The sequence below is a fragment of the Barbatula barbatula genome (assembly GCF_947034865.1).
Source record: "Barbatula barbatula genome assembly, chromosome: 13".
NCBI lineage: Eukaryota > Metazoa > Chordata > Actinopteri > Cypriniformes > Nemacheilidae > Barbatula > Barbatula barbatula.
In genome coordinates this window covers 18,844,155-19,132,512 of record NC_136776.1, presented here as the reverse complement: position 1 = coordinate 19,132,512, position 288,358 = coordinate 18,844,155, and the positions used below count along the sequence as shown (strand labels likewise).

Here is a 288,358-nt window from a genome sequence, read left to right as displayed (position 1 = left end):
ATTTTAAAATAAAACGTCTATGTATGTAAATGAAAGTTATAGCTTGCAATGAAATGTTTTTATCACAGGTGACTGAAGCTCTGTCTGGATTTTGCTGTGGAAAACCCAACCAGTAAGTGTGCACATTGCCAAGATGGCAGATGGCAGATACCAGCACATCATTTTGGAAAACGTTGTGTTGTATTTTAAATGTCAATTTTGTTTGCGTTTTTGGGAAATGTTGGGGATAGAGAGGCGAATTGGGATTGTTGCATGTTTGCATAATGCCTAAAATATTGCTGGCTGGACTCGAACATGCATCAGCCCAAATGCCTGACAATATTTAGGCTATTCATTCAAAGTTCACTTTTTATATTATTTTCTGGTTTTATTGTGAACGGTGTAGATGTCACAGCTTTAAAGCTCTTTTTAGATGATGCCTACAATTACCTGTCATATATAGACCTATATAGACCATAAAATATATAGACGCATACGTTTCACAATCCAATCATTTCCTCACGTGTAAAATCACACATACGTATTTGTCTTTTTGTCAAATGGATTGTTTTACAAATACATTACATTATGTAAATAACATATGAGCGCCCTTTCATGTAGTCACACACGTTGTAAGTCACAAACATTGCAATGACAAATGAAGTCATAATATTCAACAGCTAGCGTTCTGGAAACACTGCAGGACAAATGCTAAAATAGTTTGTGAAAATGCACACAAAAATGATCCACCATCGTGTAAGCTTACTGTAGCCTATTTGCAAATGTTTTACCTTTATATAATGTGTATGTGATTTCTGATTTCTTGACAACTAGGGTTTCTATTTAAACCATCCTTTTGCTCCATGATCACACACTCTCTCTCTCTTCCACACACGGGCGAGTAATACTGTAGTGATGCTCTGAGCGTTTCCTTCAGTACTGTATAATCTCCTTCTTTACTCCTCCAGGACCCCTAGCACTCTGCTGCTCAGAATGGAAAGCAGAACTTCTGATAAACCCAATGTCCGGACAAATATAAAGAGAATTCCTAAGAGAGCTACTGTATATAGAGCCTGATATGTAGGCATCTGGAAAGACATTACAAGTTGTGACAGCGCCGAGAAGATCAAATGAGAGCTTCACACAATCTTTATCCGTAGCTGTTGCCAAGCGTCCCTCTTTGACATCCATCTGACTGCGCATAAGTGAAGGGGAGCGAGCGAGAGAGAGAAAGAGAGAGAGAGAGAGAGAGAGAGAGAGAGAGAGAGAGAGAGAGAGAGAGAAAGAGAAAAAATGTAGGAGGCGGTTACGATCCGAACAGGCTACACTGGAAAGCCACAGGCTGCACGCATCACATTGCTGTGGAGTTTCAGAGGAAACCGGGATGAAATGAGAACGATCTGAGGGGTGTTTGCTGTCAAGAATATTCCTGTGAAGATTTCGGACGGGAGGCGGAAACTTATTGACTTCTTTGGCTTCGACGTCGAGATGGAGATGAGGTGAGAGTGATTTTATTAAGAAGCAGGTGCCTGTGATCTTTCAGAAAAGGGGTCATTTTTTTGTTGATAAACTACTTAAAAATACTTGCCGTTCTATGTCATGTTAACCTCTGCCAATTTGCTTTTTTCTTAGGGAGACGACAGCAGATGGATTGGGTTTAGGACTTGTGGGATTTTGAGACATTTCACTGCAGTTTTCAGGTGTAGACAGAGACACGCGGATTACATCTCAAAATCTGTGTTGGAGCACGTTGAAGAACCGTGTCAGCTGTAGTCTTGTCCCTGCCAATCTGAAGAGGAAAACTGCTGGGACCTGCAATTTCACTTCTGGCGTCAAATGAGAAATTTATCACAGCCACTCACATCTGACACACTGTGCCGTACGACTCCTTGGGAGAAAATAACAGCCGACGGCTCTGCTTACAGACCTGAGGATCTGAAATATTAAAATCTGTGAATGATGCAATTAACGATTAACGGAAAATGAAGGAGCCGTTATCAGTATGCAAAGTCTGTCGGTGTTCACTAGGAAAACCGCGGGATTGAGTTAAAAGAGAAAAAATTTCTCTGTTGATCGTGACTGACAGCGGCACCAGGTTTGACGTGTGCTACCACAAAGTATATCCTGTGGATTACAGTGTTTGCTTCAGGCTGATGTTTTCCCTCTTCTTTCATTTCTTCTTGTTTCGAAGAGCGTCTTGTCCTTAACGAAAACAATTTGACATATTGAGTGTTGCGTTGACCATAGCGAATCATAATTGGTCCCTGGGGTCACTCTATAGCATTCTGGTGCTTGCTCTTATGGATCTCCAAATCATCTATCCCGTTTGATTGAACAATCAGTTGCTTATCTTGTCTCTGCTTCAGTATGGTCCCGCCTCCCCCGTCCAACAAGCCACACGTTTGCCTTTCGTGTGTGCTGATCATGAGCAGCATGGCGCTACTTGACGCCTACCTAGTGGAGCAAAATCAGGGTCCGAGGAAAGTAGGTGTCTGCATCATGGTGCTGGTGGGGGACGTTTGTTTCCTCATCGTCCTCCGATACATAGCTGTCTGGGTGGGCGCGGAGGTGCGAACGGCTAAACGCGGCTACGCCATGATCCTTTGGTTCTTCTACGTCTTCGTGCTGGAGATCAAGGTCTACTTCATCTACCAGAACTACAAGGCGGAAGGCGACAGGGCGGATGCCCTCTCCAGCAAGGCTTTAACGGTGCTGCTTTCTGTTTTCGTGCCAGGTCTTTACGTCACGCTGGCTGCCATCGACCACATGGAATACGTCCGGCCCATCAAGAAGAGAGAGGAGCTGAGGAGTCGGTTGTTCTGGGTCGTGGTGGATCTTCTGGACATTTTGGATATTCAAGCCAGCCTATGGGAGCCGCAGAGGAAAGGGCTCCCCCTATGGGTAGAAGGTCTTACATTTTTCTACTGCTACATACTGTTGCTCATACTTCCTTGCGTGTCGCTGAGCGAAATTAGCATGCAGGGGGTGAACATTGTGCCGCACAAGATGTTGCTGTATCCCATTCTCAGTTTAGCGGCTATTAACATTATTACGTTGTTTATACGAGGTGGAAATATGGTGTTTTATAGGGACGTACGAGCATCTGGGATACTCATGGGGAAGAACGTCCTAGCAATTGTTTTGAAGACGTGCAGCTTTGTGCAGTACCGGAGACATCTGCAGGAAGCACCGGCGGCCGCACTTGCACCAGAATTGCAAAGGGATGCGGCGCCACAAAGTTCAAGAGGGGCGGTGCCAGTACTGATGCCCTTACCGGTGACCATGACAACACCGAAGGTCATCATACAAGATCTCACTACGCTTCCAGAAGAACCTGAATTTGAAGACACATGACAGGAAAAGTCTGACTGGGCAATACCCAAAGCGACCTACTCCTAATGTATGTTAGTGAGATAAACGTTTGTTTGGTGAGACGAGAAACACATTTGTCATGGGGTCCATACAATCTTCAGAATAAAACTAAAATTCACGGCAGATGAAACGGAAAACCATTAGTTGTCGAGTGGCAGGAATTAATTTGGAGAAATCACACTTCAGAGGAACTCACTGACCCTACGATTGTACAATCACGGATTACTGTGAATAGTTTCTTTTCTGTTCTTCCCGTAGCTGTTAAAAATGTGTTTTCATCATGTTTCTTCATGCATATATTTTATCAGGTGAAAGTGGTGAAATTATGTGTTTGAGACAACCTGGCAGAAACGCCTTTCAATTTACTCAACCTGTTAAAAAACGTAATGTTTTATATTCAATGGATGTACGGCTCATGTGTTCTGTTTTGATGTTTTATGAGATTCAGACAGACGATATTTTGTCATTAAACCTGTTTTTGTTTTTATCCCAAACTGTTTTTTATTGCTGTCCCTTTCTTGCTGTTTTTACTTTTTCTGGTGGTGTTTTGCTCAGGCAACCATTGGAATTGCAGGACTATTGCTTGGGCTTCTGAGTTTTTCCTTTTGGCGTATAGCAACATGATTGGTACCTCCAGTGTCAAAGATGCTTATTGAGACACCCTAGCAACAGCTCGACAGCGTGCTCAAAACCACTCACAGCATCTAATTGACCCTATGGCCATGCCATTGCAACCACCTGGTGAGTTTCACTCAGGCGAGCAAGTCACAAATGTTTCATCTTTTTAAAAAAACATTCTTTGTTCTTTTCTTGGAGAAAAGTTACTACAGTGCGCTAAAAGCAAAGACTTCCTCAAAGCGTGACACAAATCCAGATGGTGTTATTGAGTCTCATCGCACTTTCAAGTCTCTGAAGTTCGGGATGAACTTTAATCTCCCCTTGGCCACATGATGATAAAGGCAGTCTTTCTCTTCGACAAAACTGGAGTGAGAACAGCTCAGTGAATAAAGTTGTCAAAATCAAACGATAAGTTCAGAAAAGTTATTTTCTCATTCATATCATTTTATCCGCTGCGAATCTCAGAGAGCCTCAACTGCTACTATTTGCAGTTCCGTATTTCAACAATAATAAGCAGATGTTTGCCTGAGTTGAATTGAAAGACGTGTTTTAAGACAAAGTATACCTGGAGCTATATTTTTAGCACGTTGCTATGGCTACTGTTAGATTAAAGCCTTATCTAAATATTGCACAAAGATATGTCTCGAAAAGAATAAAGCTCACGGCAAACACATTTGACATGTTTCTCATTTCTCTAATGACATCTCAAGTGATATGATGTTTTTTTGCATTTAATTTGATGGTTTAAAATGTTTCTTTCGTCACTGCGTTGTTGTTAAAGTGACAGTTCACCCAATAATGAAAACTGTCATGATTTACTCATCCTCAAATTCTTCCAAACCTGTATTCATTTCTTTGTTCTGACAAAGAACACAAAGATATTTGGAAAATGACATTTCCGGGACATTATTGACTAACATAGCAGGAAAGACTATTGCATATATTGTTCCACTTGTACACTTAAGAAGATATTTTGAGGAATTCAGGCAAGCAAAATGTTCTGGGGCACCTTTGACTACACCGTTTTCATTGTTTCTACCACGGTAGTCAATGATGCCCCGGAAATGTCAGTTGCTAACATTCTTCCAAATATCTTTCATTGCGTTCAACCAAACAAAGACATTTATACAGATCGGGAACAACTAGAGAGTGAGTAATTCATGACAGAATTTTCATTTTTGCGTGAACTGTCCCTTAAATAATTACTGCAATGGATAAAATAAGAATTGCTGTAAAAAACAGGCACATTACAGTAATGAGAACTTGTGAAGTGTAATTAATTCTCACGAAAGTATCACGCCAGAAAAAAACTAATTTGTTGGGAAATTTTGTTTGATGTCGAGGGAAAAAATGACCTGCTTTTGTGAGATTCGACCAAACAGTTTTAATAACCATTTCATAGTTGTAATAAAATCACTTGAATGTTATGAATCTGTAGAAGATCTCTGTAACTTGATACAGAAATCCATCTTGTTTGATGTATACGATCCGTGCATTCGATGAATATCATCATCTTTTGCCTCTTTGCAACTACAACACAGCTTTCCTTATGTGGTTCCTTTAATATGCATGATATACAGGCTATGCAGATAACCGAGAAATGAAAGGGTTAAGGCTTTGTTTTTTTACCAAACTAATTACAGTGTGTTCCAAAATCCCTTTGAGGAAAGTCATTGCACTCAGAGGCCGTATTTGCAACGTCTCCTGGCATCATTTTCACTCATACAGAACCAAGTCTTATCTACTTGAATGGGGGATGATTTATGGTCTTTTAAATTGCTTGCTAAGGTCACAAAAAACAACATATTTCCCATCAACAAATAAACCTGACAGAACTGCGGCGTCTTGTTAATGTGGCATTTACTGTACCAATATTGTATATTTGGGCAATTCCAGCGTTATGGATGAGAACTTTTCAGTCACAACTTGAAATATAAATTCTCAGAGCATACATCCATTCTAAATCATAAACATCTTACAGTCATCCTCTAGATGTCTATATGACATCTGACAGCAGACCTCGCCGAGCGATATCGCAGATGTAAATGCAGACAATTGACAGTCATGTAGACGTCTGCCAGATGTTTGTGTGCTATCGGGGCATGGACGAGTTTTCTATAAATGCTAACAATTCATAAGTTATAGATGTGACAAAAAAATAACACACGGTTTTGTGTTATATAACCAAATATTGACAACGGTATGATCAGTATGGTAAAAATCTTTGTTCAAAACTAAGGTTGACATTTCCACTGCCCGTAAATCAAACTCCTTATTAAAAGTAAAATTCCTATCAGCTCTATGTAGTTGAATGAAAGTGTAAGTTATCAAGTCGGAATTATCCAACGTCCGACTTCCAATGGAATGCAGCACGAGAGCTGTGAGGCTAAGTAGAAATGACAAAATGAGTACCGTCAATTTTGGGAACAATTTATTCACATCAGCTTCATTAGCTGGATTATTGGCCGAGCACTGATAACAAAAACATCAAACCACGACCAGCCCTGGCTAAATGGCTCAATAAGCAATTCCTGGCTGACCGTAGAAAGCCCCCTGACAATGTTGAACTATGAAAGTCCTCGCACCGCGGTGATAATAGTGCAATTACAGGAAGAAAATTGTGTGAGAGGTTATTTTGGACAGAGGGTGGTGCGAGCCCGCCGCTATTTGCCAAGAAAATGGAGGCCACTCTTGTAGCTGGGGATTATCTGTCAGTCAGTTCTAATGTGGGGTAAAACTGAAAAAATGGTCTGCGAGGATGCCGGGCCGCTGCCGGCTGTGCTCCAATGCGGTTTCGTACTTACGCACAGTTGATAAATTCATCCTGTGGGAGGCATGAAAGTCAAATTAGAAATTGAGGACGGGATAGAAAATATTCTTCCTGGTTATGCTGGATGCGGACACGGCAGGAAGTGTACGTTTAAATGTGTTGGGTTGGTATTTTAATTGATTAATGCTATGCAGCAGTAGCGGTTCTTGAATCTGATTGGGCGAGAGGTGATCAAGAGCATTGATATAGATCCAGAACGACACTGTTGTTTTTATAGATGCAGCTACCCAGATTGCACATGTCCGTCTGTGAAATGTTTGATAAAGATCTGGAGGTCTGGAAGACATCTGCTATGTACAAACGTCTTAGAAAGAGCAGTGTACATCCATTCTAAATCATAAACATCTTACAGACATCTTCTAGATGTCTATATGACATCTGACAGCAGACAGCTCGGAGACATATTGCGGGTGAGCAAACATTAAAACAAATGTCTTGCAGATGTAAATGCATACATTAAATAGACGTCTTCCAGATGCAATAGGGATTATTTAGCTTTTTCTGAATTTACTATTTGTAGCTACTTGTAAGTTAAATGATTGTTTTTTGTTTCATTTTGTCAACATTTTTCCCATATAAAATGTAAATGTTGTTTTCATTTGCATTTATTTGCCACAAAAGTTGAAAAGGGACAAATTGGTGAAAACAAGTTCAAGTTTAAACAACCATGTATTTTAGGGATATGTTCAAAAAGCAATATATGATGGGACCAGCCAGATTTTCTGTTGAAATTAACTAGACAAATTTAAGGATAACCATAAGCGCTCTTACTTTACCGATCAGTTCCTATTACTTCTCAGCATGGTGTCTCTCTCAAAATATCTTCGTCTTTGATCATGATCAGGTTTTTGACAACACGTTTTACATTCTGGACTAGATTAATGTTTTTTTTTCACTATTAACAGACCCAGGGCATTTGTATAAGGTCCAAATACTGTAAATAATGAATGTGAAATGCTAAAATGCAGCACTTGAACTTGAATTTACTGTAGAAAACTAATATTTAAATCAATAATTTATAGCATTAATATGAGTGAAGTAAATAAGGGGTGATATTACATAACAGAGTTGCACGTTGAGCATGATATTACAAACAACAACTATATGAATATTTATTCAAATAGTGTAGTATTTAATTGCTGTGCTTCTGAAACCTTGTATGTCCAAATTCACAGTTTTTCAGGCAATGGAAAATACACTGTACTTTTTAAATGATCAAATACTGCGTTTTCAAAGTTGACATGCAATTTGTTATACCTTTTAAGTAAAACCCATTGACAAACATAAAGGGTGACTAATAATAATGATTTATGGCAAAATACAATCATCCAGAAAGATCGTTTCAGAACGATTTTTTAAGAGGTCGCTTAGAAATGTATGTGTTCAGCAAAATATCTGAAATGAAAGCAATAGTTTACCTTTATGTCATTTAAACACACGGCTTTTGTATCTTTGGCACCAAGATGAAGATTTTTGTTCATTTTTCAATCTTTAAAATGTTTACTTGTCACAACGGGAGTTGATTGTGATGTGTCTTCTCGAGCTTCAAAAGGCTACAAAATCATCATTAAATATGATCGTTTTTCAAATGTCCTGAAGGCATACAATCCGATGTGGTGAAAAAGAAATGAAAATAGAATCCATTATTATTAGCCACAATCCACTCCCATAACCAGATAACCCAATACAACACTTTTTTTAAATATACATCTTTTGTGTTCCTGAAGCAAAGGTCGCGGGTTTGATCCCTTTTGAACGCATCTACTTATACAAATGTATTTTGAATTCAAGTCACTTTGGATGACACCATCTGCCAAATCTGCATAAATGAAAATGTGCTGTATAAAAACCTCCATCTGGACTTCTCCAGGTCCTCGACTCAGTCCAACATCGATGTTATTGCGTATGAGCCTTAACTCGCGACCTGTAGAAAAGCTTTAACGCGCTTCACTCCGCTATGATTCAGCTTTTGGCACCTGTGGTCAGAAGCCGTGGGTGGCAATTAAGCTGCTTTTGGAGGAACCTGGCATTTCAGCACATTTGTCTCGAAGTCGCACTGGAACAGGCTCAGTTGTGTTTAATTGGACACATCATTATCTGCTGGCCCTGCAGTTGGATTCTTGAATTATGGGATTGCGTATTTGCGCTCCGGGCTCTGAACTACAGGGATCTTGTGTTTTTTGCTTCAATTAGCCTAACAATGTATTCAGATCCACCTCAGCGTCCACAACTCAACACGGGACCATGTGTCATATACGCAAGACGCCAGCTGCAATTTTGTGACTTGGGCTCTTTTTTTTTTTCGACAAACACACACACTAATAAAATGTATAGTTTGTAACATACTATAAGTCACTTTTGGATACATTTTGGTGAGAATTTGTGAAGCCGCGAGTCAAGATTTTTTCAAGTCCACCAGAATTTTAATTCGTTCTCGAATGTCTCATCTGTTTTTTCTTTCTCAGTTTCCAGGCACGAAGATGTTGGAAGTTCATCTAAGAGCACCATTGCAACACTGAGACGGTTGTCATTGCTACCTCGCACGTGAGCCGGTTTCCATGGCAATGTGAGCCACAGGTGATACTTTGTGTTCTGATGCTTTAGAAAGAAACCTAATGCAGACTTAAAGCAAAGTCAACAGTAAACTAAGAAATGGCTTTCTTTCAATGTTGCGTATGGTTTGAAAAGCATATTTCAACAAACGTTTACGTTTTATTTCAGATAAAGACCAAGGACTCATCTGGTACCATGTGCTTTATAAGAAAATATCTCTCATTCTCAAGTCATTATAACATTTGTGTAAGTTCATGGTGAGTGGCTTAACAATTTTGCTTAATATGTTGGTGTTTAATATATTTATTTTATAGTATTTCAATATTTTTTATTCCAAAATTAAATTTTTAGTCATGTTTTGCTTGCCATTGTACAACACTTGAATTCAAACATTCATTGGTCATTGACATTAATTTCTCTTTTAAAACGTTTAAATAGCTTTTAATATAATACAATAAAACACATTAAAATTCAACACACCGTTACATTTTATTCTTACCATCTCATTTACATGTTTCATGTGCTTGATTAAATAAATATTTCAGAGTACAAGAGTGCAAAAAACACGCCTTTGAACGCCAAACTGCAAGAAATCATTTCACACATTTGAAAGGTGTTTTTTTCCAGAAGAGATAAGACTTTTCTCTAGGTACAAAACACAAAATGAAATTTTAATCAAAGTGGGACAGGTCGGGGTAAACTGATTTGTTTAGCAACGTAATGAAAAGCGAATCAGTTGTTCCTTTCCTACGAGAACGCCGAAAGAGCAGCTATAAAAAACAACAACCTCAAAGTCTGCTGCAGAGTTGTTTACGCTGTCAGAAGCGCTTCTCGCGAGGGCCTTTTAACCCCCCCTCTTGTCTTTGTGCATAAGATGCATTTTACACGTATCTGTCATAATAAACCCTGACAACAAGGAGCGAGGAGCTTTTTAAAGGGATCAGACACCATTTGTTGTCTGTGGCTCAGTGGTTAGAGCACGCTAGCAACGCCAAAGTCATGAGTTCGATCCCAGGGGTTTGCAAATTGTCAGAAACAAATGTATTGTACAATGCAATGTAAGTCTCTTTGGATGAAAGCATCTGTCAAATGCGTCACTGTAAAGGCTGTATCGACTTTCACACAAATCAAATCTATTAGATACAAACTCTGTTACCTGCCATTTCTAATCTGGAGAAGTGAAGTCTTAGAGGCGAGTCCAAGAATCATTGAACTTATATTGACTGTGTTTCGACTTTTTTTGTAATTGGGTGATGTTCAAGATGGATTTCCTTGAGTTGGACAGTTGAGGTCAGTCTGCGGTGGAATAAAAAGATGTTCAATATCTATAGGCTATCTGGTTCTGGTTTGTTTTTGTGAACAGTAAATCCCCAAAACTCTGATATGCAAAAAATATATATGCTGAAATGGCCACAACGTTCTCTTTTGGTTTGATTGCTGCAGCAATTTAATCGATGTCATAACCCATCATGCAACATGTCTTTGTCAGTCTTCTGTAAGTGTAAAATTCAATTTCACACCTTTGACTATATTAATCAAACCAATCTCTCAAAAAGAGAAAAGGTTCCTTTCTTAAATCTTGAAAATAATTTCCTTGAAGGATGAAGTTTAATAAGACGTTTGCGAGAATCCTTCAAACTTTTAAAGCTTTTGCAGTATGAAACTCAGATGAGTGAATTATTTGTAGTCAGGTTCCCTCAAAGACTATAAGACACTTCTTTCACTTTAAAACATTTCCTTGTTAGTTTTAAGCATCCGACATGTCGACGCCATCACCATTAGCGGCATAACCATTAGCAAACCCAGGACATGACAAAAGAGGGCAATGGGTTAGTTTGAAAACAGTCATTTAGGTTTCAATACAGTCTTGGCAATTTCGTCTGCGAGTAGTGACACTAAAATCACACACGTCAACGACAGTAAAGTGAAAATAAACATTAAAACGCATTCGCAAGCTCTTTTGCTTCACACCCTTGCTGAGGATATTTAACAAGTAAAATATATGATTTGGATGCATTTTGATAAAGACAACAGCAGACGAACTGTGAAAGATGTGTACTGTTTTATCGTAAACAACAAACCCTAAATTTCTTTATTTTAGCAGAAAATTTTAACCAAATGAACTCAAAACTGATAAAACTTTAGTATGAGCTAAGTAAATTGAGTTTATTGTGATTTCATTATGATAAACTCAAATTACTTTAAAGGGATAGTTCAATCAAAAATAAAAATTCTGTCATCTTTTATTCATCCTCATCTCATTCAAAACCTGTATATGACATCTTCAGTGGAACAAGTATTTTAGAAATGTCTGATTTTGTGTTCATCTGAAAGTCAATGTTGTTTGGTAACAACATCCATCCATCCATCCATCCATCCATTCATTCATTCATTCATTCATTCATTCATTCATTCATCTATACACTGTCTTCCCATTTAAAACCTTAAAATCAAGATTGTTTCATAAATCGACATTAATGTGTATACGTGTGAGTTAGTTTCATGGTAAAAACATTGTAATGCCTGTATTGGCATGTATATGTATTTGTATTTCTCTGTGTTGTGTTGCTCTCAGGGCAAAAGTGTTGCTATGCAAATTTAGACCTTTGAAAAACCACCGCAAATGGCATTCAACTGATTAAACCAAAAGCTTTTTAACCTTCAACAGTTTCTGCCTAAAATATCTGTTTTTCATTCTACATTCATTGCCTACGGGACGCCCTCTTTGCTCCCGAGTTCAGATCCATGCGGTTGGAAGCTAAACCGAAACGTCATCGATCTCTCCCGCACCCTGTCCCATACCTAAACGTGACCTTGTTTCCCTTTGGCCACCTCGTTTGTAAAATTCACGCCTCATGGCCATCCACAAATCCGTGGCCTTGGTGAGGAAAAAGTGCAGCATCTTTAAAATCCTGACACAGTCTGGCCCATGCAGTCCATCAGACGGATAATCTGCTGGTACTGAGAAACGGTGCGCTGGTGTAATTCGATTCAAACAGCGGTTTAGTTCTCAGCACTCAGTTGGCTAATGTCATTACGGATTGGACTATGGTTATGTGTCAGGGGACATCACGGGGCTGTCGCAGAGTCAGCGCCTGTCAGACAGACCGTTCCCTCCTCATTTAGCGGGAGATTTCCCAGCAGGCCATCTCTGAAATGGATTGCTGGATCTTGGCAAGGCGACCCACCGTTTTCTTAGTCTTCAAGAAGGCAGTTTAAAAACAGGGCTGGTCGAATGCAATTCATAAGAAGTATTTAACAAATTTTATAGCGAGTCTTAAGGTGTTGAAATGTCTACTTGATGAACTATTTGTGGTGGAGATTATAAAGATCTGGGCTAGGCCATCTGTCCAGGGTGTATTTTGCCAACACAATCTCACAATCTCATACAAAGGAGAAAAAAATCGCCCCCTTTAAATGTTAATTACAATCAAATTGGCTTTGCAAGTCATTTCAATGAAAAGGTTAGAAAATTAACAATTAAGTCATCATCATCTGTCATTTACAACCTTCTGTTTTCAGTCACAAAGTAGATATTTGGAAAAATGTCACACTGACTTTGTGTCAGCGGAAGTCAATGGGGGGGTCAATGTTATTTGGTTACCAATGTTCTTCAAAATATCTTCTGTTTGTGTTCTGCAGAAAAAGAAAGTCATACAGCTTTGTAATGACATGTGGGTGAGTAAATGATGAAATAATTTTTGGGTGAACTATCCCCCCGAAATAATGTTAAAACAATTCATCCATACAATCTTCTGATATTTGTGTGTAAGGTGTGGACGTTCGTTTTTGCTTTTTTAAATAAATCCTACGTCCTTGTATGATTCATTGTACAAAGTCATACAAAATTGCCACATTGTAAAATATTTTCATTTTATAAGTTCAGTTTGGTCCTGTCTATTGTCCAAGATGCTGTGCTCCCACCCTCAAATGACCCTGAAAAAGATAAGCGGGGTTAGGATGGATAATGTGCAGATGTCCTGTAATAAAATAATATAATTTAAAGAATCTTTCTAAATTGGCTCTATGTGTCTATCTGGAAGGAATCTTGGGTTGCCTTGGTTACCTTTTCCCATCTATTCTAATAGCTAAGCAATAGCCTGCTTGTTGATTGAAAATAATGGTTGCAATAGCGTTAACCATTTAACGTTCCCTTAAGGTTTCCAGTAATGACACCGGTCCATTGGGTGGTCCAGTGGGCAACATGACAAACGCTACATTTGTCCTTTTAGTCAACGCTTCGAATTCTTTGTCATTAGCACTGAAAATACAACTGGGTATTGCTAGACGTATTGGAGATAAAAGGAGGACGTTTGCTTTAGATTCTAGAGATGAGATTTCAACAAGCCCTGGATGACCCAAAGATAAGGATTAACTGACGGAATGATTCTGACAAGAAACCTGAAGTTAAGGAAGGCTACTAATCCATCGTTCTGTATTCAGTGCGAGCGGTTGCAAACACCGAATGTGTACAAATCTTAACTGGAGTGACCTGCTTTAAAAAAAGACCCTGTTTAAATGTGCAGACTGCATGTGGGAGACTCTCATCGCATAAGGAAGAGCAGGTTAGGGAGATGTATGGCAGAGCCGGTACCCGAGAACGTAATTAAATGATTAATTGGGGTTTAAAGCTTGAAAGAAGTGTTTGTGCCCTGACTACGAGGTTTAGGTGACCTTTTCTACAAATAGACATTTAAAGAATAAACCGTGAGGAAGCGTTTGTATCTTTGAAGCACAGCACTATGCGTCTCTTAATTATCAAGCAAAACCTTGGACTCACCACAAACAGGCTCAGCCCAAAACAGACTGTGTTTAAATGGGTCACGATTTAGACGAAAGGGAAAATATTTTTGGATCTTGAAAGGGGTAGATAAGACGGCGGGTTGACTCATCCCCCAGACAAATATCGGCATCTGAAACGGGTTTTAATGTCTAGTGCCCTCGAGGTCACAGAACGGATTAACGTCATTCAGTGGCAGTTCAGATAGTTGATTTTTCTGCATAATAAGTTCGGCTTGTTTGAAAATCAAAGGGTGTCCGAGACAGTGGCCTTATGCAAGATATTTTGGAAGAACCAACGGCTCCATCTAGTGGTAGGAAAGGAGATGTGCCAAACTAAGCATGTTTCACGGTGTACATTTTAATTAAGTGAACAACAAAATACAGAAGTTACGTGAAACATCAAACTTGACAAAATGACCAGTTCTGTGTATCTGCATGTAGAAATGAAAATTAAAATTCACACCAACTTTAAAATCATCCAGTCAGTGATTTGCAAGAATAGCTGCAACAAGAATATGCAAGAATAAATTTCCAGTAGATGCTCGTGTCCATTGTTTCATACAGAGATAAATGATCAATGCAGGCAGATCCGTGATTGGTCCGTGTTCATTGCGCCTTGTGCTGATTGGGCAGCTTCCGGCGGTCTTTGGTGGCGTTACGTTTTCTCTTCTTGCTCAAGAAGTTCTCCAGTTTGCCGCTTTTCTTCAGTTCGCTGTATTTCTCCGCCAATTCCATCTTCTTCTTGTCGGCTAAAATCAAATCACATTAAAATATAAAATGAGTATATTTTTCCATCAACTCTTTGTGAACTAAAAGCACGTTAGAACTGGGAACTAATACAATGTTTTTTTAAAAGTTAAAGATGGATGGACTTGCATTTCTTCAGGAAGAAGGGCTTGTGTCCCTCGCCAACCATTTCTCTCAGTTTCTTCTTTAACTGAAGTTCCTTCTCTCTCTCATTTTCTTGCCTCTGCCGAGCTCTCTGCTGGTTTTGCTGTTGTATACATGCACAAGCATCATATGGATATGCTTTCACGGCAGTATTTTGATAATGTATATTTCACAAATGATTAGCTGTAGTTTTACGTCCAACTTACCAGTCTCTTAAGTAAAGCTTTCAGTTCTTCCTTTTTGTCCTCAGATTTAGCTTTCTTTAGCTTTTTTCTCACCAACTGTGAGCATAAGAACGCAAATAAAATGGAAGTCAAAAAGGAATCAAACAAATGTAACAGACTTTAGCAAACCTGCATTTCTTGTTCTCTGAGATCGCCGATGAATTTGTATGTCTTGTGAAAAACTTCAGGCTTGTATTCCCCTGAGAGGTCATCAAATCGGGGGTCTCTTGAAATCTGGAAGAAAAAAATCAACAAAAACAATGCAATTCAAAAACTTTACATAACAATAACCTGAAGGTTTGGGTGTAAACCAGCATTCTGTAGGAAGTACTCAATGAAAAGCACAAATATGGACATCAAAAAACCAAGATTTTACTTCACCTATTTTTTAAACATACATTTTTTTTGACAGGAACCACTTGTCTGATGAAAGGCACGCGTTTCTTTGCAGAAATCTCCTGAGGTCTGAGAGAAAAAACAAATGCTGTTATACAGAACAACTATCAAACCCGTGTGAACTCGTTTTATCATTCAAGATGGATAAAAAAAGTGATCAAAGATTAATAAACACATTTAAATTACACTTCAAAGTTTAAACAATCCTACATACTTGTGTCTGTTCAGTTTTTTCTTGGGCTCCGTGTTCTGCTCCTTCTGTTTTGTGGCACCATAAGCGATTTTTTGGTACGCCTTGGTTCCAACTTTATTCTGTAGCTTCATGATTTCTTCAAACGACATGCTTGATAAGTCTGATAAACACACAGATAGGAGAAAGAGGATATTTATTTTACTTGCATTTGGCAGACACTGTTATTCAAAGTGCATATCCAAAACACATGGGTTTGCAAAAAATAAAAATCACTAAATATGGAGATACCAGTTTCAGAAGGACAGCAGCGATGTACTTTAAATGCACTCAAAGTTGATAAAAAGATAAACAATTCTGTAAAATGCATCCATTATTAAATGATCATAACTCTGTCACGGGTATTTACCTATTTTAATATCCCCCTTTGTATGTGATTTCATGTTGGTGCTTCCTTCTTCTTTAAAGGCTTCTCCAGGAGCGCCATCTAACTTATCTTCATCACTTCCTGACACCTCTTCGTCATCTCCTTCCTCCGCAGCATCGTCTTCGTCTCCTTCCTCTCCTGGTCCATCTTCCTCATCTTCATCCTCGAAGTACTCTTCTTCGTCCTCTCGTGACGTCAGCATCGCACCCCTTTGACTGAGCAAAGCAAAGTTCTTCTCCATCTCTAAAGCATCATCTTCATCGCCTGAGCTCTGTTCTTCCATCCTGGCTTGCTTCTTTACAGATTTGGGCATTTTTTCTTAACGTAGCTTCTTGCTAAATACTTAGGACTGCGTGTTTCTGGGGGTCCCTATTATCTTCATAAAAAATATGTGTTATAATTTAAAAATATTTTTTTAAGTTAAAACCTGGTAACGTTAAAGCAGGTTAGTTATATTTCTCAAATTGTTTAGAATCCACCTACCTCATTGATTTCTTGTAGACGGTAACGTAAACATGACAGGTTTTTTACCGATCAAACATAATGTCAGTTAACAGAAGATGATTATAAAATCGGAATTTACTGTAAAACTCTTTCCGTAAACACGTGTGCGTACGGTCGGAGAACGGAGCCTGCGCGTCACATTACTCATATCAGAATAAAAGTCCCCCTGAATTCTTTATAACGCTCCTGTCAAAGTAAGAGTCTAGACTTGTTGTGTCTTTTTGTCTAAAATATTAAAGAATCGACGAATAAAGAGCAAATGTTAAATGATATATCTTATGTAATTAAATTTAGTTAAATTTTTATATTGTTACGATAGTTTAACAAATGTTGTCCACAGTTTTCTCACATAGAACAAATACATAGATGGCGTCTAGAAATTGTATTACAACTAAAAATGTAATTGTCTGAAAAACACAAATGGTCTATTTATCGTGTCTATAATTTTTATTACGTTTGTCGTTTACTTGACTAAACACTGTTCAACCACTTTTTATTATACAGAGTATAGTTTCGTGTAATTGTTTTGAATGTGGATGTACATCTATAAATGGCCAACACATGCAGTCATGATGCTTTTCTATGAATATTGGGATATTTTTATAACCAGTGCTGGAAATGGCCAAGATTCACTGGATAAACGTTAGTTGGAGACATTTGAGATATTTTTAAACATCTCTAACCAGATCAGTCACTGTTTTTGGTAAAATTATATTTCTGTATGGCAAATATTTTACTAGTGGGTGAGTAATAGAAAACCAAGAGACCCAAAAGTCATGACATTCATGTTGTACACTGCCGTGCGTGTGTGTAACCTGTCACAAAGTGCCGTGAAAGTTCCTACGTGCCGATAATAGTGCGATTAAGGTTTGCGCGCATCGACAATGCGACTAAATTAGAAGTACCTGTTTTTATTCGATTTGGGACTACGATTATAAATTTAAGATGATCAAAAAGCTCTGTTTTTCTCTATTGGTTTGGCTCATTTCTTGAAACAGATATTACATTCTCAAAACAACATGGACAAACCTCCAAACAACTTGGCAATTGTTTACAACAGAATTGAATTTCTCATTCATTTGATCAAATTGCAAATGTCTAAGTACATGTCTCAATGTCTCACTACATCTTTGCAAATGATTAAGTACAGTTAGCCTACATTTAGCACAATTTCCAAGTGAATTGATCTTGTTGATCTAAACTGATTGTTGATTATCAGTCTAATGGTGGTTCGCTCCAAAACGTTTCAGCGTCATTTCATTGTATAAGTCATCACACGCACAATAGTCTGTTCAATTGTCAAAATTAGTCAAGACCATAATACCATGAATACCATATATGAATCCCTTGGAACATTTTATAAATTTATTACAGCAATTGACAGTCAGGTGAAACTAGAACTTGACTAACGAAGGAAGAGTTTCACACATCTCAGATGACAAATTATGTATGTTTAGTTACCTGACAGGTGCTGTCCATGACTGTAAATGCTGCCAAACATGTATGTTAAGAGCTTGACCATGCAGGACCAGAACAATTTCTGAACATGGAGGCACCTGGCCAAGTAAATGAACAAGGGCAACTGCGTGCTCGAGGAGGAAGAGGAGGAAGAGGAGTAGTAAGGGTGCCTGTTGGTGGAATAGGGGGAAGAGGCAGAGGAGCACGAAGAAACCATGCTGTCCAGGATGAAATTTGGGCCACAATTATAGACCATGTTATCAACCATGGCCTCACAATGGCCTCGCTCTACAGTCTCCTCCATCATCCAAACCTTTCGTAGGGAAAACAGGTATGTAGTAGGACACTGTGTATAGAGCATGAAATATATATTTACACATTTACCTACTCATTTAGTGTGTGAGTGTGTGTGTGTGATAGGCCTACAGTAATATCTTACCTCAATGGTATGTTATGATACTAAAAATGACAAGAAAAACATTGGAAAAACACAGTTTTCCACGACAACTTTGCACGGGTGGCAGAGAAAAACTTCTCAATGAACAACAAGAACAAGAGATCTGTAACATGGCGATGGCAAATAATGCCATCACAATGAGACAGATCCGCGCTGCAATCCTACAAGACAATGCCATATTCCAAAATGTCAACTCTATAAGCATCTCCACAATAGACCGTATATTGAAGAAGCATCAGATGACAATGAAGGGTATCATTTGAGAGAAACTCCGCTAGAGTGAAAGAGCTGCTGTACCAGTATGTACATGTAAGTCAGTTACTGGTGATCCAAAGCAGTGGTACCCAAACTTTTTTCGCTTCAGTATCCACTTTACGTGATTTGTGTATCCAGGTATGAAAATATTTGATTTACATTTCAGTAAGCCTAATCGTTGATGATTTCCCCCCTCCCCTTTCTGTCAAATACCCCCTGTAGTACCTCTGCATAGGGGTACATGTACCCCAGGTTTGGAACCATAGGAATAGTGGCCAGTAGTAAATTGAACTAGTGGAGAACATAGAACATTCCTATGTAATTGACTGTAACTGTAGTGTATGACTCTTCAGTATGACTGATTTTATGTTTTCTTTTTTTCCGCTATTGTAGAGAATAATGGCATTGGAAGGAAAGGAGACCCCTCACATCCTCGTGTTTGTGGAGGAATCTGGCTTCAACCTGGCCAAGGGCCGAAGACGTGGTCGTAATATTATTGTCCACAGGGCCACGGTGGATGTCCCAGGCCAGCGAGTGGGGCAATATAACTATGCGTGCTGCCATATCTGAGAATGGTGTGGCCACTCACATCCCCAGTCCTGGTCCATACAATACACAGAAGCTCCTTCTTTTCTTGGACCGCCTTCATTTTGATTTGATCCCTGAAAATGAGCGAGGTCTTGTAGGGCCTCACCTACAACATGACAGTACAGTAACCATTGTCAATGAAGGACGGGGCTAAGACTGAAAGGTGGACATGAGGGATGTTTCAATGGTCCTCTGCCACAGTGACAAAACATCTAAACATTCTGACTTGCAGTGCTTACACAATGCCAAAGGGACAAAGCATTTTGGGGGCACTGACTGTTTAAATGAGACAGAAATTTAGTTTTGACACATGAGTGAACTGTTTTGGGAGAGGTATGAGCTTTTGCAGGTAAACCATGGTGTTGTGCTGAACCATCCACACTATTTTGGCAATCGCATTAAGAGTGTTGAGAACGTCCGGTCTGTTTCAAGAAATGAGACAAAGCAATTGAAAAGGATCTTTGTCATTTTCGTGGCACTGACTATTTATATAGAAAAGGAATTTAGTTTTGAAGCATGAGTGAACAGTTTTGGGAGAGATGCTAGCTTTTGCAAGTGAGCTATAGTGTTGTGCTGAACTGTAAGGCTGTTTTGCCAAATTATCTTAGAATTTTGAGAATGTAATTTCTGTTTCAAGAAATGAGCCAAACCAATGGAGAAAAACTGTAATATCATGTTATTATTGTCCATGTAACCATGGTCATGGCCTAAACAGAGAAATGCCGCAATATTTTGTGGACTGATTGATCTTTTTGGGTCTAGGGGTCGCAGAGAGTTTGTCAGACGACCCCCAAACACGGAATTCAACAGTGTCCCCAATGCTTTTGTTTATAAAAATAAAAGTTATTATAATGATAACTTTTTCAAACACACTGCTAAGATTATTTTCCAAATTAATCTTGTTTTTAAAACCTTTTATACATCCCTTCATGGCAAATTGAGCCTCACTGTCCAAAATGTACGAAAACCTCTTCAGACAAGGTTTTCAAACTGACAGCTGCCATTCTAACTCTGTCTGCTAGTCTTCTAGTGGTTGTCATGGTGACGCCCGTTTACGTTGCCAGCCGCATCTGGCAACGTAAATTAGATCTTGAAATTCATTTTTAGTACCACTCTGGTCCAGAAGAACTTTCTCTTTCAGTTTTTTACTGAAAATACAACCAACAGAACATTTATAACTGAATCGAAATGTTAAACAAGTAGCTTTAAGATTTATTTATGTACGATTTAAAAAATGAAAGCGGAAGTGCTTCTGGACCAGTGTTTACATTTTGCAAAGCGGCCTATAATTTATGGTTGGAGTTATGATCCTTGTAAACTTTGTTTTATTAACATTCATGTTTGTTTTTATTTATTTAAATTCTTGTATGTATATTTACGTATGTGTAATTGTCCTGTCTTTCTGTATGTCATTACTCTTTGTTCTAAAATTTTTACTTTAAAGCTGCTTCGCAGCAATCCAAATTTGCAATATACACAATGCAATATACGCATTTTAAGAAAAATATTCTATACAATAAGGCAACATATTTTGTATGTATTTTTGTTGATTTATATACATTGGAAAGGGAGTTAACAGTAGTATTTATATACTATAAACTATAAATACTTTTCTATTTCTCTCAGGTATAATGTGAGTTTGCTGGAGGAGTGGCGGCGGAGTCGTTCACTACAGACAGGGGGTGCTGTGACTTCTCTTGAACCCTTGATACAAGTGGCTCAGCTTCTTCAAATGGGCAAAAGGACTGAAGCTGATGGACAAGCCATGGTCAAAACATGCAACGCACTGACCAACCAGCAGGTGCGGTTGATACTATACAACATATTCAATTAAAATATTTAGGTTTTTTGAATATTCTTAACATGTGCCATTTACTTTAGATCGTGAAGATTTTGAGCCTGTATACTCCTCAGAGTGATACTGAAGAAAGGGTGACACTTAATTTCATTCGTATAGTACAGGTAAGTTGAAAAGACCTTATGCCAATGTGATCTGTTTAAAGTATAAGAATCATAGCAAGGGATTTTATGTAGTTTTGCTGAGGGTGATAATGTCGTTTTCTATGTGGGGTTTCCCAGGGGTGGTCTGAAGGGCAACCACCACAGCTTCTGCTGGATGTCAGGCGGGTTTTCCCCGTCACCTTCCCTTATCAGCCGCCAGCACCAGCCAGCGACGCACAGTTCAAAATCCCAGAATCCCTAAAGATCTCATTCCATCGCAGAATCTGAGGTCGTTCGTCTGCTGTAGAACTTCAATTTTTTATTTAGTCTTACTAATAACTTTACTTAAAATACTCAAATAGGAATATAAAATGAGATGTTAGGTTAGGTTTTTTTTTATAAAGGAATGCTAAATGCTTTCTACTAATATTACAAAGATTGTTTTTTAGTAGTAATAGTTAAAATAGTAAGTTTGAAGTAAACTTGATATCTAAACTTCTAGTCTTAAAGCGAATGCACATTATTCTAAAAACAGAAAAGTTGTGTTTTTAAAGTTTAAAAACATAATTTTTTTCAGGTTATGTCACCAGTGGTTGACTAAACATGCCTCAACCGATCACACAGTGATAAAAGAAAAACTCGACACAATATGTATTTTATCATCCATTTATTGGAAGTAGAAACGAACCAAGGCCTGGCACACGTTTTACCTCCATCCCCGATAAGAACGATCATATTTAGAAAAAACGAAAATTAGAAACATCTTTGTATAAAAAAACTCTCATGCTAGTACTCTGTATCACTACACATCAGTATTACATATGTATATATTCACAAGCCTTTCAAAAATAGAAAATAATACCCCAATATCAAAATAAATGACAAAGAAAACCATTTCAATATCACAATAAAGATACATGCTGGCACAAGAGAAAATCTTTCCCAACATGCACTGCTTCTTATATACAGGCAAGTCACTGACTGAGCGTGCATGTCGAGTTATTACGAGCTTGTGCTTGTCTACTACATGCTCATATTGTGTCTCTGCTGCAGTCATTTGGACAATAGAAGTGTGTTACCGTCTGTGAATATCAATAATATTTTTAGCCGGCCATTATTTTCAACCCTGCCGCCCTGTTGGCAAAACAAGAATCAAACAACATTCATTCATGCTATTTCCTGTGGCAGTGACGTTTACGGCCTTTTTCAGAGGAAACGGTTTGTGTCGATCCGTAATGTAAACAATCCAAGGCTTCTAATCGCTAGAAACTGATTTTGATAGAACAGATGCATAGACTCGGGTTTCACAAACATAAGATGGTGGAACACAGACATAGCTCAAGGTGCTTAATATTTCAGTTTGATAAGTAATGAAATCAAGATCATTTCGCTCTAAGATTTTCACAACGCGTGGCAGGTTTGTCATTTAGAGTAAATCCGACCACAGGAAGGAATGGACATCTTGTGCTTCTCTAATATGGCGGATGGTTTGGCAGTGAAATGGCAGGGCTCATCAGCGGTTACTATGGCAACTCTATAGGAGTCATTCTCAGAGGTGTGAATGCAGAGATTGAGAAACACAAAGAGACTATATTTCCCATGATTCTACTTAAAACGTCACTTAGGAAATAATCCGGTCGGTATAGGGTAGAGTGACATATCAAGGCTGTAGAAAAATGAACGTTTAAGTAATCTTTAAACGTTTTGAGACCTGTGACCGTATGGGTCAGACAGCAGAATTTGATGTAAATTAATAAAAATTTTGCGGTTATTCATCACACTTAATACAGTTAAATTTCAATCCCTATTTTTAGATAAACATATAATTCGATATTACTAAAACAGGCAACTTTGGTGTCTAATACAAGCCGTGTCAATCCAGCACATCAAACGGTTTACACCATCGTGCCAAAGCACATTGCTAAACGGCATAGACAGGCCACTCACGCTTATGGATAAATGAACAGACCCCAAAACCATGTTAGATACACAAAGACTTGTGAAGAAAGAGCTACCGCGAGCCTCTTTTTTATAATCGACTTGTGCTTCTAAAAGTTTGCATAATGTTCAAAGATCTGACCCTTAGGGGGTTGGTCCCTATTAAAGAGCATTTCTTGAAAGTTACGTTATGTATGGGGTATGACAATAAAGCACCCTTTAAAGGATGCAGGTATGAATGAAGGCAGCACAAAAATAGGTTTTTATTTGACATCATTACAGGTCAGGAAATGGCACTGTATGTTGCAACTCTGTCATGTTTACATGCAGCTTGAAAAATATCAAGCTTTAAATAATATATTATTTGAATATTAATTCTAGAACTTTGATTTAATAAATATAACATTCTAAATAGTATTTTCAGGTTCTATATTTTAAGACGTGTGTACTTTGAATGATTTGCGGTTGTATGAACAAACAGAAGAAATTTGTATTTTAGTACCGTTTGGCAGGTTTTGTCTTGTAATATGTATTATAAAAGTCAAAGACATCAGAAACATCAAGTATTTAAGTATTCGTATCACCTTATGTGCCATATTGTGCTTGTTAGACAAGCCGTTCCCGGCAGGTCTAATGGCAGTGCACTAAGTACAAACATATAACTGCTTTGTTATGCAAATGATTGGTCATTACAGTAATAAAATGAGATAAAAATCTACCCTGCGTGTTTTTTTTATGCGCTAGTGCAACATCTGAACAACAGGGGGCAGTGTTTTCGCAAAATGTAAAATACCACAAGTTAGCTACTTTCCTAGCTCCGCCCTTCTTCGGCAGAACGCTGGTCTGATTTGAGCTTGACGAACTCTTTCGCCACGTCGTCGTTGTTGCGCTGGGAGAGGATCCGCAGTACGGTCAGGCCGGTTTCGTCCATGTGGATACGTTTACCTAGCGGTAGCCAGCATGCTACGCTGCCTCTTGCCGCGATGTCTTTCAGCTGCAGCACTGCCATGCCGACGGTGCGGTCCTCGCGGGCGAAGCAGTAGTCTTTGACGCACACCTGCAGCTCGTAGCATTCGGGACCCACCTCATTACTCAATGTGCTAAGAGAAAAGTAGCAACAGAAGGATCAGTTTACAAAATAAAAATGTAGTTGAAAGATCTGAACGTATGCCTGTTTTACTCACAATGTGAAGGTCTCGTTGTATTTGGGAGCCCAGCTGTTGTTCTTGGACTTGGTGGCATACTTTCTTTTCTTATCGCTGAGATGAGGACCAATAATGTAGACCTCAACGAAGGGACGGAAGATTCCGGAGGTCTGCCATCGCAAGTCATTCGCGGCCACCACTAAAACAAACATTTACTTCATTGGGATAGGTCATCAGACCATCATTTGAAGAATGGTTACTTTGGCAAACTTCAGATCTCAACTTTGCCTCAGTTGAGCATTAACAGGAACTAGAGATGCACAGATATATCGACCAGTAATTGGTATCGGTTGATAAAAGCTATTTCTTTCACACTATCGGCTATCGGCTGCTAGTTTAAGAACAGCCGACAATTCTGTCAATAAAGAAAGGACAGAAAATGCAAAGAATTTGTGCCCTGTATATAGAAAATGTGAAGAAACATCACCAGTTTGACGTTCCAATAATAAAAGTCAGGTAAGAAATATTCATTTAATCTTCAGAATCTTTATCGGAATTGATATCGGCAGACATCACTCTAAATAATTGGTTGTTGGTGGAGAAATTGAGTATCTGAGCATCTCTAACAGGAATTTACCCTTCACTGTGACTTTGTGCTCTCCGGTGTTGGGATGAGTAAAGATCTCCACGTGGATGGACACCTCGCCAACCGCATCATCAACACCAGTGCCTGCAGACAATAACATGACAAATCAGACTCACTTCACTGCAGAATACCTCAATTATTACACCTGTATTTTCTGGTTATGCTTTAAATATGGACAATGTATGCCTTGTGCTGACAGGATCGCACAGGTGTTTAAACACATTTATACTGATCATTAACAATATATAAAGCAATCTCGTGAGAGCACTTGTTAAATAGAAATTCAGAGCTCACTGTTGTGTACACAGTCAAGTTTCGGAAACGTCCTAGGTGGTTTGCATGGAATTGTAAACGATCTAATAAATGTGTAATTAGGGAGGTAATTTACTTCGAGTGCATTATACAAAGCACTTAATACGCTCTGTGTACTTGATGGAGATGATGTTTATGAGCCCTGCTAGAAAATCCAACTTAAATTGCAAGCGTTGAAATGGTCTAACCCTGATGGGAGACGTCTATTTGATGTCTGCATTTACATGTGCAAGACACTTTTTTATTGTTTGCTCATCTGCAATACATTCTAAACATCTTACAGACATCTGAAAGGAAACGTCTCGGAGACGTATATAAAACTGCTCTTTAGAAGACGTTTAGCTGATGTTTTTGCGCAGCAGACGTATTTCCGATCTTTAGCAGACATCTTTCAGACGTACCTGTGCTATCTGGGAAGTAAGTCAAATGTGATTTACGTGATTCAGAACGGACATCCCCTGGATAACTATGGCCGACATAAACCAAATTGTCCAGCAGGTGACATCTGTATCTCCTAATAAGCTCTGATTTCTTAACAAGTGATCTCAGAAACACATTTCTAAATTTGTGAGGCATTCGGTTCATTTTATTCTGGTGTCTATGTATTACCTACTATACTATAAACGTAGTCATTTCAGATCAACAAGCTAGCATCACTTGAAATGCTCAATACAATGAATTCATAATACACAGACAACCAAAGTAAAGTAACTCCTCGCAGGATCCGCTTCGATACAGGATTGTGTTTCCACGGACTATCATGGGTGTACCGTCTACACACATGCAGTCAAACTTGATCTCTGGAGGTTCATGAAGGGTTTGTAACTTGGTTGGTGGGGTGGGGGCGAGCGCAGCATTATCCGGCATTATAGGCAGGGAGAACATCTGATATTGTCCTTCTTTTGGTTTCAATGCAGGCAGGTACATGCAGAAAAAAAAACACTCCCACTCATCTCCATTCACACTCATGAAAGGAAGTGAGGTTGTGTGGACCCTTGGGTCTCCCTATGGTTCGATCGAAGGGGAATTCACGCACACAGTTCAACACTTTGACTTTCTGTCCACATTTGTTAGCTTTGAGGGCCTCTATACACATCTAAACTAGAAGTTGAATTGCTGAATCTAGGTCAACAGCAGTACGTCCATAAAAAAAAAATGAATTCCTTGCATTGGTCAGCTGTTAAATCTGTGCGTGTCTGACAGAGAAACAGGCTGAGGATGCAGTTTGCTGAGAGCAGAAACGTCTGAGCAAGCAGAGATGTAAAAGTGCCGTACAGCGACGGCTGTTGATACAGCTCTTCTTACTGTTCCGAACCAAACAGCTGCTAAAGAAATGCCACGAAAAACTGTTCATAAATGCAAACTGAAAAAACAACTTGCATAAAGAAAATCTACTTTTAAATCCGTTTCTATTAAGTATTTCTTTTATTTAGTTAAATTTTTTCTAGAATCTAAATGTAAAGAATGATTATTTTAATGTAATTTTTTAACTGCACCACGTGATCCTTTGATGGGGTCATCCAATGTCAATTCAGGGCTTTTTGATGCACAATGACAGAAAGCCCATCACCTGACCCCAGGGACTAACTCTGATTGGCTGAGAAAGAGTCTCGCTCTAGGCTTGACAGGAGGAAAACCACAGTTGTGCTGCGCAGGGCTGCGCAGACCCTTTCTGTGGACGAGTTGAGTCAGTCATAATTATCATCAGGATCTCCCACTCACTAACACACACACACACACACACACACACACGATTTTCATCCGCAGTGCACGCATGCGCACTTCTGAAGTGTGTGCATTCCTCATTCGAAACACACTTCACCCTGGGCTTGTTCGCTGCTGTAGCGTCAAGATACATTCCAAACCAATGTATGTGAACATACAGCACGCTCTTCCCAGGTTCCCGCACATGCAAGGGAATCAAAAAGGGCCTTCATTTCTGTGGGAAGATATGGGTGGTCGCGGGGCATGCGCTAGGCCCGTTGGAATGGGAGGTGCATGATCTGATTCAGGTGGATCAACCGATTCTTCGGGCATCGGGCCCCACGTCAACGTACCCTTCTCCGGGTACACGTCTTCACTATGGGAGAACCTTACCCCCTTTCCTCCATGAACTGGTGAAAGAAGAGCACGCAGAGAAATTGAGAGCACACAGTGATAGAAATGAGAGTCGAAGGTGTTAGAATAAAGAGGACAGAACTACAAATATGAGTAACAAACCAGTAAAAGCAAGGCTGTCATTTACCACAATACCACAAACTTATTTACTTGTTGTTGTTTATTGAATTGTTTCATCTAAATAATGCTTTTCAATTGGCTGACGCACACGTGTGCTTAAATACTGTACTTGCATGAAACAGTGACACTGATTCTATCTTAAATGATCATTTATTAAAGTGCTTCCACCGAAAGTGTGTCAGGATTCCCAGTGTCTGTGTGCATGTGAGAGAGAAAGAGCAATACAGTAATGCAAAATGTCCATCCAGCCAGTCATTATAACAGTTTGTAACAACAACCGGCTGGATGTACACGAGTCCGCTTACCACACGGCTACTCGGGCGCACAACATTGATTTGAGATCAGAATCCAGCATTAACATTGTGCCTCACCCTGTGCATTCTGGGATTGAACGAAGGTCTTGATGAGTTTGTCGGTGGCCTGAGTATAGAGGGACAGAGCGTAGTGCAGCGACTGCAGGTCCGGACTCTTCTCCAAGAACGTCTTCTTCAGCCCCACACCTCCAGCATGGAAGTATTGCTACAAAAACCCCAAACAAGTATCATCAGGTTGGCACAACCGACTAAACTGCAATTGGGTTTAAGCATATCAAATGGGATATAAAATGATTCCTTGAAATGAAATTCCTGTCATCGTTTGCTCACCCTCAAGTTGTTCTAAATCTATACAACGTAGTTGTTCTGTTGAACACGAAGACAGATATTTGAAAGAGTTCTGGGGCACCATTGACTACCATTGTAAGACATTTTCTTTGCTTTCATATATTCCTCAAAACATCTCATTTTGTGTTCAACAGAACAAAGAAATGTATTAAAATGTTCACTTTTGAATGCAGTATCCCTTTAATGTGAAAATGTCATATTTTTAAAAGCGACGTTGCTTTACGTAGTGCATATTTTAACCACATATTCAACAGGTACCGCAATAGAATTGCCTCTTTTTGTTTATGCTGTAAATCAAAAACATAAATAATTGTATTTCGTTTTTTTATCACACACTGTGCACAAAGTACCTGTACCTAAAAAAAGGCTACTGCAAAAATGCAATGAAATATTTGCTACGTCCACATAATAAATCAGGAACATAACAAACTTATTATACATTTTTTTCAAATAAACACAATATTATCATCTCTATATAAGCCACATTTACACCCACCTTTATAGTGTCCAGTGCTAATTCAATTACAGCACATTGTTTAGGGGACAGTGCCTTGGCCTCCTCTCGAACCATGTGCTCCTAAGAAAGGATGCAATTTCTTAAGTTATTTAAGAGATAAGTGAATAAAAGTCCTGGAATTACAATGAACAGCTTGGCTGATATGACCATTTAAACATTTCAACGGTGTATCTCTTGTGCTGCACTTCACGGTCATAAAACCCTTTTAAACTTGGGAACAAAAAACGCGTACCTTAAGCTTGGAGAGCTGACCGAGCTCCTTCGCTGCATTGAAAATGAGCTGAGTGCCCTAGAGAAATAAGAGAAAACAATGGAGGAAGCAACAAACGATGAAAGAGAGACCATTAGTCGGGTCACAGAGGTCAACAAAGCTGTAGACAAAAATGTCAAATACAATCTCAGACGTCACACTCGCTATCCCAACGTGCTTCGCGTTCACACGCGCATTCACGCACCGGCACAAACTTTTTTGATGTGCAGGATGAGACAGTAAACTAGCTACGTACATAAGACAAGACAAAGTTGAAAGGTTTACAAACCAAGCAGGTCCAAAGCCCGAAGAACAACACTCCGGTGATATATCTAGTATCTACGACTAGCTGATACTCTACTTTTAGGATATATCACTAAGTGAATGAGGCTTGTGGACCTTTTTATATCATATGTACCATACCATATCATACAGTATATAATATGTAATGTTATTCCGCTCCTTCTAGGAACAAAGTTAGCAAACAGAAATAGTCCTGAATATCAGTATGAAGAACTATTAGCCGTCTTTGACCAGCAAGGACATCAAAATCTGAACCGACTATCATACATGCATTATTGAACCTGGTTCAGAGATTTGAAGGGGTCTGTTGTGTCAGAGCACCTGTAATGAACTATGTGAGGGTTCAAGCTCTGTTGTGCATAGGGAAACCCACACTGCAAAAAAAAAAGGATATTCTTAAATCAGTATTTCATTTTGATTTCCAGTATTCAATTTGGTTTCAAGTATCAAAAGACTAAGAATGAAATGCATTTACTTAAAAAGCAAATTACGAAGATATACAAAGATATGCGTGTGCTGCCAATACATTTTTGCGTTTATACAGTGTAATACTGTATGTGTGTGTGTGTACATTTATTTGTGAAATAACCAAACTTGCATGTATATACAGTATTTAAGCAATACGAGTGATATATATAAATTTTTATACATCACTCTAAAAAAAAGGTGCCATACTAAAAGTGGTTCTTGGCACGTAATCATATGGGTAACCACTTTAAGTGCTATAAAGAACCTTATCTTGGTGCTTCAGTGGTCCTTCAGCGGTTCTTTGGGATGACTGAGATGCTATATAGAACTGCTGAAGAACCAAACAGGAGCTGAAAACAGTGCTATATGGTTCTTTAGCGGTACTATATAGCACCTCAGTCATCCCAAAGAACCGCTGAAGAACCAAGATATGGTTCTATAAAGCACTTAAAGTGGTTCCCCATATGATCACGAGCCAAGAACCACTTGTAGCGCTATATCGAACCATTTTTTGTGGTCATGTAAATTATATTTGAATATACATTATAACTGTATCTGTTCAATGTATTAATGTTTGATGTATATATATATATATTTATATATATTTAATTTAAATATATACAATTTTATTAAAACGATTCGTAACTTAAAACTAAATAAATAAATGAAAAAGATATGGTAGTATAATATTAATCGTATACAATTTTGCATCTTAAGTAAATTATTTTAGTTTTTTTCGAATGTTAAATTCAGATTTTGCGGCAAAAATATTGTAAGAAATCCTGATCAAAGAAATGACTGCACTAGTAAACTAGGGTACAGAAATGCTGTTTTCATCGGTTTGTTTCAACAGGGGGACCCAAGTCAAACAGAGAAGAGACACTGAGAATGAGAGAGAAAGAGAGAGAGAGACAGGACACATTGAGCTGAAGGGATTTAGTTCTTACATCACTGTGACAAGCAAGCTTCACCCTGCCCTGTGAAGAAAAGATAGTGTTGTTAACTTCAGCATTGGTCCTGACTCTCTTTAATTGGCTGACAGTGTCCATTACTCAGTAATTGACAGGCTAATGGGCCAATCGCATGACCTTAAGAAAAGTCAAATGATAAAAAAGCGAATCTATTAAAAGTCTGATATTTATTTCAGTTACATAGTTTGCTGTTATAGCAATTTTTATATAGAGTTTTGCTTTGATTTTGGACCGATTACAGGTGGCCCCATATATCTTTATAAGACCTTTGTAAGTAAACTGCTGTGAACACAATTTGTTCTGTCATCAAATCGAGGTAAAACGAAATTATTTTCAGTGGCTATTGCGTTACACATTTAAAATAGAAACGTCTATTATTCCTTTATTTTGTTGCTACAAAATCAAATAAAACGGCACATGAAATCTTAAAAAAATGCACAATACAATTTATACAACTGATGAATACACTACCACACATTCAGTTAATTAAAATTTCTCAATAAACCCAGAGAATGTGTGAAAAACATAACAAAAAACGTCCCAGAAGACACAATACAAGACCTTGGTCTTTCGCTAGGCCAAGACAGAAACCAAATACCAGGACAGACTGAAAGAATAATGTCTGCAGAGATGCTAAAGACAGTCTCGGAAGATCAGATGCAAGCAACAACCCACACAGGAAAGGTTTCAAACAGGTGACAGTGGGAGGAGCCAGAGTAGAGGAGGGCGGGGCCACCTGATAAACCAGTTAAGGTCACGCCTTAAGACAACTGCAGAACAGACCCACAACAGGATGCAATATAAACTAATCTAGACTCTGTGCAAAAGTCTCCCAATTCCAGGAAAACGAACAGAAAGCATATCAAGAGAGGGGTTGGCAGTCAGAATTGGGGGCGGACATCATATCGGAGGTTTGTGGGGAAAGGGGCCTTGTACAAGTCAATCAGGAAATGCACCATGCTACAGCCACCTCGGGTGTACAGACCGGTGAGGTGGCCAGGGAAACGGAAGGTACCACGAGATGAACGAGAGGGACAGAGAGAGAGAGAGAGAGAGAGAGAGAGAGAGAGAAAGAAAAGACGTGACAGACGGATGAAGATGCATTTGACAAGGAAAGAAGGACTTGGCAGCCACATAGAGCAGAAGGGAGGGGAGGAGGAGGAGGAGGTTACCCGGCGTGTATGGACTGCGGGACAAACAGACGGACACACAGAAGTGCTCTTGTACTTACTATCATCTTTGGAGGTGGAGCGGGGGGAGAGCGAGAATGTAATAATAACCAGAGAGAAGGGTCAGTGAAGCTACAAAGAGCCCCACATCAATTCAAAGTAGCATTTACATTTACTCCGCCCAGGGGTGTTTGCCTGGAGGAATCTATGATTTTGGTGGCCAGTTAAAGTTAACATGAAATGGTATTTAATGTTTGCAATGCTAAGATTTTAAGAAAACTGGATATTTCTCTTATTCTTTGGTTATTGATCAGATTGTGAAAATCTACTTCCAATGTTTCGGTAATTGAAATCAGATCAAATATCTGATGAAATATAAAAAAAGACTTAAAATAAAAAGAAGAAATAAACTGAAGGCTCAAAGATTATTAATTAAAAATAAATAAAAACTAAACTAAAACTGAAATAAAATAGAATGTGTAGAGCAGTACAAATATGAATGAATAAATTAGTACAATGAGAAAAGAACATTTAAAAATTTCACAAAATTAAGCAAAAATAGAATAAACAAGTTAAGGCACAAAGATGATCAACTAAAAATAAATACTAATTAAAATAGAAAAATAAACCAATAAATAATATGAGGATAACTGAAATAAGGCACAAAGATTATTCACTACAAAAGACAAAAACTAAACTAAAACAGAAATAAAATATATTAATCTTATAAGGCAGTTTATAAATGAATAAATAAATAATAAAATATAACAAACAAAAAAAACTAAATAAAATTCTAGAAAACTAACCATATAAAATCATAAGCTATTTGAAACAATCCGAGCCAGATCTGAATGTGATATTTCAAATTGTTTGGTGGCCACTTCAGTCCTTGAACACCAATAAGTTCAGTTTGGAAGAGATTTGACTTTCACCTTAGAAAGCCTTTCCGTATGCATATGAATAAACGTTATCATTGACATAATCTTTAAAATAAAAGTAAACTACTTTTTTGACAAAGCTTTAGAATGAATCCATTCCCTTTTTCAGTAGCCTAATGCTTCAGTAGTTATTATTTACCAATAGATGCGGAGCAATACATTCAGCATTCATGTTGACTTTAAGTAGGTTTCAATAGGGAGAACTGGCTCCCATCCATATGTTAAATCATTAAAAGCAATGACATGGGTCTCTTTTGTCAAACTGAACAAATACAAAACAGAAAAAGAACAACAGTTATATCAAGACAAATTAAAAGCAGTAACAGTGTCATCTCTGCTCCTGTAGAAACGCACTCAAAATAGTATTCGGTATGTCTATAGAAATAAGGTGAATTAAACAGGACACAAAGCAATTTCTTTTTCAAAGAATCATTTCTAAAATGCGTAACTGTGTGACTACAGGACCAGAGAGCAGTATTGAGAGGCGTTTGAATGATATGGTGCACTCCCTTGCTCAACAGTATTTAAAAGATGGAGAATGTGTTTTGCTCAAGGGGATTTATTAGGGAAAGAAGCGCGTTTAAGATTTCCAGTCTCTATGAACCATAAAACACACCACAATGAATAATCCTCACGTTTTGCAGACGCGTTGAATCATTTTCTGTAAGTTGTCTAAGTAAATCTGCTCTGACGGAGATTTTAAACCCCTTTGCATTATGAGGAAAGTATCGTAAGATTACTTTTGTTGTCGGAAATTGTTATTACCGTTTGGTCGGTCAGTGGCGGCAACACGATGGTCTTCTCCATTGTGTTCATCACCAGCTTCCAAAGCTCCTTCAGCACTCGCTTCAAAACGGTCTTCTCGCAGATCTTGGCAAACAGCGTGAGGCTGACGTGAAAACAAAGTGAGGCGAGATGAGAGGAGCGGAGGCGTGAAATTTTCAAGAAAACGTCTATTTATATCTTACTTGCTGTCAAGGAAGTCCATGATGGGCTGCAGGACGTTATCAGCATCCTGTGCCACGCTGCTGCAGGCGCTCGCTGGCACGTTTCCTGTTCCCTTCACCTGGCTAAGTATGTCACCCATCTGCTTTACGTTTTCTTCAATGTTTGGCTGGAAACTAAACGGGAACCGAGCAGAATCCAGATGTTACTCCAAACATAAAAGAATAAAAGAACTTGAATGGTCTCTCAGTGTCTTACCTGGTGGCAAAAATCCTTGCGAGATCATCCAAGACATTGTTGAGCTTCACCTGCAGCTCTTTCAAGATGTCACTAGCTTCAACGTTCAGCTGGATAACATAAAGCTGTTAAAGGCAGATCTGGACACGGTCAAATAATCATGTTGATGGTTCAGTGGTTTACTTACATCTTTACCTCCCATGGCCTCAAACATCTTCTCAAGCTGGACCCTGAGTTGCTGGATATTGTTTATTAGGATGCACGGCTGTGTGAAACATAGAAAACGTGAAAATGCATGCTAACCTAACATGCACTTTAGACAAAATACTCTTGAAGCTCAACGCAAGATGAATTTGTCAGCTCTTTGCTCTTTGTTATTAAAACGATACCTTTACAGCCCCGTCCTTTGCATTCTAGAGTCAAAGCAAACAAGAACACAGCATGAGTGGAAAGTTGAGACAAAATCGGGACAAATTTAGGACAAATTCCCACGGGGTGTATCCAGTTCTTACCACTTTCTCCTTGGTGCAGTGGTTGGGGAAGTCTCTGGAGATAATGTCGGCATATGAGAGCAGAACATTGCTGATGGTCTGTGGGGTAAAACGGTTTCTTAAAACGAGTCCCAAGACGACACAAAGCTATTTACTACATCAACTGTCAGGTCAGTTTCACTTACACTTAAATAACGAAACATTCTTAAATCAACACACATTTACTTGAAAAGCAAAACGACCTGAAAAATATTTATTCTATGCTTGAAACCAGATAAAATATTGGCTAAGGAAATTCACAAAAAGGTGAAATTTATATTAAGGTTATTTTTTCTTACACACATTGACATTTCATGTATTGACCAGATGAAAAGATTTTATAGGTAGGCCTACTAAGCAAGTTTCTTTTCAAACGACCAATTTTTCAATTTTACTAAACCAGCATGAATTGAAGACACGATGTACACAACCAAGAAGTGCTTGAGCAAAAAATAGGCTGGTTTAGATTCTTAATGAGTGACGTCGGGCAAACCAACATCGTGTCTTATGGTGGCCTGTTAATACTATTAATAAAGAAAATAGAAAGATCTGGAAAGATCAGGAACTTTGCTATTATAAATGAGTCTTAAAATGACAGGGTACATTATAATTAATAAGAGTTTTATTGCAATGTCAACCGGGAACCTTGGCAAATCTCTTCATGTAGTGTCCGACGATCTGTGGGTCTGGACACTCCAGCTTCTTAATGATCTCAAAGCTCTGGTTAAGCTGCGAGAAGACATCCACCACCGAACAGGAGAAGAGCGCATGCTCTGAAGTTTGTTGATACTGTAGTAGAGAGAAAGTTAGATGTGCCGTCAGAGAAACTTCTGGAATAAGAGCAGGGCCAGATGGAATCCGCGTCCGCGGGTATCCGCGGAATAGTACCGTGTATTTGATTGCGTACGCATCAAGTACTCTGTTGTTTAGGGTTGCAATCTGACGATTTTATGGCGTGATCGATTCCAAAGACACCCACAGTCTACTTCTCAAGCGAATCTTATAGATCATGATCGTTTCTAAAGTAGGCTACAGAACAAGCAAATTTTACCTCACGCAAAGCAAAAGTAAAAACCACTAATTAAGCAGCCTGTGTATATAAATGTTCACACGATATGGTTGTCGTGTTAGTATTGCATCACGTGTTTTGGTTGATAAAAACAAGCTTAGCCTACACATTATACTTGGGTTTAAGAAGCGCTGCGTAATCAGACACAGCAAACTCACACACAACAATGCAATGAGCGAACAATTTTGTTAAAGCGCTTATGTTTTTTTCACATTAATTACTTTCTTCTTCATCTCATGTGCTGAAACGGTATCACTGAAAGATCCATTAAAGTAGTCAAAAACACGACTGAGATCATCATAGTTTAAAGCTGTGAACAGCTCATATATTTACATTTACATTTATTCATTTGGCAGACGCTTTTATCCAAAGCGATTTACAAGTAGTTTTTTACAGTGACACATTACTTTAGAGCAATCAGGGGTAAGGTGCCTTGCTCAAGGGCACTTCAGTCATATATATATGTTTATAAAACATGTTCATAACGTTTTTATTTAGGCTTAATTGCAATTTTGACAGCTGATTTGTAAATGCTTTTATTTTGTAAAGTTTGAAGGCCCAGTCTTCAAATCTTTTAACAAATTTATTTAAAAACATTTTTTATAACGTACAACACATTTCAAACAATATTAAAACTATTCCAATATTTAAAACTAATTCTGCGCAGAATTCACAAAAAAAGTCCACAGATTCCGTCTGGCCCTGAATAAGAGGAACGAGGGGCCAACATGAGCTATTTGCGACCAGACGTCAGGTGCAAGCTCTTTCTTCTGGAAATAATTGGGTTGAGGTGAGACCGTGGCAGTTTCCCGAAGGGATTTCGGTGGGACTAACGAAGTAAAGAATGCGCTTATTGGGTCGGGAACATGCCGAGGTGCTCGGAGCACCGCTCGTATATCAAATATTGACTTGTCTGGCTGTAGGCTGGAGGTCTATTGTTACTCTTACTTATTTACACCTCCTTGTAAATAAAATGGCAAGAAGTTTTGCCTTCAGCTTTGACTGAAGAACCTTCATCTTTAATACTTCGAATTTTTGTTTATTATCTATTTTAATATTAAAAGTTAGCAATACTCTACTGTAATAAACTAATAATGCTATTGCAAATAATTCATTTAGTGATTTTGAATTTGTTTAATAAATATGAATAATATATATATATGTGATAGCATATCAAATGCTTTAGATATTTACAAATGCAAATAAAATGTAGGATTTCAGGATTAATATTTTATTATTGTATATTCATTTATTAATTCAATTATTCTACATAAATTAAGTGAATTATTAAAATGTATTTAATTTATAAATCAAAGAAACATATGATAAGAAAAATTTAAGAATCTTTCTTACATATATAAAATTGCTATAGTTAAACAGGCATTTTTATTGATTTATAGACAATGACGTCAGTTAAATCAACATCCAGTGGACTTCAAAAGGCAAGTGACATAAATCTCACCCCATCTTTTTTGTCTCTCTCCAGGGCACCGTGCAAGAAGTCTCGAGAAACCTCTTCATTCTCATCCAACCACTGTATAACAAACGGTTCAAACCACCTGCGGAGAAATACAACCACCTGAAGCTCTATTACCCATCATTCCTTGGGGTCTGAGTGACATTTTGATTGTGTATGATACACATCATTTCTACTGAAGTTGCAAGGCATGGCGGAAGTTACTCACGCAGGATATTCAGGCACCCGGCTCTTGAAGAATGGCAGCTCTTTGCAGTACTCGTTGTAGAGCCATTTGACTTTAAAGTGCAGGTTCATGTAATCGGCACTCTTGCACAGGCGGTTCTTTTCATGCTCTGTGAGGTGAAGATAAAAGCACTTCATGATCAGTAGAAGGAATTTAATGACAGATTCGTCTTTGCGGAGCTGAGCACCCCCACGGAATCAGCAGATTAGAGATTAGAGATTGACCACATTTATCCAAATGTGATATTTAAGGGGAAGCCCTGCTATGCACTCAACCTTTTTATTGTATCTCATCTGTTGGCAAAGTCAGCTGAAACTTTATAATGAAGCATCATGTGGTTTGAGATCATGATGAAAATCAAAGAGCTGCATCACATGATAAAAATGAAAGGATCTTTATGAAGATTGATATATACCATAAAAAAACAAGTCAAGATCCGTATTTTTGACTCACCCTCCATTGCGTATTTCATATCTTGTGCAAACAGGTTCCACATAACCTCTGCACTTATCTTTCCAACATTGAGCTCCTGGGGAAACCTGTATGGACCACAAATAAGATCAGCATCCAAAAAAGATTATGTAACAATTTCATAGCGACTATTTTACATGGTGGCTAATGTATTTGTGGTCATGTGCGGCACGACATTTATTCCACTTTATGTCCCCGCATGTAGTGGAATGACAATGAATCTCAACCTGACTTGACTTGACATACTGATGATGTAATTTGGACCCAGAGGTGGAGTCGAGGTATAGACACTTTCAGCGGCAACAACATAAACAATTGTTATGTGGCCCAAACTGAACTTCTGGTAGATCTCAGCAAAGAATCTATAACCGTTGAGTAGTTTTAACATATCATATACAATTAAATGTGAATATAAATGAAATATAAACTAAATTGCTATATTATAACCAAACAAAGACCGAAAGTTAACTCCGATGCGTCCGATGAAACTATCTGTTCCTCACATATTCCCATGACTCAATCGCAAATGAGCCAATCATGTTGCTACGACCACTTTTTATAACATTAACTTAAACCAAACTTATTTTAAAAACAAACACTTGAACGTACTGTACATCAGCGTGATAGGAACTAACTAAAACGAGAGAAACCATCCCCGGGAAAAATATATTTGAAGAGGACCTGGATTTTTCAGTTTAGCGTGATTCCCGTTCGTTTACATGAAGAGGGCGGGGTTAAGGACCTATACTGCAGCCAGTCACCAGGGGCCATCAAATTGCTTTTTTCAGGACGTGTACGGCACTCTTGTTTTAGTACAATATGCTTTCGCCCCATCCATGTTGAGTTTAGGGGCGGCGCTTAAGTGGTGCTTTCTTATAATCATCATACATTGTTGGTATTATAATATACATTGTAAATTCATACAAAGATCAGGATGGATCATGATATTATATTATGTGTCATTTAGTGTTGGACTTACTGGTTAAGGCAAGGGGTGTATGAGTTCTTGTCCTCTTCAATAATTGACACAATGAGAGTGATTAGCTTAGACCAGAAGTCCAGATTCTTGATGCTCGGACCTTGTTCCTCTGGAGGAACCTCTCCCTTTTTACTCTGCAAAAAACACATCAGTTTCCAAACTTTAGGCTCATTATATCTTCTCTCAATATGCCAACCTTAGAAATGACTAACTAAATTAGTCACTAGATGTTCTCCAGGCTGAAACTTTTCAAAACTGCTTGCTTTTTTAGCCATTTGTTGCCCCCGTCCCAACTTTTCTGAGACCTGTAGCAGGCATTCAATTCTAAATGAGCTAATGTAGGGGATAAAAGTGTAAAATTTCTCTGTTTGACCTTTTGCTCTGTTATCTATGTTCTTTTGTGAATAAAATATTGGCTCATGTGATTTCCTTTTGGGATGTACAAAGATCTTGCAACCAAATCTAGCTAGTAGCCCAGGGTTAGATGTTTAATTTAAAGGGAAGAGTGTTACAATGTAAACAATGAACAATGACCAGACTTCTACTCTGTCGATCGTTGGGTCACATAAGGTCGACTTACCGGGTCAGTTTGGTACTCTCGACTATACAGCTCGTGGCAGTTGTTGAAAATGTACTCGTATGTGGAATTGAGACAGGCTTTTACACAATCCTTCACCACCTGACTGGCACGAGGAGGACTCTGGAGCTCTTGGACCTGTGAAGAAAAGTTCACGGTCGATTTATGTGCAGATTTTGAGTTTGAAGAAAAATGTTGAAACAGGCTTTTTAGACCTTCATTCTGAAAAACGTGATGCTGGTCAGCAGATCAACAGTGGACTTGAGGTCTTGTAACCTCTCAGGACTGCTGGCCGGAAAATTGTTCTGTTACACAAAAGACAACATTGTCAATTCATCATGCCGACAGGTTTAACTCAAGAATGTTGTTCGAAACCTTGTTTGACACAATACCCTGTACATGGAGAGGTCAATCCTCAGTGAGTTATGGAGCTGGTCGAGAAGCTTGACAAATCGCTCTTTCTGCACAGAAACAACCCAATAATATGAGACCATAAATATGCAAGTTCTCTCGCTGCATCCTGTGGTGAACATTCAACACGGCCCACAAAACATAAAACTCCACCTACACAAGTGGGTGTGGCTCTGGCAACATGGGTGTGGCTTCTGACTTTACACTTGAATGTGGGCGGGATTGAAAGTCCAACGGATACGAGCAAGGCGCCTGTCTAAACCAGACACTGAACGCTTAAAGTAATTTTCGACTTTGACTGAAGCACCCACCCCAAAGTTGGAGGCTGCGAAGCGGTCGGAGGCAGACACATTGTTGGTAGCCTGAGTCGTGTGAGCGTAGTAAGCGTTGATGTTGGCTAGCAGAGTGCTCATGACAGCGGGAACTCCAGGACACATGTACTTTGACGACAAGCATGCAAAGTGTCTAAAACCAAACATATACATTATTGACTATTGGTTATATCAGTCATCGCTTTTGTGAGACCTCGAAATAATTGTGTTACAACTTACGTCATGGCTTGATAAATGGATTCCACTCCGTAACGCATGGCAAACTCGTCCACAATCTCCTGGGGCGTCTCTTCAAAGTAAACCTTCCAGGCATCGTCACCCTTGGCATCCGGTATCTTCACCACTCCGGTATTCTGGATGTCTGTTAAATGGTGGAAAAGGTTCTGTGGGGAGAAAGAAAAAAGGTGTTCATCAACTGGTCATTGATATAATTAGATCTCCGAAGCATGAATTATGCAGTTAATAAGACATGAGCTAGATTACAAATGACTGACCTCATGCAAGCAAGTGTACTGGACATGATATGGGGCCACGGTTTCTTCTCCTTTGATCTCCACGCTGATGTGCATACGAATGGCTCCTGATACGGCCGATTTGTCTGTTCGCTTGTCTGAAAGGCCATAATATCATTGCCAGCATTAGTCTCTCAAAAGAAAATATACAATCCCAATAACCCAATAACACAATGCTGGTTAATACAAAACTCCTCATAACGAACCATTTCACAATGTGCCATGTCATATTATTTATTTTTTATTAATACATTCGTCGAAAAAAGGAAGAGACCATTCCAAATGTTCATTTAATCAGCATTTCTAGATGTATTGTGGCCTTGTCTGTTCAACAAAACCAAACCTCGGGAGTGACAAAGTCATCCAACAGCAATGTGAAACACCAACAGCATGACAAGATTCATGAAAACTGTGATTAAAATCAAGGACAACATAAAAAAGCTTTTTTTAACTTTTCCTAAATACATATACAAATATTAAGGGTTTATTGCTTCAAAGTGAATATGAACTTGTTTTATTTGCAGTATTCAAGATATGCAAACACTGGATCTTTTGGAATATTTTTATCAGTAAATGCTAATAAAAAATTATGTTTTTTGGAATTTGGTAGAAATGCTGTCACTAGTTCACAGAATAAAACAAAAACAATCATTTTTCTTAAACATATTCCTACAAATAGCAAATTTAACTGAAAATAATTTTGGAGTAGTTTTTCATTACCGTGTGTGTTATATTTGTATATATTTATGTTTGTACATAGAAGGAAAGAATTTATTTTATCTATATATTAACCATTGTGGCTATATATTATTGCTGTATAATAACTAACAATTCTTGCTATATCTAGATTTATCATCTGTATTTTAAATGATCTGCTCTGAATTTAAGGAATTGAATTTAACTTAAATATGACAGACTTTGTTACGTACCCAGATTGTACCAGACGTCCATTTCACCGCTCAAAGTTCGCACCTCAATGATAGTCTGACCCAAGAAATCATCAGACTCCCGTTTGAACTTCTGCTTTACTCTCGACTTAATATCGTCGTCCTCGTCCCACACACGCACCTTGATCCGATCAGACGAATTGTGACACTCGCTAGATAAAGATTTTGCACCACGATGAGTTAAAAAACTCTGCAACCCCACAACTTTAATAATCTCAAACAAATGTAATTTACTTACAAATTAAAGCTCTCGTCCCACACAGGGTTGAGGTTGCCGTAAATGGTTTTGGTTCGTTTTTTGGTCTTGCCCACTTGGACGGTTACATAGGGGTCACTAGAGCCGGTTTTGTCCTTCGCCTGCAGGCCTTGAGCACATAAAACTGGCAAGAGGAATAAGAAATATTAATAGATTATCCTCAAATTATGAGTTAAGATGTGTTCTAGCTAAAACGGTTTATTACCCGTGATGCTGATCTTTGCTGACCACTTAGACGTTCCGTCCAAAACGCTCTGTTTGATCTGCTTCATATGTGCCACGTGCGTGGCTTTGATCACTCCGAACACATCCTGAATCAGTTCGAAGATCTCAGGTTTGTTTCGCTCTCTGATCTTCATGCGGTCTTTCAACACCATGATGATGTTCTGCGTGCGATCCTCGGCTCCGTGTTTGGAGCTCTTCTCTGCTGCTCCTGTGGATGATAGTCAAAACGGAAACCATGATACAGCTCCTTCAAGGTAACCTAAGCTAAAAAGAACGGAAACCGACGCTGTCTTACTCTGTAGACAGTCAGCATTTAGTAAATCTTGACACTTCTCATGGCATTTGACCCCACACTCGGTGCACCGCATGCCCTGCCGAGCGATGCCCCACAGAAGCCCCTCGCACTCGTAGCAGTAGGTGGGTGTGGTGGCTGTCCAGACTTCAAAGTTATGTGGGGTGGTACAGGAAATGGGATATATTAACGCCTGAAGGGTCTTCTTGTAGACATGACTCTTCTGCAAAATACAAGACAACAGGTAAATGGAAATTGCTCCGAGTGGTGAGATGTGAATGTCCAAATTGAAACCGGACAACGTACCAATTCTTCATTGTTAAGGGTGCTGGAAGCCATCGCAGAAGTGATGCCTGCTTTTCGAGAGTTCTGGACAAGAGACTAAAAGAGAAAACCAACATTTAGGATAAAATAAAACAGGAGAGCATAATAAAAAATATAAATGATTATAAAAATTTATGTTATTAAAAAAGTAATATTACTAGAGAAGTGTTTAAAATAAATTAGTAAGAATAATAAAAATATGTTTTTTAATTATCTTAGACTTTGGAACTTACCATTGCCTGCAGAAGTTTGGGGCATTAAAATAAGAAAGAGATGAAAGAATTAGAATCTTGTCAAAGATCTGCTATATTAAAATGCTTTGAATACTGGTTTGCATCTTTATTTTCTAAATAGCACTATTACTTTAACATCCCATCTATTGTCCTTAAGACATTTTTTTTACAGTAAGCATTACAAATATATATACACATGTTTTGATATTATACCATTTTATATTTGTATATAATATATTTGTTTAATAGTTATTTAATAGTTCATTTTTGTAATAATATCATATATCCCAAACATTTTACATTCCTTTCTATTTTTTCGCCTGTACTTTGCTTCCCTGTGTTAACTGTAAAACTGCGTTGATACAGTGCAATATTGTGAAAAGCTCAAAAAGATTAAATAGAATAAGTATTAAGTGTTTTTATCACAATATTGCATTGTATTGAAATAATTATTTAATATTTATCACAATATTGCATTGTATTGAAATAATTATTTCGTATTTTTCACAATATTGCATTGTATTGAAATAATTATTTAATATTTATCACAATATTGCATTGTATTGAAATAATTATTTCGTATTTTTCACAATATTGCATTGTATTGAAATAATTATTTCGTATTTTTCACAATATTGCATTGTATCAAAGCAGTTACTATGTAATATAATATATTTCTAGTAGTAAAATTGGAATAAACAGGATTAAGAATAAACAATGCAAAAAGAAGTGTGAAAACAGAAAGACACAAAGTTTTAGTTCTTGGTTTAATTGTTTTTGACATGCATTTTAATTCTGCTCAAATCAGCAGTTTGCCCCCGGTCTCTGAAAATCGGTGTGGGTGACGGCAAGCCGGATTAAAACAGACAAACTGCAGAAGTCTTTAGTGCAGTATGGTAATTTCTCCTTCATCTTCCAGTGCAGAGAGTCAGAGACAGTCTGGTGCCGTTGCTTGTTCTGACAGCTCTCCAGCGAAGCCTGCCAGGAGTGTTATTGGCTGAAGAACTGTGGCCAGACCTACACGACAGCCGTCAGTTACCGAATACATTTTTGGCTCTCGTTCAGTTGTTTAATCAACTCGCAACAATTTCCCCTGTCAGTCAGTCTGCGGCGGAGTCTTGAAGGAAATGTAACTGACACATGTAAAACACTTTACGCTATACGAGTAAGTTGTCAAGTAATTGAGTTGTGAAATTTATTTTACATATCGTTGCGTCCTTCTGAAACATCGGATTTACAAATTCAATGTCTTTCAGAAATGGAAAAGACACCGTATTTAATCATTTAAAAAGGACAGTGTTGTCAAAGCTGACATGCACTTTTAAATACTATTTACATTTACGCATTTGGCAGATGCTTTTATCCAAAGCGACTTATATTGCATTATCCTATATATCCTAGACTGGATTTATAGGTTCGATATTCGCAAAACCCAGAGAGACTAATAATAATGATTTATAGCAAAAAATATAAACTCTACATATCTCTACATAATTCTCAAAGCATTAACTACTAGTATAAAAGTTCAATGAACTCCAGAAAAAGAGAGACAAAATAAGGTTAGGTAGACAGCTCAAGATGAAAGACAGACTCCAAAACTAATAGGTTTGCACAGGAGAGGCTGCCTGGACCACTGAAGACTCATCAGTCAAAGGCCAGACAGGCTGACTAATGCTCTAATAATGTCTAACCCTGTAGCTGTGACACAAACTGATGTGCCATGGAAGTTTCTATGGACTCCAGTGTCTGGACGAAGTCTTTCTGAGTGCTTCCCAGAATAAATACAGTAATACATATGGAATGCTTTTGAAAAGTTGATGGTGGATCCAGAAATGCTTTGGTGGAAGCGTGACTCACCAAATCTCGGACGAGAGGCATGGCCTTTCTCTTGCGAAGGTCAGGCATGCTGTCTATGCTGTAGAGAGCACCTCCAGGCCTGTGGATCAAAGGAGTTTTTTATACAATTAATGTATGATTGAAAACTAACTGAATTCTACAAAAAGCTACTTTGTTGTATGTAGAATGTACGGTGGGAACTCTTTCTTTTAAAATGTGATCTTCACCAAAATGTGATGCTTTGAAGATGAGACACTCTTCAATCTCGTTCGTACATTTGAACTAGATTAATACATTTCTTCCCAAAGTTTAATGCTTGAATAAATTCTATAATGCAATGAAAATGTGCTATACGTCACAATGCTCACCCTGCTTGCAAAAACAATGACGCAAGTCCCGGAGTCTCGCCTCGAGCCTGTGGACACGAAGTGAGAGATTGAATTGAGATATGTTAAGCTCTGTTTCTGACCTCTCTGTCCTTTAAACCATAGTAAAATTATCTTTAATATCCATTCAGAACCCACAAAGTCATTTTAATAGTATAGTTTCTATTCCAGAGAATAGTCTGCTTTGATTGGATGCTAAAGCAGCCAGCAGTCTGTCTCATTGACGTTAGTCATGGACTCACTTTATCTCCATCATGGTTATATTGTCATTATGTCTCAATGAGTGTGTTTGAGCAAGCCGCAGGAAAAAGCATTTACGGAACCACACATGGCCACACCCACCTTTCAGGTTGCTTGTCCCGCTTCGGCAAAGCCGGGAAGAGCATGACAATCACTATGGCAATGACAAAAAACTGAAAGAAAAAACACATAGAAAACTAAAACGAATGGGGTGGAACACAAAAAGGGGCACGGGCAAGCCTCAAAACCAATGTCAAAACAAACGCTTAGTTTGCAAACATGTGACAATGATGTAAAACTAAAAGTAATAATAAACATGAAGGGAAAAGACAGGCATGACAAAAAATTGACAAAACACAAAATAAACTGAAGACTTCCCAATGTTGCCGAACAGAATGGACCCAAGAGACGCAAGTAGTGGGCGAAATGCAGATTTTGAGGATTATACTGCATTACTAACCGCTTGGCAGAAGTTAACAAAACAAATATACGACCCATACGCTCAAGCATTACAAACCTCCTGCAGCTGAAGTTGAACTCTGTTAAAGAGTCGTAACCAGTTTGCTTTGGCCTTTACAGCAGGATCCACTTGTAGCTCTGATTTGGGTATGCTGGAAAAGATTGGGATATTATAAGATTTAACTTCCACCCAGCAATACTTTATGGGACTTCAGACCACACGATAGCATACCTCTCAGGTTGAACCTCCTTCTTCTCTTGTTCTGTTTCAGGCTTGACCTCTGTGACAGGGGAAGGCATGTGTTCTTCTTCATAGTTGCCTGCAGGCATCCGGACCTTCTCTGAATGGCCAAACGGCTCCAATTCTGAGACCCTTGGTGGGGTCGTAGTATGGGGCACCTTGGCAAAGACATCCTCTGGCTGCTGTGGGGCTGAGGACTGTTTTTTAGGCTCCATTGTCTGGAATGGTGGTTGGGATTGCGAAGGCTGCTGCTGGTGCATTGAAGCCTGTTTCTCCAGTGGTGGACGGCTGCTGGGTGCCTCAGGGGCCAGTGTTGGGGCCGTGCTGCTTGGGGTGGGGGTATAGGTTGGCTCCTGCTCCGCACTAAGCGTTCCACCCGATGGGTAAAGGTCTTCATCCTCTTCATACACCATTCCCTCTTCCTCTTCTTCATAAATATAATCCCCTTCATCCTGTTCGAAGATCTCAACATCTTCATCGTAAAGTGCACCTTCCTCACCTCCGTCTTTGTTGTATTCTCCATCATCGCTGTAGACGCCCTGTGGTTCGTCTGGGTCCCAACAGGGTGAGTCTTTACCGTAGCTAACAGAGGAATGGCAGGAGTGGTAGGAGTCGTTCTCGTCGTAGAAGTCTCCGGATCCTCGGAAGCTCACAATATCTTCGGGGCCAAACTCCTCACTGAGTTGTGAGCTTCCACGGCTCAGCTCACCTGAAGAGGCATAGCGGCTACTGCCGGTGGGGCTGCGGGAGTAAAAAATTATCAGTTACAAAGGAATACAAATGTAGGCAGTTGATGGTATACTGTTGCGCAAAAAAAGAAGAAACAACCAACCACAAAGGACAATACCGCTAAAGACTTGGCTTAAGTTGTTTTGCGGGTGTGGTTTTGACTGTGTTAAAAAAGGTTCACGCTTTTATAGGCTCCAAGACCAACTAGCTACCTAGATACATAGGCAAGCAGAGCAAAACCAATTGGACCACATGCTAATTTAAATGTTAAATGTCTTTCAGTGGTAAATAATATATTTTTATTGTATGGATAAATGATAGCAGGTAAGAGGGTAGAGAGATCAAGACACAACCCTGTAGTTGTAGAGCAACCCTGTAGAGAAAACGAACATTTCAAAATGAAAAAAAAACTCAATCTCGCAACCACAGGGAAGATAAGACGACGCATCCAGGAGGAAGCATGAAAGGACAGAACAGTGGAGGAAAGAGATGGAACAGAGCTGACAAAAAAGAAACAGCATCTTCATGTGGCACCTCAAACAAAGACAGACTGTTCATCCTATCTGCTGAATGAACCAATTTGATGTAGAGTATATAAGAAATTAAGAAAGAAAAGAGGAGCTGACAGTGTAACGGGTGCAAGCTAGTGAAGAGCTGTGCAGTGTATAAGCCTCACTCCCCGACTAACAGAGACGCTCTAGCGACAGACGCTAGAGACTGCGGTCTTTAGCCTCCTCGTTAGAGCGCCCGTCTCCCATTCGGACCGACGTCGGTTCGAAGCCCGCGGAGAGCAGGGCGATTGGGACAGGCTACACTGACACTCACTGACACAAACACACACTTCCACATTATCGATTATGGGATGTAAGGTTTCGTAATAGATGAAAAACCAGCAGCAAAAGAGATGGGGTGTATTATAGGCTTGGATTTAGATAAGGAAGAGGAACACAAGAGCGATGGAAAACACACACACATGATCACACTTCTGTCCACACAATACCATCGTTCCTAATAAAGTTACCAGCCAACTGGCAAATTATTATTTCAGGCTTTTTCTACATTTGGCACACGGTGAGTGTACATTTCACGCAGTGCTTGTACTGAAAAACTGAAAAATCACACACATACACAACTTTCTCTTTCATCCTTACCACATCTACTGACATGTGTAATCTAAAAAAGAGCCACATACTGCATACTTCCTGTGACACTTTAAATGTAAATCACTGAGGCGTATTTCTCCGGCCTCTGTCACAGCCATCCACACGGACCCGCCTGCTGCCCACATAGCGTATAGTGTGTCTAAAGGCTATGTAATTAGTGCACGCTAGGCTTTCAGAATTACAGCGTTATACACAGACTCTGTCAGGCATAAACTAGGCAAATAACAGACTTCACACAAAAAACCTTCCAAACCCATGGAGCCCCACCGCCAACTTCACCGAATTCCAATTACACGGTACAAAAGACAGAAAAAAAACCCTTTGACACCTATGAGTCAGTTACCTCACAACACAAGCTATTCACAAATATACAGCAATCATTAGGACATAAATACATATATAATAAGGTATAGATACTGTATAGTATAGGATTGGGCGGTATGATGGTATATACTGTACATATATGCGTAGAGATTTTGCTGTATTGTTTATACCAAAGGACAACTTTACATTATTAACACAAGAGCAAGACTTAAAATACATATTCAAAACAAGTCAAAACTGTGAAAGTTGTCAACAATTTTGTTTACGGATGTTGAGAAATAGCTTAACTTGACAGTGACTGTAAAATTTAAATTGTTTGTGTTTACAGGTTTGCATACATAGTCTATTATTATAATACAGTCATGCGTTTATCATTGTGACAGTTTTGAACGTGGCTGAACCACTTTTTTCGTTTACCGTCCATCAGATTCCAAATAAACAAACAAGTAATCTGAAGAAATTATGTACCAGCAAAAATAATTACGGCAATAAACCGCATATTTCATCATACAAACATCTTTAATACTATGATATAATCTATCGGTCATACCGCTCACCCCATATACAATACACAGATAAAATATATATAAATATATATTAAAAGACCATGTATGTAAAAAGAAGGGACTGTTGCGCATGCATGGCAAGCATAACGAGGATCACAGGACCAGACAAGTCCAATTCCACGACGACATCACAGCGGGACGGATTCACAGGCTGGAGCAGGAACAACAGCAGAAGAAGGAGGAAAAGGATGGAGGTGTAGGAGCTACGGTGACCCACCTATCAGAGAGCGAGTGCCTACTGTCTAAGGAGTACTGGCGGCTGGTCCGCCTGCTCGAGCCGGAAGCCGAATCGAGATCGCTGCGGCCGTTGGTGGCGGAGTCTAAACTATCATAGCGTCTGGTGGGAGGGAAGGGGATGGGGAGGCAGGGAGAGGAGGAGCATGAGTAATGTTTTTTAATTCGGTTTATTAATCTCAATGAATGGAACATGACCCATCCTAAGGCATTGGATATCCAAGAGATGCTAAGAGACTCAATGGGCATTAGTGAGACTTTATGAAGGGTTTAGGTAGCTTTGAAAGAGGCCCAGTCCCAAATGATGCACATTATGTACAGTCAATGTGAGGACCACCAGGCACCATTTGGAACAGGGTCTCAGAGCACCCAGTCTCTGGGATGCACTAATCCCAGCATGCAATGGAAGAATGTCAGGAATATAACGCAAGAGAAAATAAACAGGAAATTGAAGCTCGTTTTGAACTCAGCCAAAACGAGCAATACTGGGGAAACCCTGCATTCAAATCTCAGTCAGTCTGGCTCCAAATCCATGAAGTGTACACAAGGTTCATCCAAGGCTTTTATAAATTGACCAATGCATAAGAATAAAAGTAAATTGTCACTTAAGATAAAGTTAAAGATTACAGATTTAGACTATCATTTGTAACTATACAATTCTCTGGAAGCAAAGGGGTGGGGCCACACAGGCATTTACCTAATGGCTCTTTGGTTATCGTAGTCGTAGTCATTTATGTCGTTGTACTGTGAGCCGTGGTGCATGTGTCGGATGGGGTACTGGTGCATGGACGCATTGGGCTGGGAGGTTGTGTAGAATGGAGGTGGGATGCTGTTGCTGGTTTCGCTGCGGTAGTCACTGTCTCGATCATCCACAGCGCTGTCTGGATCATCATCTGAGGAAGAAACACAAAATAGTTATCACAAAGGAATTAGCAATAACCCAAGGACGGTCCTGGAATAGCATTCCAATCAAACACTCAGTGCAAGAAAACCCTTAGTAAGAATACTTTTACAATTACAATTAAGGGTTTTCTTACCCTAAGGGGTTTCTTGCTACCGGGCCCTGATACTTAAAGTCTTCAGAAAATCAATCCTAAACCTAAAATATGATTCTGATCATGAAAATGTTGTCCCAGACCCAAAATAAGTGAACCCATATAACATAAAATGTACTTACTCTGCTGGTCCCCCCATAAACTCCAGTTACCTAATGTAAAATGACCAAACATGGAAGTGGTTAGTAGATGTTTTGATAAAAATAAAGCTTTGGATGACACAGGTCTCTATCTGACCATGAACAGGGATCTTGTTAAAAATCCAGGTTGATGAACTGTACCATCAATTTGGGAGTTGAAAGAAGGAAACAAAGATAGAAAGAAAAAAAGGAACGGAACGGAAGGGAAGGGAAGGGAAGGGAGGGAGGGAGGGAAGGAAGGAAGGAAAGAAAGAAGGAAATAAGGAAAGAAGGAAGGAAGGAAAGAAGGAAAGAAGGAAGGAAGGAAGGAATTTAAAAGAAAAAAAGAAAGAAAGAAAGAAAGAAAGAAAGAAGAGACATTTATCAATTTAAACGTGTGTAATATTTGAGAGCTCACAACACTGGGTTGACGGCATCGGAAGTGGTGTCTCGTGCTCTTCTTGGTATGCATACTGCAAAATGAGCAAAAAAGAAACACACTGAGTCTATCAGGATAAGTAAAACCGGTGAGTCTCAGTTGGAACAGGTAAGTAGTTCAGAAGAGAGCTAAGGCAAGAAAACACACTGTTCTGGCCTCAGATGTCTATCCGACAGAGTCAGTGAATTAATGCATGTCCTGCCCTTGGGCTCCGGGGAAGACTGTAAACACAACAAGACTGGTGTTGAATGAAGAGACTCACATCTTGATCCCTCATGGCATTGAGCTGCTCTAATTTCTTGGCCCAGTATCGAGCTTCCTCCTCTGGTATATCTGGAAAGTATTAAACAATGGGTTAGCACTCCAACTTTGGATAAATGCAGAAGAATGGAGAAAAAATGCAAGGGCACCTAATGGGAGCTCGAAACGTGTGTCCAAAAGCACTCGATGGAAGGTGGGATCTTTCGTGCCACAGATCTCATTTTCAGCCATGATGACCTGAGAGTCTAAAGTCAACCATTGTCCTGGTCCTTCCTGTAATACAACAGTCGTGACGTTATACCTGCAAATCCGATTTCCAAAAAATAGCAATTTTAAGTAGTAAAGAGCTTAAATCCAAAGGTTTCTGGAGTGTTTGCAATGAGAGCCAATGCCAGGCATCAGCTACCGATCTCCACATATAGCTCTACAGAGGATGAAAAAAGCTCCAAGCTGTTGGGCGCCAGGCAGGCCATCTGGGCTGTACCTCGTTTGACTGGCGAATGTTGCTCAAAGGGATCCACAGTGTGCCAACCATGGTGTCCCAGATCAGACCTTTGTTCCATACCTCCACTGTCAAGCCCAGATCCAGTCTGTTAATTTCACTGGATGAAGATAGAGATGGGGGAAATTAAGAGCGAATGACAAAGAAAAGGCATACATGAACACGATAGGATTGGAAACCATAATAGTTTGAAGAAATACAAAACAAGAAAAATTGAACATGGTTCAGGCTGAAACAATGACATCTGTGCTTTGGGCATCTCTAGTGACACACTCTACCAAAGTGAAGCTCTACCAAATCCTTATAATAGCCTCGGCTTTGATAATAAACCCAATCCCTCTTCTATTTACCACAGGGGCTAATCTTAAGGATGCTGAAATGGGCTGTCACATTAGACCGAAGGATAAGAAGTAACTAAATCAGATTACGAATGATTTAAGATGAGGTTGGCAAGAGTTCAAGAAAGAAGCTTTTGAACATTCTTCTATAATACTAGCTCTTGCACATAGATTTAAAAGCACCAAAATGTTTACATTCTTTAACGAAAATATAGGTGCTTTTACCTATGTGAAACTAGTAACCATGATTCTATGGTGTTAAAGGGACAGTTTACCCCCAATGAAATGAAAATTTTAAATTCTGTCTTAATTCAATCATCATCAAGTATTTGTTCTGTTTGAACACAGAAGAATTTTCAAAGAGTGTGGGAAACAGTTCTGGGGCACCGTCAACCATAGGAGTATTCTTCTAGACTACGGAAATCAATAGTGCCCCAGATCTGTTTGGTTGCTAACATTCTTCCAAATATCTTTCTTTTTGTTGAACAACGAAATGAATACCGTTTTGGAACAACCTGAGGTTGAATAAATGATCACAGAATTTTACATTTTAGGGTGCAATGTCCCTTAAAGGTTTGCCAGTGTGTTGCTTTGCGATTGTAAGGTCTCATAAATGGTTTGTATTAAGTTTATTGCCATGTGGTTGTTATGTCAGCTGTTTACTTAAACAAAAAATGTCTTCGGATCACGATTAATATACAATTTTGAAGTCAGGATTGATTTCAAGGAATGCCAGGCAACGTCTGGGCCCTTGAGGGCAAAATCATTAGGGATATTAACTAACTAGGGGAAACCAACTGTTATATAAAAGCACATAAACAAGCCTTTCATTAAGGTTTATATCCCATCAGCTTGAGCTGAATGAGAAAATATAATGCAAGTCTACGGAAAGTAATATAACATGAACTGTTTACCAATTATCGAATGAACTGATATATAAACGGTCGAGCGAGCCATTGGTTGGAATTTGCGACCTCACCGCTAGATGCCGCTAAAACCTCCACATTGCTTCTTCAAAGAATGGCATTTACATACTTTGTTATTTTCAAGGGTTATGGTTAACTAGTATCATGACAATGGGACTGAGTTTGTGCATTTGTACAGAAAATCATTCATAAGACATATAAGAACTTACAACATAAAGTCCTGCTCCCAACATGGCTGACTGCCTCGCACAGCTATGGTGGTGCTTTTCACGTTCTGAACCTTCAGCGACACATAAGTGTTGAATTTCTCTGCAGGGAAAACAACACAAATCACGGTAAATCTTCTCCATGTGGAAAAGTAAACCCAAAACATCCTTTAAAAATTAAGATACAACTGAACTTTACCTTGTGGTCCATCGAGCTTGGCTTTCTTCACTGTAATAAAGAAAGTCAGTTATGAAAACACGTGATAAACAGAGGCAATGAAAATAACACACATTACATATCAGGCAGCTCATTTTAGATTCAATGTTGCTTATTTGCATTTTTGAAAATACCTAAAGGCTTTAGACCTTAGTTTACCATAATATACCTTCTGTCATGGAAATAGACGCCTTAGATACATTTCTTTGTTTAGGCTGTTGACATGAGTCCATAGATTATGTTCTCGAAAAACGCAGTTAATTCACAAGTCAATCACACAATTTTGTGTTTAAAGTAACACGTAAAACAAACAGTACTAACGTGGTTTTCAAAATACAAAACTTGGCAATTTACTATGAAAGTCTATGCTTTATGCCAAATAACAACAAATGATATACAATGTACAATGCATACATTAAAGTGATAGTTCAACCAAAAATGTTAATTCTGTCATCATTTAATAGCCCTCTTGTCATTTCAAACCTGTATCCTCTGTAGAACACAAAAGAAGATATTTTGAAGAACAGCACCGGCACCCATTTACTTCTATTGTATGCACACAAAACCAATGCATGTGAATGGGTGCCATTAAACAACGTTCTTCAAAATATCCTCTTTTGTGTTCTGAGGAAGAAAGCAAGTCATACACGTTTGAAATAAAATAGGGTGAGCAAATGATGACTGAATTAACATTTTGGGTGATCTATCCATTTAAAATGCTTATGAAACTGCAGCGAAAATGTCTTAAATATCTAAAGTGCTAGTCACTGTCAATTCTGCTTTGGGGAAGTCTAAATAAAACCATCCTCCAACTGAAAGCCACTGTGACGTCAATGCTCCCATTCATAATTCATATTCCCCCATTCAGTGCGAGCAGATAACCTCCTACAGTTAAAGGGCCCTTAAAATAAACAGAGCTATCAACTCTAACACTGTAACCCTTCACAGTCTAAGTTAAAAACCGAAACGGACACATTCTAAAAATCTGATAATAATAACAAGAACTAACTAGCTTTCACAAAACCGTGTTTAAACTATTGGAAAAATCATAATAACAGAATCCGAAAGAACAACTGCTGCACCCCCCGCTTAAGGTGCCCTGCGTCTGTCCGCCTCTGCCCGGGTTTCCTCTATTTGCTCCCACGCATCACTTCCTGCCATGTGGCTGGCAGGCGCGTGTGATGCCTCTATCTCTTCCCCTCTTACTCTCGCGCTCCATTAATCTCTGTGTAAACGTGCGAGTCGAGCGCGCTATATCCATAAATATCAACTTTAGGGTGCGTGAAAGGGTTTTTTGGGGGGGGCTAAAAACTCGGCAAACAGCGAGGATATACAAAGGTAATCCAACGGTGATGAACTGGGGTGTGAAATTTATTACCTGTCGGAATAAAGATGATAAAGATTTCCAGCATTAAACAATTTTCGAATGCCTCCATGTCAAATACCAGTTATACATAAACTATTTGGACTAATATCAAACCAATGCATCTAAATCTGAAGTCCATGAGGTACTAAAGAGTTGAGGCTATTTAGATCACTAGATTCAATGCCTACATACAGTTTGAAGGCGGCGTACGCGTTACAAGAATTCACTAGAAAGAGGAGAAAGGATAGTTATGTAAGAGGCATTTCACATTGTTAACATCAAAAAACATCCAGTGGGATTTAGGCAAGTCTTACTTTAATTGTGCTCAGGTTAATGAGTGTGATAAGAGTCTACGTGACACTCGCCCACACACAGCCGCTGTCACTTCTGGACACTGGCTGTGAAACTGCTGCCTGTTTATACAGAATGCCGACAGATGCGGCGGCTTGGATCATAGTGTCTATGTGGGATGTGTTAAAAAAATACTGTTTACCCAGAGTCTCCAACAACAGATACATTTACTGGCGTGTCGTCTTGTGTTAAAAGGCAATCAGGAAATAAAGCGAGCCAGGAGAATATGGGCAAGCAGCCTATTGAAAAACAGATGACCAAAAGAAAGCTTTGTTGATTTTATGACATTGAGTTTATTTACAGTTACAGACTCTTTGCAATTTTGGAAACTTTCTTTATTTTCTACAGCAATATTTATTTTTGTTCGGTCATTTTAAAAAGATAACCGACATTTCTAGAAATATCAAGCTCCACAATATTTTATTGGGTAGAGATTGTGAGTGTTGGGAGGCTTCAGCTATTGTTGTGAACGATGGGGGCTCTGATGTCAAAAAGGTTGAGAAACACAGTTCTAAAGATTTACAAAAAAATCTACAAAAAAATCTATTCTAATGTCTATTAATGGTTATTGATGCTGGAATGATTATAAATTGCCACTGCAGGAAACTTTTACAGTGAACTAAGAAGGGGAAAAAAGATGTGTCAAACTTAAAGGGACAGTTCACCCAAAAAGGAAAACTGTCATTCCCACCCGAGGATTGTTTCAAACCTGTTTAAATTACTTTGTTCTGTTGAACATATTTGGAATAATGTTAGCAATGTTAAGTTCTGGGAAATCATTGACTACCATAGTAGAAAAAAATATGCTCTTAAGAACACAAAAAGATATTTTGAAGAATTTAGGAAAACAAACAGTTATGGTGCACATGTGACTACAATTTCTTTTTTCTTTTCTTTTCAGATCTGAAAATTGCTTACATTCTACCAAATATATTTCTTTGTTTTCATCAGAACAACGTAATTAATACAGGTATGAAATTACATAAGGGTGAGTAAAAGATGACGGAATTTATATTTTTGGGTGAACTATCCCTTTAAAATATTGAAACCGTTACAAGACCAAACCTTTAGGTTAATCATTACGCTATAACCTAATACACTACAATTTTATTGCACTATTATGCACATTTCAACTACAAATACATTACAAAATTGTAATAAAGATGTAATACGTAACGTCAATCAAGCCATCACGAATATGTGAACATTTTAAGAGAAAATCCCTGTGTTTTATGTACCGTATCTTTCAAAGAGCCTCCTGCAGGAGCTTCTTGCATGCACCGAAGTTCAAAACCCTGAATTGAGACCCACACAAACATTCAAAATGTCCCTTTTTTATTTCTCCATGCCTCTGTAGGCTATACAATCCTTCAGTATGCTTACTGTAGATTAACCCCGTGCATACAGCCATGGAAAAAACAACGTTTTGACAATGATTCATGTAATGTTAAATCTACAATAATTTTTCAATGCCGTTTTATAATTCTACTGTAAGAGCGGTTATAAATAGATCTATCATACATCAAAGCAGCGTCCACCTGAGCAGGGGATCCTTTAATACTCCATTTGGAATATCAAGTGAACACACCCCTGAATTTGCTGGCGTTAAAATCATAGACTACAGGGCGGATTTTACACCCTCATTTCGTTTAGAATGCAAAAGATAAAGCATTTACACGTACAGCTTGCTCATTTTAGAAGGATAAAGCAATACAGGCTTTAGTTACTCGGCTACTTGTAAAAAAAAGGCAATCGACACAGAACCGGCACTCCTATCTCGACCACTCACACTGCGTGACATTTTGAAGAGTAACCCTACAGTTCGCACACTGTTGATAAATATACATCATATATACAACATATGTAAACTAATAATAATTACAGTAAACCCATCAGAAGACCAATGCATAATATTAATTCGGAAAAATTGTGCGCGCCAGAACTATCGTGCATTATAATGAAACGCAATTCAAAGCTATGTGCAAAAGTCAAAAAAGCATCGATTCCTAATGTAACGAAAAGGATAATGCTTAAAAATAGTAAAGATTTGATGATGCATGTACATAATGCATAAACACAACCAACAGCTGACTGTCATAAAACAGTAACGCATCAATGCGCGATATAATAATGCACTTACCTCCAACACACAGAAGTGACATCTCTCAGCACAAATACAAACCCCTTCAGCAACGATTCTCCGCGCCCTGTTGCGGTATCTTACTCAAGGAAACTGCTACACGAACGGTTTCCGAGATTTTTCGGACGTTAAATAACGTCCATCAAAGTCAAGTTAAAAAAACCGGATAACGATTCTTCCATCGAATTCAACAAGCGGGTGCTTTTCGGACAGCCTCTCGCTGTGAACGGCTGTCGGTCGTGCGATTCGTGATTATTAGCGCTCCTTTTTTTCAGCCGCTCGTAACGCGACGCACAGCCATCTTGTTCAGCACCGCCGCCGCGAGGACAGCTACTACGGTGACGTCACGGCCCGACTCGTGCACGCGAGCGGTGACAGCGGCAGAGCACGCGGAAGCCTCTCCCTCCCCTTCTCCAGACAAAACCGTGGACGGCTTCGGTTATTTGTCTTATCCGTAGAATATTTGTAGAAGTTAGGATGGTGCCTATTCTGGTACGGGCAATAATACAATTGTGCGTTTATAATTAAAAAGGAACTTTTTTATAAATAAAAATGTAAAAAATATTCATAAATATATAAGTAAAGACGGTTTCGGTAGCAACAACATATCACGGATTCTTGAGACATATTGGAGGAAAAAAACCGTCTAGCTGCTAATCGCTATTTGGTCCAAACTTTCCAGTAGACCTAAAAATAATCAAATGGAGTCATTTTTCATGTCATTTGATACACGAAAAATATGAATACTAAAAAACGATATTCATATAAATTACATTAAAGTACAAAATAAATGTTTATTGTAAAAATTACCTGCCTTCATGTGCTCTCGGAAATTCGATACGGAGCTCTTAATGTTATTAGATACTTGTAATGTTCTGATGCTAATAAATCATTAGTGACATTCATTTAACTAAATCCAGACGTTAAGAGCAACATCATTTTGACCAGTCGCGTGCGTCCGATGAAACCGCACATAATACACAAATGCATCTCCGTTTATATACGATTCTAGTCCATTTAGGTGCATTCACTACACAAGTAAAACACATTCCAAGATGTGAATTGCGATGCTTTTGCACAAGGGAACACTCCCAGTTTTATACAGTTGGACTTGTTTTAGTGGCGTGGTCCATGCTACCCTCTACTGGATATGAACGTGACATCTGCATAATGTGTAATGCAAACAAGTTACACGAAAGAAGGGGATCGCTGCTGTTTTGTAGGATTTTATTTTTTCAACATCTTTTCCTCACCAAAAAACTTTACATATTAAAAATGTAATTCCATGAAATCCAAAAACACATAAGTACATTACTTAAGAAGTGTTCTTTGTTCTATCAGTCAACTGCCAAAATATTTTTTTAAGAACACATTCAAAAATATTATGTTACTTACAATGTGTTTTTCAATTTTTTTGCAATGCACAACACCGTGCAAAAAGAATCTAGTTCATTCAATATAAAATACTACACTTTCACATTTCATAACAATTGGTTAGTAAAGAGAATATAATATTGCAAACATTTTAGCATGCCATTAAGAACCATGCTGTCGCTGGCTCTACATGAACTAAAGGATTTCATTGTGCAGCTGTGATGATCAAAACAGCATTAACAGACGTTTTAGATGATTAAACGGATAGTTCACTCCAAAATAAAAATTTCATCATTTACTCACCCTCAGGTTGTTCTGTTAAACCCAGAGAAAGATATTTGTAAGAATGTTAGCAATTGTCAGTTCTGTGACATCATCAACTACCATAGTAGGACTTTTGTTTTATTTTGTTGTTCTGTTGAACACAAAGTGAAATGTTTTGAAGAATTTAGGAACACAAACAGTTCTGGGGCACCTTTGACTACAACTACATTTTTCCTACAATGGCAGTCAATGATGTCACAGAATTGAAAATTGCTAACATTCTCACAAGAATTTTTCTCTGTGTTCATCAGAACAAAGTAATTTATACAGGTATGAAATGACATGAGGGTGAGCAATTTTTTGGTGAACTATCACTTTAATGCCAATTCATTTAGAATATGCCAGCATTACAAGAATTAGCTCATAGATGAGCTACACATTTTCAATGAAACTGCATTGCACCTTATGAGGCAACACGACCGAGTCCCACGTCACAGTCCCGGCCTTCCCAAGGCCTTGGTCAAGCGGATGGAGAACTCATAAATCGCAGCACAACTGTAGATGCTTTCAAAGTTTCTCACTGGAGGTGGATGAGGAAGATGAAATATGTTATTATCAGATTTATGACTAATTCAATTCTGATAGCATGTCCATTACGCACACTGTAATATTGCTGTTTGAGACTCATTTTGTTTAAACGATGTTTAAACATGACATAATTGTATTTTTTTGTCAATGTTATCATTTGTATGGCCTAAAAGATGTCACACAATCTGCGTTAGCCATTACCCAAGATCCTACAGAGGTCATATCTTACCTGTCAAGGTGAGAAAGAAGCTCTTGTAGCTTAAGAACTAACGTGCGATGCTCGTGCGGTCTAGTCTCTAAAGCACAACTCAAGCGACTCAGGTACGTGTCTAGAGTTCCGATAGATGGCGTCTCACCTGTGCCTAAAAAAGTTGCATAATCTGTCACGTTCCCTAATATTGTTTAAATAAAAGGGATTAGCATATGAAGCCACCATAAGATGCTGACCTGGTAGGGGCACAGTGGCCAGGCTGCTGACCAGTGTCTGTTTAATTGTATGTAGGTGGTGCTGTAGAGATTGTGTGCGGACATCATCTTGCCTCAGCTCGGCCTCCAGTCGTTCTTTAGCGCTGAACATGTCAGCAATATGCTTCTGCAGAACCGCATTCTGCTCCTCGAACTCCACGTTTGCTTTACGTAGTCGTCGCAGCTCCGCTTCTCGAGCTGAGAATTGTTTTTTTATAAGAAACCAGCTAAACACTTATACTTGTAGCTAGTTGTTTAAAATACCCAACTTACCTTTGTTCTGGTCAAGAAATTCTTCTGTGAAAATAGGAACATCAAATCTGGTGGAGAGGTCTGAAGTCTGAAAGAAATGTTTTTCGTGAGCCAGGTTACAAGGATAATATACATTACAAAAGCAAAGGTGGGTACATTTACATTTAGCAGTCACCTTTATTCAAAGCGACTTACAAATGAGCAACATCACATGCAATCTGCCAAACCTGTGATATCTGTTGTGCAACCTTTGGAACTTACCTTAAAACCTGCTGATCCAGAACTGGCATTGATTATGACAGATGCCACTTCCTCTGAAAAAGAAAACACTCGCATCAAATACAAGTTACTTTCACTTACTATTATGCATTTAAAATGTAATCGAATAAGTAAGTAATGTACAAACACAGAGAAACATCACAAGAACTAAGCATGTAGAACACAAGCACCTCTCTTGATTTTCTTGTCCTGGACCTTAGCGCACGTGATCTGGTACGCCTCACTCTTCTGATACTCTCGGAGTTCTCGTGCGTATTGCATTTTGTCCCTTTCTGCTTCGTCTAGGTAACGCTTAAACAATAAATAGTTAATATCATCATCAAGATAAAGAACCATAGAAAACAACAAGTTCTGAAACGAGTAATAAACATCTATGTTGTAATCCGACATAAGAGCCATCCGTGCACATCCTTTAGTAAAATTAGCAGTACCTGTTTGTCGTTAAGGGCCAGACGGCTCCATTCTGCACCGAGCCTCTTGGTGATTTCGGGAAAGGGGAGATCAGGGTGCAGAGCCCGGATATGTTCCCGTCTCTCATTCAGGAAGCGCACGTATCCAGTAACCGGAGCCTTGGGTCCATTTGGCAACACCTTCTTTCTCTTCTTTCCCTTGGGCCAGCCTCGCTTCTTAACAGGCTGAGAAGATGATTGGTTGCTCTGTGAGAGAATTGATGGGAATCAAATTCGGTAAGGGTCTATGGGGAAAATAGAACTCGGACCCTCTTAGAAAAATTTAATTATTTTTCCGTGCTATTTGTGTTTTGACATGTAATAGACATGTGATGGTTATTTTGACGTCAAAGAAGTTTTAATCTTACCTCCTCCTGAGAGTCAATATGTTGAGAATCTTTAGATGCAGGCGCATCACTCTGCTCTTGCTTCACACCCCCCATAACAAAGACCCTAGAAAATGCAACACCATGAAATAAAATATAGTTTATGCACTGAATGTCAGAAAGTTTGCCAGGAAATTCCAGTGTCATGTTTAAAAAAAATGTAAGATTATGTTCTTCAAGCAGCCTGAATTTAGGACAAATAAGCACAGATAAGGGCCATTTAAAAACATATACTACCGAGCAATTGTATTTTCTACATTTGCACGTAATTTTGTATTATTTGAAATAATCACCGTAAAACAACACAGCGAGTAAAAACAATATTTTTAAACAACATTTAATGACAACAAGGTCACAAAATACTGTTCAAAAACAGGTACAATTTTACTCAACATAAAAGTTCCTTTATTAAGTTGAAGAAACATTTCTCCTACATTTAAGGTATTTCTAACCCCGGCAGCATATCTCTGCATCAAGGGAGCAAGCGATGCTGTCTACATAGGCAGCTCGCCGGGTTATGAGACACAGCTATAATCGATGGTTGTTTATTTCATACGCATTTTGTTATTCTGATAAACATTTTAGACAATGCATTTCAAAACACGCATGCATACTAGTTTTTGGCTTTTGTTGGATAATGTTTAAATGGTTCCTGACTGCATCAGCGTGCACTAACGCAGCCAATTATTATTATTAGCTAAAGTAGCATAGCGGGCTAACTAGCCTCCGTTTAAGCTCAAATGAATTAAACAAATTGCGTCTTCGTTGCAATAAATTCCACATAATTATTTATTGTGGTAACTGTCTGTTTTTCAACAAAACTCGTACGGTTTATAAAAACATTTCGACTTACCTAAATTGTTCTCGACTCAAACGCTAGCTCATGCGCAAACGTTGGTTTGATAGACAGTTCCTCGTTGGTTTTGATTGGTTTGTGGGGTGCGCTGGGCGGGGCGAATAGCATACGCTTTATTTGCATGGAAAGAACTTAAGATGTAACTGCGAGTTACATTTTAAGGTGTTTTTTTGTAACTGTGCAATTTCATCGCAACACCAGTTACTCCGTTATGAGCAGTATATTTTTGCAGTTACATTGCATTCAACAATTAATTCCAAGGTATTATGTAAACCTAGCATTATGATATTATGAACGCACACCATTACGTCATATATTTCTTTTTTTATTTTCGTCGGTAAACGTCGATGGGTTGATTCTGTAATTGTGACTGGAAATCCGTGCACAGTATTATTCTCACTCGTATGACGTATGTGGTTAAGTTTGAATGAAACGTAAACAAATATCCCACAAAAAGTAAATGTTCATAACACCTCTCTAATACATTTTGAAGAAGAAATACATCGCATCTCAAACAAGACACCTAAAATGAATTGCAGGCAGTAAAAAGAAATCAAATTAAATGAAGTTCAATGGTATTCAACCCATCATCCAGCCTCTGGGAAGGCAGTCATTTGGCCAGTAACGTTATTTCTGGTTATGCGCTGCTGTGTATGTTTATTCCAGCGAAGCCTGCCCTGTTCACCATCCAAGATGGCTGCGGGTGAGAGCAATAGCCGATCCTCGTGTCTAAACTTGTCCAATTCGGGTCCGCTGGGCAATGCGCCGCCGAGCAACGTCGCCCACTCTTTGCCCGCAAGTAACGGGGGAGCGGCTGGTGCGACCGGGGGAATGAACCGAAGCGCGGGGAATTCGAACCCCCTGTCGGGCCCGGAAAACGGCGGAGGCGCCGATTCTTCGGTGAGAAGCGCGCCGAGCACCCAGAACCCTCCGCGGCTGTCTGTCGGTCAGAGCGCCGCGGCGGCTCACGGTGCGTCTGCGAGTGGAGCGACAACGGGCGCTGCGTCAAATATGACGGCGACATCATCATCATCTTCTTCTTCATCCTCCACATCTACCGCATCCGATGCGTCCGCCGCCGCCGTCTCCTCGCTTCCTAGCAGCCCGGCTTCGGTTTTGGTTTATCGAGAGCCGGTCTACAATTGGCAAGCGACAAAAAGTACAGTGAAAGAAAGGTTTGCCTTTTTGTTTAACAACGAAGTGTTAAGTGACGTCCATTTTTTGGTTGGGAAGGGAATGGGAGTGCAGCGCATTCCAGCCCACAGGTAGGGATGAATAGCGGTATGTTTATATGTTTTACTAGACTCATTTTCTTATATGTATTGCATTAATCCAAGCTAATGGATTGAGGCTTGTTTGCAGGCTGGGCAAAACTAAAAGATAGTTGTATTTATTAAACGTATAATGCCACATTATAGGATTTAAATATGCTTTTTTCCAGCCTCATGGTAAATATGTATACGTAAATACCATGCATGGTTTTTAAAATCAGATCCGGTCGAATAAACTCACAAGGCATTTGTTCGGCGATGATAAAGCCACGTTAAATCACCAAATGCCCGTATTGACAGTCCGATCCCGTTGCTCTCCGCAGATTTGCTCTCGCTGTGGGAAGTGCCGTGTTTGATGCCATGTTCAACGGTGGCATGGCCACAACCTCGACCGAAATTGAGCTCCCAGATGTGGAACCGGCTGCATTTCTAGCCCTTCTCAAGTAAGAATGGGCTTCGCTGCACGCTTGATGCTTTATGTGCCGCTCTGTGTGTTGACCCCTCTTGTCATAATGTCCTTCAGGTGCCCTCTGCCAACGAACTGCAAGACAGAGGGGCCTTATAAAAATTGACCATTGTAACCGTGTTTCCTGTGAGAATGCCTTCCTGTCCCTGCTTAATAAACAATACGAGTTCTATTGGTTTCAAGCAAATACCGTTAAGAACCCTCGGCTGTTTGCCATTGAAACTATGACAAGTTTACTTCATGTAGTGTGTTTTGAGCCTTATTCCAGAGGGATTTAACAGTGTTATATTGGTTTCCATCCGCCCGATAACATCCCAAAAGACAACACGTTACCACTGTCCATTAAAACCCACGCAATTCCTTTTAAAACAGTGTTGAAAGCTTTTGGACATTTTTAAATAACTGCCGGCTATTGCTGAATAAACGTTTGTAATAACAGTTAAAGTAACTATGATTGTGTGTCAGAAACTATGGTTACAAAGGTACATTTTTGTAAGTAAACCATCTTAAAGGAACAGTTCACCCAAAATTAAACCCTCATGTCAATCTCTTTGACTTTCTTTATTCTGCAGAACACATCCGTGGACAAATATAATAACAACAGGGCCGTGCAAAAATCCCGATACATGTAACTTTTTATTTTGATAGTGATGCGTTTTTTTAAATCATGTCATATGGAAACGGCCAAAAGTAAGTGGAAGTGAGTGTGGCAAAAATATAAGAACACTTCAAGCTCTCAGTGCTGATGTGTGGGTAGGCTTTGGTTTTAAGGAGTAATGAGTTGTATAACATAAATGCCGTTTGCAAGTCATGACCCACCAAATCACTTGGCTACTACAGTGCATTAGACAAAACGTTTTTCCAAAAAGTGACAGTGACATTTATTGTGCTTTCACGGGTGTGACACCAACGCATTTACAGCACGGATGAACCGGGGGTTTTATCTGCCCACGTTCATTGTTTTAACTGTAATGCAACACGACAGCCAAGTGACTTGCCTTACCCACCTTATTTGCCATTCGAGGGGAGCAATCCACAGTTTGGTAACCCAAACCTCTGATCTAAAGGTCCATGAATCGCACATCATTGCCACTCTGCAGAGGTTATGAGATGAGACCGTCATCACAGCATGTTTTTTGTTTTGTAGCGAACCGAAATGGTTACGTAATGTTGATTTTGTGGCCTCTATAGAAGTGGAGAGGTTACAAGAGTTTGGATCCCCGGAAAAAAGGATGAGCAGTTTTAGTTCAGACTATTATGTTTTCGTTGAGTTCCGAGTGCCCCAACATGAATCAAAAAAATGTTTGTCTGTCGTTTTTCATACGCTTCAGTATTTTATTTATTTATTTGCTGGTTAAAAGCATATAGGCCTTTTTTATTGATGAAAGTTCAAAACGCGCTGCTCTTCAAACTCCCTGTATAACAAAACCCAGATCTGACAATGATATCTGCCTTTATTAATTATAATGGTGATAATAAACGGCCTTGATGCCTACATGCTGACTGTTAAGATCCTAAAAACAAAGACGGAGCTACTTGTTTCCTTGCTTGTTACGTGACCGTCATCCGAGGAAGATATTTACCAATCCTGCTGATCAGCACCGCATATAAACATTGTTTTGTCGTTCATGGTCAGTGTCTGTCTTGTGTAGCTTTGCATTGCATACAAACATAGTTATTTAAACTAAGGTAACTAAGGAATCCCAGCGCGTTTTCAAAACAAAACGCATCCTTGCGAATTTATTTACTGGCTGTAACCTGAAGGCGACGAGCCTTTGAACCTTTCCTTCGGTTCTTAGGTATGTAAATATGTACCAGTCTTATGCTGTGGCCAAATTCATTAACATGAGTTGCAGTGGAATGTACATTTAGTTTCAAGTTGTTTAAAATAGCATTACTTCATATATTTTAACGAACGAATGAATTTACAAAGAACAACCGCTCCGCAGGTATAAGGGTAATGCATTCATTATTGTTAATCATTTAATATAACATTGGTAATGTTAACGAATTCTGTGGCTCACCAGTTTTTAAACATATTAATGTGGTGATATGAGCCGAGCATAACGGGCTTTCCGGGCATCTGGTGTATAAACTTAAAATATAAGATGTAAACTAGCTTGAGATGTGTGAACAAAGATTTAGGAACACGTACAAATTATTTGTTACATTTTCTGTATATTATAAAATAATTACAGATTAAGTCGAGGATGGAGTAGTGACCTGGCCAGTGCCCAGGGACCTTTGAGTGCCATGAGCCCGAGGGGGCCTTGGGCTTCAAGGTTGCGCCATCCAGTTTGGTACAGAGAACCCAACAATGATGAAAACAAATGTTTATCTATCGATGGTTAATATATGGGTCCCTGTGGATACACTGCAATGATCAACAAATCGTGCAACCAAAGTTTTTATGTTATTGTAACTTATTAAATATAATAACAGCACATTTAAATAGTATTTTCTAAATCTTTTGCTTGATGATTTGATGTTTATATACATGTGTCATAGGTGCATTTTATGGTGAGAAATCATTATTTATTTGTGTTGCATTAAAGACGCGTGTTTCATAGGCCTTATTTTGGCCCATTGTTTATTTTTCGCTGTGTACATCATATTCGACTTCTAGAAACCATTTGACGCAGAGTGAGAACGGTTTTAATATTCATTATCAACTTAACTTTCACTTTCTAATTGTGAACTAAGGGAAAGAACGGAAAAATTGTGGGAGCAGGGCGCTTGGGGTAACTGGCCCCAGGGCCCTTTGAAGTCACAATCCTTCGCTGGATGAAGTGAAGAAGCGTTAAATAAGACGTGACAACTCCTCAAAAATAAAAGTGCTATAGTTATTGCGGATCGAATATTTGAACATTCGTGCACCGCGGTTAGAACAAAACTCAAAATAGTGACACTTGGGTGCAAATTTGACATTTTCACTGCGGGGTGTACTCACCTTTGTTGCAGGCGGTTAAGACATGAATGGCTTTGTGTTGATGCGACAGCAAATTTACACTGTTATACAAGCTGTACACACACGACTTTACATTGTAGCAAAGTGTCATTTCTTTAGTGTTGTCACATGAAAAGATATTATAAAATATATTATTTAGCAAAATGTGATGGGTGAACTCACTTCTGTGAGATACTGTAGGTGTTTTGAGCGACACGAGGGTGAATAAATGATGACAGATTTTATTGAGTGAACTGTCCCTTTAAATGTTTTAGACTTTGTGAGATGAATTAGTAACTTAACCTTAAACATATCTGCCTGTCTGTCTGTCAATCTATCTCTCTGTCAGTCTATAATATCTTGTTTTCTTTTTCTAAATGCAGGTTTCTCTATTCGGATGAAGTGCAAATCGGACCGGAGACCGTAATGACTACCCTATACACCGCTAAAAAGTATGCAGTGCCCGCTCTGGAAGCCCACTGCGTCGAATTCCTGAAGAAAAATCTACGTGCTGACAATGCGTTTATGTTGCTTACACAGGTAATCGCAGGGGTTCGGTCACATTTGATCTTGGCACTGAAACACAACCTCAACCCTTGTGTTTGACAGCACGCTTCCAAACTCTTGCAAACGTAGCCTCAAGAATATCAGGTTCGTTTGTTGTTGAAAACACGATTTCTTCTGCTTTCAGGCTCGGCTTTTCGACGAGCCCCAGCTGGCCAGTCTCTGCTTGGAAAATATCGACAAGAACACTGCTGACGCTCTGGCTGCCGAGGGCCTTACGGATATCGACCTCGGTACTTCTTTTTCTCATCTCAGTGTCAACTACAAATCAGAAAGCTTAGTCAGTGTCTTCTACAGTGTTTAATGTTCTCTTTTCTGCAGACACACTTGTGGCGGTCCTGGAGAGAGACACGCTGGGGGTACGAGAAGTCCGTCTCTTCGGCGCCGCGGTACGCTGGGCGGAAGCCGAGTCTCAAAGACAGCAGTTACAGCCCACCCCTGAAAACAAGCGCAGGGTGTTGGGAAAAGCTCTTTCTCTTATTCGCTTCCCTCTCATGACCATTGAAGAGTTTGCTGCGGGTAATTTGCATTAATATTTGTACAGAATTGGTACTTTGATAGTTAAATGATCCATTTTGTTAAAAACGTACACCAACCCTCTTCTCTCAACAGGTAGTGGTCTAGCTTTTGTCGAAACTAGTAACTTTGTATTAGCAACTATTGAACTGTTGCTCTTGTATGACATATCGCTTATTGCTCCCCGAACTCTTTGTAAGTCGCTTTGGATAAAAGCGTCTGCTAAATGACTAAATGTGAATTTCGATTGAACACTCTGACATTCAAAACTGAAAGGCTTGTGATGGCAGCGCCATGCACTAAACTTTGTGTTTGTCTGTGATAGGTCCTGCTCAATCCGGTATACTCACAGACCGGGAGGTGGTCAGCTTGTTTCTACATTTTACCGTCAATCCAAAACCCCACGTCGAGTTTATCGACCGTCCTCGCTGTTGCCTCCGGGGAAAAGAGTGCAGTATCACACGCTTCAGTCAAGTGGAGAGCCGCTGGGGCTACAGCGGAACCAGCGACCGGATCCGGTGAGTGTGTGGTCAAATGAAAAAAGTGAACATGTCCGGCCAAGATGACTCTGGACCAGTGCTCCACAGACCGTGGGCTCCATTGGTATTTCAAGGGGCAATGGCCTGAGCAAAATAAAAACTGTTTAAATATTCAACTAAAAGTTGACTAGCACTTTTTATTGGTTAGATATTTGCAAAACTCTGTGACAAACATAAAGACTAATCATACTGATTTATGGTAAAATCATGAGATATATACGTTTTCAGAAGCTATCTAGGTTTTATATATAGATGTGAATTAATGCTTGTTTTCGAATCCCTAAGGTTTTCAGTGAACCACAGAATATTTGTGGTTGGATTTGGGCTTTACGGGTCCATACATGGTCCAACTGACTATCAAGTCAACATCCAGGTGAGAACTTTTATAAATAACAGCATACCAAATGTCCAAAACATAAAGATTACAAATGCTGGCCTTACACAGCTTTCAAACAAAGAATGGGACAATATGTGACTATTAATTGTGAACATTTTCTCTGATATAGATCATACATACAGACAGCAACACAGTTTTGGGTCAGAACGATACAGGCTTTAGCTGTGATGGAACAGCCAGTACCTTTCGGGTCATGTTTAAGGAGCCTGTGGAAATCCTCCCCAGTGTCAACTACATCGCCTGCGCCACGCTCAAGGTGAAACAGTCAGACCTTATGAAAAAAAGCTTGAGTTTGTGACTGTAGTCTTAAAAATGATCATAATTAATCTTTAATAGTGGAATGTGCTAAAAACATACAGTGTTATATTCTGTACAAAAAAACCCAAAAATGTTGATGACCTCATCCTGCACTTGTGGGCGTATACATTTTTTTCCAGTTAATAAGTCTGTAAATATATCAAAACCAAGGTTATTACAATTGACTTAAACAATAAAAAAAAATATTAATTGGAAATACAAGCTAAATATAATTTGAAAAACTTAGACTAAACAAAAATGAGAAATGTTGCCATAAACTGAAATTAGTTTGAGGCACTAACTTAAAATAACCAAAAAACTGAAATAAAATAAAAATAAATCAAATGGCAAGATCAAAAACTTGGCTAATTATTAATAAAATGGCAAAATATAACAGCAAATAACTAAAATTAACATGAATACTTAACGTAATAAAGACAAAAGTGAATTCAAAATATAAAAATGATAAAAAACTCAAACTTTAACTCTGGAAACTTTGAGAAAAACAGATAGTCTATTGTTACATAATCTTAGAAGTGTGTGAATTGTTATATCATTCATGTATATTTCATGAATTATACATGAATCTTTAATGAATCATTGCATTTGCAGGGACCAGACTCTCATTATGGGACCAAGGGAAAGCGTAAAGTCACACATGAAGCCCCGGCCACTGGCATCAAGACCTGTTTTACATTCTGCTACGCTGCAGGAAACAACAACGGCACTTCCGTAGAGGACGGACAGATCCCAGAAGTCATTTTCTACACATAATGACCACACGAAATCATCTGATGATTAAAGACTCTTGCATCGCATCCTGAGGCCAATTCACCGGTCTCCCCGTAGACCGGCGACCAAATACTGATCTCTTATTTTTAAGAGCTTTCGTTTCGGAGATTCGAGCATGAAAATTCAGTCCTTTCAAAGTGTATTTAGGGTACAGATGTCATTTTAACCCGAGTAGCACACCAGATAGTGAAACCTTACGCTGAGCCAATTTTCACGTTAAAGAACATGTAGGTCACCACTACAGGTACGTTATGGTTTGGCTGTCTATTATATTGTTGAAAATGGTCGTTTTTGATTCCACCTTTGACCCGATTGTTAAGGAATCCTTCAACCCGCACCGACGCACTTATCAAGATTCTCCGAGCAAGTTTGCAGAAAATACACTACATTTAGATACTGTTGATTTGTTGTAAAACGGGACTGTTATGTACAGGGCCTGCACCCTTTGAAGGTTTCAAACTTTCATTTCCTTTAAGGCAATGTGATCAGTACATGTTTTAAGTTGCTGTTTACCATAGTTGGCCTTCTTGTTTATTGAGCACTTGCATTCATGACCCATGTACAAAAGCACTAAAAAGTATTGACTGCAGTTAAGTACTGAACACATTTCTATTATTGATTCAGAATATCGTTTTCTCGACAGACTGTGTGTTGATCAAAAATAAGATGTACAGGAAACGGCTTCATGAATGTATCAATGCTTACCTTGTAAGCGCTGTAAATATAATGTTCTTGTCTTTGTTCTGTATGTTTAATTAAAGTCTGCACTCCTAGTTTGAATCTCAGTGGATGGGTCTGTGCAACATGCAAAACAAGACTGGTTTTTGAATTTGTGCATGCAAAATATGTAGCCACTATTTTATGGATGGTTGCTTTCAGGTCCATGTCCAACCGGCATTGTCAAAAAAATTCAGCTTGTTTAACAAGTGTTAGAAGGGCAACAAGATAGATCTCCGCAAATATAACCTTGATATATATAATGACTGTAGGGCAATGTCAATGATTGAAACTAGTCCTGAAGACTTTAGCCTAGATTTCAGAAGGGATAACATTTTCAGGTAAATCACACAAGTTCCCAAACAGGGAAAGGCAAGAAGACAGGAAACTGCTGCTTACAACTGGTTTATTTTATTGGATTGTCTGAAAATATAAAGTCTTCCAAAGATGAAGCCAAAATGCATACATCTGAACTGTGAGACAGATGTTTAACCATTACATCTACTGCGATTACAGAATAGCTGTACGCTTTAGTACACAGTACATACTAAAATTAATTCAAATAGAACCAAACACATGAATCGGGTTTAGCACAACACAACTTTCTTTAAGGAACAGAGACTATGTATCTACACACAGCCACCTTCATTTATGAAGTGTTTCAATACTTGTGTAACAAGTCAAATACGTTCTTTTGTGAAAAGAAAATCATTCAAATTCTAATGTTTGTCCAAGTGCCAGAACTTTGTGTCAGCCACTCTAGGAAGATTGATATAACCTTTGTGGGAGTTTGCATGAGTATTAATCTCCAAGTGATCGATCACAAGCCCACACTTTGTGTAGCACAGCCTAGATGGCACCGGACCATGGGCGCTGCAGAGGGGAGGTAGACATGTTATTAAAAGGCAATATTAAGATTACGAAACTGGATTTCAGGTATAACAGTTGAATGTAAAACACACCTGGTAAAGCTGTGAGTTGGAAACCTTAACAGCCCTCTCCAGCCTCTTCGGCTTTCAGCAGTGGCTTGATGTCCAGCTTACTAATAAGCTTTGCATTTCCTCCTTAAGTTCACGATGGCATCAAGCACCTGCACAAAGAAAGGTTGTCACATCACTAAATCTACAAATGAACCATTCAATTCATGTATCATCATTTAAGCCATTTATATCAGACTGAAGTTTATCATCACAAGACAGTCAGGTCAAAGTGAAGAATGTTTAGATCATCATTAAATGGCTCAAGATGATAATTTACAGTCATGCTTTTATAGAGAGCAGTTTAAGCACTGCTACTATTGATGTACACGAAGAAATGTAGTTTAGCGTTCATTCTCATACGGACCTTCACGCATGCCGGTCCTTCCTCGTGGATGCAACTTTTTGTCCATGATGGCACGGGTTCGCTCAAACGTGAAGTTCAACTATAAGAGGGTTAAAGGTAGAGACATCAAGATACAATATTCTTATTTAAAACACCAATATAGCCGAATCGTAGAAATAGATGAAGAAAACGTCAACACGAAAAGCTAAACAATGTGATGAGCCGATAAAATGTTTGCACCGGTGAAAACAGTAGAACGAACACAATTAAAACAAATAAAAAGGACGAATTTCTTTAAACGGCACTTAAGTATAACTTGCATGCGGAGAAACGTGAAAGAGGCGCGGATAAACACACATCGATATCCCATCATCGAAGTCACGAAACGCGCAAATCGCAACTAAAGAAGAAATCTGAGGGGATTCACATTGCACAAAGTGACAAAAATCATAACTGAACTCACCATTTTGGAAGATGTTAATGGATTTCGCCGAGCGGGGGAGAACCTGGGCAGCCAACTTCACGCTAAACGTACGCTGAGGAAAGGACTGATGACGTCAACACGCTTGACTATATCGTGCTTTCTACGTTCTTTACGTGATGACGTTTGAACGGGAGTACGGGACTCAAAATTCAAAGCTGAAGCTTGACTATAGAAAAGTTGATTTAATTACAGGAACATTTAACATAAAAAAAACGCGTCTAAAAACAATAAATAGCATTTACATGTTTATCACATTTGAACGCGAGACAAATAATATCATCAAATAATAGCATTTTCATCGACCAATAAGAATATTCATATTTAAAAACACCGTGCCGTTTTTTTACACGTGGAGCGTAATGTTATTTGATAACGATGGTTTGTTTGCCTTTAAGGAAATTCCCATTTGAATGTAAATGTAAACAGATCTTGTTTATAGAAGATATTCGTCACCAAAAGAAAACAACAAAAACACGTTTTTTTCTATTTAACTGTGTGATAGTCATTTATCCAGCAGGTGGCGCCTCACTAACATCACAAGTTTTCTTTTCCATTTGTCCAATTTTAGCACTACCAGTCAGCTTTACCTCTCTTGCCGTTTTGACATGGGCTGCATTGAATTGCGGGGAAAGAAGGTGACCCCGGTGACATGCACTAACGCCATGAAATTCAATTGACATTATCGAAAACCCTGACTGTCTTCGAGCACTTATCTTATTGTGTGACCTAGCGCGGTCATAAGGAGGGGAATCTGGGGAATGATATCCCGCCCATTGTGATAAGTGGGGCGTGCTGAGGGTCACGATGCTACACCCTTCTTATTGAACCGAGGGAGAGAGGCTCACCTGTAAAATGATTGTCTCGAGTCTCATGAATTTCGATCAAACCTTTGTCTCTTGTCCTATGTTGTAAAACTAAGCCTTTGTTTTGGGAAGTGCTTATGCGAACATTTATTACAAGATTTGCTATCCGGTAGTTAATTAGCTTTTGAACAAACATATTTGAAGATTGCTTTTCTTTCTTATCCGGTGTTGATGTGCAGACGAATTTTGTGCCTTCCGACTGTGCCTTCCACGTGAATTGAAAATATGAATCGGTACGTTGCAAGGCTTGGTTCGGGTCACGCATTTGCTTTGAAGCCAAGGACATAAGAAAAACGTAAAACATGCCATCAACTGCAATAACAGATGTTGCACTTCAGAGCGAGAATGTTTCATACCCAACACTTTCTTCTCTATTTTTTTTACTTTGGGTTTATTCTGTACGATTTGCTTCGGCGGCCGGCTGCCTATCCAGATGAGGCCCACGCAGATGGTAACCAAAGTGAGCCCCGATTGCATGTAAAGTGCCGCACGAACGCTTGACTGCATCAGCGCAATAGCTGTTACCGTAATTGTCACGAAAAGGTTGTTAAGCCGTTAAAAAAAGCCTGTGATTCGTTGTAGGTAGGCAAAGGAGAGATGTACAGCAGGCAGAGGAGATTACAACAGCCAAGGTCAGTTGTGGTCACTGAATACAACCATTTTAACCTAACCGAGAGCAGATAGCTTTGACAGTGCCACAATATGACACCATCACATCTCATTTTTTTAGATGAAATCAAAGTGACAGAGCAGCCTGGTCAGGCGCATACGTCTTTGGTGGCCAAATAAGTAGCACCAGTGAAAAGAATTGAACTGAAAATTGTTTTTCAGTTTGTGCACCCATTGAAGTGTTTTTTTGGTTTTTGTTCTTCTCTCTCTCTCTCTCTCTCTCTCTCTCTCTCTCTCTCTCTCTCTCTCTCTCTCTCTCTCTCTCTCTCCTCTCTATATGTATATATATATATATATATATATATATATGTATATATATATATATATATATATACATCATTTTGACTTTCAATGCCACTGGCAAACAGCCCCAAAGTTGTGAAACAGCAAAGGTGTCCTTGCTTTGGTCATTAGGGCTTAATTGAAACGGCACAGGAAAAACTGTGGCTTACTTTGCCATTGATTTTTTTGCCTAACTGTGATATCCCAAAGGGGCTTTCGTTTTAGTAAACAATGCTTTTATAGAAAAAAGACATCGATGTATGAAAGAGAATTGGAAAACATCCGGGAATATCGACCGCCCTTGAGTTTTCCTTTAACATTGCCTGAAATTGGAACTCGGAATGCCATAATCGTCCGTCCTGATTATACGTGTGTTATGTGAGTGTCTTTATAAGACTGCTGATGCTTTGAACCGCGTGTGAAAGATTTCTAACTTTGATGGCGAGTGAGCACGGCAGACATGCGTAAATCCAACTGTGATATTGATGTCTGTTTAAGGTTTCTCTGCATACAAATCAAATGCCATGCTGCCTTCATCGATGACTTGAATCATTTATCCGGCCCTTGATTTAAGTGTGTTTATGCAAATGAAGCCTGAGCAAAGACACGGCTGAGGTAAATTCTACAAAGTCCTGGCTTAACACAACGTCTCTGAATAGCCCATGACATGATTTTTTTAAAGCTATGACAAGTGATCCTGATAAATCACGGCAGCTTTGAGATTCGTTCAATCTCAGAGTAAAGTTTATGTGACAGGTGATGAAACCGGCGCAGGATAAGTGTGGATGAAGGTGTAGGGAAGTTACGCTGTGCTCGATGATTTGAGATTTGAGCCTGCGTGTCATCTACTGTTATCGATGTGTTAATATTATAAACAATATAGTTTATTTAAAGAGTAAAGTATAAATGCATCTGGTTTATTACTGTGTAAAAGGTCAAATGACTTCATAAGGCAAGGAAATATAACCTTTGAACTCTGTATCAGATGGTTTCACAAAGCATGTCTGAACTCCAAAATGAAACACAGTAGTGATCTGTGAGTGGGAAAGGGTTGATGTTTGGAAGTTGAAACATATCATTCTGTCATATTTTTGAGGTGGCCCTTTGAATATACTGTGAATGAAAATTGCACTCCTCTTTTCATATGTTGCAAAATTGTTTTTCCTTTTTTTCAATATTACATCGACAAAGCAGAGCCAATCAAAAGACAGTCCTGAAAAGGATTGTTGATGACCTGATTGTCAAGTTGGAGTTTGTACTTTGTCCTCACTGAGCTGAGAGTCGCAGACCCAATAACAGATATTTTGGTTCTGTCTCGTATTATTCAAGGATATTTTGAAACGTGTCAACCCTGGGTCACTGAAATGGATCCCTATTCAGATCAGGTAAGTCTTAACATTGTGTATTATTTATTTTTGCGTGCTAACCAAATAAATGGTTATCAAACGTAACCTTTGTTATCTTGCACACCCATGTTATAATTCAACCAAAGCAAAGTTCATACAAATGAGCAAGTTAACATTTGTCGCAACATTTTTCAAATCTGTTTTAAATGTTTATCTTATATTTGTTATTTCCATTGAATCCCAATGACAATAAATAAACAGAGGATTTTTTATTCGCTATCTGAATAGGGTTGTGAAGGGTTAGATCTGCTCGATTTGCTCTTCGATAAGAATGACGGTATCTTACGGCATGAGGACACGGGACTACAAAATGATCAGCTTTGGCCTGTTCAAGATCCTCAGGTATGACATCACACTCACACAAAATATTTCTTTATTTTTTTTAACCCATGTAAAACTCTCACTGGTTTGATTTTGTGATTTTAAAGATGATGATGCCTGCCCAAGGTAGCAAGGACTTCTTTAACGCACTTCTAGGTGGGTCTGATCCTGTGTACGGGTCTCCGGTTTTGTCGCCCTCTCCAAGCGACAGCGGAATCAGCGAGGACCCTCCTTCGGATCACATCGACAGCCCACCGCCCAAGGGAAGCCCCCCCACTGGCACCAGCATCGTGGAATCCCAGACACAACCCGACCACCGCCTTGAAACCAACTTTCCATTCGATCAGAGTGAGTTGGCAAAATGAACCTTCGCATTGGGATTTAATCCCGCTGTAAGCTCTGATGAATGCTAGTCTCCCGAAAGGGAACACAACATCTACCCGCTTATTGATTCACAGCATTATGCATCCTTGTTTTGAACACTTTCTGCTGATAAGCTTCCTGAGGTTTGTGAATCTCTCCGTGCACAAACAAAGAAGGATAAATAGCATTATCTGCCGCTGCAGATGGCTGGGAGACTGGCTTCTTCTCAAACCACCCCGGAGGGATGCAGCGGGTATCAGAAGCACCGCATGTGACACCGGCCACCGGATTCCCCCTCACTGTCAAGGACCTGCTGCTCTCTGGCCCACCAGAACGTGTGAGTTTTCACTGGGGTGTGAAGCTATGTAAAAGGGACTGGGCAGATTAGGGGAAAAGCACACTCTTCAGGGAAGATAAGATAGTTATTATGACAGTAATTCCCTTCAGCTGGGATGTGATCCGGTCTATCCGCCGGACCATCCGGGCGCAGAGAAACGTTGATTGGATTTGTAACTTTCATGTAATATTGATATTCCTTTCGTCCCCGCAGCCCACAAAGCAGTCCTACCAAGAGCTGGTTCTTACGGAAGATGAGAAACGACTTCTCGCCAAGGAAGCAGTCGCGCTGCCAAGTCAGTTCCCGCTCAACAAGGTACAGAACCCTCGGCTGGCAATTATACCATAAAAGTAGAGCGCACCAGATTGTCTTTGATGTTCAATGTTTTCGATTCCCCCCCACGATCAAGTACGAGGAAAGGATTCTGAAGAAAATCCGCAGGAAGATTCGCAACAAGCAATCAGCCCAAGAGAGCAGGAAAAAGAAGAAAGAGTACACCGATGGCCTGGAAAGCAGGTATCGACTTTTGCGCCTGAACAAACGGACTGGAAGGTGGAAAGAATCAAGCTCTTGTTCAGAAGTTAGGGTCACTCCACTGAATTTTTCAAGATCTTAGAAAACCTTTTGATATGACAGGTCTGAAAGGTTCAAATGAGCTTTTTGTAGAAAATGTTTATTATTATTCTTTTTTTACATTCATATAATATTTAGTTCATCTTTATTCATATAAATATATGCAGATACATGAATCTTATTCAATACATTTAAAATGAAATGACTTTTTTTAATAAAGGTCTTGGACCACATATTGAAGGAAAAGCAGCTAATAAAAGCCCAGAATCACCAGAAACTTCTATAATACTGTAACATATAATCTAGTTTTTTAATAATTTTTATTTTTAGTCACAACATAATTCCCACTTTTATGCAGTTCAATCAAAAGTCAAGTCGAGAATTCATAAGCAGCTATTAAGAAAAAAACGCTATCTCTTAGAAACTTTGTATCTTTATTATAGTTTTAAACAGATCAAGAGAAGGTATGTGTTCCATTGTGTCAATCTATAGCTTATGAGTTTAGTATTACTCTAAATTGTGGGAAGAATATAAATGTAGAAGTGACGTTCTACTTTTGAATGGGTAGAGTGCATGGAATAAAAGAAAAATCCTAATCCAAAGATAAAAGCTCTGTGTTTGACAGTGGATATGATTGTAGCTATTGCTTGCTGTCCTGAAATGAATCAGGTTTTCGTGGGTAATTTGTTTTTGTAGGATGGTCGCATACAATGCTCAGAACCAGGAGCTGCAGAGGAAAGTCTTCCAGCTGGAGAAATGCAACATGTGAGGGAATCATTTACTTGGTAATCCTCATAGTTCTGCTTCGGTCTTTTCCAGTGGGGCCCGTGGAGGCCCCTGAAAATTTAACTTCTGTGCTTTCTGTTCATCTCAGGTCTCTGATGGATCAGCTGCGGAGGCTCCAAGCGCTGGTCATGAACGGATCCAATAAACCGGCCCAGACCGGGGCTTGTGTTCTGGTGAGAGTTAAAAGAAACCGCACTCATGAAAGAGGATTCAGGAGTACAGCGCATACAAACCAATCGTTTGCTTTCATACATTTACCAAAAAGCTAATATGAAAGCAAAATTGTCCATATTTACTTAATACACATTTCATGGCTGGGCACAGTTCATCGACGCATGTTATTTCATAGATAAAAAAAAGTTTTCTTAGCCGTAATTTATAACGGTAATACATATACGCAAATACTCAAATACATATGCCACTGAACTTCAAGGAACACAGTAAACACAACAAGAAACTACACCAACAAGACTTCTGTAGCTACCTAAGAACTTCATATAGACAGATAAATTAAACTACTTAACAAGTTAAAAGTATGTCTAGCCAGAATTATTTTGAGTTACCATAAGAAGAACCATTACTTGGCTAAACTTTATTAAAACAAAGTCACACGACCCATTCAACAAATAGTTTATTCAATGAAATTCAATAAATCGTTTATTTATTACATATAATATACAATAAAATGTGAATATAAATGAATATGAACATAAATTATATTAAATATAAATACTTGCCGCTTGCCAGACCGATCAACAAACATAGACCGTCAATATATGTATGTATACAAGTTCGCAATCTATAGTTGCCTGAGAATTGTATATAGCTTTACTATAGTTGTCATCTGTCTCTGTCCGTCAGGTTCTGCTCCTTTCATTTACCCTGATTCTCCTGCCCAATCTGAAGCCCTTCACAGATACCAAGGTCAGCCAGCATGGAGACTTTACCCCACTGAGAGGTGAGTTATCTGGACCAAACATCTCCTGGACGACATCATATCCCTAATGACTACACAAAAGAAAATGTTTCATGTTCCCTTAATAACACAAGGAATGCCATTGGAGAAATAAAAAACGAAAACAAATGAGATCATCTTTGATATGCCGTTTGAGGGAAAAGCTCTTCTGAAACTCCATAAATTCATTTTCAAGAGCAAAATCTTGAGTACCAAGAGACCAAAACGTTTAACTAAGAAGGAAAATTCCCTCATTATTTATTCAGACTCATGTCATCCAACCTGACTATTTGCATAATGTATCATTTGGTTGACAAGCCATTAGGCCCGGGCTGAAACTTTATGACAGTTATTGTAAGTGCTGAAGGAGGTGGCGTGGTCCAGAACAATGGCAAACAGCTTGGACATGTTTCCCTCACGTCGAATCAACGGTGTGGAAGAAAAGCTGTAATTTGTCCTCATCAAAATGCTGTCAGTGGTTTTATGGGGAATCAATTTTTATTCGGCGGGGTAAGCGGAGGGCATGGTTTAAGTTTGACGCGTTTTGGTCACGGTCTTGTTTCGATTAACGTCTCGTTGGGCTCTAAGGCTCTTTTGAAGTGATTGGTTGAAGTTCAGGGATAATAATAAAGTAGGGTAAAGCATTTCACATAATGACTTCTGGCCTGTTTGTTTCATACAAAGACATAAAATAACTCTCAAATCCACATCCTGGTAGATTTCCTGTACCTCAGCTGCTGGAGTTTTGAAAAGCCATGGCTTTGCTCATCGAATTACTCACATCCAGATTATTTTACATCTACAAGCTACATTGATTTTACACCTCCATATTCTTCATGTATTTCAACAATTGTCTCATTTGTTTCTTTTTTAGTTCTTCTTAACAATTTTTGGAGAAACATCTACTTAAATGAAACACAACTGAATCAAATCGCCAGAACTACGAACAAGCAACCTCTTATCATTTTTCTGTTTCACATGAACTATTTCCAAGATTTGTCGACAATCATTCAAAATCTGATTTGTATCAATAAGAGATTTTATAGAAATCCTCTCATATAAACACATATTTCTTAACATTTGGAAGACGCTTTAATCCAAATCAACATGTGCATTCAGATTTAACATTTTATCAGTATGTGAAGTCCCAGGGAGCTTGCCCATGACCTTGCCATCGCTAGCGTCTGTCCTGCTGAGCACAAGACACGCTTTAATAAAACATAAGCAAGAACTCCATTAAGAGCTATGAAACAGCAATCTCTGAGCAAAAACATTTTCCTTTGGGTAGTCCCTCACATCACACACAGATGTGAATTTTCGCCAAAACACAAACAACTTTCATAAAATGTTTGAAGGACATGAAAATGCTTCTGAAACCAAGCTTTAAAGTGAAATCACCCATGAAAGCCGTTTTATTTTTGCCTAGTTCATTCCCGATCCCTGCACGACCTTCAGTCCTCTCGCGTGTTGCGCTCCATGGAACATCCATACTCGGTGGTTGAAAACTCAAAAATTCTTCCTCGCTTCTCTGGGGACAAAAGGATAGAGGAGATGACATCTGTTCTGGGAGAACTTCGCAGGGGACCGGGATTTAACAATTACGACCACGAATCTCACAACCGCAGTATTGACCAGCATGATGACTATTACGATGGAGACCCCATCACCGGGCATGTGGCAACAATGACCTTGAGTCATCGCCGTGGCTCTAGGCGGAGTCCACACGCAGATGATATGTGAAGGGCGGGATTTATCCAGGGATTTGTCAAAACTCATTCGACAGCGCTTTTAAAGAGAGCTCTTTTTTCTAGTTATTTTTTCTGCTGAAATAATCTTGTTGACTTTATAAACTTTTTACATATGACTAAAATAATTCCCATTGTATTGTTTTTTTTCTTTTTCTTAAAAATATGTATTTTCTTTTTTTCACCTTGTAAACCTTATGAAACTGTCAATGTTGTTTTAGAATACAGTGGGGTCCAAAAGCAATCGTACGTTTTTCAAAATCAATAAAACATTAGCATGCAGAATTACAATTTGGAGTAAAAATAAACTTGTAAAATTATTAATAATCATTAATTTCATAATGTCAGTATTTCCCTACTCTATCTTATTGAAGAAAAGGAACTAAGTTGTTTTTCTTTACAAAAATGTAAACATGGTCATGTGCCACAAATTGCGTAAGTCTGTTAAATGTTAAACCCCAGATTTTTCAATGTGGTCTCACATTTTTGGACCTCACAGTATTTTAAAGAGTGATCAAAAGCAACATAGCTGTGAATTTTACATGTCTAGTCCTTGATCTCTTCAAGTCTTGTGTATATCGTCTCTTTGAAGAAAGTTTTGCTTCATGGGCATAGAAAGCCCAAGTTAATTTTTATTGACCCGTGAACTCCAAGAAAACAAAGTAGCACACACGAAGTGCTTCGTAATACGGCAGCTTTTGGAATAAAATAATTTTTCCAGCTACCTTTCGACCTCTTTTGACAGTATTCATTGTGTTGTATTCAATAAAAGTTTTAAATCCGTCTTATAAAATAGATGAATCTTTTAAACTCGGGGTTGTGAACAAAGGATGACATCCAACCATAATGCTTCTCAGCACAATGTGGACATCACAAGAGACAGAATGAGGCCAACGTGGATTACAAACACAGGTGAACAACAACTCTCTGTAAAAACAAATAAGATCACTGATAAACACAGATTTACAATAACAGATAATACATTTACGATCAGTGTGAGGGGCACTTTTGGCTAGAATTGGCATAAATGAATAAATATACTTTATATAGGTCCTAGAATTAAAAACATAAAATGAGAATTTGATTCACTCTTTGGCATTCAGAGACTTATTCAGGGATGGGTGTAAAGTGTAAACTATTATTTTATATATTTGAACAAAATGCACAACATACAATAGAAAATCTTTGGACCTATTGTGTAGGCTTACATGTGGACAAACGAATTACCTGTGGGAGGATATTGACACTAATCTATGATCGCTTTTGAAATATCTGCCTAATAATTTAAGGATAATTATGATTTGATGATTGAATCTAGTTTTGAATCCTTGTAAAAGGGAAACCTTGACTTAGATTGCAGAAGGGATCAAACTTGTCATCAACGCTCTACAAACTTGAACTGTGTTTCAGGAAAGCTTCTGTCTTTCCCAGCCCCTCTTTAATCTTGCGGAGACACACCTGGCACCTTTCATCCATGCAGCTCTTCGATTTTACCTCTCCCGTGGGCCCCTGCATGGTCTGCACATCTCGTGTACTTTAAGAGCTGAAGCACGCGTGTCAATGAACCGCATCTTGATTCGATGAACACGCTGTTGATTTGATGCACAAACTTCATCTGAGTAAGTGTTGGACTATTCGCTCGTAAAGAAATAAAGACACATATCTTGCAATTCACACATAAAGATTAAGGACCCCGCTGTTTTAAATCAATAGGTTCATTTTCAGTCATTTTAAATGTGTGAATTTGTTGGTTAAGAACCACAGGTTGCAATTAAACGTATTTTATTGTGAAAATGGAGGAAAACATTTGTGATCAGAGGTACAATGTTCACAAATGTAAGGTCCCAGGGAGAGAGAGATTCATTTTCTTTTAGCAGTTTTTGAAGTGACATTGATTCAAAGCTCTGAATGAGATCCACACGTTAAAGCGCACTTATAGATTACTTGTTGTTTAAAAAAGACTGGTGTCCCATGCTATTTAAAATGAACCAGTTGTACTGTAAACAAAGTTCAACTGTTGTGTTTTTGGTAAAACCTATAGCCAATTATTTTTCTCCTGCAGGAACGACATTTGTAGAGAAATTTGTTGTAAAACATACAAACAATACAAATGGTCTGACAAAACATACTCATTTATTTGAATAAATTATTCAATTATTGTTCATGTATAGTACAGTTTTTGTAAAGGTTTATTCAAAATCACTAAAGTTCCGAGGATAGTTGCTATAGAGAGTTTTCAAGTGGGAAAACTCACTTTACGTATCACTGCCACGTGTTTATTTATTTAACAAACGTCGGAATCTTCATTTCATTTTATGAACGAGAAACTGTAAGGTTCAGTGGTTATGTCCCCTTTTCCCACCCATTCATATTTAAACCGTACAGTTACCTGCCTGTTAAAAACACTACATAAACTGATTTCAAGGTGCAAGATTGTTAAAAGTAATACTGCGTCATACTCATCCCAGTATAAAAGGATGCGCGCTCGCCGCAGAGCGCACAGAGGTGCGCGTAAGCGGGACTGGATAGACCGCGCTCCCGTTCCATGAGAACTAAGTATCCACGCCGGGAAAAAAGATCATCACTCGAGATGATTTAAATGACCGGATGATTTCACCATGATTACGTTTTGAGCGCGAGTCTGCCATGGATTTGAATAAAACCACCCAAACTCTCGCGCTGGGGGAGTGCGTGGACACGCTGGATCCCAGCGCAGCTCTGGACAATTGTACAGACGGTGCCAACGGGAACCTCTCATTGCGCTGCTGGCTGCATTTGTTGACGAAAGAGTCTAGTTCAACGTTACAAGGTGATGGGTCTAGCTTGGCTGTGCGTGTTATGATCGCTCTAATTTATTCAGTGGTGTGCGCTTTGGGACTCGTGGGGAACTCGCTGGCGCTCTACCTGCTGCACTCGCGGTACCGGCAGAAGCAGTCTTCTATCAATTGCTTTGTGATGGGTTTGGCACTGACTGACCTCCAGTTCGTCCTAACCCTGCCGTTCTGGGCCGTGGACACAGCGTTGGACTTCCGCTGGCCTTTTGGAAAAGTCATGTGTAAAATCATCAGTTCTGTAACTACTATGAACATGTACGCAAGTGTATTTTTTCTGACCGCGATGAGCGTTGCAAGGTACTACTCCATCGTCTCGTCGTTGAAGATGCACAGTCGGCGTGCGGCGGCGGCCGCAGCCAAATGGATCTGCTTGGGCATTTGGGTGGTGTCTTTGTTTGCCACACTTCCACACGCCATATATTCTACTATAGCTCAAGTGGCCGCGGACGAGGAGCTGTGCCTGGTCCGTTTTCCCGAAAAGGGGAGCTGGGACCCGCAACTGTTGCTTGGACTTTACCAGCTGCAGAAGGTTCTGCTCGGATTTCTGATTCCATTAGTAGTGATAAGCGTCTGCTATCTCCTGCTGCTGAGAATCGTGCTGAGCCGCAGGATCAGCGGGGTCGCCGGGTCGGAGAGCGAGGCGGGTCGGCACAAGCGCCGCTCTAAGGTCACGAAATCAGTCGTGATTGTGGTCCTTTCCTTCTTTTTGTGTTGGCTGCCCAATCAGGCGTTGACTATGTGGGGAGTCCTTATCAAATTCGACCTGGTGCCTTTCAGCAAGGCCTTCTACAACACCCAGGCGTACGCCTTCCCGCTGACCGTCTGCTTGGCACACACGAACAGCTGTCTTAATCCCGTGCTTTACTGCCTGGTAAGGCAAGAATTTCGGGCCGGGCTTAAAGAGATTTTGTGGAGGGCCACGCCATCCTATCGCAGCATGGCTCGGCTGCTCCCGCGCAAAGCGAAGGTGGCTGAAGCACCTCCAGTTTTGGTCCTGGTGCAAATGGATGTGTGATTGGGTATTAAGGGGAAAGACGCATCATTCACGTTCATTTTCCCCTTCAGTGTTTTTGATTGACAGGACGAAGCATGCGTGAGAATTCTCCTCTGGGAGCTGCCCCAGTTCTGCTTCTTCGCATTCAGAATCACTTTTGCACTTTTGTTTCACCAGTTCTTTCCCCCTTTGATCTACCTGCGCTTTGATACCTGCGCTGGATTTCAATTTGTCCCATCAAACCCATCGGAATTCAAGTTCAGGATGATTCACCGTTGCTTTTCTTGCAGCCTATTAGAAACACTGTTTAAAGATTCAAGAAACAATACACTATACATTAGTGTTTTCCACCTTTGAAGAAAGGAGAACCAGCTGAGATGTACTAGAGGAGTCTAGCTTCATGTTATTTTATGAGATATAAAGAATGAAGTGTGTGTGTGGGTCACTGGTCATTGAACCATTTTTCAAATGTGAATTTATTGTGAAGTTTTTGCAGATGTGTTTGCACTTAATTTATCTTTCAGTCCTATTTAAATATGATGTTGCACAGAAAGCAGACAATTGTTAAAGTTGAAGCTATAAAATTGCTTAAAATGTAGCTAAATAACATTATCATAAGGATTTCAGTAATAAGGGAAAAACCTTCATTTTGTTTTTATAAAACTGTGTTTCTAAATAGTTAACTTAAAGAAGTATACATACTTAGTATGTAGAGAATCACTGTATTGAGACTTGAAGGCATAGTTTACTCATAAAAATAACAATTGAAGTAATTATTAATAAATATAAATAAAAATATCATGAGTTCTGCATGACTTTCTTCGTGGAACCAAAAAAATAGTTTTACATATCGGCTATACCATTCATACAGTGAGAGTGAATGGAGATCAAAAAGTTTTGTAACTTTATAAAATAAATAATTAGTTAAAAGCATAATTAAAATAGTCATTTTGGGTGAACTATCCCTTTAGGAAAAGTAACTCAATGTGACATTCTCATAAAGCTTAAAAAATGTTTGTGGAAGTGCTTGTTTTTGTTTCTATATGCTCAGGGACTTTACGACGTATAACCTTGGGCATAAAATATTTGTCTAAGAACGAATCTACAATAAATCATTTTACGGCATGCTCATTTTTGAATCATCAAATAGAATATCAAATAAAAATCTATATGAGATCATTATTTACAGTACCATGTCGGTATACCGGCAACAAAGGAAAAGAAGGAAAGTTCAATGATGCATTATAGAGGCAAAAACGACCACATTTTCTAAATGTATTTCTTTCTAAAGAAACAAAATTGCAATGTGTGCAATAAGTGTTAGTAAAGGAAACTTTGACCTCTGAGACTTTGGATATGCTGCCAAACATTTTACATTTAATGTGATTTATTAATGCTGCAGTCGTGCAAAGGAATCGATTGAACCTAAAACACACACACACAGAGAATAGCTGATAGTAAAATAATTTGAAGCTGGAATCATTTATCATTGCTTCTCAAACCTATTGAAACGTTCAACAAGTTTTATGGACAAACTTTTTATTTAAAGCCACTGTGATGGTTTTGAATGCTCATTGTCAGCTACGATACATGGGCGCACCGGGGTTAGTTGTCACACCTGTTTGTTGATGTCAAACACACTTCTAAGAATTTGTATTACTGGTGTTATTATAAAAAAAAAATGGTAACTAAAGTCACAAGCTGTCACAACGGACAGTTTCAGTTATGAAACACAAATACTTCCCTACATAAACTATACTTAAATAATTGTATTTTAAACATTTAAAATGCATGTGACAACTTGCCCCGCCCTAACATCTATGCAAATGACCCTGCGCAACTGCAGTTTACAAGTTACGTACCGGAGGTGTGTAAAACCAACATACAAAACACACATTTGTGCAATTAAACTTCTTACCTAAAACCTCAAACCCTATCCCGCAGATGCCAACTCTCCAATAATGAACTGCAGCTTAATGTTTAGTTATTCATGTACTACTTACGATCCATAAAGAAATAAATATTTAAAGCTTGCAACACTACACATGAAGTCTTTGAATTATCTTTCAAGGAGCTGAGGGCATGCAGATGAGACGGCCCTAGAGACCATTAATGAGCCAAACTGACTAAAGATCCAGACTCAATGTTCTGTATAATTACTTGCCGTGACAATTTGGCCCAGCTGGGAGCTTTGTTGTCAGTACATCAAGGCCCATGTGGTGTGTCTTAACTTACTGAACTTTCTGTAATGTTTGCCTGAATTGTTTAATCGTGGTGGTTCACAGCTGGTTCAGATTCAGAACTCAGATTTTACATTGCACATTAAGTAGAGCAGTGATTCTCGAACTGGGGGCATCCAGCGGGGCACAGATTTGATTAAATATATACATTTTTATAGAATTTATGCCATTAAACGATAGAAAAATAAGACCACCAACCAAAATAATTGATGTTCCAGCATTGTATAACTGAATATGTTTTTGGTTTAATTAAAATGGTAAATTTAAGATCATAACTCTTTATTTGGGGGCCACAAAGCGATGCACTCCAAAGAAAGGGAGCCTTACAAGGTCAAAGTTTGAGAGCCATTGAAGTAGAGACTCAACATTTTAGAGGATTGCAGGGGGAAACAGTAACAAGAAAAAAAGTTTTACACGTTTGAATGTTTGGTTGCAATTATATATGCCTATAATTCTATTATGTTTCTGTCTGTGATCTTTTTCATGTACTTCTACTGATGGTTTCTGGAGACGAGGGTGTGTCACGTGATCTGTCTGACTTCTGTGTAACATCTCTGATTCGCTAGATTCAACCAAATGACAGATACATTTTTACCCAGAATACTCTGTTACTAAGCTGAATTGGATACATAGGCTTTAATATCATTATGCTCTTTGACCTATGATGTATTAACATCAACCTGTATCTAGGCGTCGGTGGACACATCATTTATTCACCAAAACAACATTCATTGTACTTACATTTAAGAACCTGAAACCTGCTTTGAAGTTTTCCGCTATTTTTATTTGATTCAATTTTGAAATTTGACCGTTGCTCAGCTCCTGTTGCATCATGGGATAGAGAAGTGTCCATCCGATGCACACCCACAAATCTCGGTGGAAGCAGTAGACCTTTCGGGTGTTTCTCGCCTTCTGTTTAGCGCATACTGGGAATTCCGACATACTAATAATTTTCCGCCTACTATGTAGTATGGAAGTGGGCGATTTCGGACGCAGGGGTGTGTGTTTCCCCCCGCTGTCTGCCACCTAACCAGGTCACACCTGTGGTCCATTTGTTTTAGAACTTAATCTGTATACAGCTGTTTTGGATGTAATAAAAAAACCTGCTTACATTTAGTTTACATAAAAGCTAATAATGCCTTAAAATATTGTAAAAACTTCCATTGTAATCGTGTAAAGTATGCTCACCACTTCTAAAGTGCCACAAAAAGAGATGCTCCAACAAAGTACAGTATGAACTCGGCGCAAACAAATGAATTCTTGCTCAGCAAAGCGAAACCCAGACACGTTATTGAATATATATCGGCTCCCCATTCTTCGACGGGCAGCAAACACCAAAACTCTGCAGTCATGACTAATTGGGTGTTATTATGGGATGGGTCAGCCGAACAGTTGCCTAGCAACGGGCATTTTTACTTTTCATCTTGAAACATTTTTGAGACGGAAAAATCTGTTCTTTTTTTGTGTTGCAGTCAAAACGTTGAAAAGCCAATATTGTTTCGGTATATAAGCTTAAAATACTGCAAACCCTGTCAGCTTATCTTCCGATTACACTGTAAAGAAAATGTGGAGCTGTTTGTTTTCATGTCAAGAGGGATATAAATAGCAGTCATCATTAAACATTTGTGTGCTCCATTTTCCTGTCGGATAAACACTGTTTAGTATATGTTCTGTTCAAATACTGTGTGTAAACAAACAAAAATTTGAATACCGGTGTGATGTTTTGCCAGATCAGTTAGCAGCTATAGGAGACCTGTGCTTTTAGACGTTTTCTAGGTCATCATTCGTGGTCCTAGAACAACAAGAAATAAGTACTTTGAAAGTTGTAACCCATTCCCTAACCACAATAAACCCCTTAAACAAGTACTATTCTACTTTGATAGATATGAGTTAAAAGGAAGTAGGCCTATAAAGTTACATATATGCATACCTACATACATATACATGTTCATACATTAGTATACAACATGGCCGCTTTTAATACAATTCCCTATTTTGATTCATTCAAATTCCTTAGCACTCGTATCTTTGAGAATCAAAGCAACAACAAATTATGAACACCGTCAGGCTTCCTAGTTAGGCTAAAATGTGAGGGAGGGACCAGCTTTGGTATTAATAAGGGAACTTTGTGAGGTCGAAACAACAGGAAATGAAAGAGAGAGAGAGATCCAGCAGCATGCTGAGCACACGAAAAAGACAAAGATAAAAGAAAATCACAGGCGAATCTGCACCGTGTGACCTCGAATGTTGATTTCCGGTCCATCCATTAGAAATGAAGCAAAGTCAGCTTGCTTTCGTCGGGTTTCATTGCCCGGCACATTTTTTAACCTTTCTTGATATTGAATAAAGTTACGTCTACAGATTCTGAGTTGGACGTCTGGTAGGACTGGATAAAGACACATTGTCAAAGACAGGTAGTTTATTCACTGAACCTTTGACCTTTTATTGGGCCCATAAGCAACCTGGGTGGACTAAGAGGGTTAATTGTTTCTCAATAATGGCTGTCAAGAGAGTTGACGGGGATGGACACACACTCACATACAAGCATACATATGTGAATTACGAGGACCCTGTTGTCATTCTAAACCATTTTCTTTTTTAAGTAAAACCCTAAAGAAAATATTTGGAAAAATGATGGTGCCCAAAAACTGTTGGTCCCCATTGACAAATGGACCAATGCAAGTCAATGGGGAGCAGCGGTTTCTGATAGCAACATTTCTGAAAATATCTTCTTTTGAGCTTTGCAGAAGAAAGAACGTCGTACAGGTTTGAGATGACAAGAGGGTCGGTAAAAAATGACAGAAAATTATATTTGAAGGTGATCTATTCCTTTAAGCGATCTGTTCGTATTCAGGTTGTTATAGACGTCATTATGCACATTTTGTCCTCGTAAACTATACAAGTACAACCCGACCTCTTGATTTTATACACAGCTATAATACCTAAACCTAAAATAAACTTGCTGAATTTTTACAGTTTTGAAAATAAAGCATTATTTATGTATATAGTTATTTATATACGGTATATAGTTTTGCTCTGATTTGTCTGGTTTTGCTCTCTGTTGGGTGCAAAATATAGTTATACAAACATTTCATACAGCTGTAAATTAAGTTTTTTTTATTAATTGATAAAAATCCATATAGTATATTTTTCAAGATTTTTTCAAATGTATATTAAAGTACACAATTCATTTCTTTTTTAGTTATATTTCTTTACGTTTGCAGAGAATATTTAATTTCTCAGAATGTTGCTCTTCAGTTTTTGAGATTTGATGGAGTTTTCAGTTCATTACATTTAAGAAAAAACCGTCTCGAATGTTTCTGGTGAAATTGCTGAGGAGCATTAAAAATAGAAACAAATGAGACAATTGTTAGAAATACCTTAACAGCGTTTCTACACCTGACACAACGGGCGCGACGTTACACAACACACGGCTTGTTCTGAAGGGATTCTGTAGACAACATTTGTAATTATAATGGGTTCTTATGCGTTCTATTGTCCTTTGTCGTGTCGCATCCAGTGTAGATATGGTGTAAGAAAATAAGAAATGTTTAAGTTCGTATCGAAATCTTTACAAATATTGCCTGCTTTGCAGACTTCCAAATGAGATCAAATGAGAAAAAGAGATCTTTGGTTAACTCAAAACATTTGTGACATTTGTGAGATTTCAGAGTCTATATCTCTCGAGAAATATCTGAAACAAATATCTATCTCACATTGAAATATAGCTAAGGTCTATAAATAATTTTTCTTACAATCATTTGAAATAAGGGTTAGCAGGAAATCACATTTCTCCTTACTTAAAGAAGAAAGTCTTCACTTCAGTGTGCTAAACGCATCCGACAGGTTGTCTGAGGACACAAGTGAACATCAGAGACCTATTCAAGGGAATTATCATACATAAACTTGAAGGTATTTCAGAGAAAATAGAATAAGCCTCTTTAGATAGAAAGCAAGGACCCAGATGTTTTGACAAAAGTAGATCATGAAGGGATTCATCAGGAGTGAAGTGCTGCATCTGACTGCCCGCTTCACAGATATTCACAGTCACTCCGAAATCAAGGCGTAGCGCTGAGCTACTTAGCTTTCCAGCCAAGAGGTGTCAATGAAAATCTCCATCTGTCGTGACCCAGGCTAATGCACTCCATGGCAGCCTTTTCACGGTCTTGATTATTTCGGGGGGCTGAAGAGGGGGCAGAATACACTCTCTGAATGCAGCAGCGCTCCCCTGGCTGTCGCACCTACACAGCTGTCGATTGTTGAAGTCCAAACCAAACGAGGAAATGTAATATTCACTTGGAGGCTGAAGAATGGCCTTATCACCATATTTATTAGCACGCTGGCCAATCATTCGATTACATTTATTTTCTCCAAAGTTTCCTGGAGAAACATTCTTTTCATTTCCAGATGCGACGCGGAAGCTTCGCCTATGAAACACCCCCTTGAGATTTCTCGAGAGGCCCTTTGAATCACCTTAAAACAAAACTGTAACACTGTTCGAAGAGGAATGCGACGAGCTCTCCCACACACTTCCGTCGCCTTTTTCTGGGCCCCGTGACTCAGAAATATCTTGCCAGCGCAAGTGATTTCAGACGCCTTTGTTTCACATCTAAAGACCAGGCTACGCTGGGGCTTAGCCCTTTGTAGGCTGATGAAATGAAACCTTAAAATAAGGAACAGAGGAGAGGGAGACGGAGGCGCTAAAGGAGCGATATCTGCTCAATTTTTGCGTCAGCTCCTGTCAGAGAACTGGGCTCACAATTATGCATCAGTCAAGCGTGGCAAGGAAAACTCATTCAATCAATCATTTTTTTCAACAAACAGAGCAAAAAATGCCAAGGCATGTAAGCATCAGAAGAAACCATTGAAGGGCTTGGAGACCATGCTCACACTTCAATGCGTCCATGACCTCTTGTTAACATGTTTCATGCTTGAAAGGAAAGAAATAGATTTTGGTTAAAACAGCGTATTGTTAGATCCCTGAAGCAGGGACATGATGGGCACACGTGTTTTTTTTGCGAGGGGGGAACCAAATCATCAAACTACAAAAAGGTTTCTTTAGGGGTGTCACAATATGCTGGTATTCCCAATAATCATGATTGTAAACATGGTTACTTACACTGTTCATTTTATACAATTATTATTGTAAATAATTCAGCACTTGAAACATTTTAAACATAAAATATGTTGGATTGAATCTGTTGGTCTAACCTCGATTGCACATACGTTTTGTTTACTTAGCCTTATTTTAGCATCAATGTTCAAGTTGCCAAGACTTAGAATCCAAATTTATATTTTCCATAATGATAGTTTTTGACTTCATGTGGCATCGCTCAGACTGATCAGCGTGTGACATCACGGTCCTACGAAAAGATTTTGACTTTGTATGCCCGTAAAAAGCTCTCACGATACTGTGATGTTGTCACATGCCGATCGGTCTGCAGTCACATGAAATCGAATCAGCCCTCAAGTTAACAGAACTCAAAAGAACCATTCGTCTAGACAGTGGTAGTCACAAAAACTTAAAAATACAACTCTACTAAATCTCCAATATAAATATAACGTTAAACATTTGTGTTCTTCAACAGGCTGCATGGCTATTGAAAGTAATTGCATGTTCTCAGCTAGAAACTGAATTCTGTGTGTTTCTGTCACTCAGTATCCGTTTCTGTTTCTGTCATCTTCAAGCCAGTATCACATCTAACTCGGTCCTCTTAGATAGGACCTCTCACAGCCCCCCCCTCCCAAAAAAAACTAAAACCAGAAAGAAAGTCACCGAATGTACTGAGGGCACAGGTAGGCTAAATGAATAGTGTTTGAGCACTTTGGGCACTAAACACATGACCCACCTTTCCTTCGCAGATAGCCATTTAACTTTGCACCAGGCTCGAGTCGGTAATAAGAAATTACAGCTGTGTGTTGGTGGCATTACTTTAGTCTCATTAGGTTGATAAATAATGTATCTTAAAGCTGTCCCATTCGGCTGATCAGTAGGAGACTGACCTTTCTCGGCTGGCCCCAGCGTTGATAATGATCATGTCCAACAGAAAGACAACAACAGGCCCGAAATATCACCAGTGTCCTGGGCTTATCTTCGCCTATTACTGCGTCATGAGTCAACCGCAAAAGTCACCGTCGGAAAATACAGCGCAGCCTTCATTGTGAATGCCATCCCTGGTGAAATGAATAGTTCAGGCAAATGTGAAATTCTGTCATTATTTACTCATCCTCCTGTCATTTCAAACCAATCTGACGCTTCTTCTTTTACAGAACACCAAAAGTGATTTTCTATATAATGGAAGGGGGGGAGCTGTTAAGCTGTGAAAAAGCAACATAAACGCATCAATAAAGTGGTCCGAATGGCTCACATGTTATATAGAAGCCCAATGACAGCTTTAAGCGTGGAACAGATTGAAATTTAAGTCAGAGACCGCAATTCTTTGTACTGACCTGGTATCTCTCCACAGTATTGAAGCTGCAAATGGCCAGTCTGCTGTTGGTTGTGATTGCATGACCTCTGGGCTCGTGCCAGCGGGACGTGCATCTTCCTAGCACGAGCGATCCGACGGAAATGACAGCGGCTGGAAAGTGGCTACACATCGGCCTGATTAAGTTTGACTCGCTGAGAGCTTTAGCGTGTTAAGGTGTTCCGTGTAAGTTGATGACTCAACACATTCGTGCACATGAGGAATGAAATTCTAATAACCTTTTGAGCGCCGCCGCAGGAATGTGCCCAAGTTAAAGTTGAGTTTGTTATTAGTGCACACATTGCATTTTTTGCACCGCTGAAAAAGAAATCAGAATCCATATTTAGATCTTTGCTGTAAATTCTATCTTCTTAATTTTCGTTCATTTTCAGAACACAAAAGATATTTTGAAGAATGTTAGTAAAAGAACGAAATGAACACAAAAGCAATGCACGTCAATGGGTACCGTTCTTGAAATATCTTCTGTTGCGTTCTGCAATGAAAAAGAGGTTTCATGTTTCATTTTGGGTGAAAATAACACACTTGCCTTTAACACACTTGTTTACTGTAGGCTGAAGCAACATCACCATTTTTTAATTAGACAACTAAGATTTTAAAAAGCATTCCTTTCACAAACTGACGTTGGAAATGTAAACATGTGTATTTCTCTGAAGTTCTGCTTCCTCTCATAATCTTCAGCTGTTCTCAAGCAAATAGGAAAATAATTCCTCCTCCACATTGAGCATTGAGAGCAGAATATAAAGGACGAGACGCCACATTTTTTTAAATTTGGTTGGGGCACCTGTACATCCTATTGCATTACTACAAACCCTTTAAAATGAGTCCAATATTTCTTATTACTTTTTCTGAGTCCTGGCAGTCTCGCATCGTACGAAATTCAATTCTGACAGTGGAAAAATGGTTCATTTTGGTTCATGGAAGGCTAGAAGATGCAAGGAAAGTCAAAGAGTGACTTGTGAGGAATGCATTTCCATATATTTGATCGGACCCGGACGCAGAGTTTGACCCGTATATATTTAATCAATAAGCGACCATCCATGACCATAGGCCAGATCCTCTTTGACCTAAAAACTCTGCAAATACACCCATTTAATTTTAACACTTCATTTTATCTTTCGATCTTTGTTTTAGAGAAAGAAAGTCACAAGAGGAAGGTTACAGTGACTTCGTTCATTTAGAATAATGAGATTGTTCACTCTCCCCCCGAAACCACGGCATCTTAAATTTGCGTCTCCTCTCTGCCCTCTACAACAGATGAGCTTTGTCCTGGTGTTCCAGCCCGGCAATCTAATGCTAATAATAAGTACCTAAAACGCTGTTGAGCTACCTGAGACCATTTATTTGATGTTCTTTTATAGCCTGGTGGGGAATGGGATATACTGTTAAAACTATTATTATGTTATGTTACTAATACTAATTTCTTAAATACACTGCAAAATATTATAAATGTTGTCTTTGTCAGCACTTTGTCTTGTTTACTAAATAACACAAATATACAACATACATATATTCACAAGAAATCCATAATTGAAAATGCATAATTCAAATTATTTAATACTTCTTTATTTGTAAAAGGTGCAAACTTATTAAGAAAAAAGATTTTGTCAATGGATTCAAGGATCCAATAGACAGGCACAATAATCATAACAAGAAACACAGACATGAACAAGAACCATGGCAAGAAACAATGAAACGCTCGGTATGAACTGAAGCTGACAAAACTTTGCCAAGTATACATGGTACAGGCATGGCTTAAAGAAAAGAGTGAGAGAGTCCATAGTCCAAGAGGGGCCCCCTGGTGGAAGGGGTGAATGGGCAAAATGCCTTACAATATGTCATAAAATTGTATATCCTCAAAGTGCAAACTTGTATGGCTGTTGCTTAAATCTGTAGAAAATACGAAAGCACTTTGAAGACTGTAAACCAGTAACACAACACGTTCTTTGTCCCATGGTCAGGGGTAGATCTGATGATCTGACGATCTACCAACATATCAAATATTACCTTTTCTGAAAATCCTTCACTCTGTTGTCATCGATGAAGAAATGAAAAGATGTTTTCAGTCTATAAGTTATTAATAATGTATCACAGCGAATCATTAATGAACTCTTTTCAGGCCAGAACGCTCAGAATGTCCTAAATGATGTCAGTCAGAACATTAATGATGTGCGGACATATAGGACACAGTCTAGTTTACCAAAACGACCAATTCTTTAAGCTTCATTCGTTAAACTAAAAAACATTTTGTAGATAAATTGAAATTAACAGAAAAATGATCTAAACAAACTGTATTTGGCAGAGTATGAGAACCAAAAAAGGAGCAAACAATGAGGCAAAAAAGCATTTCAGTGAGAAAAGGGAGTCTGAAAGTACAATACAACGTTTAAGGTTCTGTTGGTGGTGATGGGATGGAAATAGAGAAGATTGAAAATGTGACATTACGCTGTCTTTCAAACAAGATCATCCATTTGAGAGAGAGAGACAGAGTGCCTTCCATCATGAAAGACAAAGTATGGAGAGTCTTCATATCTAGAGAGACATCAGCTTGTCAACAATGATATGACATGATGATTTGATATGAAGTGGCACTCCATATCAGCCTCAATGGTTTATCAGGGGACATATTCCTATTTAAACCTTGAGGGAATTACACAGATTTAAAGCACATTAGGGAATAGGTATGTCACATTTGAAGGTGAAGAGTGGGTATAAAGATGTTCTCAGGCCTGCTGATCTCCATAGGCAACCACATAAAGGAACAGTTCATCCAAAACTAAAACAATTGTGTATAAAAAAATCTTTTGGTTAAGACTTTATTTCTTAGGTCTCATAAGGGTGAGTACATAAAGGCTGGATGTTTATTTCTGTTCTTTTAAGAATTTCCCACCACAGCACAAAAATGAAAAACGCACACATTCACTTTTTAAACCTCATCAAGGTTTTTCAATACGGATTGAGCAGGAACGTAAAAAGCCAGAAGGAAGATGGAGAAAGTAAAAGGGGGCTAGGAGAGAACACTGGGTCTCAGGGGAGAGCAAAAGGTGGCAGAGATGTGTGCAGTCAGGATGAATGCCTGGCAAAAGAGACAAGATTAGTAGAAAAAAAAGAGGAAAGAACCACATTCATTTTCTTAAGTCTTTCGCAGAGGAGTGCTATAAAGAAAGCAACTACATGGTACTATAAACTTGATGCTGACATGGCAGGACATCGACGGAACCGAACAGTTAACCTTTCCATCACACCTATAGGTTCTCTTTGAAGCGGCGGCCGATTAAATTGGAGTTTTTTGCATGTTGCTTCCTTATATCTGCCGATACTTCATCAGTGGCTGTCATGCAGCCGGTGGATCAAACATGCGGCAATTAATCAACGCCAGCACGCGGCTTCCTCTCAGGTCAGATCCGAGGGGGACCGACCTCCCCCGCTTCTCCAATTCACCGTACATACCAAACTTATATTAAAAATGTGGACAAATGTCAAGGTTATTGCACAAAATTATTTCAATCTGTCATTCATATTTGCTGACCTGACTGCGTTAACCTGCAAAAGTCGCCAAAACATAAAAATGTATGTGCGCATGCACTTTTGTGAAACTTATTGCTATTCATGGTAATTCAGTGGCTCGTCCTTGAGAGGCCTTTTAAGAGAGTGCCGAGGAGCTCCCAGAGGGCAGCGGTGCGGATGAGGATATCTCCCTAGCGGTGCGGGTGCAAATTGAATCCGCTGGCAACGATTAGCGATGGACCGGGTCGGATGCACTTCGGCCGTGTCCCCTCCCCCCTGAAACGCTTTGAAGTTCACCTGACACGGTTATTTACAACTGAGGAATAAAAAGGTACCTGCGCTGGATTCAGGTTTTGAAAGAGCTTACTTCTGTACGATGTATTTATTTGGTTAAAACTATTGAGAAATGAATTACTGCACCTTGTAACACGGATAACACAGGTACGTCTTGAAGGTAGGTGTCTGCTAAAGATCTGGAAAACATCTGCTGCTTAGAAACATCTGCAAAACATTGCAGAAAGGTTAGTTTTACATAGATTTTAAATGATAAACATTTTACAGAAATCTTTAAGATGTCAGTAACACGGTGTCAAATGTTGTTATTATCTACTTCCTAGTCGTCTCTACTCTTGGATTTGCAAAAATGCCCGAATGTTTCGCCCAAGCTTCTTAAAGTATTACCCTACAAAGCTTGCGAAAATATATACATATAGACACACACGTATGTGCCCAAGGCCTTTTACATTTGGTCAAAACCAATAAGTCGTTCTGAAGCAACTGGAAACGTTTCTCATAGACTTTCATGTGACAGCTCATACGCAGCAGCAACAATTAATTTCTCAGAATTTGATAGGAAGTAGCGGCGCAATATTCGGAGATGTTTTTAGTTCTCCTCCTTGTGCCCACCTGTCAGTTGATGCCTGCCAATTACTGCATGAGACTTCAGAGCGATGGTGCATTGCACAAAACTTGGATTAACTGTCAGGAAATCCATAGCAAACATTTGTAAGCCAGTTGGCAGTTGTGAACTGAAATGGAACGCCCCGGCCGGCATGTAACGCTCCCTTGCTACTTTCAATGAATTAATGAGCCTGCTCTGACTGATATGAGAATCAAGTCTTTTATCTGAGGACTTGAGCTCTGATCCATGGCACTAATATGGAATGCCCTGACCCAAATACGTCTTCATGGCTTGTGTATCTTTACAAAGTTACTTATTCAAAGTATACCTGCAACGTAATGAAGTGCCGACTTTGAATAGGCAGTTCAAAGCAGTCTGCTCACCTACCTCGACTTTGATTTTAACACATGTAAGAAAGGCACCCTCCAATTTTATGTTCCAAACAGAAGTGGTAATGTAGAGCAAAAAAATGTACAGCTAGCAGTTATTTATTTATCTAAAGAGACTTGTAATTGCAATTGTATCTAATGATTTAAAATACAATACATACATACACCATATTATTTTCCATGCATTAAAAATCGACAGGCGTGTCACAGGCCAAGCTGCACATTCGTATGTCGGTAATGACGACCAGGTGGAAACCAAGACGTGTCTCATTTTGCAAGTCAATTAGAAGGCAAGCCGGATGCAGTCAGGACGCAAGCAGAAGGCCTTGGCTGCATGTCCCTCTTCACCATTTTCCGGAGGCCCTGTCTGCATGCCGTGGATTAGCATTCAAACAGCACAAAACTTGACAGGAAGTACAGCTCTGTGTGCAATTCGCCTTGAGCGTCCCCCGGCTCTCATCTCTTTATGATGAGAAGCGAGCACTGCGGCTGCTGGAATACGCGTGACTGAAATCAGACATGCACAAAAACTAGAGATGAAACTGAAACTGCAACTTGCTAAACAAGAAAGGGTCCTTTGAGAAAGTAGCTTGCTGAACTTTGAACTCCACTGAAGTGACTTCAATAGCGATTTCGGTAACACTGTACATTAATAAGATGCTGTTTATTAACAGTAGTAAATGCATGAACTAACAATGAACAACATGTTTTTTAGCATTCATCTTAGTTAATGTTAGTTCATGTCAATGCAGTTATTTAAGGTAGTTCATGGTGCATTAACTTAAGAGCTTTAGAAGTATTGTTCACTGTTAGTTCATGTTAGCTAATGCATTAACTTGTAGAACCTTGTTGTATAGTGTTCTTATCAAATGTCAATATAAAGTACAAAACGTTACCTTTTACCGTCACTGTTTTTTGATCTGTTTGTATGACCTATTGTGCACCTTTAAAAGTACAGTTAATAGTTTTGTTCCCATAATATTTAATTCCCATATTATATAATATTTAATTAAAAGTGAACTAAATGTTAGTTAGCAATGTTAGCATGAATTTAAATTGCCGATAAATTCGTTGTTTTGAATCACAGTTTAAAATCCAAGAAAGCAGTTTAGGAAAGCATGCCAGATAAACATGTAGATCACAGTGTTGAAACATTTCGTTCCTATTTTAATCAACCTGTCAATCAAGCATTTACTGTTGCACTCAAGTGAATGATGCTTACAATAACTGTTGTTTTGATGTGCAGTAATTGTACGCTCATATTCACCTTATACTTGAACTGTCTGGAAAATCTAATAACATACAAGATTGTTTTTCAGCCACTTTAAACAAATATTCGTGATATCAATCTACCGTCAAATATATTCATTCGTTTCCACAAATGTCAAACTTGCAACAACCATTGTCAATCTAAAAAAAGGACATGAAGGGTGTGTGATAAGCAATCTGCTTTTTACCCAGAATTCCCTCGGCTGTTTGTGAGTTTACGGACGCTTTAGGGTGTCATCAGAATATAGTATCAATTTTAGAGCCGTACAGGTGCGATGTACTTATAAGTCTCGTATCCACTGTTAAAAAGTTTTGGGACTATGTTGCCTTTAAAACAGTCAAATTAGCCAAGTTATCAGTGTGACCAAGGCTGTAAATATTGATCCACTGTTTGTTTACTGATAGACTTAGTTTCATAACAGAAGATGCCTACCAACAACTGGACCTGTTAGGCCGATAGACCGAATGGAAAGGAATTATTCACTTTTAACATACATTTTCATGATCATTTACTCACCCCTGTTGTCATCCAAGATGTATAAGTATTTCTTTCTTTAGTCGAAAAGAAATTAAGATTTTTTCCAGGATTATTCTCCATATAGTGGACTTCAATGGACTCCAAACGGGTGAAGGCTTTAAACAATACCAGACGATGAATAAGGGTCTTATTTTGCGAAATGAAAAAAAACCGAAACAAATGCATATGCTTTATAAACACAAATGCTCGCCTTGCTATGTTCTGTGAAGTGCGTTCACAACTTCACGTATTACGTTGAAAAGGTCAGGCTTTGTAAACTGAGAACTTTTGAAAGTCAGAAATGCTTTTGAAAGTCAAGTTGGTGCAGTCAATAGTCACCAACCATCTGTCAGAATTCTTTGAAGACTTACTGTCAATCAAACTTGGAGATTTACTGGATGGAATGAAAGTATTGGGAAAACATAAAGTTTGGCATTGAGATCTTCTATAAGATAATTTTTTTGTCCAAACTTATTTGTGCAAATAACTGATATATGGTCAATATCATTTATTTTGTCTCGTGTGTCATTGTCAGATTGGGTAAACCTTAAATTGTCAGCTATACTTGCATGTCTTTTGAGCTACATATTGAATGTGACCTGGAAGGTGACAACTCATTTTTACTATATTTAGACAATATGTTAATACGGTCTGAACTTTGTGGATCAAGAAAAATCTAGGAAATGGGCCAGCTGGCATTTATAGCTTGTAAATTAACCCATCGACATACCCTGTGGTGGTAAAAAAACGTAGACATTATAAATCAGAAGGGCCATAGACAGTTCCACAGCGATAACTGACAAAAAATCGGATTATGTATAACGTTTTCTGAAGCTTGATGTTGGATTAACATTAGGAAGGAACTAGATTAAATTAGATTGAGATCTCCAATTGAATTTACAGATAAAAAAGTCTGCTAGGGATAAAACAGGTTTCCTCAGCATTTCATTTGCTTTTCTTCGTTGCATACATCTGCCCCTCCAATGCACGCAGAGACAGAGGTATTCCAGAATAGCTGTTGAGGTACTAGACGATGAGATACGCACAAATCTCGGGATTTTGCGCTGAAGCATTGGGAGAACTCCTATCGAAACTCAACAAACTAACACACTGGTGCAGGGAACAGCTGTGTCCTATTTATAAGTCCAATTATGCTTTCATATCTTGTGTTCAGGGCTCCGAAATAGCTTCATATATTTGCCTTGCTCGTTGATTTTGTTTGACAAAGATTTTAATGAAAGGCACATTGTTTGGTTTACATGATTTATGACATTTATTTAATATATTTAACCAGTGATACTTCCTTAACATGAAATGGTAAGGAAATAGATCAAACAAGACATGACAACTGGTTCTCTGTGTATTACACTGGGTTTGGTCTACATTCAATACATTTTTAAATGAAACTACTGTCATGAAAGACAGGATTTTACTTTTAATTGGCAGTCCCGCTGTCGGAAAGAGAAATGTTGTCCATAACACGCTGAGTCGGACGTCAATTTAGGTTTCAAAACACAAGGCTACATGAGCACAACACATATCAACAGAACATTAATAAGAGTCAGTGCCACATAGCACAGCTGATCTTTTTCTGATGGCTGTTTCAAATAGAGTTATATAACAGTTAGTCCCAATTCATTTGTCCAGTTCAGCCAGAGATATACGTTCGGTTTCCCAGACAAGGTTTAAGCTCAGTCCCAGACTAAAATGTTGCACTGATATCTTAAAATTAGGTCTGTCATACGATTAATCGGCATTTATCACATCCAGAAAACATAATATACGTCTGTGTTCTGTGCATATTTACTTTGTATTTATAAACATATACACGTACGTGCTTATATTTAAGAAGAATTAATAATTAAAAAATGTTTATATCTCATTTCAATCATTTGAAATATGAATAAATACTTCTAAATATTTCCTGAATATATATACCTGTATGTGTATGTTTTTTGTGTTTATAAATACAAAACTAAAATAAACAGTACACAGACATATACTATGTAAACACAAACTTTTAATCTGCATATGACAGCCCTACCTAAATTATATCAGAGCCATTGCTTTATCTCAAGATGCACATCTCCAATGTTTTTTTTCTAAAGCATGTTACCCAAACAAAACTACTTATTTGTCTTAATTTAAATAAGACAAAGTCCTGGTTTAATCGAAGTCCTGTGTTTGAAACTGCCCCATAGAGTAATAACACTCTGGATGAACTGAGTCCCAGTTTGTGTTTCAACGCTGTTCAAAGAAAACAACTAATAAAACCATTACTGAAATTCTAATGGTTTCCATTAAAATACTATTTAGAAATATGGGCATTTTCCATTAAAATCCTTACACATTTGTTTTTTTGTGGAGTTATGCATTATTCCAATATTCAAATATCTGTCACATATCATAGTTCCCATTAAAACCATTACAATTCCCATGAACGATAAAATCCATTAAATCTTCATTAGAAAATCACTTCCTGTCTCTCTACTTATCTTTTGATTTGCCACACATTACTGTACTGTATAAGTGCTGAACTATAAAAGTATGACAACAAGTTGAAATTCAATACAACCACACTGTGAATTTAATTATGTATGTATGCTTTTAATGTGAGAATGTGTGGAAAGCTACAACGCCATGGTGATATGTGGTCCCTTGGAATTCCACCACCACAAACGCATCCTTAAAATTACAAGTCGAGGTTACTTTACCTTGACAAGTGGAAATGTACATAAAATATTAATCTGAGGTGGTCTGGAAAATGGGCAAAACATAGGGCCTAACCTAGCATCCCGCATCAAATTGCTCGGGCACATTATATCTTCTACTTGGTAAATAAATACAGCGAGACAATCAGGCAGAAGGCAATGAGTGCATTTACATGACAGTAGGTTTGAGCAATGATAAATGACTCGCTGGCAATGCTTCGCAATGAATACTTAATGCATGGCCCTCAAGAGTCAGCCCCGAAGGGCTTTAAAACACAGTTTGAGGAAATAATGAGGTATTATCTCTATGATGTGCAATACTACATAAAACTGACTAGTTGGTGAGCTGCCTGAATTACTAAGGAAGCTCAGATAAAAAAAACGACAACGTCGTTTTATAAAAAAGAAAACTCAAAACTCACAGTAGCACAGCACTAACAATGTATCCAAAATGAAGACGAGAGATGCATGTAGAGATCATTTGAATTCTTTTATACATCGGCACGCAGTGTATATTCACTTTATGAAAATTTTATTTACCTTGATGTTTTCGCTGTTACTCATCAAACGTCAATATCCATTCCTCTCTGTTGTTTGTTCACACCGACGTGCCTCGGAATGAGGCTAAAGGGAAAACACTGGAAGCGCAGCTTGCACAGCTTGACTGTTTTAATAAGACCGTTGACGGTCAACCTTGGGCAACCTGAATGTGTTTCTCATTGATGTTCATTGAGATGCATGGGTGAAGTTTGATGGCATCAAAAGAGTTGTGGAGCTTTCTACCTTACCTCATTTTTTCAGAATTTTTGTTCAACTGTAAGCGAACTCTGTAACAAGTGCTTTGCTTCTCTAGGTGAGGACTGCAGAGGAACATCATTCTAATCCTTTAATTTTAACAGCCAATCTGCATTGGTCCAATATGCAGTGTTTCCACATTTTCTGAAGGTATGTTATATAACATACAGTATAGTAAAAAAAGCAGCAATACTGTTAGGAATACATTCATATGCTGTATGTCTATATGGAGAATCTGTCATATAAAGACAAAGCCTGTCGTTGGCATTCAAAAAGCCTTGCCATCAATTATGAATTGTGGTTTTGACAGTATGACATTTGATATTTCAACACATGAATGTTATGGCTGCCGTAAACTGCCTGTTATTGCAAAGATCATCAGTCGGGAGTGACAGACTGATGTCAACAAAGCTTTCAACACCCACATAATAAAATCACTTCCGAAACGCGAATAAGATGAAATCTTGTGGGCATCCTTCCAAAACTTTTTTGCTTATGTTGCAATTCCATTTTTGGATCACTGCCTGCATAGCTTTTACACAATTAACTGGAAAGGTTAGAGCCAGTGTATCCGTATTAAATAAATAAATAACTAAAAAAACATCACGAAGTACTCACGGCCTTATGAATCTGGCACACTGAAATGAAGACTGTCCTAGTTTATTAATAAGAGATTAGGCTTCCATTCGAGCTGAGCTTGTTAGCAGAGTAGCTTCTCATTACAACATTGATAAAACTACAGGAGTCTACAGAATATAAATCAGGGTAGTATTAGCACACCATTCATTATTTCAGATTTAAGTCTCTGTAGTCCTGCAAAGATGCACGCTAACCAGGATTGGGAATGCATAGGTTGTGGGTTCCCTCTAGTGTTACATATATGTTTTGCAGTCTGATATATTGGATAACGGACCAGTGCCAATCACTATCAGCCTTGGAAAGTTATTGAAGCATTGTAAGTCATGTTTCCTCACCATCTAAGTTTAATATAGAATATAATGGCTTGAAATATTCCAACACATTTCAATCAAATGATGAGCAATTCTTCAACAACCGACAACATGCCATTTATAGACATAAGCTGTTTAAAAAAAACTATATTTACAACTTTGTCAACACTGTCTATTTCCAGTGTTGTTACCCAAACATCTTACAATGGGTATACACCCCTCCAAACAACAAAAATCATTCTTCATTAGTTTCTAGAATAGAATAGAATAGAATAGAATAGAATAGAATAGAATAGAATAGAATAGAATAGAATAGAATGGAATAGAATAGAATAGAATGGAATAGAATAGAAAATAAGTTTGCCTGAGCATACAAGGAATTCGTTGTCAGTTTAGGGCATTGCTACAATGCATACATATAGACACTAACCATTGTTGTACTTAAAAGACATGGACTAATATAAATATGAATTGAGTTACAAAAACATGATTCTACATACAGAGCCACGCACACAAAACAGTTTATCGACATAATATTGCAGAAAGAGATCATTTGAAAAATAGAGAGATAAATCCACATTTAAGTATTGATAAAAACCATGGTTTTTATTGCACATTTCAGTTAATATTAATCCAACTGCAGTTGTTTTGATTATGCAATAGTAACAAGAAAATATATAACTACACAATAAAGTGCAGTAACATTAGAGAAAACAGGTTTTCATATATTGCACAATAGCCTATTGCATGTTTACCGTATCTAACTTAATACATGTCATTATATCAAACAGGGTATTAATCCGAATAATATCATTTTAAATAGACGCACATTTTAATAACAAGACACAAATACCAAATAAATAGCAATAACAACGCGTGTTTTAAGCACAGGTGTTTTCAATTGGTTTCAGCTCGAGCATCATGCTGGTGGATTGTGCAACTGCTTACGAACACGAAGCTGCTTTTCTTCGCTTCAGCAGAAACATGGTAAAAATCTCTTGCTTCATATATCGTAAATGTGACGTGATGCAGGTATGGCAGACAGTTATTCCAGGCTTTTTTTACATTGACAAATGTTCTGTACTCTAGAGGGTGCACGCGTCAATGTTTTGTCTGCGGTGCGGTTATTGTGAAGTTCGCTATCACCGCGAGCGCCAGTTTAGCAAGCGCTGGTTTATTCAACCGAATGTACATTGTAGGCTAAAAGCCGATCTGTGTGCCTGTTAGCAGCGCAGTCTGTTAAGTGCACACTTCAAGTGTCTTTTCGAGCCCCAGTCACTTAGCGCAAACTGGGGAGGCCAAGCCTCACTGCCCACCGCCCACTCCAATGGGTGCTTAACAACCAGTAGCTAAAAAACACTTGCGTGTTAAACTGTAGGCTAATGCTACATCTTCGGTTCGTGTTAGTGCCTGTGCCATTGATTTCTTGTCGCTGTCCCTCAGCCCGACAAAATACTAATGGTGGTGGTCAATAAAGCACGTGAACTGTTGGTTCTTACTTTTCCTATTCAATCAAAGTCAAAAAAGCTACTCCTATCACCAGCAGTCTACCGAGGTGGAGGCAGTAGAACTTTATCATCAGTTTTCACTTACATATTTTGGTGTAATGAGTGTAAATACATAGGTTTGCCTTTTAATTCTCTTTACTGCTTTGGACCTTTGGGTATTTGATTGAACTTAAATTTATTGCACCATTAGTCTGACCACAGATCTTTAAATGAGAGTGTAAAGCACACTGTTTGGTTGCATTATTGAAAAGAACATCTATATGCCAAGTGCAGATGTAGATTTAAATGTGAATGAATACAAAATGCAGTTGTTACGGCTGTATTCTGACATATTTCACAGTGATGTGCATTCAACAATAACAATAAGGTGATTTATTCACCTTCACGTCATTCAAAGCCTTTAGTCAAGTGTCTTGTTCTGGTGGAACGCAAGAGAAGATATTTGGAGAAATGCCACAGTAATACAATGAAAGTCAATGGGGGAAGGATATGGGATGCCCAAACTTTATATTTCAAATAATAAGCATTGATGAAGCCTGCCCAATAAAATCATATAGACGAACCGTACAGGTGTAAACAAGCAATATAGCTGCAAGCAGCGACACGAGGCCAAGCCCGCAAAGGCACCGCAAGTGCACCGCAGAGCCATGCCAGCGCAGAATCACGTCAGAGAAAACGGCAAAATCGAAACGTACATGGAAGAAGGGACAGTTTGAGAACGAAACATAGACTTTACATAAACATGATTACACTTTGCTCACAGGACTCGAATCCACAACCTTGATGTCTCAGAGTGTGGGGTTTATCAAGCTGGGTCACCCACCTGCATAAATAAACACTGTCTAGAGCAATAGTAGCACATAACCAGAGCAGCACAGAGTAACAAGAGCAAAAACCAGGAGATGTAGAACGTATCTGAAAAACAAATGGGTTTGGAAGAAAAGGTGAGAATGAAAACCAATCAAAGACTTCACATCTAAACATTACATGTGGTGCACACAGGGTTCGAACCACCAACCTCAAGGTCTCCAAGCATGGGATTTAAAATCTAACACCACGCAGCTGCACATGTAAGATCTGTCTGGAGCTATAGCACCACAGAGCCAGAGCAGCACAGGGCAACAAGAGCAAAAACCAGCAGGTATTAAAGGTACGTGAGAACCAAACAGGATATGAAGAATAGGTGAGAATGAAATCAAACTGTAGACAAATCATGGAGAATGAAATGCAATTGTCGAATTTTAGATGATTTTCTTCCAATTGTGACAGATCCGGCATGACCCAAGGAATCCGTAAACACAGAGATCAGATTTGTCCGATTTTCTGACAAACGTATCCCAAGTTACGAGCAAAAATATATGTTTTCCAAATCTCGCGACCCATTGAATGCGCTGTTCCCATATTTGGGATGGACCCCCAGTCCGAGGTATCGATAAAGCCTACAGGGTTTTGTACCGGTAGATCGAAGAATAGCCAAGATACGGTCTCAGATCCAAGTTTGGGTCAACTTTGAAAAGTTTGCGACGTCATAACTTTTGAACAACAGCAAGAATCTCAGTTCATTAGGGTTAAACCTGTGCGGCTCAAAAAAAACGCAATACTGTACTTTCTTAATGTAACACATGGAATACGATGAGTGTGAGGAGTGGATGCCATGTGCCGAATAGAACTTCTGTAAATCAATGGGTTTAACACTTAAAGGCATTTGAAAAGTTAACTTTTTTAACTGCTGGTGGAGCTATAGAGTGAGGGCTGGAGACCCCATACTTTGTCACTGGACTACCACTACAAGTGTGCCAAATTTCATCATTTTCGAAGAAGAAGAAGAAGAAGAAGAAGAAGGGGGCTGGGCCCCAATAACTAATTCATTTTATCACAATCATACAACTGATGCATTCAGAGATGAACTTTGCCTAGATATCGCAAAGTTTTGACTTTCTTAAAGGACACTTATGAGTGAGGTATTGATCTGTTATATAAAAGTTCAATGCCATGTCCTGTTCCTGCCAAGAGGATGAAGTGTTGAAATTGCTACATCACTCCCTGTTATAAAATTGCTTTGTCTCAAAACAAATGGAGTTCCTAGAATCATCAAAACTGTCAGTTTACAAAAGCCTGTTGTGCTTTCACAAATTCAACAGGCACAGCAGGGTAGCGATGTGACAGCTTTTTCAAAGACCATTAAAAACAAGACAATGTTTTCTTTTAATTAAGCAACTGTTTGGGACCTTGCATGACTGGTCACATGAAATATGCATGAAACATTGTTTTCTATTTTGCACAAATACACACCCAGTAGCCAACAATTCTAAGTATGTATTGTGTCAGCAGTTTTTTATGGATAATATCAGATAAAAATGTGGACAGGTCGATTCCACAATATTTTCAAAATGTTCTTGAAACACCGGTTACCTCACAGTTCAATATGAAAAGTGAATTTCTATTTCCCCTAGAAAGGTATACCATTGTAAACATAGTTTCTACTAAAATACTACAATTTCCACAATTACCACAGTAATAAACGAATAAAGTTTGAAGTCGATGCCCATCCCTAATAGACGATTAATCTATACAATTAAAACCAAAAGCATTTAGTAATGCCATTAATAAAAAACTATGTAAACATATAATTACAAAAAGTATTAAGGCCAAGTTAAAAGGTATTATGACTGCTCGATTATGACACATCATAATCACGATTATTTTTTCCAAAACTGAGATCACGATTATTTATCACGATTACTCATTATCCTTTAAAACAACATGGAAAATAAAAAACGTGGCTTTTAATCTCTGAAAATAATTAACTGAAAAATAAACGTAAATAAATAGCATTAACTGTTAAGGAAAGGTGTGCCCTGTGGATTTATACTTAAAGACAGGATTGCAAAATGGAATGCGGCACAATAATCGTTTACCTCGATTCTTTTGTTTTTGTAATGGATGAAGGCCAAAATGTACGATTACGATTAATTTTCGATTAATTGCACAGCCCTAGTTAGTACTATAAATGCGTGCGCTTCTGCGTAACATAACTGCTTACCGGAATTTTTTATATCTCGTATTTTCTATACGCGTCAGATTTAGAGGCGTGCGGTGTACTCGCGGTTGATTCTTATTGTCGTTGTTGAATAGTAGCTAATGTATATTTTCAGCGACAAATATAGACGCTCCTCGTAATGGCTGGAATACGCTGCAAGACTTTAAAATCTGAACAGATTTTATTTAAACTAGACACCATAGACTTGCAGACTTTTTGAAAGTTTCAGATGGAAACACGTACACTGACTGATCAAGATTGGCACAGACTTTCCGCAACAAGTCCAGACTGCAGAGTCAGAGCAAAAGTCTTGTAGTGTATTTTAGCCTTAAGCCACGCTGGCTCCACTTCAAGATATCCAATCTCCCTCGTTGGCCACTGGGTGTCGCTCAGGAGCAGAACATGGCGCGTTTTCGCGTCCGTCTCCCCCACCCCCTTTACCATCTACTGTCTGTGTGCGTACGTTTTGTGTATCGCCTAGAAAGTAAGTCTGTGTTTCCAGATGACTGCTCGCTCTCTCTCAGTGTGTGTGTGCGTGTTGTCATTATTATTATCCAGTCTGCTCCCCGCTCAGAATGGCCAGATTCACTCAGACTGAGACAAGAACGGAGCAGCACCCACAGCCGCCCCATCCCGCATACTCCAGCCTGCTTTTCACTGGACCCGGGGCAGCACCGACCCAACATCCACTATTTCTTATCCAGCACCAGTACGCTCAGATCCCATTTCCCAAACCCATGAACGGGTCAGAATCCATCTCCATTCACCCGGAGAACGGCACCATGAAAGACCAAGATGCCATAAAACTCTTCATCGGGCAAATACCGCGAAACCTTGAAGAAAAAGACCTGAAGCCCCTATTCGAACAGTTTGGGAAAATCCACGAATTGACAGTATTGAAGGACCGTTACACCGGCATGCACAAAGGTAAACGCGTGATCCCAATTCAGTGATTCTTGTTAGAGTGCTGTTGCTATATTTTGGGTAGAAATTGTAGTGACACACTAATATTAGACTTTATTTATATTTGATTGTCTGGTTCTGTTTGCTCAAATGTCTATTTATGACGCATGCGTTATTTGTGTCATATTTATTGGAATATTATAGGAATATTAGACCCCTGGCTACTATAACATTTAACTGGTGCAACGGTAAAAAAAAAACTTATTAGAATAGTTTTTGAACCTTTGTATTCTGTAGAATTAGCTTTATGGAATATATATATATTTCCATGTTGTTTTTCTTTTTGTCTGTTTCATTTTGGGCGCTTTCAGTCGTGCTCTCTCAAAACCGGGGCAAATGAGGCTTGTAGTAAAATTCTTATTCGCGGTCTTTCTTTTGTCTGTTCAATGTGGAGATATTCCCCCCGAACGACCATCAGGCGACACTTGTGACGGATTTAGGATGAGATCATATTTGCGCTTAAAACACGTTTGGGTTGTGCGTCATAAGTGAACTACTACGACCAGCGCGCGCTCTACGCTGTGACGTGACGTTCTGCAATTGGCACGGAAGACGTCATAAATCCCACTCAAACAAATAGACAATGACTCAAATTAAACCTCCGTTTTGGTGTAATATGTCGACGTGGGCGACACCGACCGTCAGTTGTTCTCCTCGGAATCTGAATTTTCACATTTGTCTTCGTTAGTGTCAGTCGCCATTAAGCTTCATATCAGTGGAGTATTTATAAATATGCTAATAAGGTTTGTATAATAACGCTCATCCACGATATTGACCACCATGAATAACGTTTGCCCAGTTTTAGAATAACTGTGGGGTTTCAAATTGGGTTCAACTCAAATGTCCAAGTAATGATAATGCATGGTTTGATTTTGAGCAGGTGAGTTTTGTGCATTTTACGTTTGGAAATATTGAATTTAAGCCTTTATTAGGACTTTATTCTGGTCGTATACTATAAAGAATAGCCGTCTTGTCTATATCTATATTCATTAAAGTTAAAGCATGTATCGGTTTTAGAGGAAAGAAATGTGTTCTTACCAGAAATGACTGTCGTGTCGAGGAGATTACTTCAATGTAGGAATCCTTGAGGGTTAATAGGCATCGTTGTGGACCGAAAATAACAACATTATTTGGAGGCCTAACTTGTGTACCACAAGTAATGGGAATCACGAAACAGGAACCTGAGGGTTCCTCCGTTGAGTCTTCAAGTACTAGCGTGCCATTGGAAAGTTGGTGGAAGGCTAAGTCATACTTGGGCAAATACGTGCTGTTATGTATGGAAATTGCATTTTTTATCATTGAAGGGTTTTAGTGTAGTCCTGTTTTTCATGAGCTACCGAGTAAAGAGAATTTTCGGAAAAATATGAATTTAGTCATGTTCTGTATAGGCTGTGACATCTGGTGGCAGATTTCACCATCATAGGCCCAGATATGTACCTGAAACTAAGAGCATCCATGATGTAGATAGACAAATAAATAAATAATGGGTTAAAATGGGTAAAAACTGGAACATGGGGTCTAAAGGCAGTGTTTTTGTCTTCAGGATGAATTGTTTGCGTAATCTTATGCATTATTCTATGAGGGGATGTGACTATAAGGACAAGTCAGCATATATCGTGCAATCTTGTGAGTAGGCTCACAACGGAGTGCATTGGTAATGTATACTTCAGGGTTGTTCAAATGTTTGGCCTAAATGCAGCCGAGGATGCTAATGTAATTTTGGGGATGCAAAAATAGAGTACTCGCTCTTACAGAAAGGAGGACCAAAAAGATAATTTAAGCACCAGAAGACACAAGAAGAGGATAATCAATGTTTGTCACAACGCCAGTACTTACTTTTGCAAGTCCTTCCATTTGCATTTACGCAATTGAAAAAATAAATCCACAGAAGGAAATCCGTTTCGATTGGTTTAGCAGAGAAGTGCAAACTAGATATTTGCGTGTCCTGTTTTTCCACAGATTTGTGTTTTGAGAGGATGTTCACTCTAAAAGGATCATAAGGATGGAACATGAGATTGGGGAGGGAGGGCGATATGGGCAGTGGGGGCATTTTTTTGACCTACAGTAAGTCAACCCGCTAATCCACACAGGAAAACACTGCATTAGTTCGCTAAGCGTGGCAATAAAACATGGCGGTAATGACTGGGGATTAGCAACTGTAGTTATTGTCTGAGGTTTTGGTCGCTCGGATCGGTTAGTTTGTCCTTCAGCGTTTGCGTCTTTGCAATTAATGCATGTTGTACTTGTCCCACCCTGCAGTGTTCAAAATGAAAAATACTGTTATAAGAGCTGCTCCGTGCCTAACAATTCTCTCGATCTGTATTACTTGGTGAACATTGTACCTTCAGGCTTTTCACCTGTATTCACTTGAGCTTGGCATTTACACATTTTTTTAGTATGTACAGTATATCACTAGATTTATATATAGCACTGTGTTATGGAGCAGTGTTATAGACACATGCACGTTTTACGCCTGCAAAGGTTTATGCCATTTTTATAATCTTACATGAGCATAATATAGACTAGATGAAGGGACTATTGTTGCTTTGCTTTGAAAGCCTCTTACCCCCATTTTGCACTCTGCAGGTGATGTCCAAGGATAAGCTCGCGTCTTCACCATAATTTACAACACGAAGGGGCTAGAACGTTCAAACACTACAGTACACACAGGCAAAGACACACAGTATCTTTAGACCCCTGATGCGGAATGAATTATCTGACTGTAATGCAGACGCTTTGCCATCTGCTATTATGAAGTGTCAATAAGTAATAGCTGTCAAGGGGACCATTGTGCTAATGCATTTATGAGTGAAGAAGAAATAAGATGAAAATCTTAAAAATAATCGTATGAAATATTAAAGGGTTTTAATTTCTAGCTTTCCTCGTGTGGATAGATTAACAGTGCAAAAACTAATAGCCCAGCTGTGAGTTTCTACAAGTGTTGAGGCTGTCGTAGATACAGATATAGATGTTCTTGCAAGAGAAGACAGTAGTTTTTAATACTGGGTAAAATCTATTTTAAGATGAATGTTAATATAATACAGAATAGAATTGACCCATGAAGATGTGTAATGACTTTACTACATGTATTAAATTGATGTTTTTGGTTCGGGATTTTAAATATGTCCAATCGCTTTATAGCTTAAAGAGATAGTTCACCCAAAAATAAAAATTCTGTTGTCATTTACATTGTTCCAAGTCTGTAAACATTTCTTTGTTCTGATAAGCACGGAGAAAGATATTTGGAACAATGCTTATAACCAAACAGTTCTTGGACCCCATTGATTACCATAGAAGAGAAAAGTACTACATATGTTTTTGTTCTGTTGAAAACAAAAGATGATGCTTTCCCCAACAGTTCTGGGGAATTGACTACCATTGTAATTTTTCCTACTTTGGTAATCAATGGGGTCCAAGAACTATATGGTTACAAGCATTCGTCCAAATATCTTTCTCTGTGTTCAACCAAACACAGATACAGCCTACAGGTTTGTCTCAAATAGAGTAATCCATGACAGAATTTCAATTTTTGGGTGAACTATCCGTTTAAAACGTCTGGCAGTCCGAACACCCAAATATCTGTAAATACTGTAATACACAACAAGGTTGCTTCATAAAAAATGCAAAGCTTCAGCTGCTCTCCAGGCAGAAACTGTTGATGTGAATGTCAAAATGAGATCCTCCCTCCTCCACCGGTGAGCTTTGCTTTTAGCTACCTGTCTTTTAGCTGCTGTACCTGTCTTTCCATCCGAACCAGCCACTTAGCTCTCCTTCACCTACCTTTTAGATGGACTTGCCTCCATACGGAGAATTATTTTTAGATGGAAAGTGTGAGTGTGTGTGTTCTATTATCATTCATCAGCAGATGGCCGTTACAGTAGAGTATTTTAGACACCCCTCTGGAAAGAGGTTCAGTGACCCTCTGTAACCTCTCCTTTTATGTGGACCGGGCATAAAACACGAACAGAAAATTATTGATGCGCTATTCTGACATACTGAGAATCTCTCCCTAGTGACCGCGTTTATGGAGGATAATAAGCCGATCTTCAAAAGCGTTGTAATGTTATTTGGTAATAGAAAGGCCATTCAATTTCCTGTACGCAATGTGTTTGTGGTTTCGAAATATTGTGTCAATGCTGTCTGTATCAAAACGGCAACATAAGTTCGACCAATGGTGTTTGGGGAGGTAATGCCAGTCTGGACAGCCAATAACGATAAAAGGGAGAGAAGAAAACAAGTTTTGCAATTGTGTTTCACAGGAGTTCAGGAACGTTGTTTTAAAAGAATGCAATACCGAACAAACTGTAAAGGCAAAGCACGAGACAATAATACATGTGATGCAAAAGAATGTCTATTGTAGAAATTAAGCGCTTTTTTTTAAGATGTTCGTTGGCGAACGTATAATAAATGAATGCCCGGCATGTTGACTAATGAACAGCTAAAGAAGTTTTCCGTCGCGCTTGATGCGGCTCAGAAATATGTAAATGTCCCTTCGGAATTTGCACGGAAAAGCCTTTTTCCTTAGATTTGGAGAAGGAGGGCATGGCCATTATGTCAGTCAGAGAGCTGTGACAAATGCCAAGCGCACACACGGAGCCGGAGTGGGCAGGCGAAAAATGATGGCGAGGCAGAGGGCTAAGCACAATAGATGAACACGCTGAGAGAGATTGAGTGATTGTCAGAACCTCTGAAAACAAATGATGCCTTTAATCCGGAGGCACCGCGAAGTGACGAGCCCTTCTAACAGGATGGGAGAGGCAGATCCACCCCGGCAGAGGAGGAGAGGGTGGAAACAATAGGATTTTATTTGAAGGGGGAGGTATGGAGGGGCAGATGTTAGACCGATGTTGAAAGTAGATGGGATGGGATCGTGTAAACAATGCAATCTCATTGGTATTCATAGGTAGTTGCAGTGATGGGGTGTGCTGATACAATCGAATGTCGATATATCATGATTGTTTTGTGTCACAGTGTTGCATCAGTGCTTCAGATCCTTGTATTTGAAATTGGCGTGTTTTAGATAATGATGTAACGTCTGATACAGTATATCAACTCCACTAGGATCTTCATGGTCGCCAGCTTTAAAATGTTATAAACGTAAGATAAACATTATTCAATGGGATTGGGGATCCCTTCCTGTCCGACATCAGAGCGTATTAGAAACATAATACCCTTTTCACAGAGTAAGGTTGCTGTTTTTATTTTAGCATCGTGAAGTAACGCTTTGACATGAGCATGGCTGAAAGGTGATCCGTGAGAGGACGCTAGTAGTGAGTTTGTGGGACCCGTCAGGGATGTGCAGAGAGGCCTGCTGCTCAGCACAGCTATTAATAGAAATCTGTGGTATTTCCGAAAATAGGTTAAGCTGCCAGTACTGGCATCACAACTCGCCTGCCAGCCACCCTCTAAAGACGGGGAGAGAGAGAGACAGATGTTGCCTACCGAGAAAGCTTCTCCTTTGAGGCAGTCTTTGTTTCAGTGTACCTGTCCTGCGTAAATGTCTGGTGTTGTCTGAGCGCGGATTTCCTTGCATGCTGCATGACATCTTTAAAATGTCTAGATCATACCTGAGTTGTATGACGTCAAACATCGTTTTTTGGGGTGTGAATAAAAGGTTATTTTATCAATTCAGAATTTGACAGTATTTACAGATACAGTGGCGTGGCGGATTTTTTGTATCAGATTCATTTCATAAAATGGCACTGTTGTACTCATGTCTCCATTAGTTTTAGTTTCAGAAGCTACTTTAAAATGTATATTTCATTCATTCATCGCAAGCCTTTGTAATATGCTTTGTGGATTATGTACATTTGCAATACTAAGGCAATTTCAATATATTTTGTAGCCCTGTCTATATTTTTTTGTATAACGTTTTCAGCATCTGGACCGTCGTGATGCATCCATCCATTCTTATGGACTGTATTTTCACGGCTCGTGTGAGGAATCACGTCCATATAACTTGGCTCCGGAACATGGCGGTTGGGCACATTTAGAGGTGGCTGCCTTAATTAAAGTTTACAGGTTACGCTAGCGCACCGCTTATATTACAAGACTCATTAGAAAGTAATTAGGCGAGGGCAGGGACAATGCTGTTGTCTGGACAGTAACTGAGAGAGCGCTTTTGAGAAATTCAAATCGCCTTTCTATTGTAAGGCAGTCAACACAACACGTCCTGTGTACAGCGACAGTGATTTTTATCACTTGAGGTCATCAAGTCACTTTGCTGTTGGTGTCACAATATACCGGTATTGACAATAATTGTGATGTTAAAGGGAGTTCACTCAAATACGACAATCAATTTTTTTCATAAACCTGTATATGACTCTTTCATGTGTGGAACACAAAAGAAGATATTTTGAGAAATGTTTCAGTGGTTTTGCTTACATAGAGTGGAAGTCAATGATGTTTGGTCATCACCAACGTTCTATAAACCACCTTCTCTTGCGTTCTGCAGAATTGATATAAAACTGTGGTTAAGTTACCAAGTTAACTTTTTTTTATAACATTGTAGATAATTTAGTGCTAGCATCTGCTAGTATCTTGAACATCGTACTGTAGGTGTTGCTTTTGCACCTCGTAAAACACAAAATAATCAAAAGATTAAAATTAAATTCATCAGAATGTGAATTGGATTAAAAGCATTCTTTGTTTTTATTGTTTGGCCACACTTATAGTATAATGTAAATCTGATATTGTTACTTTGTTGCTTAGGCGTTCCTCCTGCTGGATGCCCTATGCTTAGACGTAGATATAAATCTGATCACAAGTGAGATGCATTATCAGTAAAAATAGATATCGTCCGACGATGAATCTTGCTACCAAAATTAACACTCTAAAGTGTTTTTATATACAAATCGTAGTCATGCATTATTCATCATATGATGAGCAACATGAATAATTATCAGCCCATGAATCAAACTCTCACAAAACCAACAATTTAAATTTTATTGTTTTCCTCGTATCGTTTTTATTGTTACCCGCATGTGGGAGAGACTAATTATACAGCACAGTGAAATCACTCACGTTTACATTAAATTCTCTTCCATCTTGGTGACACTCGACTATTATACATCATCTCACAGTGGATGGTTCAAGTGAGCTCCACTGTCCCTGGTCCTATTGGTTGTCGCAACGTATTACTTGTAGTTATCATCCCTTTTTTCTGCTTTGTAAAGTCGTTGCATTACATTTACATTTTTACATTTACATTTAGTCATTTAGCAGACGCTTTTATCCAAAGCGACTTACAGATGAGGAAACATTGGAAGCAATTATAACAACATAGGCAACAAAATACATAAGTGCATCAAAAACTAGTCCATTAAAGCCTAGCACAGTATACAAAGCTAAGAATAGTGAGGTTAGTATATATTTTTTTGAATAAGAAGGAAAGGGAAAATAATTCGGATAAATCAATCAGCGAAGTGTTGACGGAAGAGATGCGTTTTTTAAAGATGGCAACCGAGTCTGCTGATCTTGTAGCAGCAGGTAGATCATTCCACCAATGTGGAACAGATCAATTTGTTCCTTTTTGGGATGGTACCACTAGTCGTTGTTCCTTTGCAGACTGCAGTGATCTGGAAGGAACATAGGTCTGCATCAGCGAGTGGAGATACGATGGTGCGGACCCGGTGGTGGCATTACCGTTCAAACAGCTTGTTCCTCATGTTACAAAAAAGCTTAGCAAGCCCAAACTGCTTGGGTGATTGTGGTGCTTTGTTCTCTGAGCTAAACTTGAATGTGTGGGGGAAAGCACGAGAGGTGTGAATGACGCGAGAGCTCGCGAAGTTGCAAAGTGCTCAGAGGCGAGAACGAGAAGAATTAGGGCACAGGAGCAGATTTAGCGCCGGGGCCTTCGCACTTAACAGGCACCTCACAGTTCAGGGCTCGCACACAATTATGAGGGGGCGCTGGGGGGGCAGGAGCAATGGTGCGAAGGCTTAGCTCCGCTATTAAAAAAACGGCAAATGGGGGCTGTCAGGAGTGGAGGGGCCGGCACCTTCAATTCAGTTTGCTTAATTACAGTACTGCACTGCTTCTCTACCTCTCCGTGAGGCTCTACGCTGTTCCATAGACCTGCAAGCCTCATGGGCCTCTGTCGATAGGATTGCTTATTAGCACAGGGGTTAGATGTCATTTCTTTACTGGAAGAGAGAAGAATGCTTTTGCCAGCCTCAGCTACATTTTGACTTTTTGTGACTTGAGATGAAAGGATTTTAAATGCATACGGTGGATTCCAGAGGTTTGGGCACTTGGGGGCTTCTTATTCATCTGTCCCCCTTTTGGCTTCAGTGTCGGCGGGCGCTCAAGCTGGCATGAACCCCCGCAAGGTTGTGCACGATCTGATGATCTGTTTTCCCAGCATGATTTGAGAATGTTCCAAAAAGCATCTAGGGTGTTTTAAGCGGAAGCAGGGAAATCTGACCTTTTCTACGAAGGATTTAAAGGGATGGTTAAGACCAACAATTCATCATTTTCTCATCCTCATGTCATTTCAAACCTGAGTGACTTTCTTTCTTCTGCAGAACACAAAAGAAGATATTTTGAGGCATGTTGGTAACCAAACATTATTGAAACCCAATGATTTCTGTTGTATGGGCACAAAACCAGATTTCTCAAAATATCTTCTTTTGTGTTCCACACGAAATAATAAAATTAACTTTTTTGGCTCAAGGATCCCTTTAATATGGTCAATGTAAATGATTTGCTTGTGAATGTGAAACATTTCTTCATTTTATGTCATTTATTCACAATCCTAAACATTTAAATGGGAACATCCCTTATGTCTCCATCCAATGGAAAAAAAGGCTGAATTTAGCTGCAATTTCAAACTACAGCCCGTAGCTTTCTAGCTTTGTTAATTATTAAATCACATTTGATCAAACAAGAGATTGTTATCAAACAATGCGGTAGATCATTTTCATAGACTGTCCCCTGGGTGATGTGTCAGCAGTTTCCCTGCATGGTCTTTTTATGTCGAGTTTCAAACAATTTCATCATGCAGCCCAAGATTTCGTGCCTTGTATGCAACAGCAGGCCGGTAATACGTGTTTGGATTCCAATTATGAAGTTTCTGGTGCCCATGAAGTGCACTCGCATATTAAACCAAGCGCTGAAGAACGTAGAAAAATCCAAATTGAATTTGTGATTTACTTCTTTTCTCTTGATCCATTTTACTGTCCCTTTCACTCCTCACACACACACGCACGGTTTTCGCTAATGTTATTGGGTCAGCTAATTTACTGTGGATATTTTTTTGCAAACCTTTGCGAATGCATTTTGAATGCATCCAATCTGGCGTCTGAGTAAACAGAAGATCAGATGTTCGGCACAAATTGATGGGCGGAATAGAGCAGGTGGTGGGCGGATGTGAGACGTAACAAAACTTTGATGTATTTAAAAGCACTATAGTTGTTTAGAAGCGAGTTAAGAGTAAAGAAAAGAACACAGGATATTTGTTTGTTTGGCAATGTAAGTTTTGTGATTTGTGAGGACAACAGTGTTTTAACTAAATGTGGTCCCATTTGGACATTTCCGTTATCTTGTAGCAGGTCTTGTTAAGTTGTTAGCATTTAGCGATTCATATTTGCTAAGTATAGTGTATATAAGTATATTTTATATATATATATTAGTATAAAAGTATATTTGTTGTGTTGTCACAGTCTCACAATGTGTTCCAGCTCTGTGGTCTTTATTTCATAGCTGTGTGGGACTATAGTGCTTGTCAGTTATTTGCCCATTATCGAAATAAAAATGATAGTTCTGTCTAAATTCTGTCATCATTTGCTCACCCTTGTGTCATTTCTTACCTGTATGGTTTTTCTGACGAACACCGAGAAAGATATTTGGAAGAATGTTTGCCATTTTTAATTCTGTAACCCCAGAACTGCTTGTGTTCCTAAATTCTTTTAGAACAGAACAACAAAATATACAATATTTTTATTTCTACTGTGTTAGTGGATGATGTCACAGAACTGAAAATTATTTTTTTGTGTGAACAAAGACATTTATATAGGTTTGAAACAACCCGTGGGTGATTAAATTATAACAGAATATAATCTTTCGGGTGAACTATCCCTTTATAGAATAAATAAACAGTTATGAATATGAGGACGGTACATTTGGGTGCAATAGAACAGGGAGGGAAGAACAAGCGACTGCTTGGCTGTCGATTTTACAATCATACAGTACAAGTGCTATCCCCAATATGCTGCTTTATTGTTACCGGTGATCCGAACAAAAGCAAAGTTTGTTTTGACTATAAACACCTTTACTTTTTGTGCTTATATTGTCAGAAAAATCAGTTTTTGTGCTCTGCTTTCCTACTTTTTCACATTACCCATGATAGAAGCTTTTATAGCCTGGTGTATAAATGTGTGCGCTTCTTGTTATATATTCATTTTCTTTCAGAGACCCCAGAGACTTGAAGTTTCTTGTTTTCCACTACTGGCTTTCTCTCATTCAGGGTGTCATGTTAGTCATGGTTTATTCCATCTGGCTAGAACTTCAAATAGGAACACCCAGTGAATCTGTGGACTCCCTCGGACCGTGCACACACACAAACGGGAAACGCACACAGGCACATCCAGTATAAAGTGGACCGGACAGTCTCCCCCATGTTAGAAAATAGACTGTCTGTATTTACCTCGTCCACAGGGACTCCTCAAGGCACCTCTGGCCATTGTAAGGGATGTGGAGTGCTTTGTGCTGGTTCGTTTTTTAGAGCCGGAGAGCGGTAATAGTTGTTGGGAACAATGTTGTGGGTGGATGTGAAACCCGAATTCAATGAAGACCAGTGTAGTACAAAGTCACTTTCTACAACCTTCACCCTCGCTGTACCACAACCGTCACATGAATGGTGAAATTAATTGGAATCTTCAGAAAATGGCTAGAGAAACACCTCCTCTTGGAGCACTTGACTAACTTGCTAGACAAATTGGACATTTTAGGACTACTAAATAATAACTAGTAATGTTTTCTATAGAAAATCAGGGTAACACAAAATTCACAATGAAATTTAGAAATTTCCACTCTCCCGGAAATCCTTAAAAACACACAAATGTGAGTGTATATATATTACAAATATTTACATAAATATTCAGTATATAAGTTTATATTTAAATATAACTCAAATTATCAAAATGTATATATTATTTAAAATATATACACCTGACGCACATCTACATCACCCACAAATATATAATGTTAACACAAACCTTTATTTTGTAATCGATTAATCACGATTCATTGATTTGATTGTACTAAAAACATATGTTTTTAATTTTTCTCCCTCAAATGAATTGTTCTTCTATTTTTCTCATTCGTAAATTGTTTTCTGTGAACGCATCTACATTTCCTGATCGTCTCGCCACAGTAAGTTGTTACAGAAAGTTGTTCGGTCGCCTCAGATGACATTGGCCACCCACAGACTCGTTCTGAATTGAACACCACTGTCTATCCAAGTCATTAAAACTCTCCTTTCCTCTTTGTCACGCAGGCTGCGCGTTCCTCACCTACTGTGCCCGCGAGTCGGCCATCAAAGCCCAGAACGCCCTCCACGAACAGAAGACGCTGCCGGGGGTAAGTCCGCTGCTAGCCTTTCGCCTCGACACTTGAGGAGGCCACCGCACCAGTCAAGCTAAAGCTGTATGTTTTAGACAGAGAGCTAAAGCTTTTGGAGCAGAAATCAGTCGATAACCCAGCCTTTTAGGATCAGGCTTTGAGCTGTTCCATGGTACTTTTCCCCGGGGGCGTTTGGGAGCATTGATCTGATGCTTTCAGCGCACGGCTCTGGGTGCAGCGATAGCAAATGTCAATTCATTTGTTCTCTCAATTCTTTCTAAACTGCTCCATTTACGCAAAAAGCTGGTGAGTCATTGTTGTCCAGTTGCACAAAAGCTATCCGGACGCACAAAAATAAACATAGCGGGTTGCAGGGGAGAGTGTTTCCATTGAGGGTTGTGGAATCGAGAGTGGCAGTCGATAGCAGGTGGAAGTCGAGGGAAGCACGAATGGACGTGGTATGACAGCGAAAATTTACAGTTGTAGATATGGTGCCATAAATAGAGATACGTGGCCAGACTCGTATGAAAGTGTTGAATGAACATAGAGCAACATACCTTATATTAAGATGCAAATGTAGCGCTGGCAACATTTTTCCATATTGTTTATACTTCTACTTTTAGAATATCTTTTGTTGTTAGTAGATATAATATCATTTTGGCAACAATTGTGTGTCGTGGAGTAACTCATTAAAAGTTACCCACTTTATTAGCAGTGTGATGGTAGATCGGTTGCTGTAATGTAGTTTTTTCCAGTAATAAGCGACTGTATTCTTTTTATTAAGGCACATCATACCGTGTACACAGCTTTACAGCTGATAAAACTTTACATTAGTAATTAAATACGTTCTCTTAAACATGTTTCCTTTGTCCACAGCTCATTTTATCGAATTAGCTCATTTGGATGGTTCAGATTATATACACCATTTTGCAATAAGCAACACTGGTCCAGAAGCACTTTCTGTTTCAGTTTTTGAACACTACACCGTAGAACCAAACACAAATAACAAATGTTTTTTTTATGGAAATGCGAATCGAAACTTAATCAGAAAAGGAAGTCTTTTTGGACCAGTATTGTTCACATCTTGCAAAATGGTCTATACATATTTCTACTGTATACAATTTTTTTGTTAAACAGTAGGGATGGGCGGTATATTATCGTTTGCGATATACCGTCTAAAATTCTCCTCGTGGGAAAAATTTGTCTCATCGCGATAATAACGATAAGTCTAGTTGAAGACGTAGTTTCGTGCATGACGGACTCACTGTTCAGGTGCGGAGTAAAAACATGCATAGCGGAAGGTGGACGTGAGGTAAGCGAAGAGCTACCTCTACAATTTGGAACTGGTTACGTTTTATATAAGAAGCCAATGACAAGCGAAATGCGACGTCGATTTAGCATCATGAATTGAATTCAGGGCAACTGTGTCAATCGCCCACCCACACAACCGTTTTAATCTCCTCAGAACATTTGAGATGGATGGATGGATGGAAATACATCCCGTTCTCACCGTGGGTTGAAAGAAACACACTTTGTAAATGCGCGACGTCCTTGCGTCTGCTTCGCTTGCCGGTATTGTTGTCCCTTGAGACGGCTGTGAATAAGGTAGTAGGTGTTGCGCAAGAGTTTGGGAACTCGAGGCCAATGTTTTATATGACTGTGTTTTGCGTACACATACACATGCACACACTCCTTCCTGCTGTTAAAGTTATCTAGCTTGCAGTGAGTGTACCCCTAAATCTCTCTCCAACAACCTCTGCTGATGGTAAGTAGATATGCCAGTTGTTTGTTTGCTAAATCCTGCTTGATATGCAGATTGCCAGAGGCTACAGAGTAATTCATGTGGATTCCCCCAGAGAGGGACCTATAAGTTATTTATGCCAGCGTTTTGTCCTTAACTCCTGAATGACATGCCTATTTGCAGGACCTAGACAAAATACGATCTGGTGTTTGTCTATATTCAATCCTGTTGGATATGCTTTAAAGTCTCTTTCATGTGGCTGTCTGCTTTGATGGTGTAGAATTCGTCTATCAAAATTAAACAGATTGTTCAGTTGAAGCCATTGGTGGTTTGGATCATTTTATATGGCTTCAGATGTTAGTATATTAAAGGCGACGACATTTTACACAGGACATTTTACCACCGTAGTGCTTTGAAAGAGAGGAGGAGGATTGGAGCGAACGGTGAGATGCCGCTAAATTTTATATACTGGTCCTTTAAGTAAATATAGTAAGTAAATATAGCTTATCAAGACCAAGCTTAGGTTTCGAGTGTTGTGTATGACACTCTCATAACCACCGATGTCAAACAACATAGATCCTCTTCGTAGAGCCTTATTCCAGCTGGGATTTCGCAGAACACGCTGTGACATAAGGCTACATACTAGCGCCATTATAGAAGTAGCCGTGTTTGTCAGAGGACACCCTGAGGCAGAGGAGGAGCTGGAGGAGAAAGCTGGGCGAGGGCGCGGAAGGCATTCTGACAGCTGTCCGCCTCGATTGCGCGCTTCCCCATCAGTGACCTCTCAGGAACATCAACTCTGAAATGTGCGAGATGTGGCGATAACATCAGCATGTATACATGGCAGCTTGTCATGAGCATCTAGGGCTTACAGCGGTGATCGGTGTGTGTTTGTGCGTAGGGGTTGGATAGAGCTGATTGTGTTTTGTATGTGTGCTTTCAGAGTAGGATTGGACGTTTTGTATCATTTTGAATGTCTCCCTTATCACAGCTAATTCAACTTTTTCAAGGTCTGGAATGGGTTTGTTAGATAAGGGAGACATCCAAAGTGTACTATTAGGGGCCTTTCAGGAAAATAGGCCGGTCTTACAATGTTTGAGATTATTTAAATGGATAGTTCTGCCAAAAATAAAAATTCTTAGTTTAGTTAAAATAAAAACTGTAACCTGTATGAATTTCGTTCTCTATGCTTTTAAATTTCTGTTCTTGGTTTTTTATTTTTGTTGATTTTTAACTTAAAAACCTACGGATTGCAGCTTTAAAATAAACGTAATAATATTATAATTTAGTAACTTTGTTAAACAAAAATGATATTTATTTGTCAAATTTACGTAATTCTAGTAATTTAGTCACGGTCACTCAGTACAGATGTAAAATGATGACAGGAATAGACGAAGTACAACTCAAATTTATTTTAGCGCTCTTTTAAATACAGTATTTTTATATGAAACTTGCAACTCACTTTTCAAGCAGCCGGTGAAAAATATGATTCATAACTGCAAATTGAATTTGTTACATTTCCGCGGCGAACCTTTTTTTAGAATATGCTTTTAATTCATCGATTTATGTTGCAAACATGGTAACAGCGAAGATCCGAAATATATTAAAAGATCTAGATGGACAAATATGTGAAGATATTTATGGTATCCCTTCCAGGCCTAGGTACTCAGGAGACAAAAAAATACAACAGAGAAAGAGCGAGAGAGATACTGTCGTCATTTACTCACTCTGGAGTCCAAATCTGTAAAAATAGTTTGTTCTGATGAACACAGAGGAAGGTATTGGAAGAATGCTTGTAACAGTTCTTGGCCACCATTAACTACCATAGTAGGAAAAATTGCTTTTTTAAATGTCTTTGTTCTGTTCATAAAAGAAGATATTTTGAAGAATGTTTGAAGGTTCTGGTGAACTTTTGACTTACCATGGAAGTCAATGGTTGCCAAGAGCTGTTGGGTCACAAGCATTCTTCTGAATATCTTTCTCTGTGTTCATCAGAACAATGGAATTTAAACAGATTTGTATCAACTTGAGGGTGAGTAAATGAAGACAGAATTGTCATTTTTGAGTGAACTTTCCCTTTAAGTAGTAGTTAAAGTGGTCGCTGTCCAGTGCTGAAATGCATTCGTGTAACTTGCTGTCAGTCATGGTACAATGCTAAGGCGATCTGTTTTTTATGCATTTGATTGGCAAACAAAATGTGTTTGTCAAGTATCTAGATTTTCTACAAGCCTTCCATATTTACAAGGGAATGGTAAGGGAACGTATTATTCAATAGAGTCTAAATATAATTGTCTTTTGATCATAAAGAAAGCTAGCGCTCCTGTATACACTCAAACAACAGCTAAAATGAGATCTTTGGCACGCAACTAAAAAGATGGTAGCATGTGTATATAATGCCAACTACATCCTTGAGAAAACAGACTGTTTGTAGGCACGCTCTTTCACGCTCACAGATGTGTGTATGCAAAAAGGCCCGCCATGGAGAGAAAATGAGACAGGCTTGCCACGTTTCCGCTTGCTGTCCGCGGGGCTCCACACCCCTGCTGCAATTGCAAATTCACCTGTTTCCTCCAAGCCTGCTCTACCCCGCTCCAAATCCGGTGTAATTTAAGGTGTGTGTTTTACACCCAGATCCCATGCTTGTTATCACATCCGTCTCTGGCAAACCTGCGAACCGGCCAATTTTCATTTTGCTCCTCCTGCAGGGAAAAAAAAACAGCGCCTTTCCAACAAACTCTCATTTCCTACCTGGTAAAGCACTGTTGAAACAAAAGTCAACAGTATAGATTGATTGCTTACTCTGAAAGGCTAACAACGCTTCATATTGAGCTTTTGACGATAAGCGAAAGTGGGAGGTAACACTCTGGGTGTGAACATCGGGTGACAAAGTTTTTTCTGAAAACAAGTGCTCTGTTAGGATGGTTGAAGAATGATTAAATCTTTCCCGTAGCTCAGTGGTTCGAGCATGGCACTAGCAATGCCAAGGCCGTGGGTTCGATCCCAGGCGATTGCACATACTTAGAAACAAATGTATAGTATAATGCAATGTTAGTCGCTTTGGATAAGTGTCTGCTTAATGCGTAAATGTAAATGAATGAATCGTAATAACTATAAATATTATTTTGTCAAAGCTTTTTACTGGGTTAAATTAAATATGCAGTCTGTAACTTGACTTCATCGCCATTTCTGTTTGAAAAACGAAATTGTAGTTTGAATAAACTTTACCGGAATTGAATGATCTAAAAGAATATTAAAGTTCAAATTATCAATTATTATAAGGTTACACTATTAATAGAAATAACAGTAAAAACTAAACTAATCAAAATGATCAAAATAACAAAAATAATTAGATTTAAGAGGTTCTGTGCAATAAAAAGTAGATTATTTTGCCTATGGAGTGCTTGCCAAATTGGTCATTTACAAGGATCTGGCACTGGGCGGCTTGGGATTGGGACACAGCTGCTCTATTCATAATACAAATACAATTAACTACCGTAAGAAATTGTGAGAAAATGACTAAAGCCTCTTATCCATAAAGAGAAAAATAAATTGCTATTGTTCTTGTTGTTTAATTGTTGACCTTTAGTTACAAGGCAAACAAGCCTATTTTCAATATCCTAATTTGTTTTGAACCTATTTCTCTCCCCATCTCTCACTCTCAAACACGCTCATTCATTGACTTGACAATGAAATAAACCAGTGGATTGTGGCGCTCTCTTTCAGGGTGGATATTTGTGGCCAGGCTCGTGGTAATGCAGTTACATGACCGGCACTCCTTAATGAATAGAAATTCTCCAGTGCCATCATATGAGAAATCCCAGCCGAGCTGCATATGAGCCTGTGCTTCTCACTTCATGAAGTTTTATAGCGTCACTTTCTCTGTTATGGCTTTCCACCTGCACGGTGAGATGCAGACGTATGACTGTGGAGTTACACGATGCGTGTGTGAATACATGCGTGTGTGTGTGTGGAGGGGGTTAATAGCATAGGGTGTAATGTACATAGTAAAAATCCATTGCGCTGTAGTGCTCCTCTGGGAATTCTCTCTCTCAGTAAACCTTGGAGCAAGTTCTAGAGAAAAACTTGTGAAATGCAAGAGCTAGATTGAGCTTTATTTCTTTTTTTCCTTCCTTCTTTTCCTTCCTTCTTTTCCTTCTTTCTTTCTTTCTTTCTTTCTCTTTCTTTCTTTCTTTCTTGTACGGAAAATGTACGATATGAACATCACACTACCATGTTTGTGTATTTGTTTCCTTTAGGCTTGCCTCTCCCCTTCTGTTTTTACTACTAGATTAGCCAGATGTTTAGCCAAACATCACTTTCCCCTGAGCCATTAACGCTTCTTTGAAGGTGTTTAGAGTAAAACTGGCTTTGCACTTTGCACCTTCTTTGGAATTGCATAGCAACATCGCTAACCGCAAATAAACAAGCTAATCACTTACTTTCTTTTAGCAGCAAAATGGTTTGTAAAGGGTTTTTTAATGGTAATGTCCTAAGATCGGTCCTTTTCCTACATCTTCATGTGTTTAAGGTTAAAAGTATGTAAAGTCTCACCCTCCATTACTTCTCAACAAAATGTATGGTTTGGATTGAAATAGGGTCTACTTCTCGTGAGCCATAAATGCTTTTCCTGAAACCCGGGACCGTTGCCAGTTTCTGCCTTCCATTACAAATATGGTCTTCATAGATATGGAAAATGCCTCAAAAGCTAAATAATCCTCCACACCGGGCTATTAGTTAGGCACTGTTCTGGCACAAGCCCTTTTTTCGTTCGCTGGTAAAGAAATGAAATATTAATGCTTTATATTTTGGTCTTTTTAGTCTATTTTAGGTTGTGGCTGGACGGGGAGCAGGAGTCTGAGGGATTGAATCATGTGACAACGTGATCTGGGTTAGCTGTGCAAAACGTGTGTGTGTGTGTATGTGTGTACACCAACCAGAATTTTAGCGGGGAGGGGGTCTCGTGGGTGTTGTCTAGATGGGTCTGGCTTCAGGACAACAGGAAAGAGGGCTGAGCGAGGCCCAGAGAAGAAACACATCTTCCGCCTGCCAATCTGTCTTCCTGTCCCCTTGCTGGTATGCAAGTGCAGGTGTGGCCCCAGCGTGCTTTATCTGCAGAAAGGTGGGGAGGAATGGGCTTGAGCTAAAGAGAGGCTAGGGGTACAGACAGGATGCTGGAAAAAAGTGTTGGCTAAAAACGAGGCCATTATTGGGCTTTGTGTTGTATGTGCTTTGTGATCAACCGGTTGTGGTGCATACATTTGAAAAGCTGTAAGTGTAAAGGCTCATGCGTAGAAAACTCGAAGCAGATCATCAAATATGTTGTTTATGTAATCCAAGATGACGACAGGGACAAGAACAAGACCATATACATAAACAATACCAGACAAAGAACAAAGGAACAGATTGAATATATATAGTCCATGGGATACGAGGCTAATGATGGGCAGGTGTGGGGATTACAGACACGAAACAGGTGAGGGAGCGTGGAGGAGCTAGGGTAATGAAGTCCGAGGGGGAAGATGGCGAGACATAGAGGGTACGGTGACTGTAAGTGAGTTCCTTTGCAATTTTTACATCTGAAAGCGTGAAATTATGAAATGCAGAGTTGGTTTTAAACAAGTTTAGACAGGAAGTACTTGTGATTAAGGGGTGTTGTTGGGCCCAATTCAGACTTAAGTTTAGCGCAGTCACCGATTTTCGTGAATATTTGACAACTTTGAATTCAGAGTCTGAACTCTCTGTTCTGGAACTATCTACTGTATTTAGGGTGATTTATAATGGAAAGCAATTTTTGCACTGATGCCAGACTTATGATTCATTATGAAAATTCTTACCTTTTGGTTTGCATCCATCATGTTGTAAATAAAAAATAATTTAATTAAATGAGCTATTTTAAGTTGAAATTCAGCTTTGCTATATTAAAATGCAATATCATGATATATATCCTATAAATGAGATTATGCCATCTTCATTTTGTTTATCTTTGATCCCCGATCCCTTAGCTTGCTAAAATTAAAACTGTACTGCTAAACCTACACACTTCACAGTCCAAAAACGTGGACGCTAACCTGAAGAGATGCGTGAATGTGCTGCACAGGTCAGACCCGGACCGTCTAATAATTTTTAAGTTGGACCAGAGTTAGTGCGGAAACCGAGAATAATCATAAATTTACTACCCGAACCCGACCTTGGTCAAGTAAAATAAAACTTTGACCGTTTACCCTGTTGAACTACAATAATGATTGTTCGTTTAGTGCCATCCATGACCACTGACATTTGCAGCACTTGTTTGCCATCTCTGAGCCAAGTCTGTCCAAAATGTTTAGATATTACAAAACTGATCAGTCATATTATTATAAACATGAGGAGAAAGTGGTATACACGTGTTTCCACACATCACTCATGAAGGCATCCATGATCACTGCGTGAGGTAATTCTGCGGCAGAGTTTTGCTGCTGACGACTAAGGATGCTCGTGTTTTCTCCCTTATTTCAAGACTCTTATTTTCTGATCCTAATTTTACGAGATGCACAGTGCTGACTGACACTGCCCGCGGCGGTGTTTTCCGATCGACTCGGGTTTAACACACAATGTTTAATATACCCGGGACCCGAAGTAATACATTTGGGATCGGACCCCGCTGACCATACAAAATATAGACCTGAATCCGTACTGGTTCTGGGTCCTCCCTGAAGACCTCTATTACACACCTAACACACACAACAAACCAGTTGGTAGTTTATTTTTGTTTTCTGTTGTCTTGCCTAGAGCACCAGATGATCCAGAACTGCCACTCGCATGAGGACCCCACCAAAAAATGGTTCCATGACACCCCCGAAACTGCCCAGCCAGTTTCCCTACTTTGGGAAAATCTAGCATTTTATAGGCCATCGAATTACATGGCAAATCTAAATTGCTTGTGACACATGCCCCCTTCTGACCATATTTGAAGAAGGAATGAAACACACAAGGCATCGTGGAGCTGCAAAGATTGCTTCAAATAAGAGTGATAAAGAATGACAAACAAAAAGAAGCCGGGTCTCGGAGGAAATAGATACAGCAAAGACAGATAGCGCAATAAGGAAAGGGAGATTAGCGCTAGCTTGGAGGGAGCTAGCAAGAGGTTGTGCATTGAATTCGGAAAGCGGATGTAAGGTCATGTCGACAGCTTGAAGTCATACTTTCAGTGTGCTGCGAGAACCGCACTTTTTACGCTTCGAACTCCTTCCCCACCCCAGGGGGAGATGAACCCCCCTCTCTCTCATTATATCTCCATCCCTCCCTCCCTGCTTCATTTAAAAGTCAGATCTGCCTTGGACACAGAAGGTAGGGGATCCCATTTGTTTGCAGACAACAGGCACCAACCCCGTTCGCTGTGGGTTGTGTCGTTACGTTTGATTGACAGGAGCCACAAGAGGGCATTGTCTGTGAATCCCCCCCACCCACAATCTCCATGGAGGTTAGTGTAGGCCGGCAAGGCTTCTGGGGCAGTGACCCTGAACACCTCTCAGGTGGAAGGGATTGTTTGCATCCAGTGCCGGGGTAAGATGCCAACACTACCGCATGCTGATGCACTTTTTCAAAGTTCCATTGGGAAGAGGGTTGTTGTTGAGAAGTAATGATGCATGGTAAAATATCTTCATCATTAGCAGATGCCTGTTGATTAATAGAATGTGAGGATCGCAGACTGCAGGATGGTTGTTTGAGTTGATAGTCCCTGTTCCCTGGGGATGGTGGTTCTTGTCGATCATGTTGAGACCGTTTGAAACGTGTGCCATATGGAAATGTGGACGTCTCTGTTCGCATGGTAAGGATATCAGTATGCAATTGTCTGTTTTTGTAAGTGCTGAAAATAGTGCACGGTTGCTGTCCAGTGCTGAACCTGATAATTGAATTCATTCATTTTTCTTTGACTTTTTCATTCATTTGGACTTTTTCATTCATTCAGGGCCCCACTTAAACAATACACTATTAATTTAAAAGCTTAGTGATGAGCTACATTTAGGTCTACAGAACATGTAGACATGTAGTGAATGTTTATTCATTCAGCTAATGCTTGTGTCCAACGTGTTTTGCAAAGGAGAGAGCATTTAACAGTTTGTCTAAGGAACCTACATTAAGTGTAGCTATACATACACTATATGGACAAACGTATTGGGACGCCCCTTTCTAAATAAACATTTTTATCTAATCCAGTAATTCCAGTCAAAACAACAAATGTGACACTGAACCAGAAAACCAGTCATAAGTAGCACAGGTATATTTGTAGCAATAGACAACAATACACTTTATGGGTCAAAATTATAGATTTTTAATTTATGCCAAAAACCATTAGGAAATTAAGTAAAGGAAATGTTCAACGAAGAAGAATTTCCTACCCTAAACATATAAAAACTTTATTTTTGTGAGTGGATGCAGCAAATCGAGAAAAAAGGGCCGGAAACACATCTACAAACTTTGCATGCTGCTGCCTGCAATTTGGGAATTATACACTCAAGTTTGTTATATATGTAAAGCTTAGAATTTCAGCTTTCGTGTCCATCTACTCTCCACAGCATCATTACAGCGTTAATTCAATTCAATTCAATTCAATTCAACTTTATTTATATAGCGCTTTTCACAATTTGCATTGTTCCAAAGCAGCTTTACAGGGGAAAAAAATTAAATAAAAACCCCAAAAAGGGTAAAACACGCTACATGGTGTTTTATATAGTAAATTAAATTATTCTAGTAAATAATATCTAATGTCAGCATCTCCTGGTGGTTTATTTAGCATATGTTACATTAAGTGAATGCTTGGCTGAAAAGATGCGTCTTTAGTCTAGATTTAAATTGGGCGAGTGTGTCTGATCCTCGAATAATATCAGGAAGGCTATTCCAGAGTTTAGGTGCTACGTATGAGAAAGCTCGATCCCCTTTGGTGGATTTAGTTATTCTAGGTATTATCAAAAGTCCTGTGTTTTGAGATCTTAGAGAGCGTGATGGGTTTTAGTTAAGCCAATAGAGAGTGTTAAAACAAACCTGTTTCTTCTAAGCAACGGCCTGCTACAGCACCTCTGAAGGACTACTTTAAAGGCGATTTTATTTTTTTATATTTAGATTTTCTTTGTGTATAAGTCATGAAAGGGTTTGAGTGTTTGGCTCCAAACCTTGAAAGTGTATATATAAAAGTTTGATTAACCATTAATTGTTCCTTGAAAGCCAGCCTTCCTTCTATTCAACAAATTACTTGCAAATACTCGAGGACAGGATTATTTAATCATAACCATAAGTGTCATTCATAGAACAAAATGTGCAGCACTTCTGCCGGATATTTAAGAACATGGTCGCTGTCCAGTGCTGAAATGAATAATTTAATCAGTGTAATTTCTGTTTTACTTTGCAGCGGGTAAGGTAGACATAAACTAAAGGTGCTTAAAATCACACAAACAGAGATGTGTCTTTTGCCATATATATCAATTAAAAATGAGTATCAATATAATCATTATTATGAATATAAAGGACCTTCCATCATTTTTGTACAGCCCATTCATATTCTGTTGCAACAGTGTGCAACCACATAAGATGTTTTGAGAATCCTTCAAGTGACACGAATGTAATTTGTTCACCTCGCTGCTGGCAGGGGAGGGAGGCCTCGGCGTCTTGAAATCTCCTTGTCAGAGCATATGCGTGGACGCCTCACAGCTGGGTGCGATCCGCCCGTGGAGTGATGCGGAGGCAATTCGGAGCCAAACCGGCCCGCGTGACGAGCAGATCAGCATCTTTGAAAGCCGCTCACCATGTTGTCCACTTTCATTAAGGCTATGTTGGTCCAAAATATAGAACAAAACGGCAGTAATGGCGCGCCGCTGGAACGCGCCCTGTTTTCCTCTTTGTCTTTTGTCTGGTAAAAAACTTCACAGCTAACCGCAGCTCCTGGTCATGAACTGCACAGAGCAGCGTGCCATGGCGACCAATCCATTACGGATTGCTATGATGAAAACCAAAAAGCCTCCCGGGGCTAATCATTAAGATGTCAGCGTGGTACTATACAGCACACTCCGGGCACAACTGAATATTGCAGAAAAAGAAAAAAGCAAGCAATCATGCTGCACGGGCGCCTCTAGATAGCACACAAAGTTGCGGTGATGCATGTTTTTCATATAATAGTAGCGAATCATCCAGCCAACAGGGTCGATACATTAATTTAGAGGGGCCAATAAAGCTGAACCACACCCTTTTTGAAGTAATACTTCATTGTGTATCGCCCCTGTGGGCTTAGATAAGCTACACGTTGCATTCATGTGCACGCACATATGCACATGCCCACATCTGGGGTGTCGATGCATGCACCCCTTGTTTTTATGCGTGTGTGTTTGTCTTTTAAGTTGTCTGCGCCTGTGTTTGTGAGCGGAATTGAGTTGTAGCTCATCGTCACCTCTCGCCTCCGGGCTGCCTGACCGGTCTCCATGGCAACAGTGAAAAGCTACATACCAGGCCGATGCACAATCCATTAGTTCTGGAAAGGGGGGAGACGAGACAACACACATTTATTTACTGGGTTTTTTAGCTATTTTTTTTCTTATTTATAATTTATGATGTATTGATCTGTCTCACTGTTGGGCAGGAGGCAATCTTCCACCAGGATATATTATCTTTTGTTTCCTTCGATGAGAAAAAGTCTGGTTTTATGTAGTAAAAATGTAGCCTGCCACCAAGCTGAGGGGTCTTTTTGTAGCTCCAATTTGTGTTTTTTGTCTTTCATAATTTACTCACCTTCATGTCGTTTAGAATCTGTGTGACTTTCTTTCTTCAGCAGAATGTCAAAGATAATGTTTTGAAGAACGTTGGTGACCAAACAACATTGGCCCCATTCACTTCTATTGTATGGACAGCTGAGTCATTTATAGACCTCTGAGCCATTTCTTAAAATATCTTCTTTTTTGTTCCACAGGATTTTGACAACATAAGGGCAAATAAATGATGACAGAATTGTATTTTTGGACGAATCCACAGATTGCACAAACCCTGTAGTCCACACCTCACACAGTGCTCTCTGTTTAAGACCCGCCCCGCGTCTAATAACCACATTCATTGCATGTGGGCGGATACGCAATAGTGGCTCCTGAGGGTCCGCTTCCTCCAACGCTTTTATTTTTGGGTTCTCTGTAGAGAGGCATCACAGACTTTAATTTCACCTTTTGCCAGCTCCCGTGGTCATCCGTCCCGGGACCAGCCATGCTCCAGTGCAACTCCATCACGGCATTAGGAAGAGCAACAGCCTAGCCCAGGGTTTGTCCAAGTCGCCTGGCATCTTCCCAGGATTCAGCTATGGAAAAATGGCAGAGAGGGAGTGGAAACTCATAAACGTGCCAGAGTTTTGCTATGTGAGTGAATGGTATTCTGATGACTGAACGTTCTCTAATAGAGGGAGCGTTGAATGATGTCTAGCGAACATGTTGAATTAACTGGCAGCGCGTTTTAGGAATTTCATTAGAAAGTAATTTAAGCATTGCTTAAAATGGGGTCCGAAGTCTGGGATTTCAAAATATAATTTATACCTGGAGGTAAACAAAGTTTTAGCATTTTGAAGTTTGTTGATGTAAAATGAATAAGAAACTCTTGGCCAACTAAGCCAATTCGTGACATTAAACATGCTGTCTCCATCGCACAAAAGGTCACATTTTCATGCTTCTACTAAGGAAAACAAGATGCTCCTTGGAACATTCTCAGATCATGCTGGGGAAACATGGATCATCAGGTTTTGCAAATTATGTCCATGCCAGCTTGAGTTCATGCTGGCATTAAAGCCAAAAGGGCACATTTATAAAAAAGAGCAATTCCTAAATTCACATAACTTTTTCATTTTTAATTCAGCTGTTCACTCAAATTGCTGCAATTACAATATTGCTAATAAAAATGAATGTATGCAAATTAGAAAAATGCAAAACGGAAACATTTTCACTAGTGGTCTCACACGCTTGGACCCCACTTGGCATATTTCCCTATTATTTCCCACTCTAAATAGATTAAGAATATTTTTTACGAATATTTTAAAATCCCACTTGCATATTCTTTTTTGATTTGTGCTTGCCTTTTATTGCCCTTGTATCACAAAAAAACATTGCCGTTCATCTCGCAGTAGCCTCTGGAAATGAGAAAAAAGACAACAGTCTCATTTATTTTGTACTATGTGACAGCAGTCCCGTCGTATAATTACAGATTAATAGAGTTTTGCTGTGATGCGCCATCCCTCTTGTTTTCCCTTTCGAAAGAATATATGGAGAGAGGCTGCCGGTGTTCGTCGAGTTTGTTAGTGCCGTCTACATCACGACGGAGATGTCCCTCATTATAATGCGATGGCAGCCAGATTGCATCACATCAGGGAAAACAACACAAGGTGCACAGCATATGAAACGCTTTATGACTTTGGCAAAACAAGAGCAGGTATGAGCGCGATCATATGTAAGCGTGTTATTTTAATTTGGGGATAAGCGTAGGGATCATTTATCGCGGCGGTAATTGCACTTGCTGTTGTGTTTTTGATTTATTATCCATCATTAATCTACTAATGAACAAGCAAACAAACAAAAGCACAATTGACGTGAATTAAAATCAGCAATAAAGATGATTAAAGATATTGTTATACGTTTCAGAAGAGTTTTAGAATATGACTGCTTGTGAGTAAAGGTCACTGTATACTTTTTTTCTAGTCATTTTAAAGCTTCGGATACTTTTATTGCTGTGTGACGCAATATTGACATATTTTTGTGATCTTTGGAAGGAAAGTTGGTTTGGGGACCAAAATAAATAATGACTGAATAATCCTTTTCGGGTGATCTGTTGATTTCAAAATATTGTTAAAGATGCTCAACAGAGGTTATATATCATATTCTGAAAATAAACAATAAGCCATCCAGGCTGGATCTCCTCATCTTTGAGGGCTCGCGTGCGAAAACACAGACTATAAATTATTCATTACGAGAAGTTACACAAGAATAAATGAAGCAGTCTGCCGTCATTTGCACTATGAGACTAATTGGCTACATTCAAGCCCCTTTGGTCCTAGGGATGAGTTTAATTAAGTTCAGGTATCGAATTAAGATCATGGCACAGATTTAAATGGCTTAGCCTGGGCTAAAAATAGCCAAGCGCTCCATGACTCTCTATGCGGCACTTTAAGTAAGGGCGGAGATGGAAAGACATTTTCTTGTAAGAGATTTGCAAGCAGACAGTACCAAAAGGGGTCATGTTGATCATTATTTAAATGTATGTAGATAATATCAATTCTAAATATTGTTTTCACCCGAAGTTCGGCTGAATTGACCCTTTCATTAAAGTTAATATTTTCATGCAATTAATAATGTTTTATCAACCTTTAGTAGTAGAACTAAATAAAATGGACAGAGTACATTAAATAAAAATACTTTGTCAGTTTCCATTCTCTGCGTCGGTCTGAATTTAAATCACTGTATAGGCCAATAAGGATTCACATACTATGAATGCAAACAGATGAAATAAACTATTTTAATTAATAGCATGCAATAACATTAAGTCAGCAACAGAACGTTTAAGAGTTTTGCATTAGCTGATTTTAATTAAGTAAATTGGCGAAAATCAATCTTTTATGTAAAAGTTCATGCCCACTTCCTTCCATATTTGATTTAGTAAGGCTGACGTGGCCCAGTCAATAAGCAAGAGTGAGAAGTCTCCTTTCTAAAATAAAAGCAATGTGTTATATGGTTTTATGAAGGCCACCTCCCACAAGATTGGCAAGTCAGAAGTGAGTAGTCAGCTGCCTCAGGACCACAAATCCAGCGCCGCTTTTAGCCACACCCACCCACGCATTCCCATAAGTCCAGGCTGTATATTTAGCTTGTGAAGCTTGCCAGTTTTTTATCTCACCGTGAGAGAGTTGCAGGACTCTTTCTTTCTTTTTGAATGTGTGTGTGTGTAGGTGGTTTTGTTTTCAAGCAGCACCCTAGTCGTAAATTTGGACAGGGAGGATTATGGGAACCGATAATACTGACTTAACAAGTTGTTGTTTGGACGGGCTAGTTTAGTACACTATAAAAATGTTGTAATTTTAATGGAGTAAGATAGTAAAAATGTTACAGTTAAATCCCGTACATGGGTTAAATATAAGTTAGGCTGTTTGTAAGTTAATGTAAGTTTAATTAATGACATGGTCAGCGGTTTTTAATTTAATGCTGTTTTTAAAGGGACAAATCAGATTTTTGTAGTTAATGTATGTTTTTTTTATTTTTTATTGTTAGTTAAACTTTATTGAAAATAATAGGGATACGGGTTATTTTTATGAAAGCATAGAGTTACTATAGTTGTTAGTTTTATTAATGTTTATTAATGTATTATTTAAATATTTCAATGAATCATGGGATTGTAGGTGATTTATTTAAAGTAATTTAGTTATGAGGTCTATTATTTATTTATTTACTATTAATATAGATAATTGGATAAATAGGTTTTATTAATATTTCAGTTTTACATTTACGCGTAGGCATTTAGCAGATGCTTTTAACCAAAGCCACTTAAAAGATTTAGGAAACAATGAAACCAGTGTTTATACCAAGTTAATATTTTTCACTAAAAATATGTTTTAGTTTTTATTTACTTCCAATGTTGAGTGTAACTAGTAACTAAGTACTTAGTTACTGTAATTTAAAGGTGTCATATGGCGTGGATACATGTTTTTCTGTGTCTTTGGTGTGTTATAATTTGCACCCTTGTTGTATTAGACACGTAAAATTTGCAAAAATGTAAGTGTTGGAACAAAGTATGCATTCTACCTTCTATCCAGACCTGCCTGAAACGCCTCGTGTAACCACACCCCCACAGATCTACATCAGTTCGTGCTGTGATTTGACTAAGACCGCCCAAATGTAAACCCAAGTAAGATGGGCGTACCTGTCGGTACAAATGCTTTGGAACCTGATGTCACCAGACTTTACCCTTAAAAAAGTAATGTAAGGGATAGCAAGTTACCTTGGATATAATTGAAATACTGTATAATGTGTACAATAGTGGAATTGACATTCAAATTCAAAGTCTAACTTTAAAATGCCTGCATTAATGTATCTTTCTCACATTTGTAATACTTCATAAGAGTACTTTATGTAGTTTTATACAACTTATTTGAATTATACTACTTATTTGAATTATGTAAGAGTCGTTCCGTGTCTATCTTTGAATCACTTAACTAATCAAGGTCGATGTAGGATATAGAAAGTAATTAGTAATAAGTAATTAAAGAGTAAACGTGTGATAGCTGCCTTTGAAAAACAAATAAACGCAACAGTTGGACCGAAGGGTTTGAGGATTCGTCTGCTTTGTTAGATTCCAAATCAGATGTTAGTATAGAAGATTATGGCCTGCACATATTGTCTCATTGTCACATTGTTAATTCCCAAGTCTTGCAGCAGCCATTGCTGCTCTCCAAGGTGCTGAAACTGGCTCAGTCATTTGGACCTTGTCTTTTACACTTACATAATTGCTGCCGCCAAAGAGACTGTCAAGAGCGAAGCAGAATTGTTCTCGTGTTAAATCATGTCGTTTTGAATTGGCCTTGCTTGGCGTGTGTTGGATTGAATTTGTTCCACTCGAGAAATCTGTCCGTGGGCTACTGACAGACAGCCTACCTGCCATTATGGCGCCTAGTCAACAGCTTTGGCAGTTTAGACATGTGTAAATGCATTTCTCTTTAACAAATTTGAGTTTCAGAGGAAAACAAATAATAGCCTCTCTGTTTCTCTGCATCTTTAGTCGGCTAAATGGAAACCAGTCTTCAGCCCGCGCATTATACGGGTGTTTGGCAGCGTGCCCAAAGACTGCATGCGAAAACAAAACTCGTGCTCCTTTTCCGATTGTTCTCCAGCTCAGTGCATCGCAATGCAATTAACAACGAGCGCAAATCGCACAAACAAATGATTTAGTTCAACGGCGACACATCTGCATACCTGAACACGCATCCTTAAGGCTATTTAATGACTGCCAACGTCCATGCTAATCTGTTCATCCATATGACAAAAATACTTTTGATTTACTCGCCCACCCTTTCTCTCATGCTACGGTTTTTTTAAACCCTAGATCCCTCTAAATATTTTCACTACCCCATCAAAGGCATTTTTATTTTCCGCAGATTTTTTCTCTGGGGTTTTGAAGAGTTGGGTGTGCCTAAAGCAACCTCACAGCCAGTTTTATAACATATAAACAGCCTCCCGTGACCCAACAGTTCTTGTGTGCATGACTGTACTTTAAAAGCAGAACATTAGCTTTGTAGTCTTTGCTGGCCATGTGAGGTGAAAATTTCAGTTTTTGTTGTTCGGGGAGCAAGCTGGGGTAGAGTTAGACTGCAAGGAACAAAAGTTTTATGGGAAGTTTGATGATGATTTTAAACATGATTTTAAACATGATATAAAAGTCCAGTTCTTTCGACGTATGCCAGCACGCTTTGTTCTCAGTTTATTTAATTGTAATGGGGCCTCATTATAAACTATCTGCATAAATGGAGCAGATGAAAAAGATACAGCGCATTCTCGGGCTTAAGATAGGAAATAACTGCTTTAGTTTCCAATTAGGCGTTCACTTTATAATTAGCCGAAAGGCTCCTTCGACCCGTTTTGCTTCAACCTCTGCTTTACATTCACCCACACACACACACCACACACAAGCTCATGTCCACCCCAGTTTGCCCAATGTGCTGCACAGGGAGAGAAATTAGATCACTAACCCATGCATTCATGCAGAAAGCTCACGATTTCTGGTTTAATGCAGTCAGATAGTGAAGCCCGTGTCAATCCTGGCCTGTCTTTACATGCCGTAGATGTTCTAGGCTCAATCATCCATGCCATCTCCGATAGCCATAGTCTTCTGAGAATCCACTTTTGTTAGACATTCATTTTCGATGAAAACCAGAAAAGTTAAGTAGAACGTTTTTTTCTTCCTTTCATGTATCCCAAGATGAATAATTCACATTGCAAGAAATATCAAAAGTCACCACAACACAAATGCCAATGAAGCCACCGCTAAATTTTAGCCAGTGCAACTAGGTACGGTGCACATGACAAATTGTATTTTTCCCATAATTACCCAGGCCTTTGCTAACCAGGGACCCACTACAATATGTCAAAGCATCTACTCAAGCAAGAGAGTGGTCATTTCAAATCTGCTTTCATCTGCGGCACTATCATCAGCCTTGATATCCAAGCCGAGAGTGGTTTCTGTTTCCAAGAGTCTCCTTTCATTTTGTGGAGGAGAAAGACCATTAATATTGTCTTGCCTTGCCATACATCTAATAGACCGATAATACAGGCATGGCCCCCGGTTGAAAAGAGAGCACATTACTTTCTGTCAGAGAGATGAGACATGAGGGTAAGCACAGTCTTGATCTACTTCGTGTTTGGCTGTAAGATACACCGTCTCATGGACCGATACGTCGGTGATAGCTTGACTCTGCATACGGTCGAAAATATGATACTGTAGTTGTCACTATACACGGTTGTTCTGTGAAACGGATGCCTTTTCGAGTTCAAAAAGTAGATTTTAAAAGTAAATGTTGTGCTAGTAAGTTGCATTGTGCTGTTTAATGCGTTTAGAATGGTAACAGGGTTGACGGTAGACTTGCGCCGGCATTCAATCATTTCAGTAATTAGCATAGTTTTTTACATTTCTTTGAAATCACTGTAGTTTACACAGTAAATGCAAAACTTACGTATTTAGCTGTCTATAAATCATTATTTAAATAAATATAGATTAAAGTTTGTTTGTGGATTCATTTAAATGTTCATTTAGTTTCTTGAATACTCACATTATTTACTTTGGTTTTTTTCTAAATAGTAAATGTTTCAAAAAAGGAGCTAAAATATCATCAACAACAACAATAGATAAAAGCTCATTACCGTAACAATACTGTATACCGCGATAAAACCAACAGCAATTAATGTGATGCGTAAAATCAATGCCGTCACTTGTAAAGTTGATAGCAACAGGGTTGACAGGTTAAAAGCTTCATTTGACGATTCATGGTTGTCAAACTCCAAGGTGCTTTTTAGAAGAAAAGTTAGGGGTTGACATTTTAAGGTCATTCCCTGTTTACAAATAATACAAAACAGATGATAAAACTTTTTAATAGGTATAAACTGTATTATATTTTAGTTGATGTGTTCAGGAAACACCCGTAGTGTAACATTAAAGTTGTCGTTATTAAATTGATGTTTTTACGTGCATTTGTACGAATAAAACTGAGCTTTTCTCCGGCAGTGTCTTATAACGAAAGATGACAGCGGCAGAGTTAATTGTCCTCAGAAGTCTCATGAGGAATTTCAATGAAAAAGAGAGACCAGATTAAACATTATAGGCCTCAATAAAAATCTATTTTTTGCTCTTTCATTTCTGTCTGTTTTGGAGAGTCTTCAAGTATTTATGACAAAGGTTCTCTCTGATCGCTGCGCTCAGTCTGGCTGGAATGACTGACAGCTTCATCAGAATTAAAAGGACAGTTGCACTACTCAGTCAGTTATTTCTCATCGCTTCTCATGGTTTATTCATCCGTGATGTCATAATGCAAAATTAATATTGTTTAATAATGGAGTGTCAGTGTGTAGGGCTGGTGAGTTTAGGTTTAATTGGGGTGGAGGGTGGTGGGGGGGTGTAATTTGCAGAAAATGTATGGTACAGTGATGGGGAACAAGGAAGAGATAAATGCGACTTTTGACAGTGTCTGCATTTTGGACTTAATCGAACATGCACTGTATAAAATGATAGATAATCTAAATATTACACTTGAAAAATATGAACAATACGTAGTTTGAGTATTTATGTTCTGGTCACTGTTTATATGACTATTTTGTTATTTTTAGCTAAAAGGCATTGTTATAGAAATAGGATGCTGGTTTCAAACCTTCATTTCCCAGAGGAGCACCATGTCTCATTAAGCATGTGTTTTCTAATAATCCGTGGCAGCATATAAACTTAAATAGGCTTTTGTGTGTTGAAAGGGTTGGTTTTCTGTTATATTATATGATATATTTTATTATATTTGACTGGTACAGTGTAGTTGTTTGGCTTTTAAAACTCGAAACTGTCTTTTGGACACTGCGTGACCCTTCTTTATAGCAAAGGCATTTTGATCTCTGTGCTCTTTGACCATAAGGAGATTTATTTCCTCCTTACTGGCTTGCTTGTTGATTCGTACCCTCTTTAGTGGCTCAACATTGATAGGCTTTGACTTAGACACTTATCAGCTGCTTAGCTTGATGGAAAACCAGGAGACAAAAGATACGGAAACAGTTTTAACAGCTTCAACAGGCCCTTTTAAAAAATCTAATTTATTTGTTGAATTGACGCGAAATTACTTTTAAAAAGCGATGGCGGCGTCAAACGTTGAACAAAAGCTCTCGTTTAGTTTGGTCGAGAAATAAAAATACGATGTGTTTAAGCTGCGATTCCATTCCGGTTCTGTCTCGGGCACAAAGGGCATGTGCTTTTTGCTGGAGAGCCACCCATCAGAACATTGATGTGATAAAGAATGACACTTAACAGTGTTGTAACCAGACGAAGACCCTATCTTAATGCCAGCAGACGGAAATCCACAAACGCACACATGTTCTGCCATCTCTCTCTGCTTTAGCACTACGACGTGAGGTTTTATTTCCCTGGTGGAAATATTGGACTGTCAGAAGCAGATCAATTGCCAGTGTCCTGGGCACTTCATAGTTCCTCTAATTATAATCTGCTGCAGCTGGTGCCGGGCCTTTTGTAGCTGTGGGGCAGCCATTGTAATAGAGGCATCACTTGGCGATAGATTGTCCGGGAAGCTTCTTGGCACCCCCTGCACGGAGACTCATTGGAACAGCAGACGTAGTGAGCAGGCATGCCTTATCTACTCACTGCACGTTTCTGCGTACTCTCCAGGGATGTCTGTTAGCGATCAAGCCCGGCATTGGCTGCCCGCATTCAGCCACGGAAACCTCGGTAAGCCTCCATGGCACCGGAGAACCAAGAAACCACATAAACTCATGTAGAGCTTTCGGTGGTGGTTTAGTGTGTTAGCAACCAATTTATCTGGGGGATAGAGCAGTGTGGATTTGGTCAGTGTTATTGTGTTTGCTTTTCATTTCAAAGTCGCATAACCTGATGCCCAACAAAAAGCTGTACAACAAAAAGCTGTACATAAGCATTGTGGTGTGTTTTATCGACGGCTGCAAAGTAACAACACAAACAAACATTAATGCGCATGCTTGCTTTTGTGGCCTTAAACATCACTTTCGGTACACATCCGCAAAGAATAGAGTCCCTGCAGATTATTTCTGATAACCTGCAAAAGAAATAACAAGTAAATTACATTAGCTAGCAAGTTAAAAGTATGTCTAGCCAGTATTATTTGGGGTGACCAGCAGAAGAACCGTCACTTAGCTAAGCTTAAATGCGACAAAGGTACACAATCCATTCAACAAATAGTTTATTCAATAAAATGAACATAAAGCAAAATTCAACAAATGTTTATCTAATACAATTATTATACAATAACATTTTTATATAAATACACCAAATAAAATGAATTCTGTTATTAACTGCAAACTGTACTTTCTTGCGCCACATGATGAGTTACAGTAGAGATTATAGTGTAGAAACCCGATGAGTTACCGTTGAATCAAAGCGAATGGTGACTGTCTGTTAAGTGTTAGACTTTAACGCCGAGCTACCACGTGGCTTCAGAGGACTCTGAGTGTACCGCATAAGTGCACATACACTCGAAGGACTACCTTTGTTATGTTTTAATCATGCCTTTTTCCTTTTAGTAGCGTCACAGCCCCATCCACTTTCATAATAGATAAGACAGCATTTTTAGACACTCTGCTAAATTTCTTGTTTAGTATTTCACTGAGGATAAAACATCATGTGGGATTAAAACAACACAAGGATGAGTTAATAATGAGATTTATTTATTTATCGGTGGAATAATCCATTTAACCTTTATTGACCAGCATAGGCACTCGCAGTGCATTTTCCAGAATTCGAACCCATAACCTTGCCAAGTAGTAAAACCGTGCTTTACCAGTTTAGGTAAAGTTATTAAGGACCCCATCCGAACCAAACAAAAGGATAGAGGAGATGTTGAGGGAGGAAAGGAGAGTACAGAGAGATGCCTGACAGTTCGGGCATAGATACTTCAAATTAAACCAAGTTATATAAGCAGATGTTGGCGGAGCGCTGTGGGCTATGGCTGGAGATGAGTAAGAATCCCTGTCACTGGATTGAAGGGGGAGGGAGAGAGAGAGAGAGAGTGCCTAAGGGGTTTGGAGATACAGGGAGGGGGTGCGGCTGTCAGGCTGCCAGGGGTGGCTGCGAGAGGAGAAAAAGATGGTGAATGTCAGAAGAGAAAGTGAGCGAATTACTTTAAGAAATTCAGGGAGCAAGAAATATGGAATGAGAAATAGGGAGGGATAAAAAGATAAAGAAAATAATGATGCTGGGAGAGACTCCAGAGGTTGAATTTCACTTGTAAGCAAGCGTGTTGCATCCGTGTTGCCGTGGAGCCGCCGGGCGAATATGTACTCACCTCTTCAGTTGGGGATTTTATTCAGCTTGCGAATGAGTGTACTGGGATCCCAGTCGTGAATATAAAGAGTGTTCCCCATTACTTATTTTGTAATTGTTGTTTTGGTTCATTAAGGTTTTGACAGTAGTGCTAAGATGTTGCCTTCAGGTTGGTTCTGCTTCATTTTTTCTATATGGATTTCTTCAGGAAAAGCCATGAAATAAACAAACCGGGTCTGAAATAAATCATATACTGTATATTACAAACTATATTTATTAGAAATTTGTAAATAGAAAAAACAAATATGTAAGATTAGTGAAAAAAGAACTCGTAAATAATAATTTTTAGTTACTGTCGTGACTTTGGGTAATGTAGGATATTATTAAACTGCTTTTAGTTTTTTTAACAAAAGTAAATAAAAAGTTATTGAAAAATATGATTGTACTCCATAAAAAGAGTTGCATTTTTCTTCAGTTTTATTTATTTATGTATATCTAGTTCATTATTATTGCTTACAAAATATTTGGTTATAATTAAACAAATTATTTTACATTTAATTTATATGAGTGTTCATTTATATGAATATTTTTTATATGAATTATACAATATTCTGTATATTACTTGTGTTTAGTTACATTAGTAGAAGTCAAGTTTGGGCCACATTGCGTTTATTTTGTTGCCACCAAACCATCTACAGTATATATACACATGCTGAATACATTTCTCTTTTTGATGAGTTCCATGTTTCCATAGTAACTTTAACTTCTCTTATTGTTGAATACCTAGAGAATCTGTAGGATTATGGGTAGTGTAGTGTTGAAACTAGTAACTTTGTATTAGCATCTATTGTATTATTGCTCCCTGAACTCTTTGCAAGTCGAATTGAATAAAAGTGTCTGCTAAATGACTAAATGCAAATGCAGTTCCTTATTGTAAATTCAACAAATTAACGCCCTCAATTTTGGATGTTGCTCCTAACCCTTTGTTCTTCCAGCCACGGCGGGGCTGCTTTCTCTTTCACATCCGATTTTCGCTCCCCCGCTCTCCACCTCCAGCCGTAGTCTTGGTAACGCATCCTTTCATTTCATTTCCATTTCATTCCACTGAATTGGTAATGCCTGGATTTTACGGAGGAACTGCGATGTGACAGGTGTGTCATGCTTCTCCACATCACTCTCCAGACTTGTTGACCTCTGTCTCCAAGATTAGTCCGGCTCACGGATCCGCAGTTCCCACCGTGGAGCGACAAGATTGCCTGGCTCTGATAGGATATTTTTCTCTGGTGTGACTGTGCCACCCTTGTCCGCTAACACTTGTCTGTTCACAAATTTCCCATGTGTATTTCTTATAGAGGATTTCAGATGAGTGGTCTTTGGAGTGGGATGGGGCAGATGGTTTCTTATTGGCTCTTACAAAGAAGTGCCATGCATGACGGTACCCGTGGTTTAGCGTTGGTGTCAGATGGTAACGCTTTGAAGGTGATTGTTCGGTTACCAGGTTTGATTTCTACATCATATATAGCGGGGTCCCAAAATGTGAGAGTGGATTGAAAATGAAATGGATAGACTTTATAAATGTCAGATTTTATATTTAAAGCTCTGTAACTTTTGCCTCTCTATTGCCATCTCTGTTGAAAATAAAAAATTGCACGTAAATACATATTTTACGCGGGTTAACATCAAATGAATCTTGCCAAACTTGCAAACATTTTATTATTTTAGGCTTACCGTTGTGTATTTGGGTAGTATTTGTATCCACTGAAAATATACTAAGTTATATCAGTTTTCGTTTTAATTCTTCTTTTCATTGATTTAGTTTATATTATGATTCTTTTCTTAATTATATTATTAGCTATTACCGGCAATAGATAAACAAAGTATTTTGGATTTAAATTTTGGTATTTTGGATAACTCGCTTTGGTTAAAAAAAAAAGCATCTGCCAAATGAATAAAAAGTATTTTTCCTGATCCCTGCACCTTGTATGTACACCGTTCTTTTATAGATTTCAAAGCATACCGTGCTATTGTCATCATTCTTGCGTCTGACAAACCGCGGTAATATAAGACCGAGAACATCACCTTTTGCCGCCCATGCGTTTCAAATCAAAATACAAATATTATAAGACATAAAACTCAATGGGGAAAATAATTCCAGGTGTCAGGATGCCGTATCTCACGCTCCCCCCCCCCCCCCCCCCCCTCCGTTTTAAGAACCTCTCGCTTTGGAAAGTGTCATCACTCAACCTTAGTGTTGTAATGTCGCCATCTGGTCTCTTGGAGGATGGCAGCTTTGCTCCAACAGAAAAATGTATTGCATATATCCAGGGTGATTACTGAATCAGCTGTATCTCCTCCTGCCCCCCCACTCCTCTCTCACTCATCCTTTATATGTGTGTTAAGCGTGGAGAACATTGGCAGCTGATGAAAGGCATAGGAGAAGAGCCTGGGCAGAGAAAATCTTGCATGCTTCTCCTCGGTGGTGGAAATATGTGACGGAGGATGCTTGCCAGAATCTGAGGATTGTGTGTTGATGCAGCTATGGCCTGAATACCAGTAGTTTATGCTTTACGTGTTTGTACACCAAAGCCCACAAATTGTATTGAACCTTTTTTCTATCTTATATTTTTTCCTTTTACGGTTTCTTGTAACTCAGTTGATAGTGATTCGGGTTAGCAGTGCAAAGTTGTTGGTCCGATATTCCAGTTTATACACACAGCGCATTCAAGCAATGCATTGTAAGTACAGCATGTCAAACGATGAATCGGGATAAATCACATCCAGAATAAAAGTTTGTGTTTGCATAATGTATTTCTGCGTGCTGTGCATATTAATTTTGTCATTATAAACACATACACATACATATTTAGGAAATATTAACATGTATTTTTTATTTATATACCAACAATTGAAATTATACATAAAAGTTTCTAACAAAAACGTTGGAAAGGAATATGCGTGTATGGGTTTATAAATACAAAATGAATAGACGCCTTTTCTATTGTCTATTTTCATCGTGACACGTTCTTCTTGGCGGAGCTTAGGAAGGGGGCAGAAAGATCCCACTGACCGCATTACTAATGTTAGATAGCACTTTTTGTTTGCTTGCTTTTTGAAAATGACTGGAAAAAAATCGGATACATTTTAACATGTAAGGTTAGGTAGGAGCGTGATTGTTTTTTAAATAAGTTAACGCAAGGAATCTGGCAGACCTGTACACATTCATTCAATGGATCCAGGGACGAACTGACAGAATTACAAACAGTTTTGTGGCCTGACATCTACACCTATCAGACAGAAAAACCGAGTGTGTACGGTAAAGATAAGCTAAGAGCGTATGCATCTGTAGATGCCTATAGATGTAGTGGCAAAAGTTAGCAAATGCGTTTACTTGAACACAAACCTGACACATAACATGAGCCTTCTTACTGTTGCCTCTCGCTTTATTCTAATGCACTTGTGACAACTAAAGAGATGACAAACAGTTTCCTTTATGTTTAGTTAAACCCAAATCATAATCCACACCAACAAAAGACAGTCGTTTTTAAATCTTAAGTGTTAAGAAGTGAAACGCAAGCATTTTTGATGAACGTTTCTGTTCAGTCTGCTCGTATTATTGTTTTTAACTACAGCTGTCTTCAGTGTTTTTCTTTGGCAATATTCTGTCGATTGTGGCACTTTAAACTTATGCAGCCGAATCTGTGCTGGTGTGTATTTGCTGCCTCCAGTTTTCCTTTTGTTTCGCCTCCAGCTAATGCAGTGACGTAGGTTTTTGTGAAATAATGCGTTGCCGTATAATTGTGACATTTATCTCGGATCAAATAAACAGCCTTCAAATTTGTAAACAAATGCAATGCGGTGTTAACTTGTGGCTGATGTTTCAAACTTATTTTTGCCTCGTGACTCAACAATTTCACAAATATGATCATAAATATTTATTAGTGCACAAGTTGTAATTTAATGTCTGTTTATACCCTCGCACGGCTGATGCAACCTGCCCCAGGTCTTTCATTTTTTTGCATCTTAAGCGAGAGACCGTTTCCACTAACGCAAGCACCTCAACCAAATGCCAATCTTCGTCTAAATTTAACAGCATCCCACTCACGTCAGCCTCGACGCATCCACTGCTTTAACAGGCACCGCCTTGAGGAGTTACGCATTCGCAACCTCCAAAACGAAATAACAATTTCCTTTTATATCTGCCAGGCTTGATGTTGCATGTCCTCCTTTCCTTCTCATTTACTGTAACCCATCTTGTCATTTATTTTCCTAACAAATTGCTCCGTGTCCCCCAGAGGCACATTCGGTAAATACTTGGAGGCACAGTCGGATCGGCCGCCACAGTGGCTTCGTATATCGTCATGTGTGAAGGTATCTGCTTGATAAGAAAAAACAAGCACCTTCCCCACCTCACCTCCACACACCTACACGGAAATCTCACTTCTGCCCGAGAGGTGGGAGATGCTACATGCATAAAAGACCCTCTGATATTCAGATTTTGCCCATCATGTTTGCCTGGTGTCTCAGTGTCAGATATTATCATTGCATCCTGCTGTCTGTGCTCTATTCTTAATGGCGCTGGAATAAAAACAAACAAGACCCATAGTTATGGGTATCCCCCCTTTCTCTTTTTACAAACTAACAGCCTTGCTGTGAATATAAAAGTGGTATTTTATCAAATGCGGCGGTCAGATAAAGATAAGTTCTGAAATCTTTCAGCATGGAGGTCGTAGTCTGGCTGGTGTGTTTACTTGTCAAATGATGGGAGACTAAATAAAATGTATATAGTTATTAGAGATTGTTGAAAGGAAAACATTACATCAGGGTTGAACGTTTAGGAGATATTGGATTGAAGAGCATGACTAATGTGGTGTATATACACATGAAATACATTAAAACAAAATTACGCGCGTTTTATTACTACGCAAGTTGGCCTACATGTGACATTTCGTTTCTCTTAGTTTAAAAGGGACTTTTTTCTTTCTCTGCATTCACAAAATCAGACTTTCTGGCCCTGAAATTCATAAGGCGACTGCAACGCTGTCTTTGCCTTTTAAACTCACTCCACATCATTTGTGTTTATTTAATTATTTACATTTTCATGAAAAATGAATGACTTATGAAAGTAAATGCGCATTTAGAAGTGCCAGCGGGTGGATGTTTTCAGTATATAACGCAGTGTATGGAAACCTGTCTATATACCGGTTTAGCGTCTATGCATTACTGTCATTAAAAAGAGTTTCTCATAAACAACCGCGCTAACCTTGTTTCCAATCTCCTGCCAAAAGGGTCCGCACCTGATACACCCACACTTCTCTAATGCCAGACAGATAACATAGAGCAGAGCGAGACGTTTCTGATTTGAGCAAAAAAAGAACAGCGGGAGTCAAATAAAATAATCCGCTTTTATATCTGCACCACGTGTCCCTCCCCTCCGCAACGTGACACATTTAACGGAATGGGATATAGTGAGTGTTACAGCGGATAAGGAGGAGAAAGTGTAGCAGAATGGACCGATGGTGAATGCGGATGAGAAACGGGATTATGAGAGCAGGTGTAAGGTATTAAACAGAGCACACGTGCTCTCACTGAACCTTTAAATGGCCAGGGTGTCATCTCAGGGTGTAGAGATCTATGTTGGCTGTTAACACAGTTGTAATCACCAAACCCCAAATGTGTCTGGTTGAAATACCTCGAGAACAGCACCTGGATAGAGGGAGGCATTGCTTATTTTTGTAGCTTCCCAAATTGGGAATCTATTAGATGAATTCCTCAATATGTCACTTGTTGCTCTAAAACTGCCAAATTAAAAAGTATTGTTGATTTTGTTAACAGAAGAATTCACCCCCAAAAACGTCATTTATTCCCCCTCATGTCTTTTGAAAAACATATATTTTATTAGTTTATCTGATTCGATTGTTTTACTTGATTTTACATGATGCTGTATAATATTATTTATGTAAAATATCTGTAAAGAATTCCGTCAAGTTATCATAAGAGGCCAAATTGTCATCACCTATGAAACGTTCAGCCAAATTTGTGTTTCACTTTCGTCGGTTGTGCAGTGCGTATAGAACGTCCTCAGCGCGATGTGATAGACTGAGACATAAAGAAAGCTTTCCTGCTGTCAATCTCCTTGTCTCGGACAAAAACGAGAATAATTCCAATACAAACTGTTTCCCAATTCCTGTAATGCCAGGCTTGCCAACCTGCTGTTAGGGCCCGTGGGTCAGACCCCATGGAGAGGGGGCCATTGTACGGGGTCGTTGAAAGGCACCCACAAGAGCCAGGGGAGGGGCCCGGATGACTAAAGGGCATTGTGCTCGCCGAGAAATACTGACTGCTATATAATTAGGCGCCGAATGCCGCTCTGCCTCTCTACCAACATTTTTCTTTGCGCTTCCATTCATTTCACCTCTTTTGTCTTTCTCGCCCGCACTCTTTTCCGGCAGAGTGTGTGCTAATTAAGCACCGCTATTAGACAGCATGTAATTGGCTTGAGAAATAATGACAAGCAAGTTTATTTACAAGGCAATTAGAATAAAGGGAGCCTTTGAACTGATAATAATCATTTATGACCAGCAATGAGAGACAGAGAACGACATGGTGGAGGGTAGAGGATGCTCAAGTCTTCAAAATCAGCTAGCCAGTGGGTTGAGTGAACTTGATATACGTTTGTGTTAAAGGGATAGTTCACCCAGAAAAGAAAACCCTTTCAGGATTTACTTGCTTACACACGCATGTGGAGGCTCTTTTTTCCATTAAAGGGAATGGAGACTGAGGCTGTCGGTCATTTTGCATAGAGGCTTGTTCATACAGAGGAACTGTATTGTTAAGGTCACTTTCAAAATAGTTATTTCAGCTGATAAATAATAAAACATTTACAGCCAATCACAATTCATTCAAATTTAAAGGGCTACCACATTCCGTTGCGTACCAGTTAAGAATAAATAGTAACGCTATCATCTATTGGTATGGACGCTAATATATTATTCTTGGTGTGAACAAGCCTTAACCCATCCATTTTTCCACAGAAAAAGAATGAATGGGCTCGAAACAACATGAGTGTGACAAAATGTTTGTAGAGTTTATTTTGGATTGAATTGTTCCTTTAAGAATATCTTCCATGAAGAGGGTGGTTCACATCAGTTCGAACTCTGTTGTGTTTAAAAAAGCATGATTTATTTATCTTTAATACTGTATATTGAAATGAAACACAGCTGAAACTGGTTGACCACACCAAATGACTAGCTGGTTATTGAATGACTTGTCGATTACTGTGACACATTTCTAGTAACAGGAAACAGAAATAGAGACTTGTGTAGTTGTGTACATATCAAGCTAAACATCTTTGTTTTATTTACCATGCAAACCTCATACTCCCCACCGACTTCCCCCCTCCTACCTTTTTATTGTATTGTGTATTTGCACTGCAGGAAACTGCATTCCAGACGCGCCGTCTTTGTTTAATCGAAAGATTGAGCAGCATCGGTATAGACAAGAAGGCTTTGTCATCATTTCCCATGTTATATTAGTACTTTCAATGTCAGTTTGTCAGCTGAGACACAATGGCAGTTTATTCATGCCTCTTCAACAAAACCGGCAGTTTATTCATGCCTTTTTCCTTCAACCTGGCAGACTCGGGATGGGAGGAAATTTGGAGGAATGCTTGCGCTCTTGGCCATGTCTGCCCTTCACTTCTCCAAGCGACAGATGGAACGGGCGTATTAAGGTGCCCCAGGGCGACCCCGGGTGCCCGCTGATAGTCCAGGTTCAGCGGGAGCAGGTGGGCATCTGCTCTGTGTCCGTAATCGGGTCCAGACACATGATTCTTAAGCTGTTGGCCTGGCCTGCCCAGATTTGCTCCGGCATTTTGGACGCTTCCTTTAGGACCCTCCCAATCTCCAGGGGCTTTGATGACTTTGACCCCACATCCAGATCGGGCTTGTCGAGAGAGACACGGCCCGAAAGGTTCCCCTTACATCGGGTCAGGTAGATTTAAGCTAATGCCATGCAGCGACAATGTAGTCGAATGGTTTAAAATGTCAGGCTGAGCAGCTATACGGTGAAAACGAAGTTACGGGGGCGCGTTGGGAATACGTAAACGTGTTTGTGCGGTTGTATGTGTACATGAAGGCAGCAAATCACATTTTCTTTCGAATACATCTGTGCATGGGCATCTCCGCACACCGACTCATATTAAAAAAGAATAAAGTCTACTTTCCGTAGACACATCCCAACTTTAACAAGACTTTGATTTGCATTTTTCAGGTTTAGAGGTAAAGCAACTCGGACGGCAGCTGCCTGTCTTAAGGCAGTGATAGCAATTCAAAGGCCCTGGCTTTAAATATTGAGCAGGCTTGGCGCTGAAAAGCAAAGCCTCTGTAAATATGATTGGCAGAGGTGTTTTGAAAGCCAAGCTAATTCCATTAAGCTATTGATCTCCCATCGTTCCTCGCAGCCGCTCGACCAATGTTTACTCCTGTAAGAGAGCCACACCCACAGACCCGGTTGGTCCTCTCATGATGGATATTAAGTTTGCAAATCTCAGAACGCGATGCCTGTGTGCGGTCGGTAAACAAACCCACCAGAAGCTTTGGCTGAGTTAAGGAGAAAAAGAAACAGAGACATGGATGGACAGATAGATGGGTAGATATAAAAATGAATGTTTACAGGTTGTGTTGAGATGTAGTTGATTCTAATGTCACACGTGACTGCACTGATGTGTTACATGCTCGTGTACACACATTTTCCCCCAGCCGTCATCATTTTTCGCTCTGACATTTTTTTCTGATTGCACTCACATCAGTAATAGTGTGTTCTCACAGGGAGACTCCATTACATAAAAACACATTGATAATAAGGGAAAAAAGCCTTTGCCTCTGATTCCCATCGTTTCTTGATGATTATTATTTCAGATAGGCCTGTGTTTTACTTCATTATTATTCAGACTTTCAGAGTGAATTCAGTTTAACATGTCTTTGTTCCTTAGACATGATTGACGTTCACTTAAATCTTAACGCTAAAGGAAATGTATTAAACTGTTTTCAAACACCTTTCCTTCTTCTCTGCCGTTTAAGGTTTGATATTGTAGTACTATAGCTAGTTGTCTTTGCATGCTAGCCTGTTATAGACTGTTTTAACATAAAAAATGTAACAGTTACATTTACACATTTGGCAAATGTTTTTATCCAGCGTGACTTAAAGGAATACTTCTCACAAAAAGGAAAGTTCTTTCATCATTTACTCACACTCACGTCATTTCAACCCTGTATGACTTTCTTTTACAAAACACAAATTTGGAGAACGCTGGTAACCAAACGACATTGGACCTCATTGACCCCCAGTTATATCTCAAAATATATTTTGCGTTCCACAGGTTTTGAATGACATGATAAATAAATAATGACAGATACTATCCCTTTAAGGCCCGTTCACACCAATAATATCTAAGGATAACGAAAACTGTATTAGCGTTATCGTTTGCGTGTTTTAGCGTCCCATTTTAAGTTCACGGGCCCTTTAAAATATAATGGCTTTTGTTTGGCTGTCAATATTTTATAGTTTGCTCTGAAAATTGCTTGGAAAGTGACACCAACTATCGTTCCTCTATCTGTACCGTTATAGTTTTTTTGCGTGGACTGAATGATTTTTAGAAATATAGCTTCAGCGCAAGTTCTGCCGGGAAGACTCAATCTCGCATCATCCACTACCAATCAACACCTAACCAATCACCTTCCAACATGGAACATAAAAGATCGCCACTTACCCCTTTCTACGTCCGCAGTCGAAGCAACAGTGATATGCCCCCATCCTCCCCACCACCACCAGGAGGTCCCTGTCCATATAACCCCCAAGGGGGTTGGCTACGCCCCGCGTTCCTGTCAAGCGGAGGACTTCTTGGCCCTCTGGATGCGAGCCACGGACAGGGCCTACTCCAAAGAAACTCAATATCCATATTTACTACAACCATATATTCTGTTTTTAAGCTGTTCTCAATACTCAACATTTTGCCTCCCGAGTCTTTCTGGTAGAACTTTATATACTTGATACAAAAGCTAATTTTACCTTTCTAAAATCGCGCGTTCTACTGTCAGTCAACTTCTCCAGCTTACCTCAGACCAAGGAAGCAAACAATGGATGTCAGCCGCTGCTCTTAAACGGGGAGCAGGACTCGTCAGCAGTTTATCGGCTGATTGATGATACCGAAGTAAAGATGGTTGTGGGACGTGCCAGCTCCGAGTGACAAGCAATTACTCACTTCATGTAATGAAACCTTAACACCAATCATCGGGCCTTTACGCCGCGCTAATGCCTCTTGTAATATTATACATTCTCCGCCGCATCCCGCGGGTGTAGGTTTAGACGCTTGCTAAATAACATCATTTGTAATAGCCGCCGACGACGGTTAAATGAGGAGCGAAGAGAACGCGGGGCCGGCGAGGGGGATTTTCATGCGGCCTGTCGTATTGCATCTAGCGCGGCATGCACGTGGGTCATTAACGTCCGCTTTTTATCACAATATTTGCGGCAGAGCTAATAAGCGGCAGAATCAAACCCATGTCATGGGCGCACGCTCTCGCTTGGCTTACACGTTGCCGTGGAAACAGAGACTTAATTAACGTTGGTATACGTGCCCTCTTTTGATGGCGCCCGGCCGGCCTCGAGGCTCTGAACTCTGCGGGGCGAGATTGCAAGCCAGGGTTCGCGCTGCTTGCGCAACACACTGAAATTACAGCGCGCTCCTCCCGTTTACGCAAATCACTGTAATTATTCTCGCTTTGGGTGTGCTTATTTCCAACAGGTGCTATTTGAATACAAAGCTCATCACGACCTAGGGGACGGCGTCGCTTGGATGTGGAATAGTTAGTTATTTGGATTATCATTATTATTGATATACTTTTCTACTGCCGTTTAGTTTTAAAGCTAAAGGAATCGATAAAGAGATGCCGTTTAAACCACAATCGATTATCATATTTGCCAAAATGCATTTAGTCTCCACGCTGTATAGAAGATCAAACCAAATATACAGTACCAAAATGCTACCTGAAAGGTTAATCGATACCAGAAATGTTGAAACGTAGCATTTCTTATCTCTCCAATTTTGATTTCTGTTTCTGCTGAGCCATCTGCGCAGGGCTCGGGCTGCTTTTTATAGTCGCTCATCTGTCACGATATGAGTGGAAAAGCAGGGATTTTTGCTGTTATGTAAATGGATGGGTATAAAATAAGAGCTTTCAAGGGTGGAGGAACTTTATACTCAAAGAATGAGTTCCCTTGAGAGTGCACTTTTTAATAGAAGAGAAGCTTGTCAGGAAGGATTTTGTGGCATACTGTGTATGTTTGAATTAAAGGTGCACAAGATGTACCGCAGCATATGAAACATACAACCAAGTCTAAGATGACAGCTTGTGAGTATTCCTCTTAGATTCATTGGAGGATAAGGTTGTATATATTTTATGTTAATGCTTTCGTTAAAAAAACAGTTTACTTACATTTAGAACATGTTAATCCATTAAAGCTATTAAGTTACACACATTCTTTGGTTGGAATATGATGGCGTATAGTACAATTCATGACTAGACTGTTGTTTTATTTATTATCTTCTTGTATACAGGAAAATCAACTTACAGTAGCTTATGCTCGCAGAGATCAATATTAAGTATCGATGGCTGCGATTTTCTTGGAGTTCCCTTCCTTACCCACAGATATCCGCGAGCCCCGACGGTGGGCTTCTTTGTTGTCCGTCACATATTTGAGGCCCACAGCAGCAGGCGAAAGACAATGTACACTCCCATTTCTTTTCCCATCACTGGGCACGCTCAGTCTGACGTGGATGTCGCTTTCAAAATTTAATGCTGTTTGTTTTATATTCTTGACTCATTTCCCTATATAAAATGTATGATGACTTTCTCTGGGTTTCATAAAGTATTCATAAACGTCATTACTAATGTATTTCATAGATCATTTAAATTGATCTTTCTGCACACTGTTAACCTCTCTCTCCGCTCAGATCTGTCATATATAGGAGAGAAAGAAAGAAGGATGTATGCTAGTGTGGAGCGTGTGCACCAGGCTGTATGCTTTACGTGCATCTGTATCTCTATTTTTGGTGTGCACATACACGTACGTGCAGTGGGGGGTCGAGCTTTTGCCTGTAAGCGCGGTGTCACATCTGAAGGCATCACGGGAGAATTTCAACCCTCCGCCTGTCTAAACAGCTGCTTATCACTCCATTTTTATACGCTTCTTCATATTTCTGTCTATTTCTGTACTTTTCACGTCTTCTAATATATGCAAAATGCACGGTACACACATCACTAACATTTCAAACGTCGTATATCACTCACTAGTTTCCATATACAATATATTTATATATATATACTGTATGTGGGTTCGTATAAACATATACGTGTATATACGTGTGTGTGTGTATTTATGCATATATATTTATATACACACATTTATATAATTCTAGCATGAAATGAACGTGTATGTGTGTATGCTGTAGTTGTAGTTATAATATTTGATGAAATTAAACAGTTCATCTGGTTGTTTCACCAAAGGATATAAGACAAATATCAATTTAGAAAGTTCCACTAGGGAAATGAATTCACAGTAAACTCCTTGAAACTTCACACAAAAAATAGACTTTGGAAGAAAACGATTAACCATCCAACCGATTTAATGTGACAAGTAACGTTTTTGAAACGGATTTGTTAATGAACCATTCAGGCAGATTCACTAACAAATCATTCAAGCTAGAATGACTTGTTGAAAAGAATTGACTCAGAAGAACGATTCATTTGCAACATCTGCCATAACCCAGGCAGAAAACATTTATAATTAAATCAAAAAATCCTCAGACATGTAAGTAGGTACGGTGACAAGGCGTTCCAGTTTCCACCGCTACGCACCTTTAGTACTGACATTCCCACCCAGGTCCATTGTGAACCTTCAATACCATAAAGTGCTAATAACATTTTTATTGAACACAGCATTGCCATCAGACGCAATTATGTTGACATTTGAAAGAGGTGTGAAAGTTTATACGAGGCTTGATTAAGACTGATTAAAATAACACTGATTACAGGTGAACCCGATGGCCCTGATTTGGCGCTTGCTCTTGTGGACAATGGGGCATTTCTAAAACGCATCTTTGAGATGAAAGAGGCCATTGTCTTGCCCCCAAACCCGAGACAAAAGTGAGGATGCGGATAGAGATGAGACCGCAGAGCGAGCTAATGCGATTGCAAGGGCCAATGATTGAAGTGTAGACCCAAATCATCTCACGAGTGATTGGGCTTTGTCGAGAACTCTGAGTGTCCAGCCTATTATTAAAATGTTCGTGTGTATCCCTATTTGTGTGAGGAGTGAATTTTTAAATTGCTCGGATAGACCATGGAAATGACAAATATGGGACCTATTGTCCCCAATGCCGCTAAGAGGTTGGGGCGAAGGATGCGAACCAACCCCCCCCAAACTAGAAAATGAAAGTAATATGGCACTATTTATAAAAAATGTTCAAAGACATTCAGATCCTAGCTTTTCAGGCTTTATATGTTCGCCTTGTATGGAACTATCTAGAGGCGTCACGTAACCAATGGCAGTTCTACCCCCTCTCAACATGGCAGCTCTTGCATCAGCCCCCCTCAAACATCTAACACTTTGCGCTCGTCTTCTGACGCCCTTTTGCTCACAACTGAAATCATCTCACGTTCCAATACCTCAGAGTCTTATTTCTCACCCCCTCCCCACCTCCCAAGCTTTACTTCCTGCACGCTTTGGAAAATAAACTCTTGTTTATTTATCATTCCGGCACACTCTCGCTTCAGGCCTGGCACATTGAGGCTCGGCGGAGTTGGTGTTGTTGGTTAAATAGTTTTTTCAGAAGATAGCTTGTCGCTGTATAGACACTTCCAGTATTGAGCTTTAGGGTCTAGCAGCAGGTTTGGGAGCTGTCCGGTGCTGATATGTAAGCTGTCTCCTTTTTTAAATGTAAGAGACCCATTGTCATGAAATGGCATTGCAGTCTACAGACTTTTTCTTTTACTAAAATTGATGACATTTCTTTCATTATTAACTACTTCTGCACAAAAGAAGATATTTTAAAGAATGTTGGTAACCAAACATCGGCCTCTGTTGATTTCCATTCTTTGAACAGACTCCTCAAAATAACGTCTTTTGTGTAATTAAAATGTTTTGGGGGAACTATCCATTTAATACCACAGCATCCCATTCATTAAAACTTTGGCAGGATCATTTTAACAGTCTCCCAGGATGCCAGAGTCACATGACACAGTCACTGTCACTCCGTTGCTTGCCATTTTGAATAGCAGTTATTTAAAGTAATCTTTTCTCTATTTAAACAGAGAAATGGTAAGATTTACAAATATGTGAGTTTTGCTGAATGCTGCAGAAACGTGACAGTGCGCCTCAGAGGTCAAACTTTGTAATGCTATTCACACAACCAAGCCCATTCAGTAAATCACAGATAAACTACTTCAAATGAATCCCAACATGGCCTAATGAAACTTTATAGAGTGTGAGAGGTTTGCTCTGAGATTAACACGCTGGAGTTTTCTAGCTTTACCTGAAAAGACTCTTTATGAAGTTCAGCATAACCGCACTGCAGCGCACTAAATATGCATTTTCAGGTACATTACTGGAGCTCAGTGAGGTGTAGGAATATGGGTCATGAAACTTCATAGAGTTTTGGAGGGCTGAGATGAACATGTCTAAGATGAACTTCTCAAGAAAGTCAAAGCATAGGAGTGACTGTTGTGAATTTTATTGGAAACTTAAAATTGGCATGAGGGGTTTCTTGGTTCATTGTTGTTCCTCTGGGTGATGCTTACTGTATGTCAATGCATTTAGATTAAACTGTTTCAGGCGGTGGTTAAGGAAGCTGTGCAGAGATGATTTTAACCTTTCTATACTGACTGGTGACTAGTTATTTAGTTGCCCTGTCGAGTGGTCAATGGGCCGAGGCGATGTAGCCTGATGTTAGGCTTGATTTTATAGGTAGAGCAGTCTGTTTGGTTTCGTGTTTGTTTCAACCATTCAGTCATGAATTTTGACGTCTTGAACTACCACATGCAAGTTATTTTGTCGTTCTTCACTTGATTACTTTGCACTTTTTTTGTTTTGTAAAGCACAGCCCCGTGCTACAACTCAACTACGGTAACTTACTTTTTTACGACCCGGAGGTGCCAAGAATATTTTAACGGTTCTGCCATTCTTTGAATGCAGTAGCATACATCAAAAGCTCCTTCACAGTGTCTATATTTTATAAAAACGCCCCATTGTATTACCCAGCCTGCTACAATCACCTCTCAGTTTCCATAACATTAAGCAGGGGCGAGGGGTATGAAAATGATCTCTGGCGCGCATTATTCTCTGCACTGGTGGTGGGAGCGAGAGAGATTGAACACCGAGACGCAAGCTGTGTGTTTTCTCCGCCTGCCGTGCCAAGTGTAGGTTGCCTTGGATGAGAACGTAGGGAACTGGCGGCTCGCTGAAAGTATGGAAGGCTTCGAGAGAGAAACACAGCTTGACTCGGTCTAATGCAGATGGCCTCGCTGATTTCAACGCAAGGAGGTGGGCGGGGCAGAGGTGGGTGGGTCAAATGGGGAGGGGCTGTGTCGATGAATATTTATGATGTAAAAACGCACTTGGACCACTTATAAGAGGGCAGGGGTGGTGAATATATACTCACACATATTTGATCGTTGCCATGCAACACACACAAAACAAGTAAATCGCTCAAAAACACACAAGCTATCTAATTCCACATAATGTAATTCCAGTTTAGGTCTATTTGGAGTCTGTACATCAAACAGCTATCTGTTCCAGGGCTTACTGTGTTTCACGCATAGGTCTTTGCAACCAACAGAGGCATCATATTTTGGCACCTATTAAAGAAATGTGAAGTGATGTGACAGCCAGCATTAGCGATGAGAATTTATCTTCTGTGTAAATGCCGTTTGCTCTGTGATTTCTTGCCAAATGAAACCATCTGAAATAGCTTTGAACTGTTATTTCGAGCGTGTGACTTATTTTTTTCTTTCTCTCTCTTTTGCATGTTTTCGAAATCACATGTTCTGCAACTCAGGTAAGATACATTTTTATTAAACGCTAACTTGTATTTTTAACTATAGTGTTTCTTTATTGGAGATCTACAGGTGATCTACCGCTTTGTCTGTTCTGCAACATTTATCTATTTACGACCAAAAACGTAAATATAACTTGCTTTCTCAAGATAGCTTGTGTTTTGTTGGTGTGACAAAAGATGTAATCTCAAGGCAGGCTTTTGTGGCCTTTCGTATATCTGGGAAAACCTGCTGTCTTTCCATTTCGTTTAGTGTCACTTCAACTTGGAAATCTTGAATTGCTATTAATTCAAAATATATTTTTTGAAATCCACAGAGACGATGAGACGAATAAATGACATGTTTTCATTCGCTAAGTTACGGCTCGGTATAGCTCTCCAACTTTAGAAATTTGGACCTGCGGCCTGCAGGCAATTAGTAAAATCAGTAGGAATGACAGTTAAGCTTTAGTGTACCTTAATCTATGTCACTATCAATGCTTGGGGCTGTCTCTCCAATCTCTTTTTCCTACTCACTCTCTTTCTCTCTCGTACACACGAATACACACTCACATTCTAAACTACACACTCTTCCCCCTGCTGAACAATCAATATACTTGCACATTTGCAGTTTCTCTCTCTTTCCCTCTCTCTCTCTCTCTCTCTCTCTCTCTCTCTGTCTTTCTCGCCCTTCTCTCTTTATGTCCAGACACTTTAATAAAGGGCTCTCGGAGGGCTCTGGCCCAAACTACTGGCTGCATGCTTCTATTAATAAATGCCATTAACCATCCGGCCCATAGGGGACTATTCATTGCAGAGATGAACTACCTTAAAGTACAGCACAGCACACAGACTCATTTCCACAGCTTTCCCAGAACAGGAGCAGGCCCGTCTGCGGCGGCCTCGCTTCCGCCTCCTCCCGCGCGCACCGAACACACGGCAGAATTCAGCAGTCGATAGACGAACAAGAGAAATGATTACAGCTGTGATGGGTGGAAGAGAGAGGTGTTCATTTCATTTCACACTACTGATTTCGATTTTGGTAAATTGGCATCGAAATCTAAATTTTTTGTAAATCGATGTTTGTACGTTATGTTGTGAGGGAGCAGTTTTTTCATAGTTATCAGCCATTCATCATTGTCGAAAAAAACCTTTGAGTCACGTGGCATCTATGGCTCGATTGATTGTTACAGATAGTTTGTTGAACTGAGGGATCAGGGTAACATCTAGGACCAGATTTTCTAAGCAGGGCAAAATAGCGCAAAGGGCAATTTTAAAAACGGGCCGATGGGAATGCAAATTTCTGTGGGTTATTTACTAACAAGGCATATATAAAAAAACACAGGCGTAATATCTAATTTCCATAATGACCAACGCAATCTACTAAACATTGCGTAGGGAAGTGATGCTGATAATTTGCAGGTCAGGAGGATCAATTGATAAAAATGAACATTGTGATTCATTGCAGGTGGGTCGCGGGCAGATAAGATGATATATTTCTTACAAATAATAAATGATGAAAATATCAACACTATCTAAAATGTAAACGTGTTTAAGATCAAATTTTCACCAAGCATTGTGAAGTCTCTCGTCAAACTGTGTGAACTTGTGAGGGGTATGGCATCAGGCTGTCACTTTCCATGCACTGAATGACTGAATCCTCTTTTCAGGTTAGATAAAGCGCGATGGCTGTTTATCTGTCTTTAACCCATACCTGTCAACATTTGGGTTACAGAATCTGGGAGACCTAAGTGTCCCTTGCGTCCATTCGCAGTTACCTTCCGGGGGAGTCTCCTTCTGTTTGCGATCGCTCAGACTCTGGGTGGGAGAGCCTTGGATAGCGTCTGTCCGCGTTTTTACTGGGTCAAATGACAGGAAAAATGATTCGCTGAGGTGTGACTGTAACGCACACTATAAACGGTCCAAAAACAATGTTGGCGTTGTATGCTCAAAAGCAAAATAAGGTTTTTCTCATTATCTACTAATAACGAAATGCCAAACGAAAAAACGCCATAGCAGCTCAGATGCAGAGATGGGTGATTTAATTTTAAAAGCAGATTCAGGTGATGTTAGAGCTCATCCGCGATCAGGGTGTAAGACATGCTTTTTTAAGGTGTTAAATAAAGCAAATTCCAGTAAAATGACAGGCGCAAACCTTCGTTAATCGCCTTGTGTGAATTATTAAAATTCTGTCCTCCAATAAAGTTTGCGTCTGAAGAGGAAACTCCTACAAATGCATATGCAATAAGGTCATTGGCAAAAACATGTGTCCACGCCCTTTCAGCACAAATGTTCCATTCGTGTCTTTAGTAAATACCAACAGCGGTGTTTTTACACCAAAAAAGGCGTTTGCGCTGCTTCAAGCTGTTGGTAAATCTGGCTTCTAATATGCAAGCCAGTCGAGTATAGCATTGAAGTAAATGGGAATGTTAACAATGTGTTTCTATAGACCCATACATCTCCAGTATAATATTTAAACATGCCAAGCTGAGGAAATTACTCCATATTAATCTGCTTTATGGTAGAAATGGCACAACAACACTGTATCATGTGACTGCTATTACAATTACAAATCCGCTGCTATTAATGGGCCCACATGAACAATATGTTGGTCGGCCAATTTAGCATGATGCATGATGGGAAACAGCACAGCTCTTGCTTAAGCCCGTCCATCATCTCTCTTTCCTATCTCTCCCTATTATTTCTTAATTACCTTTGCGTGACATGTACAGAAATCTCACACCGGCTCATTGCTGCCGAACATTACATAGTTGTTTCATTAAAAATAAATATTATGTTTTTTCCCCCTCTCAAACCTTTTATTTTGGTATGCTGTACAAATTTGAAAGAATAATTTTATATTATATTTTATATTACATTATAATATGCCTACATGACTTATTTATTTTATGTATATATCTTAAATGTATATGTTATATCTTTATTCACGTGTATTAATCTTTGTTCTAGAAATATAGCGCACAAGTTATATGGACTTTTTGGAATCTATATGAAGACCCCTCACAATAACCCTTGCTGTACTTCACACAAAAATTTATAATTAAAGAAAAGAAAAGCGAATAAAAGAAAGAAAACAAAAGCATGAAGCAGAAGCAGGGTGAGAAAATGATTATAATTTCTGTTATTGACAACCAAACTAGTAGCACATCTCGGTTGCTCATCCTGTGCATTCTACTGATTTGTTGATGCGTAAATCGGAAAACAAAATAATTGCACACACCTTCTCTCGCCTCCGAGTCTTTTTGTCTGTTTCCACGAGTAGATTTGTTTTAGAATCGGGCGGAGAGACTCGGGTTTTAAGTTCCAGATGAACAACCTCATTATCATCACCCGAGCACGGTTATTCCGTATGAAGCGGAGATAAAGAGGAACAGAAATGCAGAGCGCGAAGAGAAATATGAAAAGAAAAGAGAAGCGAAGGGAGCCAAGAAACAATCATGAAAGAGAAGTTGCGTGGAATAAAAAAGGAAACATGAACAAATTAGGAGGGGAAGAGAGCGTCGTACGCACCTCTGAGGAGATAAAGAGAGGGAATATGAAGTACGCAAGATGGAGAAGGAAAGATGGAAAGTCTCAGCTGGGTCCGTCTTGCTTTTGTTGTGGATTCCAACTGGCGTTGAAAGCGCCGGAAGCTACACGGGGTCTTCCGATGTTTTGTATCTGTTTTGCTTTTAGCAAACCTTTGGGGTTGAATTAGCTAAACCAGCGGTTCTCTGATGTTGGGTCTGAAAAATGAAGTTCTGAAACACTAGCACAAATGACACATCGCATCAAGTTTCTTCCCTGCTCGCAACATCTCCTCTGTGTTCCTATTATCACCGTTTTATCTCGCAGGAACTTGCATGATGATTAACAGTCGAGCGGTTTGAGTAGAAAGGAGGACAAAGAGGTGAACGGTGGTGGGACCAAAGGGATTTCTGGTTCCATTAAGACTTTCAGCACTGCACTGCTCAGTCACCGGCCCTCTGAGCAATGACTTTCATTCTGGCCGAGACAGCTGTGTCCACATGTTCATTTGGTACAGATATTTTAATCCATCACTCCTACGTGACCCCCTTAAGTATCCGCCGTACCGCGCAAAACTGCAGCCTCTCACAGAAAAATATATAGAGTGCCGTGATCTAAAAGTAAGGGCGAGTCCCGTTTTTCTAAATCGTACTTCAGTGTTTGTCAGTAAGGGCTTTGAATCAAATTTGGGGTCGTAGATTACAATTAAGAAGGACGTTTTGAGGGGAGATATAAATTAATAGAGCGCTTGCAACGTTAGGAGTTATGTTGCCAATAAAAGCATCTAAATAAAGTTAAACTATATGATGTTTAAGCATCGTCAAAGTTGCCACTCTTTGACTAGAATTTGCTAAATCAATCTCTTGGTATTTTGTCATTCAGCTTCCTGAGGTCTCATCCAGCAGGCTTTTTAAAGAGCATTGAAAGAGTTTCCAATCCATTCAGCGCACCAATTTTTGTTTTCTAATGAAGGAAATTGAAATGTTGGCACAATTGTATTTTGTCTACAAACGTCATTTCAAGCATTTAGGTATCTTGAGATTAAACGATTTTTAAGATCATTAAACACGTTTCGGTCAAGCCAAGCGTATCTAAACTAAGGTATGTAGTAATTCTTATTCAGAAAGAACTAAATTTGTAACTAGATAGATATGTTTTCTGAAGAAAATGTTAGTAGTGCTTGCCATGGCAATATCAAATGCCAACATCATACTTACATGTTTTAACATAATGTTGTAGTTGTAGTTTTTAGTTGTGTATTTTACCCCTCATTCATGGGTCTACATGAAACGTAGTACGCAGAATAACGATAGTGTTTTGTTTTTCCTGCGGAATCACCCAAAAAATACTGGAAGCAAATGATTTCAGTATTTTTGCGATTCCTTCACTAGTTTTCACTATATTTCTTGTTTTTACACATACGGCGTAACCAGTGTATAGTCAGGACCAAGTGGCAAATGAGTCATAAATCATTATCGAACCAAATCTGTTAAGGGGGAACTGAATCCTAAAAAAGAACACATCACCACATTACTAAACTTCACATGATTCCCATCCCTGAAATAGAAAAACGAAGGGTGGGTCATCACTGCAACAGACTAATGTGTTGCAACTTTAGGAAATCAACACATAGCTCAAGCTCATCTCTCTTTTTTTACTCTTGTTACTTGTCTCCCGTTCCTCTCGGGAAAGCAGCAGTGGGCCAGCGTGTAACGGTATGAAAGCTCATGCCAAAACATGCCTTTGAAGCCGAGTTCAGAGATGCTAGCAGAAGCAGCACGCACATGCTAGCTGACGTAAGTCGGCCCACCTCCCCCAACCCCTGCGCTCGACAAACAGACATGCTGCCCTCACAAAGGCTGTCAGAGATGTGAGATTTCGCTCTCCGCTCAAAGGCGGCTGGCGAGGGATTTTCTGAATCTCTTTGTTTTGATGATGTTTTTGCAGCTAGGATACCATTGATGTTTCCCCTCGTGGAGAATGTGATGTGCTATTTGAGGTGTCTGGCCTCTGTGTAGCTGATTCCATGTTTTTTATGGAATACAATAGATGCAATTCTTGTTCTGTCACGTACCATTTATGATGTAATGACTATTAAAGCGATAAAGCACAACAGCTAGCCAAGGAACGATTATGGTCTTTGTTCTACAAATCTTTTAATACTGGATTGTCTTGAACCTTAATTTGTAAATCAAAAATATGTTGATAGTGCCAACTTCAGTTTTATTTTAGTTTGAATAAATTTATATATATATATATGAATTAATATTATATAGTTTTCATGTAAAGTGATATTTTTTTCCATTTTAGTATTTATTGGTTCTTTATGCTTCTATAAAAGTTTCATTTACATTTATTTCAGTCTTAGTTTAGTATCATTTATTAGTAACGTTTTTCATTTTAGTATTTATTTGATTTCTTTTAATACTGCTAAGTTTCATTTATTGTCATTTTCGTCTTGGTTTAGTTTTTATTTTCAGCTATTCATTATTGTGTTTCAAGCTTCGTTTATTATTGAGGATACATTTCTAATATTTTACAAACAATATTTACACCAATATTTAATGTAATACTATTAAGACAGAAGTGCAATAGTTTTAGGTATAGTAACATTGGTTGCACACAAGTATACAACGATTGCGTGACGTAAGGTTGTTTCAGACTGTTTCCGTCAGCGCATTTTTGTTTGTTTTTACAAACTTGGGTCGAGTCGTTATTAGTTTTTGCGAATGTACATCTTCATAAACATAGCCACTAAGTTAAGACTGTGTCTTGACAACTAGTCTCACTCACTAGCAATTTATTAGGACGAATTTTACTTTTCTTATTTTAATAAAACCAATCTACCTTTTTATGTAACTGACGTGAAGAAGTCATGACCAGTCTTGAATAAAAAAATGGATGACTAACTTGTAAAACTAGTCCAAGCAGTTTATGCATCCGGTCCCTGGAATATTTCTTTTATAGATGATAATGTAAAGATCACAGTGCGTATAGGAGATGCGTTCAATGGGATATTATCAATTGATTTCTTTACTCATCTTTTAACTTGATCAGCTCAAATATTTGGGATTGGAATACTTTCTGTATGGAACAATCGTCTCACATCTTTGGTATTAGATCACACAACACAGGGGCTGTCCATGAAAAAATCACTTTGCACGAGAAGTGTGAATTGGTTTTAGCTAATCAGACAAATTACGGCCACGATGACGCAGCAAATAATCCCCATTCGGAAGTCTGTAAGAAGGTGAACAAATCCGTATGGGGAAAGCGACTATTGAGCCCGAACCTCACCATGACTGATGTCTGAACCCATCAAGGTTATTAAGTGAATCTGTGTTGTGTTGATTCACTGCTTTTCAACCCTAGTTGACATTGGCAGTTGAGTAGATTGGATGGAGCGGAGGCGATTTTTTATTCTTAAACCAAACCTTTAATCAGACATATGTGAAAATCTGGTTCTTTGAAGGCAACGCTGGCTTACCTTGAGTCACTTCAGCTTGGACGTCTAGTGGATTTGACCTACTGAAGGTCTGTAATTGTCATTTGCTACTATGGACAATCTCACTATTGATTACTTTATCATCGTCTATAGAGAGAAAATAAACGAAGCCTTGTATGTCGGGAAATTGATGTTGAAAAGATTTGCGTGTGTTGAATGAGATTTGGATCTTCAAAGCGCGATTTTTAAGCGAGATAGAACGATTTGCTTGCTTTTAATCATTTGCAATTTAATGAATTTGCAATTATTTCTTTTCAAGCATGAGAAACTGTTTTGTGGAATTTAAATGATATCTAATACTAAGACTGACTAATACTGTTATCCGAAATATGCAAGTACGAATTAAAAGTGGGTTGATGTCGTCTTGTATTCATTCAGGTGGGTTTTTTACTGGCCAGTATACTCTAAACTGATTGGCCGGAGATGTTGACTACTGGACTCTTTCTTGGAAAATACAGTTTTTTTCTCATACAAATCGATTTGGCATTAATATAAGACATACTAGCTCAGTCACACAGACACTGACTGTCCATATGAACTTTAGCCCTGGGTTGACATCATGCATTTCATTACAATGATTTAGATCAGCCAGAGCCCCAGAGCAAGACATGATTTAGCACGACCCAATAAAAGCTGATAGACTACTAGGCTGCGGGCCATTGTGTTGGAGGTCAAAGTGCACTTCATTAATGCAATAAGCTGGAGAACTGCGTTAGCTTTAGCGCTTGTGTAACTTTCTCTAGCACTTTGACTTCGCTTCGTTTCCATCATCATAAAAGTACTTTATTGATACATACTGTACATCCTTAAGTTCACTTGATCGGAAATCATGGAATCAACTTGATGGAATCAAGGCACAAACACATCACAACGTTAGCTATTGAGACAACAAGACTTAAACTGTGTTTATCAGGTGAATGTATCTTGTTTTAAGGATGTTTAGTTGTTTTGAGTGGAAGACGAGACAAGGCCAGTCGATAAGAATGTGATTTTGGCAGCGCAAAATTTCTGATAAGAAAAACAAAGCGTTCTAGTACTGGATGCTGCAAGTTAAAGCAGTCGATAACGAAAAGTGTCACCAAAATGGCACGATTTAAAGGACAAGCCAATTACCAGTCAACTACCCCGACGCAGCCTTCAGCCACTTTTTTGAACAAATTGACACGCCGAGTCAAAATCCATCTTACTGTACCGGGGAGGGAAAACTTGGAGGAACAATAGACAAATGCCAGCCAGAGGCAAAACAACAATTCTGAAGCCAAGGCGGAATGTCTAAAGGGAACTTATAGCACGTGGGAGTGAGGATTATCGGAAAAGGACAGACAAATGAAGGGGGGGTAATAATGTAGAGAGAGCAGCTGTTAAGAGCAGAAAGGAAGGGGGGCGGGGGTCCAAGGGGTGTACGTTTTGCGATGAGAGCTTTAGGAAAGTGGTTTTGTCCTTGCAAATTAAATGTGATCTGTTAATAACTTTTGTCTGCGATTAAAACTGCATGTCCATCACATTTAAGATCGACACAGTTGTTTGTTGCTGAGAAAGAACTTGATGTGGTGGATGGTAAAGCTTAGGCAAGGTGGGGCAGTTGTTGTTTTTATTTGTTTTGTAAAGAAACTAACGAAGTCTAGGGAGAATACATTAACGCAATTGGCAGACGCTTCATGCAATGCGACTTACATTGCATTATAATATACATTTGCCATGCCATGTGCCATGATCTAACGATTGAGCTACAGGAAACACATAGCCTCTTCAGATTAAATGCTATTTACAAAGTAAAGCCACTGATCTGCATAGTCTTTGTTGATATGTGCAATTTCTAATGTATTTTGGGAATCGTAAAGCATCCAAAACAGCAATACGGGAGTTTTGATGGTTGTGTACGTGTAGTCCATCCTACACAAGGTTAACCCAAAACATTTTCTGTTGACAAGGGCACCATAAATAATCATACGTCAAATAAAACAGCCCTCCATGAGGTTTTATTCATATTAAGATTATTTTCAATAAGACCTTTGCAGTATGTGTTTCTATACACCTAGGAGAAACATGAAAAAAAGACTCACTGACAATTTAGAAGAGATTTTCTAGCATCAAAGGATCATGTGGAACATGTCAATTCTTCATATTTTGATGATCTGAAATTCTAGCTCAATTTATAAAGCATATCGGTATAAATTGAGATAATTTTGACCACCGAGGGCCCTATTTTCACGATTTAAGCTCATGGTTTAAAGCGAATAGCGCAGGTGCACTCAGGTCGTGTCCGAATCCACTTTTGCTAGTTTAACTGCGTGAAATCGGTAGGCGCGCCTGGGTGTATGGTCTAAACGGGTTGTCCCGATTCCTAACGCGCACTTTAAATAACAAAAAAAATATTGCAGCATTGACTTTAGACCAGGTTTGAGTTCGTCTATGGCATTAAATGTCTACGTTCCTCTAAATAGCAACGCTCCAACAATGCGCCTGGGACCAACACGCCCATGGGCGCACACAAATGCATTTGCTATTTAAACAACACTGTGCAGGACGGGATGATATCTGCGTCGCGCTGAAACTAGTAAAAACCATTGCGCCCGGGTGTACAATAGACCCGGAGTTCTTATGTATGTTTTGTATTTATTGTCTTTACTGTTAACAACAGTAGTTCATCCCAATGTGCAAACTCTCTTGTCACTTACCTCGAAATGCATTATATTAGGCATGTAAAATGTGTTTGGAACGGCATCTCGTGTTGGTTTTTAAGAGGTCATTCAAAGCTAAACAATGGCTCTTCAGAATAGCATTGTGACGGAGGAACAGAGTGGGCGGTCCTTACCTCAGTCTACCAGTTCCTCTTGTTTTAATGAGCTCATTAATATTCACAGGAGCCATTTTCCCCTCCTCTTTAGCACCTAATTGCCAGCTTTATTCAGCTTTGCACAGCTGTAGTTCATGTATTATTCAGTGTTAATTGCAATTTCGATAGTCATTAATAAAGACTTGTGTTCTTGCTTTGGAGGAGATGACGCACTCACTTTTTGGTGGCGGTTGTGTGTTGTGCCTCTGGTGCTGTGGATGATGATGGTGATTATTATTTTGGGTGAATGTGCAATGCAGCAGTGCTCAACAGCTGTGTCGGGAGGGCGGAGGGCGTGCGCGCGGGTGCCTGCGCGCGTCCTCTATTAAAAACGGTATTGAAATATTTGTTTGCACGCCTCGATGGCATTTAATCTCCTGTTGTTCATCAGTTTCCACTTGATTTATTTCTTCACCTTTGCTTATTTATTGAATTTAATTACACACAAAGGCGAGGACGCCGGCTGCTTGTTGGTGCGAGTTTCGCGTGCGCGCAGAAATGTGTGAAGAGTTTTTGTTTGTTCCCTCCTCGCCTCACCCAATCCCCCCGACCCACGCATGGAAGAATTCATCCCGGCGAAGAATTTAATTTAACAATTTCAGTTGCTTAATAGTGTTAATAACAATTCTTTCATAGTATTGGACATTTAATTTATGGAAATCAGAACTTTTATTTTATTTAACAATTTCAGTTGCTTATTAGTGTTAACAACAATTATTTGAGGAATGAAATCTATGGAAAAAAGAAGTGTTACTTTTATTGTTTTTATAAAATGTTTACGATTTCAGTTCCTTAATAGGGTCAACAACATTTCTATTAGTAGTCTTGAACATTGAATCTATAGAAATTAAAAGTGTTTTAGTTTAGAGTTTGCAGAAAAACACATCAGAAACCAAATCAACCAAAAGTAATGGACCTCATTCAGTTCTTTAAGTTCAAACAAAGCTGATTCTGAAAGGGTTCTTGTATTTTAGGGCGAGAAAATGTACCGGTAGGACCGATGGGTGAACCAAAAGAACAAGGTCACAAGTTCACGAGTGATTTATAGATCATATGGACGTGTTCGAGATGTGTCTGTGGGATTTTGTGTATGTGTGGAAGTCTGTATGTGATTGGACTTTTCACATTGTACATTTACTCTTAGTGTTATACTACAGTATATTCCTTGATTATGACATTGCGAGAAAAATATGTTCCGCAGTATTCGCTATTTTGCTTATAATGGTATCGCAAGCAAAATAATGGCAAAGATATCACCTCAATTATTTCCATGAAGCCCTTCATGGACTATGTGTTGTGTTGCATCGTGTGCGTGTTTGCATACGTGTGTGTTATTGAGTCATGAATGACAGTGACGACCCCAAGCCAGAGGGGATGTGCTCGGAGCCAGAGGTCTGCTAGTTCACTTCAGCATCAACACTGACCCTCTATGTCACTTCAACTTACGAACTGAAGGCCGAGGATCTCCCGCAGACACACACACACACACACACGCGGCTTGCTTCGCTCCAGGGTGAGTCTGTACTTAGGGCCATGAGTCAAGTATAGGGGTCTATGAATCACAGGCGTTTCAGTAAAGCTCCGCTCCATAAAAAGCCCTTACGTGCAAATACTATCTACACATGCTCTCCTGCTGAGATTCAAAGAGCAGGAGTCTGTCACGTACTAGCATTTGTGTAAACTCTCGTGGGGTACGGAGAACCCCTGGAAACAGATTAGTCATGGGGGTGGGTTAGTGTTGAAACATATGACGTTTTTGCCAAACTAGCATAAACGTGTATGTATAAATGTGTACTATTTGTTTTCTTGTATTTGTCTGCTGCATAAAGAATGATGAAATTCTATGATAACCCACGTTTCCCCTTAAGCCTTATCGCCGCTGATAATTACCTACCCTGGATTGTCACCGGAGCCCAACGTGCCCGCAAAATCTTAACACACTTTGGCTGTCAGCAAATGAGATTCTTAGTGCAATCAAGTATGGCAAGTCAGTTTTTATAGCCAAAGTCGTGTAGCAATAAAAGGCCATGTCAGAAGAAACACACATACACACACAAGGACAAACTGTGGCAGAAGAAACCCACAGTCGGAACACGTTTGACGAAGCAAATAACTCCCATTCAAGGGCTTTCAAGCCTGCCCTCCATTACACAATCTGAAGCTAGCGCACTATGTGCAGAAATCTCTCCATCTCCTTCCTGGGCTCGGAGCCTCGCTCTGTGCCGATGGCGTATCTGGAACACGCCCTGACGTGACGAGCCGGTTGGATGGCAGTCTGATGGATGGAGGGCCACATGCTGGGAGCTCAACTCATGGACCCTCCTGTCCCCACCCCTCAACCTGCCAGCCCACAGAGTCGAAACCGGGGTTGTTGTAGTTCATGATTTGGTTTAAATTTTATTTCTCCTTTATTCACTTTTTTCTGTGACTGGTAGTTTAAATATTTTAGCTTAAGTTTTTAGATGCTTGGACTTTAGTTGAGTATATTACTGCTGTTTTTACAGTAGATGATGTCCATTTTAAAAACTATGTTAAAAGTCAAATTTCTCAGCGCTGTCTAGCAGTTGCAGCCAGATCGCACATGAATTAGCAGCTGTTTTAAGAGGTGGCTAATTCGTAAGAATTGGTTAAAAACGAACTATTATTCAAATCTGTTCCAAACTAGCGATACACCTATTCAACATTTCTTAGTGTTATCTGCCTATAAAATTAAATGAATATTTTTTAACTTTAAATTAATAAATGTATTAATACATATCATAACTTTTAGTATTGAACATCCAACTGGTTACGTTCCTAAGATATTCCATAGCTAGAACGGTCAAATAGCGGTCCTCTTGATATATCGTTGTCAAAAGTGCGGAAAAACGAAAATGTTAATGTAAAAAAAACGTACATTATGAAACAAAATCCCAAACATAACTGGACTTTTGCCAGTTCTGTGTGTTTAAGGGTTGGACGATGTCTACCAATAGTTATCGGACGATGTCTACAGTTAGCCATCGGCAAGGACCATGACATCGGGTTTTGCACGCATTTAAAAAGTCACACGCGACTTCTCTATACACGCATGAGCTGCACGGATATTAAGTTGCACTCCTTCTCTATACATACACATGCTGGGCGGATAAGCAATGCATGCGCGAGTTGTGTGGATATTAACGCGTGTCCTCTCTATACATAAGCGAGCTGCATGGATATAAGTCTTGCCTATCTTCTCCATACATAGGCCTACACAAGATACTTGGATATTAAGTCACGCACGTCTACTATATACAGTACATACGCAAGCTTTTTAAAAAGTCAAATGTTGGAATCACGATGCCGGCTCAACATCGTGATGTCTTTCAGCCATCGGCGATGGATGATGCCACCATCTATAGGCCAACCCTAGTGTATTTGTTTGTGCGCATGAACATAATAGCCATGCTTGACTGCTGGAGCCCTGCAGTATATAAGGTCCATGCCGTTTTATTAGATTGCACAGCGGGGGCTGATTTACACTGCCTGTCATGATAGAGGTGTTTTTTTGGGAAGTATCGTCTTTTTCTCTGAATAACCTCTTGCAAAAAGGCATTTAGACAAAGGCGGGATGGAGGGATACATAAAAGGAAGAGAACAGGAAAGAAGGGGTAAAAAATAGGGTCTTGAATCTCATTTGATTTACACTCCAAGAAAAGCCGAGGGGGAATTAGGAAATGAGCTTGTAGAGAAAGCCCCAGTGAGTGGCACGAGGAGACTTAACAGTGTTGCGCCTGACTTAAGGGCTCGCAGTTTTTTTCGGTTAGCCCGATGAAGCCTTACTACAGTGCTGAGAAATGGGGGAGATTAACTTTCCCTGCCCTTGCTCTTTGGATAATGAAGTGCTAATACTAGTGAGCATGCTGCATTAGTACATGAACGCTACACAGCTAGTGTCTGTTTCACACCAAATAGCCATCCTGAAGCCCTCACTTGCTGTCAAAGATGCGGGAAGATATTCTACTGACTAAGAAGTATTTCAAAAGTCAATGAAAAATGTAAAACCTTCCTCTTTCTCTCATTGGGTTTATCGCTGAGGACTCAGTTGGCCCAGTCTGCGTTTCATTGCCTTGCTAAATGTGATTAATTCATGCAGTTTTTATACCACTCTGGTTACCACTCGGAAAAAAAAAGTACAGAAGTCTGCTTGTCGCAGATTAAATGTGCTATCAACAGCACAGAAAGAGGAATTCGGAACCGTTTCATCAACCCACAGGAGATAAAAATCACAAATGAGATCTCTTTAATATCACTTTCGGTTCTCCGAGACAGCAGCGAGATTAGATGAAGAGCTAATGGAGACTTTTGCTTTAGTCACCTGGAAATTCTGAGAAGAAAAAATTGACAGAGATGAGCGGTAGAATGAATGTTTGATGCCATAGCTCAGATTTTGAATGCCTGTTTGGTTAAGGGCCTCACAATGAAAAAAATGTTAATCGTGACCATGATTATAAATATCATGATAAACTCAGAAATTTGTCATAATTGAAGGGGAGTGTACAGATGATTAAAATGCTTTTAAGTTTAACAACGGGATATCATAACGTTTTGGGGTTGTAAAGTTGAATAAAATTATGAAGTGAAAACAAACTTACCGAATAATCGCGATTATTAAAACATTCGACCAAAATATTGTGATTATCTTTTAATTATTCGACAGTTCTGTTCCCAAGAACAGAAACGGTCCCCAATGATCTTCAGATGAGATCTAAACTACATCTCGAACTGTGCTCATGTTTGTTCAGTCACAATCAAGTCAAAACTCTTATTTGTCAAAACTATTTATATTAATTTATAGCTTTTGTGTTGGACGAAAGATCCGAGACACAGTAGATACTTTCCAGAGAACTCAATAAGGTCTCCAGAGGTTCCCGGGGAACATTTTTATTACTTTTTCAAAGATGCACTTATCCTCGAGTGGAGAGGAATTGTTCCACACTCACACAATAAGTATAGAGGAACACAACCGATTGGAAAAACCTGAGCGAAGCAGGTGTTGTCGTCGTATTTTCAGGAACAAACACCAACAAACCATTTTTTCAGCGTACCTTAATTCACTTCCCTGCCACATTTGTTGTTACCACAAGCTTGAGTCTGACTGCTTCCACGGCTCATGTATTCCATCTCACGCTCGGCCCCCTGCATTGCTGCTACCAGCTTGCCAACAGAGAGCAAACAACTTGAATATGTGTGCCAGCATTAGTCTCCATTACCACCCGGTTTTATTATTGCTTTCGCCACCTCTTTGTTCTTTAATCCATTTGTAGATAAATAACCAGGTCTCATATTAGTCCTGACCTTTATGTTCTCTTTCAGATGTACATGACGTGTCCAATAGGACTTTTAAAACCCGATTGTGTAGTGAATCTTCCTTGCTAACAAATGTCAGACCTATCGATCGACAACGGCACACCAAAATAAAGCAGACGGCAGGCCGAGGGATCCCTCCGCGCTGATAAAAATGAAGAGAGACTGGGTGTATATGGGTTTGTCAGCGCGTGTGTTCAGGGCAATTGAAAACCTTGCTCATTATCTCCCAACTCTGCAGTTCCAAGTTTTCATGGATTAATCAATGCTAACTTACTTTATCAGAGCCACTTATCTTCCCATACAGAAATCCATGCTTATCCCTGACTAGCAGGAAATATTGTACACCTTTCGTGTCCTAGACAGGACAGCTCGCCCCCACTTCTTCGGCAATGTGAACATGTACGTGCTTGTGCTGAAGTTGAATCCAGGTAACATATTCGTTCATGATGCCCATCCCTCTTCAGTCATTTGTAACCGTACAGCTGGTAGAAGATAGACGCTTAATGGAGCTACCCTAAGCTGCCACATTCTGTGGGATTCAGGTGAACCAGAGAGAAGCCGGTAAAAGGGGGTCAACCTGGCACGAGTCCCCATTCTGGCCCCAGCACAGAGGGACATTTCTGGCTTGACTGACAGACTGGATCCTCCTTCACTCTCTGTCAGGGTGAATTCTGCCAATTGATCTGAGAAAAATGGCAGAATCATATTTATAACGTATATATTATCTCGTATATTATATATAGTATAGTATATATAGGATTACTTTTATAACAATATATTCGTTTTTTTAAATGTTTGTAATATAAGTCTGTTTAGGTTTATGTGTCTTAAGTAGCGCGGGAACATTTTTAGTAATATCCCAAAATAAACTTTATGGGTAAAAATGATAGATTTTTCTTTTATGCCAAAATGATTAGGATATTAAGTAAATATCCAAGTAAAGATGTTCCATAAAGATTGAGGAATTACCTACTGTAAATTTATCGAAACTTTATTTTTATTATTACATAAATATTGACACATTAGATTGTTTTTGTTGTTCAGGTCACATATAATCAAATTAGATCAATTTTTTTTTGAAAAATGCCAAATGCAATAACTTGCTTAATAATGCAATATACAAAAAGCAATACACTATTGCTAATGATAGTTTATAAAATCAATTTAAATGATATCAAAATATATTTAAAACAAAAAATTATAAACCTAGCCAGTCTCTCTATTATTCTAAACCTAAACTGAATAAATCCAAACCATAGCGTTATGTTACAATATTTTGATACATCTCAAAGCTCTCGATCTTATCAAATGTATATTGAAAATGTATTTCACACAAAGACATTTGCAAACCTCACAGACATTTTGATTTCAGTTCAAAGACATTCAACTCTTTGACCAGTAGCGCGATGCTGCTTTCCCTCCCCCCTCTCGCCCGAGGTTTCGTTTCCGATGTGTCGACCTAGGTCTCTATTTATATACGTTTATTTATGTATTTATTAGATGCAGCTGCTCGGCGAAAGCACCGCCCCGCGTGCCTCCGGGGAAGGCTGCGCTACAGACAGACAGCCCCCTTTGACAAGTCATTTGATTTCGTTGAGGTCATAATAATGTATGCGTTTGAGATGTTAACAGCCTCGCAGTCGAGGCCCCGCTGCCTCTTTGTTGTCTGCAGTAATAACCTGCTCGTTACGGGACATACCGAATATCTACTCTGAGAGATTACGCTCGAAATAAAAGCCATGAGAGTGCAAAGGTGACAGGAAACGGACCCTCGCGGCATCTGTAATCAGCCGAGGGGATTGTGCATGACGTTCCTCAGAGCCACACCGAGTGCGCAATGAATGTATTTACAGTACGTATGGCCCGTTTGGTTAGAGGGCATTTACGACCGGGGGCAACAGGTTACAGCTGCTCCAGTTCTCCTCCTCGCCCTCGCTTACGTGACACGTGTCATAACAGCCGCGCCATTAAAGCAAACCTTTATCGACAGCAGAATAACTTACTTTCAATAACTTATTTTCGTTCCACAGCCTTGTCGTCTTCACGGCACCATCCGGAAATCGTGACGGAGAACGTTAAAAATGCTGAGTCATTTGTCTGATCGTCTAATTGAAACGCATTCAGAGGAAATGAGTCAGGAGAAGCGATTGAAATAGCTTCCATGAAAGAGAAACCCAAGTTTCTGTGATGGGAACGGGTGGCCCGAGGCAGATGGAGGCGAGGGTCTAATCCCCTCATACACGCCTCTACACACACACATGCATGCACGCACCCGCACAGCAACATTGAAGGGCAAATGTTGAATCATTTAATACTCAAGGGAACCGGATCTGTTCCAGTGGCCAATGGCACGCGAGAGATGAATGCGCGGCAATGACCCGCAGTGGCGCTTAATGAACAGACGCGAGAAGAGGAGTCCAGAGACACAGAGCTAGAAGAGGATGAAAGGATGGATGGAGCGACATATAGATGGGAGGGATAAAGATAAATGGAATAGGAGGGAGCGATCTTTATCGTTGGCCGGTTTACTGGTACTGAAGGAGCAGTTAATTGGGGTTGAGGGCGACACCTGTCTCCAACCTTTACGCCCGTAGTAACTTCTATGCATGAGAAGGCAGACCGTAAAATAAAAAAGTGTTCCCGTTTGATGGGGAAAGAAATCGGAGGCCCCACTGCGCGGTGCTTACATGCATGGTGGGACCCCCCCACACCCCAGTCCTTGAAGATATGACCCCGCTTCCTAAAGATAGGCAGGCTGCCCAAAGCCTAAGAGATTGTGATGATATAGTGCTCCCTTATTTAATCAGCTGACAGCTTTTATTTGGTGTTTGTTACCCTCCTTTGACATGGGGGACTATTAAATGTCATTCCCCTTTAAGTGAGAAGGAGAGACAACTTTACCCAACTTTCCTTCACCTTTAAAGGTCACGCGTTGCCATGGTGACAATTACCCCTTCCCAGCCCACGGCTTCCTTTTCCTTTCGCTCTTGTTTTCACCTCTCCGTTTCTCCCTTCTCCTTTCTCGCTGTCTTGACAGATTACTGGATGTTTTTTTCAACGTTCACCCCCCGATACCATGCCTGACGTTTTTATTAAAAGTACTAGTAGGGGCTTACGGGAGGGGGTGCAACAGGCGGGACGGACGTGGGCGCGTCGAGCACCGAGGCTGCCACGGGCTGTTGATGAGAATTAATGCAGAGGCCGATATGCAGAGAGGTGCAGGAAACGGGGAAGATCAGAGCTTGAGCTTTCTAGTCACGACACAGCAATTTATTAGAATTTGTTTGCTTGGCCCTGAAGTCTTCATTCCCCGGCCCCTGACAGAAAGAGGAGCTGGAGGTGGGAAAGTGCAGGAGAGGAGGGGATCGGGGCCAGGGGCTGGAACAGTACAACGCACGACTCTGGGTTTGATTTAAAATGCTTTGCAATGTGGAACAATTACAGCCAGTCAGATTTTGGGGTTATACAGTTACAAAACCATCTCATCAAAGCCCGTTGACATGATAAAATGAAATATAAAATGTTAAATATTCCTATGGATTTTTCATTCACAATAAATGATAATAGATTATTTTACTATATTTTTTTCATTGTAATTTTGCTGCAGAACACACACATATTTTGAAGATTGTTGGTAACCAAACATCATTGGCGCTCATTGACTTCCATTGTATGGACACAAAACCACCGGGACATTTCTCAAAATATCTTCTTGTGTTTTCCACAAAAGAAAGAGTCATACACAAGTTCAAATGACATGTGGTGCAATAAATGAAGAAATAGTATTTTTGCCTTGAAGACAGCCAAACCAAAACTTTTGTCAAATGCACAAATCAAATGAGAATCTCTCACCTTACAATTGTGTCGGTGAAGTTTCTTTCACCCGAAAGGTGAGACCACGTACAAAATGGCAGGTTAATGCTGTTCCTGCATATCATTTCCAGTCAGTGATCAAGCAAATGAGCAGCACATAGAGCGATATTTCACCCAACACCACACGTTTTTATGGATTGTGGATGGCAAGTATAAATGTTGCGAGTGAAAGAAACAAAGTTAAAGAAGAACTGCGACATTAAGTTGGTGTGATGCTGGCGAAGGAAATGCAATTCAATGTGACAGACATTGAGTCAGCTTCTGTTCTGCAGGGCCTGAGCTCAGCAGGAAAGCATCACTTTGGCCGCGACTTCCCAGCATGCAGTGCGGATTCAGCTTTCCACCTTATCGACTGCAGCAGGAATTTAGAGTCTGAAAAATAAGGATGAGAAACGAAAGCGCGTTGGAAGACTTTGAAAGGGAAAAGTGTTTTCATATTCCTTATACATTATTTCATGCCGTAGCTAAACAGGAAAGGTTTTATATTAAATTAAAAGAGAAATAATGTTACCATGAAAGCGAGAAAAAAACGCTCTTATTAAAAGATATCATTCATATTCACAACAGGGACCTTTTATTGGGGGAGAAAAATGTGTTTTGCTGTCCCGTTTGGCCGGATTTGTAGCATGCAGATTTATCTCCGTCTATAAATAATTTATTGTGTTTAAATCCAAAGAAATTCATGACCCAAAGAGCTGAATTATGCATTTTTACATATTCCAGTGATAGGTTGGACATGAATTAATTGATGACAAAATAGTTGAAAGATTTAGAGATGAATCTATATATCTTCAAAGGTCCGGGCTCATAAATAAGTCAAAATATATAAACATAATACTTCAACAAGCTAAATGAATGGCTGTAACTTGTAGATTTGTGTGTCATAGATTGTCGACACGAAACACGGGGTAGATCAACTGACTGCTTGTGTATCATATGTGAAATGTTGGGAATTGAAAACTTGGAGGAAACGCAAACTTTGTTTGACCTAAAACTTGGTTGATGTAAGATGATGTCGTTCTTAACCCTATAATTGACAATTTTATTGCTAGCTTTTAGAACTATTCATCTATGTCATTCCAAACCTGTATGACTTTCAAAGATACTTTGAAGATTGTTCTGATGTCTGCATTTACATCTGTAAGATGTATTTTTTTATTGTTCGCTCATCCGCAATATGTCTCTGAAATGTCTTCCGTCAGATGTAATTTATTGTAGACATCTAGAAAGTGTCTGTAGGACGTTTATGATTAATAATGTATGTAAAACTGCCTTTTCTAAGACCTTTATTAGATCTTTTTACACAGCAGATGACATCTTACAGACATACCTGTGCTGTGACTGTCTAGGTGGTAACTAAACAACATCTGCCCCTATTGACTTTTATTATACGGAAACAAAACCACGGAGACATTTCTAAAATATCTTCTTTTGTGTTCCCCAGCAGAAAGTCACACAGATTTTAAATGACATGCGCGTGAATACTAATAACAGAATCTTTATTTTGGTTGAATTATCCCCCTTACAGAAGTGGCATTTAATTCTGTTCCCTACTTTGGTAAAACATAGTAAAAAAGTCTCATTTGCAAGCTTCAAATCCTTATGTATGTAGTAGCATTCTATCGATAATCAATTCACACTACTCTCTAGATGTCGGGATCAGCCATTGAAAACCATTGCAGTCAACAGCTAGCGCTAGTTGGCATAAGCTGCTGCCAACACTTTGCAAGCAGGATAACTTCTAGCATTGATTGCGACGGACATGCGTCAACACACCGACTGCACCTTATGACATTCTCGAGTATATATGAGGCCTACGTGTGCAATTTACGCTTTACAAGTACAGCACAAAGAGTTCTGTCTGGGTGGTAGCTGACATCAAGCGCAGTGGTATATGAGTGCGTGTGTGTGTTCGTGTGGCTGCATGACGGCTTTATGGTGACGGGGTCATTTACATATAAATGAAAGTTGCCGATCACAGCGGCTGACCCCATTTATTCTGGCGGACGGACAGGCGGGCCCAGCTAGCGTCGACGCGCTGCCGAATTACTCCAAATTACCACATTTCCATCTCCACATCGGCCCTGTCAAACAAGTGCTCATCGTCGCCATGTTTTCTACTCTTTCTTTTCTCTTGCTCTTTAGTTTCTGCCTTCACTTCCTCTCTCTCTCTCTCTCTCTCTCTCTCGCTCTCTCTCTCTCTATCCAATAGAAGAAATGGGTCTAATTGGCGACGGGGATTTTAAAGTGGCGGTCATTGTCAGTGCTAGACAGCAGGACAGCAGAGAGCATGATTTTAAATACATTAAAGGGAAAGTTCACCTAAAGATGATCGTGGGACTTTCTTTCTTCTGCAGAACACAAAAAAGATATTTTGATGAATGTTGGTAACCAAAGAACCAAAGAACATTGACCCCCTTTGACGTCCATTGTATAGACGCAACACCACATCAAGACATTTCTCAAAATATATTCATTTGTGTTCCACAGGTTTTAATTGACATTATGCTAAATAAACGATGGCTGAATTTTCCATTTTTGGATGAACTTTCCCTTTAATCCCCAAAAGTGAACTATTGAAATACTCTTCATGTATAAAACTAAATGCAGATTTTACCTTTGGACATTCAAGGTTTCGGAAGGACAGCAACTATATTCACGTTTTGATACCCATTTTGTGCATACATAACATTTATACATCAGGCCCCAGATCACTGGTCAGATATGTTCTGCCCTATGTATGTACTCTTTTAATCTCCCAGTTCTCCTTTTGGGTGTAAAATCGTATCCAGCTCGACTTGCAACTTCGTTCAGGAGTTACAGAAAGATCGCTGAGTAGTGGGTACCTCAGCTTGTCAAAACTTAATCAGGTTGAAGTCTCTGTAGCAAGGCCTCACGAATGCCATTCATTTTAGTATTCTGCGCAACTCATGTCGCTATAATCTCGGCTCTCTTCTAGATCAAGAAGCAATCAGTGGCACCATGAAATCAATGAAGAACACAATTATGAGCGAGCATAACCTGACTTTGAGGTTAAACGGACACGCATGCCCACACCGTCTCTGTCAAAATATGCTAACGGGTTTCCAGTAGGAATAGGTCAAGCGGTCCGAGCATGACAGTGTCTTTTGACCTCACGAAGCTCAAGCTAACCTATCTAGTCAGTAATGTCTGTGGTGACATTGGGATTCTATTAGTGGCCTTGAAAGGGGAGCTGGCCCAGAGCCCAGAGGTACAGCCATAATTGATCTGTCATAGAAGATGCCCTAGCACCTCCCATGTGGCCTTCCTTGAATCCCCAAAAGCCTGCTCCCCGTTCCTCCATCACCACCTGGAGAATGAAGCCAGAAAGTGGCCTGAAGGTCACATTTAATGACAGAGGTGGAAAATAAAGAGGCCCTGGATGTTGGATAGCAACCATAATTGCCAATGAACAGCAGGGTTATTTGATATTGATTCTCAATGAGGGAAATCCATGATGTCCATATGGGCTGTTTACACGTACGCTAGATGACTGCACCTGGGAACCCAAAGGGACCTTACCACCCAGAGGCTCATTTGAATGGGTGAATAGTTATCGGTTTCCCTCTTCCCGCAGCTTCTGTGGCCTCATTTGTATTTTTAGTGAATTATTCTGCTTGTGCATCCTGAACCCACTTAAGCGTGTCACTTGGCATTTGTTGAAGATTCGCAGCGCCACGGCTTCATCAGTTGAAGACTAAGCGTGCGGCTAAGTGGTCTCGTCGTGTTTATTTATTTAATTCTTTCCTTTTTTATTTCCATTTCGTGACGCTGGATTGCGTCGGCAGCTGTCTGAGTCGTTTAAACACGACTGGAGGGCGGAAGACTGGTGTAGGTGCCGGCGTAATCCTACTAAATCGTCATTAGATTACTTTGCCACTCGTTAACCGTTGCGGATACGCCAAGCACTCTTCGGAATCCCGGCCCGATCCACAAACATTACACCGGTGCTAAAGCCGCTAAATCTAAACCTAATTTGAATAATCTATACTTGGCTATGCCTAATCCCCATGACTGCCACTATAGGGGCGCTCTCTTGAACCTGCGCGACCTAACAGCGTGCAAGTACAAACAGCACTGAATATTGATATTGGCCCCCGGAGCTGATTCACGTTCCTTATTCTATATTTTGCTCTCCTTTTCCATCTCCTGGTGTCACTTTAGTATGCATGGAAAATGACTCACAAATCCACGATATACATTATAAATGAGCCGTCCGATTCGGCACGCTTGTCACAGAAATTTTTATGTGCCACCAACAGCTTCCCTCCTAATTTAGATGTGTGCGAACGCACACAGAGTGTCGATGTCAAGGGTATAGTGATGGGGCAAGCGATCATGGTGGAAATATGTTGGACCCGGTGGCCACTGGCCACATGTGTTGTTGATTTGTCTCTCCTGTACTTTTTATTGATTTATTTTAAACAAGGTGAAAAAATTGAGAAATGACATGCCTGAGGTGACCAGAAATGGAATAAAAAAGAAGATGGAGATAGTTGAGTAGAAAATCATGATGTGATAAGAGAGCAGGGTGGAAGGGCTTTTAAAGGCATAGTTGACCCAAAAATGATTGAACTTGAAATGCAAAAGAAAGTTTTGAACATTTTTCATGTAGTTACAATGAATGGCACAAAAGCACCATGAAAATCATAAATTTAGTGTGATTCAGGAATTGTATGAACCATATTTAAATTATGACGATCTTAGCTACTAGTCAGCTGTTAAAGGGATAGTTAACCCAAAAAAGAAAATTCTGTCGGCATTTACTCACTGTCTTGTTTTTTAAAACCTGTATTGACTTTCTTCTGCAGAACACAAAAGACGATATTGTGAAAAATGTTTGTAACCGAACAATATTGGCCACCGTTGACTCCATTGTATACCACAAAACCAATGGAAGTCAATAGGTACCGCTGTTGTTCGGTTACCAACATTATTCAATATATCTTCTTGCAAAGAAGGAAGAGTACGTAATCTTTTTTATATTTCTCTCTCTCAGTGTTTGCTAAATGATCTCTGATTTGCAGAATCGACAAAAATGGCCGTCTGTGACACACCGCAGTCACCTTTTTAAAAACGACTCGGTGCTGAGCGAATTTTAAGTTGCTCTCGGCCTAATCGATGCCCCCCATTAAATCTTCTTAGCCTGGCCTTAACAGTGTAGCACTCCACAAAAGCCACCTGTTCTGAATAGGTCACCTTTATGCGTCTCAGGCCCCGCATTGATTTTTAGCAGGACTTATTTCATGAACCAGGTCTTTGGGACAGGACACAGATGAAGATGAACTAGGAGGCTAAATCACTTTTCTTTGGCCTCTTTTTCGTTCTCTAGCGCCCTCCCTCTACCCATAATTCTCTGCTGTCATGTTTCCAATGGAGTGCAGACAGGATGAAGTTTCAGAATAGAACTTCCCAACATTTTGTCTGAAAAATGTATAATTTGAAAAATTATTCAGGGATTCAATGGAAGTCAATGGTGGCCAATGTTGTCTGGTTACCAACATTCTTCAAAATATCTTCCTTTGTGTTCTGCAGAGGAAAGAATGTCATACAGGTTGAAAATTACAAGAGGGTGAGTAAATGATGAAAGAACTTTTTATTTTTAAATTCACTCTCCCACTTCCTAGTACTCAAAAGGTTCAAATAATGTAGGAATATATTGAGCGCATTGTCTGCGAAAATTTAGCGAAGGTTCACTACCTTTAATGTAATCGCTGCATGATTTAGCAGGTTTCCTAAGCTTTACAAATATATTGTGGGGTGCATGTGAACCTTATAAAAAATGAATAAATTATTATACAAAGCAAAACAGGGACTGTCGCATGGCAGGAGGCTGGAGTTCATGCGGAGTGCAGGGCATTGGAGGGACTCGCTTCATCTTTCTCTCTTTCCTTCTGTACGACTGTCTAAATTGTATTGCTCAGAGGTTGCTCTTTCATATCTCCAGAGACTTTGCAATAATGATTTTGCTGTCTTAGGTGTTTCTTCTTGTTTATCCGAATTCATATTGAAATATTTGGTGTCTGAGCAAATCTGAGCCCAGTTTGATACATTGTTGAGGTTTCTGCTAAAATCTAGATCTCGTGAGGAATATTATGACAATGTATTTCACCACTGATGCATTCACATGCAAATCTCGCTGTTGAATTAATGTCACTGTAAAATAAATGTGTCTGAATGGTATTATGCACACAATGACAGGAAGTACGCATCTGTCAGCGAGCTGGAATGGACGCAGGTGGCGGAAATTATTATGGAAATGTTTATGGAAGGATCTGGTCTCTCGGCGGGATACGGTTTATACAGGAAAGAAGATGGGGAGATAAGGAGGTAAATCGGTCCCGAGAGAGATCCACAAACCCTTGGGGTCTGTCTTGGTACAGTACAAAGCATATGAAATGATGTCACTCGGTACACTATGGCCAAAGGTATGTGAACAGTTTTACGATTAGTAGTACTCCCAGCTCTTAACATCCATTTGTTAGAAAAAAATCCAGCAGATGATGTCACAGCGTGCTGATGAGCAACTTGACAAACACATGTTTACGCCACACACTGACTTTCACCCACTCTATCAAAATTAAAAGAGTTGAACTTTAAGATGAACAGACACCTACATCATGTTTTCTGCCCGGCTGCACCATGTTCTCGCGTATTTCGAGTCCTTTGGGGTGAAAAAGGTAAAGAAAATGTTCAAGAGTTCATTTGACTGTCAGCACCGAAGTCATGCTGGTTCAAGGTCCAAGTGTTATTTTCTATTATCATGGACGTTAAAGAGGATTCAGGAAATGGATACTGGAGCAAACAAAAGAGACGAAAACCATTTTCTATCCAACAATCTTTTTTTATGAAGTTGTTTGAAGAGGGATTTAAATCTATTTTGGCACAAGACGAAATTCAGCTTGTGATGTTTTGCATGTTGGGTTGGATGTAAAAAGTGTTCTCAGTTTGTATTTTATGGCTGCAACATGCGTGTAAGATCATTTCTGTATTGTGTGGTAAATACAAAGTTCTTTTAAGAGTTATATTTGGTGGGTATTATTTCGTGTGGTGACCTGGCCTATGTGTGAAGAGACGTTTTGTATTTGTTTGAATAGCCGATGCTTTAGTTAAATATTTGCTACTTGCTAGTTGTTTGCTTGTATTATAGGGAGACGCATTCAAAGAAATTTGTGTAGTGCAGGATGAGTCATCAGCATTTTTGGATTAATCATTCTGAAAATGAGAGACTGTACATTTTAAATATTTTTGTGTGTGAATTTTATTCATGTTTGGGACAACACTACAGTAGCATATACAGACGCTGAAAACACCATTTTAAAATTATTTAATGAATTTCGTATTTATAGGTATGTGTTTAGGTAAAATTATCATTTTTATTTCATTCTGTGAACTAGTAACAATATGTCTCCCAAATGGCAAATGAAAATATTGTTTCTATTAGCTTTTATTTGCAGAAAATAAATCCGGAGAAACAGGTCAAAATAATAGAAAATATGCTCTTTATTTTTTCAAAACTCAAATACTGCAAAGAAAACTTGTTCAGATTCACTTTTAAGCAATACAACAGTCATGTTGTAAAAAGTTCAAAAAGATGTTTCCTTGTGTTATCCTTAAATTTCACTACAGTTTTCATGAGTCTTGTGTCAGTCTTTCACATTGCCTCAAAGCCAACATACAAATAAATCAACATTTTTAATCTTAAGTGTTTAAAAGAATGGAATTTCACCTTATTTTCACAATACAAAAAGCAAGATGTAAGCAAAAAAGCAAAAAGTATATGTATAGACCTAGCCATGATATCCGTTTCTGTCTATAGCATGAACATTATCGGCCAATAATCGTCAAAATCTGTGTCAGCATAATTTTCTGTATTGGTTGAAATGCTGGTTGTTGTGATGGGAGTGTAGTTGTGTTGTTGAAGTCGATTTGGACAGCCACCACAGACAGATGGACTAAGCATGCTGGATCGTCATTGAGCCACGGCCTACTCTCTACAAACACACACACACACACACTCACAAAAAGCACAGACACACTCCGTCCCTTCTGTAAAACACTCCAGCACACAAAGATCTGTTGTTTCACTATCGATTGTCAAGGCAACAGTGATCCAGATCACGAAAGAGATAAGTGCATTGAAATGCGTATTGGAAGCAAGGTGGACTTTAGAGTTAACACTTTAGCAAGATAATGAAACCGTATATGTTAGTAAATGAACATCAGTTTCATAATGACTTAAAGGGGCAGTTCACCCTGAAATCAAAATTGTGTCTTCATTTACTCACCCTTGAGTTTCAAATGTGAATACATTTCTTTTGTCCAAATGAATGCAGAGGAACATATTTAGAAGAATGCTCGTTACCAAACAGTTCATGGCCACCATCGATTACCAAATAGTGAGAAATGACAAAGGCGGTCAAAAGTGCCCCAGAACTGTTTGCTTTTGTGATCAACAGATCAGATCACATTATAAAGCAATTTTTCTTACTATGGTCGTCAATGGCGGCCAAGAACTGTTTGGTTACAAGCATTCTTCCAATGTCTTTCTCTGTGTTCATCAGATTCAGAACAAAGAATGCATACAGATTTAAAACAACTTGAAGGCGAGTCGATGACTGAACTGTTCCTTGAAAAATCAGAAATACAACATTTTGTATCAATCTGTAGTCACAAATTAGCATATTTGATTTGTGACCAATTAAAAGTGCATCGTTTAAAAAAAAAAGATGCGTCTTATTTATGTTACCGAATTTGTTAAGAATGTGCATGATCCTACAAGGTAAACATTTTATGATTATGTTAACCTTAAAGATATCTATAAACTAGCCTGCTCTAAGTCGACAAATAACTTCCCGTTTTAGTGGAAATTGCAGGTATGTCAACAGGTTTACATTTGTTAATATTCACAGATTTTTGTGCGGATGTATAGAGTCGCTGTATATATTATTATAATTAATGCAATGTTTTTTCCCATGTTTACTCACCGGTGCCATTTGTGGCAGAAAGCTGGACCCAGTAGACTTGAGTTGACATGTTTATTGCGACATAGTAGTTGATAAGATGCTTGCAGCTTTCGTTGTTTGTTTTTCATGCACCTTGCTGGAAGTCTAGACGCAGCCGAGCGCATTACCATTATTGCATCATCGCTCATAGCAGATAGGATGAATTGCTTTGAGCAAATGCCACTTTCGGCTTCAGGTCTCCAGCTTTACGGCGCTCTCTCTTTCCCTTTCCATCTGTCTATCCTTCCATCTCCTGCTCGTTCCCCACAGGCCTTTTTTGCCCACACCTGACACTTGGTTGACTTGCAGGCAGTTGACTTGACTTGCTCTCTCTCTCTCTCCATCCTCGGCCTCTTTTCTTCTCATTCTGCTGTTGTCATCCCTCGAGGTCTGCGGGGTTGAAGGAGGTTATGTGTGGTGTGGGGAGCGTGGCTAAAATAAAAGGCCGAAAAAATTGCAAGCTGTTGGTTGCTAATAGGCTATCATAGTGCTGAGAAGACGTCGGCTCGCTGGTGGTCTGTAACCAATTAAGGAAACGTCAGCTCGGCATAGGTATGCTGGGAATTATGGGTCACTGGCTGGGAAGCGGTGCTGGCTACCCATTGGTCTGAGGAGGGACCGGTAATCTGTCACAATTGTATAACGGCTCTGACACCATGGGGAGATTCCTATTCACTCGGCCAGGGCAGAGAGAGCGGAACAGAACGCAGTGAACCCCCCCTAAATGCTGTATTAGCCCACACTAAAGCGATCTTGGAGTCGGTAGGGTTGGGTTAGCTTTTGATCTCAGACTTTTTTGTTTTCTTCAATATGTCTGGGTTACTATTTTAAAAAATGTAAGTGAGCTAGATTGAAAAGTAAAGCATAACTTGATTGTATTTTATCATTTTATTTTATATGCACAAGAATGTTTCTGCATCTCATAGCACAGTCACATTTTTTCTGAAGCGGTTAAATACACTTTTTGTGAATCGCCCACTTTTAACACACTAATGGAAAGACTTTGAAGTCCAAAGAGCGGCTAAAAGCTATTGCCAACATTTCAACATGAAACGGCCCGTTTAATGCACTCTTCAGATAAATAAGTTCTACAAGACAAGGTTTGGGAAAAAAACCAAGAATAAGAGATCAAAACAAACAACGCTGCGCTTCTCGGTAATTTGTTGACAGATTTCTTTCCTCCTACAACTCTTCCAAAGCCTTCTGTTTTTCTCCGAAAAGCCCAGCGATGACTGCTTCCAGCCCGGAACGCCTTTGCCGGAGAGATGTCTGGGATAGATGTCCTTCCCCTGATAAAAGACCACGGCAGCTGTGAAGTCAGGGAATCTCTTTTGTGCGCAACCTTTCTTTCTTTATCTCGCTTTGACACTCGGGTGACTGGCTTGCTGAGTGTTTGTAGGATTAGATCCGTTTTTTCCGCAGCTTTTCATTTTTTCTTTTTGATATTCCGCGAGTCGCACCTTTTATCCACCTCCAGTTAAATCAGCGTCACGCCTGGTTTCACTCCGAGAGACTTGTAGATGATCGTACAGACGCTGTCATCCTGAAGGTCTTTTGTAGGATTGTGGATGTGTGTGTGAAAGGTCAGAACTTGTGTTTTGCGGTGAGAACTTGGGAGGTTGAGGAACGTAATAGAAAGAGTTGTAATCTGGACCGTTGACCTTACATTTTAAGGGACGTTGTTGTGCGGCTGTCTCAGGACAAAGACGTCGAAGATGTAGGAAACGTGGTCTGTAGAGCATTTTGTCCGTTTAGGGCTACTGTAGAAACAACATGGTGAATTCCATGTAAGGGGACCCGCAGTGTAGATAGAAAAAGCTCATTCTGAGGTAATAAAAACATAACGCTTCACATTTAGTCGTTTAACAAACGCTTACAGATGATGTAAACAATGGAAGCAACTGGGACAACATAAGGACATCAAAAACTGGTCTCATATGTAGCCTACCACAGCATACAGAGCTAAGAACTGATTGGTCAGGTGTTGACGGAAGAAATGCGTTTTCAGACGATTCTGAAAGATCCAGAATCTGCTGATCTCGTAGAGCCTACAGGACCTTAATTTTGCAAAGTCTTTATACACCTCTGATGACATCATTATGCATATTATACTTATTATCCTTTAAAAAATCTAAAGTCTAGAATAAAACATGACTGTAATGAAAATTCATATGTTTAATGTTTAAACTTATATAAATAATAAAGTGCAAGTGTGAGTTTTGTAGAACTTATATTTTTCCTTACTTTTACTCCTTTAAAGCATAATTTACTCTGCGAGTGTTTGTATGACATTGTTACAACGTCTTTTCTCCGTAGATGGTGAAAAAGCTAGATGGTAAAGGAACTCACTTATAAAGACTTTGACATTGTAAAGCGCTTAGAAGATGTGGTGTCAGTGGTCGAATGAACTGCAGGTACATCTGACCTCTGGTATTGTGTGGATTGGAGAAAAGCTAAAGGAGTTTTCGACTTCATACGCTTGAGATTGACAAGTCGACGCAGTCGATGCTCTTATCAGAGCTTCCACAGAGGTGCTGAGAGCGTACCTCACACATTTGCACACACACTGACAATACTTTCACCTCTCTCTATCCATTTGCTCTCATTTTCTTTTTTATTTGTTCGCCAGAGCCTCTCAGAAGAAGAAAACGAGTCTACTACTAAATGTACATTAAAAGGAACAGTTCACCCAAAAATATCATCATTTACTTATCCCCGTGTGATTCTAGATCTATATAAACAACTAATTGTTTTCAAATGAACTTTTCTAGAAAATCTATTTGAACTTTGTCTTCACACTGTTTATAATGAGAGTAAATGGGGACTAACCGCCTACCGACGATTAAAAAACATGCAACAAGCAAATAGAAGTCAGTGTGACGCAATCGGAGCAGGACAGCCAACGGCTTTTCATAACGTAAGCGAACGTAATGGCGCAACCAGTCATGAGCGTGTCATGTTCACGCCTAGAGGAGGCAAAGCGTGACACTGACACGTATTTTCGAGTGGACCAGCGCGTCTGTTAAACGGTTTTGCGTGATACCGGGTCGCCCCTTTCTAAGCTCACTGTCTCTCTCTCTCTCCTGCTCTCATCTCCTGTATAGTATATTTATTGGCCCACGGCTGTCACCACACAGCACACTTTCAAATCAATAATTGGAAATATTAATTATCACAGCCGGGATGCTCCAGTCAAAAGGTGTTTATTTCCCTATTAGGAATAACAGAGGACATGGGGCTTTGATGGCCTGCTAATGCTAAATAACGATCTGGGAATAGGCTGTTATCTCGCCGTTAAACTCCAGCCAAATCTCGAGCATTCATTGTCTTTAATAAGACAAGCTCACATACACAGCAGGGTTACTATACGATTTGGAAATGTCTTACTTTTATTTTAGTTCATGGTAATATTAATTGTGAAATGCAGTAATTTTGTAAATACAAAAAAATGGGTGCTCGACGTTGTCAATGTATGTTACACGAAATAGTAAGCTTATATTATTGATTTATAAGACGTCTCCGGTACGATGTTAGAGGGAATGTCAGTTTGACATCATTTCAATTTACACACAGATTAGTAAAGTAACCGGCAATTTTATGTTTCAAACAGAGATGGCGCTACAGAGTCAAAAGGTACAGATTGCAACTATGTTTGTTTTGTGAATTGAGAAAACCTTACATGCAATGTTGACTTTATTCCAAAAAGTGCTTTTATACAACAGTTAATACCAAGCATTTGTCTAATAAAGCTAATGTTTTATGCCATGGCTGTTTTCATACAATGTATTTTAGCACAGATTAAATGCTATATTGTCCAATTAGAATCTAAGACTGGAACTATAATATAGACCACTTCACAAGATGTAAATACTGGTCTAGAAGCACCTCCGATTTCATTTCTTAATTTTTATTTGATCTTACTATATTTGATCCATACTATAAAAAGATTGTAATATCGTGTATAGTATTGAATCGAAACGACGATTGCGATTGTTTTCCTCAAAACATTTAAACATTGTTTTAACATTTGTTATTTTGTTAACGACTGGACAACACTCAATTTAATTCGATCTTTATTTAAAAGAATAAAACTGAAAAAAAAAAATGAATACGGAATTTTAACATTATTAGATTTCATTGTAAAATATATTGCCATAGCATTTTGATACATATCTGAATGTTTTTGTAGTGCGATATTTGTATATAATGTTACTCCCCATATATGATTAACCTTTTGATTTTGTTATACATGTTGCGTTGGTGGTATTCTATTCAAACATTTGTGTAATGTAAAAAAACTGATATTGGATGTTCTTTTGGACCAGTGTTTTTTACGTTTTTCAAAGCGATCTATACATACGTGCATATAATTTACATAATATACTAAATATAGACACTGCAAAAAGGCATATTAAGGCAATATCAGTTTTAACTATTGAAATAGTGAGACACTGCTGTGAGGGGTTGTAACCTGGCAAAAGAGAAAAAAAACGTTGATGCAAAACAGCTTTTGAACACACAGCCCAGCAGGTGGGCAAAGTTTAAAGTCTGCTTCCTGAGATTCTACAAGCTGTGACTCTGCACACCTACTCCGGTCACCTGGAAAAAAAGTTAACAGAACAGTCTACTTTAAAATAAATGTATTCTGGGTAAGCCGCTATGACAAACACGGGACGTTTGCGGGCCATCCTCTGTTTTATTAATGCGTGAAAACAAAGACTCTGATTTGGAAAAGCACCAAAAACCATTGATTTAATCCACGTTGACTGTTCGTCCCTCATGCAAGCCATGACAGAGCGTGGTAAAACAAATACGGGAATTATTTCGCATTCATCATAGACTAGGGTGACGAGACGCAGTCCCGATTTGCTCCGAGCAGCTTGTTCTGAATTTCTATCTACCCTGGCACAGCGGTGCCTAATCAAACATCGCTACAGGAGAACAGACTGCCTCTCAGGAGAATGGCTGTCTCATATCCCCCACTGGATTTTGTTTACCCTGTTTGATAGCTCCCCCTTTTGAAAGACAGCTGCACGGCAAACAACGTGATTATGGAGTATTGTGTGTTTAAGAGAGAGAGAGACAGTTGCTGCTATATCAAATTCCGTCGGAATTCCGGTAGATCGCTTTCTGGGTCGGAATGCTGGGACCCTAGGGCGTGTTGTAACGTGTGCATCATCCCAAATGAGACGCGGCTCCCGTCGGGACGTGGGGATTTGAAGTGTTCCGCAGAGTTTAAACAACAGATTGGCAAACGCAGGGACGCCAGTACTTTAGCCTGGAGGGGGAAACGTAAAAGCGCACGTTCCTGTCAGCGTGACTCTATCAGCATATGTGGAGGAGCAATAGGGTGGAGTCACGGTGCTGGAAATGCCACTCAGCTGAGAAGCAATCTTATCAGGCAGTTGCAGGCAGTGGTTTTACCCTTCTTCTGCACACCCATCCACCCTCTCCCCATTCCCTCGATTTTCCAAACCTCAGTACAGTCGCACGGAAACCTCCTTGAATCTATCACAATTACAACACATGTTGTTTTTGTGCCTCGAATGCAGCGTAAAGCAAACTGACTCGTTTTATCTTACGTAAAGAGCGGTCTCGGTGTGAAGGTACAAAAGCAGCCGAGGCATTAAAGTCTCTCAGGGCAGAGACTAAATGAACGGTTTCCCTGACGACAGCCGGTTTATCAAATGCTGGTTCTATGTGTAAAATAAATGTTTAGGGTTGCATAATACACTAGCTCCATGCATTATTTGTTGTCGGAGAATATAAGACGCTTATCTGTATTTATGCAAATGTTGTGCGTGCTTTAATGTAGTTTGTCGCATTTTTTTAGGCTTTTATTATTAAAAGTTGTATTAATAACTCAAAATTAAGCTTGCCTATTCACAAGAAATCATCATCTTTAGTGTAGATGCAGTTGAAAAATGAAACAAGGAACGCTGACTACAAAGATACATAGTTTCTAGTTTCTATAATTTAGCTAATAATAAAATAACTAATTTGTTGTTTACACATGAATAAAAAAATATAATTTTAATACTAAACATTTAATAACAATAACTTATTACGTACCTTTTGGATATTATTAAAAGTTGTTTGTAAATATTAACTTTTTTATAATAATAATACATATTTTCTGAAGAAAATGTGATTGGAACTTCGCACTGGGCAGTCACTAGGGTGATGACACTTTAACCCACGAATGAATCTAACCTACCCCCATGTCTCGAAGATGTTCTGATGCAGAGATAAAGGCATTTCAAAATGGTTGCTAAACTAATCCGTCTGGTTTCTATGGGTGTTGCTTGGCATTTGACATGAGTAAAACAAACCAACCCCCATATCTCTACAACGTTCTGATGCAGAGATATAGGTCTGGCAAATGGTTGCAGAGCTAATGTGTTTGGTTGCTAAAGGAGTGGCTTGGCATCTGCCAATTGATGATCCTCTAAGCCTCGAATGAAACAAACCAGACTGCATGTCTCTATGATGTTCTTATGCAAAGATATAGGTATTTCTAAAAGGTTGCTATGCTAACCTGTTTGGTTGCTATGGGCGTGGCTTGGCAAATGCCAATTAATAATGCTCCAAGCCACGAATGAAACAAACCAACCCCTCATGTCTCTACGATGTTCTGATGCAGAGCTATAGGTTTTGGTAATAATATGTTTTGTTGCTATGGGCATGGCTTCGTAGCTTAATGAAGTTCCTGGGATACCGATTGGTTGCCTGAGTCATATGAGCCCACCCCCTTGTCTCTACCACACTGTGAATGGAGTAAAGATATCCATCTAGATCTTTTGTAATGGAAGTCAATGGGATCGGTTGCTTGGTTGGTGTAAATGGTTGCTCTGGCCGTGGCTTACTAGCTGATTGGTTGTGTAAGTAAAATGAACCCACCCCCTTGCCTCTACCACACTGCTGCAAAGATATCCACTGGACCTTCTATAAGGCCTGGTATGGGCATATTTCCTGCCCTGTTATAAATCTATGTGGAATTTCGGGTGGCTCTTACGCCCCATTGGAACGACTTACACCCCATTGTGAGGTACGCAGTTACAGAGCCTGCCAGCTTCTTCAAATGTGGTAACCCACAAGTGTCTACGAAATCCTGGCTCGGAGCTACGACCCTTCAACGCAATGTTAAGTCAACAGGATTTTTTGGGTGTTATCGAACAACCTCTGCCCGATCGCTTATAAAAGTCATAGCACACCATTTCTCAATAAGCCTTCATACATGGGATTTACGACGAACGGAGCGTGACGAGTAACGCGCAATATTTTTCATTTGAATATAAATATATTTTTCAATTATTTTTAATGTTTTGTTTTTATTATGTCTATTTTTAGACAAAATTTATCACAGAATTTATCGCTAAAAATAATAACATTTAAATATTTTTCTGTTTATCATTACCAGACAGAATAGTTTCATGCCTCTGAGTGTGTATATAGTGTTGTTGTGAACGTGTGTGTACCTAAAGTGTGTGGTATCCCATTAGAGGTGAGAAAAATACAATAAACCGAGCGCTATCGATACTAAATGTACAAGGGAGAAGCACATTGCTCTAAGGAAAACAAATAGACCATTACGCCAGCATTTTATGGCTGGGACAGTGACTGGTTAGGGATGTGGATCCATAAACCCCATCCGAAAGTCCAATGTGTTTGGAATACATCTCACTGATGGTGTGTACAGATGTAGGGCAGTTGTGAAGAAAGTCAAATGGCTTCCGGCGCATCGCCTCGCCAAACAGTGTTCTTTATTACGAGGTGTTGGATGCATATGGCGATGCATTTGGAAATGCATCTATTCTGTCTAATGTGGGCCGCGTTTTGCAAGTATCACTTTGTGTTTTTTGGACGGGCATGTTTCACAAATAGCTCCGGTCTATTTTTTTATTTACGCCTGAGAACTTCTCAGGCGAGAGCAGTGAAAAGCAGTTAAGAAAAATGAAACAACTTACGCAATTCAACAGAATCTCATTGCGTTATTTTAAAGGACACTGGCTGCGCCCTGGGCCTTGCAAACCCAAGAAGAAGAGCGTGCGCGAGAGGACGCAACTGAACTCCAACCTTCAAAAGAATTACATCTTTTTTCCTTTTACCACACGTACAAAGACTTGTAGACCCTGCTAGTTATTATTTACGACGGATACATTTATTGAATAATTTCTCAGAGGAAGGTCATTCCTATCCTCAAGGTGAAAATGGATACGTTTAACACTTAATGAATCTGGCCTGGCCCTCTTCCTCATATATCAGCATGTTATTAAGGCGTTTTAAAATCCCATTATGGTGTTTCTCCTTGAACAAGTCACGCTTTTATGGGATTGGCCTGTCTTTAAAACTGACCTTTTCTGCTCGCCTCACCGCAGTTGGACGGTAAAAGAAAATATGTTGAGGATAATGAAAAATTGTTGATCCTGGCATCTCTTAAACATTTTCTTGGCCACTGAAGTTGGAGCCTGCGTTTGACAAAAGTCACTGCAGCATTCGAAAAGGCTTAATTTTGGGTTACAGATGGCTGGGGGAGCGGCAAAGGACGCTTTGCAAATTTGGGTAATCTTGTCGCAAATCTCAGCGCAGCTCTTGGCCTTTTTCCTCCAAACCGGGCATGCTGTGTTGCTATTAGCAGTTCGTTTTGGATCGATGAAAAGCTCCCATTGGACTACGATGCTGAGAAATGAATGTTAGAGTGTAAAGTAGGCCTTCAGGACAAGATCTGTCCTGCTTTCAACAATTAAAGGGATAGTTCACCCAAATTATTTTGTCATTTTAAACCCTATTTGAATTTCTTTGTTCTGTTGAATGCCAAATGATGAGAATATTCACGCTTTTGTCTTTTATACAGTGATAGTGGATGGTGACCAGCTGTAAAGCTAAAAAAAGCTTTGTGTGGGAAACCGATTGAACAGATTGAAATGTTTACAGGGCCGTTTACTTAGAAACGTATTTAGTAAATCTTGAATGATAGCTGCATTCACTTTCAATATACAGAAAAAGCAGCTTAAGTACCTGCAGTATGATACTGTAAATAAGTACTTTTGTGTTTTACAGATGTAAAAAAATCTTATAGCTTTGAAAGATTACTTTCTTTCTTTTGCAGAAGACAAAAGAAGATATTTTGAAGAATGTTGGAAACTGAAGAATGACGGTACCCATCGACTTCTATTGTATGAATACAAAATACAAAACCAATGCAAGCCAATGGGTGCCAATGTTGTTCGGTTACCAAATTCTTGAAAATATCTTCTTTTGCAAAAGAAAGAAAGACATACAGATTTGAAATGTCAAGAGGGTGAGTAAATAATGAGGATGAGTTAAAAATTTTACGGGAACTATCCCTTTAAATAAAGCTTTAGCTATTCCACCTGTGTTATTCATTGTTTAGGATACCTTTAAACTGGTATATCAGTTTCTAGATTTTTTTAAACAATTTTTTTGTGATGAGATTGCAAAATCGCATTACTAGAACCACTTCCTAATGTTTCAATAATCAGACATTCCTCCCTTACAATATTCTCTTTGTGCTTTACATTATATCCCCAGGTAGACGTAAATGGAAGCGCAGATAAACTCTTTGAACATCCTTTGATCCCACAGTTAAATCCATTGTATCCCTGAACGATGGACAGACGAAAAACAAACAAAACTAAATCTGTTTCGCTCGAGTTTGCGTAATACAAAAACCAGCTGAGAATACTACCGCTCTTACAGGGATAATGAAAAAAAATGGCTGCGCGCAACACATGACACGAAAACTGTGATGACAGAGGCATCTAATCCAACAAATGCCATTCTTATCAGGCTTTAGTAGATTACTGTTGGTTTTCTACTCACAGAATCCCTCCTTCCCAGACACTTTCCACAGCCTAAGGGCCAGAGATCAATAGAGGTTCATTGATCCCACTTTCTCTAGTGGCTGCCTTCACTTTAATTGTTGTTGCATTTCACTTGCTTCGTGCCACCGCCCATAGAAGGCATAACCGAGAGAGACGCAAAGCAAATACGAAAACGTTCGCTGAATCCATATTCCAAATCAAAACCACCGTGGATGGAAACCTGACCGCGCCACATACATTCAAATCCTGCCCCCTAGCCCGAGGAAATCACGAGAAAATCTTCACACAATCGATTCAAACAACTTGTACTCAGATCAACGCTATTTGTATTTTGTTCGTTTAATATACGACAACAAAGAAAAAAGTTATTGAACTGTTTGATCTAACTTTGTGTATTTCTCTCTTGTGTTTCTTTCTCGTAGATGACCCGACCCATCCAGGTGAAGCCAGCGGACAGCGAGAGCCGTGGAGGTAAGTGTCTTGCTCTCTTTTGCTAATCCCAAACTCTTTTAGGTACATTAGTGCACTATTAATATTTAACTGTTACCCAGGCAATCTTTCCGACTTACTGTACGCTTTTCGATCTCTACCAGTGAGCAAGTAAAAATTTCATAACATAAAAAATTAATAATCGGCATTACAATATCAAGGGACACGATGGTAATCGTATAGCACTAATGCCTGAGCTCTACTTTCTTCTCGCTCACCTGATTTCCTCTCTTCTCAACTCTGTCTGTCTGATGGATGTCCAGATTATTCATTTTAATTAAGGAGGCTGCGGTGCTAGCGAACAGAAAGGAAGTGGCTTCTGCTGCCCGTCTAACCTTCCTCCCCTCGCCAAACCCATTAACCACACACTGTAAATTAAAAAGTAATTAGCTTTGATATTGGAACGGGAGCACGGAGCCCCGAACCTTGCACACTTGATGTCTGGTCAAATTGAGGGGCAAATTGTAAACGAAAGGTATGGACGCCATTGGGCCGGATGTTGGGGAAAAGCAGAGAGAGATTGGAGGGTGCACAGGTTGCCAGAAATCAATTTTATTGCAGGATACGCGGCAAGCTAATTTACTTAGTCTTCTTTAGTGTGTAGCATGTGGTCTGCCAATTGGTTTGAATAGATCTACAGTATGTTGAGATGCCTATACATGTCACGGGGGAGTTATGTGGTGGTCAGAGGCGATTTAAGCTGTCGTTTTCTGAATGAGTGTCTGAATGATCACACGAAACACAATAAATCAATAAATTAAGTACAATAAATATGGCTTTACAAGGCATTTCAACTTGAGTACTTTACTTTTTTTAATGTTTTTACATTATATCAGCTCATCAAAATAAGCCATTTAAACTTATTTGCAGTTACAGCAACTCAACACTGGTCAAAATTGAATATAAAGGTTATGCACTGACGTCACGTGAAAACGTCGGAAACACGTAAATGACATTTCATGCAGTGTGTAATGTTGCTTCAAAATGGCTGCTTTCAACAGTAGAAACAAATAAACCGTGACTAAAACGCGCAAGATTTTACTCAAATTTAAAGCAGTTCGACTCGACAGTGATCCTTACGACCTACATAGGAACCAGGTGTCCGTGTACGCTAAAATATGGCACGGAATTGCGTTTCCTGGGATTTATTTTGTACCTGATTTCAATGCTGGGGAAATACACAAAGCAGAACTGTAAGTTAACATTTTCTACTCAATCAAAATATGTGTAATAATATTCTTTTCCGCATCGAACCTTACCGTAGGTTTAAGTCAATATGAAAAACATATGTTTAAAATGTTAATGAAAATACCAGATCTATCCTATTTCAGTGATGTAATATTTATTTATTAATTTGTGAACTTGTGAGTTCCATATTAATTAGACACCATATTGATTAGACAAAGGCAGCCACAAAAATGTTTACCAAGTTTTATACCTACAAGGTTGCCAACTGCTTCTAAACTAATTGCATGGGTTGTTTTCATTGGGTGGGTTTTTTTTGGGGGGGGGGGGGGTTGTTGAGCAACACTACTTCAAGGTTCACAATTTTCTATTTTAAGATTTTGATGTCAATACCACTAATCAATATTCCTTTAAAATGCATACAGTATGCAGGTTTTCTAGATACATATGGCATATGGTTGAGTGAGAATAAAGGGATTGGATTTCTTTGTAACATGCTTTGCAATTCACTAAACTAGCTTGTAATGTTTAAGGAAACATGAAAAAGTATCTGTAAAAAACTCAGAAAACAGCAACAATTTGCCATTACAAATAGTTAGGGTGATTCATTAAAATGTATCAATCTTGTCTGGTTGTTGTTTAATTTTTTTTGTTCTCTCCTTGAAAGTTTACTTCACCCTTCTTCTCGGTTGTGAACCACTCATCTAAATAGGTAACCAATGGTCTTCCAGAAACAATGGCACTATGAACTTTTTAAACAAAAAAAACCCAATCTGGTCCCAACGCAGACAAAAGAATCTTTGTGGGAATGCATCAACTGAAGCCCAGAAAACCATCACAGGCAATTTTCAACATGCGAGTTCCACATCCAAATGGTCCGTCCCAGCAGTAGACAAGCAGGCCTTTGTACAGGAGATTGATGCCTCATATAGCTCCATTGATTTTGCCATTGTGAAGGTGTGTGTTCGCATTGACTATGACACTTAGCTGTCTTTGGACTTCTTTGTGAGTGGCCAGCCTTAGGGCTCCCCAGACGCCCGTTGGACTTCCTCGGGTCCCTTATTGCCTTCCTCTTGGTGACCATGTCGGAGATGGAGAGTGTGCTTAGGTCAGGCCCAATAGTTGCACATCATTTTAAATGAACAGCTCGGAGTAGCACCCTAGGAGCAATCCAACACCATTGTGATATTATTGGTTTCCAGGGATTTCTGTCCGAACCCCAGACCAGTCCTAGAATTTTTCTGCTTTGATAGACTTGCAATTGCTTTTGGCAGCGGTTACGTGCTGTGTAGCGATACGAGCTAATGCTACTTGTGCTTCGTGGGCACGTCCTGCGTTCCCCAGAGTGGTTGAGGATCCATGCCTAAGAACTTAATTATGTTTCTTTCTATAATGGCAGGGTGGCGCCCGATGGACATCAGCTACTCTCGTGGGTTCCGCAGGGTTGACTGTTGGGACCCTCGGTGGCTTCGTTTCTAATTACTCTTGTAATCTTGTTAAGTGTATGAAAGGTCACCGCACCTGTTTAAAGAAAAACAAAGGAAGAGACCTTCTAAACCTCAACGAACCTCCTCCACAAGGGCTTTCTGTCAGCGGTTATTAAGTCTGCAGGGCTAATGTGATTAAAAAAAAGCATCGAGAGGGACAATTTAATCATTTCAATCTGCATGCGGCCTTGGATTAGAAAGAATCTCCTGGACGGGTCACTTGATTGACACGCTGCCTAGTTAAATTAATAATGCGATGGGTTATCGTGAGAAAGGACAGTACTGTGGCCGATTGAAAGGTTGCAACCTTGAATTAATGGGGAGGGCTTGAGTGGTTGTTACCATTGTCAACCACATGCAATTATCTGCCTGGTAATGCATCTAAGCTTTATCTTTGCTGTTATACAGTGTTTCCTAACCTTTATTTGTCTTCCTGTGTGTACCTCTCATCAATACCGCTCAAGCTCATTGACATCAAACTAGAAATCCAAATGAAATACTGGATATCATTAAGCAGTATTTATGCCTTTGTGCAGACAGTTTATTGAGGTTTAGTTTACATCAAAGTTATTAAAGTATAAAAAATATCATATAACGTCCCATATAATAGTGAAATTTATGGTTTTCTGTTTATATTTAAGAAAGCGGTAATGCTTACAATAAGATTCAATATAACGTAATAAATATAAAAATGTAATATGATTTAATACAATTTCTAAATATACTAATGCAGTTTTACATTTTAATAAATCGTTTAATCCATTTACATCTTGTAAATCTTGTGGGTGAATAATGAACTTAAAAGCAAGTTACATTTCTTTATTTCCGTTTTTTTTTTGTTTGTTTCTTTCAGTTACTAATTTCAGTGCCTCCACTTCAACTTATTTTATTGATAAAATAAGTCAGCTCAAACTCAGTCTGTTGATATGGCAACATTTCTAATTCTTGTTTAGTTTAAGTTTTTCAAATAATACGTAGGCCATAATTTAATTGATGAACGAAAATGTTTCTTAAGTTTAGTTTTTGTGAACTATAATAGACTACATTTACATTTAGTCATTTAGCAGACGCTTTTATCCAAAGCGACTTACAAAGAGTTCAGGGAGCAATAAGCGATATGTCATACAAGAGCAATAATACAATAGGTGCTAATACAAAGTTATTAGTTTCAACAGAAGCTGAGAGAAGAGGGTTAGTGTGTTTTGTTTTTGTATGAGACTAATAGTCACAAACAACTGGTTGGAGGTATATAACTGAATTATACATTTTTCTTTTGTCTTTTTAAAGACCACTGCCAGAGTATGCGCCCATGCCGGTCGGGAGAAGTATTCAGAAATAGAAATTAAATTGTGTTTGATTGACAACTCCCTCCGTGCCACACAGGCCACTTTTATATTAGTCCTTACCTCCAGATAACAGCATATTTGCCTTATATAACACTTTTATATCCTTGCTGTGTTATGCAGCGTGTGTCATTTAAAGCAGCTTTGGGGGATGGACCGTGTGCTCACATACACACACTTTCTCCCCTGGTATCTCTGATATGAAACAGATTGATTTTGCTTCACGGCCGGCCTGATGACTGGCACTTGCTGGATATGAAGGTGGCTGCTATTGCTTTTTGAAGGGCTGTTCAATGCCTCTCTGAGGCATTCAAGCCCTAACACAGGATAAATCAGCTTTAGTCGCTTTGATCTCCTACCAATCCGACCCCAAACCCCCCTTTGAGCAAATACCCCCAACAGCAGCCTTTTCTTTTATTTCATTTTTGCAGCTCAATTCAGAGTGGAAATCATTTCGTTGACAGGTTCCGTGTCTTAATTTCTAGAAATAACTCCGAGTCGATCCGCGTAGGCTTGTCGGTCCGATTTATGGATTTTTTCAAATGTTGGTCCAGAGAAGAGCGTCCGCAGGGACACTTGAATCCTTCGGCTGCCGTACCGCACGTCTGAGATTAAATACTAAATTGTATCAAGTGGGATTTTTTTCTTCTCTACAAACGTGAAGGTATATATTCGAGGTCAATTTGCTCTCAGTGCTTTGACTTACTGCTAGGTTAGACTGGCTGAGATTTAGTTGCATCCCCAGCGTAAAGGATGGATAGGATTGCATGAATTTGGCAAAACTTGACAGTCAGGGGTTGATGTGAAGTGTGCAAGTGAGTGAGCTGAACATCCATATATCTTCTCCTGGGATAATGAGATCATCCGAATTAGACCATTAAGACAACAGTTATGCACATGCATACAAGCTGACGCTAGCTTGCGCGCCAAAAGCAGAAGTTGCCGGAATAACCCTGGAACAAGTCGAAAACGACAAGCGTAGCAGAAGTAATTGTAGCTTTTCCCCGGGAAAGGGAAGAAAACTCTAGATCGTGCCTTTCAATTACGCCTGGCTGATCCGAATGTGGGAAAAATATATGCTAATCCCCTTCACAGAGGAATTGTCGCATGTATAAAAACTCATCCCCCTGGCTGTGGGTATTTTCAGAGTCATCCATACACCTGGATAAAAAATCAGCTTTATGTTAACACAGCGGAGGCCATGAAATATTTCATAAAAGAGGACTAGTAAGAACGTGCTAATGGTGCATTCAAGTCCTTCTGGGAAATTGATATTTACAAGTTGAGAAGTCGTTATTTTAGCTGGACATCAGGTTAGAGGAAGATGATGGTTATTATCGCTGTCCTTCCAATACCACGGATGTCCGAATTCACTGTTTTTCAGGAAAAGGAAAAAAAAACGTGCTTTTAAATTATTATTACTTTGTCTTCCATACTTTTTGTATATTTGCTAAACCGAGTGACAAAAATATAAAGGTTGACCTAATAATAATGATTTATAGAAAATCATAGAAATCTAGAAACGTGGAGATAGAAGGTTTTACATGGACAGGAGCATTATAATCATTGAAAATATTTTTTAAACAAAGCACCAATGCAGAAAGTTGGAAATCAACGAATTTATCTTATGTAAATGTTACAAAATCTGTATATTTACAGTTTGTTTGCTGAATAAACAAAACAAAATAACTGAAATCGGCTTAGATAAATGATCAATTACAAATTTACAGTCAACTCTATGTCACTTTCAATCCTTGACATTTTTTCAAACTCGATTGCCATTTTAATGAATCGGGACTCAAGCTTTCTCACTTTAGGCAGGTTTTTTTACACATGGAATAACCCAAATATGGTATGGACCACATTAACAGTATTATTTTGCTTCTATTAAAGCTTTTTTTAGCGTTTATGGTTTCAGTCTACCGTTTTTGGGCATACTGTTCCTTTAAGTTTCCTAGCAAGTTAGCAATCTTCCAGTCATGGAACGACAATTGAAGGAACATCTTTCAACCGACGGTTCCTTCGTCATTCTCGACTCAAACATGCATATAATCATGCGCACAGCGGTCGGGAATTCATTCTGTCCCGTCTGCACGAGCGGACCACCAAAGGTTACTGTTGAACACAAGAAGTAAAGGTCAGAAATCATGTTTAGTTTTCCTCCAGCTGCGAGGTAATTCCAGCCAGCAGATTGTGTCCCCGTCGAGGCAAGGCAGAGGAGTCTGCCGCAAAAGGGCGAGCAGGCACAAGGTTATCCAGCCTGTGTTGTTGCCTGAGCCCCTTCGCTGTCACCCCTAACAAGAATTGCTCCCTTATCGCTGCTACAATCACCTTGAGAAACAAACTCCTCTTCCTTTTAACTTCACGTAAAGGCAGGAACAGAGGTGGCGGGGTTCAGCCGGCCTTTCTCGTAATGGTTTATCTGGTTGTATCGAGATTGAAGAGTGTAGATTGGTTGATGTAACTTGTTTTCTTCTTTGTAAAGAGTTTGGAAAACACAAGTCAGGTTGAATAGCTTTAGATGTTCCTGTTACAGTTTTCTTCTTTTTCGCTTGCAACTTTAAGCCTTCAGATACCTGCAATAGCTGGTCACTGGCATATGTTTGGTTAACAGTTCCCAGCATGGATGCTGGTGCTCGGGTGCTGTTGTTCACTTAGATTAAAGGAACAGCTAATACAAAAATGAAAATTGTGTCAATGTCAAGTATTTTTATATATATATAATGAAAATGAATGGGGGCTGGAGCTGTCCGACTTGTATGTTGAATGTAAAAGTTTAATAAAAGTGGTCCGTATGCATTATATTTTAGTCTTCTAAATACATAGAAATGGATTTTGCATGGGGCAGACCATAATTTTAGTAATTCAATTCTGAATATCTGCTCCGATCAGATCATCGGGTTGAGAGTTAATCTGAAGTACCAGATTAATCTGATTCATGAACAAATCATTCAGATCAGTTTTCTAAACAGGAACAACCATTTGTATTAAAAATATCTCATAAAAAAGATAAAAATATGGCTACTACACTGGAAATTAAATTAAATAAATATTGAATATAATAATGCAATATACTAATATTAAATGTAATTAAAAAAATAATGTAAATTTTTAGTTTTATTTGATTAATATTTTGAATGTGTAAATTTTGTATTTTCATGTGAATTTTACAACATTTTGTGCAATTTTGGTATATGATTTTATTAATTGTATCATTTTATTATTCATTTAAAAAACATTATGATAAAATGATAATTGTATTATTTTTATAATCTTTTATGTTGCTATATAATATTTCTATTTTTTTAATTGATGATTTGATTCACAGTATTAGTGTTTTTTTTTCAATTTTTACTTAGTGACTCACATTAATCTTATTTAAGTTTTTTTGCTAAGGCAACGTTGCTCATGTTCATTTCGTTTATTCGTTATTCATTCTCATTTCCGAATAACATTTTGGCCTATATGTAATTACATTAAAATAAAGTTGTTGTAAAAAAAGCTTTACATTATAGGTACACCATAATAACCTTAATGTTCATCACACAAAGCTGTCATATACAGTCACACAGTAAAAGCCATAGAACAGTGCGCAAGCTGATGTCCACCAGCGCTAAACCTACAAATTGTGGATCGAAACACAAATACATTTAGACGTTCTTCATATCAGACACATCGTACTACGTTTATTGTAGAAGATTGTGTTTTAGGGTATGTGCACATGTGGGTTTTTCTGGGCGGCTGTTGTGAAGCGAGCCGGCGTGTCGGCTGATTGCACAGGTTCTGATGTGAGCTCACGAGGTGTTCTGATTGGTCAGACGTGTCCGAAAGAGCAGAGAGAAATCACTGCAATCACCGGGCGGCTGTAGCTGTCAGCGCTAATAACAGCCCTTCATATGCACCATCTCATTAAAGCCGTCACGCCCTCCACTGCCGCACACACACACACACGTGCACACATATAATACATACTTATAATACACATGTCATATTCAGGACGCACAAGGACTTTTGTCATCTAACATACAATCAAATATAACACCGGAAGGATGATTTATAGACTCACTTTAGTTACTCATCAGTAAAAAGACATTTGTTTTTCTGTTAGACTTGTATTTTTTGTCAATTACATTTTTTACTATATTGAGCGAATTATATTTTCCATTATCTACCCTTGAACGTAACCTTTCTGCATTATTACATTTCATCCTAGCATTTCTTATGGTAATTTAGCTGTTTACCGCATAGGGACCACCAGCTGCACCCCGCAACATAGGTCAGTGTAGATTTTACTGTCCTTGTGGGGACATTCAGCACAATGTAGGCAAAACCTGACCCACACCCTCGCAAACGTCACAAGAATGAGAAATGTTCTTACGAAAACACGACATAATACACACGGTAATGCAGGCACTAATATAGACGCGCACAAAAGATCAAGCAGGTCAGGGTGGTGGGTTGGAGAGTTCGAGGGAGCCCAGATGGGGCGGGCCGGTGTCGGGCCTCTGCGCGGGGAGAGATGCTCCTTCGGCAGATGGGAGGAGATTATGACAGGCTATATCCAGATCTGCTCTGAGACCCGACTCATCCAAACACGGCTGTGAGTTTTACATCACACACTCATAGATGCTGTCTCCGGCAGGCCTGAAAATACCTCAAGGTTTATCCGTGGCAAGTGAACAAACTCGTTCTGATGAATATTACATGTAAAACCCAAGGTTGGATTGTGGCATTCTTAGACGTGGCATTCAGATTTAGTTCAACCTTTATTTAAATGTGTTTGCGCCTATAGATTTGCTGCGAATTGTGCTTTGAATAAAAGGTTCTTTGATTTAGATGGTAAAAAAAGAGTGCGAGTTTGTAAGTTTAGTTATTTTCATTCAAACAGTTTGGTATTTGGCAGAAGCTTTTATCCAAAGCGACTTACATTGCATTGCATTGTGCTCCACAGGAAAGCCGATCATTTTCATTTCATCATCATTCATTATCAGTTCATTTTATTGCGTAAATGTTTAACTGCGATTTAATGGGTCATTTGTGTCATCGCTAAAAAAGTATTCACTTGACTTTCCGCTTGTCAAACATAGGACTTTTATGAATTTTTAAATGACACAGTAATAATTACAACGCATTGATAAAATGATCCATGTCAATGCAAATAAGTTTTAATTTAGTCTAATTAATCCTTTATTTAGTTAAAAAAAAAAAGCTTTTAGTTTGAACATTTCTTCATTATATATTTTTTTGTATTATTATTAATATCATTTATTAGCAGATTCATTATTATTAGAGATGCACCGATAATATATTTCTCCACCGATATCCGATTATTCAGAACGATGTCTGCCGATACCGATTCTGAACATTACATTCATATCTCGTAACTTTCTGAGTAAAATGAATGAATCTTTTTGATGTATCTTAAAATGTTCTATATACAGAGCACAATTCATTGCATCTCCTGTCCTCTTTTGATTGATAGGATATATCGGCCTGAACATCGTCTGTTTGGAAACCAATAGCCGATTAATAGCCAAAATATCGGTGCAGCTCAAATGATTCTTATTATAGTATATAAATATTAACACTAATACTGCTAATTATAATAATGTATATTTGTATTATATCTTTTTTTACAGATTATGGCTGTATACTTTTCTGTATAATTTTAGTTCTGTATTCCGGCTCTAAATGCACTTGAATACGAATATGAAGTAAAAACAAACATCAGCACCAGCTTCTTGGAACTGAATCCGATTTATGTTTTCAAGGCTGTTTGATATTTGAAAAAGCTTTTCAAGCAGGTAGATAACCTTGTTGTTTGTCTTAGAGAGATTTTAAGCACATTCCAAGAAACACAAGGTGCATTTCTTAGGTTAAACTGGAAGGAGGCTTTTCAATAAGTGCACTTTTTTTCTGCATTTCACTTTTGTTCAATAATTTAACATGCTTCAGTTCCTGCCAGTGGAAGCCTCTATATAATCTCTTAAAGTAGTTTGCCAGCGGAGAGGAAATATGTGTGCGACAGTTCAAAGAAAGTCAAATGACAGGATATGCCGTCTGGTTTTTATGGGAGATGCTTTAAAAAGTTTGTGAAATGAGACTAATGGATATCTAGTCGAGATTGATCTTGAAAGGCAAGATGAGGGGCATCATTTTTTATGCGCAGTGGCTGGACGCGGCTTGTCGTGACACATCCCTAAAATTTATACTGCAGAATCACAGGGATTTGTACGTCTGTGTACGGAAGACCCGTGATGGCTCGATGCACCATTGGGCTCGCCCTCTTGAATCGCTTCTTTCCCCTTCTTTTTGCTCCTGTGCCCAGTCTGTGAGCGAGACTAGACGCGTATCATTTACAGGTACATTATTTATGATGCATACCACACCTCCAAAAATACCCTTGCAGCAGACAGACACCAGTCCAGGACAAACACACAAGTACGGCGGGGACTCCAATGAGACCCGCACTGCAGAAAGGCTTTAAATATTACTCTCCATAATTGACGATTGTATGTGTACTTAGATCTTGTTGTCCGGCACGGGCTACTGATTACCCTGCCAGCCGGGGCAAATGAGAGCGCAGATAATGGAGAAAGAAGTGCTCGCTAGTCGGTCGTAAAAGAGTCGCAATTTGAGGACCTTTGCTGTGAGGCGTGAAAAAACTTTAACATTAGCGTAGATAACCGTACGCTCTCATTACGTACCTGTGGATTTTCTAACACTGGCACACTGTGGGTTCTGCCACGCTTGGTGTTCTGCCCTTGCGTGGCGAGAATGTTCTGAGTTCGATACAAGTTAATGTCTATGAGCAGCTTCTGTGGACCTAGAAGAACATTTTCAATCCTATTTATGTTGCTGTAAAATGGCTCGGATGATTTCATACATTTTCGGGTTAACCTTTTCTACATTTTTCTCCTTGAGTTGTTTTGGTATAACAGAAATGGACACAAATGAGACAGTTGTTGACAGGCTGTAAAAGTATAAAGCTATGGATGGTTTCAAAGTGACAGCATAAACGAACGTTGCTGCACATGCACGGGTTCGTGGACCACCCTTTACTTCCGGTACACATTCACAAACAAGAGAGTGCCACTGTAGATTATTTCCCGATAACAAGCAAAATAAACCGACAAGTTCGGTTACTTGGTTAAACTCGTCTCTCCAAAATTTCTAATTTAGACTGCGATACGACCGTTAGATGTCTAGGTACTATACGGTTTCTTTGAAAACTAAAGGGCCCATTCAACAAATTGTTTATTAAATACAATGATTATACATAAAATAATCATATAAATGAATGTTAACATAAATTAAATGAAATATAAAAAGTCATATTATTGGACACTAGCCAAACACAGACATGAAGTTAACTGCATGCACGCTTACGACAAAAACGCTGTGGCAAGGTGTATGTGTAAACTTTACAAAAAGTATGCTTCTTTTAAGCTAAAATAAAGTATACTTTCAGTGTTGTTTTTATGTACTTTTCATAAATATACAGTAAGAGAAACTTACTTAGGCATAAAAGCTACTAAACTAGTATTTTCTTTAGAGCACAGTTTAAAATATATTTTCATTAAGTAAAAATGCTGCAAGTATTGAACTGTGCGTGTGCGCAAATTTTACTACTGTTACACTTAAAGTATACTTAAACGTTTCAATATTTTATATTATTCTTGTACACTGTAAAAGTCTTTTAATAAATACTAATATTTTTTTATTTTTATAAACTAAAGAAGTGGGATATTTTGGTTACACTTTACAGGTGCTGTTTGTTAACAGTTATTTAATGTTTTAGCTAAATTGAACTATCAATGAACAATCCTTCTATAGCATTTATTAATCGTAGTTCATGTACATTTCAGCATTTACTTATACGTGTTTAAAATCAAATGTTGTTACTGTTCACATTTGTTAATGCACAATGAACGAACGCGAAAAACTGTATTGACATTAACTAACATTAACAAGGAATAATAAATGCTGAACGCTATATTGTTTATTGTTATCTAATGTTAGCTGATCCATTTACTTAAGTGAACAAATAGCACCTTATGGTAAATTTGCCAACCTTTTAGTACTATATAATAGTAAGTACAGCACTACATACTACTAGAACACTGATAGTAGTATATTTACTACATAAAGTATTCTTAAAATATTCATAAAAATATATAAATTCAAGTTTTTATAATATAATAGACTGTAAGTACACTTTATTCAACTCCAAGCTATCATGCTATCAAGTCATTTGAGATTCTTCTTCTTCTTCTCTCTCTTTGTTTTTTCCGTCATCCCAATTCACAAAATACTAACACATTCCATTTTATAGTCCGTGTATATTCAAAGGATCTATCTACTTTAAACTAGCATAGATTTCGGATCCCACCTCGTTCATTTAGACATTTAAAAAAGCAAAAGGCAAAACGTGTGGGTAACGTCAGTGTAAAAAAATACATCTCTTACCAAAACGAGCTTATTCCCGTTGCCCCCTGATAATAAAAATGATTGGATGGCTAAGAAGACAAAGGCACGGAGGGCTTCAAATGGCCGCCGTTACCTTTGGCTACAGGAACTCTGACCTGACACCTGAACCAATCTTTCAGGAGAACATGAACTTCAAAGAGCGCTTTGATGGCGGGGGAGGCTTATTGGGTAGATCAGAGCACGAGCGTTTTCTCACTTCAGATTAGCTTCTCTGACGCAAGCTTATGACTAATAACAGAGATGTGCTATCATGAAAAACCAGTGTACTTGGATTCGGAAAGGACGTGGCCTTACTTGATCTGTTGAAGAAATGAACAGTGGTGTAAGATATAAGCATTTCTGCATATTTTGTCAAATATATATATATATATATATATATATATATATATATATATATATATATATATATATATATATATATATATACACACAATGTATGTCATATTAAGAAGGAGCATTTCTTAAATGCATTAGCTGTGATGTATTAAATCACTTTCTTGGTCATCACAATTACAATATGCATATGTAAAAACTACACAATAATATTCATAACTTTTTGAATTCAGATTTTGGAATAATAGAGCAATTACGATAAAGCTGACATACTGTTATAGAATATAGTGACAGCAAATATTATGTATGCAATTTTTCTAAATGAAACTTCTAAATGAATCTTTTATACATTTCATAACGATAATTTTAAACAAATTTTAGTTAATAAAATATTGAAAACATTTTTGGTGTTAGAAGATAAAGTTAAAAACAATCTCCCCCTACTCCATGCATTAGTCTATGAAGTAGTAGCATATTTTAGCAGAACTATGTGGTTGTTAGAGTTTAAACAAATATCCATGTGTTCTCCACAACAGATGGCTTAACAATATTTTGCAACAAATACTGTTTGAAACAATCAATCGCTTTTCCGCCATGGGCGTTTAAAAAGACATTAAACAGCATTTTCCATCTAGTGTATCATATAGCATACTGTACTGTACTGTACATGAGCAGTCCGATGTACCTTTCAAAAGTACTGGGTTGTAATATCTTTTTCAAATGTGTCTTGATGAGGGATGATGGACAAAAAACTTGGACCCTTTTGTGGACATCTGTCTCCTATTAATGTTGCGAGGGAATAAGGGAGAAGCTCAATATGCTTAAAGGAGAATTCATTTAAGGGAAAGTTGGGACTGATTCAGAATGCTAATACAAAACCTTGAAGTCAGAACGCAAGCGCAAGAATGGCAAGGCTGGAGCGATCTGGCGAGGCATTTTAATCCAGGCCGAATGCCTGCTGTAACTCAGTTGTATTGACAATGAGCATCAAGCCACAATATATCAAATCAAACAGGTCTTATGGGCTTTAAAACTCAAAGGCGTAGTGGGAATTTTGCTGGCCTGAAGTGTAAGAATCCTGGTTGTAAATTTCTTTCTAAAACAATGCCTTGCCGGGCGGAAATCTGACGTATTTCATGTTCGGGTTGCCGTCTGGTCATGTGACATTTTTGGTAAATTTGCATATATTTAGCATTTTTAACCTCGGCACTATGAGGTCACTGGGTAGTATTCACTAATTATTATAAAATATGAATGTTCAACACTACCGGTCAAACGTTTAGGATCACTTATTGGATACTTATTATGATATATTTTTTAATAATTGTAAATCATGATCATTCTAATATGATAACTATAAAGATATTGTTTGTAAGATAGCGTCAGCTTCCGATCCAAATATTAAAAAATCATAACGCCATTTCATTGGCCCCTAATGTACACAAAAATGATTCCAAGTGTATCCAATTTTTGCACAGATTCATGTGAATGAAGGATTTGTTTTTGAGGTGGATTTGTACAAGAGTAAACAAAGCATTTACCTTCTTTTGTTAGAGCTTCTATTTACAGGATTACTCTAAAAACAGGTCTGCTGCTCTGCACCCGAGTCAGGTACACAACTGCGCCGTGCGCCGCGACAGATTTACAAGTACATCTTTTGTCTCAGTGTGTTGACAAATAACCTGTTTTGCGTAAACCGAGATCAAACCGTGTCACCTCATTAAATCATAAATGTTCCTACAGATTCCTTCAATTCGCCGCCGATACTGGAAAGGACAATTTGCGATATTTCACGACTGAATTCTGCCGTGTTCGCTCTGTGGGGGGGGTGGCTCGCCGTACCGGCCCTATCTGGTTGACATTAATGAAACGTGAAGGGGAGGTAATCACAGATCACAATATTTTGCCCTTGATGCAGATGTATCCTCTGAGCTGAGGAGTGGGAACGTTGCTGCATCTCCGTATTAACTTCTACGCCTGCAATGGAATTACACAAGAGTGTGGCTGGCTGAATTTTTTATGATGATTTTTTGAGATCCCTGACCTTTGTTTGAAGTATCTGGCAAATCCAAGCACAGCTTGACATCTGTTTTGAAACTCCAGAGGAGACTTAAGCAAAGGTTTCCATCTGCTCGGTTTAATCTCATTGCTGTCTCTGAGAAACAATTGAGATATTAGAGAGATCTCATTTGTCAGGTTTCGTTCCGATGGGTTGGCAGCCTTAGGGATGGTATGAGCAGGTGCGATGCAATGTCTATCTTGGGCTTTGTCCACCAATCACAAGCGTGTTTGGAAACAAGAGATATTGGCACGCTTCGGAGAAAACCAGCTGGATTAGGCATGCCAGACATGCGACAAAACAGCTTTCTGGCTCCAACCTGTGCCAACCTGAGACTGGCACAGGCACAGATGCACTTAAGGTCGTGTGTTAACATGGCAAGTACACAGATAAAGTCTTTAAGACCGCCCGCAGGGCGTACACCCCAAATGGGGTTATAAGCAAAGCTATGTGTTTGTGGAGATCGAGGAAAGTGTTTCGTATTAGCAAGGGGAAGCTGTTTTATGGTTTCAAAGTGTGCAATAAATTAATAAGCAAAGTCCTGTGATGATAAATGCATCCTAAAATCAGCTCTTGTTTTGTAAGGCGCACCTATTTGTTTCAATTTATCAGGCTGGCACTAATTATAATTTCCTTGGATTTTTTTGGTTTAATAGTCATCATGCAAAACATGAAACTATTTCAGCCCTTTCCCGGTGAAATCTAAAGTGCATTTCTAACTGGTGTGAAAGCCCTGCCAGTCTGCTGCAAATTAACGCGGTTAAAGCGCTCCTGCCATTGGCCCAAACATTTCCGAAGGCACTCTGCTTATCAGAAGGTTGTACGTGACTCGCATGACTCGCTAGTCCAACAAAGGGGTTCAGTTACTGTGTGTCTACTTCTCCAGCTGTACTGCTGTGGTAAAATAACGGCTGAGAAAGATATCGTTGCTCTAAGCCTTGAAGATTTTTCGTTTCTTATAGTTTATAGTATTTTTATCTTAATGGCACTTGCTCAGGTGTACCATGAAGCTCTGAAAGATTTTCAACCTCAAATCTGTGGTCAGGTGTCCCATTTGGGCTCGGTTTTGCCAATACACCCGGTCAGGTGTGCGAGGACTATTTATTGTTTTCTATCAAAAGAAATGGTTCCGTACACTCCGTCTGCTCACCTAACAAAGCCGTGATTTAGTCTCTGGGGTTGGGGGGGTTACGATCTTGATGTAATGCATCGCCCCCTGTCTGTAAGGTGACCTCACTGCTCCCGGTCCCAAGTGTCCCCATTAGAGCGTGCTGGGCTTCTGTGAGGAATAAATTGGTTGGACAGGCTTTCGGTGGGCTTAGGCACCGCGCTGGCACAGGATAGCGGATCGGCGGTTCGTTCAGCCAGCGCCTTGCCTCAACAGACGCCCGGAGAGGAATGGCATTGGGCGACAGCTGTCTCCCCATAGGGAATCTGTGGAGTCAGACCTCCTGGTCATTAGTGGGGGAAACGGCGAGAGAAGCAACATGCTGTGGAACAATGGCACATCTGCACACCGCTGCAAAGCTCTGGTGAAGTTTCCAAAGTTCAACTGTTTGCATGTAGTGTTGCGAAGTTACTTTTAAAGTGTAGTTTGGAGGGAGGTAATAAGAATGTAAAGTACTGTAAAGTAGTCACACCTGAACTGTGGTTTTGTCAAATGCATGTAGCTAAATTACTTTAGCTTATGTCAGCCATCAACCAGCATGTGGTTTTTGCTTGTCAGTTGCATGATAGAGCGTCTGATTGGAGAAAATCTGTGCAGTGCAGGATGAGTCATCAGTATAATTGGTGTGTTTTTCGTCGAGAAAAGACTGTAAATTTTAATATTACTTTAATAGGAGTGTACACTAGCATATTAGGGTATTGTGTATTTGCTTGAAAGCTTATAGACATGGACTTAAAGCCACAAACTAACATTTAGATCATTAAGACCTTATGAGACATAAAATCACAAAATGCAGATTAGCGTAGCATTGGGCAAAAGCAATTTAAACAACAAAGTGGACCCAGAGTGTTTACACGGAGCCAAATTATTCCCTTCAGCTGTCTTTAGCCCAGTTCATATATTGCTTAAATACATTAGAGTCCATCACACATTCAGTATGTTTACTGTCTTGCGAACAACCTCTCCCACTAATAGGGTTGAACTCAGCGTACCTGCATTCAAAATATTCTGATAGCCATAATCATCCGCTGTGTTTTCAGACAAAACTACTTTAATAAAAGATTTAGCCGTTTAAAACAAGCATTCTTATAAAGTATGAAACACAGCAAATTGTTTGCGTCCACTAATGGGTTATACGGTGGGTACTCAATGTTTATGGGGCCAACAACGATCTTCCAACTCTACATGGGGCTCACGTACAAAAGCGTGATCTTTTCAACCTCTTGCTGTTCTGTATTTTCATTCCAGCCCCCTCCCAAATGCATTCTGCGCTTTTGCATGCATTGTTAAATAGGACTGATGGAAGCACTCCGGCCATTATTCACCATGTCGCCTGGTTAATTTGTGTGCTCTTACAAGTACAAAGATGTCAGGATGGAGCGGCGTGCTTTACCTTGGCGTCCCGCGGGAACATTAATCCTTCGGCTTCTGTCATCTCCTCCGAACCTACCGGCTCTGCCAGGAAACTGCTTTTTGGGCCATTTTCCCTCTCCACTCTCGGCTATATTTATTCGCTGTTCCCGTCAGCTGTCATCAGGCGGGCAGAATGAGCGTAATGTAATAAACAACGCTTTTGTGATGAAATAACAGTTGAAGCCGGTAACAGTCCTCGTCAAACATTTGGATCTCACACGGGATGCTGTAATAATGCGGAGGGACTTTGGAGGTTTTAACGATCTACTTAGAAGGTTTGATGGAGTGTGTAATGTAAATCGGTGTTGTTTGTTATGAAATATTTATGTTGTAACGTAGTTTAATGCTTTTAGGCTGCGGTGTTTGTTGGTATTATAAAACCGGCTGTTGAGAAGTTCCCTAAAAATAGGTACATGTAACTTGAAATAAATGGTAAGACTGTATGAAGTAATAAACTAAGGTTTCTGCGTTATTATGTATGTAGAGCATTTTTCACATCTTACAGAAATAATCGGATGTTGAATAATGTTGCCCTTGCAGGTTTTCCATTCTGTAGGAGAATTAAGAAAATCTACTGAGGACAACAAAGATGTTTTTTTTATTTTTTATTTGTACCAATGAGTCATTGACAATAGGACTAGAATGGTATGTTAAAATAGTACATGAGGTCAACATCGATACCATGACATTCACACAATTCTTCCAAAGAAGCACTTCAAAAGAAAGTCAAGTAAGTCAGAAATTGTCCCAGAGGTGCAGGTGAATCCTGAGCACGTGAATCGAATCCAAGCAAGATTTCCACACACCTGTAGGCGTTTGCCATCGGGGAGGGGGCTGGATCTACATACCGTTCCCAGGCCTTTGGCCTTGGCCTGTTGATAAGTTGCGACGTGAACACGAGCATAGGAAGGTTGGGTGGGGGTGTTGCAAGGGGGGTGAATAGGGGAGTGAGATAAATGTGATTGGATCGCTGGCCGACCGCAGTCTCTCCCATCTGTCTCGGAGTCTGCCATCCCATATCGCAGGCGGCAGGAGGTAATTGGGTTCATTGTTCTCACCGCAGGATCTCCTGGATTGAAAGCTTCATTATCTGGATAACCATGAATGTAAATGAGCCTCACGTATGCAGCCCAGATAATGGGGAAAAAATAGATCATTGCCCGCAAACGGGCGCGCGCATCCCTCCCCCAACTTGCAATCACACTTTTTCGACAATTACTCCACCGACTCACAGAATCACACATTCATAGTCGTCGCCTGAAACCACAACTCTTTTTGTGTACTTTGGTGTCCTCTTTTGGTAAGTGCAATTTTTGAGAGGGATAATTCACCCCAAAATAAAATAGTGTTTGCTCAGAAAACGTTCTGTTGCATTATTTATTCATCCTCATGTTGTTTTTAACTTGGCTTTCTTTCGAGATTGACAGCCTCCGTCACCATTCACTGTTGTTGTATGTAAAAACAACTTTAAAGGCCCCCAAATGTAGAACTTTTACAACATGGGACATAAATCTTAGGAGTCCACAGAATGTGTCTGTGAAGTTTCAGCTCAAAAAACACAACATATTTTGTATCATACTGTGCCCTACATGTCCATTTTTGACTGTGAGGTGTGTGTCGCTTTAAATGCAAATGAGCCTACTACCGGTGCTTCCCACAACAAAACTGAAGAGAATTGTCATAAGCGAATCAGAATCACTGTCTCATATTTAAAAAACAAACACATTGTTTTGTATATGTGAGAGTACATAAGACAAACAAGTTATTTCTTTCAAAACGATACACTGGTCAAAGGCATCATATCTAAAATAACTCAAATATGCTCTCTTTTAGTGGATGCACTTCGCGTTATGTCTTTACAACGTGCACATTGTTTTTATACGTGACAATACACCGGTCATATGTTTTAAAAACTGAAAACATGACCCATTATGAATCCAGCATTTTACTAACATTCCTTTGTGAAGCTTCCCAGTGCAAAGTGACTTCACCTGATGTCTTCTGCACATTCCGTTGAGAAATAAAAGTAATGCACAGTTTGTTCAGAGCCTCAGATGTCAGGAGTAAATGAAAACTGCATCCAAGAACAAAACACCTTGTTTGTTTAGAAAACATTCTTGTAGTTCACTGTAAGTAGTCCAGCGTGAAAACAATGGCGGAGAGTGTACAACTCGATGAGGGCGGAGAAAGCAGAATCCATCAGCAGTCATGGGCCGGGCTCGATCAATGGGACGTCAAGTTACTGAGAGAATGCCAACAGCTCGTTCAAGAGGACAGTTGAGGTTTATTGGGGATTTTTATCATTCGGGATGGTTCTGTACACACAATCCGGACACATATATGTTAAAACAACATTTTCTGTATTGGGGGGCTTTCAATTTGAGTTCTTTCTGTTCAAAGAAGACAGAAAAACATGCATGTTTTGCACCATTTAGGGTGATTGAGGAATGGTAGGATTGTTATTCAAGGCATTAAGTCTTCCACGACATCAGATATTTTTTCCACTGCGCGGTTATCGTTGACCTGGCGACTTCTGTATCGGTATTATCACGGTTTCTATAGACATTTTTACAAGAAAGAAATTATGCAACCAGCCTTTTCATCTTTAACTTTGTTTATTGTTTTTCTCTTTTTCCGCCAATGAATCACGCTCATAAATACGAGAGTAGAGAGAGAGTTTATCAGAGAGATGCCGTGTTTAGAAAAAAGATTAGAAATGTGAATCGCTCCTTAAGGCAAAACTTTATTTACAATGTGTGTAGAATTAGCACAATATCAATAATCACAGTTTTTTTATAATACTGTCAGTGTCTGAAATTGTCACAGTATATTTTGTCATGCCACTTCTCCATTTAAAGTAATACTGTACTTTATTTATTTATTCCTGTATGCTTGGCGATCACATACTATATAGCCTACGTAAAAGCCTTCTTGTGTGCTTTTCCCAGAGAAATGTTGCTGCCTGCTATGCCAGGCCTAAACAATCTCTCTTGAACCGTGAGCCTGTATCACTGGATAATAGCAGACACAGTGCATGTAAAAATGCAGTTGTCAGCTAATAACCGTTCCAAAAGAGCAGCAGTATATCTGACCCATTTTGCCGGCTACCGCATTTTACTTACTGATTCACTCCGAGGTGGCCCGGCAATTCGCTCTATACAGGCGACAACAACGTGCCCGCTGTACTGCGTTGCATTATTCATGCAAAACCAACATGCACGCTGGAGAGCAGGCACAAAACATTGTAATTGTGTACAGGCCTGGGGAAGTTTCTGGAGATCCTTTGACAAGCAGGTCACCGCTGATCAGCCCCCTTTCCTCCACCGGTGAACGGTTCTCGCTTTTCTTCCCCTCTCTTTGGGCTAAATAAACACGGACATACTGTGGAACTAGCTGGTCTCCGATCCTTTAGCAAATCCATCAATTAGCCGCAGATGTGATCTGCATAGGAGATTACAGCAATTTAAGCGTGTTGGGAGCAAAGACCCTAATCCCTTCTCTGATGGGCACTCCACTTTTTTTCAATTTGCTCTCTGGTGGGAAAGGAGATCCGAGAGGTGGTTGGGTGTAAAATTTAGCACGCGCTTTGCACCTTAGCCGTTCCTTTGATAAGAGGATTTCAAGTGTGCCAATCCAAAAGCGCCAAGCAACCAAACAGATGAATAAACTGAGACAAAAGAAACGAGTAATCCTGAGCTAAGGGACTCCATTAAAGAGTATAAGGTAAGCAATATGGAAAGTGCTGATGGAGAACCGGTATCTTCTCGGGATGGCTTTGCTAGGCTCTGTTCTTCTGAACGACATTCGGTTACCTGTTCCTGAAGTAGCACGTCAAACACCTTCTTTGCTTTTTCTTCATTTAAGGTCCATTTACACCAAAAACGCTGACTGTATTAGCACCCACACCGACAGATGACAATAAAAAAGTGTTTGTAAACTCACATTTTGCAGTTTCACATCTATATAGACAAGTCCTTTACTGTTACAGTGGTTTATCTTGAGCACATATTGTTTTGTACTCTGACTGACAAAATTGGCATAAAAATTAGATTAAATCATTAAACCACCAATATTGTATGTTTACCAAAAATTGTCAGGCTGTCGATTTTCTTGGTTTGTTTTTATCAAATACAAAGATCTAAAAATGTCTTAATCAACAAAACTTGAAAAGCAAAATTATTAAATCTTGTTTTAAAAAATAATTCAAGTTAAGTTCGTGCCTACAAAAGAAATAATACTGTATCTGCCAATGAGGGAAAAAATAAACTTGAGTTTATGGAATTAAGATTAATTAAATTGAAACATGTCTTGTTTTAATTGTAAAATGACTTAATTGTTATGGTTATTTTCTTGTAATCAAACTTGATATCCTAAATCATTAAGCTTCACAAGTAAATGTATCTTGATGGATTTTTAGTCATTTATATTTAAGATATTACAAAAAGAGGATTTTTTTGCAGAGTACACCTCCGGCCATGAATATTCATGTTCTTGGGTTGTTGTTGAAGTAGTCTAATGAAGCTTTGTGTCTTGTTATGTAAAACCCCATAATGGTGAAAACAGTTCCCCGCGAATTCTTGATGAACACAGAAAATTAATCTTCATCTTGCACACTTAGTACAAACCCTTCTAAAATGTAAAAATTCATCAAAATGGGTGGTTGTCTACAGAACCCTGTTGCTATGATATATATATATATCTTTTGTTTGGCACGCAACCTGCTAAGTCTGTTCCTTGGCTTTTGTTGACTTAAGAGACAAGAGTATATAAAAATGGATGAATCCAGACCGGCTGCATCTCTAATGTCATGAATTCAGCTTGGCAGATGGCAGGAACAGTTAGGGATCTCATTAGACCAACCAAGCGGAGTATGCATCGTCGCACAAGCTTTCATTAAAGTTCCATGTCTGGAATGGTACGCTGTTGTAGTATCGGTCAAAGTCAAGATAGAAGAAACATGTTTTGCTCTGGGTTTTATTTATGACCATGTGATGAACCCACGCAAGAGAGCTGATGTCGTGTTTGTACTGCTCTGGTAAATATAAAGGGCCCCGCTGAGCGTGGCAAAGGGGATTGAAAAGGTCTGGGGAGCATTTCCAACATTTTGCTTTGTAATTAAATGAAATTTGTTTGCCGCTAATGCACTGTGATGTGTGCCGTATGAAAAAAAAGAACATTTCCGTGAAAGGGCACGCTTATCGATGGACCGGGCTTGTGCGCACACGCCTCTGGGAGGAATTAGCCACTGCTACATGTTGGTATTTATTTAATGTTGTATTATCTTTAATGACATGAAAACTAAATGGAGCACATTCGAAATGAATGAACAGAACGCTTTAATACAGCAGCCTCAAGTCAATATGAATATATTATGGCATGGAAAATGTAGTCTAGGAAATTGTATTTAGGGTTCAGTAATGTTGTTTTAAGTTACGATTCATGCCCTCGGCACAAGATGTGCCGTTTATTTAGTCGTACAGTTTGATGAAGAAATTGTGTTTTTACTATCGCTGCTCATTTAATGCACATTTTATAGTTTGTGACACTATCTGTGAAATCCAGGCTTAAGATTCATCGTCTAATTTTGCGTTTAAGAGCATTACAAAAATAGGAGATGTGTTCGTTGCAGTAAATGATGATAGATGTGAGAAACAATACTTTTTATAACGTGATAAACACTGAAATTAAAGGGATGGTTCACCACAAAATGAAATTTTCCATCATTTACTCATCCTCTTGTCATTCCAAACATGTGTGACTTTCTTTCTTCTGCAGAACACAAAAGAAGATATTTTGAAGAATGTTGGTAGCCAAAACCCATTGGTCTCCATTGACGCCTATTGTATGGACACAAAACCAATGCAAGTCAATGGGGATCAACGGTTTTCTGTTACCAGCATTCTTTAAAATGTTGTCTTTTGTGTTTTGCAGAAATTGTTTGAAATTAAATGAGGGTGAGTACATTTTTTTTCACCAAAAATACCAGAAGTTGGCTTAGTTGGGTTTCCATATAAAAAATATCCAAGTCATATTTTCACAGAATGTTCCTTTCATCAATTAGGAAGATTTTATGTAGAAAACACTTAAAGACTTCATCAGGGTTTTCACAGACTCAAACATAAACTTGAAGCACAAAGTGCATTCTTGATCTGTTTGAGCCTGAGCTCTGATGTGCTTTGAAGCAGCGACCCTTCGGATTCAGCGCTGCTGATCGACACCATCACAAAGTAGTCGTCTGGTCTATTATGTGCCAGGCGATTTTCCCGTTGCACCTCTGGGTGATGGTGGCACACATGCCGGGGACGAGCAGACCGGAATGAAATACGTTTGATGCACGATCCCTGAGAGCCAAACCATTTATGAGAAGCGAAGGACTCCAAACCCGCTTTCTGCCTGCAGGCGCAAACTACTTGAAAGTAAGCAGCGAGTCTCTTTGATGTCTGTTCCAAATCTAAACGTATTTCAAGTGTTGCTACACGTGAGTCAAGGACAAGGCTAAATTGTGTTGTGGTATGGATCTTTGTGTTGGGGGGGTGTAAGTAATGAAACGAGTTATTTTGAAAAGTCGTTCGTGTTAATGTACACAGTAATTTTAAGTTCCTGTAAGTTAGTGTTTCAAATAATAAAACTGCAAGTTGTTATAAATTAAAGGTCAAGGGTGTCATTTTTTTGGAGGATCTGTTGACAGAAATGCAATATAATATATGTAACTATGTCTGAAGAGGTGTATAAAGACCTTACGTAATGAAGCGTTATGTTTTTAATACCTTAGAATGAGCTATTTCTATCTACATACACCACAGGTCCCCTTACATGGAATTCGCCATGTTGATTCGACAGTAGCCCTAAATGGACAAACTGCTCTTCAGAACACGTTTAGTAAATCTCATTCGGTAAAAAAGCAAAAACGTGACGACATCTTAGTTCTGTGTCAGCCAGGGTATTGCTTCGAAAGAGATGGGTGGAGTGAGCCGTTGGTTGCATTTTGCAACCTCACCGCTAGATGCTGCTAAAATCTCCACATTGCTGCTTTAATATATAGTAGTGGCCTAAAGTGAAGTCTGACAAGCAGCAATCACAATGGGCTATTGAAAATCGTACAGTGTGCACTCGACTTGTGTCAAAAATGTTGCTAATGCTGTACATGTACTTTTTCATAATAAGCAATATGGCAACATATTTCTTTAAAAGTCCCAGTTTCCAGAAATACTAGATTTTGTGAGGTTGGCACTGTCTGCATATTGCACATCTGGATTGAGATCCCCACGATACTTGTGTGTGGTGGCTGTCGTCCTAAGAGGCAAAGCGTTTGTGACCGTTCATTGATGAGCAAGGATAGCAAGAACATATTGAGCATGCTCGGCTTGCTTAACAGGCTTGAAGCAGGGAAGGAAAGTGTTTCAAAACCAATCAAGTGAGAGATCTTACGACTCTCTCTATGGGCTGTTTGGGTTCAGTCTTATTTGAGAGCGCGTTCTCCATGGCAATCCGCTGTCGTATCCCGGCAACAGTTATTCTTTACAGTCGCTCTGGTATCCTAGACAGCGAGCCTCTCTAGACTAAGATGCCGCAGATTAGTAACAGTAGGAAGCCAACTAATGCAAGTATGCACACACACACATGCTCTTTCTTAAGTCTACTTAGACACGTACTTACTCTCTGTCATGCATAAGGAATGCAAAGGGCATCTGGGGAAATAAAAAGTGTTTAAAAAGTTACGTTTTCAAGAGTGTTGGGAGGAGGGAGCACATCTAATGAATACAGGCGGCCATGTTTTTATGTTTGATTTAGGCCCTGGTGTTACGATCAGTCTCAGGTGATCCCATCGCAAGTGGTCAGACAAAACAGATTGACACCTAGTTGTAACATGCATCTAAGATGCGTCTCCTGTTACCAATTGTGATGGGATTTGAAGGGATAGTTCTCTGATTATAAACAATATATATGTTGCCTTTGTTAGAACTGAATCTTAAAGGGATAGTTACAATGAAAAATGACAATTCTTTCATAATTTATTCACCCTCATGGCTTTCCAAACCTGCGTGACACAAAAGAAGATATTTTGAAGAATGTTGGTAACCAAACAACATTGTCCCCCATTGACTTTCATTGTATGCACACAAAACCCCTCAGACATGTCTTAGAATATTTTTTTGTTTTGCACAGAAGAAAGAATCATATACAGTTTTCGAATGACATGAAGGTGAATAAATAATGAACTGTCCCTTAAATGTCAGGTGTAAAATTACCCAGTAAAATGTCAAATAGATAAAACGCATACACAATAAATAACATTTTACAAAACAGGCTTTTAATATTTTTCTTCTAAGTTTTCTTTATAAAGGTAATTAAGTCCACGGTCTTTTATGCCTTAGAAGTTTGGCCCAACCTCATGCCACCTTCTGAATTTCCCACAATTTTCTTCACTGCCACTTTAGAGCCACAGGCCTCTCGACTCCGGCCGTCTCATAGACAACAAACGTTTGAAGGCCTTGTTTGAAGATAAAAGTGACAGACACTGGAATCCATATTTAGAACGAGTCACTTCTGCTACACTTCACGGCCCCCAAGCCATCTTTTTTTCTTTTCTACCTCCCCTCAAATGCCCTCAAGGGTTTTAATGCCCTGTCACCTGCCCCAGTGATACATGCCTATACAGTGAGAGTTTGAGCATGTATATGCGGTGATGACCTTCATATACACCCTCTGGATCGTATAAAGACACTTTTGAAGCACTGTATTGAAACTTATGCCACATGAGTTCCGATTTCGCTCATTAAAAACAGTAGTCTACTTTTTTGCGAACAAGACCCCATTAGGCTAGCTTGCCTGTAAGATACTCTCATTATTACCAGATGTACCTCAACCCCAGGCTTCCAGTTTCATCTCATCAACCGGGGGAGTGTAGATTTAAAGGTAACATCTCGCCGTCTACCCTCATACTTTCAGGTTATTGCTAGGTCTTAAGCTAGCCCGTGCTCTCGCGGCCCATAAACCCGGCTACGCGACGGGCAGGACATTATTTAATGAACTGATTAAATTGTGGAACAGAGCCCTGCTAGTCAATCTTCGTTTTCTTTGGAACGGGCGGGAAGATCTGCTCTTCTACCCCCTGTCAGGACAGGTCAGTCAGGAGACACCCCATCCTTTTGTTCCCGTCTGAGCCGTGGCGGCGTGGGATCAATCAAAGTTTTGCACCCCGCACTCCCACGGAACACGTATTAATCACAGGTAACTCCACGGTTCAAAGGTTTAATTTACGCTCCGAGAGGATGTGGCACGACTGGATCGGACAAGTAGGATTGTCACTTTGACACCGCCGGCTGATGGATGCATCGTGGCTTAAAGAGAAGGGCCTACCTCTCACCCCTCGCGCCCGATCCTTCAACCCCCCTCCGACTTGAAGCATCGATTTCCTCTCCTTACCTCAGGTCACTGGTTGGAAATTGAATTGGAAATAGTCGGAAACGGAGGTCTATTATTTCTTGTTCTGGTGGCATTTATTTTTTGTTCATCACCCCCACCCTTTACAAATCCAGCCCAACCCATTGTGCCTGGGTTTCAAGACAGCAGAGAAGCTGATGGGAATAGCAGTTACCGTCAGGACACGTTTAAACGACTGTGCTGACTTTGCCTCGTCTAATAACACTGTCCTCCGAAGCGAAAGGTTACGCTCACCCCTGTGGTTTTAGAGCACATCATTATGCCTTTATAGAAGTCTAGCTTCTCTCCCCTTCCCCCCCTTATGGGATCATCACCACTTCTGAGTGAAGGGGAGAAAAAAAATATTGGTGATATTGAGTTGAGCGGCTCACTGAGCTATTGAGCAAATATGGAGAAAGGGCATCGGTTGCTTGCAGAGGAGATGGGAGCGTTGAATGCGAGGACGGATAGCCGTGACGCCTTTGCTAATTTACAAGAGTTTTCTGTCGTTAGGCGTTACGATGTTAGACTTATCCAATATTAGAGGTCTTATTTTACTGGAGATGATAGCTGAAGGAATTAGAACTTTAGTCCCGCTTCTAGAAAAATAAGTTGAATTTGCAGCTAATTTTAGCTACTGTAGTTTATCGCACATGTAGTACATGCGTATTACGAACGTTTAGTACAGTCACTTTATGCTAGTTACAATACTTAGCACTCAAGGTGCTAAAAACGTATGTTTGCCATGACACCAGAGAAATAAACTATTTTGTTTTCATACACTTTTCCCAAAGAGCCATTCTTTATTACCTTTTAATAGTCTGTAGAGACTTTTAACTCAAATAGCTTTTTTCCATATTTTATGCATGTATATTAAACATGAAATCTAAATACTGTATTAAATATATGAAACACATTGGCAGTTAAGGTTTTGTTCAACATTATTTTGGTCATTTAAAAATGTTTTAATATATGTTCCCTGAGCCAAAATCATTTTTAATTGGATTTTTTCTTTTAATCTGATTTAATTGACGTTTACTATTTTTAATTTATTGTTGTATTGTTTACCCCTCCCTCTCTCTCTATCTCTCTGTTTGCCTCAATTCACAATTTAATTTAAAGGTACCTTAATGTATAGGGCTGGAATAACACAATTTCGCAACGCATTAAAAAATGTTTCTGCTCTATTTATTTAATATTTTTGTCCATAACAGCCTTCCACATCCTGTATTTGAAACGTTTTTTAAATGTTGCGGCAACGATTAAGACTTCGTAAAATACAGAATTGGTTCCACAACCATATTAACCACTAAATATGACCTGTGGTATGCTGTTGTTCGGAAAGTGCTATATAGAATCCATTGCAACATTGCCGCAAATAAGCTTCACAACTAGAAAAACTACATCCAATGGAAAAGATATCCTGTTTACGTGTTATGTTGTGTTGCGTCTTTTAAGGTAATCGATTAGGTCTCGCTTGGTTCCAGACATAATTAAATTACAGTATTGCCAAAGCACTATACTTAAACAAGAAGTGACAGGTCATATCATAAAGTATCATAATTCCAATACAAAAATAAGGTGCTACGAAGCGGAAATTTTTAAAAAATACATTTATAAAAGTAAAATTTTTAACATGGCATTACAAGCAGCAAGAGACAGTAAGAACAGTTTCTCTCGTTCTTTCTCACTCTCTTTCCATGTCTCCTTCCTCTATGTTTTATGACAGCCTGTTCCATGTGCCGCTCCCCAGGGAGCTTTAATTGACAAGTGTGTACAATAACTAATCAGCAGTGGAGGGACTGCCCTTTGTAATGATGAATTGACTGAACTAATTTCAGATAATCCTTCAAGTTACCCGGCAACACTGACGCCGCCAATTGATATTTGAAATACAAGCCGCCCCTCGCTCTGCCCCCCGCCAGTCATCTCAGCATCGCTTGTGCAGCCAAAGTGATGCAAGTTCTAATGAGACGCTGATGGTGCGCTACCAAGATTAAAACTTTCCTTAAGCCGTGAACAAACAAACCTCCACACACATGCATGCAAAGTTATAGATCAGCATTAAAGGGCAGATTTAAGCGTTAATGTTTTTACTTGCTTATGCGTATCCACATCATTATTTGTATTTTTAAAGCGGTTGACCATTTTTAAATCCTACGGGCCTGTTAATGTGAACCCTTTCCCCCAGAGGCTAATGTGAAATGAGGTATTGGACAGAGAGATTCTTGCACCCTAATTTAGCCGGCTTGACCGTACAGAAACGACAACGTTTTTTATTGGATATAAGGAGTTTAATCAGAATTTCTGGTAACACCAAAGGACAATATCAATAGGGTAAAGGACCCTAGAGGCACAGCGGTAAAATATATTCCTGGGCAAATATGTAAAATAGGATGAGACGTATCCTCCGGGCAAATACATAATCACTCTTGGAATATTCTACATTCGGAGAATTTCTTGGCTATTTCATCATTTGCTTATTGAGGGCTATCCATAATGACCTGCAGCCGAGTGTCCCATTAGCAACAGCAAATCTGAGCGTGTTAAAGGTTACAAGAGGCTGAAGAACTAGGACTGTGAAAAATGACATAGCGTGCAATGTTCAAATGGAACATTGCAGAAGTTTGCTCTCTATGGATTTTAAACAAGTAAAGAAAATTGCATTTGTGGTGCGAAGCCTAACAAGTGTTCATGCAATACTGAATGTGGATTGTTAAAGCTGCAATCCGGAACTTTTGGGGTTAAAAATAAACAAAAAAGCATTTTTTTCGAATGTAAGCCAACAATAATGGTTTATATGAGCGTATAATAGCATATAATAATGATTTATTAGAGCATGTATGCATTTAAAAATGCAATCGAGGAAACGTATTTTGCTAGGCCTATATGATGCATTCCAATATGAAGACATTACCCGGGTTTAGTATGGTTGATATTCACTCAGGTTATGTTCGACTGCTGTTTTGACCTCCCTGATGTCTTCTTTTCCCATTTTGGACATCATCCTAATAAGCTTTAAATGGCATAACCACGTGTGGATGTTTCTATCAAGCTGAGCTAGCCTATTTACTGCTATATTACACACCCCACATGGAGAGTAAAGATGTGCCCGCTCAAAGTCAATAGCAGGCTCCGGGTTTCTCTAACCCATTTCCCAGAGTTTTCTCCAGCCTGCATTAAACAGCATCACAATGAGAAAGGGGTGAATAGTTCAAGGTTTATCAGTTCGCAGCACACTGTAATTTTAGCATGTATACGGTACAGGAGAAATCAACCTGCGTTATTATGAAATCACAGAGATATGGGACTAGCTCATGTTTTTTCCACTAAACCTTTTAGTCAATTTTAACTCTGCAGATTTGGACATCAGAGCTGAACAAAGCGGCAAACGGACACACGGCAAGATTAGAGAGTGAATACGGATGAAAAGATACAGTCACGATGCTCGGACATTGCATGTATGATGATAATGAATATGCAGCCCCCCTTGCATGCTTCCTTGCGCCGTTGGCTGAGCTGATGAAGCCGATTTTAATTTAGCCACAAATCTATATTTTTATATAACCTTGCAACAACACTGCATTTGTTTTTACAAATTTCATAAACATTTTAAGTCATCAGAATTACTTACTGTATGATGTTCAGTCTTGTTTATTTATATAAATACATTTTAAGTTTATCCTTAAAATAAGCACTTAATAATTTTCAATGGGGTGAAAAATAAATAAAAGTTTCAACTTATTGTTTTGTCCACGATGGCAGATATTTCACTTAGTTTGATATTTGACTAAAAACAAGACTTATTCTATCCTTTTTCTTGTCTAGTAAATGTATCTTAATTTTGAGACATCTGTACTTGAAACCAAGAATTTCACTTTTTATTTGAAACCAAAAGATGCATATTGCCATATTGCAGATGTTAATGCAGACATCAAATAGAGATGTATGTGTGCCATCAGGGTAAACGGGTAACACATACACACATTTTAAAGGGGTAGTCTACCCAAAAATATTTGGTTGACGTATCCCTTTTAGGGTGGAGTTTGGTGAGCTCTTGTCATAATGGGAATGATGTTCATTATTTGGCAGTATTTTACAATGCCAGACTGGTTAGTTTCAATTTGCAATGTAAAATAAATCTTTTAAATACTACAGTTATGGCAAAAAAATTGGAGGGTGTACCGAAGTTATGAATTCCAATAGCGCCGTGGAGTCATAATGGTTATTCAGACAACTTCTTCCGCAAACAAACTCCTAAATGTGTTGAAAACGCTCTGGCAACTCCGTATGCATTTGCTTTCATCGCTGTCTTTCCCCCTTGTCCTTATGTCATAAATCTTGTTCACTCACCTCTCGTCCTCTGTATCAGCTTCACTTAGATGCTCCTTGAAGAATCTCAAAAGGCCAAAGCGTTCACTCTGTCCCGGTTATGAGTGATGTGAGACTCGCGCTCCTGTTTGCTTTTAACCTCTTAATGAAGTTTTTTGTCTAGTGCTGTGGTCCATTGCGTCCTTCAGAAACAGGGAAGAAATGAGGTTAATGATTCGAGCGCAACCGCAGCGACACATTATATAACCAAAAACGCGGCAAACAACCAAGACGGGGTAAGACAGAGAACAAAATAATAGACCTAGCCATAAATGTAATGAAGAAAAAAGAAATCCATATAATAACCGAGCCCAAAGAGGCCAGCGAATGGCATTATGGAGGCAGACAGTATAAATAGCCCTGCAGTATTGTAAATGTTTATATACTACAGCGCGCGTGGATGTCGCGCGGGGGTCTGAAGATTTATGGCCGTTCCTGTAATACGTTGAAGCCGACACAAGGTAGCGGGTCATATTTCACACGTGTTATCATATCGAGTGTAAATTTGCCGTGAAGTATACGGTGGAGATAAAACATTTTAGGCCGTTTCTTCTACTGTTTCCAACCCCCACACAATTGAATATAAGGCTTGAGACTCCTACACGGGACAGACTTGAAATGCGCGCGGCCGGTAATATGTTGAAGGCCGCTGGCGGTGGGGTCATCAACCGATGTCGAAATTATTATTTTAACATTAATTAATTTTATATTTCACAATTAATTCATTATTAAATACACGCATGCAGGTTATTAACACATTCGCCCCTGCTGTTTTTGTGAAATTGAATTTTTTTTTGTGTCATCACTATTAGTTTTTAATATTTTAAATGTGAAATCGCTCAAAAGCAGATTATAAGAGTATACAAAATCAATTATATTAAATAAATGTATGTAGTAATAATTCGTACAGAGTAATATTATTATTTGAATGTATAAAATGATGTCATTATTATTCATTTTAAATGATTTGATTATATTTATACAAATTTTGTTTAACTTTATAAAATAATTTTTGGCAAAAATGCTTAGCCTCACAGAAACGGCATCAGATAGCGCTATTCGAGCGATCAGATAGGTCGCTCAATAACTTCTCCTTTTAAGATCTGTGATCGAATGGTGACACGGAAAATGTGTTGGCCATTTGCTTCAAGTCCGTCTATGATTTATACCGGCTGTCTGAAGGCCATCTCTGCAGCCGGCTTTTTTTATGTGTTGACCCAGCAGTTAACTGCATCTATTTACATTACAGCGTGTGCAGAGATTTAGCCCGCTCACGTACCGCATTGAGGATTTATTGTCGTTGTGAAATAACCAACAATCAGGATCATTCGTTCAAACTGACATCAATACAATTTAAGTAGTTAAAGTTGAATTATTTTGCACTCGTTGTATTATTACTTTTGTAATTGATTATAATGAAGCTGTTTAACGTATACATGCCAGCTTGGTATTGTAAGTGGACTCTTTAATCATTATGCAACGCTTTTTCATATCACATCTAATTACACGACATGTTTTATTAGCTTGTGTTGGGTTTATGGAACCTTGGCGCAGTGTAAGTAGTTTGCTTATTTTTTCCTCCTCTTGAACACATTTTCACGCCCTTCTGTTTGATAGAAACTGCCAAACGTCTGTATGCTGTATATAGATGAATCTGCTTGGCCATACCCTCACTAAACTAATCCAGTTCTGATCGTTTCAGATTAACCCACGGGATGTTAAACTCCTACAGACTAGCGTTAATCTTCCACGAGTACGTTTATCTTAGTTTGACAGCAGCCTGAAGATCTCCCATCGCAGCTGCCAAACAGGGGTCACAATGGATGCGAATATAATCAATTAGTGTCTGTACAGAACAATATATGTTATATAATGAATTGGGTTACGGAAATGTACCGTGTTTGTTCTGTAGGTTAATTACTTTAACCTTCCGTGTCTGTTTGTTTAGGTTGCGTTTTGTTCCGTGCGGTAATTGTTGTGTTGTTTTTAATTAGTGTTTGGGGTGGCACGCCGCTTCCAAAGCTCGGATTCTGGCCTGCCAAGTGGAAATGGCAGAAAAATCCATCTTAGCCCACCTTTATCTGTCTGCATCGCTTATCTGCTCGGTAAACCCGAACACTTTACTTTTTAGGTTTGCTCAGTGAATTATTGCACAGCTGGTAATTCTCCGGTAATGTGTTTGTTCATTCGTATGTTCCTTTTCTATCAAGATGCTAATATTGTTCATCATTTTCCCTTATCTCCACCTCAGACAACGGAATTTACGCAGGAACGTGGTTCAGGCTCGATTGACAGTTGCCGTAGTAACCAACCTCAGGCTTTCACGGATTTGTGTTGTTTCACGTGTTTTTTTTTCAGTGAGGATGAGCTGCAAAAGAGCGCCAAATGTTTTGGTTCTCTATCCGTGGAGGACAATGATTTACAAACTGACCTCCAGCACTTAGCATGGCTTTGGCTTATCGGAAGCTGCAGGATCTCATCCTGTGAGCCAGGACCGCGTCTGCATGTTTGGAGTGCACCAACGGGTGGTTCCTGCAGACAAAAAAGTGTGGCACAATTGTAAAATTGTGTTGTGGCATTATCGCATCTGCTGTTGAAAACAGTGGTTGATCATGTGCTTTACAATGATAGGCTGTGGTGGTGCGACTCTTGGATCTCGTGTTGTATCCTAAACAGTGGTTCTCAACAGGGGGCCGGGGCCCATAAGGGGGCCCCAGCTGACATATTTTTAAATGATACAAAATAAGCATTGAAATCCATTTACAAATACTAAAAAACAAGATATTTCTTATTATTTGGCCATTTTTCATATAAAATTTGCTAGAATTTATGGGTACAGTTTTTGTGAGTGAGAGGGGGGGGCTTGAATATTGTTGAATACAATGGGGGCATTGGAGCGAAAAAGGTTGACAACCCCTGATCTAAAGCAATGACTTTCAGGAGTTTCTAGCTTTGGCCCAATACTTTCTGGATCCAAAGGCTGTAGATATGCTATCATCTTCAGTGCTTGATTTTTTTTTATCACAGCAACAGTATAGTCGATCCATAATTGCTTTAATTCTGCATTCTTCAGGCAAACCTCCTGTAATGAAGATAACAAATATCAGTCACTGTATTAAACAATTAAGAAGTTGCTTTCAGTCATATCGCAAGGACGTAAATTGCCGTAGACGCCGAGCCACCGATCTCCTTCTCCTCTCATCATTCCACAGCTTAATTTGTGATGTATTATACAAAACTCTTTATAGCCGCCAAAGTTGATGAAGCCTGATAGCGGTAATTTTTCCAGACACCATCACCAGCTGGAGGGGCTGGACCCTTTATCAAGGACACAGGGGAGTAATGCGCAAATAACAAGAGTAGTATGCAAATATCAATTAAAAGCACGCTGGAAAGGTGCATCGGCACCTTCATACTGCCATGATAAACAGTCTTTTTCGAGTTTGTGTTGCATGTTTGTGGACATGCGATGATGAACAAGGTGTGTTTGCGAACTGTGTCTTCGTGCGTTGGGGTCGGGCTGTCAATAAATGTACTTGCTTGCCTATTTATGGACTGCAACTGTGGTATTGACTGCAGTTGACTCGCATAACCGTATGGATTATACAAAGCCGTATGTTCCTCAACACAATGAACATTATATATGTTGCTTAACATTGTATGTAGTGTGATTCATAGTGTCATTCACATTTTTTCAATGGATTGTATGTGCATGCAAGAGTAAAGTGTGTGCGTGCATGGATAGCTATAGTTTGTACCCAGTGAACTCATATTAATGTATAAATAATTGTAAATAAAGCAATTGCTCTTTTTTGTTTTTAATAATAATAATAATGCTTAAAATATTAGGGCTAGTCTGTTAAAATCGTTTTAAGAATAGATTAGTAAACCATGTGTTTATTATTATTATTATCATTATTAAGTTAAAATGAATGTGTGTGAGGTTGCGTGTGTGTAGGATTTCCCAACAGTCTGTTTTTATTTTCTCACATGGGTCCCTTGGCAATTTTTTTATTTCCCTGTCGAAAAGAATGATGATAACATTTTTGGCTGATGGTATTTTTATACAACGCTGTGAGATTGTCAAAACTTTGTAAAAACCAGATTCAAGCTGAAACGCAGAGTAAAAATCCCAATATTAAAACGAAATGCATTTATTTCTGTCCCGCTTTGTTTCTGAGATTTTGATTTATAGAACGTATTACTGTTGCACTGTTTCTGTCATAAGCATTATTCCATTCAAATGTCAGCTATTGGACAGCTGCTTGTGTGGATTTCGGATGCTGCCACGGCGGCTCTCATAGCAAGATGATTGAGGTGAAGCACATGCGGTTTTAAATTCATACAGGTCAGATTCATACATTAATCCACCCTGATCAAAGTCCGATCACCCGTTTCCCAGAGCACAGCGAGACCTGAAGGCCAAGCGTTTCTGAAGCTGTCCAGGAACAGTGCCACCCCACCTTCAGATAGGAACTATCCCTCCAGGCGTTGTAGAAGGCCCATCCTGCCCTTTATTTTCCAGTTCAGGGCTTGCTTTTTTGCAGATAAATGCCCTCCGATGTAACGTGACAGATGTCACAATGCATTGCCTCTATTTTGATACATACCCTCTGATCCTGCCACAAACTATAAAGAGCGCGCACGAGGGCCAAGCCGTCCCCAGACAGCGGGCTGACATCTGTGATTATTTTAAAGCACGTCACAGGCCCACAGGCTAAGGAATATCAATAGGCAAGCGTCGGAGTTCCCACAGCATTGAAGACTTAGCTAGACTCAATAGACACATCCGTCCCATTGACATATGCATTCAACAAGATCAATAGATGGGATAAAGTTGTAGCTTTAGTTGGTTCATGCGACTGCGGATGACTTTGAGCCAGCGATTTTGTCACTTATTCATTCTCATGTCATTCCAAACCTGTATTTGACTCTTTCTTCCGTAAAAGACAAAAGAAGATATTTTGAGAAATGTCTCATTAGTTTTGTGACCATCCAATGGAAGTCAATGAGGGTCGATGTTGTTTGGTTATAACCAAACGTGTCTCCCATTTAGGTTACGGCGGTATTATTATCATCCCTGTTTTTGGTGATGGCTACAAAACTTGTCATCCTTTGAAACTCTTTTGAATGACTTGGCATAGCGCCTATATCATTTGTCATGATCATTTATGCATAACATTCAAGGTTTAGACGGAATTGCCGTACCCCAAACAAACGACTGGAACGGACAAAGACGGTCAGAAATGACTCTCTCTAGTTTAAATTCAAGGTCAGCCATCCCAGTAGTTGGATTCTATCTGTGCCCTCCACAATTTAGTTGAAAGGGCTTGCGCTTTTTTTCATTAAGCCCATCCTCTGAGCACATCAACTTAGTAATATCACCTTAGGCCTACCCTGCGTTACCAACATGGGGTTGAACCCAATTATCCCCCAAATTAAAATGAGCAGACTTGGCACGGGGAGCGATTACTGCTGTGACTTCATTCCGCAAGCTAAATGGGCCAAGCAAAAACAGTCCCTGTTTGCACATGCTGGCCACGAACCAAAAGGAGTGTTTGGGTTGTGCTTACAATGGCAATGAACGCTTGTAATGGTCAGGTGAGAGTCTACCGCAGTCATTCAACTCGGTTTGTTTGTTTGTTTTGTTGTTTTAGAAGACAGGAAGCTGTTCGTGGGGATGCTGAACAAACAGCAGACGGAAGATGACGTCTATCGTCTTTTCGAGCCATACGGCATCATCGAGGAGTGCACTGTTTTAAGAGGTCCTGATGGGAATAGCAAAGGTGGGATAGTTTTGTTTTTTTCTTCATTTTGTTTCGTTGTTTGTTATGTTCTTGATAAATTGCATTGTAAGCACAGTGTTGATAGAACTTTAAAGAGACAGTTTACTCAAAAATCTAAATTCTGTCATCATTTACACACCCTCAAGTTGTCCCAAATCTTAAAAATGTCTTTGTTCGGATGAACACAGAGAAAGATATTTGGAAGAATGCTTGTAACCATAGTAGGAAAAATCACTTTATAAATGTATTTGTCTTGTTGAACACAAAATAAGATATTTTGAAGAATGTAGGAAAACAAACAGTTCTGGGGCACTTTTCACTACCATTGCGATTTTTCCTTCTATGGTAGGCAGTGAGGTCCAAGAACTATTTGGTTACAAGCATTCTTCCAAATATCTTTCTTTGTGTTTATCAGAACAGAAATGGATACAGATGTAGAACTGGAGAACTGGAGGGTGAGTAAATGATGACAGAATTTTAATTTTAGGGTAAACTGTCCCTTTAAGATTCTGCCTTTACTTATTACTATTATTTTGGACCTGAACTAATATTGTCATGAAAAGAAATGAGGACAATTTCTACCTTCATGTACAAAACAACATTATACCGGTTTGGAATGACATGAAAGTGAGTAAATTAAAGTAAAGTTTTTGCGCGAACTGTTCCTTTAATTATTTCCGTTTTATATTTTCGTTTGTCTGTCTGAGTCTCTCATTCAACATTAAAGACTCATCAGAGGCTTTTTGTAGCTCTACAGAAAAGCAAGTATTTGAGCGGTAAACTTTTTATAGACTCATTATTTGCCCACCAAGGCTTTGGGGACACTAGACGAAGCTAATACAGCCTGGCATTTGGCAAAGCATCGTGGGAGTCGAAGTTTTCTTCTTGCCAGTGTTACGAAAACTGCTGAAGTGTTATTTAGGCTATTTAGGGGGTGGATCTGTGAATATCTAGTCTTATGGAAGCTAAGAAAAAAGACAGCTGTCATAATGTTCTTGTATAATGAGTCCAGAAAACTACATCCGTTTTGCTCCTAAGGTGATGTGACTTTTAATTTAAGGCCTGTTTAAGCGAAAAAATGGTCAAGGCATTGGCACAAGGCACATTTGTAGTGTTTTAGGACCTATATTTGATATGTTGACTGGCTTTGTTTATGGCTTGCCACATTGCTACTTTATTGCCTCTCGAGACGCAAATGGGTTTGTATGTTCTTTATGAATATCGGTTTTGAAGTTCAAAATTATGTTGTGGCACCGAATAGCTTCCTCACTACAGTTTAGCCCGAAATGTCTTCTGTCATTCTTTGGCTTTTTAATGTTGTGTTCTACGTTGTGAAAGAGAATTCTGTCATCATTTATTTATGCTCATTTCATTCAAAATCTTTATACGACTCTTTCTTCTTTGGAACACAAAAGAAGATGTTTTGAGAAATGTCTCATTGGTTTCAATGGGGGCCTGTGTTATTTACTTACCAACGTTCTTCAGAATATCTTCTTTTGTGTTCGACAAAAGAAAGTCAAACAGGTTTGAAATGACATGTGGATGGTTAATCATAAATACGTTTTATTTTTAATTGAACTATCCCTTTAAAGGTTAAAAAAGTGTTTGTGTTGTTGTTTTTTCAGGCTGTGCCTTTGTAAAGTTCTCCACACATGCTGAAGCTCAGTCTGCAATCGGTGCCCTTCATGGCAGCCAGACCATGCCGGTGAGTACACGCTAATGCTTCAATTCTTGCTTACTTTCTTCCCTAGTCTCTGTTGGACATGTTTTACATTACATTACATTACCTGTTACAATTTTGCTCCAAGCATGCGTATTATGATGGGAAATACATGTTCAGTTTAATGGGGATGTTTGAGCCATTAATGCTGCTATCCGATAAAAATATTCATTAGCTTTATTAAAATGTACGTTCTCCAGAAGGAGAACCTTAAAAGGTTTGTCAGTTGAAATATACTTTATAAGATAAGATAAGATTGACAGCCAATCAAAATCCACTAAAATGTTACGGGCTAGTGCATTTAAAATGTGAAACTGCAGCATGTGAGCTACAATAAACATTGTGGACACAATTTATCGATATAGGTATCATTTTTAGGCGTAAATACGTATATAGCGTCAACAGCGGGAGGCTAATCATGCCAACCAGCCAAACCTTGACCCCTAACCTAGCGGGATGCTAGTCTGTTCTAGCAGTTTGTTCTAGCTGTTGGATTTCGTAACCCATGACAACACATGAATATTTTTCAAAGCAGGCCATTAAAAAGATTTACAAAAAAAGGAACAAATCAATCCACCTTCAACTCCCAAACTGCATACTTAGGCATATTGTTTACATTGAATTGGTGCATAGCTAGCGTGTCAGCGCGTGGCCTTTGTCCGGCTGTTTCAATCTTGAGCACTGGACGCTGAGCCATAAAAAGGCGGCTATTCAGCACAGTCAGTCTGAATCACAGAGCTATTCAGTCACACAAACATTGTTCTGCTCTCAGAAGCTCTCATCATGCTTTATTTTCTGAAAGACTCTGCTGGATACAGGCAGAACCTTGGACTGTCAAAATGCATTTGTATTATGCGCTTTTTATTTCGGAAAACACAATGCCATTGTTAGATTCAAGGAATAGTTCACCCAGAATGAAAAAATCTGTCATGCTAGTGCGTTTTTGAAGCTCGGAAACTCCAGTCCCCATCCAGTTTCATGGAATGGAATAAAACAATCTTTAGAACTTATTTTGTTTCACCGAAGAAAAAACATCACACAAGGCGAGGTCGGTGTGTATAAGAACCTTTTTTCCTGGGTGAACTGTCCATTTAAAACGGAGAAAAGAGCGAAAGTAGATAGATCTACGGAGTGATTTTGCTCTCCGTATAACCTTTGGGGTCAACCATGGTGCATATGATTCAGGGACATTGAAATGTAATCCACCGCCCAAAAATCTTCACCTCACACACACTCAGACATCCTTTTCTCTCTCCCGTCTCTCCTCCGTTCATCCTCCCGGGACATTAGGCAATAGACTTGTTTACCTCACCTTTCACCACATTGACTGGTGAATTATTCATTGGCATGTACTAAGGGTGGGAGTGGAGGACAGAAAAAAGAGAGCGAGCGGGAAGGTGAGCAAGATAGAGAAATAAAAAGAGAGAGGAAAGCGAGCAGGAAGCTCACGGGGCAGGAATGGAAAAGGTTTATAGTCATCTAGGAAGGTAAATTGATTATAGAAAACCTCGCCGGCCTCCATTCTCTCGAGTCTGAAGTTGGAGGGGGAGGGGTCAAGACTCGCCAGGCTCCCAGGTGCCAAAGTGAGATGTTTAGCTGAGATAATGGAGTTCTTCTCGAGGCAGGGCTTGACAAAGCACTCATCCATCTGTGCACCCTTCGGATGAAGCCCAGCGGAACTTCGCAAACTTAACAAAACCACCCACCAGCCAGAATGACACGAAATGTGCAGTTATTGCGCTAACAGAGTGTTTTAAGCGTACGAACGCGCCAGACCCCGCCTCCCAATTTGCATACCATCCATCCTTAAAACTCTTTTGCCGCACACTTAAACGTATAAACTTGCTTATAACAAAAACAGGACATACTTTTAAGGAAAGGAATAAGTAGGCAAATCGGGACACAGTCCAGTTTATAGTTCCAGTGTAAAATGATTTGACTGTTCACGCATAATGTTGCGTTAAAATCAGATCTATAATCAGAACAGATCGATGCGCTTTTATTTAGTATTTTTGTCTTATTTTCCAGTTCAAATGTCTAAACCAGGTTCAATCATGTTACATTTACTCGAGAAGCAAAATTATCTTTAGTCTTAGTGTTATGCTTAAAAAGGTGGGGTGTGTTTTCCAACTGCTCTTGCATTTTGTTAGCCAGACGGGTGGTCCCGCCCCAAAGATACACCATTGGTTAAGCCAGTTTTACTGTTTTGGGTGAGAACAGAAATGTTTTGAAAGCTTCATAGTGGCACACATTTTTTTTCTGAGGAGAAACAACAATCCACAAATATCTTACTTCCATTTCTATGAAACTGGGATATTATAAAGTATTTCCGAATTTTACTCACTTCACCTTTAACAAAAACACCCACCAGGCTCTCCAGCCCTCATTTTTTCTTTACACTGCAGCTCTTACTGTAGTTATTACAACACCAATGTGCAGTCAAGAAACGAAAGCTAATTCGTTTGAAATATGCATGCATAAAGTAGCCTCTTAATAAAGTGCTCGTGGGCAGCGCTGAGATTGGCCTTATTGCAGAAATGCTTGGCTCTTAAAGTCCGTTCCATCTTATATTGAACTCGTATCCCCCGGCACGTCACAATCGCACTCTCTGTGCATTATTTTCATGCACATGCATGCACACGGAGTCCCCTTTAAACATTTCTGCCTTTGTTTTTGTCACTTTCTCTCTCGCTTTCGCTCCCTCGCACAGCCACGGTCAAAGGTCACATCCACATGCACAGATCTAATTATCCAGCTCTGGAAGCCCGGCCTGAATGCATTTGCATGTTCTGCGATTGAATGTGGCGTGTATGCATGAATGTATACGCTTAAAGTATATGTACGAATAATTTATTTCCTAATTTTTCACACTCATTTAAAATTTGGATGACTCTCTTTCTTCTGCAGAACAAAAAATATATATTTTGAAGAACGTTGGTAACCAAACAATATTGAACCCCATCGACTTCCATTGTAATGAAAGACATTTCTCAAAAAATCTTCTTTTGCGTTGCGCCAAAGGAGGAGTCAAATACAGGTTTTGAATGAGATTAGGATTTATTAATGATTCAACACTATCCCTTTAAGATGATTTCACACTAATATTGATGAGTACCTTTAAAAGTATAATGCGGACCAGCGGGGGGTAGGGCAACATTAAACCCGGGTTCGGACCAAGCAATCAATCCAAACATGAAAACAGTCTTCTTGTGTGTTTGTGTATGTGTGTGCGTGTAAAGTATATGTGACAGAGATGGTTTGAGGCAGGCGTTGGACATACACTCTGTATTCAACGCACGCCTGCCCCCTGAGCCCCCCCCACCCCCACCCTCCGTGCTCCGGACATGGCACAATTAAAAATTTACACCGCCGTGCGGTAAAGCAAATTGCCGAACTTCTGGAAGGCCTTGTAGAACGGAAGACCAGGGACGAAATTACGCTCGGAGAAGGTTGGGGGGTCAAGGAACTCTAGCCCCCCATTTCGGTCTCATTTCCACCTGAGTGCATACGCCAGGGATTGGCGGTATTTCAACAAATATAGGAAAATGAAACTGCGGCAGCTATCTGATATTACAATCTGCTTGGTTTAGGAGAGTTTGCGCCTCCAACCAATTGCCAATGTCTATGGTTGAATGGAAATGTGTTCAGCTGTATTTTCATTTCCTCTTGACTGGCTGGATGAGAAAACTTCTACTGTATGAGAAAAATCCCAAATAGCAAATGTTCGCTACAAAAACAATGGCGTCAGAGTTTGGGCTTGAGCTCCATTATGTCCAGCTAGCAGTTTACAGTTTTGATATTTAACGTTACGTTTAGTTGTATTTAACTTTCATTGGATTGCACATTTTGTATAAAGGCATCAGGTTGTCATGATGCTTGGCAACACTAAACAGATAGTGTTAGTACTATATTTTTATTATAAATATTTTCGACTATATTACTATATTTTTTGTAATATATTGTTTAGAATGACATAAAAGTTGGTTCTTGCAAAATACATTTTTAAGTTTCGAATTTACACAAACTTGAAATCAATATAAATCTCAAAATCTCAAGGTGTAAATCTTTCTCTATATACTATGCAGTGGAGGTTTTCTTACATCAGAGGGTAGTGCAGAATTATCCATTCTTATTACCTTATTCAGACTTAATGCCCAGAGACAGATGTGTGTAGTTAAAGTAATATCAGATATATGGCTTAGTTAGTGTCGTTTATGACCCACGTCCACACCGAAACCTCGAAAACCATAACGGCACCCCCTTACATCCCAGCTTCTCGTAAAGATGGACCCACGCTTTGATTTCAGGCGCTGTTTTTCCTCTTTTCACCGCACATTATATTCCCACAGTTTTACTCCCTCTCGCTCTCCTGAATCCATTTCGCTGGGCCCTGGGCCTGTGGGAATTCCAGCGGGTGCTCGGTGGCTTAAAATTTAATGAGAGTTTTTACTTCACAGATCAAGCACCACTCTCTCTCCCTCCCTCTCTCTCTCTATCACTTTTTTCGTACAGACACGCAGCCTATATCTTGCTGGACCAACAAGCCCTCGGCCCTAATATTTATGGATGGCTTACAGCAAGCGAACAGCCCAGAAAGGATTGGACAAACACCAGATTTTTGGTCAATCGGAAAACAACAGATATCGAAATTCGACTTGTAGCTGCAGAAACAGGGATAGTGACTTTTCCTTTTGATCAGGCTATGCTCAGTGGCTTTCGTGATGTGCATTATAATTTGTTTTTTAATAATATCGCAAGGTGATTTAAGAGTGTCAGTCTGTAACTTGAGGCTCTGTCGCCATCTCTGTTAGAAAAATACAATTCCAGTTACTACTAAATAGTTTTTTTATAGGTGGGTTGAAGTCAAATGAAGTCGAACTAATATTGCCGACAAAATCTGACAGCCGTGTGTTGACTTCATCCCTGAGTGTTAGAATCCACCAACAACTTAATAAAACTAGCTCAAGAAGTTTATCAATCGAAAAACTGCTGCAGGTCCAAGTGCCAAACTTTTAACATCTCACCGGTTCGAAAAATACCTAAAACTCCCCCGAGGTAGTAGCCAGAAATCACTTAAACTGCTTTGGTGATAAAAACCTGAAGGGATACATGAGAAGCCTTTTTGTTGGAGATTTCAGCCTCTTGCACTTTGAGTTCGTGAAGTCTTTGTGAAGCCGCGTGGTACGATTCCTGACCCGTATCCGGCAAAGGTCCGTTCGGTTTAGTCATCCAGCATGTCTAATGAGCAGTGGCTGAATACATTGACAGTGTCCCTGGCATTGATATACTTACTAACCAGTGAAGGAAACAATACAATAACACGGTTTTGGGAAGGCTGAGGGCGTGAAAGTTCAAACGGATCAAAATCGAAAATCAAATCTACATTTATCTTCCCAAGCGATTATCTTTCGCTGCGTTTCTGGCAAACTGCGAACGCCCACAGGAGTGGATCTGTTTGCTCGGAGCCAAAGTTGTTATGCTAAGATGTGCAGCGTTATTGCCTTGTGCTTGGCCCTCGTAGTGACTGGTTTTCAAAGCATTGTGGAAAGACAACAGAGAGCGCAAAAGTCCACTTTTTAGCAGCCACCATTTTGTGTATTTTTTCCAGTTTGCTTAATAGGCATTTAAAGGGTCCTTGACGGGCCTTAAATGTTATTTAAAGGGAAGATACCTGTTTATAATGCACTTTATATGTATTTCTTTAGATTGTGAATACAATATCTGGGTATAGTAGTATTTAATACTCAAATTCAGCTATTAAACTACGACTTGGTTTGTATGGCAACATGCCATCGCTTGACAATCTGCCAGCTCCATCCTGAAATGTTTTTTCCAACATTCTTTTTATTGCATGGCTTGTCCCCTGACCCGATATCCCCCCACGATTGTGACCGCTTATCGGCATTTTACCGTCAAATTCAGCCTCTTATCTTACCTGATGCACAACCTTTCTCCACCGTCAGATCACAGTCATATTTCGGCCTTTTCGGCAAAATCGATTCCGCAGGTCTTTTCCTCTGGACAGCGGCGCGAGAACAGGGGATGTTGAGTCTGATAAAGGTCAAGTGTTGCATGGAGTCATCGGGAGATTCATAATGAATGTGAGCCCGGCTCTCGCGGCAGGTGTTTCATTACCGTGGTACGGGAGAGAATGAGAGGGCTCGACTTAGAAAGCCGCACTTCTCCAAGGTCAGAACTCGATCGTCGGTGGCCCTGTCAATCTGGAAACACACCCACGTTCTTCTCCTGATCCGTTTGATATTTCAGGAGCAATATGATAGCGTATCAAGTAACAAATCTGAAATGGATTTGTAAAACAGAGTGCCTGAGGACCACGTCATGCTGCAAAGGATTGTGTCAATCTACCGATGTAACAAAGACGACATACTGTGATATGTTTTTCTTGGGGAAAAACGAAGCATTGTATAAACACGAAACATTGTCTTTGGATTTTGGTGGGCTGTAAGCTATAAAGCAGACAATTATTAAATATTTCTCTCAGCTGTTCTATTGAGACGTTACAGGGATGCATCTAACCGGCCTCTGCTTGTTGAAAACGCAGAGTGAAAACTTTAGCTATTTACAAGTACACATATTTCATTCATATAGTAGTTTTTTTCTTAAATCGGCAGGTTTTAAAGGTGACTTGCGTTGTGAAATTGTGAAAATGTAAATATTTAAAAATATTATTGTAAAAATAAAATATTACGTATTTTGTTTATTAATAATAATAATAATAATAATGTAGCATTATTGTTACAATTATTATTGACTTTTTATTTATTATTTTATTAGCAGTTTCACAGCTATGTAGAAGACCTGTACCTACAGCATATACACTTGAAGTTTTATTTATTTGGTGTGGTGCGAAGGTCCCGTTTGCAAAGCGGGAGGTTAAACGTAGCCTGCCCTCTCTCCTCAGACTGGCTCCGATTCTCTCCTCCCCCAGGGTGCCTCGTCCAGCCTGGTGGTCAAGTTTGCAGACACGGACAAGGAGCGCACCATCCGCCGCATGCAGCAGATGGTCGGCCAGTTCGGCATCTTCAATCCTGCCATCGCCCTGCCCTTCAGCACATACAGCACCTACGCACACGCGGTGAGTACTCTCCCTACGGGCCTCTGTGCCCGGCACGTTTTGATGATCTCATCCATGCCCACGCGCGCCCCCCTTCCCAGTGTGCACACGGGTGTCTGTGGCATACAAACAGCCTGGGATGACTCAGAATATTCCATAGGACTGTCCTTATCAAAATATGCCAAAAACTACGCTAGGTGAAACCACACAGTACGTTTTATTCTATTTGAAAGGACGTCAAATTCACACTATATCCCCGTTTCCATATGAAATAGATATACATGTATTCATGCACTGATAGACATTTCTTTATCATAAATGCTAGGTTTAATTGTCAGAGTCAACCCGGGGCTCCGGGGGCTTATCATTCACACTAATTTTCATATCACAGACATGCACGGATAAACAAACCCACAGTAACTGCCAGGCCTGTGTAAGAAGAAAACCCTCCTCATTATCATTCATGAGATGCGGACAGTCCACGGGAAATGCAAATGGTCCGAGCGTGGCGTGTGGGAGCCCGGGCAGGGTGGTTACTGTTGCTTCCACAGGTTGGCAGGAACTTTTATCTCCCGTGTCAGAGACGCTTCAGCCTGCTGCTCGGTGGTTCTGACACTGTCTTTATAATTCAATGTTCCAGCTCGATCCACAACCCACACACGCCAAAGCCGCTGCCTTGTGACAACACGTGCAGCTCATGCTAAAGTTTCCTAGCAAGCCTCGGTCCAACGGCAACGTCGTGTCCCTAGCCGAAAATAGTTGTGGCAGGACGGCATAAATCGTAAAAAAATATGTGACACGGAACATTTCCTAAAAATGCATTCAGATACAATTGTATATGTCAACAGTTCTCTGGGGTTGCATGTGTAATTGTTACTTTGACTTTAAGTCATTTTTCGTCCATCATGACCCTCTGTAATATTCTTGTGAAATACTAAAAAGCAATTGTGCTTACACCTTGATTAAGACTGATATGGATCATTTGAGTGCCCCGATTAGTTTTAATAATGTTGTGAATAGACGTCCACGGATGTCCTTTACACCCATTGTGAAAAGCAGGAAATGTCTTTTTAAATACACAATCATTTGTATTCATCTAGTTTAATGAGAAATTATATTTGCAAAGTGCCCCGTGTGGTCAAGTGATTACAAAGCCATGACATTGTAGTCATTATTCAAGACGTTTTCCGTTGGCCTACATTACAATTGTATTACTTTTATGAAAGTTATGCATATACCTGTACTTATAAATCAGATATCATTTTATTAATATTTCCTATCAAAATTGAAAGTGGATGATTGCAAAAACTGTGACGCTAAGATTTTGTAACAAATCTCGCGATATTTCAAAATCCAGCAAAAGAGCGAGAGAGCGATGCCGCATTTCCGTTTCAGTATGGCCACGGCGGAGGAGGACATGGGACGGGCGGTTTTCTTTGTTTCAAAAAGTAACAGAGTTTTACAAAACTACTGTTGGGTAAGTACATTTTCTATTGTTTTATTAATGTGGTTGAGCTTTACTCCAGTTTACTTGAGTTTGGCTAAAATGAGCTATCAGGCTAAAAAGTAGTAGGGTTAACTTTAGGCTTTACCCTTAAAGGTTGTTTTCTACACTTGAGTTGTGCTACAGTATGTTATGCTTCTTGTTGGGTAATTGATAGCAAAATCATCAGGCCCCCAAATTGTTAACGTTGGCTGAGTCTTGTGTCATTGCCTAAAAACATTAACATTAAGTTGATCGATTTCGTGCAACTACATATATTTGGGTAGTTAACAAATGAACCATGCAGTGACAGCAACAAATGTAGTGGTCATTTTCTATAAGAACATCAGGTTTTACCAGAAAAGACACTTTCACAAAGTTTACTCACCTGGTTAAGGGTCTTTCTCAAGGGCACACAGTGGCATTGAAGACGGAGGGGTATCTAACATATATTCTTTGTCACAATCTAGACTCATAATAGAAGATGTAGAGTTGCCATGATCCAGAATGCCAACTATTTGCTGAAGTTCATCTTTCACCCTTAAAAAGTTCATTCTAGTGTTATTAGTAACTTTTATTGACATAAGATTATTCTAGAGAAAATGATGTGTAATACATGTTAATTACAATCTTGTATGTATTTTAATGTATTTTAAATTAAGTCTAAGGACAGTCTGACTTTTTCAAAATAAGTTCATGTTATTTTTACCTCCAATTCTGTCTTTGATTTTTTCTACTTTTTTAATATTCATATTCTCTTCTCTCACGCAGATGCTGTGAACAGGTGTAGCCCAAATACAACAGATTTAGACTTTGATGCAGCAATGGCGGTACACTTGAAGCACGCTTGGGGTGGTGGATATAAAACAATTGTCATAAACAACTTTCATTGACTCTAAAACATTTACACATGTGTTAACCATAATATGATATTTTGTGGTTTACTTGTTTTATTGCTGTTTAATAGTAATACAAGACTGTTATAGCTATATACATAATATTTTATATTAAATCTGTAATATCGTATATTATATAATAATTAATATGCATTAATGTAAAACGCCATTGACATTCTACTATTTTAATTTTCTTGTTTGAATAGTAGCTGTTCAACAAATGGAAGACAATTAAAAAATGTAATGTTCACTATTAAATGTGCTGTGCTAAATTAAAACCCTTCTTTTTGCCACAAGTCCACAAATAATGTGTTATTGTTTGTGATGTACACGTGATTAAAACGTTCAGGTCAGACTGTACCAGTTTTGGACCTTTTGAAACGTATGTCAATTCAAGACACGTAAACCTAACACATAATTACTTGCCTTCCACGATGTTACACAATGGGTGTGTGAATATATTAAACCCAGGCATGTATATACGCTTGAATTACCAGCAACGTATCTAACAATAAACGTCCAGAATATGACAAATTTGGACGTCCAAGGACGAGCAGAAAAGACGTGGAAAGACGTTAACTTTCCTTTTGGAACGATTTTTCAACCGTTACGGGACGTGTACGAATTCTTGTGAAGTAGCCAAAATAGTTATGAATTATGGATTTAAGTCCACACCACACGTAGAACAATACAGAGTATTGATAACATTAGGATCATTTTCAAGGCGAATTGATTTTCATTGTACATTCACTTACATACTGTAACAATGTGCCATAAACATTTACAGCAACCGCATAGCAACCTGACAACCAGACCAAAAATAGCACTGCATTGTAAGACATTTTGTAAAAATCTGTCTCTGATTTAGTGTAGCCGGCCTTTTGTCATCTCCACAATCAGCTCTTTGTGAAATAGCAGATTAATACAGAGTTAATAGCAGAGTTTCAGTCATTTCTGTACCTGAGAGGAAACTGAAAGCATTCGCACCTCCTTCATAACAAGCCAGGCAACAAAGCCACATAAGCTAAACATTCAGGCTCAGATATGGCAATGGTACATTTAAAAATGTGGAGGATGAGCAAATTAAGTGGCTTCTCCACAAACACAGCTGTGCTGAGGATTACTGGGTTCAGCTGACAGCCAGTAAATTGGATTTTAGTCGGAGCAGAGGGAGGGGCGCATGCGAGCGCAAATTGGAGGGGCAATAGCGTTGACAACATCGTGCCAAAAGACAGATGCGTTTTTTAAGAAGGTACATCTAACTCCTAAATCTGACAAACATCTTAGCAGTCAATGGCACATGAAGATGTTCAAAATATCAGATATGGCCCCATACTTGACTCTGAAGTGGAGGGGGGTTGACACAACACATGATGAAAGCGAGAAACATTAATTTTCTTTCAGACGCCTCTTGTCAATACAAGCCGAACATCTTTTATCTGTTCTTTTTTTCTCCGGCTGTGTCGTGTTTGATCTTTTCTGAGCAAAGCCATCTTCATTTTCTGCTTTTTGTGGGGGGGTGATGAATAAAAGCCTGGCTGTTTAAAAGCCAGCAAGATCTCTTTTACTTCAAGCCAATCACCAGAGACGGCGCGTTAGATTATTATGATGCACAAATGGCTTGAAAGCACTTCAGAAGGTTCTGAAGCCAACATTAATGAGGAGAATGTTTGGCTGGGTATTGTGAGTTGGGGGTGTCAGGGGTACGTGCTGTACTATTGACCTATATTGGGAAATATTACACTGTCAGCAAGGGACAGTTCACCCAAAAATGTATCATTTTGAGTCATCATTTACTTACCCTCAGATAGTTCCAAACCTGTACAAATGTCTTTGTTCTGCTGAACACAAAGAAAGATATTTTGAAGAATGTCTGTAACAGATTTCCTCCCCCCTTGATTCCCATAGTGTTTGTTTTCCAAACTATGGCAGTAAATTGGGGATGAGATCTGTGTGGTTACGGACATTCTTCCAAATATCTTCCAAAACAAATACATGTATACATGTTTAGAACAACTTGAGGGTTGTAACAGTGACAGAATTGAATTTTTTGAGTGAACTGTCCCTTTAAATGTTTGAAATTATGAATATTTTATGGTTTAAATGTATTGTTTGGAACATACTTTTTTTAATCATCAACACACTTGGAGTGTAGACATTAAGATTGACTAGGTAGACATTTTATATTTTTACTTTATTTTATTTAGATTATTCATTCATTATTGGGGTAAATGTATCAAATCTAGTCACAGCTCTAAGGGCTGGTTTATCTTAAACCGGGACTAGGCCTTAGTTAAATGAGGACATTTAAGCAGTTTTCACAATCATGCCTTGATATAGCAAAAGCTTTACTTGTGTGCATTTTGAGACAAAACAAGGGCACTAATGTGCTTTAATATATGTAATTGCAATCTGTTTTAATTTTAGACAGCTCTAACATTTGTTTTAGTCTAAGACTAGTCTTAGGCCCTGTCCGGGAAAACGGCCCTAAATCATTCAATTCTTCATCATAGACAGCAATGATATTTAGTGGAGAGCAAATGGACACTTAAGGTTTTGTCTCCATCTTCTATAATGTTTCTACTAAGGAAAAATAAGACAATACAAAAGATACTTCCAGTACAACCGAAACTATATTTGCCCCGTCAATGAGCTTAGTCCCACAGCTTAAACTATTTTCTGGCCTAAAACATTCTCTAGCACAACCCACGCTATGTTTGCACCGTCTCTAAGCTTCATCCTGAAGATGTGCAGCGTCTCTAAGCTTCGTCCCGAAGATGTGCCTCCGGCATACAGCAGAGAAACCCGTTTCAGGCAATCTTCAGAGCCGGAGACCTTAATAACCGAGGTCCTCGCGCTCCGCTCAGTCCATTTCTTCTCTCTCTATAAATATCTCCTCAGCCCATTCCACCATTCTCCCGGCGCTGCAGCTGGGCCAGGCTGAATGCAAGGGGTCATGTGTGATGCAGGCAGAGGTGGGCAGAGACACAGAACAGCCCTGGGTAGATAATTGCCAAGTGATAAAGAGGTGATTGCCTGGTGGCACCGAGGGAGACTAATGCCATCGGCAAGCCATAAAAAACCCACATGCCTGACACTGAACGAATGCCGTCGCCCAGGCAACATCTTCCTGGAGCTGCTTCTGTTTTTTTAGTTTTCCATTCCGAAGGAAGAAGAGGTTGTGACCCCTATGATGAGAACTCTACTGAAGGCAATTTGGTTGCTTTTGCCTGTGCTTAAATGCTTTGCTGTCTATTCAGGACGCTGGGTAAAGTGTTGGTCCCGCAGCGGTGAAGCTGAACATAACGCAATCGTTCGGTCGCTATTGGCTCCCCAACCTGTCTCAGAAGAAAAATCTTCAGAACGCAGAAGCTTTTTCAAAGAATGTTGGTGACCGAACCAACAGCGGTACCCTTTGACTTGCATTGGTTTTGTGTCCATGCAATAGAAGTGAATGGGTGTTTTTTTCAGACTCAAAAAGAGTCCCGCTGAAAAATATAACAGACCCTGGATGAACCGTCCAATTATAAGAACGCGGCGCAGCACGAGAGATTATTTTTTAATAGTCTCGTCCGGGCACCAACAGTCGAAGGACCTTGTTTTCCCCCTTCTTAACTCTCCCCTCTCCTCTCTCACTCCTCCTCCTCCCAAGAACAAATTGATGTTGCTCACTTCTCCCCAACATAATTACATGCTTGGGCCTCCAATTTTCTGTTTTAATTCCTAAAGAGCAGAACTGAATGCCACGTCGTTATCCGAGGCAATCTGGTGGCAGCCATGAAAGGCTACATTATCCGAGCTGTTCATGGAGGGAAATTACAATATGGAAGTCTTCAACTCACCGGGCCGCGCTCTGCCCGGAGCCTGTCCCTTTGGCTTTTAAAAGGCATTAGCAAACTGTCACCCGGCTATAGCTGGTCCGCTTAACTGTACTGCCCCATTCAGCTTGAAAGGGGAGGTCGGGAAATGGGCACAAAAGCGTCTGATTACCGTAGCATTGCTATTACGCCGAGAAGAGGCCGGACCATCCTTGCCAAACGCATTAAACCCTTGCACAAATGTACCTATTGTTCGGTTGTTAAAGCTGAAGTGTGTTATTCTTTTGATGTTATGGTAGATTAACGTTTCCTGGCTTAATATGCAGAGATAACTGTAGGTAAGCCATTGGTAGGTTGATGTCTTCGAGAGGTGTAAAACATGTCAGTCATGTCTGTTTGGCTTAACAATGGAAGACGGGAGTATTTAGGAAACCTGTTTGAAAACAGTAATGACTTAGGTTGTAGTGCAAAAGTGATACACTTCAACTTTAAACAGTGCTGAGCTTTATTTTAATTCCATTGATTGGTTACAAACATTTCATGAGCAAATTTTATAAATATTTATATACAAAACAGTGCGCAATTTTAGGTGCATAACATAATCCATATTTTTCTATTTGTTAAAAAGAAATCCCAGTTCGTGTAGAGCCAAAGTGATGTCAGCCTATAATAATCTGGAACATGTGTTAAGAAATTAAACTGGGTCAGTTTTGATTTCACATCAACTTAAGACAGTTCAACATATTGAATGAACCGGATGTCTATCTCGGTCTCGTTTTCACTGGTGTTAAATGAAATATGGCATCTACTCTGAGACAGGTCTATGGATAAGCGCAGTGATGTTATTAGAATAGACTTGACGTTCAGACACATTTTCTGTTTGCGACACATGTAAACTAGATAACTAGATATTATAAAGCACAAAGTGGTTCAGGATCTAAGAATCATTTAGAATGCATCTAAGTATGTCTGTTTTAATGCATCCCTGACAAATTCAAATTAAGGCTTATGCCATGACAGCTGTCAATGTGTAAATGGTGAAAAAAACGGGTTTGCTGTCGTACCTGTTAAGAATCACTTTAAAGTACAAAAATGAATTCTGTCATTTTTATTCTTCATGTCATTCCAAACCTGTATCTTTGTGTCACTGTATCTGAGCCACTGATTTGCCATACAATGAAAGTGAATGGGGACTGGGGCTGGTGAGCTATTAAATGATTAAAAAAGCACTAGAAAGCTTTCAAACAAGTGGTCTATAGTGCTCTATTTAAAGTCACATGGGCCATGTTATGATACATTTATGGTGCTTTTTGTCATTTTAGAGCTTGACAGTCCCAGTCCCCATTCACTTTTATTATCTTTCAATAGCAGCTAACATATTCTTGAGAAATGTACCTTTTGTGTTTCACAGAATAAAAGAAAACCATACAGGTTTGAAATGACATAAGGGTGACTGAATCATGATAGAGTTCACATTTTTGTCATTTTTGGGTGAACTATCCCTTTAAGAACTATAATAACGCATGCGTCTATCCAATGGTTTGAAGGAGCTAGACCGATAGCTATTGAAATGTTTCAAGGGTGCTTCTGACAGTCCTTTGACTAGAAAGATGGATGCTTTCACTAAACGTAGGTTGACACACGTTTTCTCTTATTTTTTCATTTTACTTTCTCGTCTACTTTGTGAAGCGCGCCTATCGATGTAGCCTACATATTAGTAACTTTTCTTTCTTTTCCTCTTTTCCTTCTGTTTTCTAGCTGATGCAGCAGCAAGCCGCCCTAATGGCCGCCAGTCACGGAGGCTACCTGGCACCCAGCGTGGCCTTTCCCACCACCCAGATACACCAGATGGGGGCGCTCAACATCAACAGCCTCCCGCCCACCCATATGTCCCCGGTGTCGGGTGAGTTTCATCAGTCACTGGGTGAGCAAGACTGCGTCTTTTCTATTTCATGGCATGGGTGTCTGGTTAACAAGGCGTTTGTGTCTGATGCCACAATGACTGACCGTCTGTAGCCTTTTCAAATTTTCTTTCTTCAGTGGAGCACAAAAGCAGATATTTTGAGAAATGTGTTGGTGGTTTTGTGTCCATGCACTGGAAGTCAATGGGGGTCAATGTTGTTTGGTTACCAACGTTCTTCAAAATATTGTCATTCGTATTCTACAGAAGAAAGAAAGTCATACAGGTTTGGAATGACATGAGGGCGACAACACCAGCCAATTACAGACCCGTCTCTCTAACGTGGCATTATTATTATTTACGAAAGCTAAAGACGTTTCCAAATTGGCACGCATACCAAATGAAGAATTGCGGCTTATCCGTAGCATTCATCCCCTCAAAGCGGAGTGCCTTAATAATGAGGACATACGGCTGTTCCCATTGTCATTCCAAACGCCAGTTATCACACAATCTAAACAAACAGATCTTATTGGATAATAGCTACCTTTTCGAATTTGCTTATATGAGCACTATTGCACTTTTCCAATCCCTTACGAAAACATGCCACCCGGTGATATATGCCCGGCTTTAACAAAGCTCATTCTTCTTTTGTCAACAGCACTGCTGTACCAATTTACACCATACACCGCGACACCGAACAATATCATTTGTCATTCCCGGTAAAGCGCACGGTTTGGCAAATTACGAGTAGCTCGCAGCTAACCGGCCGACCAATTTCAAAACACATTATTAGTTCGGCTAATTGACCGGCCGTGGAATGACTAAACGCTTACGTTTTTATGCAAAGTAAAATCAAAACAGCGGCGGAAGTTTCATTACCCGAGGCGCTGGCAAAGCAAGGTACTCCAACTGGCATGGCATGTAGGTTTAATACGCTTCTATCTTTTACAAGCTGCCATCGGATCTTATAAAAGCCTCGTCCAATTAAAGCGCCCGAGCTGTCAAGACAGGCCGCTCTTCAAGGCTGAGGGTATCCATGTGTGGCATTACATGCAAATGTACTTACTTGCTACTTCAAATATTAAGTTAGACAGACAGGGCGGTTTGTCAAATATTTTGTCAGGACGCGTGCAATGCAAAACATGCATTTTTTATGTTGCGCATCGTCCTTGACATCTATGACTGAAATGTGTGTTTGCGGATTCAAGAGAGTCTTGCATCCTTTTGTTATTTAAAATCTGCAGATGACACAAAAGAAGCACAGAAGAAGATATTTCGAGAAATGTCTCGGTGGTTTTGTGTCCATTCGATGGAAGTCAGTGGGGGTCAATGTTGTTTGGTTAGCAACATATTTCAAAATCTCTCATATTGTGTTCTTCAGAAGAAAGAAAGTCAGGTTTAAAATGACAAGAGGGTGAGAAGTGATGCAAGATTTTTGGGTGAACTGTTGTTTGGGTTAACAATCTTTAACTTTCTTACAACTGCAACAGTGCAGCTGTTCTAAAAGAAACCGTATCCTAAAATTGTATTATTATAGCAGATGTGAAGCCTTCCCTTAAGAAAGATACCCATGGTTTTACTATAGGAAAAGTGTAGAAATCATGTTTTTGGTGAACCTCATACCATTTGTAAAGCCAGACCTAAGGTTACCATAGTTTGTTGTTATTGAATTCTCTCACATTTCCCCCCTTTGCAAAAACGCTCCAGCTCTGTGTAAAACAACTGTGTTCCCGTGTTTGTATTTTATCCTCTTTGACTAGGATCAATGTCATATTAACATGCAATGCAGCTGCTGGATTGAATTGGCCTCTCTTACACTGACTTAATTGAAAGAGACTGCCGGAGCTGTGCAGATCTCCTGTGGACGCAAGATGTGCTGAATATGCGCATTGGACACACTCGCTCGTGTGTGTGTGTGTGTGTGCGCGTGCATGTGCATGTGTGTGTGTGCAAGCTCTGCTCCACTGATTGCCTTCCATTATTGAACCTATTGGAATCTGTTGCATTATTAATCCTAAGCGAGATAGCAGAGCTGGCGTTAAAAATATTCCAAGGACTACAATAAATAAGATATTCATACGTTTCTCTTCTTTCCCTGGTTCATTCAATCATTCATTTGCATTTCCCTGGCAGGCCCAGCACCTCTGGTTTATTCAATACATCTGCCGTACAGGCATCAACACACACACATCGTGTGTGACTTGTGTATAAAGTATTGTGGAAATATAAACCACACCGCCACAAATCCTGTTAGATATTTGGACTGGAGAAATACCCTGAGCTGTCTTGAGCGCTTTGAATTTCTGTTTCAATAAACAGAACAATTGTTTAGGATGCCAAAGTCATCAGGCTTTAAAATTGGCTGAACAATTGATCCATGGTGATGCAAAAAAGACCTGCTTTACATTCTTCCATCATGAAGTGGTTTGTTGGGAATTCTGCAATCTGAAGACATCTGGCATGTCCACATTTGAAAGCCCGAACAGCTGTCATATAATTCGAAACTGTTTTGTGAACTCCATCTTTTATTTAATGCACAAGTGCAGAATATTACCAGAACGGAATAACGTCGGTGTTAGAAATAACATTAGCACAAAATAACAAGTATGCTCAGAGTCTTATAGACTAAGTTAAAGATAAAAGATTCGCTGAATTGGATTACAAAATCTGGAGCACATTATTGCGATGCGGACCACTATGAATACATTTAAGAACATCAGAAACAACATTATGCACTGTAAGAGATGTGTCTCAGTTCACTTAAAATGTGTTAAATGAACAGGTTTTTTTCAAGGTGATAATATTTAGTTTGACAGGCATAACCTGAATACATTAAAATACACTAGCACGGGTCAGATAAGGTAGAAGTAGCTTTCTTCACCCAAAACAGGAAGATTGTCAAATCTCATTCCCCATTGACTCCAATAGTATTTATTTTCCCTACTATGGCAGTAAATGGTGGGCGAGATCTGACATTCTTTCAAAATTTCTTCCTGTGTGTTCAGCAAAACAAAGAAATGTAAACGCCCTTAGGTTGTACCAAATCTGAGTAAATGATGACTGAATTTTCATTTACGGGTGAAGTATCTCTTTAAGGTGAAAACTTCATGGTAAACTTTTAGTAAGTTTGTTGTTTAATTTAACCACAAACTGACCATGATTTTATTACAGACACTATATATTCGTAGTGAAGTGATAGAATTTAGCATTTTTATTTCAAGAATTAACTGTAAATGTCACATCCATAATGCTGGAAATAATCAAATAACAACTTGGACTTACTGCCGAAACTTTTACAAAAATACACCGCGCTGATATCGCGGTATACCGGCGCTGATATCGCGGTATGCGTGCGCCGTCAAAAGATAATATATGGTACGTTGAGATGCATCGAGGTATACATGTTGCATTACAGCTCCATTATCGATTCGGAATAAACCTCGACGTCATCGTCGAAAGGTACGTCAGGACGTCCCGCCGTGCGCACAACGTTTACGAGTGCAGCAGAGGGGTTAAACGCGCTCGCAGACAACAACGGCGCGCTCGCTCTATTAACAGATGTAAAGCACTTAAGTGCGATGGTGCGTACACACTCAGCCAGATGGCGCCCTCTATTAGAGGATGTATCGGTAGCGTGATGCATGGTAGTGTTTTTCTCCCTTTTTGTTTCTTTTTATCAGAGAAATGTTCAGCAGGTGCAAGCTCTCGAGCTACAAAGAGCTCAAAGTCGACAGCATAATTGTCAGCGCCCGAGATTAAATGGCTCGAAACAGTGCAGCTAGGCTGCTCGCGCTATTTGTCTGCGCCCTAAAGTTCGTATGCGACGGCACTGTCTTGATGGGTTTCACGAAGCCTCCGTCCCGCTGTCTGCGGCGTGTCGCAGACGGATGAGAGGATGCTCTTTGGTTAAGCTTATGCCGGATGTTTCTGTTGTGTGTAAAGACCAGGACGAAGTTAATGGGGTGTCAGGTGCGGTATTTGCGAGCCATCCGAGAGACTCGGAACATGATGGGAACGGTTGAGTTCACCTTCAGGGGCATAAAACCCATTGACTTTCTACTTTGTCTCGCGGGGCCGCGGAATAGAGATCGCGCTCGTACAAAAACATTTCAGATGCGTGAAGCTGCGATTGCGTGCCGGTGGTTTATTGAGCCGAAGATACCCGGGCATTAATATTTATGATGCTTTTGTCTCTCACGTAAACGTGTTTTCAGCTAATGGTTATAAAAGTCATGATGGGTGTTTTGTTGTGAGAGGATTTTTGAAGAAAATAGCAATGCATGCGAAGGTTGCCGAATTTTGTTAATGTTATAGGAAAGCCTTTCTTGTAGCATATGCGGACGAGATGTACATTTCTTCTATTATATATATATATATATATATATTATATATTTGATCTAAGCATCATTTGTCAGTCTCCGTGTTGACTGACCTCGGCGTGCTGAGAATTTCAAGTTGCAATATTTTCCTGCCAAACTTCTTGCCATGACACCGTAAAGGAGACATGGCTAAAAGTTATCGTTTGTTTCACATGTGATTCAATGTGTAAGCACGATTTAAGGTTCAAAAACGCTGTACTTTCCACATACCGTGCATGTTTGTATCTCCTCTTTGCCACGCCTCTCTGAAACACGCTTATTGTTTGCAAAGCTCATGAAAAGCAAGATGTGCTATGATTGGCCAGTTAACCAGTGCGTTGTGATTGGTCGAATAATGTAAGTTCCAGCTTCCAAAAAGCGATTGTACTGACAGGTACGCCCACCTTACGTGGTTTGCGTTTACATTTGGGCGGTCTTAGTCCGATTTGTAGGGGTGTTTCAGGCAGGTCTGGGTGAGCATTCGCTTTTAGATAGAACACACATTCTTTTCGGATACTATCATTTTTGCAATTTTACGTGTCTAATACATGCATGGGCAACTTTTAACACACCAAAGACACAGAAAAACACATATTCGCGCCATATGACCCCTTTAATTAAATTTTCTTTCTGTATTTATGGACGGCGTCGAGAGTGGAGACATCAGATGGCCCGTGTATTTGAACAAGATTTCTGAACCCGTCAGAATCTATTTACATTGCATTACACCGTAGCCAACCTGTTTATAGATTCAGGTGTAAATAAACATACGTTTAAAATAAAATGTAGCTGTGATGGGAGTCAGCTGTTGTGATTGGTTTGTCTAAACCCTTAACCAATACGGTTCCTGTCTATAATTTGCATAATAAATCCTTTTGGTACATATGGTAAGCCGTTCCTCACGTTAGTCACCATCGGGTGCAAATCAGAAAGACGCACAAGGGCAGATTGCAGTAATGTAAATGCAATTACGCTTCCCTAACATGAAATAACAGAGTTTGCACGGTAGTGTACATCTCACAGCGCTCAACATACTAACAGGGATGAAATATAAAATATTTGTTTAATAACAGATGGATTCATTCTGGACTTTTGAATTGGATGCCAAAATTGACTCAGATTACTGTTATATAGACCACACGCAACCAGAAAGGTTGATCAAGTGTGTACTTCGGATCTACACTGAGAATTGTCTATTGATTCTCTTTATTCTTTGAATTAGGTGCCATATGCCAGTACAAGCAACTAGAGGAAAACAGTTTACACTGTAAAGTATCAAATTTTTCTTTGTTTTTATGTCTAACCATAACCTGGTGAAGAACATTTTAATGATTGTCCCTCCAAAACATTGCGCACATTAGCATGCTAAATGGAGAAATACAACACTTAATGTAGACGCTCTAGCAAAATAAGTCCCGCCTTCCAGTAAAAAGAGGACGGAGCTAGAAGTTTGCGAGGTGCTTCCTAACCTGGGCACAGTAGCTGAACGACCTTGAAAAAATTTTATTTTTTATTTTTGGGGAACAAAAGTTATGCTACAGTTGATCAGGTTAAGTTGTTATCCGGTTTTGTTGAGTTAGAAATATGCCATTTAATTGTAAGTGTTTTCCACAATTTAGCCATTTCTGCAATATCTGTCTTCCCCCATTCAAGTAGATAGGACTTTTTATGACCATATGTGTAATCCACGTTGTGAGATTTGAGTTATACTCCCATTACCGTGCAACGTATATTTGGGCCACTTTGGCATTGTGATCGCTTCACTATATAAAATATTGTCCATTATCATGCCAAAACCCCATCACTCACGAGTCATCATCTCAATGGCAGAATGATTGACAGGTCTCCCTATCCCAGACCTGATTGGTTAAACTGAACCAATAAGGGCTGTATTAAGTAATAATGTGTTTGTGACTTCACTACACATTATTTCCGAACGTTTGACATACCGTGACTAAATAAAAGCAAAGAAAAGGGCATGTGCTTGGGCGGGTTTTTAATTTCATAAGTAACCCAAATTTCTTAAAAACAGCCAATGTATTTTTCTCCGGTCTAACCCGTTCGAAAGAAGCCGCCCAATCTGGCAACACCTTAAAGTGCTTGTAAAACTGAAATAGTCTCCATCTATTCTGGCAGCCATTATTGGCTGCTTTTCTTCATTATTAAGTCATCTATTTCAAAAACATTTTATATTTGAATAAAATGCTAGTTTTGTAATGAAATAAACGAATGTTTGCTTATTTTAAATGTAAAAATATGTTTGCATTATTGCATTTATATATTTAGAAAAACAATTAAAGGCATCCAAGCATACTCCTTCAGGTTTGACATGACAAGAGTAGAGTAAATGATGACAGAATTTTTATTTTTGGGTGAAGTATCCCTTGAAGCTCTACACTGTGAGGAGACTGTATATTCTTCTTCTTTTTACGAATCTTTATTTGTGCCTTTAAGCCTAATTTCTCTTTATTTCTCAACCAGAACATGTTTTGAGTTTTCGAGCCCGCTTCTAACCGTCCGGTGGGCGTAATCCAGCGTCAACATTCGGCTTTTCCAGCCAACACATCACGATGATAGATTCGCAACATTTCAACAGCACGCAGCTGCGGCCCGGCCCGCACGTGTGGTCGGTTCGGCTCAGGCTCCTGTCGGACATCCCCGAACGCGCCCAGTCTCCTGGGCGCCGGGAAGAATAGAGCGGAGGCGCCGTCTAATTTATCAATGTGGCGTGTGGGAAGCAAACAATCGCGAAAAAGCTTAGGAACGGGAAATAGCACAAACGAGACTAAACAGCTCCCTTCGGCCCACCTGAATTCCCCCAGGTTACAGCAGTGGGCGGCTTGAATACAGTATTGGGAACCTTTAGACAACCTGAATCCGGTTCACATTTTGTCATGCTGTAAGCGAAGCCTGTCGGTCGAATGCTTTGAATCTGTCCGCTCTGTCATATTTCTATAAGGAGTCTTCTATAGGGTCTTTTTCACCGGATTGTAATTGAGGCATGATGGGGGTTTCCATGACAACCATCCTCTGTCCAGCATTGTTCACGGGTACAGATCGAGATGGTTTCCAATGGGAACAGATTTTCAGCATGTCAGGTGCACAGAGCCAAAAGCACACCTGTTGACCTGTCATTTTAAAATATCTATTTAAAGATGAACAAATTATGAGGTTAGAATCACATCTTGTCTTGAAATTATCATTTTTTTAAAGATGGAATTAATGTATGATGTGCTGTCTGTGTGCAGGTCTTAGCTCACCTCCTGCCAACATCACCACATCAGCGGTCCCCAGCATCGTCACTCCAATCGTCAATGGCTTTACCAGCATTCCTCACCAGCCCAACGGACACCCTGCCGTAGAGGCCCTTTACACCAACGGTCTGCCCCCGTACTCTACCCAAAGCCCCACGGCTGCAGACACCCTACAACAGGCCTTTGCCGGAGTGCAACAATATACAGGTTAACAAATGCATAACAAAGGCTTAGACGATTATTAAAATATATAATATAAAAATATGCATTTGCAGAACCCTGTACTATATTTTACAATATGTCAGATTTTTCTGAAATGAGGAATGTGCCGTTTACTAAAAACGGATGGTTGACTTTCACCAATATCGCATCAGTTTGTTGATTTTTTTCGCCGGGAAGTGTTGTGTCGGTAATGAGTCGAGTGGCCTTGTTCAATGCTGTTCCACATAAATCCAGTCTGTCCACTCACAGAGATTTCTCTTTGTACCTACAGCCATCTACCCAGCGACCACACTGACCCCTATTGGCCAAAGTTTGCCACAACCACCGCAAGTCATCCAACAGCAGCAGCAGAGAGAAGGTGAGGGTGAGAGATGTTTTTGTGTTTCATAAAAATCAAGGATATTAAAAGCCCAGGGGAATAATCACACAATGGTTAAACAAATAAATATATATGCAGTAAATAAACTGTATCTGTGAATTTACAGATCAAAATAATGACTCCACCCAGTCTACCATTGGTTTGACAAACAGAAAGTGCCACGCCAAACTTATGCCATTGGTCGAACTTGTGATGCTGTGTCGGGCAAGTCTTAAACAAACAAAACAAAACGCACAACAAAATGTTTAAATGTTGAAAATACAATTATTTTGAATGAAAAGTACCGCAGCAATATCACAAACAACGCTCTTCACCTTTAATAATATGATCAAATGAAATCTATCAACATTGCAAGCACTGTATTCAGAAATGCCTGAAGGTTCTTTTATTTCTTGGTGTTCATGTGTCTATTTCGTCTTTTAAATTCAAAAGTCTTTAATAATGAATATATAGTGAGTAACATCACTGTTTACGTTGTGTTTCAGGACCAGAGGGATGCAACCTCTTCATTTACCATCTACCGCAGGAATTTGGCGATAATGAGCTCATGCAGATGTTTCTTCCATTTGGTTCCGTCATCTCCTCCAAGGTCTTCATGGACAGAGCCACCAACCAGAGCAAATGTTTCGGTAAGGCTGTACGTGCGTTATGGATCACATGTAAACAAATTCCAAGAGGTTCCAAAACGCGGCCAATTCCAAAGCATCCAGTCTACATCCGTCCTTCCAACGCAAGGTCTATTCAGGTTCCCCGTGCCGTATTGAGTGTCAAGCCACAAACCCGAGCACTTTTAAAAGCCCCTGAGTCCGAACCCGAAGCCTTAAGTGAAGCAAAAAGGCCCATTATGGATCAACATTTGTTCTCGCTCCAGGGGGAGACATTTCCCAAGCCACAATTAATAGCAGCTCCTGTCTCCTGAGGGAACTTAATAAGATATAAATTTGTGAAGTAGGACCTATTTGCACTATTGACTTATACACTATGCATTTACTGCATAATGTCAGGTCTGGCCAACAGACGCCCGCTGAAGTAATTAATCTGCGCTGAGGTCAGGGGAAGGGATGGACCTGTGGGACTCGGCTGTGAGCACTGACATACATAGATTCTCTATTAAGCGGTATAGTGGCTGTTTCTCCCCACGTCACCTCCACACAGATACAAGTGTGAAAATGGGGCAGCTGCGGGCACAGTTAGGCACCTAGGCCTGAGCTCCCAGGTGGCCGATGACCAAAGAAAGCGCATGCTGTTTTTCACAGTTCCCAGCTGGTTCCTGACACTTGTAATGCCAGGAAGAGTGCATCCAGTTGCCGGATCTACACTTCAGGGCTGCTTTTTTGGTCAGTGACTTTTAAAAGGCGATGGGTTTGAACGGGAAGCTGGGGGTGTCGCGTGCTGTAGTTGGCCCCGTTTTGCCGTCCTATGGGGCGATTTGTTCCTGTTCTATACTGCCGGTGGCTTATATATGCTCATTACGTATGAATTCCACACAGTCGCACTTGTAGTGATTTCTTTTTTTGACAGATGTTCGTGTAGGTTAAACTGTGCTAACAATGTCAAGGTCATGGGTTTGAAGCCCAGGAAGCACATGGACTAATAAATAATATATACTAATAAAACACATCTTGAGTTGCATAAATAGAATATTTATAAATAATACTATGTAGAGTTCCAATATGATTTATATTACTTTTAATATATAATATTTAGGCCCTTTAACTACAGTAAAGAGCCTAAATGTATGTAAAACTGCTTTGCAACAATGCAAAATTGTGAAAAGCGATATATAAACATAAATTAAATGACTGATTCACAAATAAACCGTTCATGTGTCCTATGGTGCGACAGCAAACATTTAGGAAAAACTTGTGAATGATATATTATTGTAAATTATTACATTTTATAAATGATAATATAGTAGAAAAGATATTTATATTCATTGTTAGTATTGTTTTTAAATCTAAGGTTTATTTGACAACATTCCAAATATTAAATTGTCAATATTTGCAGAAAAATTTAACTTTAGTCTTTGCAGAAAATGTAAGCAGCAACACAATAAACTTAACTTTTTGTACGACTGAATAAAATACAATTTAAAACAACAGCGTATTTAAAATGGACCTGAACAGCCTCAACCATGTCCGTAACGTTCTTCTGGTTCCTCACAGGTTTCGTGAGCTTCGACAACCCAGCGAGTGCGCAGGCTGCGATCCAGGCCATGAACGGCTTTCAGATCGGCATGAAGAGATTGAAAGTGCAGTTAAAGAGACCGAAGGACGCAAGCCGCCCGTACTGACAGGGACCAATCTACACAGACTCTCAGCAACAGCACAGGTACAGTTTCCTGGAGCCTGTAATGCAGCTGTTGATATATCACATGTAGATAGTAGACTAACAATGAAATACATCATTGTTTTCTTTCATAGGATTTGAAGAGTGAAATCTGGAAAGGAATTTAACTTTTTCTTTAAAAACAAGCAACGAACAGATTTTTTTGAAGACATATCAGCATTTATTTTACGGAGGAGTTCAGTACGGAGGAGATTTGCGGGCGAACGAGCACCCGTGGACTAAAAAAAACACAGTCGCACACGAACGGCGAGGAAGATTTCTCAAAAGACGGAGAACTCGACACGTCCTCTCTCGCTGAGCCTCGAACCGTTAGTCAAGAAACAAACGAAAAGAAAATCGAGCAAGAACAACTTTGATTTCAATCTACATATTACACATGCATACGTTATTTAAAAGAAGAGGCGCATACGGCTTTTATCACACTGGACAAATGAGGGTTAAACTTGAAGACCAAGGAAAAATGCAGTGGAACAAAAGCTCTTCTTTCCCACTAGTGGACTTTCTCTTTGTCTTTTTTCCTCTTTCCTTTCTTCTGTCATCGCGTCTTTCAGCAAACGAAGGACTTTCTGTGGTCACCGAGGTTTCTGTACCCTCGGTGAAACGTTTTCACCCCCCAAGGGACCAAAGGACCAAACATTTTTATTCCTCAACAGAAATATATGGTATTATTATTATTATTATCTACTAATACTACAAACTACTACTAACAATGTACGTTTAAAGAAAAAAAGCATAAAATAATCGCTTCAGGTCGGAGGAAAGGGATTTTGAGTTCTTTTCCTTTTACATTTATAGCTACTGGGTTTCAGAATATTTAAAGAAAATAGACAAAAAAAAGAAGAAAAAAGATTTTAAAAGCTATACTATTTTAGTGGATTAGAATATGTGGATTGGAGAGTGTTAGGAGCATGTTCAGCCATTTTTTCATCCATTAAATATAAAGGGGACGCCGGGGTGGGGCGGGTGGGGTTTTAAGCCGTCCATTCTTCATTTTTACTCCGAGGTTGCTCAGATATCAGAAATAGGCCCACATGCCACACAAACAAATGCTGAATAAAACTATACCTATATATGCATGTGCAAAAGTATTGCTGGTTCAGCAAAAACCCGGGTAGGTATTCAGTACGCATAAGCAAACGCATTTATCTGAGGAAAGCTTCACTAATCCAGTACCGGTGGCTTACGTGCAAACTAATGTAACAGCTGTAGCCAATGCACAGGTTAAAAAAGAACAAAAATCAACGGTAATGTTTGTTTTTTGACAGGATGGGAAATATTTACTGATATATATTATTTGTAACGCTTTAATGCTCCTAGTGCCCTCAATCGGATCTAAAGAGTATTTACAGTTGTTCGTTTTATTTTTGAGCACCATCGCCCTTTTCTACCATACAAGCGAACATCAGAGCTTTTCATATCATTCATTTCAGAAAACATCTTTCAACATACGCGACTTGCATCGCATCTAAACACAGCAATCTACTATGAACATGCCGGTTGGTGCCAAATGCTCGATTTCAACTGATAAAGCACATTGCTAAATAGACCAAGCAGTTATAGAGATACCAAGCCTTAAACCTTGAAAAGGTTATTTACAGCCCACAAAAACGCCCTGATGTAGTGGCTTACAAGGAACTCTACAGAAGGGCCAAAACGTCTGAAGCACATCAGAATTTTACAGGGACCATCTTGCAACGTAATTATAACGATTTCAAGCTTCGCCTCAGAAACATGCACAACCAATGACAAATTGACGTTTTTCTCACTCATTTCGCTACTAAATTCTTTTAAGGTAAAATGCCGCGGAACGATCGTAACATCCCCTCGAATCGAACGCACGTCAAAGAACATGGTATCCACAAATGACTTATATTTCTAGGAATAGGCATCTCAGGCTGGTATGGATTAGCAAGACGCTAACTGTCTTCGAAGCCTAATGAGCAGACTGTTTAACAGCTTACCAACAGCTTGCAAATTGGAGCCACGGGGGTTTGCATTTGGAGCAAACTTATCCATCAATAAAAAAGCCACCGAGTCTGACATTATGGTGTACTTAACCACAGCTGTTGGTTTTCTCTCAGACAAGCCACAAATATAGCGGAGTATTAACGCGAGCGAGGCTGACAGCAATCTTAACTATGAACAGTATCGGGGTGTCAAGAGTAGGCCTACTGAGGAATTATACTTGAGTTGAAGTCGGGTACCGTGCCACGTTTTATGCAACTGAAATTCAAAGATGCTCGCTAAAACAATTCAAAGTCAAAAAGTGTGTCATTTATTGGACTTGTAAGAAGGAACTGCTGCAAAACTAATTTTCTGTGACTTTTGAAAGACACGTTAAAGTCAGCGTGAACCCAGAAAGTATGACCGGTTTCTGGAGGACACTTTTATGGTCAAATATGGTTGAATTGTTCACCACAAAACGTGTTTAAAGATTTGAAAAAGCTTTTACATTTGTTGAACTTCTGTATTTGTCGGTAAAAAGTAACTACTGCACAAACAAAAGTTTGATCAAAACTTTTCGTGACTTTGAAAGAAGACTCGGTATTGCGATGTATTTCAGAGTGAATCGAAATATTGAATGAAACCTTTTTTTTATTGAATCTGGTTGATTGTTCACCACAAAACTAGTAATGTGCGCCTAACCAAGTAGATAGAGTCAATTTTAGTTTCACGTGGACATTTTTGTTGGCCGTTTTAAAATGAAGTCAAATTCGAAGTGTGTGATTTGATTTGTTAGCCGGAGAACAAAAAAAAGTATATTTCGTAACGACTCAATGGCCAGTTAAATATCTCCGCTGTCCTTCCGAAACCTCGGATGTCCCAATTCGCTGTTATTCAGGAAATGGGAAAAACACCTTACTTTTTAAATGACACTTTTTTATTCTTTCTATTGGCTAGATATCTGCAGATCCCGGTGACAAGCATAAAGGATTTCCAATAATAATGATTTATAACCAAAAATATGGAAATATTGAGATACGTGGTTTCTGTAAGACAGCAGCGATATGTACTTTGATGGTCTACATTAAGTTGTAAAGAGAAGGAAGGACTGAGTGGTGAGGTAACATGCACAGTGTGCCTGATTCAGGTTGAAAGGTTCATTCCTATGCATTTCTTTTTCTAAATGTAGCGTTTGCACCCATGCTGTCACTACGCTACGCTTGTCATTCGACAACTTCTCGATAACGCACTGCCTTCGTAGATATGCCAAAACTAATATACGACACAGAAACACATCAAAATTGAGTTCTCGCAGAATTCACAGATAAACAGAGCTCTAGAATCTAGCTAGGACAGAAAAGCACACATTTTGACCTCGTTTGATTTCCGCTGTGGTTATTTGACCTGTTTGTCTTACCTAAAAATATATCTGTATGCTAATGTATAATCTCGCAGTCGTCAACACGTTTTGTCGAGAAACATAAACGTTGTCGAGCGCCATTTTTCCGCCCTCAGGTCGCGCTGAAATGGATCGCCGTCGATTCGCAGGTTATAATGGCCTTTTCTGGAGAACCCTCTCCATTTCATTTCTCCCCTCTCCTGTCCTGTGGTGGCATATCAGAAGGCTGTGATATACAGACATGCAGCCTTCGGGCGTCTGAGGTCTAATAACCTCAAGTTGCGCGGCCTTCTTCGAGAATCTCTCCACGCCAGATGTGAATTATTAAAATCAAATTAAATTTGGCCCGCATGTAAAAGCAAGTGTAATGCAAATTAAAAACGGCAACTAGTGCCTGAAGTTTAATAAGTTTGAAGGATGATATCATTACAGAAAAAAGAAGATTGGAAGGCGTGTCAAATGAAAAACGTGGCTAGATTTGTAAAAAAAACAACAAGGGGACGTGTTGACGTTACATATTGCATTTACACAAGAAACCAAGGTATTGCACTACAGGTACTTCTGAAGAAACTACACCACCAGCATTTCATACCTGTGTTCCGACCATTAAATCATTTATTCTGTTCGAAGCATTTCTATTTTGTTCTTTTAAATCTTCATGCCGAACTTTGATCTATGAGCATGCTCATCTGGGGGAAGCTTTGGGGGATTAAAGTCTTATAAAGGTACTCATATTAACAATATGATTCTTTAACTGGTTTGTATGCTAAGGAAAGTAGCTTATTATAGAAATGAAATCTGTATATTAGGGAGCAGCCGCACAGGAACATTTCTCAGATTCTATGGGGGTGTTGTCGGTGGGTGGGCGGGGAGGGTCGGGTTTTCGCTTTATAAAGATCATGTTAAAGTTCTGGTTTTCTCAGCACAAAGCGTAAGGAAATATATATCGAGATTATTGATTTTTGCTGTGTGAAGTGCGCAGTGGGAGAGCCAGGCACTCACTGCGCCGATCTTAAAGCCTGGACGAGACAATGCTGTTTACAGTTGATTTTGGTTTCTTGTTAATGTTTGTTTCCTTTCGATATTTTCTAAGAGTGCACCGTGTGATCGATGCGCCATCTATCCTCGCGATACGATTGGTGCTGCACGAACAGAAATGGACAGTGCTTTGTTTTTCTTTCTTTCTTTTTAAAAACAGAGAAGATATATCTGAGATATTGCCTGAAAAACCAAACATCCTGTTGACATTTCTCGAATACCTGCTGCTTACATTGTTTTACTGTTATGCCTACTCATCTAACGATTTGCCAATTAATTTATTAACATTAATTTATTTTATTTATTTATTGATGACTACAATCTGTTTATGAATCTCCTATTTATTGGTTATGTTTTGAAAAATGTATGCATCGAAAAGAAATGCTTAATGGGCTTCTCTCTCTTTTTTTCAATTTTACAATAAAATTTTAAATTTAATATGCAGTGTATTTGCCCTGGTCCTTACGCTAACATACTTTGTTTAAAACCTCTTAAACTTTGCCATCCCGCAAATCCAAAGGTGGGAGCACTATTGAAACAAAACTAGAAATATATGGAATCTTTTGAAAGCTTTCTTACCCATCCCATCAATTTTGCATTTGTTGCCGAAAAGAACTTCAGGTCTGAATTCATCTTCCCCAAACCTAGCCCTCACCCCCTTGTGAAAATCATACAAATACAATTTAATTTCATATGTATATATCACAAAGAAATAGAGGAGTCACAAAAAGGAAAGTTCAAGAATGACACTGTATATTACACCAATCTGACACTTTAGAGTAACATAACGTAGACATAAATCAGACAGACAGAGACTGTAGATAGATAGATATATAGATAGACAGACAGGCAGGCAGATAATACATACATAAATAGAGACAGGTAGGTAGGTGGACGGATGGATCGATGGACTGACGGACAGATAAATTGGACAGACAGGCAGGATGGATGGATGGACGGAAATATAGACAGACAGGCAGGAAGGTACATGGATGGATGGACGGAAAGATAGATAGACAGACAGGCAGGCAGGAAGGTAGACGGATGGACTGACGGACAGATAAATTGGACAGACAGGCAGGATGGATGGATGGACGGAAATATAGACAGGCAGGAAGGTACATGGATGGATGGACGGAAAGATAGATAAATAGACAGGCAGGCAGGAAGACGGATGGACTGACGGACAGATAAATTGGACAGACAGACAGGCAGGATGGATGGATGGACGGACAGAAATATAGACAGACAGGCAGGCAGGTACATGGATGGATAGACGGAAAGATAGATAGATAGACAGGCAGGCAGGAAGGTAGACGGATGGACTGACGGACAGATAAATTGGACAGACAGACAGGCAGGATGGATGGATGGACGGACAGAAATATAGACAGACAGGCAGGAAGGTACATGGATGGACTGACGGACAGATAAATTGGACAGACAGACAGGCAGGATGGATGGATGGACGGACAGAAATATAGACAGACAGGCAGGAAGGTACATGGATGGATGGACGGAAAGATAGACAGACAGACAGGCAGGAAGGTAGATGGATGGACTGACGGACAGATAAATTGGACAGACAGACAGGCAGGATGGATGGATGGACGGACAGAAATATAGACAGACAGGCAGGAAGGTACATGGATGGATGGACGGAAAGATAGATAGATAGACAGGCAGGCAGGAAGACGGATGGACTGACGGACAGATAAATTGGACAGACAGACAGGCAGGATGGATGGATGGACGGACAGAAATATAGACAGACAGGCAGGAAGGTACATGGATGGATAGACGGAAAGATAGATAGATAGACAGGCAGGCAGGAAGGTAGACGGATGGACTGACGGACAGATAAATTGGACAGACAGACAGGCAGGATGGATGGATGGACGGACAGAAATATAGACAGACAGGCAGGAAGGTACATGGATGGATGGACGGAAAGATAGATAGATAGACAGGCAGGCAGGAAGACGGATGGACTGACGGACAGATAAATTGGACAGACAGACAGTTGACAGAGATATACATCTGATAGACAGACAGACAGACAGATAAATGTCAATGATTCCTAACAATCAAATGATTAGAGTCTATGTTGTGTGGACACATCTGCAGGTGGATTCATGAAATGTTGAATATACAGTTTGAACGGCAGCCGAAATATGAAGAAAAAATGAGGATGTGGTTGAAACATTACAGTAATGAACAGAGGAAGAGAGAGAGAGAGAGAGAGAGAGAGAGGGGGTAGAGAGGAAAGGGGCGAGCCTAAAAAGTGGAGGCAGTGGCTCATGAAATAAATTGGCCCAATTACAATAAAGTGTGGCTCTTGGTCAGCGCGCGGTCCTAGCAGTTCATCTTTATTACAGTCTGTTAATGAAAATCAATCCCCCTCCTGATAGACTCTTATCTCCACGGCCTCCGAGCGCCGCATACGCGGGAAGATAATAAATTAGGGTAATATTGCCTTTGATGAGGGAGTGAATTGCAAATTATCATAACTTGCCAAGATTTATGATATAGATGCCCAATTTTCAAGCTTGGTTTTTCGAGGCTTGGAGGTGTAGAGGGGCCATTTGTTAAAAAGTTCTACAGCGCAGACGTATTAGCAAATATACAGCGTAGAACCTGAGCACAGCGCAGTGCGTTTGCAGCAAAGGTTTGTAGTACATGTACCATGTTTATGGAATTTTCTCCAGTCGATCGTTTCTTTCTAGATGAAGTGAAGTATATAATAAAATGAACACTAAAAACAGCATTGACACCTTTAAAAAGGCATTTACAAACGGGACGTTTTCTGTGCCTTTTGGCCAAAGAAAAATGCTTTAAGTATTCGGTGAGACTGCAAATGTTAATGGTGCTTAAACACAGCTGTTTAGGAGAGCCATCCATCTACCAATTTATCAATCAAGGTGTAGACATCTCCAGTTCTGTCTATTTATCTTACCCGCTATCCTATTAATGTCACGTTCATTTCCAGGTATGAATATTAATCACTCTCAGAGGCTTTCCTTTAATTCATTAGCTCAATAATTGTCCTTGTTTTATTAGATCAAAGCGAGCTAAGAACAAAGTGAATTGTGGTTTCTTTATGTACCTCATTACATACCTCAAACAGAACGGCTCTATATTATTTATAAGCTTCATAGAGAACGCAAAAAAAACGTATAAAATACTTGTAAAAACGCACTGTGCTGAAGTATAAGAATCATATACTGTAGCTGTCAGCATGTTAACTTACAGGCCTGCGTTCACGCAGCCTGTACAAGATGATTTCTGACAGCCAGACTTGTTCTTTCTCGCATTGGGCGCCATTAAAACTTGAAAGTGATGGAGTGCCGAGAGGTGCGAAGTACCAGAGAAGGGCAGCGCTGGAAAACGCTTCGTTTAGCTTGATGAATGTGGTTAAACTGACGGCGTTTTAATCTCCGTCACACGACCCTGTCATTTCAGCGCGGTTTTCACCCGAGGCCTGAAAGATCCTTATTGCGGACCATGAAAACGTGTGAAACGGTTTGTAGATGTCATCGGGCGGTGGGCCTATTCGCACACGCACCCATATGGACCACTTTAAGCAGTCGATGGACAAATATCAATTGCTTTCGTTCACTGGCCAAATGGTCGGTACCATGAGGTTGAGCTCAGTCTAGGGGAAAAAAACGAAATCGCTGCCTACAGGCCATTTTGCAAGATGTAAACAACACTGATCGGGTTCCGTTTCAGTTTTTTTTATGCGAACACAAATGTCAGAACAAAATATAACTAACATAACATTTGGAACTGAATCACAACGTAACAATAACATTTAATACTTATACGTGAAGTTATTAAGAAACTAAAAGTGCGTCAGTGTTGACTTACTGTTTATGCTTAAACCTTTTAAATGTTTACTATGTGATTTTAGTAGTTTTGTATAATGACTAAAGGGATGAAAATATATAACCAGAAAAAAATACGTTCTCGCAACGTTAGCATTAGGTTCCCAATTCTTTTAAATACCTTTTGGGAACCAAATAAGGATGTTTTGGGATCTTCCATTACAGGTTCTTTTTTGTAACAAAACCAAACCTTCCTAAAACAATCTGGGAACCAAAACTGATTTGGTCACAAAACCTATGACATAAATAAGACCATATACTGTCACAACTCTTTTTTTAATATGTAAAACAGATTATACAATACAGCACATATTAGTAACCTCTTACAAACTAAAAGAAAATCTAGCTAGGTGAAACCAATTTAAAACATTATCATCTATACACAGATGAATGTACACATTATAAAACATATATACACTCTTTCAATATATTATTATATAAAGAATTTGTTTCGTTTTCTTTTAACCATAATAAGCAGAGCAGCTTGAGGAGGTCAGTTTGTGTCTGGTTGACGGGACTGTACATTTGTAGCTTTGTGTATGGATGTTAGCAACCCTAAAAATAAATGGATAGGTAGCATTTCCAGTAGTTGTTGGATCCTGTGAACGTATCATATATTTTCAATAACCTTCCACGCTTGTGCACCTAAACTCGTGTGATTCTGGAAGATGAGCATCACGGTGCGCTCTAGGCCACCTCTCACTGTCTCTTAATACTTTTCAAAAGAAGCTTCATGTCCTTATCATAGGTCTCCTCTCTGGTGAGACTTGAATCTGTGATAATCTAAAGGATATGCAGATTAGCTGCCTTCATCTTTTCCAGATTAGAGGGCCACGGTTGATTTCACATTCAGAAAGCCTGGAGTGTTTCGCAGTTATCCCGCTCCAAAGGATAAACACGTGTTTGAATGGCAGAACAAGGATTCAGGGTCTATTTTCACGTAGCACTTAAGTGCCGGTTTCAGTTTTTCTCACTGACGTATAGTTTTGAGTCAATCTGAGTGTGATACTTGAACAAGGTCGATTTCCAAAAGGGTTTTCGAGGGTCGTCTCGACCAGCGCTTTCAATTCAACAGCAGAAGAAGCAGCAAAGCTGCATAAACAGATGGTGTGACTACTGTTCCCGTGTTAAAAATGTGTGGAGACCTGGGTGAGCTCTGTTTCAGAGTGCTGGGTGGAAGTGCCTTCAGATCCTCCAGGGCACCGTAAGCAGCCATGGAGAACTCCGGATCGCCCGTCGTGAGAAGATCAAACACGCACGATTGGAAATAAACGTCCTCTACTTGCAGCATCTCTCTGCACTTTGTAGTGGCGCGTTCTAGCATGTCCACATGTGCCGAGAGGCCCGGCTGCAGCTCGGCGCCGTCGCCAAACCAGCCGCCCGTAAGTCGTGGTGGACGGAGGCTCTGTTGGCGATTGAGCACGTGGGCCTTGATGACCTCGCTGCGCGGACAGCCGTGCAGGCACAGCTGCAGGCCGCCGTTTTCCTCCGCTAAGTCCTCCGGCATGCGGATAGCGAAAGTCAGGTAGCGGCCCACTTGGCGAACGATGATGGATGTGCCCAGGTACCGAGCGTGGATCTTCACCAGCCGGATGCCGAGACCTCCGCTTCCCTCTACGATCCACAGACTGTCTCCTTTACCACCGCTGCGCGTGCCGTCCTGGAACGCTGATGGCAGGTCCTCTGTGGTGGCCTGGTAAACCTTCTGCTCGGTGCAGTCATGGTAGGACTTGAAGATGACTGTTATCTACAGAGGAGATCAAATGGAAATGGGTGAGTGACTGCTCTAAGCTAAACAGTAAATTGTCAGTTATCTCGATACTGTCAGTGTTGTTTTTGTGTGGGCTGGTTTTTGTTTAAACCAGTCGTGTCCTTGTCTATGAAATGTTGAAAGGCCAAACACATGACCGAAACCACACACGAAGGGTAAACTGTTTAAGTTTAAATTCTGTCATGATTTATTCATTTAAAACCTGTATATCATTCTTTCTTCTGCGGAACACAAAAGAAGATATTTTGAGAAATGTCTCAGTGGTTTTGAGTTCATACAATGGAAGTCAATGGGGGTCAGTGTAGTTTAGTAACCAACATTATTTAAAATATATTATTTTGTATTCTTCGAAAGAAAAGTAATGGAGGTTTGGAGTGATGTAAAAGATGAAGGTATCTACATTTTTGGGTAAACTATCGCTTTAACAGAACTGCTGGTGGATTAGAGCAAATAGAAGAACTCGCCACATGATGGCAGTAGTAGAACTGTGAAAAACCAAGAGGAGACACCTTGAGGCCTGCCGGTATCTAATCTAAACCCAAGTCAAGGATATTTAGAGCAAAATGTTTTTTTAAAGTCTGTCAAGATTTATCACCTTCCCTTCCATCATGTTACCAAAATACCTTATGGTTGTTATCCCCCCTAACACCTAACTAACCACGGCAAGACTGAACAATCTATCTTCATTATTGGTTCCCTACTTTTCAACAGCATCTGGGGGCTCTATTATTCTCTTTTGGACCTGTATTGTACCCATGGTTCCATGGTCTAAGTCCACTTCCTTCAACAGGAGGAAAAATGTCCCTCTATGACATCATTGTTTGGGCTAACTGTCTGCCTCATTCATGCTTTTGGTTTAAATACTTTTCTTTGACTGTGTGTGGGGACACAGGACATGTCCTTTCAAAGAAAAATGGCTTAAAATTGTTTTTAGGATGTTTGTGGTAAATGAAGCTTACTATATAGAAGTCAAAGAGATACACAGTTTGATTTTCAGTGTTTTTTTTGTTGCTGTTGCAAATATGAAATTAAATATTGCTGTTGGGTTGAGGATTTGATGAAAAAAATCGACAAAACGATTTGTCAATATATCGTATTACTGATCAAGTTTCAACATTTTTATTAATAAAGTTCTGGCTTCTCAGATAAACACTGACCCCCACTTAGCATCGATTTTAAGGTTTTTCGCAAAGTTTTTTGCAATAAATGTCATAAAATTGTATAGCTGAGAGTCTACATCTCCAATGAAACCAATAGCCCATTTCCAAAACCAAGTCACCCTTACTCCAAAATGCAAATCATACAACGAACCTTGTTGGTTGCCGTAGCACTGGACCCTTCAACGACCGGCACATTTGTGACTTGAACCGAAAGATATCGGTTGTGGATAAGCGGCCAAGCCCCCTCCACCCTACACGTCTGAAACTCATCCCGAAATGTCCGCAAGTGAGGATCCCCGAATAATCCACAATGTCCGTACTTTTTCTGCTGGGCCGCGGGGCCCGATGCAAGCACCCGACTTTCATAATTACAGACGTCCACCACGGGTGGTCTAAAAGTGCTGGGTGCTTTGGCCGCCGATGTCGGGCCGTCGCTGGAGCAGTTATGCTGTGCGAATAGCTCTTTGATGCGGAATACAGCGGAGTGGTAGACCAGGTCCCCTCTGCAGCCGCGTGCAGTCCGACGGGTACACAATGAGTAGGCCCTCAGCGCCGTGCAGTAGTCCACATCTGGAAGCACCTCCTCTTGCAAGCCACCGGAGGGTGAAAATGAGGCCACGTACTCTGCATTACAACGCTGAATACGGCATGTTTGGCAGCACGCTGTTGAGAATAAAAACAATACGTAAGAACTACATTATAAAACGTTATGTAGATGCATGTTTTGGTGGTGGGTGGATGGAGTTTAAGTTCTTAGCCACTGAAGATCTCTAGGTAAACTACAATAAACCTCTATAACACAAATGTTGTATTTTTTTGTCATAAGTTGCGTAACGCTGCGAACGTGAATGACAGTGAGAAAAGTCCCCTTCTAAAACAAAGACAATTTGTGTTTACAATAAACAGTAATAAACGTACGGTGTGAAAATAAAAGCTGCGTCAATCTTTTTTACTGCATTACTCGATTCTTAGTTGTTTCACTTACGTTTGATATGTTGACTTTAACATGGTTTAAATAATGACACAACAATAACAAACATGATGTAATGCACGTGTACGAGTAAATAAAAAGAAGTGCCACCACCAAAATAAAAGTCACTGGATTTCTATGGCGTTATTACGATTATGCTGAGTTTTGATTTCTGTTATTATATACACATGTAATACAACTTTAAAACAATCTGTTACAGTAAGAGCACTAGGCTAAATAAAAAGCATGCAAACCGTATTTCAATATAAGGCTGGCAACACATCGATCCTTTTCCATTTAAACGCGTTTAAAACGCATTCACACTAAACAAACGTAAACGTGAAAAAAATTAAGACTTTTTTTGAAACACATTAATTAATTTAAAATGTAATAATTTAAAACGACCATAAAATGTCTAAACAACACTTCCCATACAACCGCGTTGCTTTCAATGAAATGACACGCGCGCGCGCTGGTGTAACTACACAAACACCCCGCGCGTGTTTTTCAGAGTGACGTAATCGCGCGAGAAACGACGTAAATAACATCTCGCTTACTTTACGCGCAGAATAGAGAAGTTTACCCGTCTTAACACAACCACGTCCTTCGAAGTAAACAACGACACGGTCACTAGCTAGCCAAGTTTTGTCACACTAATAAACAACAAATCTGACTAAACTATTATAAACGTCAAAACGTGAGTATATTGTGATTGTGTACAGGAGTAAAATCCCGTTAGGGTGTTTGTCTTGAAGTCGCTTTTACCCCGAAGGGTTTTGCAAACGTTTCACGTTAATGTTTTCGTAAACACGGAGTGGAGTTGATCCGCTAAAGTTAGCGAGTTAGCAGCGCAACTCCGGTGAGGCGACGTTCGCTCGGTACGGCGTGCCTGCTGGAGCACTGGCCTACAGAAATAAAATGCGCACGAAATCGTGGTTACGCGGTAATAATCGACGCCGTTTCCCCTTAAGAAATGCAAAGTAGATGTTTTTCTTAAAAGTTGAATGCGGTAAGGAAAGCACGTTACGCAGGGACGTTTACCCATGCGTGGACGCAAGCGTGCGTACAAAGAGCGATTATTAGATGGAGAAATGATTCACCTGATCGGAGAAGCAGGGACATAGAAAGCACCAAAAGACAAATCCAGTCCCAGAGCCGCCGCTTAGCCGGGTTGAGAGTGCCGCTTCTCCCCATGCCAATCCATTCAGTTAGATTGAAGTTCTCCAACTGCTGCTCATCGGCGTTGAGGCTGCGAGAAATCACACAACTTTTTCATTCCCTTCCCCAGCCACTGTCATTCAGAGGAGAACTGTGGAAAAGCATCACGTGGGAGGAGCCTGTGTCGCCATCCCTTTTGCATGAATGTGCTCGGTCACGTCTTTTGTGAGCAGTGCACAAATATGCACGTGAAACAATAAATCATATAACGGTGCCATAGAATTTGTATGTATGCCTGTTGGAAACCGTGGAGAGTTCAAGTTGACGCAAACTGTCGTAAAATCATGCTTTTTATTGTGAATTACAATTCATATCAATCAAACTAAAGTTGGTTTGCTTTGATTTAAGCCATAAATACAGCTAACTAACACAGTCAAAACATTATAGCATAATAAAATATATTATTCGAATAATCTCGTTTTGGAACCACACTCAAACCAAAATAGTTATTGCTGCTATTTGATTTTGTTTACATTTACATGTAGTTACTGTACATAAAATGAACTCTTTAATGAAAAGTGCCACGAAGGGGTGAAGAAATAAAAGCATCTACAGATTCCATTATGATATGCAGTAAGTATGCAAGAAATGAGATTTGCTCAGTTTGAGGGTTTTATGGGCTTCAGTGCTCTAAACCTGTTCCTTCTAGGTTTATATGTTCGGTGAACTCGTTTGAGTTTGTTTATGGTTTGATCGTGTTAGTATAGACATATGTGGTTATTAAAACAGCAAATGCTGTACACCAACAAGCTTTAAAAACTACTTTTTTCAGCTCACCATTGGAATTGGTTTTGAGGATCCATTGAGCCTGTAACCTAAGAGTAAAAACAAAACATACATTCATTTTGATGTTTCCGTTGATTGAATATGCATTCGTACATTATAGCGAAACATTAATACAGTGACCCTAAAAGGTATTTGGGCACTTTAACAAGCAAGTCATCTTTGTGCAAATATGATGGATACAAAATATCCTTATATACAAAATATCAACTCAAATGGTGTCTGAGTTTGACTTAAACTGCATTTCATTATGCAACACCGGAAGACCTTTGTTTTTGCAGTCAATAATAATTAACCAAAAACTACTTGACTGCACCTGTAAAGTTATGGCTACGGGCCTCATGCATATCAAAGTATTGATACAACAGAGGCTTCTGAAGCAAATATCTCATTTAATCAGAAGGATGGGTCAGTGGACCCCTTACAAGCATCTCATGCCAGCAGACAGCTTGACAAGGCCGATGGGCGGAGAAAGGGCCCTTTCTTTACCTTACGGTTGTGAGCATATTACATTGCATGGCCAAGCGAATATACATATTCTTTCACTCAAAACAAGAAGGGAGCGAGTCAATTAGAGAGATGAATCAGGTGAAGGGGGAAGGAGAAAAGAACGGAAAAGGAAGGATAAGCCCGCACATTTTTCCTGACACTGAGTCACTTGTTCTTGTACAATAGCGGAATGAGGTCAGTCTGGTAAAATTAGCCATCCGCTTCATGGCTGGACTGAATGCCAGGCCAGAGAGAGTCTCCATTCGAGAACCGGAGAAATCAGAACTTGTGTGACAAGTGTGATGTTTTCGCCAAATGGAATTGCAAAAATAAAGGTCTCACACTTTCCCTGTCTGCCATTTGTCGCCAAACAGAGAGCCCCGTCCCAATTTCATTGCCGTTGGTGTTGCCAGTTCTGTTGTGTTGGGCTGGTCGAATGCTCAAACAAATATGTTTTAGGAAAAAAATCCACAAACAGCTGATTGAATGTTTAATTATGTATAAATGGTCGGAGAGGGCCAAGCATAACAACATTGACTTGATCATTGGCTTGAGTTTGGGGCGAAGTGTCAATTTCTTTTTGAAACCATAATTTTTACCAATCTGAATGATGCATTTGCAATATACTGTTTTTTAACATTGAATCTAATCCACACTTCAGCTTTAAGAAAACAATGGCCTGAAGTTTTATTTGCACAATAAATTCACGCTGGACGTAAGAGTGAAAGGCAGAGAGGTGACAGAAGGAGAGAGGGAAGAAAAAGAGGAAGTGGGATTGGGTTTCCACTGACTGTAAGTCTGGCCGCTTCCATATGGTCCTCATTAAGTTGCTCACTCTGTGGGAGAAGCGCCACACCGTGCTGCTTGTTTTTGTTATTAGGCACATCACATTTTGGTTTGGACCGATGGGTTCTGAACTGATTTCGCCTCGGGGCACAGATTTTACATTGGACGTCAATTGGCGACCCAGCGGGCCCAGCAGTGCTTGCTAACACTGTGACCTAACCATGCCGTAAACTGTTAGTTGCCAGCATCGGGTTTAATTTGTCTGTACGCACAAATTGAGAATAATGTGGTGCAATGATAATATTTCTTAAGCATATTTAATGTTTACTATACAGTGGCTGTATGGGGAGTGGGATTTTGCACGGTTGACTTTAATTGGACGAACTGCCTTTAAAGTGTTAGTTCCCTTTTACTCACCCTCGTATCATTGCCAAACTGTTTGACTTCTTTCTTCTGCAGCACACAAAATAAGATATTTTGAAGAATGTTGGCAACCGGACTATTGCGTTGCTTTTGTGTCTATACAATAGAAGTGCCTTTTTCAACCAACCAAATTTTTCGATTACTTCTAATTATGCAAAATGTTATGCTTTATTGCATTTTATGATTTTCATTTGGAATAGACTGATATCTTTATCTCAACAGATCTGCCACCCACCATAAGAGAACCAACAGTCCTGCCATCTTCAGCACTCTTGTGTCACGGCTGCTGATGTGACTGTGAAAAACTAGGACTTAAAACGCGCCCCACAGAGGTAAATATAACTTTTCTCAGTAGTGCATTTGCGAAGGACAGATGAGAGATTTGCTTCACTGACAGAGACTTGGTGTTCGCAGCAATTACCATAGATAACACGGACAGAAGTGTGTGCCTATAAGAGGCTGCCACTGATTGTATCTCTGTTCAAGGATCCCACTTAACCGCCATGATTGATGCCTGACCGTATTCTGGGGGGTGGGAAAAGAGAAGGTCTTTGTAGGCCCTGAGTGACTTGCTTTCTCCCTGAGAGTAGTCATGTATTAGTTTATAATGACGGAGCCGTAGGCACTTTTAATTGCGTCGGAAAAAAGGAGTAGTGTTTTCCATTCCTGTAGAGAATTTCTGTATAGTGATATTGTTGGTTTTTAATAGACTGAAAATATCGAAGCGTTTACACCTCATTTTAGGTGCTATGGCACTAATTCGATTGCAAACACAAATGCCCTTTTTTTCCTCACTCCCCACTTCGAACCATTTCCTTCTACTCGGGAGATGCTGTTGACGTAGTGTCAAGCTCTGTCTTTTTACAAAAGATAAACACACAAGTAACCTTAGATTCAGGGTCACGGGGTCTTCTCAGCTTGGTGAAGAAAGATAGTGGAAGTAAACAAAGGCAGAATGAGAAGACCTTAGATCTCTTTGCTAAGACTGGCTAAGCTTAAACAAGGATCGTTTTTATCTGCTTCCATGCATAGCTGCAAGTAGATGGATCTAAATTTGTTGTTAAACTTAAGGTTTCCAAAAAGCTGTAGTTTGTAACTTTTGTCTCTACGGTGGGATCTCTGTTTGAAACTTACATTTCAAGTCATTTTACATACTTATCTCTACGTGGGATGTAAAGTCAAATGATGTCACCGGACATTTCCTGCAAAACTGTATCCAACAGCACAACTCATAAATCATTATAATAAACTTTGCATTGTAAATCGACGTAAGGTACGGAGACACAGCTTTTTGTACTCGCCTACTACAGATTTAAGTTTTTTTCTGATTATTTCTTTTAAACCATAAAAGTTATGGATGGCAGCCATGGTTTACTTCTGTCCAAGCTACTAGGAAACGTACAACATCATAGAAGAGTGTTTTAACAGCATGAGAATAAAGAAATAACTACTAATTTTAGTTGAAATGTTAAGTAACTAAATTAAAGGAGCAATGTGGACATTTTAGCTGCATCTAAGGTTTCATATTGCAACCAACGGCTCACTCCACCCCTCTCTTTGGAAGCACTACGGTGGCTGACACAGGACTAAGATGTCGTCACGTTTTCGCTTCTTTGCCCAAGGAGATAACATATTTACGAAACACGCTCTGTAGAGAAGTTTGTCCGTTTAGGGCTACTGTAGAAACAACATGGCCAATTGCATGAGAGGGGACCCGCGGTGTACAGTATGTAGATAGAAATAGCTCATTCTAATGTTCTAATAACATAACGCTTCATTGTGTAAGGTCTTAATACACCTCTGAAGACATAGTTATGTATATTATTATATTTAGTTTCTTTCAATAGATCCTCCAAAAAACATACCTTGGGCCTTTAATTGTCATTTCAGCTAACAACAGTCCAGAGAAACAGTGTTTTCAAACTTTTTATGGGTTAAGTACACGGCGTAGCTGATGTTAGAATAGAAGAATGCAGGAGGAAAGCTACGAAAACTCCTTAAGTTCTCGTTCTCTTTTAGTCTCTCTTTCCCTCCCACAACACCTGCTCAGACTCTCATTTCAAACCGCTCAGCTGCGGGAGCATTCTTTGACCAAATAAATCTGTGGAATCAAACGTAACTCCCACTCCCAGACCACCAGGTCGAGCCTGGAGAACACAATATATGCTACAGATCGCTATTTAACCCATATTGACCCTAACTCGCAATTATATCTTTTGAAAGATTTGATGTGTTTTCCAATGTGTGCTGTTTTTAATTTTAGATAAAGCTCCAGCATCATCATTGGGTCGCTTTTGGGCTCCTCCTTCGGTTCTTCGCTAAGATATTTTCTCAAGATTCAGAATGGACACATTGCTTTTCAGAGACATAAACTGTATACCTCCACCGCTAGACATTGAAAAAAAGGTTTATAGCAAAACGAATGTTCTTGAATTTGTTTTGCAGATCTATACATAATATGTAAAACCGAGCATGTTTTTATTACATTTAACAATTAAATTGCCATTTCCGCATATAAATTCATACTGGTTTAAGTTTATCCAAAGGACACTCTTACACCACAGACAACCATTGAATTGTGAATCATTCCTCTAAAAATTATTCATTTTGTGACATTCATTTTGAGTACTCTGCAAAAATGACCTTTTACTGTATCTGCTGCATTCAAATAGTTGTTTCTGTTTCGAGAAAGTCAGACCAAGCAAAACCAGCTTTACTTTAGTACTTTTTTACCAAGCCAGGGTTCACATTGACAGTCTCAAATTACAGAAGTAATGGCATTGCTAGACCCAAACCCAACGACAGAAAGATGAAATGGAACTTACCTCCGATTTTTGTGACTCATGTGCATGTGAAATAGACGCCCGCAACACCATTTGACTGAAAGAAGTCTGTTAACCCCTGTTCTCTAGCTGACTCTACCAGACAACTGTGTCCAGCTTTGCTTGACAAAAGGAGATAGCTGTGAATTAAAGCACATGACAACAGCTGTCTTTTAAAGAATCGGCACTTTGATTAGGGCCGGTTTGTAGTTAGGCGATGTTCTCTAATTCCTACATATCGGGGAAGGGCGGGTGGAGAAAAAAAGCCCAAGAAACACAGTAACATGCACTCGTATACTCACACTGACATTTATACACATTCAGATGCTTTGACAACATATGTCGTCTTTGGCTAGTGTCCCATATTCTCTTGTGGTCAGTTACACTGTGCAGTCTACGGTAAGGCCCATAAATTGATCGGATACTTTGTCACATATACAAAAGACGAATTTACAAGTGTACCTGCATCATGCAATGAAATTTCAATCCACGTGGCACTGATTTTGAAGAAAGCTACGTTTTTGGTCATAGTAAAATGTTATTTTCTATAGTAGCTGTAATGTACTACACATGACTACATAACTCCAGTTAAATCCAAATGACATCAGCTGGTTGTAAGTCATTACAAAAGTTAAATTAGTCCTAAGAAAAGCTCAAGTATAATTTGTATTCAAGTGGCAGTTATACAGCTGTGACAAATCTGCATTACATTTAATTCAATTATGATTTAAAAGGATACATATTGACATAATATACTGTATAATTATATAAATTATATTATAAATAAAGATATTTTATACAATGGACAAAGTACCAAGTGCAAGGCAAATTAGCATTTTTGTCCATTGTAGAAAATCTCGGTTGTTCCTAGTTGAGAAAATTGTAGATTTTGTAAATACATAAAAAATAATAATCAATATTTATAAAATAGAATAAAATAGAAAATATGTAAATGTAAATAAAATAGTATTGTAATAGTATTAATAGTATTGTTATATTATATAATACATTTATTTTAACAATTTAAATTCTACTTTCATTTATTTTTATCATTCAAATATATTACTACTTTATAAGATTTTAATGTTTCTACCACACCCAATTTGCTGCACTTAACAAAATAAAACTGTTTAGAAAAACTACTCTCCCTCTCCCTCTCCCTCTCTCTCTCTCTCTCTCTCTCTCTCTCTCTCAATCTCCCTCTCTCTCTCTCTCTCTCTCTCTCTCTCTCTCTCTCTCAATCTCCCTCTCTCTCTCTCTCTCTCGCTCTCTCTCTCTCTCTCTCTCTCTCTCTCTCTCTCTCCCTCTCTCTCTCTCTCTCCCTCTCTCTCCCTCTCTCCCTCTCTCCCTCTCTCTCCCTCCCTCTCCCTCTCCCTCTCCCTCTCCCTCTCCCTCTCCCTCTCCCTTTCCCTCTCCCTCTCTCTCTCCCTCTCTCTCTCTCTCTCTCTCTATATATATATATATATATATATATATACAGTATATACAATCTGCACATACTGTATATATAACTATACTATCCCCATAGTAAAACTGCACACCCCTCAAACTCTAGAAGCCCTTCAAGGTTTTTTGAGCGTGCAAATTCTACTTTGTTTCTGTCGAATATTTTTGTGCAAGCAGCTGTTCAAATAGACAGCTGCCCGGGCCATTCATTTCAAATGGCAGTGATTACAAATCAAGCCAGTGTTGTCTTTGACTTGATCCATTGCTATTTCAACAAGTAATCCTCTGTATCATGCTCTCACGAGCACGCTTGCAATCACACAACCGTTCTTGCGCGCTTAGCCATTAATAAGTTCATCGACCAAATATGATGCGTGATATTTTAATCACGTTGTAAGACATAACAAGCATATTTTCTAAAGACAATAGGGTCTACGCTACAGCAGCATGGCACCGGATTTGGGATGTAACTAGACAGAAAATCCACCAGGAGCCACGTAATCTCTCCCTCAATGTTCTTCGCATTTCTTCCATATCCCTCTGAATGAAAAAACGCCACCGGCGAAAGCCCTCGGCGGGACAGCAAGGCATTTCTAAAACATTGTGTTGATCTCCTTGTGGCCGTGACTGGGCACAATAATACATATATGCACACATAAAGCTGAACACATGCACACAAACATATTTGCGTACGCATTCACGCGCAAACACACCCACAATCCCCACAGCTGTTTCTCGCCCGCTCTGCATGCAGCAGGTGTAGGGCTGGACCTTGAGTGGGAGTGGACGAGACGTTTTTGGAGAACAGATTTGCTATTGTTTCAGCTATGCGCTCTGTCCCGCGATGTGACTGGAAAATTGTATCATGTTCTTTCTGCTTGGTGTAATGCAAGCACACAGCTGCGGAGCAAAGTTCGCGGTGATTCTAGTTCATTCTTGTCTTCTAGAAAGCCCCTTGGGACTTCGGCACCTTGTTGAATTCTGAACTTTAAGTCTTTCAAAGGTTATCAGTTGTGTTGCGATCGCCTACTTTCCATAGTCGTAGCCCCCCGCCCTACAATTTAAAAAGAAATGTAATCAAACACACACTCTCTTTTCCATTGCAACGTTGGCTTGACAGTGGTGAAGCAGGAATAGTAGTCATACTGTTATTAGCCTCATCCTTCCATTGAACTATTAAAATGTCTTGGCAGAGTTCAATGCAAACTCATAGATATGACATAGATAATACTGGGAATGGTACTCCACGCTTGCCCTTGTTTTTTTTACTTAGATTCACATTATTAGCAAGGGAATATCAAAATCTAGTCACTGCTGTATAGTCTTCATGAAAACTTCTCATTGCATTTGGTCTATATTTGTGTATTGATGCTATTGTGAGTTGTAGCAAATGAATAGTAAAAATTGTAAATTCCTAAGCATGCAAATGAGACAATTCGATGCTAATGCTCATCTGTCATGCGTCATGTGAAGTAATGTCTAACATATGACTCTGATTGTCTTGGTATAGTAGAGACAAATGAATAACACATCCACAGTTAGATAGTCCAAGCAGATGTGATAGAAAACAAAAAAATAGGCCCCTCGGCACCTGTTATTATTTAAAAGGAATGTATGGACGTGCAAAAATTAAGGAAAACAGAGCAGCGGTGACATCACCGTTTTGAAAGTGGGCTAGGACGGGAGGGGTTGTTGGTGGGGTCTGTTCGGGGCTCGCTCGCCCGTCGGTTTGAGTGCAGGAAACTGCGAAAGCAGGAATTTGAGCTCAGGAACTCAGCAGCCATGTTTGAAAGATTTAGGCAAACAATCTAAAGCTGGAAGTGACCGGCGTGTCAGCCTCTCTGGCTCCTGGTGTTATTAGACATGAGCTGGGGAAGATTAAATGAAAATGTTGATGTGGATCTTCTCATTTCACGTTGTAACTGTTAACATTAGGTAATGAGTCCTGCGAGAGCACGTTATGTTACGTTATGTGGTTCTACCACATAAGTCATCGTGGTGAGGGGGTTTCTTTAATTACCTGAACGAACGGTCTATAAAATGTAAACTGTCTCTATAGAAACACAGCTATTAACCATCTTTGATGAAATCCAACTGTACTTAAGAAGTAATTATCTATGCAAGAGGGTTTAGCGTTAGGAGAGGAACTGCAGGAACACAAAAATAGGCCATCTAGCATATTCAGTGGATCAACAGCCTAATATCCAATGGGCCACGGAGATCCTTCTGAGCCCCCAACGTGGAGCTTTTGAAGAAGGCAACTAATCATTTCTGTATGAGCTCATGTGTTGCCAAACGCAAGAGCATTTATCTTCACATCTTTTATCTTCTCTGTTTACAGCTGGCGGATTCGGAGAGCCTTTGTAATGTACTGTCGTGGTGCGACATTCATCTCCCAAGTTCACAATTAAAACCCACTGCTTGCAGGCTGAGGAGAACATAGAGGAACGCTCAATGTGAGCCAGCTGCGAACATCACACCGACAAGGAGCGAACGCCCCCCGCAAGAGCATAAGCGAAAAGCGAACATCTTCTTTCTTCTCCAGGGCAGGGGAAAGTATTGCAATGAGCTGTGGAGGAAGGTGGGGTTTTGGGGGGGCTTTGAATTTGCAGAGGAGCCTTTGTGCCAAGATCACAACCAGATGTTCCGAGAGCGTCCAAACAGGAATGAGTGCATGTCTACAATTTGAGCAATTTGTCAGATTTAAGGGTTCACCCCAATACCACCTGATAGACAAATAAAATCCCCCCCACGCTCACGCAATAATTCGAAACACGCTGGCACCCCCCAAGACAAACCTCAAACGTGCATTGAACTGTAGACACGTGAATCATTGAATCTGCGTAATTTGAAATGGATTCAAAATGTTCATCAGTCTTTCTCTCATTCTGGGTCTCTTTGGAGCCGAGATGATGAAATCCGTTCAACATTCGGACTCTTTAAATCCATCACATGGCACATTCACAAAAAAAGCCTTGAACCAAAACAAAATTATGAATAAATAAACATGAGCTACAGCCAGTTAATCCCTCTGGTGGCACGTCGTAAATCCAGCCTCAATTTTTTGGCCTTGAAATAATTTTTGCCACACACATGCACTGTTCCATTGCTTATATAATCTTTCTGAAGGAATACAGTTGCAGTGCATAAGGCTCATATTGTCGAGTTAATGATGATAAAAATTTTGTCCATGTGTGTTGGCACTATAAAGTCTGGATGGTTCACCCAAAAAATTTAAATCATAATTGTGTCGCCCTCGTGTCGTTCAAAACCTGAATATGACTCTGGGAAACACAAAAGAAAATAAATGTCTCATCATTGGTTTCGGGTCCATACAAAGAAAGTCAATGATGTCCAGTGTTGTTTCTTGAAAATATCTGAAAAACACATTAACTCATAGATGTTCGGAATGACATGACATTACTATCTAAGGATTGGTATTTGGATTATCATGACTGCCTTAAGTGTTCGTGAGAGAATGTCAAAACTAGATTCCTTGAAAATCTTGAGAAACGCTTGGCTTTGTGAAACGTCTGATGTTGTGTTGCAATGCGGCTGCTAAAGCACTTGGATGAGAATCCTAAATTGCAGCCTGAATATCTTTTAGCATATATACATTTGTTCACAGTTTACAGTAACTGTTTTGCAGTTTATATTTCTCTCCTCAACAAACATAGTTTGAATCTGTATGTTAAATCATTCATCTATTATACTGCAGTTTCAATTGATCACTGTAAAATGTAGTGATGTCGTTTATTTTGCGCTTGTATCTTTAACTGGATTTATTGCACTGTAAATGCAGTAGGCTGTATGAGGATTTAAACAGCCGTAAGAATGGGTTCCATTGGCATACGCTCATTTTCCGCTCACATGTGTGTATGTCTGTGCATGTTTATGCTATTATGTGTATGTTTTTAGTGTTTGGAGCCAGATCATTTTTTATTGCTCAATAGTCGCTCTTTTTGTAGCTCTGAAGATTTATGGAAGTATCAAGTTTTTCTTCTATTACATGTAGATATGAAGTGTTCTTATAAAAATCTCTGGAGTTTGTTTGCAGACGTTGGTACTCAACAATTCAGATCTCATTGGTGACCTTCAACTGAGGCACTTCCTTTCCTTAGTGTTGTTCTCAGACACATAGGCAAGCTTTGTTTTCTAAAGACAAGAGAACCTATGAACATAGGCGTTGGCCAAGCATGACTACATAAAACGTGTGTGGTCAGATGTCCGTGTATGCATGGGTGCATTCCGGGCAAAACGTGAAGAACATTCATTTGTCGGCGTTTGCATATGCAGCATACCACTGTGTCCATGAGGACTGAGAGCAGCTGACTGGTACCATCTGTGGGGTAAGCCTCCGCCACCCACTGTCGCTTCAAGGCCCCGTCTAATTGCCCCACAGGGGCTGGGGTTTTTGCCGGATGAATTCATTGGCCAATCACTACCTCACCAGAATCTCAGAGTAACTCTCTTTGCTTCGGAGGCTGTTGTCAGTACCGCAAAGGCAAACTCATTTTAAATCAGAGCCTTGTGTATCTTTGTCAATAGTGGCTTTCCTAAA

The 288,358-nt window shown here is 39.4% G+C and overlaps 9 protein-coding genes and 1 long non-coding RNA gene across 22 annotated transcripts; 5 read left to right on the top strand and 5 right to left on the bottom strand.

Moving 5' to 3' along the window:
* Positions 1 to 947: 947 nt before the first annotated feature.
* On the top strand, positions 948 to 3,842 carry tmem264 (transmembrane protein 264). Its single transcript, XM_079470759.1, has 2 exons — positions 948 to 1,478; positions 1,612 to 3,842. Exon 2 carries the CDS (start codon positions 2,347 to 2,349, stop codon positions 3,331 to 3,333), a length of 987 nt encoding a protein of 328 aa, XP_079326885.1. The 5' UTR covers positions 948 to 1,478; positions 1,612 to 2,346; the 3' UTR covers positions 3,334 to 3,842.
* Positions 3,843 to 14,472: 10,630 nt separating this feature from the next.
* On the bottom strand, positions 14,473 to 16,950 carry rrp36 (ribosomal RNA processing 36). Of its 2 annotated transcripts, none has more exons than XM_079470771.1 (8): positions 16,746 to 16,950; positions 16,245 to 16,638; positions 15,860 to 15,998; positions 15,648 to 15,714; positions 15,379 to 15,483; positions 15,232 to 15,306; positions 15,011 to 15,128; positions 14,473 to 14,883 (listed from the first exon to the last, which is right to left on the bottom strand). In XM_079470771.1, exons 2-8 carry the CDS (start codon positions 16,573 to 16,575, stop codon positions 14,741 to 14,743), a joined length of 978 nt encoding a protein of 325 aa, XP_079326897.1. In that variant the 5' UTR covers positions 16,576 to 16,638; positions 16,746 to 16,950; the 3' UTR covers positions 14,473 to 14,740. The 2 variants fall into 2 exon arrangements, with proteins under 2 accessions (XP_079326897.1, XP_079326898.1); XM_079470772.1 differs by having other exon boundaries at positions 16,245 to 16,631; positions 16,746 to 16,914.
* Positions 16,951 to 22,129: 5,179 nt separating this feature from the next.
* unc13a (unc-13 homolog A (C. elegans)) lies at positions 22,130 to 57,185 on the bottom strand (the record flags this gene model as incomplete). The annotated part of the gene is made up of 42 exons (XM_079470923.1): positions 22,130 to 24,503; positions 24,588 to 24,747; positions 25,186 to 25,278; positions 27,564 to 27,620; positions 28,116 to 28,263; positions 28,903 to 28,983; positions 29,156 to 29,212; positions 33,788 to 33,911; positions 33,991 to 34,143; positions 34,226 to 34,314; positions 34,392 to 34,469; positions 34,717 to 34,794; positions 35,380 to 35,523; positions 37,266 to 37,362; positions 37,489 to 37,615; positions 37,960 to 38,045; positions 38,957 to 39,078; positions 39,537 to 39,671; positions 39,749 to 39,838; positions 39,926 to 39,994; positions 40,256 to 40,409; positions 40,496 to 40,659; positions 40,771 to 40,886; positions 41,718 to 41,887; positions 41,974 to 42,115; positions 42,197 to 42,424; positions 42,512 to 42,731; positions 42,815 to 42,889; positions 44,923 to 45,001; positions 45,270 to 45,316; positions 46,045 to 46,138; positions 46,219 to 46,968; positions 49,227 to 49,346; positions 49,941 to 50,136; positions 50,421 to 50,450; positions 50,836 to 50,890; positions 51,119 to 51,189; positions 51,267 to 51,390; positions 51,602 to 51,719; positions 53,093 to 53,192; positions 53,289 to 53,318; positions 57,164 to 57,185. The coding sequence occupies 42 exons, from the start codon at positions 57,183 to 57,185 to the stop codon at positions 24,215 to 24,217; spliced, it is 5,382 nt and encodes a 1,793-aa protein (XP_079327049.1). The 3' UTR covers positions 22,130 to 24,214.
* A 1,185-nt stretch (positions 57,186 to 58,370) lies between these two features.
* Positions 58,371 to 63,018, bottom strand: hmg20b (high mobility group 20B). The gene is made up of 9 exons (XM_079471412.1): positions 62,074 to 63,018; positions 61,203 to 61,287; positions 60,817 to 61,041; positions 60,556 to 60,676; positions 60,368 to 60,420; positions 60,128 to 60,194; positions 59,837 to 60,052; positions 59,619 to 59,751; positions 58,371 to 59,381 (listed from the first exon to the last, which is right to left on the bottom strand). The coding sequence occupies exons 2-9, from the start codon at positions 61,275 to 61,277 to the stop codon at positions 59,369 to 59,371; spliced, it is 903 nt and encodes a 300-aa protein (XP_079327538.1). The 5' UTR covers positions 61,278 to 61,287; positions 62,074 to 63,018; the 3' UTR covers positions 58,371 to 59,368.
* On the top strand, positions 62,685 to 70,638 carry btbd2a (BTB (POZ) domain containing 2a; the record flags this gene model as incomplete). 4 transcript variants are annotated; one of them, XM_079471409.1, is made up of 9 exons in its annotated part: positions 62,716 to 63,251; positions 63,671 to 63,790; positions 67,144 to 67,300; positions 67,452 to 67,557; positions 67,646 to 67,843; positions 68,166 to 68,358; positions 68,665 to 68,752; positions 68,886 to 69,032; positions 69,686 to 70,638. In XM_079471409.1, the coding sequence occupies 9 exons, from the start codon at positions 62,716 to 62,718 to the stop codon at positions 69,845 to 69,847; spliced, it is 1,707 nt and encodes a 568-aa protein (XP_079327535.1). In that variant the 3' UTR covers positions 69,848 to 70,638. The 4 variants fall into 4 exon arrangements, with proteins under 4 accessions (XP_079327537.1, XP_079327535.1, XP_079327534.1 ...); XM_079471408.1 differs by having other exon boundaries at positions 62,716 to 63,341; XM_079471411.1 differs by lacking the exon at positions 63,671 to 63,790 and having other exon boundaries at positions 62,685 to 63,251.
* A 335-nt stretch (positions 70,639 to 70,973) lies between these two features.
* On the bottom strand, positions 70,974 to 72,452 carry LOC306903198. Its single transcript, XR_013787531.1, has 4 exons — positions 72,369 to 72,452; positions 71,927 to 72,005; positions 71,545 to 71,672; positions 70,974 to 71,455 (listed from the first exon to the last, which is right to left on the bottom strand). It is a non-coding gene; the product is annotated as an uncharacterized lncRNA (long non-coding RNA).
* A 3,005-nt stretch (positions 72,453 to 75,457) lies between these two features.
* creb3l3a (cAMP responsive element binding protein 3-like 3a) lies at positions 75,458 to 81,479 on the top strand. Its single transcript, XM_079472194.1, has 10 exons — positions 75,458 to 75,588; positions 75,838 to 75,951; positions 76,038 to 76,278; positions 76,497 to 76,630; positions 76,844 to 76,945; positions 77,040 to 77,146; positions 77,900 to 77,968; positions 78,078 to 78,162; positions 78,851 to 78,947; positions 80,371 to 81,479. Exons 1-10 carry the CDS (start codon positions 75,568 to 75,570, stop codon positions 80,682 to 80,684), a joined length of 1,284 nt encoding a protein of 427 aa, XP_079328320.1. The 5' UTR covers positions 75,458 to 75,567; the 3' UTR covers positions 80,685 to 81,479.
* A 1,856-nt stretch (positions 81,480 to 83,335) lies between these two features.
* rxfp3.2b (relaxin family peptide receptor 3.2b) lies at positions 83,336 to 84,538 on the top strand (the record flags this gene model as incomplete). Its single annotated transcript, XM_079471404.1, has 1 exon — positions 83,336 to 84,538. The coding sequence occupies one exon, from the start codon at positions 83,336 to 83,338 to the stop codon at positions 84,536 to 84,538; it is 1,203 nt and encodes a 400-aa protein (XP_079327530.1).
* A 20,636-nt stretch (positions 84,539 to 105,174) lies between these two features.
* On the top strand, positions 105,175 to 264,477 carry celf5a (cugbp, Elav-like family member 5a; the record flags this gene model as incomplete). Of its 9 annotated transcripts, none has more annotated exons than XM_079471524.1 (12): positions 105,175 to 105,268; positions 121,290 to 121,372; positions 199,083 to 199,131; positions 236,079 to 236,207; positions 237,833 to 237,912; positions 244,877 to 245,023; positions 252,958 to 253,102; positions 260,706 to 260,918; positions 261,205 to 261,291; positions 261,798 to 261,941; positions 263,478 to 263,643; positions 263,736 to 264,477. In XM_079471524.1, the coding sequence occupies 9 exons, from the start codon at positions 199,083 to 199,085 to the stop codon at positions 263,603 to 263,605; spliced, it is 1,122 nt and encodes a 373-aa protein (XP_079327650.1). In that variant the 3' UTR covers positions 263,606 to 263,643; positions 263,736 to 264,477. The 9 variants fall into 9 exon arrangements, with proteins under 9 accessions (XP_079327650.1, XP_079327648.1, XP_079327649.1 ...); XM_079471522.1 differs by having other exon boundaries at positions 105,196 to 105,268; positions 244,850 to 245,023; positions 252,958 to 253,123; XM_079471523.1 differs by having other exon boundaries at positions 105,211 to 105,268; positions 252,958 to 253,123.
* Positions 264,478 to 272,186: 7,709 nt separating this feature from the next.
* On the bottom strand, positions 272,187 to 277,146 carry rgmd (RGM domain family, member D). The gene is given in 4 exon segments (XM_079471607.1): positions 272,187 to 273,676; positions 275,012 to 275,523; positions 276,931 to 277,092; positions 277,095 to 277,146. Coding segments are annotated over 4 exon segments (1,392 nt in total). The 5' UTR covers positions 277,129 to 277,146; the 3' UTR covers positions 272,187 to 272,992.
* Between the last annotated feature and the right edge of the window lie 11,212 nt (positions 277,147 to 288,358).

What these genes read in the sequence shown, in the direction of transcription:
- tmem264 (XM_079470759.1), top strand. Translation starts at nt 2,347, where the DNA reads ATGGTCCCGCCTCCCCCGTCCAACAAGCCACACGTTTGCCTTTCGTGT.
- rrp36 (XM_079470771.1), bottom strand. Translation starts at nt 16,575, where the DNA reads ATGCCCAAATCTGTAAAGAAGCAAGCCAGGATGGAAGAACAGAGCTCA. An exon ending in TGGTTCCTGTCAAAAAAAAT is followed by an intron (nt 15,484 to 15,647) that starts GTATGTTTAAAA and finishes TTTTTCTTCCAG; the next exon opens with ATTTCAAGAGACCCCCGATT. An exon ending in TCAGAGAACAAGAAATGCAG is followed by an intron (nt 15,307 to 15,378) that starts GTTTGCTAAAGT and finishes TTATGCTCACAG; the next exon opens with TTGGTGAGAAAAAAGCTAAA.
- hmg20b (XM_079471412.1), bottom strand. Translation starts at nt 61,277, where the DNA reads ATGGGGGGTGTGAAGCAAGAGCAGAGTGATGCGCCTGCATCTAAAGAT. An exon ending in CTGGATCAGCAGGTTTTAAG is followed by an intron (nt 60,195 to 60,367) that starts GTAAGTTCCAAA and finishes CATTTCTTTCAG; the next exon opens with ACTTCAGACCTCTCCACCAG. An exon ending in ATTTCTTGACCAGAACAAAG is followed by an intron (nt 60,053 to 60,127) that starts GTAAGTTGGGTA and finishes AACAATTCTCAG; the next exon opens with CTCGAGAAGCGGAGCTGCGA.
- creb3l3a (XM_079472194.1), top strand. Translation starts at nt 75,568, where the DNA reads ATGGATCCCTATTCAGATCAG. An exon ending in GGCCTGTTCAAGATCCTCAG is followed by an intron (nt 75,952 to 76,037) that starts GTATGACATCAC and finishes GTGATTTTAAAG; the next exon opens with ATGATGATGCCTGCCCAAGG. An exon ending in AGACTTTACCCCACTGAGAG is followed by an intron (nt 78,948 to 80,370) that starts GTGAGTTATCTG and finishes ATTTTTGCCTAG; the next exon opens with TTCATTCCCGATCCCTGCAC.